At 49.2% G+C, this 281,127-nt stretch overlaps 7 protein-coding genes and 1 long non-coding RNA gene across 22 annotated transcripts in view; 5 read left to right on the top strand and 3 right to left on the bottom strand.

Moving 5' to 3' along the window:
- The window catches only part of WDR7 (WD repeat domain 7), a 43,934-nt gene extending 3,156 nt beyond the window's left edge, over window positions 1–40,778 (top strand). The window contains exons 2-29 of one of the 2 annotated variants that reach the window (XM_032095989.1): window positions 1,634–1,802; window positions 2,514–2,620; window positions 3,320–3,398; window positions 3,527–3,701; window positions 4,314–4,390; window positions 5,141–5,260; window positions 5,563–5,708; window positions 6,100–6,202; window positions 6,332–6,473; window positions 6,780–7,028; window positions 7,461–7,681; window positions 8,214–8,409; window positions 8,749–8,963; window positions 10,126–10,889; window positions 11,036–11,124; window positions 12,869–12,949; window positions 13,513–13,631; window positions 13,893–14,016; window positions 15,493–15,606; window positions 22,932–23,153; window positions 26,155–26,341; window positions 29,252–29,369; window positions 29,636–29,785; window positions 30,111–30,193; window positions 31,920–32,019; window positions 37,837–37,941; window positions 38,904–39,107; window positions 39,498–40,778. In XM_032095989.1, the coding sequence (XP_031951880.1) occupies window positions 1,647–1,802; window positions 2,514–2,620; window positions 3,320–3,398; window positions 3,527–3,701; window positions 4,314–4,390; window positions 5,141–5,260; window positions 5,563–5,708; window positions 6,100–6,202; window positions 6,332–6,473; window positions 6,780–7,028; window positions 7,461–7,681; window positions 8,214–8,409; window positions 8,749–8,963; window positions 10,126–10,889; window positions 11,036–11,124; window positions 12,869–12,949; window positions 13,513–13,631; window positions 13,893–14,016; window positions 15,493–15,606; window positions 22,932–23,153; window positions 26,155–26,341; window positions 29,252–29,369; window positions 29,636–29,785; window positions 30,111–30,193; window positions 31,920–32,019; window positions 37,837–37,941; window positions 38,904–39,107 (4,446 nt within the window). In that variant the 5' untranslated portion in view covers window positions 1,634–1,646 and the 3' untranslated portion in view covers window positions 39,498–40,778. The remainder of the gene's footprint in view (window positions 1–1,633; window positions 1,803–2,513; window positions 2,621–3,319; window positions 3,399–3,526; window positions 3,702–4,313; window positions 4,391–5,140; window positions 5,261–5,562; window positions 5,709–6,099; window positions 6,203–6,331; window positions 6,474–6,779; window positions 7,029–7,460; window positions 7,682–8,213; window positions 8,410–8,748; window positions 8,964–10,125; window positions 10,890–11,035; window positions 11,125–12,868; window positions 12,950–13,512; window positions 13,632–13,892; window positions 14,017–15,492; window positions 15,607–22,931; window positions 23,154–26,154; window positions 26,342–29,251; window positions 29,370–29,635; window positions 29,786–30,110; window positions 30,194–31,919; window positions 32,020–37,836; window positions 37,942–38,903; window positions 39,108–39,497) is intronic. The other variant, XM_032095990.1, reaches the window with a different exon arrangement.
- A 29,144-nt stretch (window positions 40,779–69,922) lies between these two features.
- ST8SIA3 (ST8 alpha-N-acetyl-neuraminide alpha-2,8-sialyltransferase 3) lies at window positions 69,923–77,501 on the top strand. Its single transcript, XM_032096031.1, has 4 exons — window positions 69,923–70,155; window positions 70,730–70,852; window positions 72,640–73,197; window positions 73,408–77,501. Exons 1-4 carry the CDS (start codon window positions 69,977–69,979, stop codon window positions 73,688–73,690), a joined length of 1,143 nt encoding a protein of 380 aa, XP_031951922.1. The 5' UTR covers window positions 69,923–69,976; the 3' UTR covers window positions 73,691–77,501.
- Window positions 77,502–80,976: 3,475 nt separating this feature from the next.
- On the top strand, window positions 80,977–100,379 carry ONECUT2 (one cut homeobox 2). The gene is given in 3 exon segments (XM_032096033.1): window positions 80,977–81,171; window positions 81,173–82,136; window positions 91,649–100,379. Coding segments are annotated over 3 exon segments (1,446 nt in total). The 3' UTR covers window positions 91,936–100,379.
- A 3,893-nt stretch (window positions 100,380–104,272) lies between these two features.
- FECH (ferrochelatase) lies at window positions 104,273–117,155 on the bottom strand. The gene is made up of 11 exons (XM_032096034.1): window positions 117,064–117,155; window positions 115,179–115,284; window positions 113,948–114,067; window positions 113,446–113,594; window positions 110,454–110,588; window positions 110,093–110,199; window positions 109,284–109,382; window positions 109,065–109,172; window positions 108,563–108,727; window positions 108,098–108,157; window positions 104,273–107,826 (listed from the first exon to the last, which is right to left on the bottom strand). Exons 1-11 carry the CDS (start codon window positions 117,110–117,112, stop codon window positions 107,692–107,694), a joined length of 1,233 nt encoding a protein of 410 aa, XP_031951925.1. The 5' UTR covers window positions 117,113–117,155; the 3' UTR covers window positions 104,273–107,691.
- Window positions 115,279–161,800, top strand: LOC116437814. Its single transcript, XR_004237488.1, has 10 exons — window positions 115,279–116,827; window positions 118,118–118,244; window positions 123,931–124,090; window positions 141,868–141,979; window positions 152,261–152,349; window positions 153,490–153,561; window positions 154,605–155,317; window positions 155,433–160,084; window positions 160,212–160,355; window positions 161,057–161,800. It is a non-coding gene; the product is annotated as an uncharacterized LOC116437814 (long non-coding RNA).
- On the bottom strand, window positions 118,828–126,504 carry NARS1 (asparaginyl-tRNA synthetase 1). Its single transcript, XM_032096032.1, has 15 exons — window positions 126,401–126,504; window positions 125,688–125,770; window positions 125,438–125,503; window positions 125,238–125,330; window positions 124,974–125,063; window positions 124,740–124,818; window positions 124,325–124,395; window positions 123,978–124,064; window positions 122,912–123,133; window positions 122,608–122,807; window positions 122,301–122,436; window positions 121,246–121,359; window positions 120,658–120,789; window positions 120,347–120,478; window positions 118,828–120,201 (listed from the first exon to the last, which is right to left on the bottom strand). The coding sequence occupies exons 1-15, from the start codon at window positions 126,441–126,443 to the stop codon at window positions 120,070–120,072; spliced, it is 1,680 nt and encodes a 559-aa protein (XP_031951923.1). The 5' UTR covers window positions 126,444–126,504; the 3' UTR covers window positions 118,828–120,069.
- ATP8B1 (ATPase phospholipid transporting 8B1) lies at window positions 126,792–149,777 on the bottom strand. 6 transcript variants are annotated; one of them, XM_032096001.1, is made up of 32 exons: window positions 149,433–149,777; window positions 148,926–149,142; window positions 148,665–148,742; window positions 148,424–148,575; window positions 146,498–146,599; window positions 140,143–140,335; window positions 137,934–138,031; window positions 137,525–137,638; window positions 136,922–137,020; window positions 136,760–136,821; window positions 136,250–136,322; window positions 136,085–136,155; window positions 135,657–135,739; window positions 135,350–135,508; window positions 135,097–135,185; window positions 134,633–134,823; window positions 134,341–134,549; window positions 133,816–133,859; window positions 133,520–133,679; window positions 132,756–132,944; window positions 132,404–132,516; window positions 132,008–132,172; window positions 131,801–131,912; window positions 131,525–131,600; window positions 131,285–131,417; window positions 130,773–131,058; window positions 129,940–130,163; window positions 129,445–129,528; window positions 128,919–129,164; window positions 128,628–128,766; window positions 128,398–128,528; window positions 126,792–127,881 (listed from the first exon to the last, which is right to left on the bottom strand). In XM_032096001.1, exons 6-32 carry the CDS (start codon window positions 140,321–140,323, stop codon window positions 127,651–127,653), a joined length of 3,762 nt encoding a protein of 1,253 aa, XP_031951892.1. In that variant the 5' UTR covers window positions 140,324–140,335; window positions 146,498–146,599; window positions 148,424–148,575; window positions 148,665–148,742; window positions 148,926–149,142; window positions 149,433–149,777; the 3' UTR covers window positions 126,792–127,650. The 6 variants fall into 6 exon arrangements, with proteins under 6 accessions (XP_031951892.1, XP_031951893.1, XP_031951896.1 ...); XM_032096002.1 differs by having other exon boundaries at window positions 148,931–149,142; XM_032096005.1 differs by lacking the exon at window positions 148,665–148,742.
- Window positions 161,801–164,946: 3,146 nt separating the features above from the next.
- Window positions 164,947–269,570, top strand: NEDD4L (NEDD4 like E3 ubiquitin protein ligase). Of its 9 annotated transcripts, none has more exons than XM_032095998.1 (32): window positions 164,947–165,042; window positions 193,807–193,880; window positions 212,340–212,421; window positions 215,924–215,962; window positions 217,376–217,429; window positions 242,258–242,308; window positions 244,330–244,391; window positions 244,512–244,614; window positions 244,850–245,016; window positions 245,918–246,050; window positions 246,562–246,738; window positions 248,059–248,133; window positions 249,717–249,776; window positions 252,487–252,618; window positions 253,063–253,182; window positions 253,853–254,050; window positions 254,458–254,535; window positions 255,879–255,933; window positions 256,023–256,079; window positions 259,885–259,943; window positions 261,254–261,319; window positions 261,792–262,021; window positions 262,694–262,815; window positions 263,208–263,278; window positions 263,382–263,477; window positions 264,492–264,565; window positions 265,572–265,632; window positions 265,933–265,992; window positions 266,339–266,446; window positions 266,763–266,859; window positions 267,138–267,210; window positions 268,181–269,140. In XM_032095998.1, the coding sequence occupies exons 1-32, from the start codon at window positions 164,995–164,997 to the stop codon at window positions 268,281–268,283; spliced, it is 2,985 nt and encodes a 994-aa protein (XP_031951889.1). In that variant the 5' UTR covers window positions 164,947–164,994; the 3' UTR covers window positions 268,284–269,140. The 9 variants fall into 9 exon arrangements, with proteins under 9 accessions (XP_031951889.1, XP_031951888.1, XP_031951890.1 ...); XM_032095997.1 differs by lacking the exon at window positions 164,947–165,042 and adding an exon at window positions 188,677–188,733; XM_032095999.1 differs by lacking the exons at window positions 164,947–165,042; window positions 256,023–256,079 and adding an exon at window positions 188,678–188,733.
- The last annotated feature ends 11,557 nt before the right edge of the window (window positions 269,571–281,127 follow it).

Below are 281,127 nucleotides of genomic sequence, written 5' to 3'. Positions count from 1 at the left end.
TGCTCCCTCCCTTCCCCCTTTTTTCCATGGACACAGTCGTGTTCCAGGTCTCTGGCAGCATCCATCAAATGGAATAACAGTTCCTGTGGTTTTTACATGGATGAGGGGTGACAAGAATGTCTTGGAATCCATCGACGCCCTGGCACAGGTTGTCCAGGGAAGCTGTGGTTGCCCCATCCCTGGAAGTGTCCAAGTTGGAGTGGCCTGAGGCACCTTCTGCTATCCCAGGTTGCTCCAAGCCCTGTCCAGCCTCGCCTTGGACACTGCCAGGATGGAGTGGGATGGACGGGGCTGGAAGACCTCCCCGTTGCGTGGCAGGAGGACGCTGCTGGTTTGCCTGTTGGTTCCTTGTAACCATCGCCGGGATACCTGCAGTTATCCCAATGGGAAGTGGAGTTGGGAACTTCACTCATACTCAGGCTGACCTTTATTTTTCTGTCGTAATTCAGATTTGTTCCCTCTGAAGTGCTGTGAAACAGGTTTACAGACCTGTGAAAAATGCAGACATTGCTGGATACCTCAAACTAGAAGAATCTGTATGTAGCTATAAAAAAAAAAAAAAAAAAAAAAAAGGAAAGCACACATATTTAAAAATATTTCTTCCATGAATCCTGCCTGTTTTGATGTGTTCATGCTCCTTGAAATCAGAGCTCTGGCTCTGGTTTGAGCTGGGGTAAGTCCAGAGCATAAACCTCCACAGGATAATCCATAAAGAGTGTTTGGTTATTTATTTAACACGACCTTTTCGCTGATAAGAAAACCTCAGTTCTAAAAACATGGAAGTGCTCAGCAAGCTGGGAGTGTTGCTACCACAAACAGAGGGTTGTTGTGGGGTTTAAATCTTGTGCAAATCCAAGTGGGTTTTATTGCCACAACTTGAGTTTCTATTCCCAGTCGCTGAGACCGTTTTGGCCTGGGGACAATTGAAATTCCACCGTGTTTTTTGTGTCAATACATTTGGAAGATCTGAAATGTTGCAGTAAAGATAGTGCTGGATCTATTTCCTGCTGGAGAGTGGCCAGGATCCAGTTTATCAGTGGATTATACAAGGCTGATTTCACCTAAGGCAGGATATCCCATATTCCAACGTGAATATCTGTGTAGCAGGGACATAACAACATCAGGGTATAAAAATGGCTTCAGCCTCGGGACTTAAAACATTTTTTACTTCAAAATTACTCTAAAAGAGGGATTTGGGCAAAAATCCCTGTGTGCCCAGGAGTGTGCTGTTTGTCCCTATATGGGTAAGGAAAAGCCTATAAAATTTTGCAAGATGTGTCAGAAATCAAACTTGTGAAGATGTGTGTTTTTAAGGGACTGGTTGAGGAATGTTACTGAATTCCTGTGGGGAGATGAGGGCATTCCCTGAGGAGAAATGAGGGGATCCCTGAAGAGGGACACACACAAACATGAGGGGACAAAATGGCGGGAAACATGAGGGGACAAAATGGCGGAGACGGGAGGGGACAAGATGGTAGAAACATGAGGGGAAAAGATGGCAAAAACATGAGCAAAGGGAACAGCCCAGGATGTTGCTGCTGTTGGTTGTTTTGTTGGAATTGCAGGCACTCCATGGCCATGGCCTGGAACAGCCCAGGATGTTGCTAATGATGTCGTTCTGTTGGAATTGCAGGCGCTCCGTGGCCATGGCCGGGAACAGCCTGGTGCTGCCCATCGTGTTGTGGGGCCGGCGTGCCCCCACCCATTGTGTGTCCTCCCTGCTGCTCGTGGATGACTCTGTCATCGTCACCGGCTGCCACGACGGGCAGATCTGCCTCTGGGACCTGGGTGCTGACCTGCAGGTAGTGGATCCAGAATTCCCGTTCCCACTAGCGGGGAGTATGCCCTCAGCCTGTCCTCCCTCTCGTGAGGCTTGGGTGGCTGCTCCGCCCTTCCCACAGCGCTGTTCCAGGTTACCAAGAGGTGTTCTGGCTCTGACTTTGTTGCTGCTCCTGTAGGAAAGTTTTCTTAACTCATTCCAATTTCCTGGGGCTGCTCTAAACTAGTTGCTTTCTAGCTGAGCTGCTTAAAGAAAGCAATGTTGTAAAAAGGAATTCCTTCCCAGTATCCCATCTGGCAGTGGGAAGCCATTCCCCCTTTTCCTGGCATCCCATTCCCTGTCCCAAGTTCCTCTCCAGCTCTCTTGGTGCCCCTTTTGGCACTGGAAGGGGCTCTGAGGTCTCCCCTTGCTTATGGATATACAGGAACTCAGTTGGGGAAAACAATGTGCAACACAATTTTTTTCATTCAGCCAAACTCAGTTCAAATTGAATTGAGCCACATTCAGCTCCTGATTTGTAAATATTGAGAGGAGTTTGCAAAATGCATTTTCCCCCCAAATCTCATTCCTGTTTGAAGTAGAAAGTCTTCCAAGATGATCCATCCACTGCTGTGCTAATTAAATGTGTGTACACGTGTTAACAGATGTATAACACATGAAGTAGAAAGCTGGGATATGGATATTTTGGTCATTTGTGTGATTTTGACTTCCTGTTTTCTTTCCCTGGTCCCAGATCAATCCCAGAGCTCTGCTCTTTGGTCATACAGCCTCAGTTACTTGTTTATCCAAGGCCTCAGCTTCCAGTGAAAAGCAGTATATAGTGAGTGCATCAGAGAGTGGGTGAGTTTCTGAGTGTTTATTGATGTGCAGAACTGAAATAATGGGAATTTGTCCCTAATTTGTCCATATTTCAACACTGTGATGAATTTTATCCTCAAGAAAAAATTCCTCAGCAAATACATTTTATTTTTGACTGGTTTTATTTATTAATCAGAGCAGTAGTTTAGAGGGAGAAGCAGGAAGGATTTCTTGTGCAATTGATATCCAAATCAATAAGAGATTTTTTTATCCAGGGATGGTAGGGAATGATTTTCCTGAATAATCTTTTAGCAAGGAATTTGAGGGGAGAATTTAGAATTTCCACCTTGGACCAACTTCAGGGCTAAGTAATCTCTTCCCATTGGATTTGGAACCAAAATGTGTTTTCACTGGGAATTTATCTATCTGGTGGAAAGGAGAAAGTACCTCACAGATTCTGTTCTGATTAAATTTGTATATAAAGTTTGAAATTAAAAAGTACTGTAAGTATGGGGAATAGCTGCTCATTTGAACTCCTGCAGGTTCTGTAATTTATCCTCAGAGGGAGCAGCAGGTTGTGTGGATTCAGGAGGGCTGGAAAGTCCAGTTGATTTTGAGTTTCTCTAAATAGAATTGATCTAATCCCTAATAAATGGTTCAGATGAAGTTCCTCCCAACGTAGAGGGCTGGTAAGTGCTCGGAAGCCTGGCCTATTTTCCATGTAGTTTGCCTGTGTTTCAGGGAGATGTGCCTGTGGGATGTGAACGATGGCAGGTGCATCGAGTTCACCAAGCTGGCCTGTGCGCACACCGGCATCCAGGTGAGTCCTGGGAGGGATGGCAGAGCAGGAAGTGCCCTCCTGAGATTTGGGAAACACACTGCAGGTGCAAAACGAAGGAATCCCTGTCCCACCTGGATTCTAATTTGTGTTTGTTCCCGTCTGTGTAGTTCTATCAGTTCACAGTCGGCACGCAGCGGGAAGGGAGGCTCCTATGCCATGGACATTACCCTGAAATTCTGGTCGTGGATGCAACCAGCCTTGAAGTGCTTTATTCTTTGATATCCAAGATCTCTCCGGACTGGATCAGCTCCATGACCATTATCCGGTCCAACAGGACACAAGGTGATTGTTTCTTGTGGCAGGGACACCTTCCACTAGCCCAGGTTGCTCCAAGCCCTGTCTAGCCCAGCCTCGGACACTTCCAGGGATGGGGCAGCCACAGCTTCCCTGGGAATCCTGCTCCAGCTGGATCAGCTGGCACGGGCTGAAGTGTCACCTGAGCTCAGACCTGGTTGGTTCTGCTAATTGGTGTTCATTTGGTGGGCTTTAATTTCTGGCAGATGAATATCTTGTTCGGGTGTTCCTGTTGTGGAGACTGGAGTTCCTGAGAGGTTTGGGGAACACTGAGGAGAAGATCCTGACTGAAGGACTTCTCTCTTGAGTTAAGGCTCAGCAACAGTTGTAAACCGGGCATTCCCAAAATCCTGGGGTGGGAAAGCTCAGCTGTTGTCCCCACCACAAATAAATGGCTGGAACAACTGGAAATGAGCTCTGGTATGAAGCATTTCCTGCTAATGCCTTTCATTTATTCCTTATTCCGTGCCCACCTTCGCAAATAAACATTCAATTCGGAAGCAAACGCTCCAGGAATGCTTGGATCAGGTTTTAATTCATGCTCAGATGTGCACAAGTGAGGAAGTCCTTGTGCCTCAGCCTCATTTTTGTATTTCCCAGAGGACACTGTCGTGGCTGTGTCTGTGACTGGCATCCTCAAAGTCTGGATCATCACCTCGGAGGTCAGTCGGTTGCAGGTAGGCAAAGGCTGCTGGATTAGTTGCACTTCCTGGTGGGATGGAGGGTTCTGTTCCTGATACTCTGCTGCTGATATTCCTTTTCCTCTTTGCCAGTTGAAAATCAACTTCCTGAATTTTCCTGTACTGATTTAAGTTGCCATCAGAATTCCTAATCCTGCTCAGAGAACTGATTTCCAAATTAAGTGTAGGATTATCTCCAATTTTTCCAAATGTGTTTTTTATTTGTACCATGCAATGATTTGGGTTAATATTTTGCTGAGCAGGCCATACCATTTTTAGAAATATTCATTACTCAGGATTATCTCTAGCTCCCTGTTATTTGGCATTTCCTGGATACTAATGAATAAAAGTCTTAAAGGAGACTTGCCCCAGGTCTCAAACCTCTGGTAAATCAACTCTTCACAGAAACGTCTTGTAAGGAAAAATCACCTTCTAGTTAGGAATGACGTGGGAGTGGAATCTGCTTCCTTCCAGCTTCCTACCTGGCTGCAAGGTCAGCACCACTAATCTGTCCTGCTGGGGAATTTGGGAGACTTAAGTGCCCAAAGAGGACACCACGTGCTCCTGCAGATCTTCTTAGTAGGAGTAATGGAATAAAAACTGCTCCGAGTGTTTGGGTTTTCCGTAGGAGTCAGCCATCTGGCACCTTGAGAAGTGCCCCGGTCCTTTTTCTGTGGGTTCTGGCACGGTCCTGAGTTCCGTTTGAGGAGGAAAGAGTTGGTTTAGTGTTGGTTCTCTTTGGTTTAGGACACGACCCCAGTGTTTGAGGAGGAATCCAAGCCCATCTACTGCGAGAACTGCCAGAGCATTTCCTTCTGCGCCTTCACCCAGCGCTCGCTCCTGGTCGTGTGCTCCAAGTACTGGAGGGTAAGGCAGAATCCCCAGATCTTCTCCCTCAGGAATCTCAATTAAACTACATGAAAACATTTAGATGAAGATGCTCCAAGTCTCTTTAATGTACCTCTATTATATATTCAGTGTATTTCTAGATATTTAATCCAAATCTCTGCCTGTGGTGCAGGTTTGGAACAAGATGATCCTTAAGGTCTTTTCCAACCCAAACCATTCCATGATTCTGTGATAATGAACCCAAAATCAGTTGCTGCCTGGCCATTTTAATGTGTAATTAATTGCTTATAATAACAACAGACTTTGCTGTTTCCTCTCAGGTTTTTGATGCTGGAGATTATTCGCTCTTATGTTCAGTCCCCAGTGAAAATGAGCAGACCTGGACTGGTGGGGACTTTGTGGCAGCTGATAAAGTGATTGTATGGACAGAGGATGGACAAAGTTTCATCTATAAATTACCAGCCAGGTACTCAACAAAGAAATACCCCATTTGTTTAATTTCGGGTTAATTTGAATTGAACGGAATTAATTGAAGAACTACTGAAATATTGGTCCGGTAAGGGAAGGCGTGTAAATACAAAACTATAAAATTAATTCAGAATTGGACATTGAAGGAACTAAAACTTACAAGAGTAAAATCAAAGGCTTTTCTTCTGACATCTTCGTGATGTGCAGACGTGTTTGTTCTGGGTAGAGATGTTGTTTTATCTTGAATATTCCCGCCTCAATCATGTGGGAACTCCTTCCTCGCCCTCATGTGATCAGAGCATGAGGGTGGGAGCAACATCCGTGTCCTACTGTAGGAATCACTCTCTAAGTGCAAGGAGTTTTACTCCTTTCTTCATTCTTACACCCAGCTGCCTGCCAGCCAGTGATTCATTCCGCAGGGATGTGGGGAAAGCAGTGGAAAACTTGATTCCACCTTTATTGTACAGCGTGTTGGACAGAGCAGATAAACAGGTACATCTGTTTCTTTGGAGCTTTTTAATGGGCTGTGTGAGGTTTTGTCCTGCTTTAAAAAGGGAGGAAGCTTGAAGCTGAGCACGTGGTTGGTGCGTGGTCTGAGGCTGTTCCTTATTTTTTGAACAGCTCCTAATATGTCCTCCAGTGACTCGGTTCTTCTGTGGCCAGAGAGAGTTTTCCTACAGGCTCTTAATCCAAGGAGACTCCTCAGGGAGACTGTGCATTTGGAGCGTGCCTGACACCCTTGACCAGCAGGAGGGTGCAAAAGGTACCTAATTAATAGCCAGATCTTTGTGGTTTCTGTGTGTTTTTGCTGAATAAAGCCCTGCTGGTTCTCCCACAGATCATGAAGTTGGGGTTTAATCATAGGAGCTGTAGTAACTTCATTTTTTCAGATATGCTCAAAATCTTAATTAGCTTTATTCTTGTAGTGAGTCCATTTCCAGTAGAGAATCCCAGAGTGGTTGGGAGAGACCTGAAACATCCAATTCCAACTCCCAACACCTCCCACTAGATGCAGTTGCTCAACTCCTCCCACCTCAGCCCTTGCTGATACTTTCCCTCCTTTTCCCAGGCCTGCAAACAACCACCTCCATATCCCTCCAGGAAGCGTTTGACCAGCTGAGCCCTCGTCCCGCGGGGATCATCGACCAGCTGAGCATCGTTCCCAACGTGAGCGAGCCGCTGCGGGTGACGGCCAGCGTGTACATCCCGGCGCACGGGCGGCTGGTGTGCGGCCGCGAGGACGGCAGCATCGTCATCGTGCCGGCCACGCAGACTGCCATCGTGCAGCTGCTGCAGGGAGAGCACATGCTGCGCAGAGGTACGGGCGCGGGGAGCAGCAGGCCGTCCGCAGGCAGAAATCCTGTAGATCTGCTGTTCCGTTCTGTGCTGGGAATCCCTTAAGCTCTGACGCACGCAAGAGCAGCTTGGGTATTTCTCCGGGGCCTTTGAGATGCAGGAGCAAAGGTAAGACAGGGGAGCATCTCCTGCGTTCTCCAGAATTGTTCCTGCACTGCAGGGCTGGGTATTGATGTGCCAGTAGAAATCTCCATGGGAAGGACCTACCAGGATTCCTGGTGGGATCCACATGTTATGCTTGGGCTGGTGTTGGATATGTGGGTTCCATATAACATTATCTTCGTAGTTATGGGATCTGAGTTGCAGAACAAACACTTGGGAGTTGATTGTTCTGTTGAATTTCTGTTTCTCCTCTCTTTTTCTGTGCTTTTGCCCCTGTCCTCCCACCTCGCAGGCTGGCCCCCTCACCGGACGCTCCGAGGCCACCGGAACAAGGTCACGTGTTTGCTGTACCCTCACCAGGTCTCCTCCCGCTACGACCAGAGGTACCTGATCTCAGGCGGGGTGGATTTCTCTGTCATCATCTGGGATATCTTCTCGGGAGAGATGAAACATATCTTCTGTGTCCACGGGGGAGAAATCACCCAGCTGCTTGTTCCACCAGAAAACTGCAGTGTAAGTTCTCTAGGATAACCCTTCCAGCACCTCAGTCCTCCTTGAGAATGGGAATGCAATGTGGAATGCTGGAGATGTAGCACCAACCCAACTCTTGCTAGAGCTTCACTAAAAAGAGCTCGATTATTCTGTTATTTATGGTTTGTTTTAATTATATAAAGGATTGAAAGTAGGGGCTTTATCAAATCTGTTAAAAATAGGGTCTAGAGACAATTTTGCCTCTTGTAACTTAGCTGAATAAATAGAATTTAATGAATGGAGTGACACTGAGCGAAAATGCTGGGGTTTGCTTAACAAAATGGGGTTTAATACCCATTTGCTCTTTATGATGTGCAAAGGATGGATTAAAGGGAATTTCTGCTCAGGAAGTTCTGTTCCCAGTGACCTCAGTGATTTTGAACATAGGTGGAGGTGCCTGAGTTTTGTTTATAGAAGAGGCTTTTGGTCACCCTGCTCTGCCCGGTGGGGGAAAGGTTTTTAATACCAACTCCCTGCATTATGATTAAGCTTTTTCCCTTTTTTCCTTTATCAGGCAAGAGTCCAGCACTGTATTTGCTCCGTTGCCAGTGATCACTCCGTGGGTCTGCTGAGTCTGAGGGAGAAGAAATGCATCATGCTGGCATCCCGCCACCTCTTCCCAATCCAAGTGATCAAGTGGAGGCCGTCCGATGACTACCTGGTGGTGGGATGCTCGGATGGCTCCGTGTACGTCTGGCAGATGGACACTGGTGAGCTCAGAGATGTTGATTAATCCATTTTTAATGCATATAAATACAGATTTGCTTTTAGTGCTGTCGAGGCTGTGTCTGAGGGGAGAACTAAAACACTTTTGCTCATCTATACTTGGAACTTATCTCTCCAGGTGTTCCCCAAAGCAGTGATCGGTACAGAATCACACTGGGGGGTTTGTGAACCTCATGGAAATTTAGGGAAAATTCCATCCTTTTGGGAATGTTACTTCCGAGCCCAGCTGTTAAAACACAGAAAGTAATGCGGCACGTCCAGGCCTTTGTTCCCTGTGCTGCTTGGGGTGCTGAGCTGTTTCTCCGTCCCTCCCGCCACTCCAGGGGCGCTGGACAGGTGCGTGATGGGGATCACGGCGGTGGAGATCCTGAACGCCTGCGACGAGGCCGTCCCGGCGGCCGTGGACTCGCTGAGCCACCCCGCCGTGAACCTGAAGCAGGCCATGACCCGCCGCAGCCTGGCTGCCCTCAAGAATGTGGCCCACCAGAAGCTCCAGACCCTGGCCACCAACCTGCTGGCCTCCGAGGCCTCGGATAAGGTGGGTGTGCTCTGGCTGGAGCCTGTGCTTCCAGAAAGGAATGAAGCACGGGAAGGTTCCATCATTGTAACCAGAAGGTTCTCAGCCAGAGCTCTCCAAAACCTAAACGTGGTTGTTCCCCAGTTGATGTTGCTGTCCATGATCCCACTTCAGTGTGTACCCTACTCTTTGGTTTTATTCCAGTTTGAGTTACAGAATCTGGAATCATGGAATGGTTTATGCTGGAAAAGCCCTCTAAGATCAAGTCCAAGAGTTCCCTGGCACTGCCAAGGCCACCACTATCCCATGTCCCCAAGTGCTACATCCACGCGGCTTGAAATCCCTCCACCCCTGCCCTGGGTTTGGACAGCCCTTTCCATGAGGAATTGTTCCCAATATCCAGCCTAAACCTCCCCGGCACAGCTTGTGGCCAGCAGAGCGCAGCAGCGCTCCGTTCCCAGCTTCTCCTATTTATCCCTCGCCTTCTGCTGTCACCTTCTGTTGGGAGAGAAATCTCCCGTGGTGAGAACGTTCCTTAGAGCATCACCAGTACGGTTCCATAAAAAACGTGTGCTCAGGACTTGTGCTGCTGTTCCTGCTGCGTCCAGGCGGGATGGGAATGCCGCATTTGTACCTGCAGTGTTTACGTGTGGGCTCCTCATCCAGTGAAGGTGCTGGAAATGAAGGTGTTAGGGAGAATAATGCCTCAAAACTTCGATTCGTGTTCTGGTTTCCAGTCTGCTTTCTGACATTGTTCAGCTTTTATCCCATAGCACCTTAATACTCTCCCTCCTCCCTCTTTTCCCCCTTGGGAGGGAGGGAAGGAGGAAGAAGATGGACTTAATTGGAATGACCAAGTGGTGCAGTAGTTGCAGGTCTGGGTGAATCTGAGCAGCTTCTTTGCCGATGGCATATAGTGATTCCATAGTTCACCCACCAAATATGAAGTATTTAATGTGTTTTAAGCTTAATAACAAAAGATTGGAAGTTTGCTGTTCCTTGGAATATAACTGTGATCTCACAGGATTCAGGAGAAGGAAGTGTGAACTCATGTCTCACCTGGAGAGCTCAGTTTACCTACAAAGATCTGTAAATTGAAGTTCTGTGGTTTGTGGTTGTGTTTCAAACTTGGCTCACCCACAGCTTCCCTAATGGAAATTTCAATTTGCTCTCGTTTTTCCAGGGGAATTTACCAAAATACTCCCATAACTCCCTGATGGTTCAGGCCATCAAGACCAACCTAACAGACCCAGACATCCACGTGCTGTTCTTCGATGTGGAGGCCCTGATTATCCAGCTGCTGACGGAGGAGGCCTCCCGGCCCAACACCGCCCTCGTCTCGCCAGAGAATTTACAGAAAGCCTCCGGTGGCTCCGACAAGGGAGGCTCCTTCCTCACTGGCAAACGAGCGGCTGTGCTCTTCCAGCAAGTCAAGGAAACCATCAAGGAGAACATCAAGGAGCACCTCCTCGATGATGAAGATGAGGATGAAGAGGCCATGAGGCAGAGGAGAGAAGATGGCGACCCGGAATATCGCTCCAGCAAATCCAAGCCACTGACTTTGTTGGAATATAATCTAACCATGGATACAGCCAAGCTCTTCATGTCCTGCCTGCACGCCTGGGGCCTGAACTCTGTGCTGGACGAGCTCTGCCTGGATCGCCTCGGGATGCTGAAGCCGCACTGCACCGTGTCCTTCGGCCTCCTGTCCCGAGGTGGCCACATGTCTCTGATGCTCCCTGGCTACAACCAGCCCGTGGGCAAGGCAGCCTTCGAGGAGTTAGGCAGGAAAATGTCCGTGACGGAAGGCTTGGGAAAGGGCACGTACGGAGTGTCCCGGGCCGTCACCACGCAGCACCTGCTGTCCGTCATCTCCCTGGCCAACACGCTGATGAGCATGACCAACGCCACCTTCATCGGGGACCACATGAAGAAGGGCCCCACCAGGTACGACAAACACTGCCGTAACTTGGCAGTCTCCATCTGAATTTAGCCTTGGATTTGGTGTGGTTTTACCTTGTGATGGATTGAATGGTTCCCAAAGCCTTTGGGGCTGCAGCTGATGTGTCTCTCCATGGATATTTTGTGTTTAGGCCACCCAGGCCGGGCACCCCCGAGATGGCCAAGGTGAAGCCACCCCCTCCGATGTCCAGCCATGCAGCACAAGGACAAATCAAACAAGGTACAAACCACTTTCTTTGCAGCCCTTGGGGCTGTTCTTCCAGCTCTTTACACTGAATTTAACGCCTTATTATCAAGAGAGAAAATTATTGCATGGGAGGAAAAACTAGTGCAATGTTGTAATGATAATCTAGATGAAATTGTTGAGGATTAGGACCTGTTTAAGAATCAGTACAAGATGCTGATTCTGCCATGACATCATTCTCTGACAAGGAGTTTTTGCCTATTTCAAGTGTTCCCAAACATTCTGGTGTTGAGGAGGCTTAAAGCCTGTAGCTAAAGGCTCTACAGACTCATCCCAGAGTGTTTCTGTGGGAGCAATCCCAGCTCAGTGCCAGGATCACTCCTTGGCTGGTTGGAACTCCTTACTCTTATGTTGGAAGAGCACGAGCAACTCCAGCAAAACCAGGCAAAAACTCTGGAGTGAAGCTTTAGTTCCAGTCTGGGGTGGGTTTGTGCATCTATAATTTTATGTTTTTCCTGAGTTAAGCAGCTCCTTTTCCAAGTGGGGTGGAAGGGATTTACTGCAGCCACCCTGTGCCTCCCACGCGCCGTTGGCGTGGAAGGCCTGGAAAAGGAGGTTGGATGCAGCTGTCCCCCGGTGACAAAAGCAGTCCCGTGCCTGCAAAGCGAACAGACCATTCCAAAGACAATGCTCCATCCGTTCGGGAGCTCCATCCCATTGTTGTTCTGCAGCAGAATAACCGGGAGGGATTAACTGGAGGATGCTTGTGCAGGACATCTGGGCACAGGGTGAGGGCAGAAGTGGCAGCCAGGGACCTCCCAATCCCACGGCGACCTCGGCATGTGCAGGCCAGAAGGTCTGCAGAGCTTTCCGTGGGATAATAGCGCCGTCATGGAGCGTGCGTGGCTGGGTAATGCTTGGAACTGCCTGGAGATCACCCTTACCTCGAGGAGTGGTGATCCTCAAGGGCTCTGCAGGGCTGGACGTGGCCCCTGTGAGCATGGGGAGTGGTGGGCACTGTGGGGCCAGTTCCTGGTTGGATTTGATGATCTCCCAGGTCTTTTCCAGCCTTAGCAACTTGGTGACATGGGAGTTTCCAAAACAGATGTCCCAGGTACTGTTTGGGTCCCAGGCCTGAGTTTGTGTCCTCCTTTAGGCTTTTTGGCATTTCTGTGGTAAAAAGTTACATTTTTTTTGCCTAGAGGCCCATGTAAAATGAACTTAAATTCCAACCAACCCTCAGAAATTTATTCTGGACATCTTGGAATGACAGGTGGGGCAGCTCAGACTGATAAAGGGTTATTTTTTTGGCTTTTAATGCATAGTACAAATTCCAAATCTATGGAAATATGGCAAAAGCAAGAGAAGAAACAGCAGAATTCCTGGGTTTCTAATTTACAGTCAACCATGAAGTCAGACCAAACCCACCTGCCTAAAAACATATTTAACACTCAATTTAGATGTACTTTGATCTTTTCAAAACATCCCAGTTTCTCTTACTGTCTCCATGTTCCTCTGCAGCTGCATGTCTGCCTCTTCCTTCTTGGAAAACCTGGAATTCTCATTACGTTGAATATTATTTTGAAGCTGAATATTATTTTGAGTTGAATATTATTTTGAAGCTGAGTATTCTTCCTAAGTTGAATATTTAAGTTGAAGATCATCACAGTCACCTCTTTGTTTTCCATTCTCCAGTGATACTAATCCGTTTTTCCACTGCTGCTCTCCTCACTTCCCTCTTTTTTTTCTCTCTTTTATTTCTTCTTCTTTCCTCTGCAAGTTGCTCCTGCTGCTGCTTCCAGCACGGAATCTGGGCACTCTGACACTTCTGCTTTCCATTCCTGTTTCTTAGTCAACGAAGGTATTCCTTCCTCACTTTTCTACTTATCCTTTACTTCCAGCTAAAATCCTTTCTCATTGTTATTTTCATTTGATTTCTAAAAGGAATTCTTCTTTGCCAGTTGGGTACCTGGGGTTGGGTTCCCTGTTGGCTTTTAACCAAAAAAAAAAGCAGTTTCACACCACTTAAATCTGAGTTTTGGTGTTGATGAAGATTTGAATATAATATTGGATATAATGTTGGACATATATTAAATACAATATGGGTATTTCACAAGCATTTTTACACACTGTGTCACTTGACTGTATTTCTCTCCTGGTTTTACCTGCACAGTACTGCAGACCTGTAGTAGGAATTCACCTGGATTAAGTGTGTTAAAGACTCAGGTGGAAAAGCAAGGACAGCAGGCAAACTGTGCTTGGGTACATTTGCATAGCTTTAAATCAGGACAGAAAACCCCGTGTGATCCTCGAAGGGGGTAATACCTGGGAGTTTCTGTGATTTATGTGTGAAGTGTCACCGTAAATAAACTTACCTGAACTTGAGATGTGTTTATTCCTTGTGCTCCTGCTGTGTTTCCCCAGGCTGGAGCCAGCTGGCTGCCATGCACTGCGTGATGCTCCCGGACCTGCTGGGGCTGGAGAAGTTCCGGCCTCCTCTCCTGGAGATGCTGGCACGGCGCTGGCAGGATCGGTGCCTGGAGGTGAGTTCAGCCCGGACATTCTGGGATGGATGTTGTCTTTTGGTGATTAAATTTTCCCTCCGTATGAAAAACCCCACACAATTCTTTTCCAGCACAGGTCCCACAGTCTTTATTCGCGATTCAGGAATATTTTCTAGTTAAACCCTAGTTTAACCCTGTCAAGAATTACATTTAAATATCTGTATTTCTGTGGGTTTTGGCCCTCTGGGGTGTGTTTCTGCCCGGCTGGTTGATGCAGCCCTGAACTGTGTTGCCCTGCAGGTGCGGGAGGCGGCGCAGGCGCTGCTGCTGGCGGAGCTGCGCCGCATCGAGCAGGCGGGGCGCAAGGAGACCATCGACGCCTGGGCTCCCTACCTGCCCCAGTACATGGACAGCGTCATCTCCCGTAAGGAGCGCCCCGGGAACAGCCCACTCGCCGGGGAGACCGGGGAAGGGGCCTTGGGAGCCCCACATTCCGAGTAATCCGTCCAGTCCTGGCTGCTTCACCTCTCCACGGCTCCTGCAAAGGTGTCCCAGGCCTCCAGGGAATTCACAGATTTCATTCCCCTCGATGAGAACATCCCAACGTTCTCATCTTCCTCGAAATGAGCTTTTTCCCCCTGAAAATGTGGTTTCTATTCAAAGATCTCTGTTAAACACCAACTGATTTTAGGGTGTCTAATCACGGTATTGAATCTAAATGGAATGCAGGGATTCCATGGATGTTAGGATGTGTTTTGAATTTCTCTGAGCTCAGTTAGACTGGAAACCTTTCCAGTGGGTCTAAACTAGCAAATTGGGATTAAGTTTTTATGGTGAGTGTTGAAATGCTTGGAATCAAAGCTACAGCTTTGGAGGAATTGAAAGGAATAAGAATTATTTGGGATATAACAGACTTGTGGAAAGTCTCATTTTCTGCTAGAAGGAGAGGGAGGAGAATAGGAAAGATACAGAAATACTCATTTTTTCCTACATCCCCCACTCCTCCCAGTTTTGCCACTGAATATTGGGGCATGAATTACAAATAATAAATTGATACATATCGAAAGAGGGGGCAAAAACCAGCCAATTTTTGGGTCCAGCGGACTCAAATCGGTGTCAGATTCTGCAGATGCAGTTCTCCTTTGGAAGGGATTCCTTTGAATACCAAATTCCTGGTTTAGTTTGCTTGTTTATAGATCTGTCATCGTTAGCGTAAATATTGCCTTAACGTGCTGTGGGGGCCCCGACCCTTGGTGTGGGGACAGGTATATCCGGTATATTCCGGAATTAGAGGCTGTTCCTGCAGCTGGAACGTGGCTCCTGTTTAATGGGAAGCCAGAGGTTACCCGGCTGCGACCTTTGTGTGCGCGCAGCTGTGGCAGCCAGGGAGCGGCCGGCATCGATCGAGCCGTGGGGAGCCGGTCGATGGCAGGCAGGACAGCCTCTGCACAAAGCTCCTTTCTGCCCAAAAATTAACTGGGGGGACTTCTGCTTCCTATATTCCTGAAATTCTGTTAATTCAGGTGAATCGTGGTTTGTTTTGAAGGGGAAATCCGCAACGTGGCAGCACAAAATTGAAGGTGTTTAACGGTTATCCGGGATGCTCTGGGCTGGAACGGGCAGGGACACCTTGCACCAGACTGGGTTGTTCCAAGCCCCGTCCAGACTGGCCTGGGATGCTTCCAGAAACGGGGAATAATCCATGTTAGCCCTGGAAAGCCAAATAAATACGAAATTTTGCTATTTCTAGATGAGGTTGAGCATCTTTGGCGAGGTTGGAGTTGAAGGAGCCCAAAGCAAGGCAGGACCTGAAGGAATGAAATGAAGTTTAGCTGCTGCAGGAAACAGGGAATTATTTCCCCAAATGCCTGATTTTGGGGTGTTGGGTTGTTCCCTCCAGCTGGAGTGACCACAGAGGCCCTTCAGACTGGGACTGCCACCCCGGATCCCTCAGGAACAGAAGCCAAAGTCCAGGAGGAGGAGCATGACCTGGTTGATGATGACATCGCAGCAGGTGAGCATTCAGATCGTTCATTTTATCAAGATAATTAATGTCTCTGTTTTAATACATTTGGAGCTCTTAAATCTGCCCACAACCAACATTAGTTCTTCAAAAACAAAGACTTTCTATGATTCTTTATAATTCTTTAGAATTGTTCCTCAAATAGTTTGTTCTGGTGGAAGATCTGATTTAAGGGTGCTGCATCCTGAATTTTGGCTTCAGTGGAATACAGTTAGGTTTGTATTGGGAAAATAGAGGGAAAAATAAGAATTTTGAGACAATTTCCCCTCAGCTTCTCTTCTCTGAGGGTCCCATTAAGACCAGTATTTATTGATGGGATTGCTGGGGTGTGGTGCTCAACAGGATCTTTTCCAACTTGGGACTCCCCAAAAGCTTCCAATTATCCAGATTATTTCTTAAAATGCACCTCAGAACTTTGGGAGGTGGAAACATTTTAGCTGAGCTGGCTGAAACACTCCTTGCAGGAAATCCTTAATACGCTCCAGTGGCTTTTAAACATTTCAGAAGTTATTTAGAAAATTTGGTCTGACCTCAGATCTCCTTTTAGTGCCCGAAAGGCTTTTTTGGGTAACTAAAAATAGAGCAAATGTTTTGTTGGAATAATTTGCACATGGACAGCAGTGTTTTTTCCCAGTTGGACATAAATTCTCCTGGCTCCAGTAGTCAGAATTTGGGAATTTGGTTAATTGGCTTATTCAGAGTATATTTTGAATTGCTTTTTATTATGTAGTTTATAGACTTTCTGGTTTTGGTTCCACCTAACTAAAGTGATTTAAAATTAATTCCAAAGGGATTTCTTATTTGTTCTATGTGTTACTACGATTCTTTTAGTTAAAGAAATCAAATATTTCAGAAGAAAACATTGCAACAAACGGCAAGGGCTTTTTTAGTTTTAGTTTCCCATGCTAACCTTTAGTAGTATTAATTTTTAATAATACTGAGTTCTGCAGCTCCTTTGGAAGTTTCTCTTCCTTGCTGCCGGAAGGATTGGAAGGGGAGCAGCAGGTGCTGTTTCCCATTGCGTCCCTCCTGTTTTCCAGCCCCGGAAAATTCGGGCTGGATTGGAGCTCCACAACAAATGGCACCATCTGGCAGCCCCAGCGGAGAAGCCCCTGGCCCCGGTTCCACACAAAATTCCTGCTGGGTTTCCTTTAGGAGGTTCCACTGGAGCCGAGCACCTCCCAAAACCTGTCACAGGCAGTTTTGTGTCCCCCAAACCCACCCGGGAGAGGGGGAAAAGCTTTTAATTTGTGTTTAGCCACTCACTGGAACCCATCCACTATATCATGGACTATTGTGTGACATTCCTGAAAAAAGTGAGGGTTTGTCATCCAAAACTCGGTCCCTTTCAGATGCTAATTGGGAAAATGCAGAGCGACTCATCCCTCTGCTGGGTCCTGTTACAATTGCAAATGGAATGTGAGTGCAGGGGCACGGGTATTTAGCATGGAAGAGCTGGGCTTTGAGGGAGCTTTTAGGTGTACCAACAGGAATTCTGCATTTGGGGGAGTGTCTGTGAGGTACTTGTACCCAAATTAACAGGGAATTTGGGTTCCTGCTGTTTGCAAGCAGCTGCTTGTGGGAAAGCCTAAGGTACGAGGCGTACTCTGTTCCTTTTTCCTTTTTAAAGGAATATGGCTCAGGAAAAGGGGGTTTTCCAGCACAGCCTGCGTTGGGAAGCTGTGGGCATCTGCCAGGGAAGCAGATGTCTCCCAGCAAGCCCCATTCAGCTCCATGAGGGGTTTGGGGCTGGACATCTGCGGGATCAGCGTCTGCTGCTCAGGATATTCGTTAGGGAACTTGCCAGCCCCACAAAACCAGTTTGGGGCTGGTTTCCAATTAAGGGAGAAGCGTTGGAGCAGAGCTGGGAGCTGTGGGCTGCCCGGGCTCCGTGCTCAGCCCAGCAGCTGCCCCATCCCTGGGAGTGTTCCAGGCTGGAGCAGCCTGGTCCAGGGGAAGGCTCCCTGCCCATGCAAGGCTGTGGAACTGCGAAAAATCCGTATTTACTTGGGAAAAGTTGTGTTTCTTTGTCTTGAAACCATTTTTCCTGTAATTTTACTCTGCTGACTCAGGGATGTGCGGAGGGAACGTTCTGGTGGGATGCTTTCCTGAACTCCAAGAGTGTTGGCATTGAAAGCTTCCCAGGCTTCTTGCATTCTCCTTTTGGGATCTCGAAGTAGAGTCGTGGTGTTAAAGTGTGTGGCAGGAGTGTGCTCCTGGCTTGTCCTTCAGGTCCCTAAAGCAGGCACTGTGGATTCCTTCAGGCTGGCCCGCTCCAGGAGTGGGATGGGAAGGGAAGGAGAGCTCCTAATTGGACTGTGCAGGTTTGAAAACATCTCGTGGTTCTTAACTAAAAGAGAAATTGATGAATTAGTTCTGTTAAAACACTTTTTAAATGGTATTTCTTGATTTGTGGGTCCATTTTTTGTGGGTAAATTTTTGTAGGCAAATTGATGCCAATGACTCTGAAGCTCCAGAATCCCATTCCTGCACATGAAAAATCCGGTGGAAGTTTAAAAAAAGAAAAACGAAGCCATAATGTACTGGAAATTGCTTTTTTTTTTTTGGCATTTTGGCTGTGAGTTGGGCTGTAGCTACTCCAAATTAAATCTAGCTCATCACTGTTTGTGCCAAGTGGTCCTGTTGGGAAGTTGTCACTAAAGTTTAAACCCAGTTTATTTAAATGTTAAAGATCATTGATCTAAACGCTCTCTATATTGAGATCCTGTTCACAATAAACAGATCTTTAAAAAATGGAGATTATCACCCCCTAAATGTCCCCTCTGAGGGAAATTTTGATGGGTGAACCCAGTGCTTTAAAAGCTGGATAAAAGGTGTCTGATACTCCCCATCCGAGCAGCACAGAATCCATTTTGTCTCTGCCTATTTCCCTGGAAAAGGCTGCAGCATCCTCACCCATTTTGTGTTCCCACATGCTGCAGCACAGTGAAATATTCCCTCATAAAAGGGAGCAGAAAACTCCAGTGAACTGCAAGAGATGGGAATGGCTGCAAGAATACTCATTTTATGTGTGGAAAAGCACGTTTTTCTACCTGCAATTAAAGAAATTAAGTTGTAATTTCTAATGCATGACAACTCCCAGTACTTAAAGAGCTCTGCCATTAAATTATTGCCAATTAAGAATTCCAGATATTCCAGAGCACTGATTGTATTGACACCATTTGTATTAGAAATGAGTAATTGGGACTGAATTATTATGGCAAACATAATATTTTTAACAGGGTTTAATAAGATGTTAATAAGGATTAATAATTAATTAATAAGAAATTCTTTGCCAAATTCCAGCTCTTTCTAGATGAAGGGAAGACTCTGGTAAAACCAGTCCAAATCTGGATTTCCCATTTGGAATTATGCTGATGTTTTTATTCCAAGGAACTGAAGAGTAAAAGCAATTTAAATTGGGGTCATTAAAAATCCCTTCCAGCCCATTCCATGGTTCCGTGACCCCGGAGCTCTGGGGCACGTGGGGCTCTACAAACATATCCAAGTCCAGGTGTGGAGCTTTGTTAGGAATTATTGGTGGCACATCTCTGGGCTGGGAGCACGCAGCACTCAGAGCTTTCTCCGGGTTGGTCTGAGCTCCCTGGGAACTCCTGGGTGTCAGAATTCCCAGGCACGGCTGGTGGGAGGTACAGGGGAGGGCTCCTTAACTTCCCACATTTCCGTGTGTCTCCAGGATGGGCTGCCACAGAGGAATTCCCAAAATTCCGCTTGGCGTGAGCCCTTCCAGGCAGGAATTCCAGCTCCCTTTCGAGGCTCCCAAGATCCCTTCTCTGCTGGGCCAGCTGAGGGAGCTGTGGATGTGGGAATGGCCCCACTTCCAAGCTATCCAGAGACTTTTAGTAACAGGAGGTTGGTGATGAGTAACCCCAGGTTTTATAAAATGTTTTCCTGTTTTCTTGCGTTTTCCTTGTGTTCCCTGTCACTGGGATTCCTTGACAATATTTTCACTTCTGATTTATTTGGAAAGAGTCCTCAAGAGTGCTCTGTGTGTTGAGCAAATAATTTTATCCATCTGAAATCTCTATTTCCAGTATCTCTGTATTTCCAGGTATTAACTTTATGCAGTGCCGTGAGTAAATCCCCGTGCTGAGCCTGATGTGTTGTGTGGCTGCACCCCTGAGCTGGGGTGGGGTGGCCCCAGGGGATTCTCCAGGGCTCTCTGGCTGTTCACAGCAGGGCTGGACATGGATTTGGTGGATCAGGACAGCTGTGGGATGGATTTTAGGTTTGGTTCTTGGCTCTGTCCCCAGCTCCTGCAGCAGGGGAGTACCCCCAGCTTGCACCTGCTGGCAAATACAGAGTGCACCTCTCCTAAAACCGCCTTAACTCAAACCCATTGATTCCTGTGCCAGTTAAACCTGGAGAACTTACTCGGGCTTTAATCCTTTTATTGTTAGCTCGGCTGAAATTAATTTTCCCCAAGAAGTGTGCAAAGCCAATTAACGGCAGCTCGGGAGTTGGGGAGCGGAGTGCTCCAAAGTGTTAAATGCAGCCTGACCCCGTGGCCGCGCTCTGCGCCGCGCTCCCGGCAGAGCGATCGATACCCCACAGCAGCCGCTGAAACCATGGAAATTTGGGAGCGTTTCACCCACATTTCCAACCTGCACCGGCCTGCGTCCAGCACTCGTGGGGCTTTCATGCTTAGAAATGGACATGTTTGGGGATATTTAGGATTGTTTTGTCTTGGGTGCCATCGGTTTGTCTTAATCTGAAACTGGGTTTTTTTCCGACTAAAATCCCACTGGTTTTTGTCCTTCTGGCACGGCAGCTTCTGTTTTCCACACAGACCTATTGGAGGTTATTAATTTTCTCCCTGTGATAGGGTGATCAAGCGTCCTGTCAGGAAAATGGATCTGTGTGTCAGCCCTTGCCGTGATTAAAGGGAGAGGCCGCGCGGGGAGAAAATACCAAATTTTCATGGCCAAATGAAAGGGCTCCTCATCCAGGTGTTATTCCAGCGGCAGTTCTGCCTGCCAGTTCAGCTGGGGGAAACCATTCCCGTTAACTGGGGGCTTCCCCTAGTAATTAAAAAAAGAAAGATGCAAGTATTAAGGAGTTTCCTCCCCCTCTATTTAAGCAGGTTTTTCCCGCATCCGGAGGTTTGCAGGGGGATGGTCGGGGTTTTGCTGTATTTGAGGGGTTTGGTTGGTTAGCTTTCAATTCCTTGGAGTTATGGCAGATTTTGGGGGTTGTGTTCTTGAGGCAGAAGATCCTCTGCTGCAGCTGTGGGGATCAAACCGTCACATTCCAGATTGCTAATGGAACACTGTGGATCTTTCCCACCCTGTCCAGGTTGGAATTTCTTGTGAGGTTAACAGAGAGTGATGTCCTGGACACCTGGGGGCTGGAGGCACGGGGGGAGCAGCAGGAAGGAGCTCAGCTCGTGCTTCCCAGCCCAGTCCTGGGAGCTTTCCTGGGGGAAAATACTGGATGAAGGTCAGATCAAGATGGAGCTTGTGGATTCCCTGTAGGATTTCTTTTGCTGTTCCAGGTTGATACATGAAAATTCTCTTGATACAGATTCTGTTGCTCGGAGAGCTTGTGGATTCCCCATCTCTGGAAGTGTGCAAAGCCAGGCTGGAGCAACCTGGGCTAATGGAAGGTGTCCCTGCCCATGGCAGGGGGCAGAATGGGATGATCCTTAAAATCCCTTCAGACCCAAACCATTCCGTGATTCTAGAACTCTCTGAGCCTGTAATCCTAGGGATGCTCCCCGATCCTCCCTCGGGGATGTAGCGAAGGGTTAACTCGGTGTTGCTGTAATCCGCGGATGGGGGGGCCCCGCGGTGTTTAATTTCCTACTGGAAGCAGCACATGTGTTGGCTTTTCCTTTCTTCCCGGCCGGAGCGCGGCGGGCGCGGGCCGGGGTCAGCGCTGGGCTATTGATCCGCATCCCGCTGCCCTGCTCCAGCATCTGCTGCGCTCCCGCTGCCGCCGCGCCCGCGGAGCTCACACCCACAGCCGGGCCGAGCTCCGCCGGGCAGGGCGGGCACCGATGAAAGGGGTAAACCCATCCCGGAGCGGCACCCGGTGCCAGTTCATCCCGGCCTCAGGTGTCTCCGGGCGAGCACCTGGGATGGGGCTGCGAGCTGCGGCTCCGGCCATCCCAGGGAACTGAGGCCACCGTGGGCTGCGACAGCCAGTGGGACACATGGAAATGTTAACGGGAGCCTGGGAGAAAGGACTGTTGGACAATTCCAACTGTTCCCTTCTCTGCTTTGTTCCAGCCCGTTTTCATCCTTCTTCCTCCGAAGGCAGTTGCTATTGATTTTTCCCTTTTTTCCCCTCCCTTCCCATTGTTAAGCTTTCCCTTGTTTTTCTCTCCCTTTTGGCTGGCGGAGTTGCCTGACCACAGCTCCTAAAATTTGGTTGACTTCCTTGTTTTCCTCTGGAGCCCCATGGATGTCATTAACAGAGACGTCCCACCCTTCGTTAATCCACAAGCCTGATGCTTCCCAACACCTCAGAAAGCAGCGCTTGGGAAGGATTAAAAACTTCCTTATTTCATTAGAACAAATGGTAGGGAATTTCCCAAGGTGCTGGGAATTAATATCTAGGTAAGAGTGGACCTTATTTGTCAGAATAAGTGACTGCAGTTTCATTCCAGTAATTTCTTCTAAGATTTTGGGATTCTACTGCAAATGAGAAAACCTCCTCTGCTTAGTGGAATTCAGAATGCCTGGACCGTGATGAGCTAATAACACGTATTTCACTCCTATGTAAAATTCATAATTACAGTTTTGTCCCATTGTTACAATTCCATATGTGACATTTTGCTATATGAAAATATCCGTTTGGTTTAATGGTGTGTACTGTTATCCTAAAATTCGATGGGAAGCTGGACGTGGTGATGGATCCTAGATCAAAAAGATACTTTTGTATCATACATAATACAAAGAACTTACCCTGAAAAAAATCCATCTTTTAAAAACAATAAAAATTGCAACTTGTTAATTTAAAATGAACAAGAAGCAACTCAGAAATTGCTAATAATAATAATAAATAATAATAATAAATAATAAACATAGAATTCCATGGATCTTTTATCACTGAGCAAAAAAACCTGGGAATTAGGGAGTTTTCTGGTGACTTTTTTCCCCGTGAGTTCTTGGCAGGTTTTGAAGGGATATTTTGACTTGTTCGGAGCTTTTTAGAGGAATCTTCTCCATGCCTGAAAATCCTGGTGGTCCCAAAGACACGGTTCACGTTCTTTATTTTTTAACTCTCTCTGGAAAAACGCTGTTTGGGATATTAAAAGCCCCCCCTCCTTGGGACTTTTTCTCCCGACGCAGGCTGCCCCTCCGGCCTCCCGCAGCCCAAGAAGGTGTCCACGTCCTACGAGGAGAGGCGCAAGCAGGCCACGGCCATCGTGCTGCTGGGAGTCATCGGCGCCGAGTTCGGGGCTGAGATCGAGCCGCCCAAGCTGCTCACGCGGCCCCGGAGCTCCAGCCAGATTCCCGAGGGATTCGGCCTGACCAGCGGTGGATCCAATTATTCCCTGGCCAGGCACACGTGTGAGTACCCCCGGGCCTCTTCTGCCTCGGTTGGTGATAGGGATGCAAACCGGTTCGTTCAGATTTTCATGGAAAAGAGCAAGATTAGGGATTGGGAATGTACCTTAAGAGGCTGCCAAGGAATTGGTGCTGATGGAGTGAGCTGCTGGAATTCTGACATCCTTTATTCTCCTCCCAGGTCAAGCAGAGCACTTCCACTGCATTTATTTGATTTGTTCTTGGTTACTTGTCCTGTTCCAGCCCCTGCCATGGGCAGGGACACCTTCCACTAGCCCAGGCTGCTCCAAGCCCCTTCCAGCCCAGCCCTGAACACTTCCAGGGATGGGGAATCCACAGCTTCTCTGGGAAAGCTGTAAGTCCATCAAATCCGGGGTATTTCTCTGCCTTCCAGTGACATGGAATTGTGGTTGTGCCTTTTGGAGAGGGTGGAATTCTCTAGAAATTCCTGTTGTGCCCTTGCCTGGCACCTGCATTAATCCCTGGAACCTTCACAACTCGTTCCCAGAGCTATTCCATGATAAAATGCCACCCCAGGAATTGCTGGCTGCAGATGCCCCACATCCCCCCCCACCGAAAGTGCAGCTAATGCTGTGTTTACAGAGTTAATGGGCTGAGAAATCGGGCTCCTGTGTCCAGGGTATGGAAATGCCGGATTCCGTGGATAATCCAGGGGGTTTTCCAGGCAGCTGCCATCCATGGAGTTACTAATGAGCAGCTCTTTGCGCTTTAGCTCTGGTGGTGCCGCAGGTGACACCGTGTCCATGGAGTTATTGAGATCTCCCTGACACTGACTTGGGCCTCCTTCCAAGGGGAGTGGCAGGCTTTCCATGCTCCCAGATCCATGCAGTCACTCCAGTTTTGGTGGAGCCTGGATTCAGTGAGCCAGCCAGCAGTTCAGTTCCTAACTCAGACCCCTCTGCCATTATGGTGTCCCAAATTCCTGGCAGCTGGTGGGCAGGAGGGGAAGCAAGTGGCATTTCTGACCAGAAATAGAAATATCCCTGCCTGGATAATTGGGCAGGTTGTTTGGATGGGATATTGGGAAGGAATCCTTGGCTGTGGGGGTGCGGAGGCCCCGGCACAGGTTCCCCAGAGAAGCTGTGGCTGCCCTATCCCATGGGCAGGGATAGCTCCCACTCGCCCAGGTTGCTCCAAGCCTTGTCCAACCTGGCCTGGAGAAATTCCAGATGGGAGATGATTGGAAAAAAAAACCTGATCATCCTTACACAAAAACCCAATAATGATAATTTTTAATTTAGCCCTGAAAATATCTTGATTTTATACCTGGAATAAAAATAAAAGACTAAAAATTCTCTGGGTCAGGAGCAGAAAGGGATGAAGGGATATGGAATTTTAACCCAGCTCTCCAAATTTCTGTCTCTCTGTGGACAGTCAGGGAAAAAAATCATCCAGAAAGGGTCACAATCAAGTTAAATCCGATTCTTGGAGTCCATCATTTGGATTTAGTTGGATCTTGATCGGAGTTCTCAGTGTCTCATTCCTGCCTGGGCTATTGATTTTCCTGAGCAAATAATTTCATTTTTTAAAATCCATTGGCAAACTGGGGATAACAAGGCTGCCTGGAGCCGTGTGCTCTGAGAGATTCTGCAAGGAAAGACATTTTGGGAATCCAGGGGCTTCTGTGCAGTGAAAATGAGTGATAAATTTTTGTATTTGGGCACATCTGGGTTAATAAAGTGATCTAAGGAACAAATGTGCCACTGCAGAATAAAACACCTGGAATAAAATTACGTTTTAATACCAATTTATGTAGGAATGGCATTCCCTGAGCTCCGGGGCTGCCTGAGGAATTGTGTCCAGTGAGTCACACCTGAATTCCCATCCCAAGGAGCTTTAGATTTGGTGCTTAATGACTTTTTCTGGCTGAATATTAATGGGAAGCAGCAAATCCGCGGGCCCAGGGATGCGCATCGGCCCAGGATATTCCAGCCCCGCTGTGCCGAGCTTTTCCAGGGCTAATTACCTTGTTGCTGCGCTGACTCTAATGTGACATGTTTATTGCCCTAACGAACAACTCATTAGCGCTGGGATGTTTTTGTCAATATTAATTCCTTCGTTTAAGCCAAGGCAGAGCTTTAAACAAAGATGTCCCGGCCGGGGACCCACCAGCACCGGGACTTTGGGTCAGTCCAGCTGTTGCTGGTGTCAGCAGCAGGATGCTGAGGGGAAAGGTAGGAATATTTCATCGGAGTAATGCTTGAGGAGGCACGTTTTTAATAAGGTTTTGTATCTGAGGCATAAGATCGACCTTCCGTGGCATGACAAGAAGGAATTTTGGGGGTTGTTCTGCATGGATCGGGATTGGTTGGTGTGAATCTACTGGAAAAAACTGTCTGTTGGCTTTTCCCAGTCCTAAAAACAGCAGGAGGCTTGCTTAGTAAACACAACAAGCAACTTGTTGAGGACAGTTCAAGAAAAACCTGATAAAATCAGTAATTATCTTTACCACAAGGACCATTATTGAGGGGTAATGAATAGTGATGGAGAGATAACGATAAATTATCGGGAAGCGTTGCTTGGTTTAGCCCTCCTCCATCTATGTGTACATAATTCATTTTATCTCAAAGTGGGCTGTTAACTGAAATATTAATAAGTATTTCCAAAAGGTGCAGAACCTGGGTCAAGATTCAGGATTGGTGAAGTTGTTTGGGATGTTTCTCTCCCCTTCCCTCTTAAGCTTTATTTCTAAGAAACATTTCAGCATGTCAGCTTCTATTTTTCCCCCCTAAATCCATTTACTGCTATGTCTTACGGAGTGAAAATACTGTGTTTGAGAGGCAGCAGTGGCACAGAGAGGTCGTGGATTCCATCTCTGGCAGCGTCCAAGGCCAGGTTGGATGGGGCTTGGAGCAGCCTGGGCTGGTGGAAGGTGTCCCTGCCCACGGCAGGGGTGGCACGGGTGTCTCTAAGGTCCCTCCAGGCGCAGCCATCGTGGGCTCCCACAGCTGCTCTGACGCTGCCCTGCTCTCCCTCCGCTCAGGCAAGGCGCTGACGTTCCTGCTGCTGCAGCCGCCCAGCGCGCGGCTCCCGGCGCACAGCACCATCCGCAGGACCGCCATCGACCTCATCGGCCGCGGCTTCACCGTCTGGGAGCCCTACATGGACGTGTCGGCCGTGCTCATGGGGCTGCTGGAGCTCTGCGCCGACGCCGAGAAGCAGCTGGCCAAGTGGGTACCTGCAGCCATCCCTGCCAGACTCCCAGCTGGGGCATCCCACCCGTGGGCAAGCATTGGTTCAAGTCCTGGGGCTGGGGAGCTTGGCAGGAACGTGGGACGAGGAATGAGGAGCAGGGAGTGGCCTTAAGGTGGACGGCAGGGTTAGGGGGATATTGGAAAGGAATTCTTGGCTGTAAGGGTGGGGAGGCCCTGGAATGGAATTCCCAGAGAAACTGTGGCTACCCCGTGCCTGGAAGTGTCCAAGGCCAGGTTGGACAGAGCTTGGAGCAACCTGGGACAGTGGAAGTTGTCCCTGCCCATGACATCCTTAAGGCTCCTTTCAACCCAGACCATTCCATGATTCCATGAAATGTTTGTTGATAACACACAGAATTTAAGTGGTACTTGCAATAAGGAGCTGCCCAGGGCTGTTTTAATCCCAGGAATGTGTTTCCACATCCATCTGTGTTGAGGGTTCTGATGTTATTCTAAGATAGATATTGCCCATTTTATGTAAGTTTTAATTTCCTCAACATATAAAGAATGAATCCTTGCCATGTGTTGGCCAGAGGAATATGGACAAATTGGATTATCATTGTTTTTTGTCTGAGTTCCAGTTATTCCTTGCAGTGTGACAGGAGACACCACCACATTTTCCCTTCCCAAAGCCTCTCCTAAGCCCTGTTTTATGTAAACCCTGACTTCCAGGTTTCAAGTGACCACAGTTCTTCAGCAAGTCCTTGTGCTCGTGTGATTCCACCCTTAGCTGTCAGGAAGATTAGTCTGGCTCTCCCTCCCCAGAGCAGGGAATAAATGAAGGGATCAGCGTGGAGCCTTGAGGAGCCCGCCGCAATTTTCCTCATGATAAATTGCATAATAAGCGCGAAAGCGTTTGCTTATTAATCCATAACAAGATTTAGATTGAAAATGGCCTGTTACATTCCTGACAGATCCAGGATGGAGGGACATGGAAAGAAACGGAGCAACAATGTGTGCAGGGGTTAAGTGTGGATCTCACCCTCCTGGAGCCCCGCTGAGCTCCCGCTTTGTGCCGGATTTGCCGTGGACACAATAACGGCACACAGCTGCCGGCGCCTCTCCCGGAGGTTTTATCAAAGAGCTTTTATGTCAAGCTTCTGCTTTTAGATAGAAAAGAAGAAATCACATTTATTGACCAGGAAAACGAGTGGGTTTCTTTTTTCCCTGCTGAATCAAGGGAATATCCGAGCTGTTAGGCAAAACTCAGGTGTTTGGAACTCCTTCGCTTGCCCAGCTCGTCCTGGTTCCCGAAGGTTAGAGTGTGCCAAGGGAAACTGCTCAGTTGAGAGGATAAAGAGTTTTCCCAGCAGTTTTAGGCTTTGGTGGCTTGGCTTGGGTGATGACAGGAATAATTTTTGGCTGTATTTTTGCTTTTTGAATTAAGCTACATTTCATACAGATTTCCACAGAATGGTTTGGGTTGAGGGGTATTTTCAGGATCATCCCATTCCACCCCCTGGCATGGGCAGGAACACCTTCCACTAGCCCAGGTTGCTCCGAGTCCCGTCCAGCCTGGCCTGGAACAATTGCAGGGATGGGGTAGCCACAGCTTCTCTGGGCACCATTACGATCTGATACACCAAAATTAGCAAATCACCTTATCATCAATCCATACATTTTTATCTGTGCCTTGGAGCAATCTGACCTAGTGGAAGGTGGAATAGGAGGGTCTGGATGCTTTTGTCCTGGTTGGAATGTGCCGTTCCCATCCCCTCACAGGGCTGGCCCCGAGCTCTCCCCACATCCTCCCAGGCGAAGCCTGTTGCTTTCCAGGAAAACAGTCACTCTGCCAAACATCCTGGAAGGAAAAACGCTGCTGGCGTGACACGGAGCCTTTGGAAAGTGGCAGAGAGGCACTTGGGGTCTGCTGGCTTTGGGAAGCCCCTCCAAAACTTAGCTGGGATAACTCCTTCCCCTGGCTTATCCCTTTTTCATGGAACACCTGGACAGGAGTTTTGAAGTTACATTTAGATGTGGCTTTCCAAGGAAAGGCCAATGGGGACATACATCACCTTGTGGCAGAGACTTCATTCAGTTTCACATTTGGGAGTTCTAATTCGTACAGTGACAGTGAGGGATGGGAAAGGAAAATAAACCTGTTGGGGTTATAAACTCCTGCTGTTCTCTTCCCAAAAAAATTCAGTCAAAGAGCACAGGGAAGAAGGAGGAACCCCTTCCACAGGGTGCCCAGAGCAGCTGTGGCTGCCCCATCCCTGTAAGTGTCCCAGGCTGGGTTGGACGGGGCTTGGAGCAGCCTGGGATACTGGAAGATGTGCCTTCCTATGGCAGGGAGAGGAATAGGTGATCCTTAAAACCCCTTCCAATGCAAACCAGCCTGTGGTTCCATGTTTCTACATTTTGAGGAATTTTTGGATAATGTGCAGGGCACGTAGAAATTTTATTTTTGCTAAATGCGGTTACTGGGTACTTACCACCTTATTGCTTCTTGCTTTTATCTTGTCACAGCTAGTTAAAGCCTTGAATTAAAGAGAATTACTCTGGCCAGAGGATTTTTCAGGCTGTGTTTAAAATACTGTAAAAGACCAAACCATAAATCCTTGGGAAGATGCTCCGGGCTCGCCTGGCCCTCCGTGGGGTGATATGTATTCAGCACATACAGATAATTTGTTAACAAGGCCTTTTGCCCACTTTGGACAGATGCACTTACTGTTTTCAATCTTCATGGTTAATTATTCGATTTGGGGTTGATGCTGGAACACCCTGACTCCTAATCACTGCTCTTTGTTGGGAGTCCATTATATTGGAACTGCCGGAGTGCTCCCAGTGACCTTGAACTGACATTATAAGCTGCTTCTAATCTTTTCACTCTATATTTCTAATGCTGCTTTCCTTTGTCCCTGCCTTTGTGTGGCTCCCGTTTAGCATCACAATGGGGCTGCCCCTGAGCCCGGCGGCCGACTCTGCGCGCTCAGCTCGCCACGCGCTGTCCCTCATCGCCACCGCCCGCCCGCCCGCCTTCATCACCACCATCGCCAAGGAGGTGAGCGGGGCCTGCTCCCGGACAGCCAGGGGCTTGGGGGATTAAAGGAGACTTTTCCATGGGGTTTGGAGGGTGAGCGGGACGGGGCGGTGCTGGGAGCGTGGTGTGCTCCAGGCATGGTCTGTCCGAGGATCGTCTGAGCAATCCCAGCCCCAGCTGGAGCTGAGGGATGGGGCTTAGCGGTGACCAGGGTGGTGCTGGATGCAAGGTCAGGCTTGCTGATCTTGGAGGTAACAATTCCTGCCCCGTACGGCTGCTCCCCACAGGTGCACAGGCACACGGCGCTGGCGGCCAACACGCAGTCGCAGCAGAACATCCACACCACCACGCTGGCCCGCGCCAAGGGCGAGATCCTCCGGGTCATCGAGATCCTCATCGAGAAGATGCCAACGGACGTTGTGGACCTGCTGGTGGAGGTGAGGCCACCTCTGTCCTGGGCTCGATGCCAGTGATGGGTCTGACTCGACTCATGGAGTTTCTTTCCATGAGGACTTTGGGTGTGGAGAGGATTTGGTTTATACCAAGTTCATTTCTTAAACTTTAAATGCATTAAATTACATTGTTGGGGAAAAAATCCGAAGCAAAAGAAGGTCAAAGCCAAGTTGGACACGGCTTGGAACAACCTGATCTATCAGAAGGTGTCCCTGCCCATGGCAGGGCTTGGAGTGGGATGACCTTCAGAACTTTAGTTACGGAACATAGAACACAGATTGTCAGCTGATGGTAATTTTTGTTTCCAAGGTGATGGACATCATCATGTACTGCCTGGAAGGATCTTTAGTTAAGAAAAAGGGTCTTCAGGAATGCTTTCCAGCCATCTGCAGGTGAGCTCTTCCTCCGGGAATACTGGGAAGTAAATGACAGGATCAGCAGTAGGATGTATTTCCTAATTAGGAGTGAAGCAGTCTGTTAGGTGACACAACAAAGAGTAAAAGGTGATTTATAAAATGGGAGCATTTCCAGTATCTTTAAACGTGGATAAATATCCCAGTTATCTTCTTAAACTGGTCCAACCAATAAATTCTAATAATCACCTGTCGGCCATTACCTTTTAATTTAATAACCTATTAAAATATTGAATAGTTTCAAGGAAAGAACAATTATCCTGTTGCCAGGTTGGATACTGATGGAGATGATCTTCCTCCTTCCTGATGCTTTAAGTGGCTTTCCTTAAAACATAAAGGGAAGGATAAATGGGAATTACTGCCCAATCTCCCTATTCCTGTGTATATTTATAGCAATCCAGTATTTTAAAATTCTTTGCAATTACTGGTAATATTTCCTGGTTATAGCCAGTGTAAAAATGATCCAGCACCCAGCGACGGCCTCATGGAGCCCAAGGGAAATTGCCAGCAGGTTGTAGCAAATGGGGGAACCTCTGGAGAGATTCCAAGTGGGAGCACTTGTACAGCATCCCATTGTTAATCCCTTTACAACATCCCAGCGTTCCTTATGCTGTATGGTAACGTGTGCACACGTGGTGAGCCAAAATCATCCCAGTGCGCAGCTCCTCTTCCTTGGATCAAAGGAATAGGAAGAGCAGTCCGAGGGGAAGGGTGGTTGACACATCCAGCGTCCTCAGGGAGGGATACACAGGGATGCAGAGCTGCATCTGAGCTGCATTTTCCCTTTTCCCTGCACAAAAACTAGGGATTTTCCTCCTTCTCTTTTACTCTTTATTGGTTTTTTCCCGTGTTTCGTCTTGCTTTTCTTCCCAACTGCCATCCTGCAGTGCAGAACGCGTCTCGTACCTGCGTGCAAGCAGTTGCTATGGCACTGGGAATCCCAAGGAACCAGGAGAGAAGTCTGGAAGATGGGTTGTTAGAAGCCCTAAATATGCTCAGCAACATGATTTTGGAGACTGGTTCCAGATATTTCTGGCAGACTTTGGCAGAGGAACATTTAACTGCAAAATTCCAACATAATTCTGAATGCAGTTGGCACTTTCACAGGTCTGCTCTCCCTGTGATAAAGCACAGTGATATCCCCAAGAATTTGAATTTGCAATAAGGTTTTAGAGTCTGTTGGGTTTCAAGGTGTTGAAATTCCTTGGATTTTGCAGCTGTTGGAATTCCAATACATGCCACGTGGTCACACTGGGTATTAAGGACTATTGCACGCTTCACCCCAAGGGTGTTATTGGAGTGGAGAGTGTTTGATGGTGAACTTCCCTCTTCCCTTTTCTTTATGCCCATCAAAAATTGATGAGTTTGCTTATTTTTCCTTCCACTGTCCTTCCTTTCCATTTGACTTTCACGGGAAATGCCCTGAATTCACGCAGGGTGTTGGATGATCACTTAACCATTTGACTTCCCATCCAGGGATTTGGTGATTATCCCATAGATTACTCCCAAATAAATAAACCTGATAGATAAACCTGATCACATTCCATGGTACCATATCACCCATCAGTTGTTTTTGTGGAATGCCAAGTGTTGAACCGGCAGCGAGTGGATTTTTAAATCAAATCTCTGTTCCGGCCCTTAATTAATTAGCCAGTGGAATCCCAAGTGAGTTTAATCTCCTGGTGTCCCCTCGTTTTCCCCTCAGGTTCTACATGGTGAGTTACTACGAGCGCAGTCACCGGATCGCGGTGGGAGCTCGCCACGGCTCCGTGGCGCTCTACGACATCCGCACCGGCAAGTGCCAGGTAAGGAACTCCCTGGGGATTCCTGCCCTCAAACCTGGGAGCTGTTGGGAGCGAGGAGCAGCGAGCTCCGCATCTGTTGTGCGCTGAGCTGCTGGAACGCTCTGGATAACACCGAGGGGATCAATAGCTTAATGAAGGACTTAAGGATATCGAGTCCTGCTGGCTCCATTCCCTGGGACTGACCGGCTGCCACTGGGTTAATAAGGAAAACCTCAAGCTTTATTTCCTGACCTGAAAGTTTGGGAGTTACTTTCCTAAAAATTCGGAATTATTTACTCAGTGCTGGGGAATATTCACAGCATTTGGTTCCTTACTTTTCTTCATAATCTTCCACATAAACCATGGAAAATAGAGCTGGGGGTGACCAAAGGGACTCCCAGGATAATTAGGACAGGTCCTTTTCAGGTTTAATTATTATTCATGAGATACAAAAATTTTCCAGATAAATTACTGTGGGGCAACGCCATCTATTGGATACAGATTCCTGCTTCCAAATCCGATTTTATGCTTAATTTCTCCCAACTGCAGATTTTTCTGGCTGCTCAAAAACATGGAATGACTTGGGGATGGTGCATCTGAAAAAGTTGTGTCATTGGAGAAAAGCTCAGGTTTTTTTATTGCCTTTCCTGTGAGGGGTTTTGGGATCCTGAAAAGCATTTTGGGTTTGGGTTTTTTTTCCCTTGCAGGTAATTTTTATTTTTTTAAAAAAGGTGGTTGTAGGAACTGACTGAGAAATTACTTGGAATGATTAATAGGATGATGGATATGAAAAATCCCCCTTTTTAACAAAAAACAAATCAGCATTTATCTAGGATGGGGTTTTTTCCCAGTAAAATTTACTGTATTAGTAGATTGTATTATGACTATTCCGAATGCAAGCATTTTTGATCTGTTTCTCCATAATTCAATATCAAAACCAGGTTCCCTCTCCTTCTCCTCCTATAAAATGACTTTATTAAACCCTCTCTGAGTGTTGCTGTTGTTCCCAGTGTGGGACACGGGCTCGATTGGGCTCTGTGGGGTTTTTGGCAGCACTGGGAGCTGGGCAGCGCCCTTCCCATGCCGGTATTGATTTGTCCTTCAGCTGTTGGCAGCTCCCAGAGATCCCAGGGCCTGGGTGTTGATTATTCCCACAACGTCTCGGGAGAGGTATTGACCCGGAGCCACTCGCTGCCGATGGCTCCGGATTTCTCACCCCGTCTCCATGGCACTCATAATAAACGGGCTGAGTGCTCTGTGGCTCTGGAAGCCAACTTTTCCTCACTGCGAGCTTTTCCCTCTAGGAGCCAGTTTGGAGATGGGTTTGTCCCCCATTCCAAGGAGGATCCATGCCTTGCACTCAGGTTGTGTCCCACATGGCAGCAACAACCTTCATATTCCCCCATCCGTGTTCTCCCTCACATATTCCCCCTCACATATTCCCCCTCACATATTCCCCCTCACTCATTCCTCCTCCATATTCCCCCTCACTCATTCCCCCTCACTCATTCCCCCTCACTCATTCCTCCTCCATATTCCCCCTCACTCATTCCTCCTTCATATTCCCCCTCACTCATTCCCCCTCACTCATTCCCCCTCACTCATTCCCCCTCACTCATTCCCCCTCACTCATTCCTCCTCCATATTCCCCCTCACTCATTCCCCCCTCACTCATTCCCCCCTCACTCATTCCCCCCTCACTCATTCCCCCCTCACTCATTCCCCCCTCACTCATTCCCCCCTCACTCATTCCCCCCTCACTCATTCCCCCCTCACTCATTCCCCCTCACTCATTCCCCATCCGTATTCCCCCTCACACATTCCCCATCCATATTACCTCACATATTCCCCCTCACTCATTCCTCCTCCGTATTCCCCCTCACACATTCCCCATCCGTATTACCCCTCACATACTCCTCCTCCATATTACCCCTCATGTATTCCCCCTCCATATTCCCCCTCACACATTCCCCTTAACATATTCCCCCTCACTTGTTCCCCCTCCATATTCCCCCTCACATATTCCCCTTCACACATTCCCCTTCCACATTCCCCCTCACATATTCCCCCTTACTCATTCCTCCTCCATATTCCCCCTCACTCATTCCTCCTCACATATTCTAGGAACTCCATTCTGAAGCTCAGAATTCCTTAAAAAACTAGCTAAGCTTCGTCATAGTTTTGGAAATAAATAGCTGTAATGTTTGCTGTTGAATCCATGCAGTGCTTTCCGTAGCTGGAGAAGCAGTGGGTTTGTGAGCAGATTATTTGAAATCCTTAAAATCATGGTATTCCTAGATGGACAGATGGGAGGTGAGGGCTCTGTACAAGGATTTCCCAGGTGGATGGTGTGTGGAGCAGCCCCCCAGGAGATGCTGAGCCCCCTGCACACCAGGGGAGAACCCAAGTACCCCGCAAGTTTCATGTATGGTTTTATCCTGTTTTTTCCTTTATGTGTGGGATCTCATTCCACTTTTATCCTGGATCACAGGAGGCTGCTTGCCTTTAAATAGCCAGATCCTCGTGGGTGGTTTTTCCCTCACACAGGTTGTCACTTTTAGGCTGAGTGTGATTCTCCCTGTTGGGAATCCAAGGAGATGTGGTGGGAACAGGTTTGTGGTGGTTCTGTGCTTAATCCCAGAGGGATGTTTGGTGGGATGAAGGGCTCTCCCAGCCATTCCAGCAGGGTTTGGAGCACTCTTGTATGCAGAGCTGTCTTGTGCTGGATCTCAGGTATGGCAAAGGTTAAACTTCAGCAGCTTCCCAAAAAAAAGGTGGAGCTTCCATCAGCACCTTCCACCCTCCCAAGCCGCCCAGCACAATCCGATGATGACTATTGATTCCTTCCTTCCCAGCTTTTCCCTGGCTCTGGCCTTGATGTACGGATAGCGCCGCAGTCCTGCTCAAATAAGGCTCCATCTTGATCAGGGGCTGAGATGAGATCCTGGGATTTGATAAAGATAATTGATGGTTCACAGGGAATTGGAAAACAGTTCCGAGAGCAGCAGCTCCACCTGGAAATGTGCCTTTTGTTTTCCCAGCTTTAAACCCCACGGCCACAGGCCCTGAGCCAAACACATGGCATTAAGCACAAATGGCAATTTTTAGCCCAAAATAAACCGCTTGGATTAATAATTACAACTATAATTCATTTATAACAATGTTAAAAGGATTAGGCAACAGGATTAAGGTATCACTCAGCACAAGCTCTGTTTGCCCAATTAAACACTGAAATAATATTAAATTACAACCAAATTACTAATATTTTGCATAAGATTCCTGATTATTAACACAGAATTAAAAATCCTGCACTGAGAGGTGCAGTAACACAAAGGAAAATACTGACGATATAAAATGCTATTTTATATCAAATTAAACACTAAAATCAGACTGGAGAGGGAGATTGCAGGTAACTGAATTGTAGAATACCTGATTTTTGATTTTGGGATGATGGGAAAATATTAATATTTTCCCAGGTAAATTCTTGCTGGGTACCAGAGTCTGGCCCAATTAATTCAGTACAGGTTATTTAATTATCTTCTTTTCCTTTAGGAACATATTTGGGTCTATAAGGAGAGACTCCGAAATATTCCATTTTTATTGATTAAATCTTGGGATTCATCATAAATATTTAGAGCTGCATTTCAGAAATACTTGTAATTTTTGTATCTAAAACCTGGGTCATTTGCACCGGAAGATTAAAGAGAAACACAAGTTATTTTGGGTTTATTTCAAAGCAAACACTGCTTTTAAGCCTGAGCTGGAATCAATAATGTTTGGTCCTGGGTCCTTCCAGAATTAAAATCCCAGCAATCCAAGCATTAATTGGATTGTGCAGGGCTGATTTTATTTCAGTCCTGGATGCGTTGGCAAAGTTTGATTTATATGGAAGGCAGAAAAGGATTTCATATTCCATTTGGAATGAATTGTGGCTTGGCTTAATTAATTCCAGAGTAAAAGATGCTGTTCTTTAAAACAGTGTTTTAAAGGCGTTCATCCTGCAATCCACACCTGCATTTCCACGTCCTGGTCACTGGAAAGCACATCCCTAAATTTCAGAGGAAAGGTAACTACTGAGTATAACCTTAATTGGATAGGCCAAAGGTCTTTTCTGAACGTGCCAAATAACAGATTAAGGGATTTTCATTAATTTATTTATTAAATTAAATTATTAAAGGTGATGAAACTGCTGTGAGTTAATAGAGATTTCCATTAAATTGCTTCAAAAATAGGGATTTCTTTTTAAAAGCCTGGTAAGAACATTTTTACTTTCTATTATCCGTGACTTTTCATCCGTGGCTCTGCACTCATCCAGGAAGGGGTTACAGAGTCACCTCCTCCTTTAGTTCCCAATCCCTGGATGCTTTGTATCCTGTGCAGAGCTTGGAGCTGATAGTTGCCTGTCACGATTTTAAGGGTTGCCAGGCTGGGCACTGGAATGGCAGTGCTGCTTTCCCAGTACAAGGATTTTTGCCTCCTTTATTTATTCCCCCTGGAATTTGGAATGATAAATATCAGATAATAAAGGGGATCAAGTATTAGTGGGTGTCTCCAGGAGGGCATTATCAATTTAAAATACGCATTTCACTGTATTCATTAATACAAAATTGATCCAGTGGGCATTTTTTATGTCACTTTTAGTGGAATATTGCAGTTCAGTGGAGACTTTCCCAAATACTGGACTTGGAATGAGGTTGTTGGAATAGCTTGAGTGTATCCTGTGGTGCAGGGGGGCAGGTGCAGAAGTCCAGTAGGCTCCCAGGAGCATCCCCTTCGCATTAAAAACCTGGGCAGAGGGAAGCTGGAAGCAGCTGCATTTGGTCCCACCGTCCTGCTCGGGCAGAATTAAGACATTTCCAAACTGGTATCACACCGATTTTCCCAGAATGTCCCCTGTGTGTTCATACAGCTGCTCCGGAGCTGAACAGCTCCACAGGGTAACTTGGCATATTTGGAATGAACAGCAGTGATCTGGGTTTGCTTCGCTTCCTCGTGGAAAACACAAGCTGAACACCACAAAAATCCTGGCAGGAAGGGATTAGCATCAATTAGAGAAGCACTTCCTTTAAATAACAAAGCTGCTGGATTCCCTGAAGGATTTGTGCTTCTTGGAACATATTCCAGGAGTAAAAAGAGCAACAAGTGTACTGCTCCTATTGATTTTCTACCTTTGTCTCATCAAAACATATTTTATTGACAAGTATTCCATGCTCGTTAAGTGCTAAAGAGTGGGATGGGGCTAAACGTGGGATCAGCTAATTAACTGTGGGGATCCCATTAAAGAGGGAGGTTTGGGGTTCACTCACCTTTTCCGCAAGGAATAAATGAATATATTAATGGCTTCTTAATATATCAGGCTCATTCCAGGTGCACCAGACTGAGCAGGGCTTTTAATAACCCAGGGATGGGCACAGGAGCACTGATAATGGAGTTTTGCTAATGCTGATCCAGTAGGAAATAGATTTTCCAGGAGAAACTCATGCAGTGTCTTGGATTTAACATGGACTTGGGCTTTTTGATCCTTTTTGGGGTACTGCTGTGGGAGAGGAGCTCTGTGGGGAGTGCAAGGCTTCCATGTTTTAAAAATTCCCATTAAAGACTCATTTTTGTTCGTAGACTTGAGAAGTGCCTTTGGTTTAAAAACTGGATTTGGCAGTGAATGTGTTCCTGGGATGATTTAATTCAGTTTCATTGGCTGAGCTGCTATGGACACTTCAGAGGAGCTGTGATGCCATGTCCTTAAATCCCACCTGGCGAGACATTTCCGTGGAGTGCTCTGGTTTTTCGTGCTGCCGGGTCATGGATCTCCCACATTCCTGTTCTCTCCCCTCTCCTCAGACTATCCATGGCCATAAAGGACCGATCACTGCCGTGGCTTTTGCCCCCGACGGCCGGTACCTCGCCACGTATTCCAACTCCGACAGCCACCTGTGCTTCTGGCAGGTGAGGCCGCGTTCCCAGCCCTCCCTCTGCGCCACGTCCTCAGCAAACTCAGGGCTGGGATTTTATCCCTTCATTTCATGCATTAAATTGCGGGGAAAGAATCCTAAGGGAGAGAAGGTCACAGGTGGATTGGGCTTGGAGCAACGTGGACTAGTGGAAGGTGACCCTGCCCATGGCAGGGGTGTGCAATGAGATATCCTTAAAATCCTTTGCAGCCCAAACATAAGGAGTTAAAATCCTCCATGCAGTTCTCAAATGTGACCTCGTGCACTGGTGATTTTTCCCTTCCGTGTCCCGTTTGGCACAATTATTAATGCAGGAAAATCAGGGACATTAGTCATCCTAAAAGGGTTATTACTCAAGATGATTTAAATTGTGAAAATGTCAGTGGGGCTTGCATGCTCCTGGCTCCGGATGCCGTGATTTACACCCCTGACACCGCTCCGCTGCCGAGGAGAACCGGGAGAAGGGATGGCTGGGACGTCGGACTGCTCAGGATTCAGGACATGGCAACAGCAATAAAATATCCCGGGGTTTGCCAAGGTTTCCTGGGGACAAATCCTGGATTGCCGTGTGTGGGGGGGAATGGAGAGTGGTATCCCGCTGGGTTGGGTTGGGCAATCTCAGTTTCCAGAATTTGGAGCTGGCACCAGCAGTGCTTGGCCTGTTTTCCAAATAGTGGAACCCAGCAGATCCCTGCAAGTGTCCAATGCCAGGTTAGACAGGGTTTGGAGAACCTGGTGGAAAGTGGGGATGGACGGGTGGGACTGGATGAGCTCTGCGGTCCCTTCCCGCCAAACCGCCCCCTGCCCCTTCAGCGCGGGCTCCTGCCGGGCCCCGCTCGCAGGTTAAGGCCCCGCTCCCTGTGGTCTCTGGGATGTGGGAATGTGGGAGGAGCTCCGGGCGCGCGCCGCGGCGCTGACCCTCCGGGAGCCCCGGGATCAGCCAGGGTGTCTCCGCAGATGAACACCTCTCTCCTGGGAAGCATTGGAATGCTCAACTCCGCGCCTCAGCTGCGCTGCGTCAAGACCTACCAGGTGCCGCCGGTGCAGCCGGCGTCCCCCGGCTCCCACAACGCGCTCCGGCTGGCCCGGCTTATCTGGACCTCCAACCGCAACGTCATCCTCATGGCCCACGACGGCAAGGAGCACCGCTTCATGGTCTAGGTAGGGTCTGAGGGATTCCCGGGAATTCTGCCCCTCTCTCCCGTGGGCAGCGCGGGGGAGCAGCCCACAGAGCGGTGCTAGGGCGCTCCTCCTGGCTTCCAGGGGCTCTGAGGGAATCCTGCTGGGATCTGAGGGCTCAGCCATGCTCTGAGGGAATCCTGCTTGGATCTGAGGGCTCAGCCAGACTCTTGAGAGAATCCTGCCAGGATCTGAGGGCTGAGCCAGGATCTGAGAGATCCTGCCAGGCTCTGAGGGGCTCAGCCAGGATCTGAGGGCTGAGCCAGGATCTGAAAGATCCTGCCAGGCTCTGAGGGGCTCAGCTCGGATCTGAGGGGCTCATCCCATCTTTGCCGGCGGCTGGTGGCACTGACAGCTTTTCCTTGCATCCAGGAGGAAGAAGGCCCAGGGAGCCGCTCCGTGCGTGGCCCGGCAGAGCGGGATCAGGAGCACCTCGTCCTGCTCCGCAGTGGCAGGAGCCCGGCTGAGCCCGGCCCCTCCACGCTGGATGTCATCCAACCCCTTTTCCCTTTGGAGCCTCCCAGAATCTCAGTGTTTACCAAAAAGGCTCGTGTTTACATGGACGTTCTCCTGGTGACCATGGAATGCTGGCAGGTGACGCCCCCGGAGCCAGGTACCTGCCTGGGAGCGGGGGGCTGGAATCTGGGGGCATGGCCTGGGTGCTGATCCCAAGGGGGGGTCAAGTCTCCGTTTCTGAGGGGATTGGAAGCGCTGCTGTGCCCAGGCCGGAAGGGAAAATGATAGTCCACGTGTAAATAAATAATTTAAAAATCCCATTAAATGGCAAATTTGGGAAAAAAGCAGTATTTATATAGAAAGGTGGTTTTTGCCACCAGTGCAGGTATTTATTTAAATAAAGGACAAAGGGGGCCATTTTGAATGGAAAAAGGATCGAAAGTATGGAAAAAATGAATTACTGGCTGGATGTACTGAGATATTTCCTTCAGTAGGAATATTCCTATGTGACACTTCGCTGTGATTGTGTTTCCTTCTTACATATCTGATTTTGTGGAATATTTTGTGTGAAACTTGCTGGTTTCTGCTCATGGGAAAGAGAAAAAAATCTCAGAAATCCTCTTTGATTTCAATATCTCTTGTTCGTACAGCTTTTCCTTGGCTGCAGAGCTCAGACCTGAGGCTGGCACTACCCATTAAGCTAGAAATGGTACTTGGAGACCAAAAATGAAGGAATTAATTTTTCACCTGGCTCCTAGAGAGACAATAAATGTATTTTATTCGAATTTGGGTTATTTGTGTAGTGCCCAGGTGGGATTTGCAGCCCAGAAGCTCCATATCTATGTGCTGTTACAATTCAGTTCAAAAGCAGGAGACTCAGACCATTAGGAATGTTGAACACAAGCAGCTGGGAAGTTGGTCTTTCCCAGTGGCTATTCCCGATCCCGCTGTTCAGTGTGAGCTTTCCGTGCGTATCCTTGGCGCTGTGTGTGGCCTCGTCCCTGTAAGTGTAGAGGTGTCCGTGGCTTCCATGGCAGCTCCCGAGTGACACGATGGGACACCTGGATGAGAGGGGGGTGACGAAGTCACCGTGTGATGGTTCGGGTGTCGGCTTCTCCACAAATCTGCTCCCTGCCCTCTATGGATTAAAATTCCTGGTGTAAATATGCTTGTGGAATAAAACTGGACTGAAATGTTTTGGTTTTCATGGGTGTCAGTGATTTCCTGCTGCTGATTCTTTGCCCAGTCATCAGGAATCTGTCACTCTTTAATGAATTTCTCCCTTTTCCTTTGGAATGAGAGCGGAATCCTCGAATGGTTGGGGTTGGAAAGATATTAAGGATCATCTTGTTCCCTGCCTTGTCTCAAGTCCCTCTCCAGCTCTCCTGGAGCCCCTTTAGGCACTGGAAGGGTCTCTGAGGTCTCCCTGGAGCATTCTCTTCTCCAGGTGAAGACCGCCAGCTCTCCCAGCCTGGCTCCAGAGCAGAGGTGAATTCCCCAAAGGAATTAATTGCAGTAAATAAACTGACCATATTGCACTGTCTGTGGGCTGGAATCTCTGATATCCCCTGTTTTTAGGGACTGGCAGCCATTTGCCTGCAGAGGAAGCCCCTGGGCCATGGGATGCTCTGGAGCAGGTCAGGAATGACCTGGTCAGTCTCCAAACACAAAGCCCGCAGGAACTGTGTGACTTTCTCCCTTTAGGAGTGTGTGGATGTGTTTGGCCTCGATTCCCTGGAGGCTGGGTAGGCGATGCCAGGTGGGATCCAGAGAGGGATGGGGCAGAGGCAGCGCCCAGAGCAGCCTCTCCTCTCCTTTAGCTGCTGGGCAGAGCTGAGCCTTGGAAAATCAATACTCAGGAGCCAGGAGGGAAATATTTCCAAGCTCTAAGTGGAGGATGTGTTGTGACAAGGCTGGGATGCGCCAGCAGCGCAGGAGAGGGAGGGAGGCAGAGTCATTTTTAACACCTGACACCTCAAGGTGGGTCTGGGCAAAGGAGCCTTGGTACAGCCAAACACCAAAGGTCACGGAGCAGAGCCCAGAGAATTCCCAACCCAGGATGTGCTGCTGCTGTCCCACAACATCAGGGGTGGGGGAGACATAAAGGGGGAACTCGGTGCTCGCCGCCATCTCCTGTAACAGGAATTACAGCCCATGGAAGCCCAGGTTACACCTGGAGCCATTCACCTCCCGCTTTCCACGTGTGCTCAGGGCCATTAATCCCACTGGATTTGCCCTGAGTGTGTTTCCACGCACAGAGCAATTGTTTGGTTCCAGTGCTGCAGCCTCAGTTCAGAATAATGGAATATCCAGCTGCAGAGCTGGGTCCCACGCAGAACAGCCCACGGCCCTTCTCTGGCTCCTCCACCTGGGAGCTCACCGTGGTTTCCAGGGAGCTGGGGAGGCAGGAAAAGAGGCTTTGCTTCTGTCCAGGCTGTTCCCAGCTTTTAGAAAACTTCACCAGCGTTAATACTTTTGTCTCAACAAAAAAAAAAAGAGGAAAAATCTGGATCAGAGCCTCCGGTGTGATAAATTGACACTCGATCCAGCGGTTGCCTGGAGCGCGCTTTGAAGCAGGAGAGGCTCCTGGGGAACTTCCCCCTCTCTCTGATGTCTGAAAATTAAAAATTAATCCGCTATGAAAAATTAAAAGGTGAAACTTTCTGCTCTTTCAGCAGCAGAGCTTTTGGAATGCTGATGTGGGGCTTGGAATGGAGGCTGAGTGACATCTCCGGGAACATCACTGTGGGCTGGTGCATTCTAATACCAGATTTTAATTGATTTTTGTAAATTGGAAACCTGTTTGCAAAGGACTCGAGTCGCTTGAAAAGGGGTAAATATTTATTTATTGATGTAAATAACCTTAAACAGGCATTTACTCACTCCTGCAGAGCTACTCACAGTTTTCAACACAGTGAAAGGAAACCCGTGCTTCCAGCACGGAAGTGATGCTGGAATCTGCACAACTTGCAAGGCTTAATTTGGCTTTTTATAAAACAATGGATTCAGGCAGAAAATGGGTTAAACTCCCCTTTATTCCAGGAGCAAACACAGCAAACGTGCTGCTGGTGGCCCCGTGGGAGGAGACAGAGGCAGGAGGGAGCAGGATGGGGACCGGGGTGATCCCGGGGTGCCAGAGGGGTTTCCTTGCTCCTCCCGGTGTCTTTGTCCAGCACAGGTCTGTTTTCCACAGGGAGACTGAGGGAAATTCCTTTGGGGGAGTGGAAAATCCCCCACCCCTTCCCTGGGGTGGGATCCACCTGTGGCAGAGCAGCAGCAGCAGGGTCTCTCCCAGCTCGTCCATCCGAACAGCCTTATCATTCCTCCATGGATGCTCCCACTTCCCCCCAGTGCCTCCCGCACCAGCCCTGCCCCAGCACCAGCCCTTCCCACAATCCCACCAGCCTGGTGGGACATCGGGTGGGAACACGGGCTGAGGGATTTTTACTGATCATGGAAAAGGGGGAGCAAACGCCCCTAAAAAGCCGAGTTCAGGCATTGATTCCTGAGCCATTCCCCAAAATGGGTTTGTTTTACACGAAACATAGTGTACACATCCCTGTCTTCCTGAGGATAACAGAACAGCGTGTATTCCATAGGTGAGGGTGTCTGCTGAGCTGGAAGGAATGGGAGCAAATGAAAGCAGAGCCCAAATCCAATCTGTGAAATGGATTCAGGGATTCAGCCAAGCCGAAAGCGGCCGTGTCCCACCCCGGGGATCCGCAGGGAAGCCGTGGGGAGTGCAGAGATGAGTTCCCATCAAGTGCATTGGCTTGGAAAATGGGGAAGGTTTAGGGTCAGGCCTACACAGTCCCAGGGGAAGGTTTGCCATGGGAAATGGGAAGAGCTGCAGCCGCCGCCACTGTGATTGCTCCTTTCAATGTCAATTTTCTGTAGTTTTCAGTTTTCCAGAGCCATCCACCTGCTCCTGGAGCACTGGCTGTGGGGGGAGGTTATAGAATCCTGGAGTCCTGGAGCCTTGGGATACAGAGCACGGCTGGTTTGGACTGCCGTGCCCTGCTGGGAAGGGCAGCGGAGCCGGGCAGGGAGGTGGAGCCGGGCAAGGCGATGGATCCAGGCAGAATCAGGGAGACGGGCACGGGGATGGAACCAGGCAAGGCGATGGAGCTGGGAAGGGCGAGTGCCCAGCCAGCCCCAGGGAGCCCCCCCAGCTTCTCCTCTGAGCATCTTGTCCAACCCCGCTAAGGATTTAAACACCCGTTGAAATTAATCTGCTGGATAAAACCTTTTCTTCATAGTCTTCATTAATCACCCGTCCTTCCCGTAGCTTCTTGCAGGAAAATAGATTTTTAAACCTGTCAGCTGTGGTTTTGTGGGATTCATTTCGTGCCGGCTCTGTCTGTTCTCCTGCACTGCCGGGGAGGAGGGAGACAATTAACCGAGGGCTTAAAAACTCCGAGTGCTCGTTGCTGCACCGAGCCCGGAGCTGGGAATTATGTAACCACTGGATGGGCTGGGGGCATTAAATATAGAGTTTGGGTCGGGGATTTTAGGCTTCCCAGCAAGCCAGGGGATTGGCAGGGCTGAAAATCCGTCCCAAGCCACCTTCCGGGGACAGCGGGGGCTGCCAGCCGCGTGTCCCGATGGATTTGGGAAGGGGAGGGAGGCTCCAGCGCTGGGGCGGCACTCGCACACCTCGGGAGGAAGCTCATCCCTGAAAACGAGCTCCCAGAGGGCAGGTTTCCATCCGAACGAGCCCCATCCATGTCACCCACGTCCCGAAAACCAGCACGGCGGGAAGCTCGTGGGTGGCTTCACGCAGGATGTGGTGCAGCGTTCCGCCCCAAACCCAGCGCCGGTCCCACCAGCGCGGCGAGAAATCCCACCCTGGCATCAATTATGGATTGGTGCGGAACTGCAGGGGCCCGGGGAGGAAACACTTCCAGGAAAGGCAGCAGAGGAGGCCCCGGGGAGCGGGGCCGAGGGAGGGCGGCTGTCGCTCGCTAACGAACCCGAGCAATTAGCGCCGGCGGTGCCGGGAAGAGCGGCTGCGCTGCCAAGCGCCTGCGTTTGTCGGGAGGGGGAACCACCCCTCAGTGAAATGCTGGGGACGTGCTGCGGGCCCAGGCGCATCCCAGAGCATGCAGCGAGGGATGAAGCAGTGGCTGGCAGAGCCGGCAGTGCCGTGCTCCGTGCTCTTCCCTCTTCCCGCAGCGGGGACCGGGTTCAGCCCCGGGCTGAGCTGTTTCTCGTCTTTGAACACGGGCCAAGGGGTAAAATGCAGATTTATTCTGGTTTAGCCCGCACAGGAAAGGGAGGGAATAAGGAGCAGTCCCCGGGCTCGGCTATCGAGCCGCGCTGGATCTGCCCCACGGTTAAATTTAGGGTGTGGGATGGAGGGCAGCTCACAGTTCCTAGCAGGAGGAATACCCAGCTTTGCAGGAATTGGGGATCACACGTGGGACCTGGCAGAGGGCAGCTGTTGTGACCACGGGGAGCAGCTCCCAGAGGTCAGGAGTGTCCTGGGCTTGTCGCCAGCAGTGGGAGCAGCATGAGGAAGGGGGATTCTCCCCCACTGCTCCTCTCTGCTGACCCCTCCTGGGGAGGATTTAGATGGGATATTGGGAAGAAATTCCTTGCTGTGAGGGTGGGGAGGCCCTGGCACAGGCTGCCCAGAGAAACTGTGGCAGCCTCTGGATCCCTGGAAGTGTCCAAGGCCAGGCTGGAGCAGGCTTGGAGCAACCTGGGATAGTGGGAGGTGTCCCTGCCCATGGCACTGGATAGGCTCTAAGCTCCTTCCCAGCCCAACCCATCCTGGAATTCTCTGACTTCCAGCACAGCCCACACCCTGGCAGAACATGGGGAGGGCTCTGAGGCTGCTCCAGGAGAGACATGGCTGATCACCGTGCTCGTTTTCCATAGGGAGAAATCCATACACTGGTGACATTTCTAGGACATGCTATTTTTGCCTTGTGAGGGGGCTGGAAAAATCAGAGTGGCTTTCACGAAATGAAAGCACCTTATTTAAGCTGAGAAAATTGTTTATGCTGATTAACTTCGAGCTTTTCTGCAGTGACATAATCCCACAGGATCTAAGGTGAAAAGGACAGGTTTAGTGGAGGTGTTGGAATATGCAGTGGTGAAGGGTCCAAATGGGGTTTGGAGCTGGAATCCTCTCGAGCTGCTCCGTGGTGATATGCTGGGGTGCTGTAAATGGTTACCCTGAAAAAATAATCCCCCCAAAACCGGGGGTCAGAGGAGCAAAGAGCAGTGGGACACGACAGCTTAGAACTTACAAAAGTAATTCCCTGGTGGAAAGCAACAACGGATTTAGGTGAGCAAAGGGGCAAAAAGGCAGAAAGTAAATTCCCCCGAACTTCTTGTACTTCATTTGCTCCGGAGTTTGCAAAATTTCTCAAGTTCATTGATTTTTTTTATGCAGGAAATTTCATGAAATTGATGACAATTCTGGGAAGTGAAAAGCGGCGCATCTCCGGGGGTGTAGATCCAGCGGGGGGGGATTTAGCTCTTCCAGCCTAGAGACACACCAACTGCAGTGTGGAGAGGCTCCCAGACTTTCTTTCCCTTTCTTTTTTTCCTTTTTTTCTCCGTGGGGATAATAATAACAGTGTCAAGGACACCATTCAAGCTGATGCCTGGAGAGCTATTCAGTCCAGGCCTATTTACAGCCATTATAAAATGCCTGTGGATAGTTCAACGACCGATTTTCAAGAGTCTTTCTCTACCTTTTGAAGGCTCAGGAAAATCTATCAAACTGCAGAAATTAAGCTATTTTTCTTCAGGGGAAGAGAAACAGAGCAGGGAGCTTCTCGCATTAAAATGCTGCCGTAGATTCCCGATGAATGAAAAATTGCCCGGCATAATAATGAGCTGGGAGATGGATTTTGAAACAGCTTAAACCCCCTCTCCAGGCTCTGTGGCAGCAGTGCTGGGGATTTGGAGGTGAAAGATGGACCTTCTCCGGGTGCTGCTGTTCCCACATCCATCCAGGGATGTGGGCAGGGAGTGAGGGATGCAGCCAGGCATGGGCTGGGCCTCAGAGCATCCAACACCTGCTGCGACACAACCAGGGCCACCCTTCCCATGGCACAGGGAGGGAGGATGGAGCTGTGGAGGACAGCTCTCGGGATCAGCGGTGCAGGTATCCCTGCAGCAGCTTCCCGGATGTGCATGCATAGGGAGAGGGAAGTCGTCCCTGTCACACATTCCTGTGTGCAGGTGTCCCAAAGGTGCAAGATCCCCTCAGGATGGAGCACACCCCGGCATGTCCTCAGTGTCACCCTGCCTTCCTCGTGCCTCTGCTGCAGCCACTCACCTGCATCCCTGGAAAATGCGCTCTGGAAAATGTGGGGTTTGAGTGCTGTGTGTTAATTGCTCTCACGGCAAAAGCAGTTGATGTGCTGAACAAACAGCTCTCCCCGAAATGGGCTCCCAGCACGATTTGGTTATCACAGCCTTGCCCTCCTGTCATCCCAAAGCCATAAATGGAGCCCACTGGCTTTTCCAAAGCCTTCACTTACATTTAATTGAGTGGGAAACACATTTATTTTTTCCTTACAAGATGCCAGCTCTCTCCCATGTGTAATCACAGGATCATCATCTCCCCATCCTCCGGGCAGGGCGGGAGCCACGGGAGCAGCCTGCTTCCCACCGGGAGGGGAGGCCCAAACGATCCAAAGACATGTCCTTGCCTTGGGGAGCAGCACATGCTGCTCCAGCTCTCATCCCGTCCCTGTTCCCTGGGAGCAGAGCCCGACGCCCGCCAGGCTCCACCCTCCTGTCAGGGAGTTTTGGAGAGCCAGAAGGTCCCTCGTGAACCTCCTTTTCTCCTTTGCTTGTGCCCTCTGGAGCTGAGAGGGTGGAGGGGCTGGTGGGACACTCCAGGGCAGTGGCATATCCCGGCCTCTGAGGGCTCCTAGGAGGCTGCCATGATGCCACTCTCGTGGCACTTCCCCTGCTGTCCCACATGCTGGCGATGCCATGGGGGATGCCCTGCCCTGCCCTGCCCTGCCCTGCCCTGCCCAGCGGGATGTTCCTCCCTGGATGCCCACATCCCGCTTTCAGGGCCTGCCTTGCAAGATCCCGCTGCCGTTTTTCCCTCCCTTCCCAGCCCGGCCCCACATCACAGGTTCCCTTTTTTGTGCTCTCTGAGCGGGAGCGATCGATTGTGTCTTGTCCGAGCCCCCAGTCTGTACAATGGGAATATGAATAAATAATGCCGTGTGGATGAAGGGGATTTGGAGCTGCCACGTGCTCTTTGGGTAAAATCCTTTCCTTTAAACAGCAGCCATCGCCTGTGCCACTCCTGCATTTTCTTTTCTGCTGCCGAGGCTTTTGCTTCCCGTTAGACCGGGAACCATGTCCAAGGCATTCCTGTGGGACAAGAACTTGGATGGTGAATTTCCACAGCTGACACGATGCTGTCAGTGCTCCAGGACCCTTTGCTGAGGGGTGGTGCTGCAATGCAGGCGCTTGGTTGACACCCAGCAAGCAGGGATTTAGGATTTGCACCTGGGTGCCCAAAGCGTGCCTGGGGTGGTGGCCGGGGTAACTGTTCCCTGCTGGGGCGATGCTGGGGCACAGCACAGGTGCCCAGTCCAGGAGCCAGAGGGTGGGACACACCTGGGACACGCCACAGCGCTCTGAGGTGTCCTCCAGTGTTTCTGTCCCGGCTTTTGAGTCAGAATCTCTGATGCCGACACTCCTCGCTCGTCTGACTTGGGAAGACAGGGAAAGCCCTTCGCTCCCCGGCGCCAGGCAGCGAAATGTCGCTGTCACCAGCTGGCAGGTGGGACGCGGGAGCAGCCAGGGTAGATCTCCCTCCTCCTCCACGTCCCGTCCCGCCCATCCCAGCTCAGCAGCGGGATGCGGCGTTCTCTGTCCGGCCGGAGGCTCAGGTGTGGCTCCGGCGTTCCGCGGGGGCTGAGCCCCTCCGCAGCCCCGCCGAGCCCGGGCTGCCCGCGGCTCCCGGCAGGACGCTCGGGCAGGACGGTCCCCGCGGGCAGCAGCTGCCCGCTCCCGTGGGAAAGGCGCCGGCCCCTGGCCCCGGCCCCGGCCCTCCGCTGCTCCTGCCGCCGCAGCACTTTGTTCTTTGTGAAAAGCAGGAGCTGCAGCCGCTCTTTGTGCCGCCGATTTGAATTTGACCCTTTCCAACACCAAAAATCGATATTCCCGGGGAGAAGCAGTGGGTGCTATTTTTCCAAGCCCTGTTTACAGCGGAGCGGTCCTCGAGGCAGATGTTATCTCGCGGACTTTACCAAATTTTACAAAGCATTTTCTGAGCACATAATGACAGTATTATCTTTGTCCACCTGCTGAGAGGAGCGGTGGGCTCACAATAAATATCGGCTTCCGAGACGGGCGAGTCAGAGTCCGTCTTATCTGTCCAGATGGGGGGGAAAAAAGGCCCTAATTTCCATCCCAGAAAGCACTGGGGTGTGACAAAGGTCATCGGCTGACACTGTACCCTCAACTGGGATGAAAAATATATGAGTCAAGGCTGCATTGTTTGAAGGGGACACAGTCCCTTCCAACGGCTCCTGCCCCCTCCTCTGCTCTCCCACCCTGTGCCACCCGAGCCATGGCATTCCCTGGCTGGGAAAAAGTAGGAATGTGTCCCTCCGGGAGCACCCCTCACTCAGGACGTGGCCCCAGGGCTGCCCAGCCAGGGTGATTCGGCGGATGGCAGCCAAAGGCAGACCCACGTGGCACTGCCCTCATCCCTGCCCGGGGGCATCCCTGCTGCTCCGTGTGAAGGATGTGCTTTAGCACCTTGTTCTGCTGAAATCCCGGCTGCTTTGGGGGCTCAGACCTCGGCAGCGCCATCCCCTTGCAAAGGACTTGACCCTGCCAGCATTCCTCCAGCATTCCCATCTCAGCCAGGAGCTCTCTCCTGTTGCTGCACTGGGTTTCTCACCACGTGCCGTGTTCACACAGCTCCTTTCCCCTGAGGAAACACCTCCACATGTCAGTGACAGTGAAGATGGGAGCAGATCCATGGGTTTAGGTACCAGGTGCCACCTCCCACGGAGTCGTGGGACCTTGCTGCTCCTGGCTGGGCTGCTCCCTCCTTTTCCTCCATTTCCAGGAAATTTTCTGGGTTTTACAAATACCCCACAATTAGTGAATTAATGAGCTAATGAGGGAATTCTAGCCAGCTTCCCTCTCATCGGAGACCCCACAGGATCCTCCCTGTTCTGCATCTCAGCACCAGACCCAGCACAACCTCCCTGGCCCATTCTGGGGGGGCACAGCCCATTACAGAGCGACAGATTCCTGGAATCAGTCATTAGATTAAGGTACATGGCCCTGGAATTAGCAAAGGCACGTGTGATGCTGAGGTGGGACCTGAGGGGTCCAGAGGAGCTGAGTCAAACCAGGGGTGGGTGCTCTCCTCTGAGGGGCCACGGAGGCTCCAGCCGCTAGAATGTCACTGTGGAACATGTCCCACTGCCCCATTAAAATGACAAAAAGACAAAGAAAAATGAGTGGGGAGTCAGCAGGGAATATAAAATCATTAACACAGCGCCTAATACAGTGGGAGAAATGTCGATGGGGACGCTGAGCTAATGGGCCAGGCTCCTCCAGAATTTTATTATCCTTGAAGTTTTAAATAATGCATCACATTTGGATCCCGGTGTCCCTCCTGCCGTCGATCCGTGATTCCCCAGTTCAGCACAAGGAACTGGCAAATCAGAGACACTCACCCTTCTCCACACATTCTGCAGGTAGTGATTGAGCCAAGATTTATTTATTAGCCAAGCTGTGATTGATTTAGAGGAGATTTGCTTGCTGGAGTTAATTACAAGCAATAACTGGCTGCTCTGGCTGCCCGGGCAGCCCGGCTGCTGCTCCAGGGACATCTTGGTTTGTATCTGGTTCACCCCGTGGTTTGGGATCAACTACCTGGGGCAGATCAAACAGTTGTTGCCAAGAATAATCAGCTCGATTCAATCAATGCCCTATGGAAGGGCACTTGTCACTGAAGTGTTCGAGGTCAGATTGGAGCTACGCGGGCTGTGGAAGGTGTCCCTGCCCACTGGATGGGCTCTGAGGAGCGCAAAGCCGCCTGGGATCCGTGATGTGCAAATTAACCCAACCGGGAGAAATCTTTGTGCGTTGGAGTATCTCACCCCCGGGCACCCAGAGCGTGCGGGGGAACAAGGGAGCCCCACTGGGAGCGGGATGTTGTGCCAAGGCCTGCCTGCATGGCCCGGGTGTGCTCCCTTCCCTGGAAGAGGGAGGCAGAAAGGGGAAGCAGAGGAACGGCCTCATTTCACATCCCCCGGCCATGGGGCAGCCACCGCCTCCCTGGGCTCGCCGGTGTTCGTGTCCCTGCTCTGTCCCCGGGGCATTCCCGGGCTGTCCGTGCCTGTCCCAGGCTCGGCCCTGCGCTGGTGTGTGAGGATGGAGGTGCCTGTGTGAACAGGAGCTGGTTTGTGTCTGTGCCATGGAGCTTCTGCCCTCGGCCAGCACGGACTGAGGCCTGGAACGCTGAGTTGGAATTGGCTTGTTTGGGAGCCAAACAAGTCAGGAGCCAAACAGCTTTTCCAAGTGGAAAACAAACCACTTAAAAAAACCCAAACAAGTAAAAAACCCGAAACAAGCTCTTGAAATTTCATCTCCCAAGGCAAATCCTTTAATGTCAACCGTCAGTCCCAGGGTTTTTTGGTGCTAATTATCACCCTATAAACTCCTTGCTAGAGGGATGTTTCCTGCCCAGGCAGTGGGGTTTGTCAAGAAAAAGCTGACCCAGCCAAGAGGGAGCAGGGCTCCCGCTGGGAAAACATCCTGGCATGAGCATTCCAGGAGCACTGCTGTGCTCGGTGGTGGCGCAGGCTGTGCACAGACCAGGCATGTCCCGGGTCACCCCAGGAGTGACACATGCACGGCCACCGGGCTCTGGCCCCTCCAGTGGCTCTCAGGGATGTCGCTCTCTCAGAGGGTATTAATTAATTAATTAATTAATTGTCTGTCCCTCGCTGGCTGTTTGGGTCAGGCTCCCAGGGCCGATCACAATGAGAGCACCCCGGGGAGCCCTTTGTTCTGCAGAGGTGAAAAATTGTACCCACAAAAAGAGTTCCCCCTGCGATCAATTCCCTCTAACAACTTTATTGATTAGCTGCAGTAACATCTCCCATTTATTAATTATGAAGATGTTCCAGTGATTCCTTAAAGTTAACTGTTGTGCTTTCCCTCTGCCCTCAGGCCCCAACCCAGCCAGGACTGCCCAGAGCAGAGTCCCCATCCCTGGAGGGATTTAAAGCCATGTGGATGTGACACTTGGGGACAGGGGTTAGTGGTGGCCTTGTCAGTGCTGGGGGAACATTGGTCTTAATTAACTTGGAGGGTTTTTCCAGCCTTTAGAGATTCCACAATTTTTCTATGCCCTCCTTGTTCCAGGATCCCAGAGCGGACACCTGGCCATGGATCTGTGTCCCTGCAGCACTGGGACCAGGTGGGTGCTTTGTCCCAGATGCTCTGCACAGGGGACAACCGGGATGTCTCCAAGGCTTTCATTGTTTGGAATTACTGACAGCAGAGGTGACAAATCCCAGTGCTGGGACCAGGAGTCCTTTACACACAGGGAAGGGATGCTGGAGTGGTTTCAACAGCCCAAACGAGAGGTTGTCCATGTTCTTTGCTGTGGAGCTTTTCCAAGCAGTGTGCCCGAATCCAGCCTGGCAGGGGGCTGCTCCCACCTCTGCTCCAGCCTCAGGAACATGCCACCCCAAAACCCCAGTGTCACCAGTGCTGAGGGGGCTCATAAACCACCTTCACACCATAAATTAAAAGGAGTCAGGCAAGGGCAAGGAAGCCCAGGAGCAAGCTGGAAGCAGGGGTAGGGAAGGAAAAAGAAGGTCAGAAAGAGGGTAATTAAGGAAATGCAGCAAAGAGAAATTATACAAGAGAGGATTAGAAATGTACGATTGGTGTTGGTACCCGGGGCCATAAATCACCCACAGTGGGAAGGAGATGCTGAAGGAAGCCGAGGGTGATGCTGGACTGATTATGAGTTTGAAATATGGCACGTTGGCAAAAAATCCACTGCGATTTATCTTCTGTCACCGGCCATCCCGGGAAGGTGGCAGCCATCCCCACACAGCTCTTCTGAGACTGAAACTCCAGCGCTGAATTGATTTCTGAGCCTGCCAGCCTGCGCTCGGCTGGAGCGGGTAACAAATAACACAGGGAGGGAGAAATTAGGGAATCAAAGAGATCACAGGCACAGCAAAACAAATGGGTGGTGTGGAGGACAGGGATTTGGGCACCGCAGAATCTATTTACACCCTGTAAGCAAACAGAACCCCAAATAAGCCTTCAGCGTGGTGTCCTGGGTATGTAAAGGTTTGATAACTCAGCTTTGCAGTCCTACCCACACAAGAGTGATTGCCAGTCTGAGAGAAAGGCGAAAATCTATACTTTTAGCAAATATCTAGATCTAAAAATAAAAGGGGGATACAAATCCTAGCAACACAGAGGGGTTAGTTAGGAGGTGAATTAAATCTCTGGATTAAAATATGAACATGTCCTGTAATTACAAACCCAAGCCCAACCTCCTAAAGCCCCTCCATGGGCACAGTGCAGGAGCAGGGCTGGGGCCGCGTGGGACCCAGCCAGGAGGGCCTGGGGAGGGCTGGACATGCTGCAGTGCCGGTGGGAGGCAAAGCAGGAGCCTGAGAAAAGCTCCAGAAGGATCTGCTGGCAGGAAGCATAAACCAAAAATAGGCAGTGGCAGGAATCAAGGCGAGAGTGGGGAAAATGGAGACGGCGATCAATACCCGGAGACCAGAAACATAGAAGATGTGAACCGTTTTTATTCCTGGCCTGTGCAAGCAGGGGCTGAGCTGAAAACCTGGTTTCTCTTAGAGAAATCATAGGCATAGTTAAAAAATGTCTAAAAATGAAACATGCAAATGAGGGCATTGACTGCAGGGTGTCCCTGTGCCTTTAGTGCTCCTGAGCTGCTCCCAGAGTCTGTGTGGAGGTCCTGACACAGGGGAGAGGGACCCTGGGGCATCCCTGCCCAAGCACATGGGCACAGCCCAGTTCAGGCATCAGGGAATGTGCCTCTGTCCCGACACAGTGACTGGCTGCTGCTGCTGCTGCTGCTGCCCTGAGGGTGGTGGTGGGGCACGATCTGTGGGTCCAGGGGATCCTGAGAGGATGGGAAACATCTGTGCTCCAGCTCATCCATGGTGAGAATGGAAGGAGCAGGGCAGAGCTCTGAGCTGGAGATGCATCATCCCACGGAGAATAATCCCAGCACAGGACTTGCTCCTGAGCACCTGGGCCAGCCCCACTCCCACGGTAGGCCCAGACCTCCAGCCTGGGGTCCCACAGCCTCTCCAGGACACTTCACCACCTTCACCATTAGGAAAACTCCCTCCATGTCCTAAAAAAATTAACCTAATTCGCCCTTGCACTTCATTTCCCCGTGAGAGCCCAGCAGCAGCGCAGCATCTCAGTTTCCCTGCTGTCCTACTTCCACACCGGCTCCATCTGGGAGACAAGGAGGTCAAGGGAGAGGCTTGTTTGGGATCGCCACGGCCTCACTGGCACGGCCAGGATTAGAGCCAGGGAGTCCAAGGGTTCAGGGTCTTCCCCTAAGCACGGGAGTCCCGCTGGAAAACAGATGGTGAGGAAAAATGATTGGAGGAGATTAATAATAACACTGATAGAAAACCAGATCGAAGGGATCAGGGCATAGCAGAGGGGCTGAGCGATAATTTGGTGCCTTGTGGGAAATGAGGAGGACAGATGCTTGCCTAAATTTGGGGATTAGATTTTGTAGCCTAAAGAAGATAATAAATGAAATGATTATGGCATTAAAGTGCTGGTCCCTGTGGACAAGCAGGTTGGGAAGACCCTTGGCATTAAGAGCCAGAGATGAGGGGACAGGTCAATTTTAGGGCACCCTATCAAAGGCCATCCCCTGACTGCTGAGAGCTGCTTTAGCCCAGGGAAATTCCTTCTTCACGGGATGCATGGAGCATGAGACAAGGATTCTTTGATCACAATTGTCCAGGAAAGTTTAGCAAAAAAATTGCCATTTTTAATTCTTTTTACCTGGCTTGTGCACTGTTTGGCCTTCGGGAAAGTCACAGCATTTTAGCAGGACAGAGTTCCAGGGGCATCTTACCAGAGTAACTGGAAGGGCAAGGGTGTGTGGGGCCACCAAGCCCAGGCTGCACTGGCAGGAGCCCCCTCAGCTCAGCCGTGTCCCCAGGCTCCACACCCAGAGCTGCCCTGAACAAAGAGGTGCTTTTTTTTTCTGGACACTTTTCCTGGCTTTTCCCAAACTTGAAGCCCGAGTGGCACCAGAGCTGACCCAAGGTGGGAACTCACCCCGTTTAGGGGTGCCTGGGGCTGCTGCAGGCCTGGGGGCTCCCCCCTGCTCGGGAATGCCGGAGGAGGACGGCGCTGCCCGGGCTCCGGAGGGACGATCCCTTAATCCCTGCTTGTTGTCTCTGCGAGGGTAATTGGCACGCGGGGCTTGCGATGGAGAGCCGGCACTGCCTGGGGTCCCTGTGCTGCGGCCCCGCTGCTTGTCAGAGCCCCCGTTAAAGAGTTTCCCGTGGAGAAGTGCCTAATGATGGACCGAGAAGATGAGGAGGGAGGAGGCAGCTCCAGCCGCTCCTCGCCGAGCTGTTCCTGCCAGGCAAACAGCCGGAGAGGGAAGCGGCGTGGGAGAGCCCGGGAGCCGGGAGGAGGAGGAGAGGGAAGTGCTTTACGAGGGGAGCCTCTCCTCTCCGAGCACAAATATCTAAAAACTATTAATTTCGGGCAGCAGCTAGGAAGAAATACATGAAAGGGAAATTGATTTCTATTTAAATGGTATGTTTTCATCACCTTTTTTCAGAGCATGAACATTCATCTCTGAGTACCTGTGCTAATTGATTTCAAATGCAATTCAACACAATCACTGTAGAATAATAAATCTGGGGGGCAAGAAGGAGAAGGAGGGAGATCAGCACGGCTGGGGAGAGGGGAGAGGCCACGGGCACACGGAGCAGCTCTGCCAGCCTGTCCCAGGGACAGGAGGTACATCCAGCCTGGAAAAGGTGGGCACAATCCCATTACAGCCATCATTTGGGGATCAGCGAGCTTTATGGATAATACAAAGGGACCTGCTAATCCACATAAGCTCTCGGGGAGAGGGAGATTGCGAGGGAGATGGGACACAACCCGGGATAGGAGCCGAGCATCCCAGGGCTGGGAGGGGGCTGGTTTGGGTTGGGAGGGACCTTAAAGACAATCCAGGCCCACCCCTGCCATGGGCAGGGACACCTTCCACTAGAACAGGTTGCTCCAAGCCCCATCCCGAACACTTCCAGGGGTGCAAGGACCAGCAGGACCAGCAAGAGGAGGAGCAGGGGGAGAGTGGAGGAGCTGGGAGGGCACCAGTAAAACCTGCAGCTGGAGATCCAGGGTCACGTGCGATGTTCTGGGAGGGCACCGCAGAGGAGACCGCTCCGGGAGCAACAGCTCTGAATAGCATCCAGCTTTTAGGTGTTTATCCTCAAATAAATAATGGAACATGATACCCAAAAAGCTGCTGTGGGAAAATGGGCTAATGGAAGCCCTGGGTAAGTGCAGGTGAGGCGGAGGGGAGCTGCTCCTGCCTCAGCATGGGGCACTTGTAGCCAGATATTGCGGTGCTCCCGCCTGTTGTGGTACTCAGGGCTCAAAAGGATGCTGGAAACTGGGGGGAGAACAGAAAATAGCCATAAAAATTACCTGCGGCCAAAAAGACACTGCACAGCTGAAAGAGCCTGATGTGTTTAGCTCATCAAGGAAAAAGGGGAAAATGCCCTGATTACAGGATATGGGAACTTCTGCGGGAAAAATGATGGAATAACAAAGCGCCTTTAACCTTCCTTATGGAGGTTGCTCCATAAGGAAAGAGTCCCCAAACTGGAGCCAGGGGAGAGCTGTGGAAGCCCTTCCCCACTGACCCAGGCACAAGCTCTTTGGCACGAGTAGGATTAATGGGTGAGATTCCAAGGCCTTTGGTAAACGAGCAATCTGTGGATTCAGTGTGGCACTGTAGGATAAAGCTTGACAGCAGTATTCCTAAGGAGCTATGTCCCTGTTTTCCCTGACTGCTTTGGCTCCCAGGTAACCCAAGCCATTTCACACAACCTTGGGAAGGGGGTGTATGCGGACACTGCCCAGACTGGAGGTGATGCCGCAAATTCTCTGTTCTTTTGCTCTCTCCATTGCTGGGACAGAGACGGGCATTTTTGCTGGACCTTTCTGAAGCAGTTTTTATGGATATCATCTTTTTCCAGGACTTGTAACCTTGCCAGGGAGAGGGTTAGAGCTCAAAACCCACCTCCAAACCACATGGAGCTCTTATATTGATGCAGCTGGGACTGTAGGCAAAAGAAACCCAGTGAAATAATGGCCAGTGGACAGGCAGAGACCGTGGAAAGGATATTGATTGGAACAGGGTCTCTTTTCTGCACAGCACAGTGAGCTCTGAAGGGCTGAGCTTCAGGTAATTTCTAGCAAATAATGTGTTGTACACTGTTATTTGTGGATCCTGGAAATCAAACTGGAGCATCTGGGCTCTTGTCTAACAAGTCCCTGTAGCTACAGCCAGTGCCTTGAGAGAGGAATAGAGGCAGCAAATCAGAAATAAATCGGAATAAAATGAAACCCAGTGTGTTTGGCAGCAGTGGGACATTGGGTGCACCCTTGGGCGGCAGCACCGTCCCTGGGTCTGTATGTGAACCCTGCCAGGAAAAGCTCCTGGAACCTGAGCAGAAGGCAGTTTTGCAGGCGCGGAGGTGTGAGGTGGGGTGAGACACAGGCCGCAGCCATGGGACAGCCTGGAGGGCTGGGAGGCGGCAACAGCAGCTGCTCCCTGCCCCCCCTGCGCCGGGGCCATGGAAATAGAGGCATTTATTTATAGTATTTACTCGGGCTGCCAGCAGTTGTGCTGAAGGATTTGGGGGCAGAACACATCTGTCCATGGCAGAAGGGAAGTCAGGAGCCCTGCCAGCCGTGGCTCCCAGCTCCGCAGCCTCGGCATCCCGGCTGGCTTTGCTCCACCTGCCTCCTGCCCGGGTAACAAAGAGATTCCAGCAGCGGTTCAGAGGTGGGGAATTTGATAAACTGGCTCATATTTTTAAATGAACAGATGACACTTCATCGTGGCCATGACAGAGGGCTCGGCGCTGCTTTACAGTAATCTATGCCTTCTTTAACACATGGCTGCGATCCCGGCCGCCAGCAGATGAAGGATGGAGGAGCAGGCAAAAGGTTAATAGAGCATTGGGCCTTTTTTAATTGAAAAAATGACTGAGGGACCATGTAGCAGAGCGAGCAGTAATATTATTACAGGCTGTAAGTACTGTTCCAGAGACTTACTGTTCATCTGGGAGCAGAGTAATGAGCGCCGGGCTGTGGCTCCCACCTCGGCCGGAATGCCGATGGCTCGCCAGCGGGAACCAGCCACCTTGGAAAAGGGACAGGATCGCCTAAATGTTTGTCTTCCTTTGGAAACTTTGAGTTTCTCCAGGAAGTACCCTGGGTGGCTGGCAAAATGGATTCCTGCACAGGATGCCTCAGCAGTGTCATACTGGATCGGCATCAGTGTGCGAGGGGCTCCAGCTGGGCTGGAGTTTATGGTTAGGGGCAGAGGCTGCAGGGAGCTGCCTCCTGATCCAGCCTGAGTGGCACAGGGTGTAAATCAGCATGGCTCTGTCCATCTCTGCAAGTGACACACCTTTACACCACCGTGGATGGGCCCTGTGTCCTTCCCTGGCGCTGCTGGTGCTCCCTGCTGCAGGTCTGGCACAGGGCTCAGCACAGAGCATTCCTGCACCAGCGCATCCCTGTGCCAATTCCTCCACCAGGGCATCCCTGTGCTGAGCATCCCTGTGCCAATTCCTGCACTGGGGCATCCCTGTGCTGAGCATCCCTGTGCTGAGCATGCCTGTGCCAGTTCCTGCACCAGGGCATCCCTGTGCTGAGCATCCCTGTGCCAATTCCTGCACTGGGGCATCCCTGTGCTCCTGCCCTGGGTGTCCTGGTTGGGACCCGCAGCACAGACCCATTGCTCAGCCCCGACATCCCCGGCAGCTCCATGACCCCGCAGTGCCATCTGCTCCAGAGGTCAGGAACAGGGATAAATGGCACATGGGAGAGCCTGCAAGGAGAGGGAGGCAGAGGGGGAGGAAGATGTCCCGGAGAAGCTGGCAGACAAGGGCCAACGGCCTTTGAGCCCGCAGCGATGGAGAGAACCCATCCTCGGAGGAGGTTCTTTGCGGAGCGGGCTCGGTGCTCGGCTCAGCGGAGCGGCGGCGGAGGCCCAGCGGTGCCGACGGGGCTAATTGATGAGGAATTGCCACCGGAGCACTGTGTCATCCCCGAGAGCTGAACTCGGGGCTGGGGGAGCAGGGCTGTTAAACAGGCTGTGGCGGCACTTTGGGCTGCCAGGATTTATGCTCCGCAGGAGCAGCTCTATCTGTCATCTGTGAAAAGCCTCATTTACAGAGCGACTCCGTCAGGAAAGGCAATCAGCCTGGAACCTGCTACGCTGGGAATTTATAACTGCTCTGCCAGGGAGAGCTCATCCCTCCCTTCCGCAGGAGCCGCAGGAGCAGTGACAGGAGCTCCTGGCCTGCCCCTAGGAATGGGTGTTTGCCCCCACAGGGAATCCCCCGGCCCCAGCACCCCCCTCACAGAGCTCCGAGTCTGGAGAGTGAACGTGGTGATGGGACACCCGTCCGTGGCACAGCCGGGAGTGCGCCTGTTAGGAACATGCGCGCTTGTCTCTGGAGGGCAGAAGGGAATTCTCATGGAAAAAAGCAGGGGAAAGGCAGGGAGGTTTTGCCTCACCCCTGGGCCCGGTGATGCCCCGGGGCTTTGCCTCTGGTGTGGAGGAGGATTTCCAGGTGTGGGAAACCACGGAGTCCCAGAATGGTTTGATTTGGAAGGGGTCTTAAAGGCCATCCAGTGCCACCCCCTGCCATGGGCAGGAACACCTTCCCCTAGCCCAGGCTGCTCCAAGCCGCTCACCACAGCCCGGTGTGGATGTCTGCTGCTTCCCAGGACCCCTGGGACCCCCAGGAGGGCGCAGCACCTGCGGGGAGCTGCTGTGCCACTGGGAGCAATGGGTTATTAAGGGTGCACAGGTTCCTGCACCAGCAGAGCCCACACTGGTGCCCTGCTCCAGTCCTTCCATGATGGACCTCGAAATAAAGCCCTGACTGATGGATGGATCGCTAACATCATCATTTGTGCTGCATTTTCCTCCCCCGTGGAGGATGAGCTCCAGTTACTCCCATCCATCTCATTCTTTCAAGTCATCTTCATTCTGCAATTTCCCCTCACCCCGAAAAGAGTCAAAGATTGATCCATTTCTTTCCAATTTCAGCTGGGGAGAGGGAAGGAGCCCGGGGAGAGGCAGAGGATGCCTTTTGCCTCCTCCAGCACGTGCCTGTCCGCGTTCCTCCCCGTTCGGAGCAGGAGCATGGCTGGCTGGGTATTGATCTCTCCCTGGGAAGTGCTGCAGCCTGTGCCCTGACCTCCTGCTCACCTGCCAGAGCCAAAACCACTCGTCTCTGGGTCCCTGCAAGGCAGAAGAGGAGTTTCTCCCCTCAAAAAGGCAAAGGCTGTCCCAGCCAGGACAGCAGCCTGTGAGCCCAGTCACTGCAGCGCACAGAAAGGAGTTGGGAATAAATCCCGACAGGAGGAGGGCGGGCCCTGCCCACATCTGCAGTGAGCTGTGTTTGGTCTCAGCTGCTCTGTCCATGGCCAGGTGGGACCCCGAGATGGCAGTGGGGTCTCTGGCACTCAGACAAAAGATGGAATTCAGACACCTACCATGAAACATTGCAGACCCAAACATCTCTGCCACAGCGTGGTCACTGTCCCACTAAAGCCACGCTCAGACACATCCCTGTGGTGCCCCTTGCCACGTCTGGTAACAAGTCTGATTTTAGGTGTCATGCAGCAGGTGTTTAATTATCAGAGTCAGGGCTTAATGGCATTTGTGTCCCGGGGGGAGCAGTTTGGATGCGTCTTGGCTGCAGGAGCTGCCAGTGCTGCTTCCCAAACTCCCTCTCTGATAACAGGTGCTTTTACAAACATTGTTAAATGAGACGGATTCAAACTAGGCCTGGTTTTCCCACCTGATCAATAGATCTGAAAGGAACAATGCCAAATATCTGGAGTTATTGTGCAGCACTGATGGCTGTCAGGACAACGGGCAGAGCAAAGACAAATACACACCTTTGCCTCGGTTATTACTTTAAGCCCTTTATTATCATTATTATGGGTGATTAAAAATCCCATTAATCAGATGCTAAACAGATTAAGCCCTATGAATTAATTTTCTGGAAATAACTAAGACAAACATTCTGTGCAGAGCTCATTTAATGAAATAGAAGCTGTTTATCTGTAAAATTAGGGCTTGAGGGTAGCTGAGCTTCTGCTGGAAAAATCCAGTACAGTGTGGGCATGGTGGGTGCAGGCTGGAGCCAACGCCGATTTTTTACCCATTCTAAGTAAAAGAAAAATCTTGCTGTAAGTAATTTATGATACATTACACAAAGAGCTCATTAGCAAGGGCTACAAAATAAAATTACAGTCAGTTAGGAAATAATTCCTTGATTTAGTGTGTAAGGAGAGGAGGCTAAAGGACAGAGGCCGCATGTGCTGCTGATGGGAGCACTGAGCTCTGCTGTTCCACTGTCCAGGTGTGCATCCCTGAGGAAGCTGGGCCTCCTCCTGCCCTCACTCTGCACCACCCCAGTGGACCTGACACATCTGGGGACGTGATGGGAGAAGCAGCAGCAGGAGGACCTGGAGGGGAGATTTCTACGTTATGTTTTCTTGGAAGCAATCTCATTACAGTGTTAGTTCATTGGCATGACTAATTGCTGACACCATTTGGTGGCTGTATCACACAGTTCCTCCTGCTGCTGGGTGCAGACAGCTTTGGGCCTGTTCTGCAATGGGGACCAAGAAGGATGAGCTGGAAGGAGAACCCTAAGGTTGAATTAAAATTGTGATATATCAGAATATAAGACATAAATAAAAATAAGATGTCCTCTGGTATGTTAGCAAAACTGGGGGGAGGTCTGGAGCCCAACAGAGGATTTTCTTCCTGGTTTATGCACACCCCTGCACTACCCACAGCCTCCACCTTTCCCTGTGAGCAGGAGGCAACTGTGAGCCAAGATCCCTGGAAAACCCTTTTCTCCTACTAACAGTTAAACGAGATGGTTTTTATCAGCTTTGCCATTAATGACAATGATACAGGAAGTGAGCATTAATTGATTTTTCACCACCATCTTTCCCTGCCATGATTATGGAGTTGCCTCTGAGTGCAAAATATTGGGACCAATGGGGTGAAAAACTTTCACTGTGGTGAAACAAGTACGAGAGCCATGCAGCTGTGACAATGTCCTCATCCTGAAATGATCCAGCTGTTCCTGCCCTATCCCCACCCTGGGGTGACCAACAACCCCATCTCCAGGGCACTGCTCTGGTTCACAATGATTTTGTGTCAAAAGCCCAGCATCCAACCCCTAAAGCATCTCCAGGGTTAAGTGCACCTTCCCTTTGCATCCATTTACAGCCTTCCCCTCAAACTGCCCATGGAGTGGCTGTTTCTTGTGTCTGTTTCAATAAATGGGTGTGTTTGTTATTGCTGTTTAAAGTTCCGTGCTTGGCCTTTTTAAGTCATTTGATTAGGAAGTAGAGAGAATATTTTAGCAGCAGAGAGGGCTCTCACAATCAGCACTAGGAGGAATAATCCAATTTTCTTGGCAAAGAAGGGCAAGGGTCTTCCTAGAAGGTCAAAGCTCCCTTAGCACAATTAGAACTTTAATTAATGAAATTGGTTGAGCCTCCACCAGCAGAAGCAGCGTATTTGTGGAGCTCTGGGAGTGGAGACAGCAGCTCCCTGTGCCACCGACTCTCCTGAGCACACCCCGGGCCCCCAAATGCACCCAGACCCTGCTGTGGAGGACATTTATTCCAGAGATGCAACTTTGGGGCTCTTGGTTGAACATCAAGAGCCAGATTGGGCTCTGCAGCAGCGCTGTGAGGAGCGGCACGACTCACCGTGTGTCGTGCTGTTCAGACATGCTGTCTGCAATTAATATTGCATAATGGCCTCCTGATTCCTAAATTATGTATTTCTCCTTCTCAGCATCGTGTGGTTTTTTTACAGGGTTAATTATTTTCCATCATTCTGCCTTTAGCAGCAGTCGTCTTAATTAAGGGGGCCAAGTTCCGCTCTCATTCCTGCCTGGCAGATCCTAATGAAATCAATGGAGCCGTGCGGTGTAAATGGGAGGGACACCAGCCATCCAGTAAAAATAAAATATTCCCTCTCTTGTTGATTAATGCATAAAATTAACCCAGGCCTAATCTCCAACTCCTGACTGAGTGAATCACTGCAGAGCCCCCTCTCGGGGTGGCTTTTCCATGGGCAGTTCTGACCTTGCTCGTCCCCTGTGCATACCAGCAGTGCTCTGCCGCCACAGCAGCAGGGCCTGGGTGCCCTGGCTCTGCTTTTGGGGATGAGAAACACTGCGGAAGTTTGCAGCAGGACTCCAAGTCCTGTCACCTCTCCCTCCTGCAGCTCCCGACAGGGCTGAGCAGGGGGTCCCTGTCCCTGTGCTCCTGGCCAGGGCTCTGCCAGCAGGCAGCTCCCCCAAAGCTGGGTGCTGTTCGCTTCCAGGGGTCAGACAGCTGGGGGAGGAAGAGGATTTAAATCAGCCCAGAGCCCCATCCCTGGCAGTGCCCCTCGGCTCACTCCCTGCCTCTCCCCCACACCCTTGGCTGCTGGCACCAAAAGGGCTGATCCCCAACTATTCCTCCCTGGCTTGCATTTCCTGACAACCCAACATTAAACCAGGCCCAGGCAGCCATGCAGGGGAGGCTCCAATAAGTGGATCCACATGCAATATTCATGGGTGGCTTCAGAATAGTTACAGATCCATCACACTTGGCAGCGGGATGGGGATGGCGTGCACTCCTAATGCTGGGCTTAAGCACCTTCTTGAACCCGAGCCCTGAGGGTGGATGACGGCCTGGAGCCGGGGGTGCCGGCACAGTCCCACTGCTGGCGTGACCCCATCTGTCCTGTAAAAGCCCCCTGCCAGCTCCACAGTTCCCCTCCCACCCTGGAAAGCCTTCTGGGACCTGTGCCCATGGTCATCCCTGGCCACCCCGTGATCCACTGCTCCTGCACCCAGCTGGAGCACTGGATAAAGCCCCCTCTGAGCAGGGAGAGCAAGGGAGCCACTGGAGCTTAATTCCCTCACTCTGGGAAAGGTTTGCTTACCAGCTTCTGGCCAGCACCACACTGCAGCTCCAAACCTGATCTCATCCCCCAGGATTAATTTTTACACAATCATTCTGCAATCTATGATAATCACTCCATAAAAAAAATGAAGAGATTTGGGATTTTTCCCAGCGCTGAGGATTAGGTCTAAAGACAAGTAATCTGCAGGAAGCTCAGCTGCATGCACACCACTGATCGCTCCCTACTCTTCCCAGCTTTAGCCCTTTCATTAGGATTTTCCACAGTGGGGCTGGCTGTCCTTGCTGAGATCGGCTAACACAGACAGACAGACAGATCCCGAGGGATACGGCCATGTGCCAGCCCACAGGGGGCCATGGCAGCAGCTTGGGCGAGTGGCAGTGCCATGAATCCCTGTGGTGCCGTGCATCCCTGTGGTGCTGTGCATCCCTGTGGGGTCCTGCAACCCTGTGGGGTCCTGTATCCCTGTGGTGCCCTGTATCCCTGTGGTGCCCTGAATCCCTGTGGTGCCGTGCATCCCTGCAGTTCCCTGTATCCCTGCAGTGCCGTGCATCCCTGCAGTTCCCTGTATCCCTGTGGTGCCATGCAATCCCTGCAGTTCCCTGTATCCCTGTGGTGCCGTGCATCCCTGCAGGTTCCTGTATCCCTGTGGTGCCGTGCATCCCTGCAGTTCCCTGTATCCCTGTGGTGCCGTGCATCCCTGCAGTTCCCTGTATCCCTGTGGTGCCCTGTATCCCTGTGGTGCCGTGAATCCCTGTGGTTCCCTGTATCCCTGTGGTGCCGTGCATCCCTGCAGGTTCCTGTATCCCTGTGGTGCCGTGCATCCCTGCAGTTCCCTGTATCCCTGTGGTGCCCTGTATCCCTGTGGTGCCGTGCATCCCTGCAGTTCCCTGTATCCCTGTGGTGCCCTGTATCCCTGTGGTGCCGTGCATCCCTGCAGTTCCCTGTATCCCTGTGGTGCCGTGCATCCCTGCAGTTCCCTGTATCCCTGTGGTGCCCTGTATCCCTGTGGTGCCGTGAATCCCTGTGGTTCCCTGTATCCCTGTGGTGCCGTGCATCCCTGCAGGTTCCTGTATCCCTGTGGTGCCGTGCATCCCTGCAGTTCCCTGTATCCCTGTGGTGCCCTGTATCCCTGTGGTGCCGTGCATCCCTGCAGGTTCCTGTATCCCTGTGGTGCCATGCAATCCCTGCAGTTCCCTGTATCCCTGTGGTGCTGTGCATCCCTGCAGGTTCCTGTATCCCTGTGGTGCCGTGCATCCCTGCAGTTCCCTGTATCCCTGTGGTGCCGTGCATCCCTGCAGGTTCCTGTATCCCTGTGGTGCCGTGCATCCCTGCAGTTCCCTGTATCCCTGTGGTGCCGTGCATCCCTGCAGGTTCCTGTATCCCTGTGGTGCCGTGCATCCCTGCAGTTCCCTGTATCCCTGTGGTGCCCTGTATCCCTGTGGTGCCGTGCATCCCTGCAGGTTCCTGTATCCCTGTGGTGCCATGCAATCCCTGCAGTTCCCTGTATCCCTGTGGTGCCGTGCATCCCTGCAGGTTCCTGTATCCCTGTGGTGCCGTGCATCCCTGTGGTGCCCTGTATCCCTGTGGTGCCGTGCATCCCTGCAGTTCCCTGTATCCCTGTGGTGCCGTGCATCCCTGCAGGTTCCTGTATCCCTGTGGTGCCGTGCATCCCTGCAGGTTCCTGTATCCCTGTGGTGCCGTGCATCCCTGCAGTTCCCTGTATCCCTGTGGTGTCCTGAATCCCTGTGGTGCCGTGCACCCCTGTGGTGCCGTATATCCCTGCGGTGCCGTATATCCCTGCCGTTCCCTGCATCCCTGCAGGGCTGGGGACATGGCTGTGCTCATCACCTCTTTCTCCACTACTGAGAGAAGCCTCTGGAGTAGGCTACTCACGCTGGGATCTCTCCAGTTTCCTTGGGAAGGAGGAGAAGCAATTGGCACGGGAGGCATTAATGCAGCGCCACAGACCAGCTGGTGGGATGGTTTTAAAATGTAATAAACTATTAAAAGAAATGATGAGCTAAAATCCTGAAGCCTTTAGTAAATTCCTGGTGGTTTAACTATGTGAAGAGTGAATTATAACCTGGGAAGTAGCAATTTCCCCATTACAGAGGCAGCTGTCCCTGTGATCTCCTGAGCCCCCAGGAACCTCCTTCAGCTGCCGGCCTTGCCAAGCCTGGCTTAACTAACCCTGGTCCTGCACTAAGAGCAGCAGTGAGTGGAGGAGGTAACAACACACACACCAATCCCTCCTCACGGGAACGCCAGGATTCTTCCCATTGTTTCCCGCTGAGGCTTGGAACTGAATTCCCAAACAGTCCTGATGGGATGTGCCCCCGTGCCTGGGGCTCAGTGGGCTCCTGGCACTGGCAGAAGGGTGAGAGCTGACAGGCTGGGAGAAAACACTGCATGTTTTAGCATCAGGAGGAGAGACGTGCCCGTTGTGCCCAGCAAGCGTTTTTCCAAATATAATTAAAATAAGCACATCTCTGGGACCGCTCTGACCGCAGGGATAAGGATGCAATGCCAGGTTTTTAAAACAAAATAACGTAAGCACTTAGAAAAGGACTCGAGCAGACTTTGGGTACTTATGTTCAAAATAATTGTCCCAGGAAACCCGATTCAGCAGCCACCCAGGCTGAAAGCACTTAGGCACACGCGGGCAGGCGTTCAACAAAGCATTTAGTGACCCCGGCGCTGCATCAGCAGGAACGCGGGGCTCCGGGCAGGGAGTGACTCAGGGAAACCGCGGGGCCCAGGCGGACGAGGTCCCGCCGAGGGACGGCCGGGGTTCCACCTGGGTCCCGCCGGGATCCTGCCTGCGTCCCGTTGGGGTCCCACCTGGTTCCAGCCTGAATCCTGCGCAGCCCTCACTGGTCCCACTGGCCCCAAGCACCCACGGCAGTGTCCCAGCTGTGCCCCTGTTTGCCGCTGGCCCTGCCTCTGTGGCTGCTCCCACTGCGTTAGGGGCCGGGGTGTGAGGGTTGCTTAGCCCAGCAGGGTGTCCCAGGAGCCGCAGCAGCTCGCTCCTCACACCCTTCCCCCGGGAATGCCTTTGCAGTCCAAGCGGAGCCGCTGCAATCCAACAGCCTCGGCTGCTAAACGTGGTTGAGGAGGGAGAGTGCTCGTGGTAATAAATTCATGGATCTTCACACCCCAGCAGGCTGACAAGCACCTGGTTTTAAAGAGACTTTAAAACCACTTGGAGCGCTGTGAGGCAGACCGAGACTCCCTTATGCTTGGAGACCCCACACACTAGCTTCAAAGGAGGGAGGGAAATTGCAAAGATAACCTGAAAAAGGTGGATTTCATTGGGGGCAAATCCTCAAAGCACAAGTTTCCTGTGCTGTTATAAAGACCATGTCCCATTGCCATGAATAAGTCAAAAAGTGGGAACCTTTCCTAAGTGCACACCCAACCTGACAGGTGGTTCCTCTGTTGCGCTGGAAAGTGGGTCGATGCTCCTGGTTCCTTTTATGTGGCGTGGCCGTGCTTCTCCTCGATGGGACCCATCCCTCCACCACTGCAGCTGCTCAGATCCTTGTCTGTTTCAAACATATTTCTTCCCTTCCTCAGCTTTTTCTCACAAAAGTCCTGTTGGATTCATCTGATGGATATTTTCTTACTGGCAACACGCTGCTGGCCAGTGAGGGCCTCTGGAACACTCCCCCTGCCCTGGCCATGATGCCACCGCCGCTCCAGTCACAGCCAGACCCTGTCCCTGGCCCAGCCTTGCTCCCCACGCCCACCACGAGCTCTGTGGCTCATTACACCAAGCTGTGCCAGCAGTGCCATGCCTGCTGCCCAGATGGCTCTGCCCCGGGACAGGGTGTCCGTGGGTGCCCGGAGAGCAGGGTGTGTCCCACTGCCCAGCTGAGAGGTTTCACAAAGAGGGCACGTTCCTCCTTGGAGAGCCTCAGATCTTAGCTAACCACATTTCCTGCGGCTGCCACTGCTGGATTTTCCTGACTTAAGGGCCAGTGTTTCTCACCAGCTGAGGGCTCGGTGCACCCGGGGCTGTCCCAGGGCCAGTGGGAAGCTGCTGGCAGCCTGGGACACGTCCTTCCGAGCTGCCCCTTGTCCTCCAGGCAGCTTGCAGAGCACCCTGTGACCAGTAAAAACATGGGCTCCCAGCCCGCTGCTCCTTTGGAGCTGCCCACAGCCCCGAGCTGCCTAATTGAGGCGGGAGTGGTACCTGGGCCTCCCCACTCCTGCCGCAGCCTCCGGCGAGCCGAGCTCTGTGTCAATTACAGGAAAATCAATGAAGATACTGTTCAGGACTCCTTTTCACCATTCAGCACGGATGATATCCTTCACTTTCTAGCACTGATTCATTTACTTTTGGCCTCTCCAGGGGCTCCTGACATATTGCTATCTGAAGAATCTGAAGCAAGAACTGCCTTTGTTTCCACTGCAACTTGTTGGTGGGGCTGGGGCTCACAGCGGGTCAGGGGAGAGGTTATGACATACGGCAGGCTTTAAGCATTTCTTACCAAAACACCTTCCCAAGATCCTCCCAACTCTCTTTTGCATGGGCAGAATTAGGGGAAAAATGGGTCCAAACACAGGACCAGAGTGCCGTCGATCTCCTTGCTCCAGCTCCAGGTTGCTCCAGCTGAGCTGTCCCCCAGAGCAGTGACACCGCAGTAGTGCTGCTTGTCCTGCTGGTCAGGTTGGACAGGGCTAGGAGCAGCCTGATCCAGTGGAACGTGTCCATGGCAGGGTCTTGGAACTGAATGGTCTTTCCCAGTCCAGCAGCTGGGAGCTCTCCTGCCAGAGAAGAGCCAGGAGAGTGACCAGGGCTGCACAGTCTCACTCTGGGGTTTATTCCCAGCCCCAGGACTCAAGGTCAGAAACTACAGGAGATAATATTAAATGTTATAGAGCTGATTTCTAAAATATTTAAAGCAAAAGTCTGTGGTTGTTTTATCGTGGGAAGCCTAGGATTTCACTGGGACAACACTATCCATGCTGAAGCTGGGGACACCATGCACAGGGTGGACAATAACGGACACCAGGTGACAGTCACGTAAAATGCCTATGTCCTGCGTCAAACCACTGCTATTTCCTGCATTCCCAGCCTTTTCTCTCTCTCCACCAAAGCCACAGGCATCCCACAGAAGTGGGATATAGACCTCGGGCCGTACTCTGGCCGAACTCCCACTGCAGGCTGAAGAACCACATTGATGCAAACCCCAACCCTGCCAGCTCCTCATGTTCCTGCTCTTCAAAGAGAGCTCCGTGCGTGGAGAGCGGGTAGGAAATAGCCCAGAGCAAGGACGGGGCTACAAAGACAGGATCTATTATTTATGAGGCACTTCAGTGAACTCGGGGCTCGGAGGCAGAGCGGGCTGGGGGGGGCTTTGTGAGGGGAAAAATGGAGTTTGAAGAAACACTGAGAGCCATGCAGCACACAGGGATGGTGTTCATGAGAGACATCCCTGGGAGTGCAGAAGGCTCTCTTGGAGTTCACAGGGGATTTGATCTGTGTTTTAGGGGGCAGTTCAATGACCCGTGCTCCAAACACCAGGCTTTTAAAGAGCGAGGGGTCTTCCAAGCCAGCATAGAGTCTGCACTGCCCAGCACAGGCTCCCACAGCTCTATACATGCCACCCATGATCTACGGTGTCACAGGGAAATGGGAGCTGGGGATGCCGTGCCGTGCACCCACCTGGACACGGGTCCCCCAGCACAGGCACAGGGTCCCCAGCAGCCTGGGCCCCCCCTGACGGGTATCCAGGGGCTGCGTGGGGTCCCTGCAGAACCCGGTGCTCCAGGGGGCTCCCTTTGGCTGCCAGGGTGGGCCACGCCAGGCTTTTGGGCACCCCAAGGCAGTGGGAAGGGCGGTCTGGGCACCTCAGGGTTGCTGGGGGCATGCTGGGGATGTCAGGGTGGGCACATCGGGCTGCTGGGGAGGAGACCCGGGGCCGCCACGGGTGCGGGGGGGCCGTGCGGGGCCGTGTGGGGCCGTGCGGGCGCTCCCGGCTGCCATTTCACCGCCCCGTCCCTCCATTTTCCTGCGAGCGCGGCGGAGCCGGCCCGGCCCCGGCCCCGCCGCCGCCCCCAATGTAGCGGCGCGGCCGCCCCGCACCCGCCCAGCCGCGGGGCCGCCTCCGGCATGCGGAGCTGCAAGATGGTGCGGGTGGCCAGCGTGCTGGGGCTCGTCATGCTCAGCGTGGCGCTGCTCATCCTGTCCCTCATCAGCTACGTCTCGCTCAAGAAGGACAACATCTTCGGGGCGCCCCGCGCCGCCGGCGCCGCCGGGCCCCGCATGTACATGTTCCACGCGGGATTCAGGTGAGGCGCGGCCCGCCATGGCGGCCCCGGGCCCGGCCCGCCCGGGCAGCGCGGGGGACGCGGCAGCGGGGCCGGAGCGCGCCCGGAGCGGCAACCGCAGCGGCCGGGGTGCGGAGCGGCGGGCGGGGGCTGCCCACGGCCGCATCCCCGGCGGCAGCGCCGGGCGCTCTCCGTGGTGCTGATGGCGGCGGCCGCGGGGGCGGGTCGGGCACGGCCGGGAACGGGCTGCGGGTCTGTGTGTGGGGTGTGTGGGGTGTCTGAGTGGGGGGGGTGTGTGCGTGTGTGTTGTGTGCTTGCGTGGGTGTCTCTGTGTCTGCGTGGGTGTCCTCATGTGTGCTGTATGCATGTCTCTGTGTGTCTGCATGTGTGCTCTGAGGGGGTCTCTGTGTGTTGTGTGGGTGTCCCCGTGTGTGTGCGTGTCCACATGTGTCTCCATGTGTGTGCGTGGCTGTCTCTGTGTCTCCGTGTGTCCCCATGTGTGTGCGTGGGTGTCCCCATGTGTGTGCGTGGCTGTCTCTGTATCCCCATGTGTCCCCATGTGAGTGCGTGTTTCAGTGTCTGTGTCCATCTCCAGGTCCCAGTTTGCGCTGAAGTTCCTGGACCCCTCGTTCGTCCCCATCACCAACTCCCTGGGCCAGGAGCTGCAGGACAAGCCCTCCAAGTGGGCCTTCAACCGGAGCGCCTTCGCCCACCAGAGGTGAGCAGGCAGCTGTGCACGGCCCAGGCTGTTCCCCTTCCCACCGGGAGTTAAGGGAATGCAATACTCCGCTAAGTACTCTGAGCTCCCAGGAATTTGCCAGCGGCAAGAGACAAAGGCTGAACCAGAGCTTTTCCCCAGACAGTTGCAGCTCCCCTGGAAGACTTGATTATTTCAGAGCAGGACACCAGGCTGCAACACACATTATTGTACCAGAACGTGACCCAGTTTCCTGGTGTGCAAGTAGAATTGTCATTACTCCAGGATAAATAGCTGTGGTTTAAGACTGGAAACACTTTGGGCTCTAACAGCCATGAAATGCTGTGTTCATGGAGGCCAAAACACACACAGAGAAACTTCCCAGCTGCCGGCAGTTCCGAGCAAGTGCAGTGCTGCTCCTGCCTCCAGCTCTGGCTGCGGGGGCAGGCACAGAGCTTTGTACTCTTTATACATACATCTAATGGCTGATTACATATATTAAACATTTCTATAAAAGAAAATAAGACTGTGTAGCCATTTAAGACAGCTACTGCTATCTTGGATTGTAATTTTGTTCTGACAAATACCTGCCAGTTTAGGGACTGGCTCATGGCTCTGCTCACATGTCCCACCTGGGGAGCAGGAACCCAGCTCTGTGGCCAGGCAGGATGAAGCTGCTGCACCTCTCAGTGCAAGGTTTGGGCTTTTCTCCTCCCTTCAGGCCACTGTCCAAGGACAGCAGGACAAGTAATTCCCTTCCAGTGCTGCTACATGCTGCCCTCAGGAGCTGTGGGCTACAGAGAGGAGGTGGCACTTTGTCCCATCTTTCCCCCAGGACCTCCCTGGCTATGTGACAGTGGCCACCCTCAGTGTTTCTCCATCCGTGGCACCAGCAGCTCCATAAGCTTGTCACTGTGCTATCCCTCTGATGATTTTAGCTGATGCCTCAGGAGCTGCCTTTGCACTTGTCCGTCAGCCAGAACCCATAATTAGGGCACCCAGTGGGACTCCATTAATGCTCAGACATTGGAGGATGCAAGCTGGAGGAATGGTTGTTTGTTTTCCATAAACATAAGTAAATAAAGTCCTATTGGGTTTCTAATTTTATGCCCTGCAAGGGAAATTCCCAAGCAGGGTTGGTTTTGTTTGCTTTGTAAGTATCCCTAATAACTCTTGTAAAAGTACTGCTGTGCTTGCTCAAATATGAATTAGGGAACTATATTTGCATAGCTGGAGACAGCAACTGTTGCTTGGTTTTGTGATTGGAAGCTTGTTAATGAGAATATATATATGTGTACATATATATATATATATATAAATTGTCTCCTTTTAATTCAGTTGGATAACCTGGGTTTGCTTCAGGTGCCTTGTGGCTGCACCAGGAATGAAAGGCACACACAGCCCCAGCAGAAACCCGTCCTCGGCCCCATGTCACAGCCTGCACAGGGCGGTGCAGTGCACACCCCACAGCTGGGTGACTGTGGGGGATGTACTGGGAGCTGCGCCCCGTGTCCTAAGAAGCCAATCCCATATTTTCATGCTGACAGTATTCCAAGAGGCACAGGCACCGCCTTAGCTGGTGTCAGTAGGGACCAGCCGGTAAAGCCAAGTGGAGCTCTAGGTGAGGAGCCAGCTCCCTCATTCCCATCTATTTATATTAATTTAAAAACCACTGCACTCTAATGCTCAGGAAACTACTTTAGTACAATTTAAAAAAAGAAAAATATAAGTCTAGGTGGAAAACAAATCCACTGCAAAAAAAGGGGAAATAGAACTCCATGTTTTCTGTTATTTTGCTCTTGTTTTAGGCAAGAAATCCTTCAGCATGTTGACGTCATCAAAAACTTTTCTCTGACCAAGAGCAGCGTTCGGATCGGGCAGCTGATGCACTACGATTACTCCAGCCATAAGTACGTTTTCTCCATCAGCAATAACTTCAGGTCTCTGCTCCCTGATGTGTCTCCCATCCTGAACAAGCACTACAACATCTGTGCCGTGGTCGGCAACAGTGGGATCCTGACCGGGAGCCAGTGCGGGCAGGAAATTGATAAATCAGATTTTGTCTTTCGGTGCAATTTTGCTCCAACTGAGGCTTTCCAGAAAGATGTTGGAAAGAAAACCAACCTTACCACCTTCAACCCCAGCATCCTGGAGAAGTATTACAACAACCTCTTGACCATTCAGGATCGCAACAACTTCTTTTTAAGTTTGAAAAAGCTTGATGGGGCCATTCTTTGGATCCCTGCTTTTTTCTTCCACACGTCAGCGACAGTCACGAGAACACTGGTTGACTTCTTCGTTGAGCACAGAGGGCAGCTAAAGGTCCAGTTGGCTTGGCCAGGAAATATCATGCAGCACGTTAACAGGTGGGTGCCTTGCATTTAACTGGCCAAATACATCTCTTTGTACAAATACATCTCTTAACTGATTTTTCCCCTCATGCCTGACGTGATAGGCACAGTCTGGCAAGTCAGGACCACTTGTTTTTAGTGCCACTGCAGTTTTGTTGTTGCTTCAGAACATCCTTCAGTTATTTCTGAACAGATTGGTTCTGACTCACGTGCTTGTCTCCCCAGGTACTGGAGGAACAAGCACTTGTCCCCGAAGCGGCTGAGCACAGGTATCCTCATGTACACCCTGGCTTCGGCCATATGTGATGAGATCCACCTGTATGGATTCTGGCCCTTCGGCTTCGACCCCAACACGCGGGAGGACCTCCCGTACCACTACTATGACAAGAAGGGAACCAAGTTCACGACCAAGTGGCAGGAGTCCCACCAGCTGCCTGCAGAGTTCCAGCTGCTCTACAGGATGCACGGTGAAGGACTGGCCAAACTCACCTTGTCGCATTGTGCCTAAGAACCTAAATCTTGAAGTGCCAAATGATTGTCTAAAAAAGTGCCCAAAACCAAATTAAACATTCTTCAGATAGAATTCTAAAAAAGAAACAAACCCACCCTAAAGTCTTTTCCATAATTTAAAGATGCTTTTTAGCCACTGCCCATCCAAGGGTTTCAGCGTATTTAGCAGTGCAGAAGCTTTTATCACATTCTGTAGATGCGATTTGTGCAGCTGCAAAGTTGAAACATTTTGCATTTCTAGATAAGCCACTCAGTATGTTTTAATATCTCTTCATATTTTAGCGTTCCACTAAGCGCCCTAAATCTCTTCATTTTATTGTTCCTTCCCATTAGAGCTAGAAATGCTACTTTTAAAAGGTTTTGCTTCTTTTGTATCTGTTGCTCTCAATAGCTCAGCGTTGCCGTGGCCGATGGAGGAAGCCACTCGGGATTCCGGTGCAGCGTCACACGCAAGTTCCTCAGTGTGGATCCTGATTTCCACCGCTTGGGTATTTTCGTATTTACTGAATTTTACATTTTTTAAAGAATAACAAGAAGAAGGTCACAAAGTGGCTCGTACCTTAGCTAGGTGTTTATATCACTCTTGGAATACTTCAGTGTTTTAATTCCATTTGGGACAGATCCTAGTCCAGACTAGACAGGCTGAAGCATGTTCATTCCCATCCATCTGATACTGTTCTGCCATTTGGTTTCAAAGTTAAACCACCATGGTAAATGGAATTAGGCTTCTCTGGAGGCATATTGGGTGAGAAAAGCCCCAAACCCTGTCCCTCTGCTTGGGCAGGGACTGGCAGGATGGGCAAAAATGGAAGCCAGGAGCTGGGATTTTTAAAACTGGTTTTTGTAGGGAAGTGAACAGAGCTGGAGTGCAGGGAAGAGGAAATGCCATTATCAGATTTCCCCATGTATGTCTGTAACTCACCAGTCAGACAGCTGGAGTAGTGGTCCCATTTTCCCGTCACCAACAGCACTCCAAGGCAGACAGGGCAGATGCTTCCTTGGCTGCTTGGGGACAGGACAAACAATTGGGTCACTTAGAGTTGGGAAGTGTTGGCCATTATGTCTCAGGATAAAGGACCCTGGGAAGTAACTGGGTTTCTTGTGAGTATGCTGGTAGGTATTCAACCATTTTTTACTATTCTGGGTAAGAACTGACCCCACAATGAAAAAAGATGCAAAATCCAATATTTAAAATGGCACATGTTAATTTTTCTCAGCTTCTTTACCTACAAGCCGACATAGGAGATGAGGAAGGAGATCTCAAGCACAACACCCAACCTGAGCAGCCCGGGCATGTCCTGGTGTCCACCGTGGCACCGCAGCTCTGCTGGCCCCCGCAGCTGGGACAGTTCTCCCCCACGTCCCCGGGCGGAGAAAGAGCTGGTGGCTTTCTCCTTCATTTGAATTATCCCACAGTTCCCAGCTTTGCTTTTCCAAAGGGCTGTGGCGAGGCTGGGATCACCCCCCCGCTGCCCCCTGCCCAGGGCTGCACGTGGTGTGGTGGTGATGTGCCAGTGCCGTGTGGTGCCACGGGAGCTGTGCTCCATGTTCTCATCCGTGTCATCGTGCGTGAGGGCCTGACCCCAGCAGCGGAGTTCGGCTGTGCCGGGCACAGACCCCGCGGAGCACAAGGACAGGCTGTCCCTGTCCCTCCCTGCTGCCTGTGTCCCCAGGGAAGGACTGAGTCCCCCCAGTGCCGGCAAGGGCTGTGGGATCACAGCCTCCGGGAGCTGTGGGGCCGGCAGCGGCTGGGCAGCGCCGGTCCCAGCCAAGCCAGCAGGGACACTGCTCCAGGTGCTGGAGCACACAGATTGTTCAGCCCCAAACCAGCAATTGCACAGGGAAGGAAGAGCTCTGTACTGCTCGTTAATGAAGTGCAGGATTGAATCATTTCTGGTGTCATTTCTGGTCACTGGGGTCCATGGCGAAGAGGTGCCCAGCAACCCTAATCCTAATGGCAAAGAGTCCACCGGGGCAGAAGGGTCACTCTGAACCCTGGGTGACCCTTGTTGGCTTGTCTTAATGCCAGACATTTTTATCAAGAGGCATTTTACCAGTTTCCTGTAGGGACCCATTATTTCTCATCAGCAAATTAAAGAAATGAGAACTATTATTATATTGGCATGAAAGCAGGGAGCAAGGTGCTCCATGCAGTTTCTGGAACCTCCCCTGGTCCTGGAGAGGGACAGAACGCCCTGTCAGTCCTGGGGACAGCCCTGGCATCACCACCAGAACTTTCCAAAGGCACAAAGGGGCACCAAATGCAGAGAAGGAAGCACAAAACTGACTGCAAATATTTGGAAATGGGAATACAGAAAAATTATTGACAGAGCGCCATATTACATCATTGATTTTTAAGCAAAACTCCCCATCGATGCTCCAGACCCACACTGAACATTTCAGAATCATTGATTTTGATGGGGAGTTCTGCCCCACGATCGATGGCACAGCACAGCCCAGAGTAAATTGCTTCTTAGTATCAATATTTTTTTGCCCGAGCTTGTGCAAGGTGGAAAACCATCTCAAAGTGTGCAGCTTTTGTTTTGCCTGATGGGGTCTGAGGAAGAGGTGAGGGCAGCAGGGGATGGAGAAGGCAGTGGCTGAGGAGGAGAGACTCTCTGGGGCTGCCTCTCTCTGGCAGAAATGCCTTTGCATTAATAAGCAAATATCTTAATTATTTATTTAATTGTTATTTGGAAGGTGCTGGGGACTGCCCTCCCTGCTCAGGACAGCCAGTGGCCCCTGCATGCGGCATCACCTCAGCTGGGCTCTTCCTTCCCTCTCTTTGGTCCCAAACCTTCCTGCATGAATTGCTGATGGCTCGGGGAGAATTTTCCCTCCCATGACTGAATGTCTAGACAAGCCAACAGAGCTAATGCAGCGTGATCAATAACTGTAAGTACAAAACATTTGAGGTTCCAAAATCTAGAGAAGTCCTCTTGAGCAGCTCCCTCCATTTGGAGACCCTGCTCAGCCCTGGGCAGCCAGGACAGTGTCCAGTGGCAGGCACATCCCGCTCCAGCCCCTCTGCCAACAGGATGGGTACCAAGGTGCTGGGGGTGTACATAGGTTTGGGAATACGTTTCCTTTCTTCTTTTATGCATCTTGGGTCTGTGTTTTTGTTGCTTGCATCTCCTTGGTGAATGGTAGCGAGGCATGTGAAAACAGGCATTTGGCTACTGGGTTTAATTGTGAACTAAACCAAAAAGCAAGAGTTTTGTGGAACAGAACTAACTGTGAATGGAGGCTGCAAAAACAGGGCAAATAGGAAAAAGCAGGTTTTCTGTAAAAGAATGTGTCTTTATTCCAATGGCTCTACAGTTCAATGCCTGATGGAGTTGTTTTCAATAAGAAAAGATAAACGTTTTAAAAGAAAAGAAAAAAAATGCCATAATTGTAATAAAGGCTTCATTATTAAGGGCCATACTTAAAAGCATTGTTTATTTTTCAATGGCTGATGTTCGTAAAAGGCCAGGGCAAGTCTCAGGTGAGCGGCAAAGGCGCCCGTGGTGGGAAGGACGCTGCAAGTGGAGCTGCTCCAGCCTCACGAGCATGGAGAGCCTTGGGACTGGGCCTGGGGGCTGGGACCAGGCTGTGTGTGTCCCCAGCCCGGGGCTGGGGACAGGCTGCACAGCACATCATGCCCTGGCTCCCCTCATGACCGTGCCGCGTTCTCGTCGTGAGCATCGGGAGCTCGGGAGCTCTCAGTGTGATCCCACGGTGTGATGTGCCTGCAGCATTGACTCATGTGCCATAACCCGATATTGAATGCATTGTTTTTAAATAAAATGGTTTCTTGTGCATTGGGAGTCTGTAAAACTCTGCTGCCTCCACTTCTTCCTTATTATTTCCCAAACTGCTCTGGGCCACTGATAGGGTTTTACTGGAAAACTTCACCAGAGGAGTTGCCAATGGTGTTGCTTAATGCTCCCTGTATTTCATTATGCAGTGCAACAAGCTTGGTGTGATGGATCAAATTCTGCACTCCCGTGGAATACGTGGAGATAAAAAGCGTGGGAATCTGGGCACTGATTGGCTCATTAAGGTAAATTACATTCCCAAGAACACCTTACAGCCCACTGCTGTTACTTGTTCCAGGTGACTTGTTCCAGCTGCTGCTTGCTCCAGCACTGCGTAGCATCCTCAGTGGCTCCCGGCAGGAATTCTGCGGTGTGTTTTTAGGAGTTCGCATGAACTCCCAGGATAGAGTCCCTCAGGCTGGCAGGCACAGGAGCAGAGCCATGCCAGATCCTCTGTCTGTGCTATCTGTGTGCTTCCCACCACTAATATCCCCTACAGCTCATCTATTTGTCCTTGAGACCATCCTGGCAGAGAGGCAGGGTTTGTAGTCCCACAACCCAGTTTGGGTATGGGGATGGGATAGGAAAAATCCTTTCCTTCCTCTCCCACTGGTAAATGTGAGGAAGGCTCTGCTGGCCACTGGTGCCAGGGCTGGAGGGTGCCAGTGGCCAGTGTGGGTTGAAGCCCCCAGCCCTGTGTCCAGCTGTGCCTCCATCCCTGGGAAGGTGTCCTGAGGGGCTGGAGCTGCTCCCTCTGCAGAGAATGGGCTTGTGACAGCAGTTTCAAAATGCCAAAGAAAACACTTGCAATGTTTGTTTAAAAGCAGGTGAAAATGACATGTGCAGGCCCTGGCCAGCTGGTGACGGCTGTTTTAGAGGAGAACTCCCTGCACCTGTGCCTTGTCCTGCACTGAGGTGTCACCCTGGAGTCACCCTTTCCTGTGTGGTTTGGGTCAGGTGCCAGGTGTGGGTGCTGCAGGAAACTACAGAGACGAACCCCAGAGAACAAAAGAGGAGAGAAATTAAACTTCATATTCCCAGGGGAGCCACAGCCCAAACCAGAAGCATGCTGGGCAAGAAAGCTCAGCCAGGCCAGGTCAACCCCCAGGTTTGTCCCACCCCACCATCCCTGGACACTCCACTGCTGCCTCTTTGGGGGGAGTGAGAGCACCTGGCTGCAGCACGGGGAGCCCTGGCTGCAGGCAGACAGGAGGAGGAAAGCTAACAAAGAGACTCCCTGCTCCCTCCCCCAAGAGCAGAGGGAAAGCCTCTGGCAAAGGCAGCCATGCAGGCAGGGAATGCTGTCCCGCTGGGCAGCTGAAGCTCGCTGGGCTGGAAGCAGCAGCAGCCACCCGGCTTCCAGCGCTGCTCCTGCCACTGTGCCCAGCTGCCAGCTCGGCTGGGCCTTGTCCTGCCTGGGTGACAAAGGACACCCAGCACCCTCCTGCTTCTGAGGGCAGGCACAGCCCCATCAGGATGTGCCCTCTGCTTTGGGTACAACTGCGCCATGCATGGATGGTTTCACCTTGGCAGGTTGATTCCCAGGAAAATTTTGACACTAATTTGGAAAGACACCAGAATTAGGCACTACAGTGTGTAACAAAACATCCTCGGGGGACACAGCCATCAGGTGCAGGTTTGGAAAGAAAAAGTCAAAGTCAGGCCTGATGAATTTGTTGGAGAAGAAGAAGGCAAGGCAAAGCAAGAGGAAAAGAGAGGAAAAGAGAGGAAAAGGGAGGACACGGACACCAGCACATGTGCGGCACCAGATTCCCATCAGGATCTGCCCACCCGCCCCCCTCCCGCCTGCCCACAGCGGCACCTTCGTCTCTGGAGCGCTGCACTTGCCTCTCTTTTCCCCAAATCAACTGCAACTTTTGCCTTCCTTTAGGAAGAACAAAAAGATTTCACACATAACTTGCCCTGAACAAAGGCACCTCACGCCAGGGCTTTCTTTTTTGTCTTTCTTTCTTTTTTCTTCTTCACCACAAGCTGACAGCAGGAGGAGTATCTGGGGCGGAGGAAGCTCCACTTTATACCGGCCTGATTAGTGCCAAAAAGCAGCCCGGAAAACACTGTGAGTTCCAGAGACACGCCGAGACGACAGCATGGAGAGAAACGGATAATTATCATTTGGGATCCAATCTGTCGGGAAACTGGATGCTGTCATACACAACCTGTTTGCAAGGAGATTCCAGGTGCTCTGGAGAGTGGCCTGATGATGGAGTGTCCAAAAGGTGACATTTCTCCCCATTTCCCCACTTTCAGTTACTGGAAAGACCCAGTGGAGGTGGGACCCTCACAAATACAGAGACGGTTATCAGGGCCAAGATATGGATGACACAAAACGCAAGGACGAGACTGCTGTTGCTGCTGTGCTACTGATTAAAGGAGTGGGCAGAAGTAGTGAACTGCACAGCTGGGAGCAACGGGCACAGCCCAACCCGATGTGTCTTGGCACGGGTGCCCTGCATGGGCTGTGCCATAGCAGGCAAGTCCCCACTTTGCCAGCTCCATGCCAGAGGACGCTGTCCCCTCGGGCCCTGAGCCCACTGGGATCCTGTCCGCTGCTCCTCGGCCGCTCTCCTGGCTCCCCGTCCCTGTCCGCTTCCATCCGTCCTGCGGGTGCCCACAGAGCCGCGGTGCCGGCCCCTCGCCATGAGCCCTGCGGAGCTGTGCGCTGCCCCTGCCAGCCGCGAGGACTCAGGGGCGGCCTGGGGAACCGGCCCTTCCTCGGGAAGAGGGGGGAACGCCCGTCCGTGTGTGCACCGGTGAGCGGGACCCCACAGCCGTGTGCCAGCGGGGTGGCACGGGGACGCGGGGCTCCTGGCACTGCACCATCCACGCCCGGCTGACGTGCATCCTTCACACCTTGTTAATGAGCCCTAATTCAGCCGCATTTAAGGCAACTGATAACCAATAACCAATAGCACAGATCGGCGCTGTACCGTGGTTTGCAGCAGCGCCGGCTGTGTGCAGCGGGGCCCCTGGAGCAGCCGGCTGCAGAGCCCCGCTGCCGGACCGGGGCTTGCTGGGCCGCCTGCCGGGAGGAGAGCCGCGTGGCGGCAGTGCGGGAGCAGCCCTGGCCGCTCCCGGGGCCGGTTCGGGGCCGGTCCCGGCGGCACCGTGCGCCCCTCACGCTACAAAGACGGCGGCAGCTTTAAGGGCCCCGCGGTCCCCTCACGGAGGCCCCGCCCCCCGCCCCTCAGCGCGCGACCATTGGCGGCCCCCGCGCGCTCCGCCTTTCCCGCGCTGCCCGCCGCCCTCACGCCCTCACGCCCTCACGCCCGCCCGCGGCGCAGGCCCGGCCCCGCGGGCGCGGCCGGGGCGGGGCGGCCCCGGACAGCTCCCGCCGCCCGCAGACGGCGGCGGCGGCGGCGAGGCGAGGACATGGCGCGGGGCCGGCGCGGCGGGCCCGGCTGAGCCGCCGCTGCCCGCGGGGCGGGCGGCCCCGGGCCGCGGCGGCCGCCGCCCCGATGAGCGGATGAGGAGCGGGCGCGGCGGCCGGCGGTGCCTGGGCGGGGAGCCGGGTGCTTGCGCCATGAACCCCGAGCTGGCGATGGAGCCGCTGGGCAGCCTGCACGGGGCGGCGGGGCACGAACCGGAGCTGATGGGCAGCCCCAGCCCCCACCACGGCGGGCGCGGCGCGGGGCCGCTCCGGGTGCCGCCCCCCCCCCCCGCCGCCGCCACCGCCGCCGCCGCCGCCGCCGCCGCACCAGGAGCTGCCCCCCGCCGCCCGGCCCGCCATGGTGCCCAGCATGGCCTCGCTGCTGGACGGCGCCGCCGAGTACCGGCCCGAGCTCTCCATCCCGCTGCACCACGCCATGAGCGTGCCCTGCGAGGCCTCGCCCCCCGGCATGGGCATGAGCGGCACCTACACCACGCTGACGCCGCTCCAGCCCCTGCCGCCGATCTCCGCCGTCTCCGACAAGTTCCACCACCCGCACGCCCACCCGCACGCCCACCACCACCATCACCACCACCAGCGCCTGCCGGGCAGCGCCGGCGGTGGCTTCGCGCTCATGCGGGACGAGCGCGGGCTGCCGGCCGTCAACAGCCTCTACGGGCCCTACAAGGAGGTGCCGGCCGTGGGGCAGAGCCTCTCGCCGCTGGGCAACGGGCTGGGCCCGCTCCCCGGCGCCCAGCAGGGCCTCCACGGCTACGGGCCGCCCGGCCACGACAAGATGCTGAGCCCCAACTTCGAGGCGCACGCGGCGATGCTGGCGCGGGGGGAGCAGCACCTGCCCCGGGGGCTGGGGACACCCTCGGCCATGCTGCCGCCCCTGAACGGCGCCCACCACTCCGCGCCCCCCGGGCCGCCGCCGCCGCACGGCCCCGCGCTGCCCGCCGGCCGGGAGCGGCCGCCCCCCGCCGCCGGCCCGCAGGGGAGCGGCGCGGGTCAGCTGGAGGAGATCAACACCAAGGAGGTGGCACAAAGGATCACGGCGGAGCTGAAGCGCTACAGCATCCCGCAGGCCATCTTCGCCCAACGAGTGCTGTGCCGCTCCCAGGGGACCCTCTCGGACTTGCTGCGGAACCCCAAGCCTTGGAGTAAACTGAAGTCCGGCCGGGAGACGTTCCGCAGGATGTGGAAGTGGCTGCAGGAGCCGGAGTTCCAGAGGATGTCTGCCCTGCGGCTGGCAGGTAGGTGCGGGCCAGCGCCCTGCGGGGAGCGGAGCGCGACCGCCGGAGCTCAGCGCTGCCCCGCCGGCCCCGCAGTGCGTCCTCCGCCGGCCCGGCCCGGCCGCTTCCCCGCTGCGCGCTCCGCCGTGAGCCACGGGGCTGTGCGGGGCCGGCCGGTTCCCACCTCCCGCAGCGCCGGCACCGCGCAGTTCGGCTCCGTCCGGCGGGGCTGTGCGGGGCTCGGGGCCGGCGGAGAGGAGCGCTCCGCTGCCGCTACCGGTGCCCGGTGGCGGGGCCGGGGCTGCTCTCCAGGGCCGGGTGCTGAAGGTGCGCACTCCGCACCGCACCGCGCTCTCCGCGAGCATCCCTCCTGGCGCTGCCGGGAGCAGCGGGGGGGGGGGGCCGGGAGGGGGCTCCGCGTCCCGGGACAGGCGGGGCCGGTGGGAGCGGGCGGGGGCCGGACCCCGCGCAGCCCCCGCAGCCCCGGCCCGGCCGCATTGTCCGCGGAGGGCGCGCGGGCGCCCCCTGGCGCGGTCGCGGGGCGCCGCAGCCCCCATTGTTCTGCGGGGGCCGCGGGGGGGGCGGCGGGCAGCGACCCCGGTACCGACCCCCGGTACCGACCCCCGGTACCGACCCCTGGTAGCGATCCCCAGCAGCGCCCGCACCGGGGGTGAGCGGGACACGCCCGGCGAGAGCTGTCCCTGCCGTGGGGCCGTGCGGGGTGCGTCCGCGGCGCGGTGGGTGCCCGGGGGTCGCCGGCCAGTCGGTCCCGCGGGAGTGAGGGCAGGGCCCCGCCGCGGAGCACGGCCGGGGCTGCCTCCCCGCTCCCCGGGAACCGCACGGCCGTGGACGTGGGTGTAGAGGGACACGGGGGGCTCTGGCGCGGGCAGAAACGCGTGGGACAGACCGCGGCATGGGGCGGGGGCCAGGGACCGGGCCGCTCTGCTCTGACAGCGACGAAAATCCGGGGATGTTTGTGCCACCGAGTCAGTCCTTCTTTTATTTCAATTGATCCCGACGCGGGCAGATTGGTCCCCAGTGGCCAGGGACACAGCAGGCTGTCCCCAGGGCTGCCCGCTCTGCTGGCACACCTGGAGGGGGCTGAGGGGACGCGGGGGTCTCTGCGGTGCGGAACCGGGCACAGAGAGTCCTTGCACGAGGAGCAGCTGCCGAGCGGGGCTGGGATGCGGCAGAGCAGGGCAAAGAGCAGCCATGGATGATTGATGGCCGTAATCCCTGCCCGACCCCTAACCAGAGGTGCTGCGGGTTAAACACCCACGGCCTGGGGTCTCCAAAATCCCCACGGAGAGTACTCGGGCTTTCCCGAGGTATGGGGCAGTCCCGGCTGTGCTGCCCGTCGGGAGAGGGATGCTGATCCCCTCCTCGGCTCTAACGGCAACTGCAAACTCCTCTCATCCCGTCCAGCACCCGCGGGCATCCTCTCTGTTTGCAGCCAAATGAAGGTGCCGAGGTCTGTCTGTGACAGGGACGTTGGAGGGACAAGAAGGGGTTTGGGTTTTTTGCCGAGCACACGGTGGTGTCGCCTTCACAAACGTGTATCAAGAGGGAAATCGATGCAGATAATGTTTAGAAGATTAAAAGAGCATTAATGCTGGCAACAGGAGCATCAGCGCGTGGACCCAGTTTTCATTGATCTGGAACCTGAGCCGGCTCATTTCCAGTAACGTGGCTGGTGCTTTTCCTTCCCAGCACTGGTCCCGGGTGGGGGTTCCCCGTGGAGCCCTACATATAGAACAGAAAATCAGGAATCACAGCTGCACGCAGAGTTATGCCTGTATAATTCTGGATCTCTGCTTTACCAGTCCCCCTGAATGCCTCTGCATCGAGGAGTAAAGTTTGGAGAGAGCTTAGGTGCTGAGTGGGCATGGATTCCCCATGGAGCGGGAAAGACCTTTGCAAATTACCTTTCCCTTCAGGAAATCGATTATTTTAATTTTCTTTTATTACCACGTGTGAATATGCGGCCCCATTGCCTCAGTGCTTCCTTCTCCCCCTTTACTCATTTGCTTAAATCCCTATGAGCATGGGGTAAAAGCCACAAGTATTTCAGGGTTTTTTGAAAAAAAAAAAAAAAAACACCAAACCCACCAGCTATTTGCCCCACAGTCCTGGAAGTTTTTCCCAAGTGGGGCAAAAATCTACTGTCCTTGAAGGGAAATCCCCCTCTCCCTGTGGGAGCAGTAGCAGGGTGGGTGTGCTTGGTATTTCTTATTATTACAGAAGATATATAGTGCTGTTTATTCTATTCTTTTCTGTTCTATTCTATTCTATTCTAACCTAATCTAATTTAATCCTATTATTTCTCTGCTTATTGTCTCTTCTTGGGGGTCTTTAAGACTCCTCCGTCAGGAGACGGTGCTGGGGCTTTCTGTGCGGGAGGGTGCGGGCAGGACCCGCTGTGAACGGGGAGTTCCGTGCGTGCTCTGGAGCTCCGAGGGCAGAGCACCGTTTTGGGGTCACCGTGTCTCGCTGCGGCTGCGGCCGGGGAAGCGGCGAGTGCCCTCCCGGGGACACCGCGCTGCCCCCGGGGCACGACGGGGGCTTTGGGAGGGTGGGACAAACGCTTTTCCCACAAAACCACCCCCGGCGGCGGCATCAGCCCGGGACCTCGCCCCCAAAGCGGGCTGGTGCCCCCGCTCCCGCCGCTTCCCGCCGGGAGAGCGGGGCTGCCCTCGGGACGGGGGGATCGGGGCTCCCAACCCTCCTTCCTGCCCTCCCTCCCCGCCGCGGGAAGGTCTCGGGAAAGCCCCGGCGGCCCCGACATACAGTCCCTAAATTTCTGTGGGGTCAGCAGAGCGCTCCGCCGCCTGTTTACCTTCTTCGGTGCCGGATCGCCTTATTGATGATTTAACACTTTTGTACCAAAACACTATCAATGATTCATGTGTGCAGAGCTGCCCGACCCCCGCTCCGTGCTCAGACCCGTCAGTACCACGGAGAGCGGCGGAGAGGGATGAGAGCAGGGAAGGAGGGAAGGGAGGAGGAGAGCGGGAGCAGGAGCGAGACGAGACGCCCGGGGCCGGCGAGCCGTGGGTGACGGAACCAGGAGTGGGCGGTGGCAGCGCCACATCCCAGGCTGAGCCCCTGCACCCCCAAGTCCCCCAGGCCAAGGAGAGGGGTCTCACAGTGAGGAATGGGCTGTGGACAGTTGTCTGCCTGTCCCCTGCCTCTTTGTGCCCTACCAAATGCTTCTTCCCTGGATTTTGAGACTATGTTGTTGTCTGTATCTCCAGCTAAAAATTAAGGCATGATAACATCTGTATCAGGCACATTGCCTATTTATAAAACTATTTCTTAGTGTAGAACTAAATATACAGGTACATAAAGGTTTTTTGAAAGGTGCTTAGTGGCTTGAAATATTGGTGCTCTCTTCAGCTATAGATTAGTGGTTGTGTTTGAACAATCCATGCGGTAAATTGTGGGGCCGGCTGATAATTTATATTTCTCATGTACCAACTTTCCGAAATAATACCCTGCCCCAGCGCTTTGTTCCACATCATTTCTGAAGGCATTTCTGCCACACAGAAATCCGTTTTGGCGAAGCAGATGAGTTTTATCAGTTTCTTGATTGTTTGGTAAAGTTAGTTCTGAGTACATTTGTGATTAAATGTATTTCTATATTGTTCTCCCTACTTTTTAAAAGAAACAATTAATTGGTCATCATGTGTTACTCATTCTGAAGCTGTTCTTCACTATTTCCTTATCAGATTTTTCCCCAGCATCTCTTTTTTTCTGTGTATCTCTTGCCCATCACTGTTTGAACTGGAATAGCCCAAACTCAAGTATTCCTCTGCAGCTGAAAATTGCCACCATTTATTTGTGGCGAGGAATGCATAAAGGAGAGAACATTTTTGCCAAAAGGATTATTTCCCAGTGACTGGTGTTGGTTCTTCCCACACTGTAGGGGCGTTTTGGCTCTGCACTGTGGCCCCGGGTGCTCATCCCTGGTGCTCCTCCCTGGTATTATTCACAAAACCTTGTCCTGGATGTTGCTGCCATCCAGCAGCTGCAGGAGCTTTTCCTTCCCTTCCAATTAGCCATTACTGGGAGATGACAAGCTTCCTGCAGTACCCAACACGGCTGTGCCGAGCCTCCGAGCACTAAAGGCAGCAGACTCCTCTCATCAGAGCAGCTCCCCTGGAGCTGCCTTCAGAGTGGAAACGGGGCTCTGCAGGTGTACGGAGAATGGATCTCAGAGGGAAAGCAGGGCTGAAAGGGACTGCAGACATCACTTGTCCTGACAATCTGCCCCTTTCTTCAGGAATCTCCAGAGGGGGATTTTTTACCTAAGTGATCTCTTCCAGGGCTTACAGGTACAAAAAAACCCTTAATGACTGGCCTTAATCTCACTTTTTGTCTTTTAAATCCTTTGCTTCTCATCTTATCCCCACTAGACACAGCAAAAAAGAACACTCCCTTCCTTCTGATAGCAATCTATTTATATTTAAGTCTCCCATCTTGTCTCCTGTCTTCTCTGGAAAAAGCCCATCATACCTGGGCCATGAATATGCAAGGAAAGAACTATATCCAACGGGACAGATAATACATCTCTTTTTCCAAGGTAAAAGATTTTGTATCCAGCTCTATCAATCTTGCAGACTTTTGCATAAAAGGCTCTCTGATTTATAGAGGGTTTTGCACACAGAAATCATACCAAACAGACTAATCTCAAATGGGTTTGGTGATAACATCAGCCAGACAACTCACTGATGGCAGAGAGAAATGCAATCAAAAAATAAATTGGAGAGTTTTGGGGTTGTTTGGGGTTTTTGAGCTATTAAATCAAACTGCTCCATTGTGAAAAAAGGGACTCAAACCACTGGTAAATGCTGCACAGAGGAATTATTAGACAAGCGATAGAGGCTGGCAGGTTCCCAAAACACAAATTGTCTCCGAGACCAAAATATCTCTCAGTAAGCAGGGAACATATTTATGAGCAGTGGTGATTTTCCAGCAGTTCTCATCCCCTCATAATGGGATGGGAGCACGGGGCCTGTGCTGAGGCATTAAGCTTTGGCAAGCAGCACTCGGCTGCAGGAGGGGAAGGAAGAGCAGAAGGAAGTCTTCCTCAGAGAGCTTCCCACACACCTTCTTCTCCGTGTTCCTTCTCCCGTGGGCTTGTCCTGCCCACTCCTTCCTGTGGGCATGGTGGGATCCATGGCCCCTCTCCCCTCTCTTCCTCACCTCCACCTCTCTGGAGCCTGCCAGCAGGGACCCTCTCCTGCTGAAGCTGAGCTTTCCTAAGCCCCTGGGAAGAAGGAAATGGGAACCTGAATGTGTGGAGAAACAGGGCTGCTCTTGCTTTGTGTGTTCAGCTGAAGTGCAAGGAGAGCTTGGAGGGCAGCACAGGTCTGGCTTTCCTGGAGAACCTGGCGGAGCTTTGCTCCTGTCCTTTCCTCTCCTGTTCTTCCTAATTCCACCCTATCGATAACAGGCAGTAAAAGGAAATGCTTATGTCCTACTTTCTCCCATGGGTCAGAATTCCTGAAAACTGGAGCACACAGCAAGGATTCACTAGATCTGTCCTTCCCCTTGCAGTAAGATTTCAGGCTCTTGCTCAGCTCTTGCTTACCCACCTCAGCTTTAAATCCCCAGCCCTTCCTTGGAAAAGATGCCCAAAGTCCTTCCAGTCACAGCTGTGTTCGGGTACCTCCAGGGTACCACTGAGATGCTGCTCCAACAGGCAGAGCACTCAGCACGGGGAAGGCCTGGCTTCACCCCTGTGCTCTGACAAGGGGAATATAAATCCTTGTCACTGGCAAGTGTTATAATTCAGCTGGAAACTATTTGGGGATTCAAAAGGGAGAATCTCCAGAACAAGAGGAAGCATAAATCTCCCAGGTGTTAGACGTGTGGGACTCTCAGAGTGCAGCCAGAAGGATCCAGAGTTGCGCTGTGCTGGAAGGTTCCAGTGGTACCCAGAGGCTCCTGTCAGAAATCCTGTGCTGAGGTGGGTGCTGCAGCACTGCAGGGAGGAAGCGGAATTTACAGCCCAATTCCAGCCATCCAGCAGATTTACAGGAGACTGGACACAAACAGCCTGAGAGCTGTGGCGTGCCAGGAAGAAACATAAAGGAGCCATGTCCCCAAAACCATTCATCTTTTCTTCTCAGAGAGCTGCAGGATGCAGGGCTTGGAGAGGGGTGGCATTCTGTGGGGACTGTGCAGGATTGACAGGGAAAAATCAGGTGGGGTACCAAGAAAACACCTTCCTGGCTGGAAACAGCCGGGCTGTGAGCTTCTTTTTTGGAGCATTGCAGGAATCCCTGGATCTCCAAACAGGGAACACCTCACCACTACAATGGATGAGCAAGAAGAATTTCTCTGGAAGAACAGAATTAACTTTGTGCTACACATCCAATCTGTTTTTCTGGATAAATGCCATCAAGGGCATTCCTAGGGTTTCAAAAATTAGGGGTTTGGTGTGTATGCAGCAGCTGGGATGAGCAGCACTGACTGCCCACCCTGACAATGTGATTATTTGCATCTTCATTCTGATTGCTCCTTGTTCCATAATGATTTTGTACACAGCGGAGTACTTAACCTAATTTGTATTGATCTCAATCGCTCTCATTCGTGCATACTTAATTCAGAGAGGTAATCAAATTGATTTCTGAGGCCTAGTTTTTAAGAGATTGTAGTAACAGGGATATACCAGGGCTTGCTTTAAGTGAATCACAGCAAAAGAAAAACATTTTAAATCTTTAGAAAACGCTTTGGTGGTCATTTCATTGTGTTCAGTATTACCAGAGTAATTACATTTCCCTCACATTGAGTCCTCTCCAAAATCGAATTGAGGAGCAGTTTTAGTTCCATCAGACAGATAACTGGGTTTGGGTGACTTTGCACCCACACAAACCACATAGGTGGGATCAATATTCACGGCTTGTCCTTAGGAACGATGGAGAGTGAGGACTTACTGCCGGATTAAGGGAATATTGGTCTCTGCTTGGCTCCTCCTTAACGCCTGCTCTTTGTTTCATGGGTGCAGAGCCACTTTTGCCATCGGTAAAAACATCCAGAACCAGAGAGGCACAGGAGCTGTGTTGTTGGTATTTCCAGTATCCTGGCAAGTGGCTCAGCTTCTCCTGGGGCTTCTCAGGCACTGCTCCGGCCCCTGAGACTCCTCCCTGGCCTCCTCCTCCTTCTGATGCTGGTGACCTTTGTGTCTTCATCTCTGTCTCCCTCCTGGAGAAGTGCAGGAGCCGAGGAAGGAGGGAGGCCATGGAACATCCCTGCCCCATGCCTGAGGGCTCAGAGGGTGGGATTGAGCTGAGCACTAGAGCTCCTAGATATTTTTCAGGATTTGTGGCTTTTGGAATGCCTGGGCTGGCTAGGTTCCTCTCTTGTGGGGAAGAAAATGGAAAAGCAGTCATTGTTGTAGAAAATCAGACAAATGAACTATTAGTAGGGGTATTCAGTGGGATGATCCTCAGTGTGTCACAGCACAGCGTCAGGTCCCTGCACCCTCTTAACGCTCTTCAAGTTGTAGGCCTCCTCTTGGTCCATGCTAAGGGATGCAGCACTGACCCTGTTTCTGAGCAATTCCTATATTGTTTCTGTGGAAGAGCATCTTTAGTCCAGTGCAGAAGAAAAAGGAAGCTTTTGTATTTTTTTTTTTCCCACAGTTATGGCTTTCAGTTCGTGCCGGTTGTCCGTTTTCTTCCATAGGATATGTTCAGGTTTAACCGCAGCTAATAAATCAAATTGTGCTTAGAATCCAGACGGTCTCTTCCCTTCCCTCTGCTGTTAAAACCTTTCTCTTTCTTCCCGGAAAATCACTTGATTTTATTAGAGTGCTCACCCCATTTTTCTCTGCTGAGAGATGCACGTCAGGTGCAGCGTTTGCCTTTGTGGGGCCTTTTCAAGAGCAAACTCAACAGTTCAAGGAAAGTATTTACTGAATGCATCAAAAAGCACATACCTCTGCATTATTTATTATCAGATACCAATAACTGTAAAACGCAGAGTATCTCTGGACATAAATTAGTGATGGTAGGAAACACTCCACTCATCCCAGTGTCCCGGAACCGATTAGAAGCTGCAGCAAAGATGCTTGTGCTCATCATGTCCCCAGCACCGGGGACATCACGGCATGGATTCCGGACACTTGGCAAAGTAAACCCAGCTTAAAATCTGCTTTTTCAGCTCAGGCAGGCAGTAGGATATTATCTGTGTGGTGTCAGAGGTACAGTCAGAGAGCCCAAATTCTTCCCTCCTGCTGCCTCTGGGATAATGCCCTTGGAGAGGGCGAGTCTGGCCATTGGGACACAGGTGCCAGCTCCCCCTGATGCCTCTGGCATGTCCAGGCAGGAGCATCCATGCTGCTTCCTGCTGCCTTGGCTCCAGCCGGAGCCCTGTGCTGGTGCCACTGCTCTGGGAGGGCTGTGCTGGGAACATTCACCCACAACCCCTGTCTGGGTCTCAACCTGACTCTCAGGACCATCCTCCTCTTATACTTTGGGATATTTTGAGGCCTGACCTTGACCTCCCTCCCAGAGGCAGCTCTGCTGCAGCCACTGCAGTTTGGCAGCTGAGAGGGGTCAGGGTCAGGCACTCCAACAAAATACTCCAGTTTCCTGCAGAAATGCTGTGAGATCCTGGCCCTGCACAGAACGAGGCAGTCGGTGCCACAGTGGCTGAGCACAGGTACAGCTGTGACTGGGTTAATTACAGACATTGCCACAGTCCGACTTTTACTTTTGGGCCAGCTTCATTTCACATTCCAGACCTGCAGAATTATTTAACAGGGCTGCTTAAAACCCACCCACTTATCAATTCTCTGGGCTCATTTTGTCCCGGCACATTACCTAACCATGTCAACATATGGATTTTCTCCCTGTGCCCAGCGCAGACAGCCTGGGCAGGCTATTTTTAAGTGTGGGTGTGCTCCGGCAGCGGTATTGGTTTCAGCACTTGCTGTTCTCTCTCTGCTAATAAATACAGAGCAGCTATTAATACAGATGGGTTTTAGGATCCATTAGCATCGCTCAGTGCAGCGATGGTCCGGCACTGCTGCCCTGCCTGACCTGAGCTCCGACAGGAGCTTCTGCCTGGCTTCACTCTTGGAACATGCCCCAGGAAGGAGGACTGGCAGTGGGAGCAGTGCCCTGGGGTGGTGGCACTGCAGGAGTCAGGCTGCAGGGGAGGAGTAGGGTGAGCCAGTGCCTGACCCTCTGTGCTGGGAGGCCAAGCGAGTCCATGGCGGTTTTTCCCCTTGGTGGTCACACAAAGTTGCTGCTACTGGAGCTTTGATGGGGGTTTGGGCTGTTTAAAGGGATTAAACTTATGTTCAACTGTTACTCCTAGCTATTGAGAGGTATTGAGGATGTAAAAGCAATGCAGCCCACTGGACTCCTGTGGGAGCCCTCAGGTTCCATGTGCCAGAGCGGTGCTGGCTCAGCTGGTGACACTTGCGCTCACCGTGTGTCAGTGCCTGCCACTGCGGTGGCCGTCCGGGTCTGTGGGCACCACCCTGACACTTTCTCTCTGTCTCTGCCACCCCTTCCCAGCCTGCAAACGCAAAGAGCAAGAGCCCAACAAAGAGCGGAACAACTCCCAGAAGAAATCCCGCCTGGTTTTCACGGACCTCCAGCGCCGAACGCTTTTCGCCATCTTCAAGGAGAACAAGCGTCCCTCCAAAGAAATGCAGATCACCATCTCCCAGCAGCTGGGCCTGGAGCTCACCACCGTCAGCAACTTCTTCATGAACGCCCGCCGGCGCAGCCTGGAGAAGTGGCAGGACGACCTGAGCTCCGGGGGCTCCTCCTCGGCCCCCAGCACCTGCACCAAGGCGTGAGGGGCGCGGCACGGCCGGCACAGCGCAGAGAGAGCGGCCTTGCAGCAGGGTCCCTCGCTGGTGACTTAAAGCACAATCCCCCCACAACCAACCCCAGCCCAGCTGTTCCCGAGGACATTCCTCCGGCTTCTCGTCAGTCTTAGCAGGCGCAGGCTCCACTTTAACCTCTCTCCACACAATACTATGCTCAGGACAGGCGAAGCAGGTCTGAAACGTAGGGGAGTCGTTCTTGAGGCAGGTTTCTGCTGAGCCCCAGGTTTCCGTGGCCGGCGGGAGCCGCTGCCAGCCCGGCAGCCTCCCGTGCCCAGCGCCTGCCGTGTGCTGGCCACACCACCCTGCGGCCACATGACAACGGAGCACAAAGTCAGATACTAAAAACCCAAGACCCTGTTTTTAAACTCAGGCATGGTTTTGTTAAGTGTTTTAGGGGAAAAAAATCAGATTTAGGGTTTTTTTGGTTGGTTTTTTAGTTTGATTGAATCGGCTTGTTCTTGGATCAGAAAAATTCAGTTTTCTTGAGCTCAAAGTATCAAGCACAAAGCCGGTAGCTACAGCCATGGTCCGGCCCTGGGCTGCCCAGGGCAGCTGTGCCAGCTGCAGCCTGACATCCCGGGAACACCACGGAGATGGCACGAGCCTCAAGCACAGCTGGCAGTTCCTCACAAGCTCTGTGTTTGTACCTAATGCACACTCAGGAGGTCGATGGAACTGCTACAGTTCATGGAGCAACACAATGTTTTGGAAGATCCAGATTTATTTACATTATTCCATCCTTTTTAGTTTCCAGGAATCTGGTTTCTCCTCGGCAACAGCTGTGTTACCAAAACCTTTTTAGTGTTCAATGTATTTTTGTTCATTTTTTCAATATTTTATGGTACTTTCAAGCAGGAAAAGAAACAGAAACAAGCCCTTCAGATACCACGGACCGTTTCAGATGTGCCGCGTTTAGCTCTATTGCATCCCTAAGTTCCTTTTCCTTGCCAGCTCCCCGAGCTGGCAGGAACACAGCACACCAAAGAGACAGGATTTCTGCAAGCCAAAGATGTTTATAACTTGTCATTTCTCTTTGTCATCGCTGGTGCGGGTGGTTGGCTGGCGCTGGGGAAGCCTGGCAAGCTCCGAGCCCTCTCTCCAGCTCCGTGCAGCGGAGCCTCCCCGGCGGTGGCGGAACGGCCGCTGGCTGGTGACCGGCCCGGTGCGGCTGTGCTCCGCTAGAGACACTTGAGACTTTTTTTATGTACTACTTAATCGAAACCAAAGAAACATTTTCTGCACCTACTTCTGCAACAAACTGTTCCATTGAAAGATAAAATAAAAATTTAAAAAAACCAAGGAAGCATGTCAGGAAGCAAACGAGTACCACACTGTGTTCGACAGACATCTTGGACATTTTCGGAAGCAGATCTCAAAGAAAGGGTTGATGAGAATGAGAACAAAGCAAAGCCAGTACGATTGCTGCTTCATTTGACAACTCAAGTCATCTTAAAGTTGAAGATTGTCTTTAATTTGTGCCTATGCAGTTTTTTCAAAAGAACAAGGAACAGAGCAACCAAAACCTCAACAGCTACAATACCAAAGATGAGGATTCTCATTACTTGTGTTTCAGTTAGTTTCTCCTCTTGCACGACTAATGCACATAGCCCCACTGGTCTCTGGACAGGTAACCACTCGTGAGTCTTTGCGCAACCAAAAGGGTGTGTTAGTTTATGTTTTCCCTGTTTCCGCCCCACACGGCATCTCTCCAAGAGCTGCATGGGCTCCAAGTGCAAGATGTTGGGATACTACGCTGGTACGTCTCCTCCCTCCAGGAAACACTTGTGGGTTGGGTGTGACTTGTGTGTTGGTCTCCTGTGTGTCTGGAGCTGTGAACAGCCACCCTCCTGTGCGTGACATCGGTCGAGTGACCTCCACCCTTCTTTCTCTTCCCCAGGGATAAAACTTGCAATATGTGTGTTCCCATCCCTGTCACTGTGAGTGCTGAGCAGCACCACAGCCCGGCTCCAAACCTCCACCTGAACCAAACCCAAGTATTCAGGAGTCCGTGGGGCGGTTCAGGAGTTGCTTCTGACATATTAGCCTTGTAATGTTCTTTGATCCAGGTCATGATGATCCAAATCATGACATGTCCAAATTTATCCTCAGAGCCAGAGCGCATCTTGCTCCTCTCTGCCTTTAAACAAGGGCTTCATTTTAACTGCTTCACAGAACCACTGCAGTCATTTTCCAATGACTGCACTTAAAATAGGAAAAAATCCAAGAAGCCTCGTCTGCTCAGGACAGGAAAAGTTTCTGGAAAGCAAATTCAGGATCCTCACAGCTGAACTGACAGCATGTGCCAGCTCTGGGAATCAAAGCATCCTTCAGCAGAGATTTCCAGGCAGATCCCAAAGAGATTTGGAGAATCCTTGTAGTCAGACATGGAATAAAGCTGCCAAAAATGGTCCCGATCTGGACTGATGTGTTCTGAGGGCTCCTCACCCAAATACCAGATATCTGAGTGGGGAGTTTGGAGCCAGCAGGCTGTGGAGCAGGGCCCAGCTGAGGTGGTGTGGTCATATTGAAGTTTCACCTTCATTCCCACCCAAGTGTCCATCAAATCAACCCCTGGTGCATTTTGAACTTGGCATTGCCCTCAGGGGAGCTGTCTTGTGCTGGAAGTGTCCCCCTGCAATCTGCAGTGGCAGGGGATGACACAGGACCAGTGAAAACCCCAGTGCTCATTCCTCACCTCCCCTTCCTGCAGTGATGGGGCAAGGAACTGCATTGTATCCCACAGGGAATGAGCCCCAGGCATCTCTGAGCATGCGCTTGGCTGTGGGACACCTCACTGAAGCTCATCTCACCTGAGGGGCACTCACCTGAGGGACATCCAGATAGCCACCTTCCCCAGAGGCAGAGGGGAGCTGCCCACAGCTTCTGGTGAAGCCTGGGAGCAAAGACCTGGGCTTTTTGCTCCTGCTCAGCACTCATCCAATAGCCCCAACAAAGGGAGTTTAGATCAGGTACTGAATTACTTACAGATTTCTCCTCAGCGAAGTTCTCTCCAAATTGTGGAAGTGTTTGTTGTGCAACATTACAGCCGAGTAGCAACACACATGAGGCTTCTCTGGGCTGGGGCCTCAAATCTATCAACAGTCACAAGCCATTTTCACCCAAAAATCCTGCTGCAATTTTTATCCCTGCATCTCTCATGGCCCTGTGTGACGTCTTCCATTTCACTGTCCACTCTCGTCGGCTTTTATGTAGCAGCTCCCTCAGACGAGGAGCGTCGGAGCCAGAGACTGTGGTGGAGATATTTGTCCATGTGGCAGAGTCTGTGCTGTGCTCTGCCCACACCACACCAAACCCAAGCAGCTGTGTTCCGTCTCTATACCGTGTATTGATGAATCTATAGAGCTGTGTAATGTAACTTGTTGCTTTATTTATTGCGCTGCGAAAGACTCGTGTGTACAGAGAGTATCCCAGCATCTTCCCGACCAGGAACTTGGAGTCACAACCTTGGGCACAGCCAAGATGAATTCAACTTTCAAGAAACCTTGGATATTGCTGGATCTCCCATGCAGGAACAAAGAAAATGTGCTCACTGACTTCGGTTGCAAAGCTTTATTGTGGATTTCTCTTACCTACAGCTGAATCCAAAGACCTGCGAAGGACTCAACCAGCAAACCTCACTCAGCCCCGCGGGAGGGAAGGGGATCTCCTCTCCTGAAGGAAGGCACGGGAATGACACGGTATTGCGAAGAGTGTGCTGGCTTCGGACACGACCAATGCTTCCCTTGCTTGTCACAATTCCTAAGTATTTTTAAGATATGGGGAAACTTTCTACTTGGCCTCCTTCCTATTTATTATGGGAAATTTTTATTGTTTAAATTTTTTAAGAAGGAAAAGCTTAAAATAGTTTTATTTTTTTCCAGACACTTGTGGGTTTTAACCCAATATATTATCTATTGATAATGTAATTTATTTGATTTAGTCTTAGGGCAGGTCCTGAGATCTCTGTTCAGTCTGAATCCCATTATGTTTCAGTTTAGCTTTTGAATTTAGTGGGAGTTTTGCCTGAATGCAGGCAGCAGGGTCAGGCTCTGATGGTACCTATTTGTATCTATTTAATTCAGCCTTTTATGAATTCATTTGGGAGTAATTTTGCTTATTTATCCATAGGACTCTTGTAGCGCATCAGGGATGCGAAGCCTGTTAGTAAATACACTTCAGAGTTGGTATTGCTTTGTAGAGCAGCCAGGTTCTGTCAGACAGGGGATGAACAACTCATTCCATATAACAGAGGTCTAGTTTTAATTCCTTCTTTAAATTAATTTTGATTGTTTAAATATCAAAGTTAAAATTATTTAAGTTAATTTCTTCCCTCCTGATTAGAAAGCGCAACGTACCTTTATTATGGCACACTAAGCCTTCGTAATATAACTTATTTATTTAACTTATTCATCATCACCCAGGGATGCCCTTGTAGAGTTTTTATTTTTTATTTAGAATTATCTATAAAGCACTACAGCTGATTTCCTCTAAGAACAGCAGAGCGAACTTTGAGGACAAGCAATGAATATTCAACCTAAAACTGTGCGTTCAGAAAAATAGGGGGGGAAAAAAGATACTGGGATACTTTGCCTGAACTTTTTGGCTTCTTAAAACTTAAGCTGGAGGGAAATTAATCCATGCCAAGAAAAAGAGAGAAACCCTTAAACTAGCTGCTTCCAAGAATGAACTTCTGTGTGTGGAAAAAAAAGAAAAAGGAAAAAAAACAGGAAAAAAAAAAACCCAGAAAAAACCTTTCTATTTCTAGTGAGAACCAAAGAGGCTACCTCACTGACTTTTCCATTTGTAATTTTAATCGTGTTGATGATACCAAAGATACCAAAGATTTCTTTCTCTGTGCGGTCTGCATTCTGCTTGTGCTCTCTGATAACTCCCACCGTTCTCTCCTACACCCAGAAATGTCCAGCAGAGCCCAGATTCCCAAAGAAACGCTTCCCTGGAAGCTGCCAGTTCTGGTGACGCCCTTTTCTGTGTTCCTTACTCCTTCCTCCCAGCCAAAACCGTCTGGAGACGTGGAGCCCGTTCCCACTCCAGGTCCCGCTGATGGAGCGGTCGTGTGGACCTGGAGGTGACTCTGGGGTTTGTCCATCCGCACATTCCCTGGGGAAAGGCTCTGCAGGTGCTGCCTGGGCCTGTGTCAGGTGTGTTTGCAGCAGCAATTAGCATTGCTAATTATTATTATTCTCGTGCTTGAGCAGAGCCCAGGGGCTGGTGTGCGGTTCTCCTGCTCGTGCCCCCCGCGCAGGCGGCCTTGCACAGTCCAGGAGCTGCTCCCTCCTCCTCACCTTTTCTTGTTGTTTACAATTACAGTTTTCAGATAAAAATCAATTAATTACTTTTCTCGAGTTAGCAATGAAGCGAGGCTACATTAAGCTCCATTAGCATCACGTTCCTGAGTGATTACTTCCAAGTTGTTTGGTTGTTTGGTTGGGGAATTAGTGGTGCCCTCTGGCACTTGGGTTTTGAGCCTGTTTTATGCTGTTTATAGGACTGAAGCAACACTCTGAGGAGCCGAACCCACCCCTGGGCACTGCTCACTCCCCCAAGCTCCCCTGAGCCCCAGCGCAGGCTGGGACAGCTGCTGCAGGGCCCAGGCCTTTCCCTAAGGAATCTGCCTGAGCCATGCCCTTGGATTCACAGAGGTTACCAACAGCTCAACACAAACGCTCCGCTTTAATTAAGTGTTGCCTTTTATTTTGTATTTCTTTGGGGGTTTAAGTCTGCGTTGGAAACGGTAGGACTTGACAAGTGTGCTTTTCTCTCTCTCTCTGTGTTCCTTCAATACAAAGCTATAATAATTCTCAGGATGCCTTCTGGGCGGGGGGAGCCGATTGTCCCTGTGCCCTCGGACACAGACAGTCCCCAGAGCTGGCAGGGTCCCCGCGGCCCCCCCGACTCCTGCTTCACTTGCAAAGAGTGACGTTACCACGGGACGAGTGCCTTGCTTGAACCAAAGCAACGATTTTGCCAGTCTAGACCTCTCTGTGCTTTTTTTTATTCTTCCTGTGAATACCTCAGCTTCAACTGGGCCGCCGAATTGTACCTGGTGGGCTTTTGTACTGTGGTGCTTTGCAATGCAGCCCTGCAAAGAACAGACTCCTGATAATACCAAAGGCTCTCCTTCTCTTTCTCCTCCTCCTCCTCCTCCCCCCTCTCCCCGATCTCTCTTTTCTCCATGGTTCCAAAGCTTTATTACGAACTGGGCATGTTGGCAACGCAGACCGTGCAATCCCTTACAGAATTTTCTCAGATATACCTCATAGAGAATAGCTGTTTAGCGTAATGTTATTATAGCGTATGTAATAAATTATTCACTGTTTCTTTTTGGTAACTGTGATTTAAGAGAAAAAAAAAAGAAGCTTTATACGTTTTAGGTTGTGCTTTTGTACTAGACGGAGAAGGTGCGCTTAAAAATGTATGTCAGTATTTCTTCCCGTTGGGTTTTTTTTGTCATTATGGATCGGGGAGAAGTTGCAGAATGAGCCCAAAGTTTACAGTTTCATATTTTGCTGAAGAAACAATCTGTGTTCATTTGCTCTGTTGGGAAAAAAAAAAAAAAAAAAGAAAGAAAAAAAAAAGAGAAAAAAAAAGATTATTTTCTACATTTGTGCTACTTGGTCTGAAGAGCTGATTGTCCTGTGTGACGGTGTAGTATTATGATTAGCAACTGCCAATCAGCGCTCCCATGTTTATGCATGAGGCAAACCCTTAGCAGTGTGATGCATCGTGGTTCTTAATGGCAACTTCTTCCTTTGGGTTTGGGACGAGGTCTTTGGGTTGATGGTATTTATTTATGCATGGAGCCTGTTAGCTGTTCGCAGTTGTGGCGCAGTTGTGTTTGCATTTACGCTGGGAAATCACGCCCAGTTTCGCCCCGTGCAGCTCAGCACTGCTCAGGGCAGGTGTCCAGGTCAGCTCTGGTCTGTCCCTGTGTTAAACAGACCCAAATTCAGTTGCAATGAAATTGCCATTTGAGGAGAAGTTTGTCCAACTGGCAGCTTCTTGCCAGCGATTTGATTCATTCAGTCACATGGCAATACACATCCTGCTCGCTACGGAGCCAACTGTGCGTTTTTTCCCGGGATCAGGAGTTCCTTTGGCTTTATGGCAGGCCCTGGGCACAGCAGGGGACCGGCCGGGGTGGGTGCTCAGGGACCACCCCTCACCTCACCTGCGCTCCTGCCCGGCCCAGCCGTCCCAGCTGTTGTGCCAGCACGGGCAGGGCACACAAGCTGGGGTCAGCAGCGCTCTCCCAGCCGTGTCACCTGTCCCGTGGCTGGCCTGGGTGTCCATCTGAGCAGTCCAGCTGTGTCCCGTGCTGCTCCTGCCTGTTGGGCAGCCCCGGCTCCGGCAGCCCCTTGCCCACCCCCTGTCCTGGCGCCAGGTTTGTTAAGGTGCTTTATCCCCCCTTTGATTTCTCCCTCGTGTCACAAGCCGGATTCACGCTCGAGCCCCAGCTCCCCCAGTTAAGAATGGGTTGTGTTTTCTCTCCGGGTCCAGCTTTGGAGCCCCGATGTCCCCCAGATCCTGGGCGGTACTGGACATAAAGCCAAACCAACTGCTCCGTACCCTTTACTCTGCGTGGAAGAGGTGGCTTGGGGAGGGGGGAGTCGCAGTCTTCTGAGGAGGCCTCTGAGTCCCGTCGGTAGAGTGTTGATATCGTCTGTCATTAAGGGTATATTAGAGATGTGCTTTCATTAGTGCAAGGAGACGTTTTTATTTGGCCTTACTCGGTAGGTTGTGATAATAATGAAAGCTGTGTAATATAGTCGGGGGGTTTTTTTCCTGATTTCTCTGCCAAAGACAGTAACAGATACAAGAACTTTAAATAGGGGTTTTTGTAAGACAGTTGATGATTGTAACAGTGGTTAATCTTCCAGAAAGCTTTCCACGTTCTTCCGCAATAAGCAGAGCCGGGATGTTTCGGCAGAGCCCTGCTGGCAGATGCCACCACTCCTCACCGACGCAGTTGTTGTAAAACCAGGCGCTGAGTACACCTGCATTCCTCAGTCCAGAGGCAACAAGGGGTATGTGAGGCCATGGCAAGGGCACAGCGGGGCCGGCACGAGCTGCTCCAGCTGGCTGGAATTTGCCAAGGTACTTGTATTATGAAATTTAAGGTCTATTTTATTATGTCATTTTATGTCATTTTTTAACTTTGTGGAAGGTGATATGTTGAACTGAGTGTAAGCTAAGTTTTTCAGACAAATAAAGTAGCTAAAGAGTGAATGTTATTTTATCATTAAAGGGTTTTTACTCACTGATTTGTGCCAATAGATGTCCTTTATCTCAATGACAAGTATTACATTGCTTTCAAAGTTTTATTTATAGCTATTGATGTAAAACCCACACACACATATTATTTGCCAAAGTTCAATAAAGGAGGAAAACAATGCTTTTGCTTCCTTGTGCAATCAAAAGTTCCTGTTTTTTCCCAGGGTTTTTTCCACCACGGCCCAATCCCACACCAAGGGGGGGAGTAGAGCCAAACAGGGGCTCGGGCTGCTACAGCTCTCTCAGAGATAGGTAGGGGTGAGGAGAGCTGAGCACAGCCAGACTAATGCAGGACCCAGTGTAGGACCACGTCCCGAAAGTGCTACCTGGGACTGAGGGCCTGGCCAAGTGTGAGCAAAAAGTACTTGGAAAAAGATCTGGCACCTTCTCCCATGAGCACAGCTCGTGTAGCTGTGATATTAAAGGATAAATCACTTTGTATTTATGTAAGTTATAGAATTACATGATGCAATGTAATTACCATAAAATTATAAAATTTTGTAATTAATTGCACTTTCATTCCCTGAAGCAGCTCTACGGGAGGAGGCAGGAGGTTCCTGGAGCTGAAATTCGATGGCAAGGAGGATGTAGCAGGTTTGCCTTCATTCATTCATTCATTTAGTCAGTTACCCTAGCTGTGGGCAAGTCTTGTTTGTTTTGTCTCTGTGAAAAAAACAAAACAAAGTGCACAAGAAAAGCACTTTCCTGTGTTTCTCTCTTAAAAAACCAAACAAAACCAGCCCTTTCCTGCCCTCTCTCCAGCTGCCACCCCTCTCTGCCCAGCTGGAGCAGGGTCAGCTTGGGGAGGGCACGGGAGGACCTCAGAGCCCCAAGCAGCACCATCCCAGCCCCAGAACAGTAACAAGGCACTGCGGGGTTTATTGTCTGGGATCTAACCTTGGCACCAGTGCCTAACCTTGGGGTTAATAAGCTCACTGAAAAATTTGTTTTCATGCTCATTCTCTTCGTGTCCCTCTCTCGACACTGGGCCAGATTCTGCCATTAATTAAATTTACGCTGCTTCATTTCACTTTGCTGAGTGGCCACGGGTGCAGATAAATGCAGAGCTGCCTCCTCAGCACTGTGTATCACAGAGCCCAGAACGTGGCTCTTCCAGCCTCCTTCTCCCCTGGCTGGAGTGTGCAGGGGGCTCCCGGGGAACAGGAGGGGGGCCCTGAGCCCTCTGTGCCCCCCGAGCAGCCCCTGGGCGCGGGGCTGAGCCAGAGCGAACAGGCTGGGTGAGGGGTGTTTTCCTAAGCCCCCTTCCCATGCAGGGAGGTGGTGAGGACCACAGGAGCCAGTGCCACCAGGATGGCTGCTGAGCATGGAAAGGGAAAAACCACTCAAACAGCAAAGAGGCAAAAGCGATGACACCGAGACTAATGCAGCCATGGCAGGTCATTTCCATCTCACTTGCAGGATTGTTCCCCCGGGAATGCATTTTCCAGGCACTTAGCAGTGGGCACAGCTGGAAGAAGGAAATGGGACCATTTCATTAAGCTGCCGAAAAAGCTGAAGGATGAGCTGGGTGTGTGGCAGGATTGCAGCTGGACTGGGATGCTGTATCAACATCAGCTTTTCCCAATGCTAGGCCATGCCCCCTGCACTCAGGTCCAGGGCCAACTCTATACCCATGGAGCTCACTCCTGTGAATTCCACTCAGCTCACTGTTTCCCAACCCTGCCAAGAATCACAATTATTCCAGGTTAAAATGCTATAAAACCCCCTCAGTTTTGTCAGCAATGATAAAAAACGAAGCAACAAAACAGCCCTTCCATCCCAGGGATGCAGGGACAGCCCGTGGCAGCCAGGCTGGATGGTGTCCCTGCTCCCCGGAGGGAGCACTCACCCTCAGAGCAGCCCAGCCCCAAGGAGCAGACACCACACTCCCATCCTCCTCCTCCTCCCGCTCCTCGGGCAGTGCTGGGAACGGCAGTGCATCCGTCAGGATGAACTTGACAGTAATGATGTGCCGTGTGGGACCCGCAGCGATCACGGCGCAGGTCCCTCCTGACTGCAGATGAAGTGCTGGCAGCTCTTCTGATCCAGACACTCCGCACCACTTGAAACCCTGCAGGAACTCCCTCAGGAAACAGCCTGGGATGCAGCCTGCAGGGAAAGCTGCACACCAACAGCAAGTCAGGGTGAGGGAGGTGGGTTTCTTTTGGAGGAAAACAGCAGGAGCTTTTGCAATGCCACTGATTTTCAGCACATGTGGGATGGAGGTGCTGAAGGAGAACAACCAGGAGGAAAGAGCCTTGGGATAGGCAGTGTGGCAGGACACCACAGTGGGATCATCAGGTGGGAACAGCTGTCACCAATGCCCCACACACAGAGAACAAGCCAAGGCCAGCTCTGCCAGCCACAAGCTGCACCCACTGGAAGCTGCCTTCAGTCTCTGCACACAGCAAACCTCCAGGAGTGACTCCAGGGTCCGGCTCCGAAAGGGATAATGGCAGGAAGCCATAAGATATTAAACCAGCAGATTAAAACAAACAAGACCACTTTGGGTCATGTTACACATCCCTCCCCTCCCGCCTGACAGCACAAGAAATCCAAGGCTGTAAAAGACAACCATAGCCCATAATGGCCCAATAACTCCAGGATAAAAGCGCTGGGGGATTTGGCTGTGAGGAGCCGGGCCAGGGCACGGAGCCCCCCCGGGCCCGCTCCGAGCATTATCCCTTAAGTGCTCGTTTAAGCTTCCTTGGAAGTGCTGCCTGCTCGCTGGAGAAACACAATTAGGCCTCGATTGCGGGTGATGTTCACACGTTATGGATCATCCTTAAAAATGACAGGAGAAAAATGGAGTGCTCTGGATTCCCCGTGACAGCTCCCTCTCCATCATTCTGGGAACTGCCAGGCTTCAGTTCCACAGTCCCTTTCCTTGCCCCGTGAGCAATGGGATCAGAGGCAACACCTCTAGTGACTCACAGGATCCCAGACTGCTTTGGGTTGGAAGGCAGGGACACCTTCCACTAGACCAGTGCTCCCAGCCTGGTCCTGAACAGCTCCAGTGATGGGAAGGAGCACTTCCTCCCCACTTTGTGGCCTTGTGCTCTGTTGGCCTTTGGGGCTCAGATGTCACCGGGCAGCCGCTCCTGGAGCAACCTCTGAGCCCAGAGGATCAAAGGCCGCGCGTCTCGGAGCTGATCCCTCTCTGGACAGACAATCCATCTCTGTGCAGTCATGGGAAGGATGCCCATCAGCCAGGCCAATGGACTCAAATTAAATAACCTTTTCCCAGCACTTACTGCTGAGAACAAATTCAGCAGGAAAATAGAAGGCAGGTTTTAGACCTGGTCCAAATTTGCAAATCCCCATGCTCTACAGGCAGGAGCAGAACCTGCTCCTGAGGGCTTGAAATTGCTGATTTACAAATAAATCCCTTGCGCTTGCCCAGGCTGTGCTGCTGGAGACAAGTACTTCTAGATGGGAGGAGAGAAACACGGCTAAGCAGGAAAGCAGGTGGAGAGTGAGCCCTTTGGAAAGAAGGAGGAAGGAAAAGTGCTTCCACAATGTTAGACACGGTTTTGGATTCAAATATGACATTGCTGAAGTTCTGCCACACTCACACAGCCAAATCCCCACTCGACAGTAAACCAGCAGAGCTTGGCCGGAGATTCCACAGGAAAAGAACTATCACTGCTCTCCTCCATTTTTCCCACCTTCCATTGTGTTGGTTTTGCATCTTGCTCTCTCCCCTGTCACAACCCAGCTCACAAGAGCTCACTAGTGGATCAGCTTAAGTATCCAACAGCTCCAATCCCTGCTCTAGAAAATAATCAATCAAGCACTTAATTAGTAAGATCAGGAAGGAGCTGCCCAGAGACCGCTAACAGGGAACAGAATTAAATATCCATCACAGGTGGGATCCCAAACCAGGGCAAATACCTGATTCACCATCTTCTCCAGCCTTTTTAGAGGGTGTAACTCACCTCAGCCTGACACCAGAGGTGCAGAGAACCCCAAATACCAGCATAAAGGGCTCTTACAAAGACACACAGCTCCATTATTTCTTAAAAAAACCTTTAATTGGAATTCCATCCTTATGGCAAATGACACACAGTAGGATTATCCAAATTCGCTGTGTTACATCAAATGGAAGTCCTTGGTCAATCTGAAATGCATACGTTGGGCTAAAAGCAAGGATCTGTACACATCTGGCATTAACAAAATCAAAGGAGCTGCTCTCTCTTGCAGCTTACACTTCATGGTGATCCCCAGCTCTCTGTGCATGGTGGAAAGGGAGAATTCACTGAACTTTTAGGTATTCCTAGGGAAACCCTAGCCCCACTGAACTCAGCTATGCCATCCTCCTCTCCAGGGGATGGCAGAAGGCCAGCTCCGACACCATCCATACACCTTTTGGTGTCAGCACCTTTTGGAAGCTTCCACCTTCTCTGAAATGCAGCTAGGACCAAGGGACAGGTTAGAAAGAAATTCAAAAGAGAAAAATTCACTCAATAATGAAAAAATAAGCCAAACTGCAGAGTGCAAAAGCAGGAAAACAACCTCACCCCACTACTTCCCATTTCTTCCCTCAGGACACCACAGGCTGTTCCTAACTCCTCAATTTCCAGTCGATATCCTGAGGCCAGAGCTCCACAGTGCTGGCAGCTCTGGTGGGCAGATCCCCTGCCCAGCTCACTCCTGCACTTAGGTGCCACCCCAGCTGGGGCAGGAGGACAGTGACCCCCTGCCATCCCCAAAGCCCCCCAGAGCTCCAGCCCAGCCTGAGGACTCGGCTCTCACCAAGGAAACCTTGGGATGCAGCGCTGCCTCACATCCCACAGGCTGGCTTCCCACTGCCTGTTCTTGTCAGGGATATGTGCATGAGCAACACTTGTGACTGAAGTGCTGCAAGAGGAGTGTCACTGATAAGAACAACCCAGCTGGATTGCTGTCCAGGGACCAGAGCGTCCCAGATCCGGGCACACCAGGCCCAGAGCCAGTAGCATCAGAGGTTTCCAGCCCACCAGAGGGGCACTGGGAACAGCTATGGGGCAGAGGAGCTGCAAACTCAGCAGGACATGGCACTGAGGAGGGCTCAGGAAGGCACATGCACCATGGGATTCATCTCTCCTTGGGGCAGACACTCACCCAACCCGCTGGGCATTGGCTTGAGAGATGAGGAACTCCTCAGAAACCTCTATGAAAATACCCTTTGACAGCAACCAGTACCACCAGCTCCGTGAGACAGGCCCCATCTGCTAAAAGCTGGAAAATTAAGTGATTTCTACATTATGGTCTAATAGCAGCAACAGAGTAATTATCCCACTTGTGGTTAGAACACTCAAAAGTGAATTTTAAGTACCTTTTATTACTGGGGACAAATGTAATGCCTTAGAATCAGTGCCAGCTAGGATTTTTAGGACTCTCTCCAGTACGAAAATGAAAAGCCATCTGTATTTATAATACCACAAAGTTCATAGGAAATTAACCTCTGCTTTCCACACTTTGTCAATGTGGTGGTCACAGCCTGGACCACCTGAAGGTCAGCTGTGAGGATACAGGAGTGAGTTGGAAGATTTGACAGACCAGATTGTTTTCCACTGACCCCGAAGTGTCACACAGAGAAGTGGAACAGAGTTCTTTGTCCAACAAGAGACGTAAGGCCAGTGTTCCCAGACATACTGTGCTCCTTTCTGCTGCCAAGGCAGCGAGCAGAGACCAAGGGGAGGGAGAAGAGGGAGAAGAGAAGCTTCTGGCTCCCTGCCACTGAAACAGGCACAGGCATGAAGGGTCAAGGAAGACTTCTTTCTGCGAGGAACAGGGTGCTGCACTGAAGGAATCTCAGTCTGTCTCACCCTGGGAAGCAGGTATGGCAGTGGAGCAAGCAACTCTCCAGAGGTATTAGGGATTTACACCCCTCCACAGGTGCTCAACACAGCATCCATCCATTCCTTTGGTACCCCACCTTTACTTCTTCCAACAAAACAGAACAAGACAAACCCCTGATATACCACAAGAGGCCTTTTCTCTCTTTAAACACCCTGTTTTCAAAAGATCAGAGGTCCAAACTACTCATGCCTCATGGTTACCTGAGCAGATCAACCTGGCTGAGAAGCGTGGCATCTGCTTCCCAGACACCAGCAATTCCCAAGAACCAGCCTGCAGTGCCCAGGTCCTGGCGTTTCAGTGCTAAAGACATCAAGTAAACGTGTGCCCCCGAGGAGGTGCCAGCTGGGCCACCACACGGACGGCTCAGTGCCACGGGACACGGTCACAGCTCTGCTCCCGCCCCGGTGGCAGGAGGGGCCCCTGTGCCTCCCGGGGGGACACTCAGTGCCAGGGCCCTGCCCAGCTCAGCTCTGCTGTGGGCTGGCAGCCTTTCAGGAGAGCCCCAGCACAGGGCGGCCTGTTCTCAGGCATCTGCAATGTAAAACTGTAAATTACTCCTGGCTGATCATCTCCATTTAAATAACAGCAATTAAGCCATATCAATCCTAACTATGGCACTCCAGAGGTATCCCACAAAAACACAGTACTGTGGCACAGTAGAAAGCACAGAGTGGATCTATAAACCTCCTGGAGAACAAGCCTGACTTCCTAAATTTACTTCACCAAACAGAGAAAGCTCTTTTTAATAAAAATAATAATAATTTAAAAAGCCATTCTGCTTAAGATAAGCCAACATGTTTCCACACATGCTCCTGCTAGGCTTGAAACACACAGTTTCAAAGGATCAAATTCTCCAGTATCACCTAAGCAGGCTAATTCCTTTCAATTTATGCTCTTCAAATGCTTTCCTGCAGATAATGAAAATGTTTTTTCTAAAAAATGTAAACAAGTTTTGTGCGTTCTACTATCCCAGCTAAGCTTTCACTGGAAGTTTCTGGCAGGAGAAAACCAAAACAAAACAAAGCCTTATCTTTATGTTCTAAAAAAAAAAAAAGAAGAAAGAAATATATATATGTATACACACATTATTAAAAAGCATTAGAAGCCACTTGATCTCCAAAGTCTCCAAAGCCAGCTGCAAAGTCCCTCTCAGAACAGACAACAGACTGTGCTGGTCAGACTGCACCTTAAGCAAAACCAAAATAATTGTACCTTTGACTTGGCAAGTTAATGCACTCATGACCACCCTGCATACAAATAAATCCCTGCATAGAAATAGAAGCTAATTGTAAAAAAGCTGTGTACGTTTTTCAGTGCGCACTGCCAGGCTCACGCCAAGTCTGATCGGGGTCGGATGACACGAGATCTCCTCACGCCTGACAGCGTAAACGCCCTCATTGCCCTACTTCCTACAACTCTTCTCAAACAAAGAAAACATAAGAAAAATTAAACCAAAGTCAAGTTCTCTGTGCTGTTGTGGGCGATAACAGCACTGAGAGCACGAGCCTGTGGGTGTGTGCCGGGAGGGCTGGTCCGGGGCAGTGTCCCTCCGCAGGCGGCTCCGTGGGATGCAGGCGGCTCCCGGGCTCACAGGGGCTGGCTGGTGAAGAACGCCTTGGTCTCCCTGCACACGGGGTTGACGCAGAGCGGGCAGCACAGGGTCAGCTGGCGGGAGCACACCTCGTTGGACTGCAGGTGGGAGCACACCAGGTCTGCCAGGGCCTGCAGGGCGGGTGGCAATGGTCAGAGGGAGCAAATCCAGCTGTGCAAACCCCCCGCCCTAGCCCCGGCACGGGGCTGCTGAGCCTGTGCCCCCTTCTGACAAAAACACACCAACTGCGGTACAGGAAACCCCTCTGCGCTAGACAGATGAGGTACGCAGGGCTCCATTTCTGCTCTTAAACTCAAAATACGTTAAAACTACCTGAAAACAGCCATGCTCAGCAGGAAACACAACTGCAAACCTTTACAGCCACTGCAACATAGCAGATACCTTGGAGAAGAGTGGATTTCCATTGAGAGACTCTGCTCTTCTGATGTTTTCTACTCCACACTGAATCAAAAGTAAGGAGGAAAAAGTTAGATCTGTTAAATCTGCTAGATCCTTCACTGGGTAGCCTTCAAAATCTTCCTACTTCATTCAGAAGTTGCCCCAAAATGACAGGATTAAATGCAGTATCATGGTTTTTAGTATAGCAAAAATTACGATGGGGCAACATTTTGTTTTGCTGCCAAAAATCATTCTTTTTCAGCAATAATTGTAATGGTCTTTATACCAGAAAGACAAACTTGCACCTGTGTTGTGGTTAAGCCAGTTCAGATTAATTTTTGATTCACAGGAAAATAAAGCTCATCCCAAATCATATTGCAAGAAGCAACTACAAACCAAATTGCACCCCAGGAGAAATAATTTCAGAGCAGCACTACCCAAACAAGACCAAACCCACAGAGCATTCACCTCGTTGGCTAAAACCTGGGCATACTCGATATCCAGCTCATACAGTGTTTCAATGTGGTCACTCGTAAATGCTATTGGGACCAACAACATGTTCTTCTTTCCTCGCTGGCACAGTCCTTTAATGGTCTCATCTGTCTGGGGACCAAGCCAAGGCATTGGTCCAACCTGGAAGAAAAAAGGGGAAATAAAGGAAAAACACTCATTAAATCATTCTTACAAAGAACACCCACATTTCCTTAGGCAGGATGACAGAGACCAGATTATGGATGGGATGGAAACAGCTATTTGTATTTCCCTGCTTTTGGTTGTACTTCTCACTTTCTCCATTAATTGTTTAACGAATGGAGACACACTTCCCACCATTACACCTCAAAGGAACAGAACCTGGGCCGGCCTGAACAAGACTGATTAAAATAACTGAAAATGCAAATAAAGGAGTATTTTTTTCAGTTCAGTAAAACCCTGCACAGGGTTTACCTGCTCAGCTTCCCTGAGCACGTACCTTGGACTGCCACACAAGCCTGTAAGGGTTGGAGTAGTTGAGCTTCTCCATGACTCTCTGGACAGTAGCTCCCACTTCTTGAGGATACGGATCGCCGCGATTCACCACCTGCACCACGAACACACCGCACCTCTGTCATCCAGTGAACACTCTGGGGAAGGACCAGATTTGCCTGGCACTTCCACAGCTGTCCCCACACCCTTCCCTGAGGTAACTCACAGACATGGGCAGCGAGTGGGCCGAGAAGAGGATGACCACATCTTTCCTTTTGTCTGGTGGGAACAGGTTCAGTTCCTTCTGGATGTGATCAGCAAAGCACTGCTCAGAGAAACAGAAACAAAGACCTGAATCAGGAACACTGGGAGGCATTCCTGCTCTTAGTGATCCAGACAGGCAGCTCCCATGTTTCTTGTTGCCTTAAGAACTCCCAAATTCCCTTCAGTGTGCACAACACTCAGGCAGTGTGTCCCGGGAATGTCCCCCAGCACAGGCAGTTCCACCTTGCCTGCCTTCAGTGTTTTTTTCATCTGCTCAGCACACCAGAAAAACTGCAAACCCACACAAAAGGAGAAGCTCCCTGATAAAGACCAAAGGGCCATTTTCTCTGAAAAGAAAGCAGCAAGGCTTCCCCCTCATTGCTCCTGCCACAGCCAGGAATTACTCTTTGCTGCCGGAGGGGAATTGCCAAACCAACACGATCTCTGTGTGCGCTGATCACAGACCTGCTCTGAGCAGGAATTTGGACTAATGGCCTGTAGAGGTTCCTTCCAGCCACCACCATTAGGGTAACATCATTCAGCTTTTAAAACAGGATGTGCACAGTGGTCCCTTTCACACCTTATCTTGCCAAAGCATCTGGCATGAAATAACCCTCCTTCTCCTGTAATTTCAGACATGGTAGACAAGACTCATTTCATCGCACAACTAAAATGCACCCTCCGATTGAAGCCTTCCTGTTATCCTTCCTCAGTATTTTTTTCTATATTTTAAAAGAAAATATATAAACCCCAAAGGCTTCAGATCCACACCTGAATGAGAAGGGGATGTGTGGGCCATCGGTCAATTATGCTCCACTTCATCTTTGGCTTCTCCCCTTTCTCGTTATAGTAGCGATAAATGGCATTTAAACTGCTTCCTGAAACAGAATTGACAACACAAGTTCAGCCAGGCCATCAGCAACCTGTCAGATTGAAACAGCCTTGCAGCAAGCTATTACCATATTTTAAATGCTACATAATTAAAATGCAATTGTAAATCAGAGCTGAGAGTCTCCAATGGGAACAATTATATCCAAGCTCATACAATGCACCAGTCTGATCAAAGTTCAGATGATTTATCCACGTTCACAGCCACGTGCCTACAGCGCCCCTGCTCTGCTCGGAGGCTCACCTGTGGTGGAGCAGCTGTACTGGGGGTACTGGGTGAAGGCAACAGCCCTCTCAATGCCATCCTTCTCCATCTGCTCAATGGCCTCCTCTGTCAGGGGATGCACGTACCGGAAGCCAATGTAGTACTTGTGAGGCGCTGCCAGCCCGAGCACAGGAAGAGAAAGTGCAGGAAAAGGTGAGAACTCACAGTAACACATCATTAATATTTCAAATAGACAAGAACAGGCAGGCTGAAACTGCTGAAGTAAACTTGTCGATAATTTTCTGGCTACTTTTCTAAAGCACTGTCATATATAAACCCTTTCTTTGGCCAAGCAATTTTCTGGTACCTCACTTGGCTGTGATTAGAATTTAAAAGTGATTTATATCATGGTTTGCTTCTGCAGAAACATCACTTGCCTGCTTCTCCTGCATTTAGCAGAGACATGGGTCCCAGCCTGGACAGAGCCCTCATGTCTCACTGGGCAAGTCCTAATTTTAATGATGTAATGATAAAAAAGTGTCACTACAAAAAGCTAAATGAACACCCCAATGTCCTCACAGTCCTCAGCTCCAGCTGCCTTCCCTGCCCAGCACACCTGCTCCCAGGGCACCAAAACCCCAAGGACCAGCACTATTGTCTGGGGCAGCAGAGCAGTGAATCAGGGATAAATGCTCTCCCATTCTAATTTTGGAGGAGTTTTATAAAAAGCTTCATGGCTTTAACACCTAATTTTGGAGGCAGTATGATTCTCCCTGAGGACATCTCAGGTTTCTCCATTTTCTGTCTCTAATCTTTTGGGTGTCAGCTTTGGGAGCACGGCTTGGTTAGGGGACGGGGGGCAGGCAGGGGAGGTTTGCTGTTTTGTTTTTTTAAGTGGAGGACAGAGGTTCTTAGGAGAACAAAAGCAAAGTTTCTTTTTCAGGGTTTCCGGGTCAGTGGCTCTGAAATAACATTTAGCAGGTTTCTGAAGGAAGCAGATGTCCCGTGCTTGGGCTCCACTCCATACATTTATGCAGGATTCAGAAAACAGGTTTAGACAGCCCCAGTTCTCTGCAGGAGGCATGAGAGCTCCCAGCTGGGAGCAGCAGCAAATAATGACCCAACTTCGGGAGCCCTTGAGCCAGTAACCTCATTAACATCTTTGAATGGCATTGAAGACAAAAGTCTGACTAACCACAGCAGGGACTGTAGGAGTTTAACCTGGGAAAGGACATTCAAAACATGGCCAACCTGGAAGCAATACCCTCACAGTGTCAGGTTTTATTCAGAACCATGGGCAGCAAAAGGGAGATGCTGGTGTCTGTATACAGACAACTTAAATAAGAGTGACATCCTGTCCTGATTTTGGCTTGGATAGTTAGTTCCCCTCCTAGGAGCTGGTACAGTGCTGTGTCTGGATTTAGGAGGAGAGCAGTTTTCCTGACACACTGAGGTTTCAGTTGCTGCCCAGATCAGATCACGGCAAAATGACCCTGAAATTATTTCTTTTTTGCCACGTTTCACATGGTACCAGCACCTCCTGCCAGTTACTCATTAACAGGGCTCAGCACTCCCAAAGTGCTACCTGTGAGCACACCACATTCCCAAATGCTGTCTGGAAGCACATCCAGCTGTTCCAAGCTGTTCGGAAGGAACACAGTGCTCTGCAAGGTCACTTGGGATGCTGAAGGAAGTGGCTGGCAGTGATCAGCACATTCTATTGTTAAACTGCAGCTGCTGTCAAGTAAAAAAGGAGTCTCCAAAGGACTTATCAGGTGGGAGAGGTGCCCAGAGAAGGGTGTGACTGCACAGAGAGTGGTCACCAAACAAAAGCAAGTGGGAGTGGGACACTGGGAAAAGCAGATAAACCGTCCAAGTTTTATCTGCAGAACCTGCTGCAAGCCTGACCCTTCAGGGGCTCCTGCTCCAAGATCACTCCTGCCTTGGGTGACACAGCAGGCCTCAGGCTCTTGTACTTGCAGGGACTGTACTTCGAGGGACAGCTCAAACTAAGCTAGGGAGTCACATCTGTGGAGAAAGGTTTGAACATCACCTGAATGAAGGCACCAGTGACACACTGCGTTCTGAATGGATGAAATAAATTTAGTTCTAGCCTTCCAAGAATGTTGCTTTTCACCTTCCAGACCCTTTTAGTAGTCCTTTTCCTCTAGCCCTTTTCTAGCCAAGCCTGAGGCAGGTGCCACAAAAAGCTACAAAATAGCCCTGCGTGAAAGGACATTCCCAGAAGCATCTGCACCCATTTCCCATCACACTCAGGCTACTGGGCAGAGTGGCACAGGCTACCCCATACCAGTCAGCACTCCTTGCTGGGAGGGAGTGAGGTTCAGAGGGATTCTGTGATCCAGAGAGAGGGGAGGGAGGCTGTATTCATGTTTGAAGTTTTCTCATCATGAAGGACTGGCAAAGAGAGCATCTCCTTCCACCTCAGCCAAACTGTCCAGCCTTATCTCCTGCTGTGTCCCTGGGTGGGGCTCACTGCTATCGCTCAGCCATGCCCTGCAGTGCTCATCTACAAAGCCTTGTCTTTTCTCCAACTGTCCTCCTTTAAGCCCTGAAACAGCTGCTGAGAGCGCCACTCTGAACCCCTCCTGCCACACCTGCCTTAGTTGTTCACATGAAATACATTCCCCTTTTTTCCCATCTAAGCCTCAACCAGTTGTCTTCAGTGCAAGCTTCCTCAGGCTCAAGCAGGGCTTACAGGGCAGGTGTAGCTTTGCAGTGCCACACACTAAGGGAGACTCCTGGCACCTGAAAATAACACACTTTGTCTATCACAGTCATCTTCCCATGAGCACAGGAGAGACAGAGAGGTGACTCCCTGAGCCCAGCCCTCAATAACGACCTAACAGCGAATGGAATCCCTCCTGCACTGTCTTTGCCATGACCTCCCAGCAGGGCTGAGATCCACAGCACCCCACAATGAAAACCAAGAAGCCAAAGCTGCTTTGCAAGCAAACAGTTCCAAGACAGAGAGCAAAGGCAGCCTGTAGGAGGCTGAGCAGAGCAGTACCAGTGCGAGGAGACATGCTGTCCAGCAGCTTCACCATGCCCTCTCCCTGCACCGCTGTCCACTTCTTGATGGGGGAGCCCCCGCCGATCCTGCTGTACTGCTCCTGGATTTTCGGGGTGCGGCGCTTGGCAATGAGCGGTGCTAATTGACTGGAGCATTCAAGAGGGACGTGTTAATAGCACAACCCAAACCACCAGCCCTTCCCCAGCGCTCTGCTGCAGCAGGTTTTCTGCGGCAATCTCCGCAAATTACAGCAAAGCAGCACGGTTTGTTTGATGTTATATTCCACCACCCTGCCCACACCTCAATCTGCAATTAGAAGAGAACAACCATGGCAAACATACTTCCAGAGCGTTCTAGCACTGCCTCTTGCACTGACTGCTCCCAAGATGAAGTAGTCTTAGGGAATGCTGCTCTCTACAGAAGGTAAATATCAGAGCCTACAGCTCAGACAGCAACACCTAACACCGCTTGTACCACGGGAGATCCCAGTGCTCCTCACTTTTGAGCCGGAAGGGTCATTAGGTCTCTGTCCAGGAAGAGACGCAGTAAGAAATCGTGGACGTCATCCAGCCGCTCCGGGCCTCCCATGTTCAACATCAAGATTCCGGTTTTAGGTTTCCTGTGGAATCAAGAGAGATTTCAAATCCTAGGGACCTACTGCTTTTATTTTTATTATTACGACAAAACAACCAGTTTATCCTCCCTGCATTTGCCTTTTGCAAAGGCAGCTCCTATTCAGAGGCTCCGCCTGCTTATGTAAACGCTTGGGCTCTGAACAGGAATAGACAGACACAAGTATCTACACGATCTTTGCTTTTTTAAAAAGTACCCACTTTGTAACACAGACTTTAGCCGGAAACACGCTAAGAAAGCTGTCTTGCAGCTGCAGGCTCTAAGGGAGGTTATAAAACAGGGTCTCAGCTGTGGATTCCAACCAAACCAAGCAGCAGCTTCCCTGGATAACAGATGAGCCAGTCGCACAAGTCTTTGTCTTCATTACTGTGGGGACACATCTCATCTCCTGCAGCAGTGACAGCAGCAAGAAGCCTTTCTACACATAAATTCATTGCAGGGCCAGTTGTGTTTGGGTTGGGTTTTTCCACATGGCTTTTCTATCCAGGTGCAGGTCTGGCACACTGTTGTAAGGATGATGTCCCACACGGCACAGCAGCACAGATGGTGGTATCAGCATTTACAGAATGGCTGCTGATCACAACTCTCACCCAATTTCCCCATGGAATTGTTTCCCCTGCCCAAGGGAGCCCACAGACCAGGATCTCTCACTTCCCAAGCAGATGGTTTAGGTTGCACAGGGAGCTTTGCCCTCCTCTCGTTAAAGCCAAAGTCTCACAACAGGGCACTGAGAGGAGCCCAGGCCTGCCCCAGTGTTTCAGGACCTCAGCTTCTAGTCCCTTTCTGCTGGAGTGTTTATCAGAAGGCTGCTGAATAAAACCCAGGAAGCAAGAACCAGGACTTCGAATAATAATGATAATGAACGTCCTTCCATTGCTCCTACACTGCCTCAGGCCTTACAGGGGCCCCAGGCTCACGGAGCTCTGCAGGAACAAGGCTGTCCTTGCCCTGCGGAACGGAGAACACAGGGCTGGGTGAGTGCAGCCAGGCAGATAAACAATCACACGCTCACAAAGCAGACCAAGCCCTGTGGCTGCCCTGCTTCTATCAGGAAGAGGCAGCGGGCACAGAGCCCCCGCCCTGCTGCGCACACCTACCGCTCCTGGGGCTGGATCTGGGGCTTGGTGCTCTCCGTCACCACGGCGGCCGTGGCCTGGCCTCTCCATCGCACTGGCACCCGCAGCTGGCTGCAGCTCCTCAGCACTGCGGAGAGATAACAGCTCTGATAACCTGCGCCGGGCCGAGGGGCCCCTCGCCAGCACAGCGCTAATCCCTCCACAGCCACACAAACCCACTCACAGCACCGCGAGCTCAGCATTTTCTCACTCAAGCGCCAGGTCCTGAGATCAAAGAAAGTCAGGAAATCGCAAGCTTCTGCCTTCCTTTGAGCACTTGTTATACTTACAGCTCTGCAGATATCAGGCAACAACCAAAAAGCGAACCAAAGCCTCACTAATCTGTGAGTTCCAATCATAACTCCAAAATAACTGGTGACAACAGAGCAGAAACAAGGGGCTGACACTGAGGAATAAGCATCAGACTGTGTAACTCCTCGTGGGTCAGACACACCTGGGCACACCCCAGACACAATAGCACAGAGCTCCTCAGCAGCTGACCCACCCTCTGGGAAGAGCATCTTACAGCTCACAGTTCTCTAATAACCTCCTGAACAGATGCTGAACGGACTCAAAACCTGCTGAAATCAATGGCAACGAAACGCATCCTGCAAATCCAGCCTCTTACTCGGGATTACGAGTACATAGATGTGGATGCCTGCATCTGCACTTATACAAAAAGCTGCAAACTAAAGAACTTCAAGCATCACTGATGCCTGAAAGAGTCTTTTCAAATATTATTTTTTACTTCCAGTTCTTAGGTTATTACTTTCTGAAGGGCTGACACGATATGCTAATTATAGAGAACAATAAGTTCAGAAGTTTCAATGGCTGCATTGATACTTCTGCACTGTAACAACGCATTTGTCCTTGCCCCAGAGGGGGCTGGGGCACTGCCCAGGCTCCCCGGGGAATAGGCACAGCCCCACGGCTGCCAGAGCTCCAGGAGCATTTGGACAACGCTCTCAGGCACAGGGTGGGATTGTTGGGGTGTCCCATGCAGGGCCAGGAGCTGAATCAATGACCCGGAGTCCCTTCCAACCCAGGACATTCTGCAATTGATAATTTAAAGTGAGGTTTATGCACGTTTCCATCTGCATCATGAAGGACATAGTGCAGAACGGGATGTGCAACGAGGATGATCCCAGCTCGATGGAACATTAGTAAAAGTGTTCTTTCGTATGTTTTAGAAGTGGCATTACGATACTAAACTCTAGAGCGAAAACTGGGGTGGGTAAGCACACCGGTGCCTCTCGGTAGGGACACGATGTGAGCGCTGCAGGGGTGAGCAGCGGGAGGACAGCGGTGACCCTGCCCTGCGCCCAGGGCTCACACCTCCCACCGCACATGCGGCGAACTGCGACACAGGCAGCATTTCCACACAAACGCTTTCAAACGGGAGAGCGGCTCGTTTCAAACTGAATTCCACAGAGGGTAAAATATATAACAATACAGAAAATCAACGAGAAGCTGAGCCCAACAGGAGCAAGGGGCACGTTTGCCTCGGGTGGAGAGACCCTGAGCATCGCAGCCCGCGGCTGAGGAGACCCCGCGCGCGGCTGAGGAGACCCCGCGCGCGGCTGAGGGGACCCCGCGCGCCGCTGAGGGGGAGACCGCCATCATCCTGCCCGGTAAGCCAGCCGGCCGCACGGCCCCCGGGGCGCCCGCCGCAGCAGCCCCGCCGGCCCAAACGCGGGTCAGCGTTACGAAAGGCGCCTCTCGGGCGTTGTGTAACGCGGTGCCGGCGCTGCCGGCGGCGCCGCCGCGCTCCCGCCCGCGCAGCGCCCGCGGTGTCCGGGCAGCCCTCAGGCCGCCCGCCGCCCCTGGCCCCCCGTTCCCGCCATCGCGGCGGCGCCCCCACACTCACAGTGACGCCCGGCAGCGGCGGCAGCAGCGGCCATCTTGGCCGCCCGCATTCCCTCAGACAGCCGCGCCACCGCCCCTCGCGTTACACCGCCCCGGGACCGCCCCGGCACCGCCCCGGCACCGCCCCGGCACCCGACGGCAGCGGGGGCGATCCGGGGAGGGCTGGCGGCGGTCCCGAGGCGGGTGTCCCGTAGGTGGCCCTGCCCCGGCTCCCCTCCATAGTCCCCGTGGACTCCCACGGAGCGAGGGCGAGCGATCCCCGGTTTGAAATGACGCTCTAAACTGCAAAACCTTTTAAAACTGCAAAATCTTTTAAAAGAGATTTAAAATGTTTTTGTAAAAAATGCTGGGGTCTTTCTCAGCGGGCGCCTCATGAGAGATGAGGGTTCGACTTCTGCGTCCCATCAGACACATTGATGCAGGAGCACAGCGCTTGCCTGGTAACCTCCATTCCCGGTAGAAACTCAGCACTGGAATTCAGGCATTGGAAAAGGTTGCCCAGGGAGTTGGAGTCACCATCCCTGGAGGTGTTCAAGAGGCATATGGATCTGGCACTGTGTGATGTGGTTTAGTGGTTTAGGAATTCCAGAGGTAGCGCTAGGTTGGTGGTTGCACTTGATGATTCTATGATAATGATACTATCATTTAAACACAAAGCAACAAACACCACAGCAGTTATCCTGCACATGTGGGTGGTTTGCATCCCAAGCTTCTTCAGCAGCAGTTTTGGACAGCAGCAGAGCCAGCTCTTGGTGCCGAAGGCTGGCAGCAATGTGTTCTCCCCAAAAGTGCCTTACAAAGCAGGTCAAGGTAAGCTTGAACATAGATAAATATAAAATAGTACATGTAAGGAGAGGTAATCTAATCAAAGCTACAGGACAGTCATCCCAAAGCTGCTAGGGACAAGGATGAAAGGTCCTGGAGCCAGTGCTAGCAGTCCAGTTTACCAGTTCCCAATCCAATTACCAATCTGACTGTGTTGAGACACTGTGAAGAAAAATGAAAGTGAGATGAGAAATCCAAGTTCTGATTGCACATTTTCTTCTCTTTGGCAGGCTTGTTTTTCCTTCCTAATAAAAAAACCCCCAAGTTCTCTTGTGCTCCAAGCAGTTGCAGCATCTTTCCCAGATCCCACCCCACCTCTCTCCACCAGCTGCCAAGGGAATTGCACAGCAGTCTCTGGTAAGTTCCACAGCATCTTTCATTCCAGTCACCTTTTAAGCTCCTTATCTGATCTGCCTCTTCCATGAGCACTTCTTAAGTCCTCAGTCCTTCCCCTAGTAGCTCCCCTGATAAGGAGATCTTTAACCTTTTCAGAGCAGCTCAGCCCTGTCAAGTTTCAGGACTGAAAACTCATCCCAAACATGTGATGTTTTTCAAAAGCATCTATTCCAAACACTTCCTTCCCATCACTTCAGGCACTAGAAGGAAAGTATTTTATAAAGTTCTTTACCTGGTGCCAGAAGTTCAGGCTGCTTCCCGCAGCACTACTGCCTCAGGAACCTCTTACGCAGCAACACATTTATTCTCATTTATTCTTTCCAGGATGTTTCACTGGGCAGCTGAGGTGGTCCCTCCAAATTAGAAAAATTCATACTTTTAAGTTAATTAACGGGGATTTACTTTAAAAAGGAAAAAAAACTCATGGCAGTTCTTGGGATATGTTTACTGCACTTGAAAATTCCCTTGTCCTGGGTTTTTGTACACACTGTATCAAGCAACAAGCTCCAAAGACTCAGTAAAAGGAACAGGCATTAATGTCAAGTACTGTCTTGCACACCAGCTTCTGTTGCCATAATTTATTGGTTACTGATTTAGACCAGCTTATATAACATGCAAGATGAAGAAAACCAATCACTTATTACAAAAATATGGATATCCACAGCTCAACAATTCCAGGAGTGAATGGCAAATCCAGCCCAAGTCTCAGTGCAGGTGCCAGATGATGCACACACCTTTTTTATTCTCTCTGGTAAAGGAGTTGCTTTATGACTAGAAACCATACAGACGACTCAACACATGAAGTATTCCACTACCCCTATTCGCTAAGTTGATTACAGCCAGGGAAGCTGCTCAGCCGCAGTAGCACAAGGGAACAGGGAGCTGCTCTATGAACACACCTCAGCGTGACGTGGGAAAGCACTGCTGGGACTACAGTCTGAAAATCCAGTGTGCTTCAGTTACCATTCCTCTGGGTCTCAGTCAGCCATTTCTGGTTGCAAACAGGGAGCAAAAGGCACCACAACCCCCCATGCCCAGGAGCCATCAGACACGTCCAGCTGGGTGTGCATGGACCCACGGCAGCGCTTCATCCACAGCTCTTGGGAAAGGGAGCAAAGCCTGCCTTGCCAGAAGCCTCAGCACTGCTGAGCAATAAATAATTGGGAAAAAACCCCAAAGCCCCAGACCCAACCCACCTCTCTCGCAGTGGAATTCTGTGCGCTGCACTACACACCTTGCTACTGAATCAACTCAGGGAACCCTCATTAAAATCAGCAGGAACTAAAAACGTGCAACCCTCAAGATACTTATTCCCATTTTTATCCTTTGCTCATGTCTCTCCATACCATTCTCAGAGGGCAGTCTTAGGGGATTTCAAGAGCTTGAACTCCTGACTTCCCCAACAAGAAACCCCAAGAGAAAATAGATTAAAATTAAAGCAAATTTAAAAATAAAATGATCAAATTCCCAGCATATTTTAAGTCACAGAAATTAAAAGCAGAAGTGTATCTTGTTTTTTAAATGACAGCTTACCAGGATCTTTGTTTTGTGATGACTCAAGAGCATAAATGCACCTAAACAATTTTTCTAACGCTTCTTCCAGTTAATTGCTAGCATTTTTTTTTTTAAAGAGTTTTTTTTTTCCTTTTCACATCCTAGATTGGTATTTGAATTAGCAACAGGTTGCAGGAAGTCTTGTTGTCAGATAGGCTGTAGTACAGCAGTGTGTATCATTCTTTCCCAAGCATCAGATGCTCAGTTTTCCAGGAGTTTTTCCCAAGGATGGCTAAGGTTTGCAGCGCTGGACAAAGCGTGGATAGAGACAGACATCTCGGATATGGTGTCTGTTCAGAATCCAGGTCAGGAACCGCTCCAACCCCAAACCGTATCCTCCATGAGGGCATGTACCGTATTTTCTCTGTGAAATTCAGGAAGGGGATATTACACGTTTTCTTGTCATTTATAGTTGCATTAATACCACCAGAAACAAACCAACCAGCCCCTCCAAGAGGGGAAAAGCCCCAACTCTAGTCTCAGACAAGCAGCACGTGTGCTGTACTGACCTGATCCGTGTACCAGTAGTATGGTGTGGGATCGATGCCCTCTCTCTTGTAGCCCTCGAGCAGCTCCTCGCTGTCCCAGGTACGCATGGAGCCCCCGACGATCTCACCCACGTTGGGCATCAGCACATCCACCTGCAAGGCACCACAGCACATCCGCTTACAGAAACGCTGCCACAGCAGGGGAGCACACACAGCCCGAGCCAGCCACGCCAAGGCACCCCGAACAAAACCTGGCAAGGATTCTCCAAGGAGTTTCCTGGAGCACTCATGCCCAGCAGCATCCCCCCAGTGCCGCAGGTAAAACAACTCACAGACTCGGTGAGGCGCGAGTCATCGCTGCAGCGCTGCATGTAGAAAGACTTGATCTCTGCAGGAAACCGGCACAGCAGGATGGGCTCGTTAATGGTGTCTGTCATCAGTCTCTCAGGAGCCTCGGGAATATCCTACAGTTAGAGAAGGCTTTATTAATATGCAGCACCAAAACAACTCCCATACTTGAGTCCCACATGAAGCAGGCATGAAAGGAAGACAGGTTCAGACTGCACGTGTCCACACTTTCATCCTAATGTACCTAAATTCTTAAAACAAACTTATTTTAGAAGAAATACATTTATATATAAAAACACACATGTCTGGGGAAAAAAAATCTGTTCAATTAAAATCTAAGTCTCCCCAGTATATGAGACAGAAAACTGAGGGGAAAAAAAATCCTGGCTATGCTGTCAGGTTCTCCTGAGCTCCTTCAAACAACTGTCTCACATGCTGGAGAAGTGTGGCCAGGGAACTGATGACAGGTGACAACACAGGTTTTTATTCCAGTGTTTAAGGACATCAGGTCAATTCCCAACCCACAGCTGCATTCCTAGATGACATTACTCCACCTCCCAGCAGGATGTTACCTCCCCAAACTCATAGTAAGTGCCATCTTCCTTCTTCACATCATGTTCCTTCAGCCACTCGATGGCTTCAGCGTAGTTCATGCGTCGGAAGGGACGTTTGGGGGGCTGGAAACCCTGTGGATAAGAGCAGAGACAGGTGGAGGAGCACCATTTTAAAAGGGGTATTTTCTAGCTGATCAGCACGTCCACAACCCTTCCCAGCTTGCACATCATCAAATTATCAAATGATCGAAGTACTACAGTACTACAACGTTAGAACCAAACACAACTGTTCCAAGCCCAATAAATCTCACAGATCAGCTGGCAGGAAAGATAAGGGAGAAAGTAATTCCAGAACTGATTCCTGTTCTGTATGAATTCATTGCCCATGGAGGTATTCCAAACTGAGCTGTTAGCAAAGGTTACATGAGCAGAGCCACAACAGGACATTTTCTCTTCCCTGTGCTCAAGAATGGCTTTAGAACCCTCCTCTGTGATGTGTGCTTCTGCTACATCCCACCTCCTGACCCATCTCAGCCCAAATCTGAAACTGAACATTCCACAGTGTTTATCAGGAAACAGGCCAAAACCCCAGGGATGAGCGAGTTTGCGTGCTCTGTAATGGAGATCAGGTGTCTTGCAAAGCCAAATCTTCTCTGCAAAGGCAGAAGACAAAAGGGCTCTACACATGAGAGCAGCTTCAGGGCTCCATGTTCCAAGGGAGGAACTGAAACCCCGCTTGTTTCATTGTTCCCTCATGCTCCATCAGCAAGCACCAGCTGGTCGATACACGATCTCTGGGGTGGAGGTTTTTATTCCACTGGCACAGCACACACTTCCATAAATCCTGGCACACTGTTGGCTCCTGGAGTGTGCTAGCAAGGAACATCTTCCCCCACAGTTCCCTGCTTTCATCATTACCAGCCTTGCAGATTTTTCATTCTTACTATGTTTCATATTCTTATCATTACAAATAGTAACTAAGCTCACTGCCATGCCCTGCATCTCCCAAAGGAATGTGCTGAGTAGCAAAGGTTTAAGATCCTATTTTCTTGGCTATTCCCATTGCTACCTACCGGGTTGAGGTCATACAGTAAGCTCGCTGCAGGTGATTTCAGGATTCTGTCTACGACATCACACACCAAGTTCTCCAGGCGGTCCAACAAGTCCTCAAAACTTATAAAAGGACATTCCGCTTCAATGTGAGTGTACCTGAAACAGAGCCACACCATCGCAAAGTCACATACAAGCAACACGTCTTTAGCTATGAAACAAAGCCGTTTAAAAAACCCACAACCCAAACACACACTTTTGACCCCCTTTTACTCCCACACTGTAAAGGAAATCAAGCTGTTTAAAAAAAACAAGGACAACTGTCCATACTCTGCCAAGTGCCTGCGGGTCCTGGACTGCTCCGCTCTGTAGGACTGAGCAATACAGAAGACATCTCCCAGAGCTGGCAGGCAGGTCTCCAGGTAGAGCTGGGATGACTGGGTCAGGTATGCCTCTTCACCGAAGTAATCCAGCTTGAACAGGGTGGAGCCTCCCTCCACCTGCGTCTGCACTAAGGTTGGTGGTGTGACCTGTTGGAGAGCAGGGCTGTCACTGCTCGAGTGAAGAACTGAGGACATGGATGAGACTCAGGGCACTAGAGCAGTCACTTGCTGACCAGGGAACACACACTTACTTCATAGTATCCGTTGGCAAAGAAGTGATCCCTGAAGGCCTGCACGACCATGGAGCGCACCTTGAAGATTTTGGACATGTTCTCGCCTCGAATCATCATGTGCCTGTTGTTGAGCTGCACATCAACCTCTGAGTCCTCATTGAGCAGATTGTCAGCCCCTCCTGCCGGGGCCAGGCCAATGAGCTCCCAGTAATCACAGCTCAGCTCGTGGCCTCCTGGAGCCTGGCAGTGGGAGAGAAACAAACACTGGGGAAAAAGTCCACTGCTTGCCCCTTGGATGTCTTTTCACAAGGGCCTGGAGTGATGGGACATGGGGGAATGGCTTCCCACAGACAGAGGGGAGGGTAGATGGGGTATTAGGAAGAAATTCTTCCCTGTGAGGGTGGGGAGGCCCTGGCACAGGCTGCCCAGAGCAGCTGTGGCTGCCTCACCCCCCGAAATGTGCAAGGCCAGGCTGGACGGGGCTTGGAGCAGCCTGGGACAGTGGAAAGGGTCCCTGCCCATGGCAGGGGTGGGACTGGATGAGCTATAAGGTCCTTCCAACCCAAAGGGTCTGTGACTGAGTTCTGCTCTCACCAGCTCCCCCGTGTGGGTCACAGCTGCCTTCCGCCCCTGACAAATGGCATTTTTAGTTCAGTCACGGCATTTTCAGGGTAGAAATGCGGATTTCTTTCAAAGGCTAACCCACAGATTTTTACCAAAATGTAATGGTGCATGCTCACATTACCTAGCCTTGGATCAATCCTATAAACACATCTCAGTAAAAGAGACGTGAAAAAATTCTCAGCCTCACAAAATAAAAACTGAATAAACCTGTTAAGGAAAATGAAGCCACGTCATTTATTTAACATAGTTCTGCACATTATACTCTAGGAATTGTCTATCAGTGGAAAATTGTTTCAGGCAGTGTCTCACACCGAATGGTGGGTGACAGCACAGCTTTGGGAGCTTTGCTCTTTCTCTAGCCCTAATTCCATCTGAAATAATCCAATGATTCTTTCTACCTCTGCTTCCCTCAGGACACCGATGACCCGTGAGAGAGGAGAAGCCAGATGAGCTCCTGTACCTGCTTGCCCTGGGGCAGGAGGTTCAGCGTGCCGTACACCACCACGCTGCTCTCTGTGGACAGCACCAGCCCGTTGTAGCACTGGCACTGCAGCGAGACACACAAAGGCACAGGTGAGTAAGTTTTTATTCCTAACTTTCCTACCGCATCTGCTGGAGTCACAGATTAGCTCACAGTCACTTCTAAACAGTTCTCACATTGACAAACTGCACTGGGAGGACATACAAGTTAACAGTAACACAACTGAGTCAGTAGGTTGAGGAGAACTTAACAACATCTATGTAAGAGAACACCAGTTAAGTTATGAACTCTTCAATTAATGACAAAACAGAATTATCACAACTTACCAGCTCATCAGAAAGGACACACTGAAGAAACCCTGTGCCATCTCTCAAGACAATAAACATCAGATTTTTCCCTAGTTAAAAAGAGAAGGAATTTGGTTTCACTATGAGCAGGTGCTGGTTAGCTCCTCATTTGGCAGGATTAGCTTAAAACACAGAACAAGTTGAGGAAATTCTGCAGGACTAGCCTCCAAACTGAAAATCCTGTAGGATTTGAACTAAAAAATGTCTGTATGCCCACACATCAGGGGTACCTGTCACTGTTGCAGTGACCATGGAGATCAACCAGAGAGGGCACCTAACCAATGGTTTAAAATTTTGAGACCAGGTGCTGTCAGACTCATTCTGTGTCCAAATTTTGAAGGACACTGTACTTGTTCTATCTCTCGGCACAGGCTCAACAGTGCTCATGCTTTACCTTGCCTCCGTAACCTGTGGATCCAGCCAAAAATCTTCACTCTTTGCCCTCTGTAAGCCTCCAGAGCACTGATCTTCACCTGTGAGGCAGGGAATAAAAGCCATCAAATAGGGGAATGGTTCACCATCTCCTAGACACAGAGCTCATCCAGACCCCATCCCAGAGCAGCACAGTCTCTGTGCTGACCAGATGCCCTAGCACAGGCCATGTGCCAAGGCACAGGATCATACTCACACACTTGGCTTCTGGAAGACTGGGATCATTCTTGATAACAACCTTCTTAGCTTCCTCCAGGTTCTTCTCTCTTCTCAAAAGATCTTCTGCCTGGTTTGAAAGAGTAATTTATTAAGTAGCTGTGACCAGGCCAGTTGTAAATAACAAGTGAAACAACAGCACCAGTGAGGAACAAGCTGAGGCTTTTTTGGAGGGGCAGGAATGATGGTAACACTGTAATATTTTTAGAAAACAAAGGTGCTCTCTGTTCCTTCTGCAGCCTACCTCCTTCTTCTCCTTAGCTTCATTTTTCATCTGCTCCCTGTGCCATAGCTTTTTGACATTCTTCATCTGTGATTTGGAAATGATGGCCCATCTCTAAAGAATTCAAGGAGAGATCAAAGCACAGCAGATTACATTGTGTCCCTTCACATCAAGAAACACTAAAATAATTCCCACTAGGAAACCCTTCAATGCCACAGCACCTCGTTTTCTTTTTGGGAATCCACATAAATTGTAGGAAATGGCTCTTTTCCTGCTGTCATCAATGCCTAAAAAGGGGGGGAAAATAATCAAAGTGAACCAAAGTCATCCTTACAGAGCCTAAGCAGGCATCCTGCTTCTGCTCAGGTTGCAAAAATGGGTATGGAATTCACATTTAAAAATACAAGGGCCATCACTTGCCCCAAAGCACATTCCACATTTCCAAACAAAGCAGGTGTTTTCCACACTCACCTTCAACACAGTCTTGAATGGCTTCTTTTGCGTCCCATCACCGGTGGAGTCGCTGCCCTCTCGTTCAGACACATACAGCTCTTCTGGGATACATGATAAATAAGGGCAATTACTCAAAAAAATTTTTGAGAATTACTCACTGCAGGCGGCTGGATGAGGTGACCTTTAAAGGCCTCTTCCAACCCGACACAAACCTTTCTATTATACCAAATCTTGATGGTTATCAGCAGTGATAAACCTTCAAAGGCACCATCTGGTCAATCAGGATAAGAATTATTTAATATCTTTCATTTAAAAAAAATCAATCCATGCAGTGCGTTCGCTGAAGGCTCAAGGGCTCCCGAGGTACCGAACCCTCGGGAGCCACTGGCTGCACATCGGGAACCAGAAGGAGCAGCCCTTCCTGGGAACAGCTTTGTGCAGGGAAGCAGGGAGAGAGGGCCTGGGGACCAGCCAGGGCAGCGCTCGGCTCGGCCACGGCCGGAACCGAAATGAGAAGCGCAGCGACCCTGCCCGTGCCCGGGAAAGGCCCGGCCCGGCGGGCCCGGCGGCGCTGCGGCCGCTCCCGGTGCGCCCCGCCAGCCGCAGCGCCCGGCCCCGCCCGCCCGGCCCCGCACGGCTCCCCCGGGGCACCGGCACAGGCGGGGGGCGCGGGGGATGCGGGGATGAGGGGGACGCGGGGGTGCGGGGACCGGGGCCGCCCGGGCTCTCACCGAAGGCCAGCGTCGCCATCCTGCCCAGCACATCCCCCGCCATGGCCGCGGCGCCGGAACTGCATCACGGGCCCGCTGAGCCAACCCGCCGCCGCCTTGCGTCAGCCAGCCTTCCCTTCCCTTCCCTTCCCTTCCCTTCCCTTCCCTTCCCTTCCCTTCCCTTCCCTTCCCTTCCCTTCCCTTCCCTTCCCTTCCCTTCCCTTCCCTTCCCTTCCCTTCCCTTCCCTTCCCTTCCCTTCCCTTCCCTTCCCTTCCCTTCCCTTCCCTTCCCTTCCCTTCCCTTCCCTTCCCTTCCCCGCATATGGGCGCAGGCCGGGCAATTCCTCCCCCGGAGGTGCTGACACGCCGGCGCGGTCGAGTTTAACCCCCGGACTCACTGCAAGGGAAGCCGTAGACTTTAGGATATTTATTAGCATTACACTTTTGAAATGTACATTCCATTGAACGAGAGCTGTAGGTCATGATTTTTACTATAAAACCATTTCAATAATTAGCTTTAGTTCGGGAGGGGGAAGTAGATAAAAGTGAAACATTCAGACACCTCAACTTGAGTAAAGAATGTGCAAATGTAAAGAGACTCATAAAAACACTTTTTACACTGTAAGAATTGAGGCACCAGCAAGTGAAATACATTCCAATGAAAGTGACTGATTTCTAGTTATCCATCACTGACTCTACCCAGAACTGAAATGAATACCTTATGCCAGCTCCAGGGGCAGCTTCCAGAGCTCAGATCTATCCTGATTCCTAATATAATCTGACACTGGCTGGAGTTTATTGCCAGAGATCTCCTCAGCTCAGCTGTGACAGCTCGGATGGGAGCATCCAGGGCCCTCTCCGGGGCTGAGCACCCCATGTGCCATCCTGTCTGAGAAGTTAATGAAATGGAGCACACAGGGGAAATTGCTTTCAGAGACAAATATGAAATGTAGATGCAGTTTTATACCAACATAGTATTAAAAAGTGAAAAGTCTGCAATTCCAGGTATCACTAAAAAGCGACACTGCTGGGTTTCCATTCCCAGCACATGTATCCTTCACTGTCACACAGAGCAGTCACACAAGGATCGGTAGCTCCATGGAGAACTTCTTGGCCTTTCTGTGTTCCCAGGTGCTAACCCAGAAACTTCTGTGATAAAACATAAAAATCTTCACATCCTTATGCCACGTGGTTAAAGAAGATCCTGAGTTTGTTTAGAACAGTTTTGTGCAATCGCTGGGACGAACAGCTCCTCCCCACCAGGCAGTCCATCAGCTTGTCTCCCGCGTGTCCCCGGAGCCCGTGCCGCTGCGGGCCAGCACGGCGTCCAGCGGGGCGCGCCGCTTGCGGATGCTGCGCCCCGAGGCGATCAGGTCGGCGTAGCCGCGCTGGTGGGAGAAGGCGTAGGCGGAGCGGCGGGCGGAGACCCCGCGGCGGAACGCACTCTGCCGCCGCTTCCACTGCAGCTCTTCCAGCAGGTACTTGCGACGGTTCCTCTGGATCTGCACGCACGCAATCACACATCGGGTCATGCATTAGGACAACATCACCACAGCTTGACCTGTTTTCATACCTGTGTGCTGCGTGCTGGCTAAAGCAGAGCAGAAACAGCCAAACCTATCCCCTACACTCTGACATGTAACCATGGCCCTCCAGCCCAGCCTAAATTAAACCCAAACTGGGGCCCTCAGCAGCCTCACGGGGTCTCGGTGGGGTCACTGGGTCTCAGCCAGGCACACAAGGAAACAGTCCCCACTGAGCTCTGGCCAGCCCTGCGCCACTCCTCCACCCACAGGACCCAAGCCAGGCTTGTGTCGCTCTCCCACCATCACTTACTTGTCTCTAACATTATCATAAAATCCCAGAATGGCTTGGATTGGAGGGGACCTTAAAGCCCATCTCGTCCCACCGCTGCCACGGGCAGGGATACCTTCCACTAGCCTACACCTTAGCACTGACACCAGCCCCTGTAAATAAGCACCTGCCCCATTCATCCAAATGACACAGATTTCACTCACTTTATCGCTCTCCAAAGGCCAGATTGTCATGGATAAGAAGCGCTGTGCCACTACAGGCAGTAAGCAAATAGCAATGGATAAAATCATGGTAAGCCAAAGGTATGGCTGTCGCAGAGCATTCGGAGCAGTTCCTGGGAATAAAAGGAGCAAAAGTTATATGTCTTAAACATAAAAGTTTATGACAAAGCTACATGAGACAGGACTGAGAACCACAAACCACCAGGACTGACCTGTGAACTGAAAGCCAGAAGGGAAGAGAACGTGGATTCCAGCACTGTGAAAGTCAAATGTGATCCCAAAGTAAAGTGCAATACTCCCAAATACTGAAAAAGCATTAACAAAAGTCCAGTAAGATGTATCCAGGCCAATCTAAAAGCAAACAAAAATGCCAAATGAGTTCATTAATTCCAAATAATGTCAACTACTTTTTGCATGTTGTTACCTTTATAGCAGAGAAATTTAGAACAGAGAGCAGAAAGTGTTCTCAGAGCACCATAGCTCAGGAAACCAAGCTTACTTGCCTGAAAATTGACGACAAATATCAGAGAGGATGCTGCTGTGACAGCAAAGGACTGATAATCTGCAGGGGCTTCTCCATCTTGCCCCATAGATTTAAGGTAGGCTCCGTATGGGATGAAGAAGATGATCAGTGAAGTTACAGCTCCATGGAGCAAACTTAAAAAGAACTTCTTGTAGTTGAAAAGTAAATCTCTCTGGCCCAAAACATAAAGTCTGGGGAACCGAAGGCTCAGTTTGTCGCTCACGTCCTTAATAAAGAGGAAAAAGCAAAAGGAAGTTGTTGTGAATTGTTATTCTCAACATGAGCTTTGAATAGTGAGAAGCTGAACTATACAGTGTCCCAACGGGAATGGCAGATCCCTTTCTCTTTCCAATAGCAGTGATGTGCACAGAGTAGCGCAAAAGGAAAGCATTCTTAAAAGCCACAAAACCAAGCCCCTCTTGTTTCATGGACAAGGCAACCAGTGTAATTTAAAGACCTGGTGGTAGATGCCTTTGGATTCATCTGTTTTAACAACGTGGGGATACCTGGTCGAGCAAGCCGACAAGCAGGACCGGGAGACTGGAATACAGCACGTTGTACAGCGTGATGAACCAGTCCTCATAGGCTGTCTGCAACAGAGGGGGAATTGCAGGACTTAGTGATTTCATTTTATTACATCCTTCCCCTCCAGTTCCTGAGAAAACTCACATGTGCTCTACTACAGCTCTAAGTTCCCTGTCTTGGTGTTCACCCAAAGGCAGCAGCACCTTGGCTCAAGGCTCTGCTGAAACTCTTTAGTCTGTGAGAAGCTGCCCCACTCCTTCCAAACCTTCCTCCCCATACAACCACAATCCTGACTCTAGTGCTCTGGAATCAAACCCAACTGCTTGTAACTAACTTGCTCAGTGCTCATCACATCCTCCTGCAGGAATCACTGGTGACAACTTCACGTTCCTGACACTTTGCAGGTTAAGCCTTTGCTGTTCCACAGTTACAAAAGCATCTGCTTGTTGTTATCCCACACAAGCACACCTTCCTACCTGGGCAGAGAAGCCATTGAAGAACGAGTACCAGATGTGGACTAGTGTGAAAGCAAAGTTTTTGTAGAAGAAGTATCTCAGAAACTTGCACATCCTGATGTACGACCAGCGCCCATGGACCAGCAGCAGCCGCTGGAGGTAGCGGAACTGTCCGAAGGAGTAGTCACTGGACATGACAGCCTGCATCCCCTCCTGGCCACTGATCCCAACTCCAATGTGGGCAGCTGGGTGAAGGAGACAAACACCACACACTAGGTTGGACAAAGGGACAGGAACATGACTGGGGCCACATCTCTATGTCACCTGGATTCTCTCTCAGTGCTTGTTCTGTCAGAATGCACCTGGGAAATTCGACCAAAGGAGAACCAAGCGGTGAGACAGAGTAAGTAAAGTCCTAAACAAACTGGCCAGGCAGTTTACAAACACCCTCATGACATAAACCCTATCCCAGATGGTTTTTTCTCACTGGGATCTCTTGGGAAGCTGTTCAAAGAGTAGCAGGTACCATCCAGGATGGATAATGCCACCAGGCAAGGGGCAGCCAAGCTACTGCTTTGGTCTTTATATTACACTTCTGTAACGCACAGCATGAGAACAGACAGGATTTGAGTCCCTGCTCAGGGAATGTCTACGGAAAAAAATAAAATAGATCAGAAAAACCACTAACCATTTCCTAAAGTTCTTCCTCAGAAAGGGAAACAGGCACAGAAGCTAAAAGCCCCATGGCAGCAAAGCAGATGGAAGAGTCTTCTGACAGAGAGGGACAGTGGAGAGACCGCAGGAGTAGGCCAGAGGAGATCTGTCCTAGCGAGAGAGCTCCATAGCTGCCTTACTTTTGATCATGTTCACGTCATTGGCCCCGTCCCCGATGGCCAGGGTGATGGCCTTCTTGTACTTCTTCACCAGTTCCACCACCATGGCCTTCTGCTTGGGCGTCACGCGGCAGCAGATCACAGCCCTGCACTCACAGGCCAGATCCACAAAGTTCTTCTGCTGCTGCTCCTTGTAGGCCTCTGCCCTTCTCCTTTTCTCAGTTTGCTTTTTCTTCTCTTCTGCTGTTCTGGGGAATTTCAGTTTAAGTTTCTTTTTCTTCTTTTTCTTCTCCAGCAGGATTTCATTCTGTGGGGGGAAAAAAAACTTACTATGTTCCCTTCTGCACCATTTCCAGTCCTACTCCAGGCACTGCCTAACAACACACCTGAGGTCATTATGCTCCCAGCATCCATTTCTGGCATTTTAATGAACTGCTCGTGCAGACAATGGAACAGAGTCCTCAGTGAGGGACACTGTATCCTGGTGGTGCCCCAAAATCTCAAACACTCAGGAGAACAGCCTTTGTACATACCAGCCAGGAGCCAGTGATGATCAGAGCCCGATCTCTGCTGCCCTGGAAGAAGGGCTCGTTCATTCTGAGAGAGGAATGTGGACTGGATCCAGCCCTGTTCCTCTGGTTTTCCAGCCTCGTTTGAAGGAGAGCACTGGAAGAGAGGGGGAAACTATTACAGAAAAGTCAAAGATAAACTTTAAGCTAGGTCAGTCTCAGACTGAAAATCCTGAAAATGAACTCCTCTGTGTTTTCACTTGCCTAGTCTCTTCTCCATAGCAGATGGCTGTTTCCTCTGTTAAGAGTTCACAAGAAAATCCAATATTTTCAGCAGTTTCTACAAAAAAAATTAAGAGAAGAAGGTATTTACTGAAAGTTCTGTCACAAGTAATTGTTGGGAGCAGCTAGAAGCACCTCAAGTGCTCTTAAGTAATTTTCAATTTACATTTCAGTATGAGAATTCCCTTTCAATACCACAGTGTAGACGAACATGAAAAAAAATCCTGTTTTTAGCTGTTTGGCTGTAAGCAACCCCACCTTTTTTGTCACCAGTAAGCACCCAGATTTTAATGTCTGCTTTGGAGAGTCTGGAGATAGTTTCTGGAACTCCATCCTGTAGTTTGTCTTCAATAGCCGTTGCACCAAGCAGCTGGAAGGGATTTGAAATACAGGTGGTTAGTAGCATTGAAATATGTTTCTTTCAATATAAGAATTGAAATGTACTAAAAATGTACAGCTCCTTACAATCAAGTTTTTTTCTATTTCCTCATACACTTTGTCCAGAGCTTCATCTCGGTGACTTGTAGCTAAACTGGCCTCCACAAACTTTTTATTCCACACTTCAAATTCATCCTGGCTTATGTCTCTATAGCACAGGCAGAGTGTCCTGAGAGTTTCATTTGCAAAGACCTGAAAAATCATTAAAACCACACATACCCACAAAAGAAAACTCTTCATTTGCAATCCAAACATGAGAGTAAGAGCATGAGCATTTGACAAGTGTGACAGAACAAGTCCAACTTTCAGAACCAACTGCAGGTTTTCATTTGTGTTAATAGCTTAGGAAAAGGAAATTAATAACACTATTGTCAGAAATAAATCATTTTTGTTTTAAAAACAGCATACAAAATACAAACATACATCAAGTGCTTCTTCTGTGGCTTCTCTCTTTGGATTCCTGGGGTGCAGCCTCTCGTAAATCACCGTATCAGCCCCTTTGCAATACAGCCTGATATTGCCACCAGATTCTCTTACTGTGGAGGGAAACAGCAGAGGTGGCACACTTACATAAAGGAGTAATTTCAGATTGGATTTTTCAGCCAACTGCCAAGTACCAAAAGTACAAGATGGCATTTCTTCTTCAGTGGACTCAAGTGCGTCCCAGGACTGTCACACAGCTGTTAGTTCTTGACTCCAGCTTCCCTTGCACGTCCCTTTTCACCCCTGAAATACAAGTGACTTTCTCCATGCAGGCTGGTGGCAATCAGCTTACCAATGACAGACATCCGCTTCCTGTCGCTGTTGAAATCCAGTATGGCCAGGACATCGTAGGTCCTCTTGACCCCCATCTCACTTATCGTGATGGTGTTCTGTGTTCGGGAGAGGAAAACGTACCCGAAGTTCCGGGCGGCCGTCACCAGGGCCCCCTCGTCCGGGGAAGCTGCCTGGTAATTGAGCTGACCTGTAGGATTGCAGCCAGGACACACCTGAGGAAACAGCTGGACACTGCTGCAGCACCCGACAGCAGTGCACACAAAGAGCAGGGACCATGGACCCCCCCATTCTGTTACATGTACTTCCCAAACAGGATCAGTCCTCAGCCTGCTTCCCTCCACGGATTAAAGCAAAAACTCCGCGTTTTCTGCCTCAATATCGTAATTTCTTAGTCCAGTCATTTAAGTATTTTCAAAAGAAGATCCAAAAGACAAATCCTTGGCCAGAGACACCAATGCAATGAGTGGAAACAACCCCAAAAACATTAGGAGCAAGAAAGGACAGGACACTGTTGGTTTCACAGAGATTTTACAGAGATGGGAGTAAAGCAATATTAATATTCCGTGTTTTAATCGAATCTTCCAACCCTCTGTTTCATATCCATGAATTCAATAGCTGATTACCTCTGCATTTAGTTTTGTTTCATTTAAAAGGGCAGCCTAACACTCCTCCCTTATGGGATCAGCATTAGTTGTGGATCTCTCCCTTGTGGAACTGGTTTTGAATTACTGTTTCCTGCTACACAGGGAAAACAATACTCACCATCAGAAGTGTCAGCCATGACTGTGTGACAAATAGCAAGCAGAAAAAAGAACTTCTGGATTTCTGGCTCCTTTCCAGACTTTATTTGCTCTATCAGATAGTGATCACAGAACAAGAACTTTCCATCTGCGTACACATTCCAGCTGAAATCTACTTGCTGCTTAGAAAACAGGGGGAGAGAGTTAGAGTTACCATAGGTGCCATTGCTTTGTTCCCACTTGCATCTCTCCGCACCTTGGCGAGGGAATGTTCCCATTCCACAGACTGGGATGCAGCGGTGGCTCGGATGAACTTACCTCGGGGTGGCTCTGGAGCTGCCCCGCTGCATCCCGGCAGTCTCCTGCAAGGCAAGCACCCACAGTCAGGGGGACCAGGCACAACAAAGCTTTCACCACAAAGTAAAACGTATCTAGAACATGTATGGAACTAGGACTGGAAGGAAAGGAAAAGGACAAACTGCTGCTCTTACTAAAATCTCCTTGTCTGTTTCTAGACTTTGTCCCCAAAGCATTTCTAGTGAAAGTAAAAAATAATAATAAATAAATATTAAATAAATAATAAAAATAAATAAATAATAAAATAATTTGCACCAAAAATTGTGCAAATTACTGATTTTCAGTTTTTCTGAAAACTGGGAAGTTCCCACTAAAGTTCCTCAATTTCCACTTTGTAAGTGGGAAAACCCCAACAATTCAACCCTATGTGCCAGGTCTGAATTGCGGAAGTTCAGTTGGAACTAAGAGAACTTGTATGCACCTGATCTCCGACAGGCATTAAAATTTCTCCTCCTCCTTCTTTGCACAGGCTTTGCACAGACTTACCGTATCTTTGCCCATTTATGCAACACTTTTTAAAGGTCATGATGTTCTGTGTAAGGGTTCCAGTCTTGTCAGAGAAGATGTACTGGATCTGCCCCAGCTGCTCATTCAGCGTGGTGGTCCTGGCCTTGGCAGCCGTGTCCTTCTCAGCGTAGTACATCTGCAGGTCCCAGTTGATGAAATAGCTTTGGCCAAAGCGAATCACTTCCACACTAAATGAAAGAGGAGGAATGTTCTCACTCCCAGCTGCAGCTCACAGTTCCACATAATGACACCTCCTCAGGTATTGCCCTACCTGACATAGAGGGAAATGGGAACCATGGTGTTGAGGACAATGATGTATCCCCAGAAGTTGAGGAAGCCCCGGTAGGCAGGGCTTAAGTCCTGTGCGTCGTAGAGGTACCAGGAGGAGTTTCCAATCTGCTGCTCCCAGTAGGTGTGTCCGATGGCCAGCCCAGCCGACAGAAGGATAAGGACCACGATGATCTACAGGGCACAGAGAGGCCTCTCACACTTCAGAAACATTTGCTTGACTTAAATCCCAATCCCCATGTTCCAAATGGAATATGACAGATATTTGTGAGGAGAAATGAAGCAAACCTTTCCCACAAAGGCACCTTTTAGATTTCCTCCTACTCCATCCCAGCTCAGCAGGCCAGAACATGTTGAAACATATTTATCACACACACACAGGAAGAAGCTGCCTAACTTTTCATTCGCTCTTCACTTAAAATGTGAATTTTAAACAAAAAGGCTTACAGTATAAACCATGTAGTTCATAAGGGAGTCAATTTTTGTCCTTTTAAATCTTGTCTTTCCACTATTTTTCATTATTTTTGTGTCAGCACCTAAAAATAAAGAGTGAAAAATTTAAAAAAGGGAAAGATAGAATAAGCAAACACGTCGGTATTACAGTTTTACCGAAGTGGGACATGAAATACAGTTGATGTCTATAGGATGAAGATTCTTTTTCACTCTACAGGTGTGCTTTTAGTGCAGAAATATTACACACCTGCAAATATGACCATTCCATGGCAGAAGTCCGTATTCCTGATCTTACAGCCACGCAACAAAATCTTGTCAGCATCAAGGGAATAATTTGAGTCTCTCCAGGATAATGTTCCTGTAAACTTATCCAGCCGGTTATTGGGTTCTTCACATTCAACCAGACCTAGAAAATTTAAAGGAGAATGTGTTTAATGTACAAGTTAAATCCAAATGCATTGATTTGTACCCACTATAGAAGTAGCTTTACTTTTATTGACTTGCAAACAATTTGAGCTATGTTTTAAGAGCGTTAGGTGTAGAACTGTACCAACCATCAAAGTCTGCCAAGGCACTTTCTTCCTGAAGGTGTCTGTGTGTCACCTCTAGGGCCATTTTGAATTTTAAGTTAGTCTCACTACGAAGAAAGGATAAAAAGGTGATTTTATTAAAACCATGGATACAGGAGAGAAGTTTAAAAACAATTAACTTAAGGTACCACTACTTCTCTGGACAACCTATACTAAAGTGAAAAATAAATCCATGTCCTTCCCCCTTTCTTCCTGTGTCACATTCTCCAACAGTTTTGATGTGTCTGTAGCACTCCAGTGGACAATTTTTAATGATTCTTGAATTGTGGGAATCAGGAGCTGAATACAGTTCCCCAGGTGTGGCTTAACAAGCAGACTCTGACGTACACAATCCTTGCTCTTTTCCTAGTCAGCCCAAATTAACTCAAAGACATGCTTAAGTAGAACCTTACCCATCCAATTCAGCTGTCTCCACGTAGCACAGACTGTTTGGTTCTGAGCTGGACAGCAGCAAAATATCAGCCTAGAAAACAAATAAATAGACATCAAAGAAAGCCAGGTCAAGATTCCTACAGAAGTCTCTAGAAACATAAAACAAATATATCTGAAGCACTTACAGGAACGAAAGTATTTTTCTTCAGACGAATGATATCACCAACTTTAATATCTTTCCATTTTGTGGTTTTGAACCTAATATCAAGATAGTTTAATAATTATTACTCTTTAATCTAGAACACTATGCACTGTATAAACCTTAAAATACCAAACTTCCCTTAGGAGAAAAAAACTGGCTTCTTGGTATGCTGTGGGTTTGCTTTTGGGAAACTGCAATTTAGTTGAGGGTGTACAGCTCAGGAGTCAACCTACCTCTTCTTTTCCCACTTCACCTAGTTATGAATTCCTGTCCTTCTCTCCAAAGAAGTTGCTCTTAGCACAGATTTAGTGCCAGAGAAGTAACTTTAAATTACTCCTTTAAGCAATTCTCTTCCAGCTTCAGTTAGATTTTCAGGTAGGCAGTGGAGAACAGAGCTGAACCTTTCCTATCATCTACAGCTTCAGAGCTGTGACAAAGCTTAGCAACAGGGCAACGATCATCACTTACAGAGCTCAGGGGGGAACACACAAACCTTCCATCCTTGATGACATCACATTTCCTGTTATTGACCTCATTGTCCATCCTGTGACGAGCCTGAAACCGGAGCAAAGAATGTACTCCCTGCTCTGTGTCAGGAGAAATGAGCTACACTGGGTGGGTTTTGCTTTTTATATTAACAGAACATGGTTCTTACAATGTCATCTGCCAGGTCTTTGACTGCAGTTATTCCCAGCACCAAGAGCAAGGGCACCAGTGTTGTGTACCATGACAAGGTAGTTATTTGGGGAATCGACTACAAAAGACCAATAAAATCAGTTCAGTACAGGATCATCAATCAAACTTAATTCAGGGATATTTCAAAGTGATCTGACTAGAGAAAAAAAACAACATATCAGAGAGAATTTTACGTCAGGTTGTGAATATGAACAAAATTCTGTGGGAAGAGTTTGGCTGTTACCCTACCTTGGAATCAGCTTCCCTTTAACAATTGCACTGGCTCATATATTACGTTGGTGTTTCTGATTTATGACATGAACTCAAGAAACATCTTTTCCTCATGAAATTCATGAGCTCTATAACGAGTTCATTCTAATACTGTGCAACTTGCTCATCCCAGAACTCTGCCATAGCTCATCCCAGCTAATCCATATTTGTTGCAGGTTTCTGTTATGATGGGTTTGATCTCTGCAGCAGTTCAGACAGTGCCCCTCAATTCCCTGACAGGACAGCACTGAATTGTGTCATAATATATTGAGCTCGAATTCCCTTCACAGTGAGTATTCTCCATCTTGCTTACCTGCAATATGAGAAGAACAAGGAAATAGAAGTTGGCTGCTCTCTTAAACTGTTCAAACAGATTCAGAGGTAAAAAAGTGATGGGGTTGTACTTGTATGTCTTAATTGCATTTCCCTGTGGGAGAAATCCAAACATAAGTCACACAGCAGAGCTTCTCCTTCCAACACAAATGTACAGTGCATATTTTTAAGATCCTAATTCTCCATCTCACCTTAAATACGTCTCTTTATACCTTGATTTTCCATTCCAAAACCCCAACCCAGTTATTCTCCCCCCCACCTCTGCTGGAAACACTGAGGAATTGTGAACGGTGGCTTTTACACCACTCACCAGCCGTTCCAAAGATCTTACGGGGATTAAGGAAACATTCACCCGACAATTAGCACCTCATTGGGATAAGACAATTTACCGCGTATTTGCTTTTCTTGAAGCACAGGAAGATTGTTCTCTTGAAGCCCGGCTGGTCATAGAAGCGCTGATCGTTTGCTTTAACTTGCCAGCTGCAGTCTGGAAGGGACAAAAGGGGTCAAAAACTGTTATAAACACGAGGGAACAAATCTGCCACTTTCAGGTTTTCTCTCAATTCCATCTTTTAAAGGTACTTTCAACTGAAGCAAGGCTGGTACCTGCTTACATATCCCTAAGAAAAGCTTTTCAAGACATTTCCGGGCTGTTTGTCTTTATTAGCAACTCAAGTATATTCAGAAGTAGGAAGAAGCATTGCTTAACATATGAAAGTTCTGTGGGAAACCTGCAGAGTAACATTTATTCACGCTGAATTCCCTTCTCTCCCCTCCTTTGGTTTGCTTCTGTGACCCCAGCTAAGCGCTAAGCACTCCAACCCGGATGTCTGTCTTTCTGGAAACGAAGAGCTCAGTTCACCTTTTTATTTGATTTAACCACGCTGTGCCATGGTTTTCATTCACACCCATAAAAAAGTACAAATCTGAAGTGCTCCTTTTATTTCTTCAGCCACCAGTTTTGTTTGATTGTGAGAAAACCCAGGAACAGGAATTGCATCCATCATGTAATTTTCTGTGCCCGCTCTTTCACAGGCCACTCCTTTCCCTCCCAGATCCTTCAGCTCCCATTCCCTCAAGCCTGCAGCACAGACACCCTGCTACCCACAGCCACACTCGGGCCCTGCCCACATCCAGGGATCTCATTCCCCACGTTTCGAAGCCGGCTCCCAGGAGCTCTGCCTGCCTGGGAAGGATGATGCAGGCAGGATTTCGAAATGCAGCTTTCCTGACTCATCGGCCAAGCATCTCCCCCTTTCCTCCAGCCCACAGTGATTATCCTTAATGGGTGCTCTTCCTGGTTTCACGGGATCCTCTTCACCCATGGATGGGGTGAAACTCCCAGCGGCAGAGGCGTGGGGCCTGGCACGGCTGTGACTAACACTTCAAAACCCAAATCCAAGTGCAAAGACTTTTTATTTTCCACCCACCATAGAGTAAATTCTGGACTGACATATCTGGACCTTTCCTGTGACTACACAACTTTCATTTCCAGCACCTTGGTTACAAGCCCAGAAGAAAATAGAGAAATATTTATCTTGAATAACCAGGTTTTAAGTTAAAAGATTATAAGCATGAATTGAGAAAGTTACTAAATTTTGTCAAAATGACAGGGCATGAAAGAAAACATAAAGTCTGCATAAACATTTCTTTACCACATTCCATAAACATTGCAGTGTTGATAAAAATGATGGAAAACTGGCAAATTAGGTCTGAGGTAAAACCTGCAGGAAGGAACCTCCTCAAAACTACCTTAAACTGTCGTGCTAGCACCTAATATTTGGCAAGCTGCTTTGGTAATTCATCAACTTTAAAGGATTTCATTATAAAAAAACCCCTTAGACTAAACATGTGACAGGCGCTTGTAAAATGAAAACACATAACAGGTGGTTATGAAACGAGAGGTGATCAACTGTTCCCACACAAACAGGAAGAAATCTGTATAAATTAAACAGGCTCTGGTTACATTGAAAATACTCATGTTGCAGCACTGAGAAAAGGGAATTTAAGGGAGCTACAGATGTTTCTTGGGCAGAGGTTCAGAACAGGGATGCCAGAAAGGCTCCTCCCACTGATGTTGCTACGCTGGCAGCAGCCACAGCCTGTACCTGCTGGTTCCTTTGAGCTCCTCCTACTCACTTTTTACCTTTCAGGAAACTCATGAGGCTACAAAATTAGCAGTGAGGTGGAAATCTGCTCTGCACAAGCAGAAATCCAGGGAAAACACTGACTGAGCACAGCAAAATGCTTGCGCTGGAGCCTGTTTCCAGAGGATTGGGTAAACAAGTACCTGAAGGTCTGTCTGAACAGTTCCCAGACCACAGGCCGTGTACATCCAGGGCCTGCCTTAATTAAGAGGCGGTCACCATGCAGCTCATTACGCAAGGAGCAGTGGCACAGAACTGGGCTGCAGGTTGGAATGAAGCTGAGTTTCGTTCTGACATTTGCTAAACTGAATTGCCATCAATTACTCTTCCAGAGTCAGATAGGCCATTCCAAACCCTACCTGACAAATAAGCACAGAAGTCCAATCACTCCCTGAGGCTTAGCCTCTGCATCCAGGATCATGTACACCCCAAATCAAGTTCATGATGTTACCTTTTTTCCCAGGATCTCGGCTCTCCTCGGCATCCCTGCTGGTTTGGTTCAGTCCCGGTTCAGCCCCAGGCTGCCGACCATCCAACTCATCCTCTGTTTCATCATCACTGTACGGCACCACCTCATCGTTGGGCTGGGAATCCTCCTCGAAGGTGGTCTCTGAATCCCTTTCCGAGATCATGCTGCTAGCACCCTGCCAGCATTTTGGACAAGTTAGGGAAAAGAGCTCACATAGCAAGTGCTGGAAACCACATCTCTAATTTTACTCTGCTGGTGCTGGTCACCAAACCCCACATGTGAAACCAGTTTGCCCAGAACAGCACAGGGCACAGGCTCGGTTTTCCAGCACAGACCAGAGTCAGAGGGCAGTTCTTGTTCCAGCCAGCCCTTCATTACTGTTCTGCTACGTGTAATTACACGCTGCAGCCCCAGGAACACCCTGTGCTCCCAACACAGGACATAGGAATTGGGGAGCCCACAAACACGTGCCTCCCAGTGGCCATTACAGCACGGCCTGAGGAGCCACAGGAGCTGGAGCTCTGCTTGGCCACAGCTGGGACACAGAGCCGGGCACCGAGCACCGGGTCAGACATCCAGGGTTCGGGTCACACAGCTGGTCCTTCATTCCAGCCTGCCCAGCCTCACCCAAATCAGCCTCGCTTCCTCTCTCTTCCCATGGGCTGAACATCAGTGTTTGTCACTGAAAGATCCCACACCTTGGGTGTCCGAACACCCGAGGACAGCATGGAGACATTTTGGCTCAGCCCTGAGCTGTATCAGAGGAGGGATGGTCTCCAGCTGAGCTGTGGCCATGCCCGTGTGCCCTTCTGCTGTGCCTCGACTCTGGACATCTCCAGCCATCTCTGGGTGTGATCCTAATCCTGAACTACACATCAGCTTCCCAGCTTGCCCCTCGACCTGCCTCACCACCGTGGCATTGCCTTTGCTAACAAACTCAGCAACCAGCAGGGCCAGCACCAAACCTGCTGACATCCCCCGCAGCCTCTGGTTTTGCAAAGCTGAATCGTCTCCCCTCCCTAATATCTCCTATAAGAGTGAGATGAATATTCCATGAGCACTGACTGTGCTGCTCCGGTGACAGGCTGCTGGCAGGAGCCCAAGGCAGGCCATGTTCCCAAGCCACAGCGCTGCAGGGCCCGCCCAGCACAGACTGACAGCCCACAAAATACACCAAACTCACCAGGCTGAGTTTACAGGAATCCACACAACTTCTCCCAAGACCCACCCAAGCTGTTGGAGGCTTCTCCCTGATGGAATTAGCCAGAAGTATGACAGCAGGTCACCAACAGAGGTGTGGAACCTGAGACTTCTGTGACAGATCATGTTTTCCTAAATAGCCTTGGAGTTAGGGAATACATCTCAAGCTCCAACTCAGGCCCCTGAATACCTCACTGTGATATTTTGGTTTATTTCTCCTCTTTTCGGTTCTTTAGCTCTTTCTGTCCTGCTAACACCTCTCATGGGGACTGCTGGGGGAAACAAGTTCCTCACACGCACAGTCCCTAGAACACAAAATGCCGTCAGATCTTTGATTGGCTCTCACTCTACAGCAACCAAAACAAGCTCATATCCCTGGCACACAGAGATTCAGCTGTCAGTCTATTAATCTTTACTGATTAACTGCTTAATGATTAATGAACTAATTAGTCATGCGAAGGGTTAGATGAGATATCAAAAACATGCTGCTTTTGCTTTGCATTACAGATGCGTGGCTGCATGGCAATTCGTACAACGCCACCAGCAGCAGCCTGTGATGCTGACTGGGAACACACTGGGAACACACTGGGAATGGATGCCAGTGAAGTGATCTGCTGGGGTAAGGTTAAATTAACTGTAGTCACTTTCCCTCCTCAAAGAACTAAACTGCTGACTGGAAAACCTCGTTAAGAAAGGCGATCTCATTAAGTGTTACCCTGCATGCAGCACAAGTGCTCTGTGCTGCAGGCACACCATTAGCATTCTGCAGGAGGCAATGGAATGGTGCCCGGGGCTGGCCGGGAGCCTGCAGAAAAGCTCCCACAGTCGGGAGAGTGATGAGAACTGCTGTGGGACCCAGGGCAAAGGAGTCCTCCAGTGACAGCCTGACAAATTGGTTTAGAGTTAAGTTTCTTGACACCTAGTCTAGAAGAAAAGGGCTGGGATGGCAGAGCCGTGTCAGAAGTTCAGAGGAAGGTGGGGAGCGATCATGATGTGAAAGGGGAGATGGGAGGAACTGACAGCATGGAGCAGCAGAGATGCCAACTAATCCTGAGGCAGCAGGTAAGACGGGAGCACACACCCAGCAGCACCTGGATGCAGAAAGCACACAGCAGAAACTAAAGAGGAACAAACATGGCAAGAAGAGAGGAGCCCACTACTGATTTTTGATGTGGTCACTATTCTGAGGACTGTGGAAACAGTTCATGGAGGGCCTGAGATAGAACAACACAGTTGTTAAACACTGATAAAATACTCAGAGAACACTTTGAAAAGCTGGTTCTTGGCTGCATGGTCCTCATTTTCTAGTTCCTGACTTGACAACAGGGGTTTCATACTGCTTCAGATCAGTTTCAGATCAGAAAACCTTACATTAACCACTTCAGTCTAGAGGAAGCATCAGTTCACACTGCCTGGGCAGGTGGGGAGCAGTGCCCAGCTCCCAGCTCTGCCTCCTAAATTGGGAAATCCTGCTGATCCAACAGCGGTATGGATATGTGGGGAGGTAAAGGAGATCAAAACAGTATTAAGCACAGGTTTAAGTATACCTGACCTAGTTTATTTACTCAAAGGACAAACTCCACAGTGCTTCAGTCCCTCAGGTTTTGTGTCTACTCCTGCCTCAGGGCAAGCACCAGATAATCTGGAATAAATTAAACCTTGTAAAAACTCCATTTACTGAATTTGTTTCAAGGCAGTAAATAACCAAAATCAATCTTACACTAAATTCTTCTCTGGAAAGTCACTGCACATGACACTACTGCAAGAATCTGGGGTGATTTCCTGCAAATCAGATCACTCAAAGTGCCCTGAAAGTTAAAAAATCCATCTAGAACAAGGGACATGTATAGCAAAAGGATTAAAATGCACAAGCCTCACCATTACACACCTGCTGGCCACCACAGCCTGTGCACAGCTCACACCCTGCATGTTCCTGTCCTTGGCACCATATTCTGCACAACCTCACACGCTCTGGCAGTGCCAAGCTCAACAGCTGCTCAAACCTAGCCATGCACTGTTCTTTCAGAACACAACAACATCAGTATTTTAAGCAAGAATCATAAAGCAAACTCAAACAGTACAAAAAGTAACTCAGAGAGATCCTTCTGAATTGCTTCAGGTCTCAAGGTAAAATAGGACAAAAAAGCTACAGCAAGATGTTTCACTGATTTAACTTGGCATTAAAAAAAGTACTTAAGTGCAAAGCCTGATCCTCAGACATATAAGATTTATTTCTTTACTACGTGTTACTGGAGAAGCACCCAGCATTGCAAAACAAAACCTGCTCATGGAAGGGCTGAATACAAACTCCCAAAACTGCGCTAGAAAGCCACGTCCAACATCAACCTCTGCGGTGGGGTTCCCACAAGGACCTTCTGGCAGATGCATGATCACCCCAATTACATTTTCCCTAAGAGAGATCAGTAATTATTCTGCCATCTTCAGCTGTCCCACACTGCTCACCTCACCAGTAACAGAGAGCCAGAGCCAAAATGGGAACACAGACAAAGCCCTGTAGGGAGCAACAACCGAGCAGACGCTCTCAGGGCGGCAACCCCAGCACCAAAGGAGAAATCAGAGCCCACAGAGCACTTGGATGGCTCCACCAGAGCAGAGGCCTGTATTCAAGGGGCTTGAGTCCATACCCCAGCTTATACCCTGAGAGGTTTCAGAATGATTCTTCATCCATGGGCACAGGTTTAAGGGACGGCTCTAACAGCACTTGAAACCTGAAGTTTGGAATTGCAAAGACAGTCCAGGATCCACTCTTGGGTCATGATCCACCCTCCAGCCTGATAATGACCCAACTGGTACCAGTTAATGATCCTACAGTTATTTTTAACTCCCCCAAAGCACGGTCGGAAGCCAAGGCCTTCAACAGCAGGGTATTGTGTTTCTGCTGTCCCTCAGGGATCCCAGCCAAAGGCTTTTGCAGAGTATCGGCCTTCACTAAAAATGTATTCAGGAACTCATCTCCCTGGAACCAGAGCTGCTGCAGAGAAACAGGCAAATCATAAACTGGCTTTGCTTCCAATAGGTGAGATTGGATCACTGATTACTCAAAGCAGACACGAAATGTTACAGGTAACAAGTGCTTGGACAGGCAGATAGAAGGGCTTCTGAACAACTCAAACCTTCCAGCTAATCTTTATGACATTTTGAGAGGAAAAGAAAACAGCAATTAGAATAGCATGAATCAGCACAAATGGGCCAAGGAAACAACCTTCGCTCCAAACACTACTGAGCTTCAGGTAGATTGCCATGCAAATTACACGCTTAAAGCTGATGAGTTTGTAGAGCTATTTCACACACAACAGCTCCAGTCATGTCCCTGAATGACTACTTTACAGTAATTGGACACCCAAAAATTGTATCTTGAAGGGGATGATTTCCCTCAGTCATTTGTTCTGAAACACACTGGCTGTCACATGCACCCCAAGAAAGGTAAAGCCCAGCTCCTGGAATACCCCGGAGAAAGGTGAGCTCAGGTGTTCAGGTACGTACTTTGAGCCAGCGGAGCCTCGAGAGCGTAAGGTAATCAAACCCAGCTCCTGACCCTACACACCTTCCCTGCACTGTGACCCTGGAAACAGTTCCCACTGGAACCTGCCAACACGTGCCTAGCATGAGGTGACTCAGAATCACCCCCAGAAGGTTAAAATTGGAGTGATTCCAGTATGGCTGCAGATAAAATGCTCGAGGACAAGTCATGCACTCACACAACCCAGGACACCACAACATGTCATACCTGAGATCTCCACACAACAGAACCACCAAAGATTCCAGCTCTCCCTGCAACGTGAGAAATCCTTGGGGATCCTGTTCTGCAAGTGACAGGTCCCAGGTGAGTCAGCCTGGCTGCACCATCGAGTGCTGCCGTGCACCCAGCCCCTCATTTTACACGCACCATTTTTAAATACAAAGTGTCTCTATTTGACTGACAATACTACCTTAACACAGGCACCCACAACTGCTCTGGAGGCTGTACAAACTCTGAGGATTAAGGACTAATTCCAGCTCCAAGAGACTTTTTAATTGCTATTGTGCACAGCCAACCTTGCAACACCCACAGATCTTTCCTTTGCAAGGAACCACCCCAGTCCCTCCTCCGATGCCATAATGATCCCAATTACCTGCACCATCAGGAGGCAAACACCATGGTAAAACCGTAACACCCTGGCACTGCCAAGCTCTGAAAATCTTACTTTAAAAAGCTGCTCTTGCCAAACCTGGCTGCAGAGAGGTGACTGTTCCTGCCCTGAACACACTGCAGACCCGTTCAAGCAAGTGGAGACACCAAGACCCTGAAACCCTCTGGAGAGAGGAGAGAGTACAGTTTTGTGCTGCTGACAAATGTTCAAGTCCCATCTTGGGGAAAAAAATAAAAATAAAAATAAAAATAAAAATAAAAATAAAAATAAAAAGCAGAGGCTATTTTGTACTCCCCAGTGTAGCTATTTATTAAAACTTGTATGAAAATAAGTATGAAGGACATTACAATATAATTAATTTATCCAGATGAGCCAACAGGATTTGACACAAGGAAGAGATTAACTAGACACCAAGAATTTAACAGAAAATCACCCCGAGAAAGAGAGATCCGCAATCTACAGGTCCAGCTGCCTGAGGCTACGCAAAAATGGTTGAAGATGGGCCATTGGAGAAATGAAATCATCATTTCCCCGTTATCTGCCCTAGGATTTCTCATTAACAGATCTGCAGGGTTCCATCATTTAAAGTCCAAGGCAAGGTAAGCTATCTTTGCAGAAGATAAGAGAGTTGGTAACCTTTGCTCAAGCTGCAGGTTCCAGCACACTCTGAAGGGGTTTCAACCTGCCCCTTAGAGGGTGTTACCTTGCTCTCAAGTTCCATGTTATACAACAGCCTATCTTGAGGTTAGTAGAGGAAAAAACGAACTATTTTTGTGCACATTTAAACTGCATTGTTTGGAGTAGAAGATTTTTGGAACTTTATAGAGAGTTTTTTTCCTAGCTATCACCCTCACCATCAAAACCAGCAGATATTTTTAACTGGACAAAACAAAGGTTACTTCCTGCTACCAAGATTGAACAATTCATGAATATACCTTTTCTGACAGCATCTACAATGGACACTGAAGCCATTTTCCTAAACTGACCTTTATCCAATGGAGTGTGTGACTGAAGCCCAGACTGCATCACAGATGCTGGCACCAGCCTCTCACAGAGAATCCCATGTTCAGCTTGGAATCAGGCTCCATCTGCAATGAAACAATGTAGAAAATGGTTTTTTGGCTGACTTCCACCTTGTGTGCATGCAATAACAAAAAAATATTCTTTAGAAAAATCGTGAAATTAATTTGCCTTGCAAAATTTCTGAAGAAAAAGAGAGATTTCTGCTTGGCTCTCCAGACCTTCCCATGCTGCTCCCCTCCCTCCTCTCAGGGACAAAGTCACTTCAGCAAATGGTTCTTTCCTTGATTTGTTTCCTATTTTCCTTACACTGCTTCTCCTCACTCCCTTTTTTCTTTTATTGCTTTGTTCTACATCTCCCTGCACATCATTGTACCCAAGAGCACCCATGAACTTGCTGAAATTGTCCATTGTGAGGAAGAATCACTATGAAAAGCCAGTGTCCACCAAGGAGACAGTGGAGTCCTGCAACTTTATTCAAATAAAGGGAGAGTCCTCTGGGGCACACCCCTGTGGGGTTTCTCTCTCTCGGTTTTGTAGGGCGCAGCCTCCTTTTATCCCAGACTCCCGGCTGCATATTGCCCTCTTCCTTTCCCCATCGGCTGAGGTACCAGGAAGGTACAGCCTTTCCGAACCATCTACCACATATTACCCCTTGAACGTGTCATTTTACCCCAAAGTTCAGAAGTTCAGCCTATCTGGCTTCTGCAACAGACTTTGTGTGGGCCCATTTGTCCTATTACCCTAAGGTTCAGAAGTCAAACTGTCCAGGCTCTGTGACAAACTTGTGGCTTGAGGTTGGTGGAGACATTTCAAAGACATTAACACCCATACCCTGTTTGTAAAGGCATTAGAGCACGTCTTTCCTATCACCATCAACTGTCAAATTGTCAAATGAAAAACATATTTCAAGTGTATATCAGAACACGCGGGGAAAACCCAGCACACGTTCCAGAGGGATTCTGTAAACTTGCCAAAAAGCAGTGCTGTCACAGAGCTCGGCACCTGCTGAGCAGGGCTCGGAATCGGTCTTGAATGAGAATCATGCCCTTCACCCCGACAAGCACAGAAACAGAGAGGTTAAGTGATTTGCCCAAGGCCATTGGGTAAGTCACTGACAGAGCCAGGGTTGGGTTTCAGAAGCTCCTGGCCAACGTCCTGCATTCAATTACAGCTGCACAAAGCATCTCATTTAACAGAGCCTGACAAAGCCCACGCCGAGGAAGAGCATCAAAACCCCTCAGATCTGAAACGACACCAACCGACCCCCTTGCCACGTTTAAGAGCAGGCAACGCTTCATGCTCAGGCCGCTGTCATTACTCGGCCCTCAAACAACAACCACACCGACAACAGAGCAGGGAAATAAATTGCAGCTCATTTTAAAATAGCTTCAGTGCAAGTGGTTTTTGGAATTCACCATTCCAAACTCCAAAGCAAAGGTCCAGAACATTCACGCTGTCTTATATGGCAGAATTAAGTGAGAACAGTTTAGAAGTTACCGAAAATAATCTCTATGATACCTACAAGTTAACACAGAGACAAACACAGGCCTGGGACAGTTACGAAAGCAACCACACTCTAAGGTGAGCACCAGTGCAGAAGCTGGCAAGGAAAACTTCAAAATGGCCAAATACTACTCGACTTCTAAACCAGGCTTTGAGGAGAAAGACAAACCAAAACCCACACCCAAACAGAAATCTGTGAGCAAGCCTGAACCAGCACAGACACTTACAGGGAGTTATATCCAGGGACTCCAGCAGCAGCCACACAGATGGGGACTGCTCAAGGGCCAGGTGGCCACCCCAAGTCCCAGCGGCCCTGGTTCTCCACAGCCATGCACCCAGACACCCCTCAGCCCGGAGACCAAACGCCCCGCACTGTTACTCATTACCAGCACCATCCCCTGCCAGAGCTCCCTGTGCAGTTTGGCCTCTTCGGTTTCAAACCGCTGCTGCTGACACCCGAGCCAGCGGTGAAATGCTCCATTAGCTGCTCCATTTAGCACAGCTCCATCCCGACTCCAACAAAGGGATGCTATTTAAACTATAGGCACAAAGCACAAAAGCACGAGGTAACAGGATCAAGACACCGATTTTTATGTTTTGTTTTTGTTTTCCAAGAAAGTTACTGACCTCACAAGTAACTTTTTCACTATTTCCTGTTGCAGAATTAGTGTTCCTTAATGCAGAAACCTATTGCTGCTTTTACGGCTGTATAAACACAGACTGATGAGTAATCACCCGGCAGCCCTGAAGGCTGTTTTCATCATTTATAGATATGGGGGGGAAAGCCGGGAGCAGGGCAACCAGCCCAAGGCCACGAGAGCGCGTCAGTGCCCTGGGGGCTCGGGAAGACCGGAGGCAGCCGAGCTGCGGTGGCTCCCTGTGCCTTACCTCACCTCCCAGCAAACTCCTGCGCTTTCCTTAAACTTCCAGAATGGAGAGACTCTGCGCTGAGTTCGACGATCACCGGCCGCACATCCCGCGGGTGGGAGCGAGGGGGACGCTGATTCCCGCGGGGTTCGGGTCGGCGCTGCCGGACGCGCTGTCCCGCCGGGCTTTAAACCTCCCAAAACAACGCGTCGGGGTCCCCGCTCCGAGCAGGGGGGGACTGGGAAGGAGAGAGAACGGAGGGGAAGGCGTTCCGGGTGCGCCCGGGGTCAGCTCCGGTCCGTCCTGTGCGGCGGGGCGGGCCGGCACACAGCCCTGCCCGACCCCCGGCCCGCTCCGGGCGCGGCACCTGCGGAGGTGGCGCTGGGCGAACCTGGTGGTGATGGATGCACCGCGCCACCGCCCCGCGGCTGCGGGCGGCACCGGCCCCGGAGCCCCGCAGCCCCGAAACCCCGCAGCCCGCAGCCCCTGCCCCGCAGCCCCCGCCGGGCGGGAGCCCCCCGGCCCCACCTGTGCCCGCGGGTCCCCCCTCGCTCGGTCAGCGCCTCCCGAGCCTCGCCGGCCCCGCGCCCGCCCCGGCTCCCTGGGAGCCGCCGCCAGACCGGCCGGACGGGTTTCCCTGCTTCTCCGGGCGGGGAGCAGGGAGGGGCCGCCTGGATCGGCCCCGGCCCAGCGCGGCCGCTCTCGCCGCCGCCTCCCTGCTCGGGCTCGGGGCCGGCGGGACCCTCCGGCGGCTCTTGGCACCGTGCGGGGCCGGGGGTTCTGGCACCCGCGGGAGGTGCCGAGGTGAGGGTCCTGGGTGCTCCGGAGGTCCCTGCTGCAGCGCCAGCCCGGGGGAAGGATGCGGCGAAGCTCTGGTGATAGCTGGGACCTCCCTCCTGGCGTTGTTCTAAGTGTCAGGATTGCTTTCTCCCTTCTTATTCACTGGACTGTACAGCATTACAGAGAGCTTTGGAAGGGCTACAGGATTTTAACCATTTGGCCTTTTAAAAGCTGTTGAATGGAATGGACTCCTGGTTCCCAAATCCTTTTGAGGAAGGACTGGAGACTTGAGAGATGCTCAGGAGTGATATTGTTGTTAAGTGATGGTTTTGCTCATTAATTAACAGATAAATAATTAAGAGATAAAGTGGTCATATATAGGGATGGCAGTAGTGCTGTTCTGCCATATGCACATTTGTTCACAAATAATGCAATTTAGGGCAAGGGCAAGTGAAACACAGATATGGTTACTGATCTGATTAAATATAAAAAAAAGGAAAATACTCCCTGTCTCTTAAAGTGATGATGGGCTGCTGCTCTGTACTAAAAGTGATCTTTGTTTTGGACTGGCAGGTATTGGAGAGATCACCTGGTTTCTTTTTCAGCAGCAACAATACTCAATTTTCCTGTGCCAGAAAAGTCTTGTTCAAACAGACTTGGTTTTCCTAGACCAAAAATGTGATGCTGAGTTCCAGAGCTGTGTCTTTCAGCACTTTTCTGTTTTACTGGCTGCCTCAAATTCCTCACACCAGAATAAAACCAAAGTTAATTAAAATCAGGAACATTTTGGGTTAACAAAGCAGCAGAGGTTACTTGTGCCTTTGACAATTCCCATTTTGTGCAGGATGTTAATTCCTATCCAGGGTGGAACATTTGGCTTTGACTTCGGTATTCACAAGGCCGCTGCATGCAAAGCCTGGTTTGTGGGACGCACTGTCAGGAAGGAGTTTACTGGAGATAAAAGGGCCCCTTAACAGTGATTAATGGCCCAGCCCAAATATTAGTTTTACACTTACGTAGTACAGGTCCATGTCTGAGGGAAACAGCAGCTGTTCCATACGTTGGGGCCATGAGGAGGAGCATCCGCCGTTGCCCCTCTCAGACCCCGATCTTGGTCAGTCCCAGCAGGTATTTCCAGTTCTGCTTCAGGACTTTTTTTCTCTGTCCTCTCCTTTATTCCTCAGTCTCATCTTTCACTCAGGACCCTTTGCCCCAAAATAGCAACATGCCCTAGTCAAAAATACAATCCTTTCTGTCGCACTGCTCCTTCTCTTCCTCTTTTTCCTTTTTTCCTCCCCCATTTAAATAAAAAACTTTCAGACAAAATTGATAGATTAGAGGTCTTCCTAGGCTAAAGCCCTGTTTCAGTATCAAGAAGGCTGAGCCCAGATCTTTTGGAAGTTTCAATTTCCTAACATCGAGATCTAAAAGAGAAGGAACCAACAAATCAATAGCAGCCACAGCTCCAGAGATAACCCTCAGGGCAGAGGTATACCTGTGCCTTTGTACCTCTTCACACAGTGATGTGATTTCAGATGGAATATTGTTCACTAAATCAACAAAAGAGGTGGTTTCACCTTGTGCCAGAACCTTAGAATTTCTTCTAAGAGCAGATTAGCAGGAGACTCGTGTTTGTGTACAGGTTTCTCCAGGGAGCTTTTCTCTGCCCAGGTACTTTCCTGCCTCATGTTTGGCACTTGCTGGAGAGAGCTCAGCTTTAAATCAGGCTCCTTTCCAAGTGAATCGTTAATTACCATAGCTGGGGTTAGTGCAGCTCAGCAGAGAATTCTGCAACGATGGAGCAGTGACTGCTAAACCGCACTTGGAGCGTGCCCCGTTATTCCCTGGATAAGGGACCCTCTCGTGCTTACAGACATACAGAAATCCTAACGCAAATTTCACAGCAAGGACGTGGAGGTGTGGAGATTTTTCCTACTCCAGCTATTCAAAGTGTTGTTTCCTGTGCATTCCCCTTCCTGGCTGTGATCCATCAAATCTATACTCATGGATTTTATGCAAGTCCATGTTCCTCTAAAACCTCTCCACCGAGCATGGCAGGGACGTTTCCCACGTGGAGGGCAGCTCTTTTCCCCAGGTTGTGAAATCAGGGGTTGACGTTTCTAAGGAAAACAGAACGGGGCCCTTGCCTCCGTCTGAATCCGAATCTGTTTTCCTGAGGAGCTCCTGTGTTACTCCTTGCTCCTGCCGACAGATGGGGAACCACACCGCTGAATTCCCGGCGTGAGCTCTGCGGAACAGCATGGACTGACCTGCTGCTTCCAGGTTTGCTGCGGTTCCTGACGGAGCACATTTGGCTTTAAAATAATGCTTTCAAAGCATTAGATCTACACGCTGTCACTCAGGATTAGTTTAGGAAGCAGGAGGGAATGGAGTTACTGGGATCTGGGAAATGACAAATGCTGCCGAGTTCAGTGATACATTCAGAGGAGTAGAATATACACATGGTCTTGCAGGGATATTTGGAAATGAAGGATAAGACTGAGGAACTAAAAATCACTGACCTGAGTTCTGTGCCTGTTTCCATTGTATTTCCTTTCTGAATTTCCTTTCCCCAGAAGAGCTGAACCCATTTAGTCCTGGAGCTGTGCAGGTGTTCAAGCACTTCATTCCTTCTCAGGTTCCCATTTGGAATGTCAGTGGAAAGGTGAGTTTTGCTCACAGATTGGTCTCTGGACCCTTTTGAACATGGAAAGGTTCCCATCAGAGTACACTTAGAAAGTCTTCTTTTTCTGATTGAGTTTTTTTTTGTTTGTTTGGGTTTGTTTCTTGTTTGTTTTTTTTTTTTGTTGTTGTTGTGGTGGTGGTGGTAGTCTTTTTGTTTGGGGTTTTGTCTGGGTTTTTTTTACAGTAGAAGGTTGTTTTGGTTTGGTTTTTTTTTTCCTCCCTATGAGTCTGTATTGCCACAAATCAAAATTCAGGCTGTTCTGGCTGTCTCTCTTCCTTGCTGCATTCTGTCTTCTGTGATGTGTGATGAGTCTTCCCTTAAGGGGGCATTACTCCTGCTTAGCTTTCACCCAGTGTATCCCATTGTTCAGCTCTGGGCAATTGTTTTGGGATATTATTGATTTTATGACTTGCATTGTTGTCTGAACAAAACCGGGCCCATTTGGGGCAATTTGCTGTTTTATTACTTTCTGAGGGAAGGGGATGTATGTTGGCTTGACTAAAGCAGCAACAAAACCCTGCTATTATTTTATGTGGTTTAAAAAGGGAATCCATCTCGTGTTTCCCTGAAGGCACTTCTGTGATCAGGAATTACTAAAACATTACTCAGAGCCCTTTGTGCGGGTGTTTACTTTGGGATGTTGTCCCAGATAGTGCACATTGCCGTTCTCCTGACTGGCTGGCCTGAAAAAAAAGATGAGAGAAACCAGTCTGCCAGGCAATTTTAGCCATAATTCCATGAAAATTTGCAGTAGCAGGGGAATCCTCCAGGAGAGAGCGAGGTATCATAGCAATAATATTACTTACAAATTCAAAGCATTGTACAAAGATTAAATCATCTCTGAAGCAATTCCAAGTGATATGTCCTAGTAAAGTGATTCCAGTGACTGAAATGCTGCTCACACTCCAGCAGGCAGGGAATACGATTAAGGAGAAGAAAGTAAGAACACCAAGGACAAATTGTGGCTGCAGGGTATGCTTCCAGATGCTCCTAATGGATTACTCTGCCCTACAATTGCTCTCTCACCACATGGGCAGCCTGTCTGGGCAGGGAAGCAGAGGTCTGAGACACAAAAGGAGCAATAGGTTATGTGGATTGTTATATTTTTCTCTATTGCAGGAGTGGTTTGCAAGGAGGACAGCCAGCTCTGTGCACAGATTTCCAGCAATGGTTCCCTGCACATGGGAACAGGTAAGGAGCCACTTGTGAGCAGCCAGGTCCTGCCATGGGACCACGTAGTTCTGCTGGAACTGGGAAGGCAGCTGTCCCCAGGATCCACAGGGTTTATCCATCATGTAGCAGCATCCCTCTGTTTTACCAGAGACATGTGAAAGTGAGTCAGTTTGTTTGTTTTTGAGGGAAGTTGCTGCTTTTAGCCACCTCGCAATGTCATTTTATGTAACATGTTCATGAGTGGGCCTGTACCAACAGCCATGGCTGTATATATATATACATGTATGTATGTGCATGTGTATATGTATAGATATATATGTGTATATATATTATAGAGGCATTACAATAAAGTGGCCACACATATATATATATATATATATATATAAAACTTGTCACAGCATCCTTCTTCTTTTCCTGGTTTATAGCTTCCATGGCTCTTTTGCAGGCTCCATATACACAGGAAAAATAAATTCTTTTGGTCTTTGTCCTCTTCTGTGTACCAAGGAAGGTGCCTTATGGAAGTTAAAATGCTGTTTCCTATAGATGTGACTTCAAGCCTGAAACTAAGGGGAAAGTATTCCAGAAAATTAATCACTGGGCAGAGCTCATGTAGAGCTGTGGCAAAGATTGATTTGAAACAGAATGAGGGCAGGGAGGCGTTGTACTGGCTAGCTGGGAGTTGGACTCTGCTGATCCCTGTGGGTCCCTTCCAACTCAGGATATTTTATGATTCTATTCAAGACTTAAAATTAATATGCAGAGAAGTGTGAGCTAACTAGAAATTCACTCGCTCATCCTACTTTAAGCCCCCATTACTGCTTAAAATGGCTGATTAATGATGTTAGATGGTGATAGCATTCATTTGATTAAACTCCTGAAGTAAGCACAGTGGAAATGCCTAAGCACTGGATTGCTGGTAAATGTGATTTATGCTTTGCGTGTGTTGGTCTATAGAAATGTCAGCAATCTTGATGTAGGCACATCTGCATTAAATTTGTGCAACTTCTTCAAAAGTGCTGCTATTTGGACCAAAACAAATCCATAATATATTCCTGTTATAGGTGTGTGCTCACAGGAGGATGCATCCAGCTCTGGCTGATGAGAAAAGAGGCAGAGCCCCGCCGCAATCCGCGGGGACTCCGTAAGGATGTGCAGCCACCCACAGAGTTACACGTGCTGCAGCTTTTGACAACACAGAATACCTTCACTGAAGTCTTTTTTCTCTCTCTACTAATCCTCCTCCCACTCAGCAAGAAAAGTAGCTGCACAGGCTCACACAGATGCCATGCTATCAGCCTTACTTCAGAATAATTTAACACATCTCTGGAGAACTGTTCCTGACTCTTGTTTGGGGAGGCTGGGAATCGGGTTCCCTGCAGTGTTCAACCTGTACCCTCAGATAAACAACACATTTAGGTTTTGGTTGGTTACTATTTCCTACTCTTGCTCTCAGAATTCCTGCAAATTGTTGTCTTGCCAGAGAAGCTCCAAGGAGCCTGACTTGGATGGATGGAGCTGTGCTGTCCCCAGCTTCCCTCTGCCGTGTGTTGCCATCCCTGTGAGTGTCAGCAGAAATGACTGTGTTCAGAATTTATGAACAGACAAGCAAAACATGTTTGTCTGGCACAGAAATGCCAACCTGCTGAACCTCAGGTAGCCTCAGATGGTGTTTCTGACAGATCTGTACATCTTCCTTGCTGACGAAGATTTATCTCTGGATCTTTCTGTGTCAGAGAAGGAGTTTGTTCTTTTGAGGGTGGTTTGAGTACATGAGGTATGTGATCCCCTCCCTGGAGAGCATGTTCTGCCATTGGCATGAGCTGCTGCCTGGAGGGTCTTCTGGCAAGAGGAGGTGTCACTCACTGCATCCTTCTGGCTCTTCTTCCCAGCATACCAGATGGAGATGAATATGGAAGCACCAGAAGAACAGTCTCCATGTGATGTTCAGCCAGTTCAGGATTGAATTTCATCCATGGCCCCAAGAAGGTTAGAGGGTGCTATAAAGAGGTGTAATCTTACAGAAATAAGTAGTAAGGCGGATAAGGTTTTAAGGCAAGAAAAACCATCACAGGTTTCATACCATCTGGCACTGGCCATTTTTGGTTTGCCAGGGTAAGTGTCTCTACTCCCTGTGTGGTTGATCGATGAAAAATGTCCATGAGTGCAATTCAGAGGCTGGGTGGATTGAACTGATTCCTCTTCAGAGCCTAAGATGGCTCGGTAAGTATAAACCATATAAAGTCCTCCTTTTCCAGGGAGGGACCTTTCCAAGTAATCTCAGTTTTTACATTTTTGCACAATTCTTAATCCCATTCTATTCCTTCCTTGTATTTTGGGCACGTTTGGAACCTGTGCCGCCACTTGACCCCACATATGTGCATCAGCCCCTTGACTCAACTTTGAGCTTTACTTATTGCACATGGTGAATATTGGGTTTGTGTAACAGATCTCTGGCAGAGCGGTTCTTTCCCCACATTTTTGTGTGAATTAGAGCAATCTGGGATACCCTTTGTAGACTTGTTCTATGCTTCAATGTTTGACTCACGACTCTAATCTGGTGCCATCTTCATGGCTTTATGTACCTCTTACCCACCCACACCTCAGATTGATTTTCCTCCTACTCACCCTTTTGCTCACTACTCTCCTCCCAGTTCTCCTCTAACTAATCGCTCTTGTTTCCCTCTGCTCTGTTTTGTTTGTTCCCTCTTCTTCTTCCCTCCTCTGTGGTGCTCAGCCTGTCCAGCTGGGGGACGCTGGGCCAAGGGTGCCATGTGAGCCATACAGCCAAGGGGGAAGTGCCTTGCTGGGCTCCTCAACAGACCGACACTGAGTACTTCCAGGAGTATTTTGGAATATGGATATTCTTAATTGGCATTCCTTATCCTACACCAGAACTCTCTTGTACTGTTAATTATTAGACTGTTCTGAATCTTTGTTTTGAAGAGAGACCCTGCATTTCCCAAACCATGCCCAGGCTCTGGAGAAATGTTGGGCAGCTTGAGTTGAAGTTAGACAAACAGCATAAGAGAATAGAGAGAAAATATTCTGGCTGTTTCGCACATGGTTGCTCTCATGGTATGCCCTACAGTCCCCTCAGCCTGCAAGTGAACTGTTTATAAAGATAATTCCACTAAGCACAGACAACTGATTCATTTCCCTACAGCAGTCACACTCACAGAAATCCTAGTGAAACACTTACTCATTAACATTCTGCAATTTTATTGCTGCAGTATCCACTGCTGCAGTATTCCTTTAGGTTAAGGCACCTCAGGAAGTTCAGTCAATAACTTGTGCCATGACAGTTTGCTTTGGTTGAATGCACAGAAATTTTTAAAAACAGTACAAACCCAAATGGAACCAAAGAGCTCATTGAACAGGACTATCCAAATGCCTCAGTGTGAGCTGGTGGGATTGGTGCCACATCCTGGCAAGCACTTCGTGGGGTTGGAGCCGAATCTTTCACCCCTTTCAGAGGGATGCTGTTGCTTTCTGTGCCCGAGGATCTTCCAGGGTCTCCAGGTTAATATTATCCTTCTTCTAATGAGCATGTTTTATTCAAGAACAGGTATTTCCTAAAAGATTTGATATGGGGACATCTCCTGAAGGAAACCACAAAAAGTCACTTTTCTCCCAAATCCTTATAGCCCTGTGCAGAAATGGTTGAAAGCTTCTTACACCTCCTTTCAGGAACACCTGTCAGTATTGTCTGACTTCACACAACTGAAACAAAGGCACAGAAATGGTAAAGCTCATTGCTGCTTTTGAGAGAGGGAGATCCAAAATCTCCCTTTTGGACAGGAACAAAGATGGTGGGGCTGAGATTTCTTGCCAAACCTCACTGAAGTAGTTTGTCTGTTATTAATTGTATGTTTGTCACACTTTAAAGGGTCTAAAGGCCATGTCTTGGGGATCACTCCTGTTTCTCCTTCAGACATGGTCAGGTAGGACTGTGAGTTTGACCTGCCTTCAATTCCACAAGAATCAAAATCCTGATGTTGTCTGGATTTGAGGTAAGTGAATGAGTTCTCCTTTAGAAAGATGACATTAAAAGTAGGGATAGCCCTAATAATGTCTCAATTATTAACAGAAACTGACATCACTGCGAGGAGGGTTGGATCATCAAATTAACTTTCCTGGTTTCAACCCCCATGATTTTCCCCATCAATCTCTAAATTTCTGTCAAAAGTACCACTATATTCTGTGTTCCTTAGTAGATGGGAGTGGATGCAAGTGGCTGTAACATTTCTAATTTCTGAATCTGTAAGTGCTACAACAGAGGATGAAAAATCAGATCAGAGTACACCAGAGCTGTAAGAAATCCCATCAGACAAATTGAGATATCTGACTCCCTAAATATTCGTGTGACCCAACCTGGACTTTTCATAGAACTAGTGGAGCTCACTGTGAGTGAGAGCAAAGCTTCAGGAGTGAACAATACAGTTACTGGCACTTGTAAATGTGCAGCTGCAATTACCCAACGCCTGGGTGCTGCTTCAGGCACCGCCTTCCTGAGCACAGTGTTCAAGCACAGCCCCTCACTTGGTGTGAGCCATTTACCAACTGCCTGGGAGCAAGGGGCTCAAAAAGCTTTTCAAATCAAGAATTTCAGTGATTGGAAAAGCCAGTTGAATTGATTTTGATTAAAAAAAAAAAAAAAACAACCGACCAAAACAAAAGATACTAAAATGTATCTAAATCTCCTGCGTTATGTCAGTAGGATCTCAATTAAGAGTACCTCACTGACTGCACTTGGCTTTTATATTGGAGTAGTTCTTAAGTCCCTCTCCTTCCTGATTTGCTCTTAGAATCGTGGAATCGTGGAATGGTTTGGGTTGGAAAATCAGATCTCCAGTCTGATTTTTTGTGGAACTGTTATCCCTCCTCCCTGCTGTTCTGCAGAGTCCCCGTGCACACTGACCAGTTAATCCCATAATCCCAGTTGGAGATGAAAAGTAATGACAGTAAAGTGGAAGATGTTAGCAAGTGTGATAGACTGAGGATAATGATTCCTCTTGCAGCAGTGTTAGAAAATCTGTCCTCATGCATCCAAAACCTGCCAGGAGGAGGAGGAGGAGGACTTGTCCTAACCTGGATAAACCTCCACAAAGCAACTGTGCTGCACTTGGCATTTGGAATGGAAGAAGTCATTCCGTGCCCAGCAGACACAGGAGAAATGATTGTCAGCTGCAACCCAAACAGTGGGGTTACGAAACCCAAAGTGCAGGAGAAATCTCCACCCTGAAACGAGATATGCATTCATGATTTGGAATTCCAATGGGACGGGTGGGGTGGGTGTGCTGATTACTGTTTGGGGCAGGAATGATAGAGGATTTACAAAAGCTGGGCTCCTTCCCAGAGCTTGCGAGTTTGAACACGGCAATGTCTCCTTAAAGGTCAGCAGAGAGGGATTTTAGTGCAAATTCCCTATTGATAATCCTGCAGAGAATGAGCAATGCAGGCAACAATCCGGAAACTTCCATGAGACCCAAATTCCTTTGCTCCTCTTCCCAGGGGCAGGGCTCCAGAGCTTGAGCTGACCTCTCCCTTCCTTCCCCCTTCCTTCCAGAAAGCATTGGTGCAGGATTTTCACTGGGGCTATGCCAGCCAAAAATACCCTTGAAGGATCCTGGACAAGGAATTGTGCCCTCAGTAAAAACATTTCAAGCTCATACGGAGTATCCCACCATGGCCATGGGTTGGGGTGGTGTGCTGACAGCTCTTGGGGTGGCACACCAGCTTTAGCAAGACATGAACTAAGAAAAGCTGTATTTGGTGGGGTAGCCCAATGCTGCAAGTACCAAATCTGCAGCCAGAAAGTGCTTTACAGGAAGGTGCAGGTCTGTTGTCTCAGGGTTGTGTTTGTCAGGGCTCTTACTCCCAAAGAGCCACCCTGTAACGGGCTGGGAGGGGAGGTAAAGAGGATGAGGATTGCAAAGGCACTGCTTAGAACTGAAATGGATTGTTTGAAAGGTCCCACAGGTTAAGGAAAGCTGGGGAGCTTAGAGGGACTGGCTGTGCTATAGGTTTGCAGCAGGAAAGGGACTGAAGGAGGGGGTATGGGCCTGTAAGAGCACAAATCTCTGGAGAAGATGGACACCTGATACTTATTCCCTATGCACCATAATATAAGAACCAGGAGAAATCAAATTACATAGAATTATAGAGAGGCTAACAGAAGGAGGTAATTTTCCACTCTGGCCAGTTCCAGAGACAAGAGACCAAGCAAGATGAGTCTGAATGTTAATTACACCAGTCTTTTGGGTCTGGGGTTTTTCTTCCCTCAAGGGGTGAGCAGCTCAGGGAGCTTTAGGGAGAGCTCCTGTCCCTGCAGTGGCCCGTGGTGTGGTGGAACAGGAGGGACAGCATTGCTAGGGAGATGCCCCAGAGATTAGAGGCTCTGGGCTTGACTCAGGCCCGTGTGACTCACCTGAACACCCGTATTCCCACGGAAGCTGTGGAAAGCTCCTGTGTCTCACTCTATCCCCAGCTCTCAACTCCAGGCCTGTTGGATGCTCTCCCTCCCTGCCACCTGCCCAGACAGGTGAGTGCCACACGCAGGTGGGACTCACACACTGCTGAGTGACCCTGACACAGTACAAATCTGAGCAACTTTACTTCATAAATGCTTCAGGTTTCATTTTATTTTCCTCTTTTGCTGTCCTCCTCAGGGATGTCTTCCTGTGATTCTCAGTACCACACACATCCCAACAAACCCAAGGTGTATTAATACAGACAGAATGTGAAATGCAAGTGAAAGAAACAGTCTGCAGAACAAATCTCATGGTATTTGGATTGCTCATGGGCTAAGCAAGGTAAAACATCCTCAGGTTAAGTACTGACCTGGAAGGAAAGCTCCTGCCCTGTGACAGCACTGCCCAGGGGCCTCTGCCAGTGGCACTGCTGCCTGGGGACCTGGCCCCCCCACTCCCACACGATCCAGAACACTCCCATGCTGTGGGAGATGGTGAGCTGGAAGGAATTGTCTGGAAAATGGGCCACTGACTATATCAAAGGCCTTTTAGAACAATTAGCAGCCCCTTTCCAAAGGCTGTGGCACCACACCTGCAATTCTATTATTACTCTTTAAATAGCCCCAAAATGTTGGGTTTTTCCTTTCCTGTAAACTACCGTTTACTGACAGAGACACAGGACTTCTCTGGACTTCTCCAGGGTTAGTCTTTTTTTTTCTTCCTCATGCCTGCAGTGTTATACTGTCACTGGGAACTGAGCAACAATTAACAATTTATGTTTTGTGGGAGCTCAATTCAATTTGGCTTGGCTTACAGCTTTAATGAGTTTTCTATGACATTCTCAATAATGCATTATAAAATACTGACATGTTTTTAAATAGTTATTCTTTTACTCATTTTCTGTGTTCTGAACCATGCTCAGCCCCCAGCCATTTATTTCAATAATGCTTTAAGGAAGGTATATACTGAGAACACAGAGGTAATTATGTTAGTCCAACAGCAACCTGATAAAATATTAACATTTCTTATGAAATTTTTTCCAGAAAGAAGGAGAAAAATCATCACCAGTGAGAAGCTTTGCAGTGAGAAAAGCCTTTTTTCAGCAAAAGATTGTTAAGTAACACCATTAAATATTGAACGATGCTGAGGTGTATCTGTACACAGCCTCCTTTTGGCTCGGTGTGATGCAGATTTTATTTCTTCCTCTGCAGAAATCATGAAATCCTGTTTTAAATCACGATGGAAGAGCCAATCAGATAAAACCTGTACCTTGCCACTACTACTTTTATGATTTGTTAAGTTCACTGGAATGAGTAATACAGCGTGAATAGAACATTTTAAATACCCCTTGGCAGTCACTGAAGTACAATAATCATTTAAAAGACAGGAATTACAAAACTCCATGTGCAGCTGGTGCCACATCAAACCAAAGGGAGCCTTGTCTGGGTGATTTTCACCTCCTGAGTGGCTGGGGACCTCTGCACTCTCATTTTGTATTTCACCAGAGCTGTTGAGAATAAATAAATAATAAACTGAACAGCAAAAAGCAAGTCATTCTGAGCAGCCTCTGGCAGCAGTTTGCTCTCATAATGCTGTTTGGTGAGCTGGAGGCATCCAGTTCATTTCCTAAAGAGCATTTTCTGCTTAGGTCAGGGCTCTATTAATCTGTTCAAGCCAATTCTATAAAATCCAAACCATCTGTATTTGGGAAGATCATGGTTTATTTGGATTTTCTTTGTGTCTGCTGTCAGTAGATTATTAAAAGTACGAGGGATTTACAGTGTAAAGTCTCTCTATTGGCATGTTACAGCGACCTTCTAAGTAGCATCTCCCAATATTTGGGTAACAGCTGGTATAGTTAAGTCCAGCAGGGAAACAAAGAACAGCCACAAATACTGGAAATGGCTGAGCTTTGGCAGTGTAGAAAGGCTGCAAGGACTGGGGATAGCTGTGCTTTCAGTGTTTCACCAGGTGTTTTATTGGCAGTTTCTGAAGATTCCTTGTGAAACACACCACAGTGGCCAGGTAACATTTTTGTATCAGGGATGCCTGGAATTTCTAGGGAAGTGGTGAAGCAGTCACTGGAGATCTGGCCCAGCAAGCCATTACTTCATATTGTCCTTATGCCCCCATGCCCAGATGCCATCCAGCCCCATGCTGCATGCGGGGCAGCTGCTCCTCCTCAATGCACCACTCGCAGGGGCTGCTCCCACTCCCCACTGCTTCCCGTCCTGCACAGGTGGATGGAGCGTCAGCTCTCATGGAGAATTGCCAGCCATAGGACATACTAAATCTATTTTTCTCAGAAAATTGTAAATAATTCACGGGGCTTGGTTCTATAAAGAGGCCAGTTATAAATCATCCGAGCTGCACCTGGAGATTTCTGATGTCAGCATTATCACATGAATTACATCTCTCCAGGGCCATCTATTATTGTAAACACAATTCCAAAGAGGAATTATGCATGTAACATGCACAGGCAAACAAACAAGTAATCTTCAGCCTGGATTTGATACTAAAGCTTTGCAATCCAATTGAGTTGTTAGTGGCACTAATTGTCATGTTCTGGCCTCAGAGATCCTTTCATTTTGCTCCTGTACAAGCGTATTTTTCCCTGGGGAGCACCTGTTGGTGGGAATGCTGGCTGACTGTACACCACCAGCAGTCCAGGTGCTGTGAGGTGGAAGGAAAAAGCCATGGATGTGATTCCAGAGGGATGTGAACATGTGCTGCAGAAAAGATCTGGATTCTGAGATTTCCATGTACCACCACCTTTACAGTGCTGGGATTACAGTCCACTTACAGCTGTTGAATTACACCCAACTGTTTCTTTTTCATGCTGCTCTTCAGAAATAGAAACATTCTTGAATAGAAACATGCCAGGTTCCTGATGGTTTCCAACTCTTGGTGTCAGCACAGAAAGACAAGGGAGGCAAAGAACTGAGATGTGTTTATGGAACTGAATGAAAGGACTACTGAAATCCTGTGTTTCCGTGGTATCCCGGGGATGGGAGGTGGAGGAGATGCTTCTGTTAAGGCAACGAAGTAGGTCAGTGAAAAGCAGGGGGGAAAGCTACATCCAGAGTTGGGAATGATCTGCTGAGCTTGGAACAAAGAATAAAACTGAATCTTTCTTGGCGTAAGACCTGTGCAATGAGCCTGGTGCCAGGTGCTCCTGTGCACCCGGCCATCCCAGGGCTCGCCTTGGCCAGGCAAACAGGAGCATTTTGCCCCTGGTGCTGGGGAAGGCCCGGCCTGGCCGTGCCCGGGACTGCCTGCACCACGTGTAGTTTATGGCCAGGAGGGATCCGTGGGAGTACAAAGGCTGATGTCTCCCCAGGCTGGACTTTAACAGTTCATGCTCAGCTCCGGGGCACTGCTGTCTGGGCAGAGGTCACATCCTTCCTGCCCCAGATAGGGCTTTGGAAAGGCTGGAAAAAACGCTTTCTGGCCTACAGACTGCTGTGGAATCTCTCCAGAGAAAGGGATCTCCTTTTTCCCGTTCTGCTCAGCTCCGTGAAACAGAAACAGGTATAAAGCACCTGAGCACACGGAGGTGGGCTGCTGAAGACAGAGCCAGTGGCACTTGTCCGAAGTGCACAGAACAGCCTTGTGTTGGGCTGTGGTGACAGATCTGTCCCGTGCCAGTGGCCCCACGTGCCTTTGGTAACACATTGTACACTTACAAGTAAATGTAATAGAGCATAAACGTGTCTGGGCACCGCTGCCATCGAACTTCCTCATTAGCCTCCACTTAAGCACCACCGCACTGCCAGGAGATACCGAGAGATCATAAATGGGTGATTAGCACAGGGAGGGGCACGGCCCGGGGCAGAGCCAGCTCAGGGGCGGAAAACAAATCAAAAGCTCATTTAGAGCTAAAGCGGGACTTGATTTTGCCCAGAAGTGCCCTCGCTCCAAGTGCCCACTGTGTTTTGCTTCCCTAAAATCCGCGGCGGCGAGAGAAAAAATGCCACAGTGAGCGACCATCTCCCACTGCTCCAGAGAGCCGCGGGCAGCGGGGACTTTGCTCCTGCTCATCCCGGGCCTGCACCGGGACACCGGAACAGGGCCCGCCGCCCGCACGGGGACATATCCCGGGACACATCCCTGGACACATCCCGGGACACATCCCGGGGCAGGGCCCGCTGCCCGCACGGGGACACATCCCGGGACACATCCCTGGACACATCCCGGGACTCATCCCGGGAGAGATCCCGGGGCAGGGCCCGCTGCCCACAACGGGGACACATCCGGGGCCACATCCCGGGCCACATCCCGGGGCAGATCCCGGGACACATCCCGCTGCCCGCACGGGGACACATCCGGGGACACATCCCGGGACACATCCCGGGACACATCCCGGGGCAGATCCCGGGGCAGGGCCCGCTGCCCGCACGGGGACACATCCCGGGGCACATCCCGCTGCCCGCACGGGGACACATCCCGGGGCACATCCCGGGGCACATCCCGCTGCCCGCACGGGGCGCGGCCCCGCAGTCCAGGCCCGGCGGCGCCGCTCCCGCCCACTGGGGGGCGCCTGCCACACGCGCGTGCTGCCCCCGCGCGCCAGCTCCGCGCGAAGCGCCTCGCGCGCCCACGCGCCCGCCCCGAGCGCGCGCACCCCTCGCGCACCCCGCGCGCCCCCTTCTCCCCCTTCCCGCCCCCCTTTCCCACGCCCGTCCCTCAGGGCGGTGCGGCCGCGGGGTGCGGCCCCTCCCGCGCTTTGTGCCTCTCCCCGCCCGCCCCGCCCGCCGCCGCTGGGCCGGCCCGGCGCTCTCCCCGCCCCGCCGGCGCTCTCCGTCCCTGCGGCCGCGCTCAGCCCCGGCCCGCGGCGGCGGCGGCAGCGCGGGCGGCCCCGCCCCCGGCCCTTTTCCGCCGGGCTCGGCTCCCGACGCCTTCCGCCGCCCGCGGGCCAGTAGCAGCGGCGGCGGCAGCAGGAGGCGGCGGCGGGCGGCTCGGCGGGCCCGGGAGCGGCTCCATGGCGACCGCGGCGGCGGAGCCGGTGTACGGGCTCTCAGAGGACGAGGTGGGTCGGCGCGGACGGGCTGGGTGCGGGGTTTTGCCGGAGCGCCGTCGGTGGGAGCCGCGGCGGAGGTTCGAGAGCTGGGCGAAGGTCGAGGGTCGGTCTGGGAGGGCAGGCGTTGCCCGCCCCGCAGGGCTCTGCGCCCCTCCCGCAGCGGCCACTTGCCCGGGGACGGCCTGGCCCGGGGTGCGCTGCCCGCACCCTCGGCAGGTGCGGCCGCCCGGAGCCCGCGGGTGCCTCGGCCGGACCGGTAGCGAACAAAGAGCTGCGGCCGGCGGTGCCGAGGGCGGGGGCGGCCGCCCCTCTCCGCCTCCTCCCCCCAGCGCTGCCAGTGTCCCCCGGGAGCGGCCGCGGGGCCGGTACGCCGGGTACTGTGTCAGACACAACCTGGCCCCAATGCAGATGGAGCTGATAAGCGAGGTAGGACCCGCGATAAGTAATCACCGTGTGCCGGCTTTATCAGCCGATGTCTTCTGCAGAACCAAAAATGTCACAGGCATGAGAACAGTCCAGTTTACTTTAGGTAAATGTTAAAAATCCTATTTAATGCCTTTTTTTGTTTCATGGCCTTGGTCGGTTGCTCCTTTTCTTAGGAGCCAGTGTCATAGAGCATCAGCAATGGGCAAGGCTGCATTACTGGGCTGTGGTTTCAGGGTATCAGCTATTAGGAGCACAAATACTGCTTTTATTTTTACAGGAGTGAATAGTAATTACAACAGCATTGCTTCCGGTTTTGTGGGGCTGAACACAAAGGATGATGTGTCAGTCTGTTTGTGGTGTAGAAGAAACTAACGTTAAAAACATCTTCTGCCTTGTGAACCTCACAGACAATGTTTCTTACCTGGTGTATTTTAGGGGCGCTGAGTCTGGATGACTGGCTGTAACGTTTAATTCTCATTGGGAAGGAGGTTCCTGGGCAGGAGTGGGTGTTTGGTGGGGGGGGGAGGGGTGTCATTCTGTTGTTGTTAAATTATAAAGCTGATTGCAAATGCTCTGCCTGTGTGTGAAGGTAGGGGAGAGGAGAGGGCATTCCAGTTGGGTGCTGTAGATAGTGAGCACAACAGCAGAGGAGAACCTTCTCCTCACTGAGCTGTTTCCATAATCCTTCATGTGAGCACAGCGGTGGCTGGCACCAGTCCCCAAGCAGCTTTGGGCCAGCTCCGGTGCATTGCCCGACCCTGCAGGTAGCCGGGCCCACTGCCGAGCCATCTGCAGGGTCCTGCTTGCTCCTGCTGCCAGCGGGCCTGTGGTGATCCTGCCTGCTCTTGGGCTGATGGGGGGGGGTCTGCACAGGCTTAGGGAACAGTTAAAGGCAGTGGGATTTGCTGTCCCAAAATGGGCACCCTAAACCATTTGATTGGGGGTGCTTTTGTGCTTATATTAGCAAGTGTGATCTGTGAGGAAAAGGGAAGCCTGGAGCCATCCTGCCAGGTCCCAGGGAGGTGGCTGAGAACATCATGCTGGAGCTTGGCTGCTGCCTTCTCTGTTGTGTGTGCGCTCACCGTGTCTTTTGTCCCTGCCTCGACATATGCTGGTACTTGAACAGAATGCTAAAGAGAAACGGATACAGGGAGAAATCTGCTGGCTGCTCTCACCTTGGCTCGGAGGTGGAAGGATCTCGGGAGAGCAGGGGCTGCTCCTGACATGATGCTCAGCCTCAGCTGGTGCTGGGGACCTGGCCTGTGGAGCAGTGGGCAAGGAGATGTGTTTGTCACTCATCTCCCGAGGTAAAACCAAGCTGTTGGAAAAGGAGCTGCTGGGAAAAGAAAGGCTCTGGTCTCTCAGCAGTGACCCATGTCACAGCTGCAGTGATGACCACAGCCGCACTGCCTGAGGGACAGGAGACTGTGCTTTGTTTCCTGCTTTGCCGTGCATCTGCTAATGCTGGACACTTCTCAGGAAGAGCAGTGACCATCTAAAACTGCGGTGGGAGTCCACAAATGGAAATAGGATGGGAGAAAGAGGGAACAGGGACTGAGGGAGGGGTGGCATGGAGAAGGGTGCAGGTGATGCAGCCTGCTGGGCTGTAGTTTCACGACCCTGAGAGCCTGACCTGCTCTTGAGTGTCTAGTAATGGACAGAGGAGAGCACAGAGGAGGGGAGGATGATCTCTCTCAAGAAGGTAGCTGTAAGGTAGCTCTAGTAAAGAGGGCTGAGGAAGGTGTGCTGACAGTTCTCTGCATGCTGGCTTGTGTGGGTAATGACTTCCCGCTAGCATTGGCTTGGACTTGGCTCATCATTTTTTGGAAGGCAGAGCTCTGTTAGCTGTGAGAGAGCTGTGAGAGGCTGAATTGTGTATGTGGACGTATTCAGCCTATTCATTTCCTTTGTTCCTGCCTGGGTTTGAAATGCAGTTTGCAGATCTGTTGTATGTGGGTTTTGGAGGGCTTTGAGTTGGCCTTGTGCAGTGCTTCCATTCCTGGCGCATTTGCTGATTGGAAAATGCAGTGATTTGCATGCAAGCTGGACTTGCTGAGTGGCTCTCCAGAGAACCAGCAATCTCTCCGACAGACCAGAGGCACAGGCTTCCCTCCTGCTTGCACAGCTGATGTGTGTGGTAGGCGTGGAGCAGGCTCGGGCTGCGTGTGTGCTGGCGTGTCTGCAGAGTTTGGGCCTGCGCTCATCCCTGTGGGGAGCTGTGGTTCACAGGGCTGCCTTCCAGGGGGACATTGTTCCGTTTTGCCCAGGGACTCTGATAGGTGTTGGGATGCTAGGCAGGTTGGGGATCTGGGGATCACTGAGTCACAGGGTAGGAGCCAACCATTTTAGTTTGTCATGACAGACCACGTTGTGTTCACAGATCAACCTCTTTGTAAACCTGAACTGTAAAGTGTTTTATATTAATTAGGTAAAATTAGTTGTAAATCAGATTCATATCCTGACAATTTTTAACTGTTGGGATGACCTCAGCACTGGGCCAGGCTGCCCAGAGGGTGTTGGAGCTCCATCCTTGGGGCTGTTTGGGACCATCAGGACACAGGCCTGGGCAGCCAGCTCTGGCTTTAGGAGGGGGTGGGCCAAGTGACCTCCAGAGGCCCGTCCCAACCTCAGGCTCTTTGCAATTCTGTGAAATAATATTTACACAGGCTCCTTGGAAGCTTAGGTGCTTTCAGGCAATCCCTAAATATCAGTATACATAAAAACTTACAGCCCTTTGTAGCTGAAAATATTTGTGATTTAAGTGTACCTCTCCTTTGTTTCAGTTTGGGTTTCTTGAGAGTCAAATGTTGCCCACACAAATCCACAAACATTTTGCTTTCTCAGTGTCCTTGGATGGAAGCAAAACTTGCAGCTTCTTGGATCTTGTTTGCTTGAATAAAAAATGGAACTTCAGAAAAAAGATCCTTGAAGAAAGATTGTCTTTTTATATTTTAAAATATTAGGGGGAAAAAGGTTCATATGTGAAACTGCTCTCTGCAGTTCTTCTGTTTTCAAGTTCTATTCAACTTCTGTGACTTGTGATTGAATCAATTGGAATTAGAAGCTTCCTACTGAGATGACATTTTGTCATGCCTTAGAAATTGTCAAAAGGATCTTATGTTCCTGAAAATATCTTGATGTGTGAGATACAATCTCATATGCCTCAAATAATTCTGGGTGTAGTCACTGCAGCCTAACCTTTCATCTTAGTTCTTGTGTGCTGTGCTGGGCAAAGCCTTGTGCCTGAGGAATGAATCCTGAAGGATTTCAGGACCTCAGGAGGCTCTGTGGTGCTTCGCTTTACTGAGACACGCTTTGGGGAAAAGGAAACAAACCCAGTTCTGAGTGTGATGGAAATGGTTCCTGTGGACAGGATGAGTTCCTGAAGCACAGGCTCACCTGTACTGGATCTAACATCAGGGTAAGGAATAAGCCAAGATTTGCCACAGTGGTGCTGTGGGGAAGTGCAGCTTGTGCCATGATGGGTAAACTGTCTGTGCAAACTGTTTCAGACTGAGGCGTATGGGAGGTTGGCTTTTGTGCCTTGTGTTTACATGTTCCTGATGGATTTGTTGCTCTGGAATGATCTCCCTTGAGGGTGTCTCCTTCCCTGTAGTCGAGTGTCATGTTAACAGATCCATGAGATGGGGCTGCAGGGCCTCAAGAGGAAGATGTTATTGCTCATGATCAACAAGATTTATTGGGGAGGAAAAGGGCTGCGATTTTCCCTCCCTCCCTGGACTTGGTGACAGCAGTGACATGTGGGAGTTCAGTGTTGGATTTCTCTACTTTGCATTTGAAGCAAACAGTAAACTTTGGAAGTGATGACGATGCAGAGTTGTTGGGGCAGTGTCAGTGTTGTAGATGGTTGCAGTTAGATTTCAGGTGCCGTTTCCTGTTGTGTTGCCTCGGTGGTGAGGCTGTACCTTGCTGCTCACCTGGCTTCCACACTGTGCTGGCATGGCCAGAGATGTTTCCTGAGCCCAGGCCATCCCCACGGAGCCCCTTCCAGCACTGGTGCTGGGGAGGGCCTCCAGAGCTGTGTCCCTTCATCGTTCTGGTTCCCAGCTCAGCTCCCGGAGCAGCACTGGAGCATCGAGTTCTGTGGCACTGCAAGAGCGCTGGATGAAGGACCAGGGCAGTGATGTGCCAGAGAAGCAGCTTGTGGGCAGCTGTGGCTCCTCAGCTGCGAGGTGGGAAGGGGCAGTGTGGGGGGCCAGTCTGCCCAGGGGTGCACCCCTGGCCCCAGGAGCTCCAGCCCAGCCCACTGCATACCTGAACCCAGAGTGAAAAAACCCTTGAGTTCCTTGAGAAGATGCACCTTTTGTCACCACCACTGAACACAGACCCTTTAAATGAGAGCTCTGTTGTTTCTGCTCTGAATGTTCTGGTTACATAAAGCCTCACTCTGCTTTCTGAGTGTGAGAGGGGCCTCCCTTGGTCACAGCACTGACACTGTCTTAGCAATAAGGAATTCAGAATAGTGACTTTTTTATTGACCCTGAATTGTTTTTATAGACACTAAGTGCACTGGCTTCAGGGATAACACATAAACCTTAAATGATGATTGAAAAGTCCAGGTAAGGAAACATTTCATAAATGACAGGGCTTGCATGTCTACTTGTATGGCAGAATAACAAAATAGGCTGTGGTTCTCAGGAGGTCAATAGATTTTTATAAGAGCCTGCATTTTAAACCTGATTTTAATGAGTTATTGGCATGTTTTGGTCGCTAGTACTGACACTAAGTAAATTCTAATTTTATTATAAAATGACTGTAAAGACATTTAAGGTGGCTTGTATTAACATGAGGGTGTGAGGGAGGGAAGGAGGGTTAGTTTTAGCTATACCTCCATTCAGAGAGGCTCTGTCTCCCCTGGCTGCTGTCCTGTCCTCTGAGGGTGGTATGCAGGCAGTGCAACCGGTGGTTCTGCTGCTGCCTTTGGGAAGGGGGGTAAGCATTCCTCGGGTTCCGTGTGAAGGGCTGGCCGTTGGAGGGCACTGTGTAATGGGAAATGGGAGCTCGAGGTTCTCTGCTCCTGCACAGAGGCCATTTTCCTGGGGAGCAAACATGGACTGTGAGCCCCACACCCGCTGGTGAGCAGGCACCTCACCCCCGGGGCACAGCTTGTGCTGGCAGTTACGGTTAACACATCTCTGATGGGGTTTGCTGTGTTTTGTTTTGGAAATATCACCAGGCATAGTACGAATGCAGAACGAGCTTACCTGTCAGAAGGGAATCGGTGTTACATCTTAGGATGTAGTGGGAAGAATTCAGCCCTGCAGCTTCTAGGCTGGAGCTGTGTCTCCAGCCAGTGAAAGGTTCTGTGAGATGTAACACTTATCCTTTCTGAACCAAACACGGCTCCTGGTGCGAGGTGGGCTGCCTGCACAGATGCTGTAGGATCTGGAGGCCACATCGGAGGTGGTGCTGTGGGTGCAGCCTGTTGGCAGCTCACTGATTTCTGCTGGATTGTGCCGAATTGACAACCTCTCAGTCCCAGAAGATTGGATGAGGCCAAGACCTTTGCTTAATTAAACTCTGTGCAATATAAACTGGGACTTTCTGGGCAAGCTGGAAACCTCCAGGCCTTGTAATAGCAGTGAGGGCTGGATTATCCAACAGCTTCAGTCAACAGAAAGTCGTAGATGTGATAACAATGTGCAGAAGTAGCTTGATTTAATTACAATTAAACTTTGGTGTTGGTAATGAGAAATCTCATTAACTTCCATAAATTTCCCCATCTTTTGCTTTCACTGCGACTTTCTCTTAAATATTTCATTGTGTTGAATGGGAAGGTTTTACTATAGCAGTAGAAGAAGTGCTGCTGGGCAGCTCTGTCCACTTTCGGAAAGAAGTGCAGTGCAATCTTGTGCACGCTGTTATTTTGGGTAAGCTGGGTAGGAATGTGGCGCAGGTTAGGTGACTCCTACCTCGAGCCCTGGGCGGAAGGAATGTGGTTTTACTGCTGGCATGCTCAGCTCAGGACTGGAGCTGCTGCCAGGTCAGTACTAACACCTGCCAGGGTTTACCTGGGACTGGAACTGTGGTTTTCAGAAGTATTTAACACACTATCATGCCAACTTTTTCAGCACGGGTTCTGAAACTGCCCGGTTACTAGTGCTGGAGTGTTCCCTTCCCCTGCTCCCACAGTCTTTTCCTCTCCCTTGCCAGAAAGAAGGAAGAAAACCAAATCCTCAGGAAAGGGATTGTCTTCTGCAGAGAACTAGTAATTAATTTTAAAAGAAGAGATGTGGCTAAATTGCACAGGCCTGGAAGCTAATTGCAGTTAAAATAGTTAAAAATAAACCAATCTGTAAAAACAACTCAAAGCCCCAACAAAACAAATCCAGAAACTTGATTTCTGAGATGGATTGTGGAATGTATTGAGATGCGTTATGTCTGCCAGGTGATGTCTTGACTGGGCAACAGACATGGTGTGTATATTTTTAATTGTTTGTTTTTTTTCCTCCCTCCATTTGACCATAATTCCTGTGCACTGGCAGGCTGTAGGTGTTTGTCAGAGTCCTGATTTCTAGGATTTGGGAACCTTAATCAAATTTTGATTACCTGTAATCAAAATAAGTATCTCCGGTTGTGAGAACACTGTCTATTCTGAGGAATCATTCCATGAATGAGTTGGGCTTTGCCATGAAGCCATAGTGCTCTATTGTTGTGCCTCACTGCATGGATCAGTGTGGCTGTGTTGGTGTCCTGCCAGCTCAAGTCAGGTTTTCCTGTTTCCATATAGTTTATCTGCTGGAGAGGAGCAGAACGATTTGGAATGGGGAGCGCAACTGTGCCATCCTCTCTGCTTTGGCAGACCCTAGTGTTGAATAATGCTGGCTTGAAGGTGGAAGTATGTTCCTGTAATCTGTGTTGGTTTTAATTGAAAGCAATTCAAAGTCTGACTCTCTTTAAGCATCTTTATGTTATGTAGATGATCACACCGAATTCATGGTGGGATTTTGGAGAGATGGGAGTGATAAGCAGTGTGCAGGAGAAGGTGTGCTGGGAGGACTCCCTCATGGATGGTCTGTTCGGACATTGGTGTGGTGGGGAAAATCTGCTTTTGGCCTCTTCCTGGTGGGACTGGGCGTGAGGTTTGGAGCATGCTGCTCTGGAGGCTGTGGCCAGTGTCCGTGTGAAGGTGGTCATGGAGGTCATGGTTGTGTGTAAGTTCTCTGGAGAATGAAGAAGCTTTTTTCTTCCAAGAGTGAAGTGATCTGGAAGGTGAACTAACAGCAAGGAAGAGCAGTTCGGGGGCGTGTTGGAGGGAGGAGAGCCCAATGGAATTTTCTTGGCCTCATGCTCTGCTTGCCATCCTCCCTCTCTGTTTATCCAGCAACTCCAATGAGAGACGGTCTGTCAGGTCTCCTTCACGCCAGGGAGCAACTGACATAAACTGTCTTCAACTTTTTACATAAATCAAAGAAGTATTGGACTTTTTAATCACTGAGAAATTACAATAGAGACACTGCTTTACCTTCTCAGGGTTTGATTTTTTTTTCTGCGGAACACCAAACAGGCTGCTTTTCTTTGCAGCTCTTGGTGTGTCTATGCAATCTTCGCTTATTGCTGCTGCTAAATGAAAGCTGAGACATTTCACTCAAATGTTTTTGCCTGTTTATTAAACAGGCTTGATAGATGACCATTTTTTTCCTTGACAAAAATTTCTTGGTAGATTTTATAACTTTTGGCGCACCCCTCCATAGACCAGGTAGTGATCAGGTGTTCTGTCCAGTGTGGGAAGTAAACATAATCTGCAGTCTTCAGATCCCAACTCTATGTCCAAAAGAAAAACTAACCAAAACATCTGAAAGGAAACAATGGCTGACTTGCTGTTACAAATAGATTGCCTCATTCCCTTGGGCCGGAATTTGGAGTTACGGATTCACCTCTCAAAGGTCCTTGAGCCCGAAGTCTGGGTGTGATACCATGGTGATGTTGGCAGGTGTTGGCTTGTATCTTCTCTTTAGTGTTTGCTCGTAGTTCTTATTGGAAGCCATTTGCTGGCCCAGTTGTGCTGTTGGCTGGTGTAACTACCCGTGGGAGTTAAAGGATGTCTCTTTTGTCCTGGTTTTTCATATTTTATTGTGTACTTTTGTAACATACATCTCTAGAACTGAAATGGGAAAGAGTCTGCTCTGGACCAGGCGCTGCGATGGGATGTGCTGGGTGAGCACATGGGTTCCCTGGGTGTTGGCACCCCCAAAGCAGGGCTGGACCCACTTGGTACTTTGGTGGGGGATTGCTGGGAAGCTGCTGTCACTGCCCAGCTGTCCAGAAGCCTCAAAGCTTTGGCAGGGATATATGTGTACTAGTTTACATATGGCCTTGTCATCTTGGATCTCGGCTGACATTGTGTGTCTGGTAAATCACAGCATCGCTCAGAGGTGCTACTAAAGGCAAAATTACTTCTAAAGCTTTCAGTCCTACATGATGGTCAAGTGGACATGTCAGTTCCTGCTGGTGGAGAGGAGTTGGTGGAGGGAGGTGTGACCAGGTGGTTCCAACATACAAGCTCTGTGCCATGTGGACAAAAATGAAGTCCCCACAGAAGTGTTGGGTTTTGGGGTGGGAAAGAGGAGGCCAAGCTGAGACCATCGGTGATGTAGACAGCCCAGGTGCCTGGAAATGAGGCTGTACTGGTTGCTCCTATCAGAGGTATGTCAGCCCAGTTTATTAAAATGAACCAAATGTGGATTTATGGGTTGGGTATACTACAGGGCTGTCTGTTGTGACTGCTTCCTTAGCACTGGGCCCTTGTGGCACAGGTGGGTGTGTGGTGTGCTGAGGACCTTCAGCTGGTGCTGGTGTTTGCTGAGTGCTGAGGACCTTCAGCTGGTGCTGGTGTTTGCTGAGTGCTGAGGACCTTCAGCTGGTGCTGGTCTCAGTGGTCGATCCCAGGACAGTTCACTTGCAACTCCACCCTCCACTTGAGCAGCGGGAGTTGGGGCTGATGGCTTCTGGAGCAGCCCACACAAATCCAGTGGATTTACACTGCTGAAAGGGAGATGCTGCTTTCTCTTGTACACCCTGGGAACACCCGTGGCTCAGTACAAATCTGCAGACAGCCTCCCAAGTCTTTGTGGGGCTGTTGAATTGCAGTAACTTCTGGAAAGGTGATCAAGGTCAGAGGTATGTGGCAGGAGCTGCTGGGGGTGATGGTGGAGGGTGTGTGTAGAGGGAGGGCAGGGCACCTGCTCTTTGGTGGCTGTGAGCTGTGGAGTTGGCTGCGTGGGTCTCGTGAATCCAGAGCTTTGGCTAGAATCCTGACCCTGATGAAGTCTGTGGTAAGTTTGTCTAAAAGCAGCTCATCTGTAGTCATATAGGAATGTTAAATGGATGAATTCCCTAACAAACAGGTGGAGCTTTTAACCTTTTTTTAAAGATTTCTTGAGTTTACCGTTCCTGCTGTTTGTGGTGAAGGGAATGGTGAGAGGGAGAAGTGGTGTGTGGACAAAACTGTGAGTGTGGGCTTTGTGCTTGTGCTGATTCAGCCTCATTAAAAAAGCAACAGCTTTGCTGCTCAGTGAAGAGCAAGGAGCAATGGCCGTGCTTCTTTAACCTCTGCTCTTGGTACAATGATGTTTGATGTATTATAAAATATTGGCTTGGCCATTGTTTGTAACTGTTGAGCTGAAAGAACTTGAAAATTCTTTCCCTGGACAGGTCTTGCTTTAGTGAACTGAGTGAGAGCATATGGCACTGATGGACATGCAACTCCATTTTATAGCTGTGGGAATGGCATCACTGTTTAGAGTTCAGGGTTGCTGGATCACCTCCCTGCCTCACTTCATATGTTCCTTCCCCCCGCCCCCTTTTTATTTTAAAAAGCAGTCTTAGAGCTAAAGTTTACACCCACCCCAGTGGATGGGTGGACACTTGAGGTGGAGAACTGCCTGATCCAAGGAGTGGTGAGTTGGGCAGCTTAGGTGCTGTGTGCCACAGTGAGGGGCATGTTCCTTGCACAGCCTGCGCTTGTTTTGGATAAGTGGTGGAGGCACATGTTTGGGTGGATGCCAGAAAGATCTCTGTATTTATCCTTGCTGGCTATTTGGTTTGTTTCAGTACCATCTGGTCAAGTTTGGTCACGTACTATTTTATTCCTTATTTCCAGTGTCCACAAAAAAACATTCACTCCTCAGGGTCAGGTAGATTCCTGTGCGTGCCTGGCCTGGACTGTGTATGAATAACACCACTCCTGCTGCCATGGCCTGAGGAGGCACTTCTCCTTTCTATTCCCTGTGGGAGGGAGCCTTGCTGTGTGGTTTTTCGTGGCGGGGTAGGCTTGTCCCAGCAGTACTGTGACACACCTGGGTCCTGACAGTGTCCGTGCTGGTGACTCACCGTCCTTGCTGTTGGAGCAGGGGCGTGTTGGGGAGCGCAGTGAGTGGGATGAACCTTGCTTCGTGCCTTCTCCCGTCGGCAGTGCCTCCTGGCCTCTGCACCTCAGCAGGAGGGCTGGCTTCTGCGCCATCCTCGCCTCACTTGGCTGCAGTGCTGCTTCTCGCCCACAGTTCTGGGGCTGATCCTCTCCTCCCAGTCACGCTCGCTAAGAGGCTTGTAGGAGACAAGTGAGAGCATTCTCATTAAAAACCAGCTATTCCCAGGCTATTGGTAGCCTGAGAGTACCAGAGGTGTGTCTTCCTTCCTGATAAGCTGCTCTCTGGTTGTGGCCACGAAGTCAGGACTCCAGCAGTGCCGCTGAGTACTCACTGGAGGCGCAGCAACCTGAGAGCTGGGCAGGAACAGGGACAGGCTTTCCCTGGCCACCAGCGAGGCTGGCTGAAGGTCTGGAAACCAGAGCTGGATGTGGGCCTTTAGGAGAGATAATGGGCAGGGAACCTGAATGGATTGTTCTTCTCTTAAGGTAGCACTATGGATATTTTTTTCCAAATTTTCTTTTTTGTACAAAGTGGATTATCCTGATGCTTCTGATGCTCTCTTATCCAGGAGCTACCTTCTCATTCTGTGATCAAATTAGCACAATAAAGAACAGGTTGCATTTTCATCCCCTGTGTTGAAGCTGAGATTTCACTTGTCCCTATTTAGGCCCCAGCTGCATCCCAAGGGTGGTGGCCGTGCCACTCTGGAACTCCAGAACAGGAGAGGTGGGTGCAGCAGAGGCCAGCAGACCCCCCTGTCATGCAGTTGCTGTGCTGGGCAGGTCTGGCCAGGCTGGGAGCAAGGTCAGAGCAGTGTTTTGCAGGGACATCCTGCAGCTGTACCAGAGGTTGTGCCAAATCAAGTCACACAGTCAAGTTTTGGTTTTGTCTTAACTAGTCTCTGTTGTAGTTTGAAAGTCAAACATTGTAAACCAGACTGTGCTAAGTGGTTACAGGCTGGGTGTGGGTTACCTGGCAGGTCATTTGCCACTGTGTTCCTGCATGCGCCTCATGCAGGATGCTGATAGAGCCCCTTTGGAGGCTGTTGAAACCACGGGCCCTTCACAACTGTTAGTGACTGGCCTCAAAGTCTGCAGAGTTAAGATGCTGACGTTTGTAGCTAATGTGTTTTCAAGTCTTATGGTGACCTTCTCATATCTTGTGCCTACCTGTGTCATTTTTTTCCTTAGAATGTTGTCCAAATTTTGGCTTGGAACTAGTGCGTATTTTTAAACATTTCAGTCAAAGCTTTAGTCACTGTTTTAATTGACATTGTTATTAAAGAAATGCCTCTTAACACTACTTGAATTGATTTATCAAAACCCTGAGTGGTTTCTTCAGCCTGCTGACATCATGAGAATTTACCTTTAATCCCTTGTGCTGCTGTCATGGAGCCTGATTTTATTTTGAGTCTGGTCAGTTCAGTTCTGAACTACTTGTACCTGCATTTGTATTTCTTCATTTTACTCCACTGAGAGATGATCAGCTGTAATTCAGTGCAGATACCCGTACCCCAGGCCAGTGCATGCCACACGGCTTCCAGCTGCAGCTCTCGAGTGTCTGCCCTATAGAGAGTGAAGTTGTTGTTTCAAATTCCCAAAACTTGGACAGGAAGTAGAGCCTGTGTGAGAGGAAGGTTGGAGGTGAGTGCCAAAATGACTGCTGCAGCCTGTACCTGGTGAGGGAAATCACTAAACACTCACCACTTTAGGTCACCTCTGTGTGTTGGACACCAGGACTGTGGCATTTGGGAAGTGAAGTTGGGGTCCCCAGCCCGGTGTCACTGCAGGCTGGAGCACACATGCCAATAGATAGCATTTGATAAGGCTGGAATGTGCTACAGAAGCTCTCAGTCATTGCTGACTGTTGCTGTGGAAACTGGCTGGTTTCGGTGGTTTAGCACTTGGCATCCTGATGTTTATCAGGAAGGTGAGATGGTGCTGTAGCTGATCCCCCCCAGCGTGGAATCGCACGCCAGGGCTGGTAGATGCCAGGGTTGTCACACAAGTGTTGCCGGATGTGTGACCTGGAGTAGCTGCCATCAGGAGGTCAGACAGGTTCCAGCTGTGTCCTGGGGCTGGCTCAGCTCCCCAAGGCATCTCCTGCTGGCTTATCTCTGGGGTGTTGGCCCCCGGCGCTGGGGCTGCCATGGGGATGGGCTCACCCCAAGGCACTGTCCCTGTCCCTGTCCTGGAGGCCAGAGCGGGCAGGAGCTCCCTGGCTCCCACAGGTGGCCTTCGGTCTGGACAGATTGTGTGGGGAAGAGAGCTGGTCAGGAGGAATACACGTTATGTGTGTGTTCCCTGTGAGCGTGGTATGTCTGAAAATCTGGGACTGCTGTATGGAAAAAGCTGTTCAGAGGTCTTATCTAAGGGGGCTTCCTGAATTCATCTTGCTCTGGCATTCACCTGGCTCGTGTGTTTGCCTAGCAACAGCTTATTCATCTGAGACACTTGGTTTTTCCTTCCTGTGGATTTGGTTGGTGGTCTTGGTTCTGCTGCCCATTGTCTTCTCACTCATGTCCCTGGGGCTCAGTGTTAAACTCAAGAGTGAGCAGAGGCTGAAGGGCCAGCATGGTGGTCTTTGCTGTGAGGGGCTTGTGCCCAGCAATGGGGGAAATTCTTGACCTTTGGATTTAATCTGTGATCTCTGGTTGCAGTCTGTGCTCTTCCTGTCTTCTTAGGTAGAGGTGGTACTCCCTGCAGTTTTCAGGAGAGGTTTAAGCCCTTCTCCACTGTCAAACTTGCTATTAATGCCTTGTCAGTCCTTGGAGTGATGCCCCTCTGACTGGAACATCCTTGCTGTTTCAATGACACTAAGGAGATTTTTCTTTCTGAGAAATCTAGAGTCTTCCAGTCAGATGGAAAGACAGGATTGTAGGTAATTGAGACAGAGGACAACCTGCACTGTGTGATCACCTCTGAAAAGCTTTTTCATGGAGAAGCTCCCCTTCCCTCTCTCCTCCTTAATATTCCATAAATGCTTTCAGTGCTTGAAAGGTGCTTTAGAGGCAGGAGGTACATGATGGCATAGGACAGGGAGTACATTGATTTACTGTTTTTTACAGTTTTGTGACCTTACTTGCAGTTTTTAGGGAAGGCTGGATGAGGAAAGAAGATGTCCAGATCACTGTTTGAGGGCTAGGAGTGTTGGAAGAGAGAGCACTTTGCTGCTATGGATGCAGAAAGATTGGATATTCCTATCAGAAGATAGTACCAAATTACATAGTAGGCTTTATGTGCCAGTGAAGGTGTCTGCTGGGCTGGCCAGCACTGTAATTATTAAATACAAATTACCCTTTTGCATTCAAGCAGTGAGTTGGGAAAGACTAATTGTGAGAATCTTTCATTATTCCAGCTTACTCTGGTTTAGTGGTAGCTCTCGGCGATTATTGGTTACATGGGAGGAACTGGTACTTTTCCTCTAGCATCACTCTGAGTTCCTTTGTTTGTCTGGGTATTGGAGTTTTGTGCGTTTGTTTTTTTTTTTTTTTTCTCATTATGAAAATGCTTGGGAAGAGAGAATAAATCCCTCTGCAGGATACCTGTTCCATACAGTTGTTCCTTGGCAGGCTCTTTCTCAAGGCCAGTTACTTTCAGGCTGCTTCTTGACAAAGCGGGCTGCGATTTGTGCCACGCAAGTTGCTGCCTTTTCCTTGCCCAGGGCTGGAGCCACTCCTGTTGTGTCTGCAGCCTGTGTTGGAATGCAAGCTGAGATTCAGCAGATATTAGCTAGTCCGGCATGCCAGGCTGATTCCTTGGGTTAGGAGGCACTGCCAAGGCCCTGCAAGAGCATACTCTGTGCTCACTCATGTTCCTTGCAGAGCTTGGGATGAGAGGGGAGCTTAGCACACTTGGAAAACAGACTTTGCTTCAGTGGTGCTGTCTGTGTGTGTGGGGCTGGTTCTCTCCCTCAACACACTCTCTGAACTGGGAGAATGCTGCTCTTTGTCTGGGTGACATTCAGCAGGGAATGGGGAGTTACCTGCATGCTACAGCAATTGTGTGACGTTACCCAGAAGCCACAGCAATTCCAGGAGGGTTGGGGTTTTTTCCCTTTTTTGCATTGAACTTTCTGCTTGCTGAATAAATCTCAACACAGCCACCCTCATTCATATTTTGGGTCTTGTGCTTTAACACAGACTTAAGTCTTCATAAACCAAACTGCTGACCCCAGTGTGGTGGTTTGGTTTGATTTAGTTGCCCTCAGGGCATTGCTGTGTCTGTCAACTTTGCTTCTTGATGACCACTTCAGCACTTTTCTTAGTGTCACAAGTTCCTTACCAGCATTTGTGTTTTCTGGAGCTGTTACCTGATCTTTGGAGCAGGTTTTGCTGTATTCAGTATAAGCAGCTGCAGTATGAGCTTGCATACAGGACAAATACCATGGCACGGAACGTCTAACGTTGTATGTTGCTGTGGAGCTCCATTGGGAGCCTGTTAAAGGAGGCAGTTCTGTACCATTGCAGTTTGGGCTCTGCAGCTCCAAGCTGGTTCTCTCCCTTTGCTTTGTACAGCATGGTCACCATTTAGAAGCAAAACTGGACTTTGTGTAGATCATCTTGTTACTTCTGGAAGGGGATGTGACTTCACTTAAACCTGCCTGGAGGAAACCGAGTTTGTTCTTCAGACTTTTGTTAATTTGTGTGATCCCAAGAGCTCTTCACTACTGTACTTCAGTCACTGTAATATGCATTTGTGGTCTTGGAAGAAAAATCGCGTTCTTTGTTCCCGAGGTTGTTGACTGAGCTCTCTAGAAGTCCTTGTGGTGTCAGGAGCAACCAGCCCTGTGTGTACCTCACCATCTCTGCTGGTAGCAATGTGGTACAGGGTCAAGAATAAGCAGGTAGAAGCAATAATTTCTTTATGCAACTGGTTGCTGTGGAAGCTGATCCATTGCCTGTAACTTGCCTGAGGAATTCAGCATTGCTGTGCCCTCTGCTCCCTTCCTTTTCTGCCTCTTTGAGGAACATGCATCTGTGCTTCCCCAGGACAAGGTCCTGCTTTGGGATGCTGAATGACTGACCCTATTGCAGCGCTTCTGCAAAACATGGATTGTGAATGTGCCTTTTGTTTGGGGCGTTGAGCCCCAGTTTGCATCCAGAATGCCTGGCAGGACACAAAGTGCAGCCTTTGTTTTAGATAATGAGTGGCGAATATTTTAATGAGTGTTTCTTAGTCTAGTCAGTGTCAAGTACCATTCTGGGAACAAGTGACTGAGCTAACCTCTGAGCTTGGTCCAGCAACAATCCATTTATTGATAGAATTTCACAAATTTTGAAGGAATTCCCCATAAGCAATTAATACAACTAAAAACCAAAACAAACAGCCACCCCAAATCCAACAACTGATGCAAATAACACCCCAACCCCCCCTAAAACCCTTCCAAGCCTTCCACCATCAATATATGTACAGAAATTACTGATACAAGTCAAAAAAGCGCTCAGTATCGCTATCACAGTATTTGTTTTTCTTTAGAGTCTGTTCTTTTACAGAGTGTAAAAGATAAGCATATTCCATTAAAAGAAAAAAAATGCCTTTAAATTAAGATAGTACCTACTTTTCTTGCTCCTGAAAAGCACCTTCAATGCATGTATGCTTAGGAGAGAACTTCTGCAGCAGAATTACTCAATCTCCTGCATTGGGCATATTCTTGTTAATTTTTTTTTTTTTTTACTCTGGTTATTTTTCACACCACCTTAAATTCTGTTCTCATCTTTGACTGTTCATAACCTATCCCTGCATGTCAGTGGATGCACTGGAGAAGGAGTGAAGAAGACGTCCACTGTGGGATTTGTCCTTCCAGCCAGGAGGGGCTGTGTTTGTTCCTGCTGAATTGCCCAAATCTAGTCAGCCTTAAGCCTGGATTAGTAGCTGAACGGTTTTCTCTTTCTTTGTGAGACACCATAGTTCTCAGGAGAAAGAGCCTGCTAGCTCTAGGCTATCCATTTAGATGACAAATAAATACCCATAAAGAACAAAGAGAGTCAAATCTTTGTCAAGGGCTGCTGTGTTTGTAAAGCGAGCAGGAAAGGAAAGGGGAGAAGGAGGTAGAACATGGAGTGTAAGTAGGTTGGAAACAGCAGGACTACAACCAGGATCCAAAAGCCTGACATGAGATGTTTCTGGTGAGAGTAGATGCCTTCCCCCTTAACTTGGCCTCTGCACTGGTTTGAGTGGCTGGTTTTTCTCCCCTGTTCTGGGCAGAGGCTGTAATGGAGTGATTCTTCCCCCAAATAAGAAATGCTTGGGGAGCAAAGCCTTAATGGAGAAGAGGTACTGCTAGAGGCTATGACTTCTTATTCTTTTAAAAAAAGGAACTTGATCAAGATGAAGAAGAGAGGCCAAAGGAGTGAACTGCTGGAGTGACTGACAGCACCACTCACTGAAATGTTAATGTGTTTGGAAGAATTGCTTTACCAGGGGAGGTTGGAAACTCATATAGTAACATTAATTATTAACTGCAGCCAAGAGCTGGAAGTTCTAATTTAATTTATGGTTGGATAATAGGATGATTCATGCAACAAAACAAACTGTGTCAGAAAATGAAGTGTCTCTGTGAAAACTGACATTCCTGACTTCTGCTCTGAGCTTAAGCTACTGCAGGTAAGCTATTACAGCAGCTAAAAAGTGAAAAGTACAGGCTGACTTCCCTGCAGATGTCAGGCTGTGATCCATAGGAATTAAGAGTTACTGCCTTCTCCAGTCTGGGCAAACCCACCTCCCTCAGCCTTTTCTGCTTCTGCCCCCAGCACCCTTTGCCCATTGAGGCAGTCTCACACAAGTAAATCTATTTTTCCCAGTCTGTAGAGCAGTAGCAAGAGCAGTGGCTCACATCAGACACTCTGTGGGCTGTTGAGAGGTGACATGTGGGTTCTGGTATCCCAAAGTAATTGCAATGTAACCAGCTCTTCCCTCTGGCAAGCACTTCTCCCAGTCTGGCATGTCCCAGCTGGCTGAGTGTCCATCACCCAGGGTACCCGAGCCTTGTGTCTTTCTGAGACTGAAGAAGTTCAGAGGTATTTCAGGTTTTAAGAGTCACACTGGCATTTTCTTGTCAGTTGGTGTAGTTTTCCTGCTGTCAAGGTTTTTCCAGCAAAGCCTGTTGAAGCAGCTCCCTGTCCTGTCTTTCTCCAGGTGAAAGAGGCAGTGGTGCAGCTCTGGGCTGTGGGTGTGTGCCGTGGAATCAAGCCCTGGAGTTATCTGGGTTAGAAATGAGCCTCCAATCACAGTTTATTGTTGGATTACAGTTTTATTGAATGTGTGTTTTGTCATTAAACAGTGCAGCCACTGACTGTTTATGGTCTGGAATCATTAAATATCTAACAAGAATATAGATTGTGGTTACGTAAACATGTTTGCATGATCTGTTGGCAACTAGTTGGGCTACTGGAGTGAATGCAGCTAAACCTCCGCTGTTTGATACAGGATCTTTGCTTGCTCTGCTACGCTTTCCTTCCACTAGACCAGGTTGCTTAAAGCCCCGCCCAGCCTGGCCTTGAGTTGGGAATATTATTAACCAGAGTAACATTGCTGCTGAATTCGGGGGTGGTGTGGGGGGGGTGGGGGTGTGCTTTGGCTGTATCAGGGTTGTGTGGCCACTACAGGAATGTAGGTGAGTTCAAGTTTTAGTCTGCTGAGCGTCTTCCTCCTTTTCCAGAAAAGGAACAAGTGATCATCAAAAAGCGGGTTTATTTCCTCCAAGAGGGAAGAGCATCCTTTAGAGATTCTCTTCTCATACTGCCCTTCCACTGTGAAAAACTATACCTAAACCTCTTCCTATGACATATTGAAATGTATGATCCTGATCTTCAGACACAGCGAATCTAACAAAAAAACAAACCCCACAATCAGGAACAAACCAAGCACAAAACTCTGCAAACCAAACCAAAGTCCATCTCCAAGTGTCTAACAAAATTGTGACACAATTTGAGCCCTGCTGCCTGGTGCTGCTTGGGCCACGCACACAGACATTGTAACTTCCAGCCCAGTCACCGCCATCAGATGGCAAGTGGGGAACTTGTGCCTGCCAGTGTGGAGATGGGAAGCAAAGTCACAGGGCTGAAATCACACTGGTTCTGGTTGTCCTGGGCCCTGGTGGCTCGTGGTCAGGTAGTGCAGAGTATGTGTGACACTTGCTCTCTGGCCTTATTTTAAACAGTCCAGAGAGGTACCTGGAGTTGCTGCTGTCGTGGCACAGCCCGAGACAGTCATTCCAATCAGTAACAGCCAAGTGCAGAAGCATCAGCTAAGCTTCCTTATTTTTTCCCCTGAACATAACCACAGTGGTATATGTGAAGTGTTAACCAGACCTTATTCCAGCTCCATGGCTTTCCCTGTGCAGTTCACAATCAATAAATTGCCCCAGACTCGCCAGCCTGGTGAGCCTCCCGTGTGGTTTTGAGCGGTGATGTGATGATGGGAGTATCTGCAAATTCAGTTTATACCAGTAACGCTGGAGTTAGTAGGAATTGCTTTGGTGCTGTTGTGGGTGATGCTTTTGCCAGGCAGGAGGGTGGCAGAGCCCAGGTACAGGTGGGCAGTCCTAGCACCAGCCAGAGCTGGCCCTTGGCAGAGCAGCTTTCACTGGCATGGATCTGTTTGGAGCCGAGCACATCACTGCATTCAGGAGAAACCTGAGCTTCATATTCTCCCACCTGCCTGTTTCCCAACCACAATTGTTTTGAAGTAATTTTTCTGGGAATTCCACTTTTATCTGCTTTCAAGTCTTCTCATTGTCATTTGTAGTGTTATTATTATTTAAATTTGCAAATACTGCCTTCCCATTTGTGTCCTGGTCTAAATTGCTGTCTGTCAGCACACTCTGAGATAGAGGTGATAGAATCCTCCAGAACTTCATCTGACCTCATTCTTTCTGGGAGGCTCTTTGAAGTTATGTCTGCTGTGTACTGATGGAGGCTCTTGGATAAATCAGTGGATTTTTGTGGGAACTGATAGTCTAAAATAGTGTTACACTGGATTTGTGTGCCATTTCACATAGGAAAAATGAAGAGGATTGTATTAAGTGTAAGGTGTAATTTTTCACTTTTAAGAAGTTTGAATGTTAGGGGCCTAGTGCATTTCATGAGATCAAGAAACACCAGTTCAAGATGTTTAATGATTTTAAAAAAAAATAATTAAAATACAAGTGTATCAGAGGTTTATTACTGTATCCTGCAGCCGTAGGGAGGAGAGGAGAGATCCAACAGGCAGGAATTGTGCAGCAAGATTGATTTATTTAATTATTTTGCAAACTCTTTTATAGACTTTTTTCTTCATAGTCTAATTGGACAAAGGATCAGCCACCCCCGGGTGGATTGGCTAGAAATCCTAAACATCCATTGTCAAAATATTTTTCTACTGTACCATAAACATAGTTCTACAAGGTTGCAGGTGTTCATAGTTTATAGAACTTTTGCTAATCTCTTCTTGAGAGAGAAAAGTATCCCACGGGCTTTGAAACAAGCAAGAAAATTGTTGCTAGCAGCAATATTGTATCCACAGAGGTTGATTCAGTGAAAGGTAAAAACTTTTGTGTTGTGCTAGAGCAGCTGCTTTGAAAGCAAGTCCTTCTGTCGGGTCCTTCTGTGAGTCCTTACTGCAGGCTGCTAATTGGGAATTCAGACCCTTTCTCTTTACTGGAGGTGGTTGTCAGACGTCCACTGGGGACATGGATTTTTAGTGGTTCTCTTTTGCCTAATAAGTTTTGAAGTACTGCTGAAAAGTAATGGATCAGTGTGGGTCCTAACCTGAGGATAATGAGGATTTGAAATTAAACCAACCTGCCTTGTTCTTTTGCCAGTGTCAGGACCAGTGTCCTGTTGTCATCTTACACAGAATCATCATTCCTTTGTTTTATGGTGCTTTGTGCATGTCAGAAAGTGGGGTACTTGTTTGAATAAAACCTTGAGGTTGTAATTAATCAGTTTGGTTTCTGTATATCCAGAGGGAAGGAGATGGAGTTCTGTCAGATTTTTCTTCAGGAATTCTCTGTTGAAATTCACAGTTAATGTTCAGTTTGGATGCAGATGGTCTTGGTGCTGGTGTCTCATGCAATATTAAGATTGAGCGTGTTTTTTTGGGGTGGTTTCATGGGTTTTTTTCATTTTTAAAGCTAAATTCGTATAGGAGAGTCACTGTCAGGTCACAGGTTGCTGCAAATGCACTACTTACTCCTAGTCAAAGCTTTGTTCAGGTTTTTCATAACAACATGTATGAAATGCTTTTCCATTTCTCTTCTCCCACCAAAGATTAAACACTTCTCTTGTCCAGAGAAAAGCAGATAAAGGTTTCCTTTGGGAAGAGAATTTCCTAGACTCTAAATGCAAGGCATGTACAGATAATTCAGCAAATATACCCTCCTGCCACTAACTAGGGTGTTAGTGGGCATTGTGATATCGGGTTGAAGGTTGAACTTGGTGATCTTGGAGGTCTCACCCAACCATAATGATTCTGTGATTCCTGCATGAGACACTGGAGAGCTCAGTCAACAAGGTTGTGCAGAAAACAATGTTTTGCTTACATGAATTCTTTTAATGAGTGATATAAATAGCTCTAAAAGTTAAATAAGGAGACTAAAGTCTTGTGTGGTACAGCAAGTCCATTAAATTAAAGTTCTTTTGCATCTTCTTAGGTATTTCCAAAGCTCACAGGTGGCCTGGTTCAACACGCTTTCTAAAATGGCTCAAGTATATCTAACTGCGTGGAGTTCAGTGGGTTTCTATTAAAATAGATCACAATTCACTTGGAACACTTAGTTTTTTAAAATATGCGGTAAAAATACCTTGTAGGCAGATTTTCGTGAGGGCAGTACTGTGGTTTGAGCCTGTTAATAGTGTGCTTTCAGCATTGGGCATCTGGAGTCCTGGTCCCACACACTGTCGCTGATGTGCAGGTACCTTTGATCCCCATCCACCGCTCCTGATGTCTGTGTTTTAACTTGCTCATTCCAGTTTTGTGTGCTCTTTTCTGCTGGTTTGTCCCCATGGGAGAGCAGCAGCATGATAGTGTCCCTCTAAGATAAACCTGTGTCGGGATGAAATTCTGCCTAGTGTTTTTTTTCTGCTGACTGTGTTATTCCAGCCAAGGAAAACATGAATACAGTCCTTCTTCTTTAGCGGTCTGAAGTCCTAGAAATAGGACCTAAATCACTATTGTAAAACATTTAATATTTTTCTGCTGTATGAGCTTATGAATACCGTAGTTCTCCAAACTCTGCAGTTCTTTTTATGCCTACTGGTGTTTGCTTCATCTTTTGATTCCTGCTGCGTGAGAATCCTTGCTCAGCCAGGAGTACTCTGGAGGACCATGTATGCTCCATGAACTGACCAATGCATTGTAGCCAGGAGGGTCTTTCTGATCCAAACTGCACAGCCTTCTTTCCTCCAAAAGCTTTTAGGTTTAGTTGCTCTAGTTTTGCAGTCTCCTGTGGAGAAAATAATGGGGTTTTTACAAACACATTGCATCCTCCAGCAAGGGTTGAGAAGTCCGTGGGTAAGAAAAGGCACAGTTTGATTTACTCTTGGAGGGGGAGTGTGACGAGCACTTGCAAGGACAGAGTTCTGAGCTGGGTTTCCAGGCTGCTTGTGGTGAAGCGTCTGAAAGGAGATTTTAATGTCCCTGCTTGAGCCAGATGAGTTGTAACCAAGTGACCTTTTAACTTTGTTTTCCTATGCTGAACTTGCAGAGGAGAGTGGAGATGTGGGTCATAGCCCTGGTGCATGGTTTTGTTTGCATTGCACAACTGAGATTTTATCAAACACTGTTGGCAAAATTGCCACGGACAATTTCAAGATTAGTAAGATATTGCAAGAATTATAGTGAGACTTACTACATTGTGTTGCTATGGCCTTCAGAAAGTCACTGTGATGTCGTCAGAGATCAAGCTGTTTCCTTGGGGTGCTCTCAGCTGCCTTCCCTGGGCGTGATGGTGACAGCCCACCAGACAGAGCATCCCACTTGGGTTCTCCCTCTTGGGCTGCCCAGCATGGTTTGATGTTAGGGAGGACCCAGTCAGAACAAGGTAAACCAATTTGGGAATACTCTCTGCAGGAGGTTGATGTGGAATAGCTTCCTAGAGCACAGTTTTTTCACTCAGCCGTATGTGGGTTGGTTTAATCTGCCAACAAATCAAAGTAAGAATCAGCTCAACTTTTCTGCCATTGAACTTGGTTTCAGTTGCTGGGAGATTTAGGAGAAGCCTCACATGTTTTTTAGGCTTGCTGTGGCCAACACTGGCCCTTAAGTAGATGACGCATACTTTATTTTACTTTGGAACTACAGATCCTGGTTGATTTTTTTTCCCCCTGCAAATGTGGAGAATTAAGAGCAGTGCGTGTTCGGGTGACTGCGTGTATGTGGGTTTTTATTCAGGGAACCAGAAGTGCCACAGTTAAAACATTGAACTAGAGGTTTGTTGTCTTTTCCATTTGGATTTGTTTTGCCACCAAAACACTGAGTTAAAGATCTGTTATCTTTTTTAATATGTTATGTTTTGCAAACTTTCAGATATAATAAAACTAGAGATGAGGTGCTCAGTGGGTGAAACCAGATTCACAGAGTCTGCGTGCAGGTAGCATTCCAGTGGGATCTGGTTTCTCTCCTCACAGTCAGTGGAAATTTACCTTGCTGGAGCCTATCATGGGTTGGAATCAAAAATGTCTCTACACAGAGAGAAGGGGGAAAAAAAGCCAAACTGAACCCAACCAACACTCCCCCACTGTGGCTCAGGCGAAGTTCTCTCCAGGTGAAACCCAAGCTCGCTGGCCTTTCCCCTCGTTGCCTTGGTGATGGTCATTTATTGCCTCTGTCGGCTGAACTTCCGCGGGCGGAGGCGGCGGGCGAGCGGCGGTGCCTGGCGGAGCTCTCGGCGTGGGGGTCCCGCGGTAAGTGCAGCTCGCGAGGGCCGCGGCGTGACAGCGGGGTATGCTGTGCTGCCAGGTGACAGCCTGGCATCCCACGTGGGCTGGCTGCGGCTGCGTGCGCCTCAGAAAATAGGAGAATAAATCTGCCCGTCTTGGGGTGCTTGACTCGGAGGCAGTTTTATATAGCTTTGGAAAAACACGTTAAATGTTTAATCTTCCTGGTCTGAATGGCAGCTGTTCAAATATCGGCTTGCATTGATCCAGCCGTTGTGCCTTTCACACTTGTCTGTTCATTTAAACGAGTCAACCTTCTAATTTTATACCCCCATCGATTGTTATTTCAGGCTATTCTCTTAATGCGTACGCTACATGTGTCATGGGATTGTCTGTCCTGTTGGAAGTTGACATCTGCAGCTTTCCTTCTTACACCAGACTGGATTGCTGTGGCTTTCTTTCAGTGTGCATTTAGAACATACAGATGTGTATTCCAAAGCTTGTTCAGGTTGGTTTTACAGCACTTCCATGTGGGTTCAGCTGGTGTGGGCTGAGCTGCATCTCCTGGATCACCCTTTGAACGGGCAGCATTTGACCCTGCCAGTGGGGGAGAAGGCAGCTTGGGACACTGTGTTTGGCCTGTGTTCTTTCTCTTCTGCTGTCACAACTCTTCTCTGAACTCCCCAGCTCCAGGATATTTTACTGATCTAAGGGCAGGACTTAATAATTATTGTTTTCTTTTTGTGAGTGCTTTAAGGGGTGTTAGAAATTACTTGGCTTTTCAGAGCAGCTGGAGAAAGTGAATGTGATGTGTGTTTAACAAAGAATTAACAAAATGTGAATTGTACAGATAAATATACATACAAAAGTCTCCTAAATCTGGAAATGCATCTGTGTTCCTTCATATTTTCTGAGGTGAATTGAGGTTTGTTCACTGTTGATGAAGTCTGGGTTTTGATCTATAATAGGCTTCCAATTCTACAGCTTAGTTCCACCTAAGTAAGCCAAGTCCTCTGAAACGGCACTGGGAACTGCAGCTAAGAGACCACAACCTGTGTAGAGGTTATCCTTCAGCAAAGAGGAGAACTCTGTAACCTTTGACATGTTTTGGGAAGGCAAGAATACGCAAACTTCACGTTAATGATTGGACAAAGTAGAAGTCAGTGTGGACGTGGGGAGCAGTGGAGCTCAGCACTAATAGGTAACCAGGCCCTTCAGGGCAGGCTGCTGCAGCACCTGGGGAGGCTATGTTTGGGGGCAGGACAGGAGCATGGGCAGGGAGAGCTGCTGGAATGTGCACGTGGAGCTGCCGAAATGCTCACAGCCCCATGGCCATCCCCACCTGCAACACAGCCTCGCGTTCCCAGCAGCCTCACCAGTGGATTGGGACAGCACTGCTTGGAATTCCTGGTTGTGTTCTGCATTGTAGGTGCCAAACCCGAGCGAGGCAGGAATGGAACTGCAGCATCAGCTCTGGGGCTGCACAAAGCACAGCCTGGCCTCTGGAAGCAGGAGCCACCCAGAGTAAGGAATGGCAGCACCTGGAGCCCCTTTCCAGGCTCAGAATGCTACAGGCAAGGTTGAAATAGGATAGAAAAATATCTCTGTGGGGTGAGCTGAACTCCTCTTTCAAACTGTGCTTCAAAAAGCAGCTTAGGATATGTGCTTTACAAAACACAGGGAATTCAGGAATACAAAAATTGCAGAGTCAGGTGTTCACTTCCTGCACAGAAGGTGAATACGGTTTAATCTCACCACAAGTATTTCTTTCTGCTATATAATTTCAACTCTGAGCAGAACAAAAGATTCTTCCTTGACAAATGGCATCTCAAGTGGCAAGTGACTTCTGAAGCCTTGTCTTCCCTTAACTGTTCCCAGCTCGCCATTTCCTGCCTCATGATCTCTGTGATGTTGCAAGGAGGAAAATTTGGCTGTTCATGGAAGGATGGGGTGGGATGATAAGCAGATGAGGGTGGGTGCTGGTCTCTTGGGTGCAGGAGAAGGGGAAGGAGTACCCCAAGATTGTGTCCTGGAGCGTGCAGTTGCCTCTACTGCTTGCTGACTCAAAGGGATATTGGATACTGTTGCCAGAAAATGGGAGTTTGTGTTGGGAAATTGCATTTTAAGAATATGTTAGGTGATTGATCACTGATGGAAGTCTTTCAGTCAGGATACTTAACTGCCAGTAAATTGTGCTCTGCGGCTTTTGTGTGGATCAGGTCATGGTCTGGACAGTTTGAGGCTGAGTGTGTGTTCAGCAGTGTCAGCTCATGTGAGACCTGAAGCTGTTCAGCTGAGAGAACTCGGGGTTACGCCATTGCTTCTGGAATCTCTTTCCTTTTTAAGATATGGCTGGGCTAATGAAGCAAATGCTTTTTTAGAGTCCAACAGAAGAACCATCTTGCTCCAGTCAGGGGCTCGTCCCTCATCAACTTTCACTTTGCATCTGATGCTTGGGGCAGGATGCCCATGGTCGTTCCATGGTGCTGCCACAGGTGCTGGAGGAGGCCCTCATTTCCCTCGGCGCGCTGCTCCTGTGGTGTGTGTAGCTGCTTCCCTGACACGAGTCCCGCAGAGCCGTGCTGTGTCTCTGATCAGCCTTGTTGCCCTGCTTTGCTTGCTCGTTTGTTTACTTGCAAATTAGGACTCCAGCTGTATGTTTGTTATCCTTCAGCCTCACTGTCTGCCCTGTGTCAGTTCCCCGCTTTTTCTTAATCCTCCAAATCTGTCTCCTTATCCCATTCTCTGCTTGTGCTGGGGATCACTTTATTATTTGGGGTTTGGATCCTGGGTCTTCTTGCTCAGAATTTTCTGTGGTTAGTGATCTTGTCTTGGCTGCTCTCTGTCATTGTGCCCTGGGTTTACAATAAAAATGAAAAAACCCTAATTTTCTTGTACAGAGAGGGCTGTGTGGAAACCTGCATCAGGTAATTGGTGCTCTGTGAGTCTCAGGCTGTGCCCAGCCAAGCAATCCTTTACCTGATGTTTTGGTAGACAATGAGGTGAGATCACCTCACTGTTACTATAATAATTTAACTCCTTTTTTACCTAGACACAGCACACTTGGAGATAAAGGAAGAAATTGGGACACAAGGAGCCAGCAAAAGTTAATACATATGGTACATATGGTAGGCCTTATCACTAATTGAGGTGGTTTAATTTTTTTTTTTAACATTACATATATATGTATACATATTTCATGCATATGAAAATTGGAACAAACATTTGCAAAAGCTCTTGTTCTGCTTGTTAAATTGGAATACTGAGCAGAGGCTGAGAGCCTCCTCGCAGGAGGGAACAGGATCATAGCTTCTGGGGTACTTAAAGTGGGATGCGACCCTTCAGGTGTGTTTTTGAGAATCTATTTAGATCACCTGGAGCATCATCTTTTGTATCTTGCAAAACTGATTTAGGGATCCTCCAGTAGTGGGACTTCCTCTTGCCTTGTTTTCTCTTTTAAAGATGGTGGGGGGGGTTGTTTGTTCATTTGGTTTTGTTTTTCTTTGATTTCTTTTGAATCAGCTAATATGCAGAAGTGCCCTCAGTGCAGGAAGAAGATGCCACTCTAGCAAAGTCGGTGTTGGACTTTGTTAGAGGGAATCTGAGTAGCACTGTTAATCTAGAAACAGCTATGGCAACTTCTCCTCTAGTTCTACCTCAGTGAGGTCCGAACAGTCTGGGTTTCTGCTTGGGTTTTTCTATACTGTCTTCTCTTATTGAAGGAATTATCTTGATCACAATTTGCAAGTTCATTGCCTTTTGTATATTAAAAGCCCTCTAGAAAACCAGGCACATGGTACATGGGAAAAAACTTCAATATCCACTAATGTGAGTCCATTGAATTGTTCTTTTTCACATGCTGTTTTGTTCATCTCTCAGGTAAGCTTTGGGCTCTTTTGGGGAAAAAAAATCCTGTTCCCTTAATTAGAAACTACCTTGCAGTGTTAAGTGCTGCTGGGGAGAATACCAAACCACAGGTTTACAGGAAGGATTTCAGTCTCAAGTGTTGTTTTACAGCAGCCCTGTTCCTCAGGCAGGACATGTGCCAGGGTGGAACTTGCCCTCCAGACAGGTTCAATGGGACTGTTGTTTTCTGATCCCCTGTCCGTGCCTCCTTCCAGAGGGGTGAGTTTGGCTGCCCAGGTATGGCTTTTCTTCGGAGCTGGTCCTGACCTTCCTCTCAGTTGGAAAAATCCGTGCCAAGACAGCTGACAAAGCTGTGTCTGGCTTTCAGCTGCCTAAAGCAAACAGACCAGGAGAAACCTGTGGGAAAGTGTGATTGTTTTCTGAACCAGCTTCAAGGAACGGAGTCTCAAGTTACTGTAATTGAATCCGGTATCTTGCAGCTCTGGGAGGCTTATCAAAGAAGAGACGGTATCGCTGATATGGGGGACTGCAGAACCTGTTTCTGTAGAAGACTTTCCAGGTTTCATTTTGGTGACCTCTTTGTGTCGCTCAAGCAGGGGGAAAAAAATAAAGTAAAAAAAAGGCCATTTTTACTGATGTTCCTCAGGTGCTTCATGTAATGAAGTGATAAACTGAGCATCAGGCTGATGCTCCAGTGATGTGCATCTGCAGGACTTGCCATCTGTCACTGAACACTGGTTTTGAGCTCTCCACATACACCAAGGTGGTGAGACAGGCGTAAAAAACTCATTTTAAGGATTTATTTTAACCGTGCATCCTTGTTTTTTACACCACAGACATCTCTCATAACTAAAATGTTATGAATATTTTCGCTTGTGTTTGAAGACCTTTAGTGTCAATGCAGAATGAATTTGTGGCATATGGATCACTTAGGATGTGAAATTGCCCTGTTCAGCAAATCCTCTTCTACTTTTATTGCTGTTATTGTTACAGTGTTACTGCTGTGATGTTATTACTGTTATCTACTCTTACTCTGCCTTTGTTGAACTCTTAACAGCTCTGACTGGAGTCGAATATTCCTCATGGTTGGATTCAGATAAGCCTTCCAAGAGGTGGTTCTTTTCCAAATCCTCCCTAGGAGAGACTCCCGCTATCTGTTAGCCTCTTGCCAACTGTTGATCTTCAAAGTGACCTGCAGAATAACCATTAAACCCACTTTCTTTTTTGTCGCAGGAGGAGTCTCGCGTCCTCAGGGTGAAGGTGGTTTCTGGCATTGATCTGGCAAAGAAAGACATCTTTGGAGCCAGGTGGGTGTTGTGCAGTGCCTGTGATCCTTGGAACATGATCAGCTTGGCAGGGCAAGGGCCCTGCGAGGGCTGCAGCCCCTGCAGGTGCTGGGTGTGCATCAGCACAACTGTTAACGCAGCTCTGGCTGCTCCTGCCCTCTCCTTGCCTCAGCTCTGTGAGCACAGGAAGCAGCTCAAAGCCCAGGCTTGCAGAACCCAACCAGGTAATAGCCGGGGGAGAAGCAGATTCTGAAGCTGAAATGAACCCAAGCCCAGTAATTTTCTTTTTCTGAAGGTTAATTCAGGCTTGACGTTCCTGCTCTATTAAGCCTAAGCATGACGAAATGCTCTACTGCAAATGTTCCAATCTACTTAGAAAGGTTTTATCAGTTTGAAATTAGTGGTATCCAATTTTAGCTTTTATTGAAATGACTAATTTCTTAATGTATAAATGAGCCTCCCTGTGGGTTTTCCTGTATTTCTTTAATGATGCTTACAAATTGTTCATTAACTTGTGTATCTGCTTAAAACTACATGAAAGAAGCAATTTAAAGTTTAATCAACTTTGATATTTTGGGTGAAATTTGCAACAAGCGTTCCTTTGGTAGCTGTGTGCAGAACATGGTAAACCAAAGCTTTTTTATTTTCTTTCTCCAAATGGGCTGTTTTGACAAACAGTTTTTGATGCTGACCATAAGCAACATAACTTTTATCTTTCATAATGCATGAAGCTAAATCCAGGTGTAATTTGTACTGAATCGTGTTGATGTGGCCCTTAAAATATTTTAAGGAAATTGGTCTTGAGTCAGTAGGATTTCCATAAATGCGGAGAGTTAAAAACATATTCCCTACATGTATTTTTAAATCTGTTTTAATCATTCAAATGAGTTAATCTACAGTCATTTGAAAACACGTTGGTGTTGCAGAGTTGCGGCCCCAGCAGCTCCTGTTCCTTAGCGTGGTGGAGCCGTGCAGGGCTTCAAACTGGGGCAGAACAGTTCCCGTGTTCCTGCCTAACTGTGAAAGATTAACTACAAGGCATACATTGTGTTTTGCATCTCAGTGGGTTGTCCTGACCATTTTTAATCAACTTTACCATTATAAAACACTGCCTGTGGGCTTGCAGAATCTGAAAGCCATTTCCTTCTTGATTAAATCTAAGGAAAGTCTCTTACCAGTGTAGAGCACTGGAGAAACTTGTACTTTTCTTCTGAAGATTGTAACGGTAAAGAAATCTCAGTGCTTTTGAGGGTTTTTTTTTTTTGGGGGGGTTCTTTTTGACTTAGGAAATCATTTCCCTAGCAAGTAAGGATATCTAAGGACACTCAGAGGAAACCACCTTGCTCTCCACAACACCCTGACAGGAAAGTGCTGCCAGGTGGGGGTCAGGCTCTGCTTCCAGGGAACAAGAGGAAAGGGCCTCAGGTTGTGCCAGGGGAGGTTCACGCTGGGTATTAGGGAAAATATCTTTCCGAAAAGCGCTGCCCAGCCCTGGCACAGCTACCCAGGGCAATGGTGGATTCCCCATCCCTGGAGGGATTTAAAAGCCATTTAAATGTAGCGCTTGGGGACGTGGATTTGTGCTGGACTCAACGATCTTAGAGGGTTTTTCCGACCTCATAGCTTCCTATGATTCTCCTAAGAGTTCAGGAATTTATGGAATTATGGTCACAATGACACAAAGTAACTAGAATGTAGAGTGGCATAGTAACTGTGAGCACCCTGAGGTGATGGTTAAATGTGGGGAATTTCATCCGCATAGGTGCAGTGAACGTGGATGTAAGAGGCTGGTTGGTGTAGATGTAAGTGGGGGTCTGTGACCTGCTTTATATTTTGCCCTGTAAAATTACAAGTCTGTGATATGTACTGATGGCTAACAGATACTGCAGACTGGGATTTTGTGAATTTAATATCAGCTTGCATGTGTGAATGTTTGACATTTATTTCCTTTTAATTCCCTTCCAACTTCTTAATTGAAGTGTCTTAATAAATTTCATACAAGAATCCAAGTACTGGCTGGAATCAGAGATTGTGTGTATCCCATAAAGGTACAGCTGATGGGGTGCCTTAGTTGCTCTATTTTGCCTTCTAAATCATGAAGTAAGGGAAAATTGTGGCTGTCTGGAAGTTGAAAAAGTAAAGTGCTTCTCAGTTAAAAATGTGGATGTTTTTCATTGTCAGGGAGCTGTGCCTCTAGTGACATAAGTTTGTTATGGGTTGCCTCTGGTTTTATTGCTTTTACCTGCTCTTTTCTGAAAAGCCCTTTCTCTGGTTTGATTTCCTGTGTCCAGGATCTATGATGGAGCTGGGTAAGGCAGGCTCCAGGCTGCTGCTAGGATTGTAAGTCATGCTGTATACTCCTGTTGTGAGCAAGGCTGCTTGAAATGTGGCTGAATTCTTTAATTCATGTGTGTCCTGTCACTGGTTCACAGTGGGAGGAGAGCACATGTGGCTGTGGCTTTGCAGGTGACAAAGATGGCAGATGTTACAGCTATTCTTTTAAGTCCGCTATCACTATTTCTAGTCTGCTTTGAGTTGTGGTATATCTGGTTTTAACTATTGAAAAAACTGTGGTGATAGCTGTACCCCTGGAGCCATCCCCTCCAGCACGGGTTGAGATAACAGCCTGTTCCCCTTCTCGTACTGATGGCTCCTCTGATCAGCAGAGACAAATCCATTGAAGGGAGTTGCTTTCATAAATTAATCGAACCATTTAAAAAAATAATCTGGCTCCTGAATGACTCTTCAAATGACCTGCCTCTTCAGCACTTGCATGTGTGCCGGAGGGAGAGTGCAGTGTGCATCCCGACCGAGGGAGGCCCCGGAGGTGGAAACAGAGCAGTGACCGAATTCCCAGAGCCACTTGACTAGAGGGCAGTTGCTCAAGTAGGAGAGAGTTCATATTCTGTTGTTACTTCTTCCTTTTTCTAGCTGATTTGCAATGGAAGTTTTTCCAGTGTAGTGGAAATGAACGCGTTATTAACAGTGTGGGAAGGGAAAGAAACCAGCTGAGAGCTTCCTGTGATCTAGCCCTAGCTGGACTTTGGAATGTGAAAGCGGCATCTGCACTGCTCAGCAAGCACACGTGGCTCGTGCTTTCCCTGTGGAATTAGTGTGCTCCCATAAAAGCTGTGGAGTGCAGGGAGCAGCCGTGGGCAGGTGTTGAGATGAGCTCAGTCACTGCTGGATGCGGAGCAGGGGTGTGTCCCTGCCTGGGAAGGAGGGGAATGGGTCCCCACAAAGGCAGAGCCGGTGGCTTTCCAAAAGGGGCTGTTGTCAGTGGCAGTGCACCCCAGGGCACTTGACGGGCAGTCCCAGGAATGGCACGAGCCAGAACTGTCTGCTTCCCCCGTGGAAAATGCTCTGGGCTTGCCCAAAGAAAGCCCTTGATGGGACAGCGAGACGAGGACTTGTCTGAAGTGTGTGGCCGGTCTAGGAGAGGCTGCTGGGATAGGAAGAGATGAAAGGCTTCTCATCAGAAATATGCTGGATAATCGATAGTTTTATTTGTGAAACCTTAATGTTGATGGTCATACAGGTGCGTGAAATGAATATTGGGCTGGCAGGCGTGGGCACGGGGTATCGGTGTGTCCATTGCAGGGCGCAGGCCTGGCTCGCGTGCGGGGCCGGCAGCCCGGCCTCCTCTGCGCTGTGCCTGGCAGCAGAGGGCGCCAGAGAGCTTCCACAGCTCCCGCCGCGAGCCTGGCGGCTTCCGAGCAAATCAGGCTTTCCGGTTTTTCGCCAAAATTAACAGATTTTTACCCGTTTCTACGTCTTATGTTCTTTAGGATGTACTGGGTATATATTTCAGGAGCTGTAAATGGAGAAATGGTGCTTATTCGAGGATGTGGTCTTGCTATGTAATAAGAGGACTTGGTAATAATTCCTGACAGTTATAATGTCATAGTGAAAAATAATTCTCATCAGATAATTGCTCAGTGGAAAAATGTCTTTGTACAAATACAGAAATGTAAAATGTTTCTTGTTACTGGAAGAAAGAAGTACCTCTGTTCAGCTCCTCAGTCTTCCCACCTGCCTACTATCTACTGTGATCTGTGAGTTTACCTGAATCTGGTATCTTTAAAAGAAAAAAGGGGCATGTCAATAAAATTATCTAAGGAAAACCCTTTGGTCTTAAATATTTAAGGTAGAACTTCTGTCTTTATTCCTCTTTGCTGTCACATAAAATCATTAAGGGGAATGGATTGAAATAATCAGCAGCTTCTACTATTTATATCTGTTAATTTTTCCTCCTAGACTTAGTGATCTTGTAATGGAAAGATTGTCCATATCTGACAGTTCCCAGGATGCATTGATTCCTTGGTGGCAGGAGGACCAGTTTGCCTGACCTGGACCATGTCATCCCATGGATGCTTTGACTGTGTCACCCTTCCTCTGAACCTGCTGCTCGGTTGCCTGAGGTGCTGCCTGAGGGCTGGCACTCCCAATAAGCCATGACCCTGTAAAATGAGGTTTTGCTTGCTGTCCTTCAGCTGCCGTGTTGTCAGGGAGGCCTGCACATGCCCACCTGGGCTAGAGGGACCAGTGCCAACTCACATCCCATCCTGCCATATGCTGCCCTTTGCTCATGCCTTGATCTGTTGTACCTCCTCTCACACTTGGGTTGTGCCCTCTTAAGGGCCAGGGACCATCTTTCTGTTCTCTGTCCAGTATGTGGAATTTTTGCATGTTTAATAAACACCATGGCAATCTTTTTATTCTTTTACAGAAATCACAATTGAACCAATGATTTATGTAAGTGAAGACAAAAAAATAGTTGAGGTTTGAGTGTCTCCTTGAGTGACAGTAAGGCGTGGAAACTTGTCATGAGACTAATGCAAATGCTGGGAGCCGAAGGCGACTGTGGCAGAAGTGAGGGAGCCCAGGGCAGCGGTGGGAGCTGTGCTGGTGCCCCAGCACAGGCAGTGGATGACCCAGGAGGGAACAGGGCAGCAGCAAGCCCAAGGGCTGGTGAAGGTGGTGTGAGGGACACTTGTGTCCCCCCAGACTGGGGGGGATGTTTTAGGAGGTAATAAATTGTGGATTACCCCTCTAAAGTGAATGTTTTGATGCAGATTTAAGCAGGATGCCGTAAGTACTCATTGCTGTTTCTGTCTCAGAAGACTCCCAGGCTGCAGCCATGGTGTTGGGGTGCACAGGCCAACCCTTGCTTGCTGTCACTGCCCAGAGCAGGCTGGGGGTGCTGAGGGCAGTGTCTTGTTCCGAGAAATAATGTCCCTGAACTATTTTACCCATAGAAGAAGTAGTTAGAAAATACTTCAGTGACACTGATCAGGAAATTTAATGCCAAATTTTCAGCTTTGTAGCAAAAGCCCCTGGGTGGGTGATAGAGGTTTGGCTCTCCTTTTCTCTTCCCTGCTCTTGCAAGCAGTATGAAGAGGAATGAAATTTTGGGCTCCTTTGTAAAGAGCTCTGGAGCAGATAGATGGGAGTGTGTTCTAGAACTATTATTTTGTGAATAAATATATAATACTCTAATTGAAAGTAAATGTGAGCAAATTGATGCAGAAACAGATCAATAAATAATGCAATGCTATCAAACATAGAAGTTACTTTAAGCCTGTGTTGGCTTTAAAGTGTTGCGCTGTTGTTTACAGTTTGTCAGATGGGGCTGTTATTCTGGTAACAGGTAATACCTTTTCTTTGGCTTGAATACTTTACCAGAGAAATGGGCACAGCCTTAATGCATGACTTCAGCATATCTGGATTTTAAGAATTTTCTTATGGTTTAAAATGTTTAGATTTAATTTAAAAGTTTGTTTCCCCTAATGTGGATTTGGAACTGGAAACCCAAGACCAAGGCTGTTTTTCAGGAGTTGATTCTAGTTTGATGGTACAGAGTAATCCTATTGTTAATGGATCCTCTTCTCCAGATGAGCAGACCCAGATCTCTCTGTCCCAGTATGTGAGGGTCCCTTAATCATCTTTGTGGCCTTTTTTTTGACTTTCTCCAGTGTGTCTCTGTCCCCCTTGCACTGAGGGCCCAGCACTGGACCAGTCCTCCAGGTGTGGCCTCACCAGTGCCCATTATTAACACAGTAAGCTGTGTCACTTTAACATGCTGTGCTGCATGTGTGTGTTTTATAAATTTATGACAATTTTATAAAGAACTACAGAAAGTAGAAATAAAATGAAGAATGAGGCTTATTCAGGAGTCCTGTATTTGAGAGATAATGTCAGCCTATGTGATCTGAGTTGGAAAACTAAGCATTTTGAAAGATGACTTCTTAATTTCACCAGGAGATGTGTAACTGTTTACTGAGTGGGACACTGTGGGCTGATGTGAAACTGTCCTGTGGGGAAATCACTCATCCCTGCCTCTGTTGTCCCTGGTACCTTCTTTGCCAGAAGGAGCAGTCTGGTAAGGGGAAGGTGTGTGGTTAATCTCATCAAAACCTCATTGCAGCTATGAGTAATAGCACACCAGAACAAAACTGAACTCCCCCTCCCAGCCTGTTTGATTAGTGTTCTTGGAGCTGTTGTTGGTAATTCCTGAGTGCAGCCTCCCTGTATGATCTGAGGGCAGCAGCCTTTTGTGTCACAGGCGGAGCTGCAGAGCTGTGACAGGCGGCCGCTGACCCCTGCGCACAGAAGCTTTGCTTAAATCCGTCTCACTGAGCACATTCTGATGACAAATCACCAGCCTGGCAACCAAGAGCTTACTCTCAGGAGCTGACTCATGGCAAATTTCCTATCATCTCTAAATTAAGGAAGAATTTTCTTGGTTTGATTTGGTTTTGCCTTGGGAGCAGCCACCATCCCTGTCGCCCTCCTGTGCGCTGCCCTGTGCTGCTCCCACTTGCTGGACCACTTCAGTTCCCTTAACCGGGAGATTTTTGGGTGGCAAATATGGGAGAAGATCACTCGTTATTAAGTTTAGTTGGCAGAGTTGTGATGATGTCTGACAAGTGTCAGAGCTGACACAAACTGTAGTGTGGCTTGGAGCACAGAACTTATATTCACTGCAAAAATAGCTTAGTACAGGTGGAAAATGCTGTGGAATACTAAATAATCTCCAGAAAGTGGGTTTTCAGTGTGTGGGTGTGTTGAATGCCCATGCCAAGGTGCTGCCATGGTGCTGTGCGGACCCTGAGAGCACTGGGGGCACCCAGGGCCAGTTCCTGCCAATTTGGGAACGGTTCTCACCAGTGTGGAGCATCAGTGCTAGATGGGGGCAAGGCAAGCCGGGCACCTCAGGAAGGGCTCCTGGAAGGAGCTGGACAGACAGGGGAGTGAGGGCAGAAGTGGGAGATACAGCCCTGTGAACATTCAGGTAAGAGAACCAGCACCAAAAGTCGCTGTCTGGGGGTGGGGTCTGGTTTTTCCTTTTCTTTCAGTGCTGTGGTTGCTGAGGGTAACGGGGAGCAATGGTGACCCTCAGATTCCACAGGTGTGGGGGGACAGGATTGATGCTGCAGAATAGTCCAGCACCCTGGAAGTGGGAGCCTCAGGAAAGTTGGTGAGGAGATTAATCATTCAGCCTTCAGAACAGGACTGGACTCTGTGTAGAATGAACTGGGATGAAGTGAAGACTGGGCAGGCATTTTGTGTGAGGGGACAGAGGCAGGTGGGAGGTGACTGCGCCCTGAGGAGGACGGGCAGCCAGGCCCTTTGTAATGGCCTTGGGAGCAGAACAGCGGGTTTAATGTCAGCCTTTTTCATAGAGGGGGTGGGGGTCAGCTGCTGTCAGCTGAGGGAAGTGAGGTGGGTCCGAGATGTGGGGATGAGGGAAGGACCATCCCAACCCAGGTGTCCCTCGGCTGGGTTACACTGACTTGCACTGGCCTGATAGTTGGTGTTGTACTCGCAGTCGTTTAGTAGTAAAAAATTTATTTTTAATTAAGCAGACTTCCAGTGGCACCCACAAATGCTGAGTTTTGGGAACTTCTGGCAGCTTATGGTTCCTGTCTGCTCTTGATGTAGAAAGAAAATTTAATTAAACTGCAGTCTCGGGAACTATCACATAGTAGCAAATGTGGGTTGTCTTGAAGCTATAGCTGGGCCTGCACCAAGAGATTAAAAATAAAAATCTTCAGGTCAGGGATCAGTTCTGAGCATCCCTTCCTCAGGGCTTTCTCCCAGAAATGCAGGAGATGCATACTTTTGAACGGAAGTTCAACCTTTCCTCAGACTGCTGGGTAAAGAGGAATGCTGCATTCTTGAGGAGGAACAAATGAAATGGTATTTCTGGCCACAAGCACATGATACCCCGTCTCCTGCCATGTCCTGGTGTTGCCAGCTCCTTCAGTAGTGTGAGTTAAAGGCTGGCTCTCCAAGGGTCGTGGCTGAGAGAGCACACCAGCCTGGGAAATCACAGCCTTTGCCAGGTTCAGGAAAGAAAGCAGTGGCATCAAATATTTCAAGGAGAAAAAGCAGAGTTTGACATTTACCTGGCAGCCAGGGGAAACAAAAATGTTTGTGTTGTGTCACAGTTTGGGCCTTCTGCTGACTACAGCTGCAAAAGGCTTGTGGCACAGGGCATTTAGGTGTTGATGTGGCTGGGCTTGGCAAGTACCAGCAAAGGATGAGGCTGCCCAACCTCTGCTGCTGGGACTGTGGCTCCTTCAAACAGTGGAGGCCAGGTGTCTTCTGCAAGGTGTTTGTATAACTCTTCATCAATTGCTGGCACGGTAACTGCTGGGGAATTTAATTCATTAAACCCAGCCCTCGTTCCAAGTTCCCCTCCTGCGGTAGAGGTCAATGGTTCAGGTCTCTTAATGGCAGGGCTTTTGTGCAAGGCAGAATTTGCTATTACCCCAAGTACACAGAAGAGTAAGAAACTTTTCCTTCTGCTGCTTTCCTTAAAATTTAAGCATAATAGAAGTGTCTTTTGCCTTTTGAACTTTTGCTTTATGTCTCCGTGTCCTCTCTGCCTGTTGAAGGCCAAGATTTAAAAGATGTTTTGTGTTGTACAACGTAAATAATTAATTCTTCATTCTTTGCTGTATTTTTGTGTCATTTGTGCTTATATTCAATATGCTACATTGGGATCACCCTGAATCTTACTACCAGTAGCTTGTCTCCATTGAGTGTCCTGAATGTTTTATGTGATTTCACATGCTGATGATCCAGCTTACACTGTGCTCCTGTGGAATGAATAATACAGTGACTTATTTAACACTGAGGAATGGTGTGTCCAGTCAGATGAGCAGTTTCAGCACTGTATATCTTTAAATTGAGGCTGTCCTCCAGTTCTTTGTTTCTTTTCTTTAAGTGAAAATAGATTTGGTACATCAGCTGGGAGCAGGTTGAAGGTGAGAGCAATGGATCAGGACAGAGGGTCTGCAGGGGACTGTTCACTGCTGGTGTTAAGTTCCTGAATAGTGCTTTTATTCCTTTATTTATTTATATTTATTTTGTTTCTTTATTTTGCCTGTTTGGCATTTGACTTGATTGTATACAAACCTTCTGTGGATGGTTATAACAAGGCATCTCTCCTGTTGCTACTGCTGAAATACACCTTTTTGGTTAGAAAGTGACACTGGATTCTGAGACCATCAGTATGTGGGAGTTTTCTGAAACTGAGATCTGGTTTTTAGTGCCTGGAAATAGATGTAACATTACTGGTTTTATTGATACTCACCTGAGTTCATCAGCTGGCACTTGTTCAGTTCATTTTGTGCACACTGAGGATGACGCAATGAGAAACACTATAGCGGCTTCTGCAGGGTATTTGCTGGTGCACTTGGCATGACATTTTCAGTGATTTTCAGTGGTTTTCAGTGACAAATTGGAAGTCTTAGCATTCTAGGCTGTCCCATTATAGAAGTTAAGAGTTATTTGGGATCTAAGGCTAAATTTCATTAGGTGAGGAGTCTTCATTTGCCCTTTCCATGTGACTTTACCATCCATAAGACTTAGAGGTTTGAAAAGATAGTCCCTTTTGCATCACTATCTATCAGACCTCTGTCTTTTTCGCTTTTAGTAGAACTTGTTTCTGTTGCTTTTAGGATAGATGTTCCCAGTGATCTGAAAGCACTCCAGGTATGTCCTGCAAAACATTAGCCAGGCTGTGAGCTGAAGCACAGCATGCTGTGTGTCTCTCAGGCCTGAGCCAGCCCTGGGGGTGAAGATAGCTGAGCTGCCTGCACACCTCTGGAGCCTGTGGTTACAGCTGCTTTCAGGGTGGCACCTGGGAAATGTCTTTCCAGGAGTAATCACATAGCAACACTTTGCTCTTTGGGACATTGTAGGATACAGGTTTGAATGGGGCTGAAAAAGTGGAGGAATCGCTGTGAAACCTGTGTGCTCTTGGTAAAGATTTCCTGTGGGAAGGGGATAAAATAGCTGGAAAAATAACCTTCCTCCCTGCCTGTGAGGGTATTATTTCCTTACCTAGTGGCATGTTGCACAATGAAGATCGGTGAATATATTTAGATGAAAGATTGCCGGCTCCTTGTTATGCACCAAAAATCTCACGTTTAGCGGACTGTCCTGAGTTAGCTTTTCTTTTCAGCCCGGATTCAGGATTTTTTAAATCAGGGGCTGCTGGAAGTCTGTCCTTCACCATGGTCTCTACCACCTAATTCAGTAGCAACACAGTGATGTGATTCTCAGGGGTTTGGTTTTACCTCAGTAGCTGAAGAATAACATGAGACTTCAGGCAAGTGGATTCAAAAGGTTTTGATGTAATTAGCTCATTACTCTTATTATGCACATGGCCAGTTTTGTCCCTTTTGAACCTGGCTAATTCCTTAACCGCAGTGAATTCCACAGACTAATTATAGATTTCCTTTGCTTTCTGCCTTCTTCTGTTGTCAAATGCCATTCTGTTGCTGTGTTTGCCTGCAGCAGCTGAGGACACGGTTCTGCATCCGTGGGCGGGCGAACAGCTCGGTGTGAGCCATGCTTTCTGGGAATGGGATGACAAGTTACACCTGCTAAATCCGTGCTGCTGAGCTGTGCTCAGACCACTCTTGCCTCTGCTGAGCACAGAACCTGGCAAAAGTCGCTGACAGTGCTCTGCAGTTGCGCCCTGTGCGAGGACTGCCCTTGGTCCACACGAGCACTTGTGAGGTGCTGCGGTGACTGAGATAAGGACCTGGCCTGGGATTAGGGCAGCCCGGGCTGAAGGAAGGAGGGAAGGCTGACCCAGGTTTAATCCACATTCACTTCCCCGCCTGTTTCATCTCTGCAGTGCGAGGTATGTGCTTGCTGGCAGAGCAGGGGACAGGATGGGGACAGGGACAGGGTGGGTGGTGAGTGAGCTCCAGCAGCAGTGCTCACTTAGGTCCTTCAAAATGCCTTGGAAACTGGGGCCTCTGTGTAACAGGCTGTGCTGGCTAAGCCTGTTCCCAAGCACAGTCCATGCATGTGGCATTCATGGGCAGGGATGCTGCCTGGAATTCCTGTGCTGAGTTTTTCTCTTCCAAAAGCCAGGTGTCATGGAGTTTTCGCTCTCCTTCCCCACCCCCGCTGGATTTTGGAACTTGTTAAGATATTTTGGGAGTGTGAAGTGGCATAGGAAAATCTATGCATACATCAGCCCCTCAGCTCCAGGGGCTGATGTATGCATATTCTGTTAGAGCATTTATTTAACCTTTGGAAAAAAACTGGCCTCAGGGAGGGAAGAAACCCCATATTTACACTTCCATCTGTTTTGGAAGATTAAAATATTCTTTATGCTCTGGGGGTCTTCCAAGAGAGCAAGAATACAAAAGGAATCCATCCCGTTACCCTTTATTAGAACATAACATGGTAAAGGAAGGTGGAGACACTGGAGGTGGGGTTTGAGGTATAATTTTTAACTCCTTTTTTCACCCACAGGCACTTCTTCGCAGCTGTCTATGATGTGAGTCATTATCTCTAGCGCTCTTTGGTAAAGCCTTGCTACGTTTCTTGTAGAATCAGATGAAGTGTGAGCCTTTCTTTGGGAAATAAAACACTAGAAGGGAAATGGGAGGTCTGTAAAATGACTCTGGGATTTGGCATGGAGGAGTGAGATTTTGGGATGCTTAGGCACAATGGATTGCAAGTTTGGCTTTGCGGTGAAGGGTAAGGTAAGGTTTTGTTTTCTTTTCAGAAGCTGATGTTCCTGTATCCTTGTATGATCAGACACTTCGTACTTTGCTTTAGTCACAGGACCTGAGACTTGTATGACAGTGGGGTCAAAATCTTCCTTCTCTTTGAGAAAAACTCCTAATGGATGTTACTCAGTACAGGGAGAAAGATGAAACCCAGAGGGCTCGTGCTAAAATAAAACCAGGGAGAACACACAGCCGGTATGCTCTGGAGCATTCCTTGTAGTTAATTGCTGTGTACTCTTATTGTACTTCTCCCTTCTTACAGTGCAGGAGTGGGGAAAGTCACTGGGGCAATGGTTATTGGGATAAAATGATAGTGACTGTAAGAGGTTCTGCCTTAGAACGTTGTCTTTACTGCTCTCTGTAAAACTTGGTTAGAAGTATCTCATTATAATTCTAATCTTTTTTAATGATGCATGTTTTGGGCTTTGTTTCCCTCATTTCTTTGAATCTGAAAGTGACTAAGCAAAACCTTGGAATTTAAAAAAATCTTTGGAACTTTTTAAGCTCCACTAAGTGCACACACAGACAGAGTTTCTCTAAGTGTGTTTAAATTATTCTGAAAAACATTTTTGGGTTCACAGAATTTCCTCTCGCCAAGCATAACCTGCTTTTCAGCCCTGATATTAACTGCTGTCCATGGGGCTCCCATAATTTTCTGGAGATTCCTTGAGATGAATGTTCTTGAAGATGGTGTATGTTACTGATCTGAATTTGTAAATGGTGGTCTTGAAGGCATGTTGTCTGTAAAAGCACATTTCCAGTAGTACAGGCTGCAGTCTGCAGATTTACCGGAGTGTCCGTGCAGAGCAGGTTGGCTCCTTCAGTGCTGAGCTGCCGTGGGCACCTGGACACGTCTGCCTCTGTACCTGCCCACAGGTGGAGGGACCCCCAAACCAGGCAAACCCAGAGCCCTCAGCCATCCCAGTGCCATGGGAAGGAGGTGGCCTGAGGTCTTTCACTGTTCTTGACAGAAATCTGAAGGTGATCATTTTGGGGAATGTTGAAACATTCAACTTCTCTGACTCGGGTGTACAGGGAGGCACGTGCCTTAAGGGCTCGGTGAGGATGTTTTTCTGTGTATACCTGCACTGATGAGAACGCAGGTAGATTGGATGGGTTGAGGGGGTGGGAAAAGGGGATGGATGAAGATTAACCGATAGCCGAATAGAGGACCCCTCAAGACCAGGGAAAGAATCAGATTGGGATGTGGCTTCAGGGAAGAGGCTTCTCTGCCTTTGTGTTGGAGTGTGCTGGTATTTCTGTAGCCAGAATTACAGGAGCTGTTGATCAGTTCTTTCACATATGTGAGGCAGAAAAGGGGCAGCACAAAGGGAATGGTTTTGTGTTTCTTACAGCAGCAAAATTATCTGGTGCAAGACTGTTCCACAGAAACCAGTCAGGCTATTTTGAAATGCAAAGTTTGCCCGCGCATGACAAGCCTGGCATTCACGCACTTGCATAACAACTGTTACTAAATTTTATATGTGAGGAGGCGGTTTCAGCTTTTAAAATAAAAATAGAGCCATGTAGGCCTTAGTAGTTCCATTGTTCTTTCACGTGTGCCTGTGCTCTCCACCCCCTTCTTTTGGAGCTTAAAATAAGTAAATAATACATCATGTCACTGGCAGAAGCTAGTTTGAGACTTGCTTTCAAAACTGTTTCAAAAGTATAGAGCAAATGTGATTCCAGACTCAAGTGAACAAATACGAAACTATTCATGGGCCCCAGTTTCACACTGCTCCAAAGTAATGTGATTTTTAAAGGAGGCTGAACTTCCTTAAGATTTTTTGCTGGAGTTTTTAAGTCATCAGTGCTTTTGTTGTCTTCCAGAAGAAGAGCTGGAAGCTGCCTTTTCATGCAAAGATTCACATGAAAGATGATAATTATGTATCTACAATTGCTTGAGCTTTAAGAAAATGCCATACACTGCAAGGTGGCAAATACGTGGCAAATAGCTAGTTCTGGATGTCTGAGGGATTCCAGAGGTCAGAAAAAGGATTTCTTAAGACCTCAGATTGTTTTGATGGCTGTTGTTCTGCCAAACTCTCTTTGTACTAACTTGTGGTTATGATTAACATAACTTTCATTATTAGCATCCTTTTCTTAGGATTCCCTTTTATTCTCCAGAGAGCTGTTATCAGCTTCAAGGTTCTCCTGATCTTGGCAGGCACCGATGTTCTCTTTAGGTTTTGGCCGATCATGTTGGGATAGATGAGATTTAGTGCTTTTATAATTTTCAATTTTATAGCGAGGAGCATTTTAGATAGATGTTCCACAAATCAACTCCCCTTCATCTCCAGTCACTGGTATGATGGTGACTGGGCTCGTTTCTCTTTTAAACACTACTTGGTCCTTTGAATGTCTGATAATACATATGAATATATGCACTGACTTCTCCTGTGTGATGGCATTGTCAGGTGTAAGAAGTGTAAAGCATTAAATACTGTACCTTTCAGATTGAGTATAGCTGTGCCTTCACTGCACATGGAGCGGGTTTTACCTGCCTTGTATTTTGTTGTTGCATTTTATTACGAAGATTTATTACCTGGATAGAAGGAGCCCTATAGTGGGTAAAAGAAACCTGTATTTCCCCTCCCCAGTAAGCCTTCACTGCAAAACCAGCTTCTCTTTCAGTGAGGAATACCCTCCCAGGTAGAGGGTGTTCTCTTTGTTGCCCTCAATGTAGGTTTATGATGTCCCGCACTACAGTTGGGTCACCTCTTGGGCACAGCGACCTCGCTGCATTGGGTGGCTCTCTGTCAGTCTGTCATGTCCTGGTGTTGGTGTCCCTGTGGATGCAATACTGTTTGAGTGCTGCCAGTGTAACTCTGGGTATGGGCTGGCCATCTGTAGTGTCCCCAGGCTCCAGGCTTGCGGTTCATTTTCTGTATCCATTTTCTGGTATTGCAGGGGTTCTACCGGAACACCCCGTAGATTCCACCTGGATATTTCCTACATTAACAGCTTCCTAGCAGTCCATGACTGTCAATTTGTTGTGCTGCAGGTTTCATTAAGATGGCATTTTAACACTGGTACCGGTGTAAAAATTCATATAGAGAAAGTTTTCTACTTGTAGTTTTCTGTTTTGCAACATTTCCACCTTTAGTTCTTTATCCTCTTCCCCAGGCAAACCCAGTACTTTTCCTCAAAGCAACCTCTGCAGCAAGTTTTCCTAGCAAAGTGCAGAACGGTTGGTTCCATGTGTCATATACATGATGTCATCCACATGAGTGGAAGGGCTTCACTCTGCTCATCCAGTGTCACGCTCCTAAGTTTTTCCAGCATCCCCTTTTAAATCCTGATGCAAGTCAGCAGTTCAGGGCTGAGACTGACATTCACAAGGAACTGTGGGATGAGCTGCTTTATTTTCCACTTGTATTTAGAGCACAATGAAAGTATTCATGCATCACTTGGAATGGTGCTTTTCAGGAGTGCCATAAGGGGGGGGTTTATAGTGATTTCTTGAGGAGTGAGTGAGTCTGCCAGAGGAAAGTCAAGAAAGCAGTGTTTCATTTTAATCCCTGTCTCCCCTGCTTTTAATCAGTCAATTTCAGGGTGAGAATATCTGGCAGGTACAACTCCAGACCGATTCAAGTCTGCTTTCTGTGCTCAAAAGTTAGAATCATAGAACCATAGAATATGTTGAGTTGGAAGGGACCCATCAGGATCATCGAGTCCCAGCTCCTGGCCCTGCAGAGGACATCCCAAGAATCTCACCATGTGCCTGAGAGCATTGTCCAAACTCGTCTTGTTGGTTTGTTGGGGTTTTTTTGTGCTTTCAGCAGGTCTTATTTATTATTGTGTCTTCTGACACCTGAACCATCAGGATTTTCTTCCTTTTACACATCTGCAGACACTGCTGTCAGACAGGAATCTGGTATTTTACTGCTTGTCTTCGTGTCTTTTTCATTCCAATTTGTGGATAGGTTTTCCACTGAATTTTAACAGACCAGATGCTTTATTTCTTTGTTTTGCAAGTTTTCCTCAATTTTACTGATGTTCATGTTTTTGTCTAATAACTCTTCCGTGTCAGTACTGATTTTCCCTTGCATAGATGCCGTGTTTATCTGGAATACTTGCTGTTAGTTGGGTTTTCAGGGTGCAATTAACCATGGTAAAGTTCCCTCAGTGTTTCTGCTGCTGCTTTGACATGTAGTGTCTGTTCTCTGGGATCCCAGTCATTTTGTTTTGCTGCTGTAGTTATGTTCTTAATTGGGGTTCTGCCTTCTTCCATTCTTTGCCCATTCTCCGATTCCTTCAGCAGTTTGTCAGTTACAATGTCTGCTCCCTAGGAAGTCTCAGCTGCTCTGTGTTATTTTCCTGGTAGCTGTATGGATCCCGGGAGCAGCGGTTGTGTTACCTGCAGAGCAGATGGCAGACCAGGATCCAAATAACTGGGGCTGTCCAGACCCCTGGATTTCACCTGAAGCTGCTCAGTTAATGGCACTTGCAAATTAGACTGCTTATTTAGTTGTTAGAATCTGAGCCTGATTCTAAGTAATAAGTTTCTTAAAAGCTTTATGATGTTATTTATTTACTGACTTCTACACGTAAGAATTTTAGTATTGATCAAGTGCTTTCTAGTCACTAAGAGCTCCTGTAACTGCAGCGTGAAGAACTGTCTGACGGTACTGATGACTTCTGTGTTCCCCATGGCCTGATGGGGCTGGGAAGGGACCCCTGCATTCCTCATGGCCCATTGCCTTCAACTGGTACCTCTCCTCTGCAGCGTTCCCGTGCAAGCTCCGTGAAGAGCTGTTCTGCCACCGGGGGTGGGCAACCTGGGGGGCAGAGCAAGTGGCCGCAGTGCAGGGCTGTGTGGCACTGCTCCACCTGGGGCAGTGTCAGCTTTCCTTGGCCTCCAGTCTCTGTTTTGCTACGTGTTTGTTTTAAGTAAACAACTGTGTGGAAGTAAACAGTCTCAAATATCCAATTGTTCGAGTAAACTGCAGCCTCACCCTCAGGACCGAGAGCTTGGCTAGACAGCTCAGTCTGACGCACTCTGTCCTGCTTTTAGAGCAGGCAGACGTGTCAGTAGTCTGTTCAGTAAAGGCAAAATTTCCTTACTGAAATTTGTAATAAACTTAATTATTCTCTATTTTTTTTTAAATAGAAATAGATGGGAAAAAAAATCATCTGTGCCACTTCCATGGTTTTCATTTTCTGTAGGCAGAAGATTCATCCTAAAAAATTTTAGCACTAAAAAATTGTAGTATTTCTAAGGGTTCCTGAAAACAACGTTGCCCAAGTATGGATTGATATCCTAAATCTGGGGGGATACCTGTAAATATTAGCACGGTACATCAAGCAATTCAAAGCAGCATCAGCATTTCTTTATAATCAAAGTGATGCTTTGCTTTCTTCTAAACCTTGGTGCTTAATGCTGAACTTAATTGCAGTTTAAGCAGGTGCATTTATGTGCACGTACTGATAGAAATAATCAATCCAACATGATGTCTTGTTTATTCTTGTTTCCACCTTTGTGGCACTTTATATTCCAAGTACATGGAGTTTCCAGTATAATGAACATGCAAGCACTGATTGTTCTGTAGTGATACTGTCACAAAATAGTTCCTTAAATTTAAAAACTATCAGAGAATATTTCGATGACTTGGTTGGTAATCTGAGTGTCTGGTGGTATTGTGAGTGTCTCTTGTTGATGCTTTCAAGAAACCTTGGATCAGCATTAAGCTGAGTGTGCTGCAGCCTTGAGAGGGAAGCACCAGAGCAGGTCAGAGTCCTGGTTTTACTCAGGCACCCATTTCCTCCCTTCAAGCAGAGGCTCTGCTCCAGTTCCACTTCCTGACATTGTACCCATGTGAAGTTCATCTGTTCCTGCAGGATGCTGTTTCTCCCAGTTTAGAGCACAGAACCATGGAATGGTTTGTGTTGGGAGGGGCCTTAAAGACCATCCCAATTCCACCCTCTGCCGTGGGCAGGAACACCTTCCACTAGAGCAGGTTGCTCACTGCCCTGTCTGTCTGAATCACTGCAGCTTGGTTTTATGGCTCAAAACAATTATAACCACTGCTTCAAAATACTTCCAGTTGCACTTCCAGTCAGCCTCCAGGGGTTAGTTACAGCCAGTCCCTTCCAAACCTCATGGCTCCTATTTTTCCCTGACTGGTTTTAATGGACTACCATGGGCGTGCTCGTGGGCAGGAGCTGTGTGGGAGCAGGCAGTTCTTGCCCCCAGCAGGGACAGAGCTGCAGGGAATGATCTCTGCTGTCATGGGCAGTGTTTAACTGAGCACATTCCAACACTCATTTTCAATGTGTGAGCAGCTTACTAGAGTTCCGAGGTTTCACTGAAGACAATTCCACTAGAAGTGTTTGGAGGTGCTGTTGTCATCCAGTTAAATGAAAAATTCCTTCTGCAATGCTCTTTGGCTGTACAATTATAGGCCATTAAATCTTATGTCTTCTTTTGCAGTGACCCATATGTGAAACTTTCCTTGTATGTAGCAGATGAGAACAGAGAACTTGCTCTTGTGCAGACAAAAACTATCAAAAAGGTATGTAGATACTCTTTTTAATTCTATGGCTTTGGAGTGATTAAGAACGCTGGCACACAATTGTATAACATAATGCAGCACTAATTAAAACCGTTATGTACATGTATAGCAACTGGATAATGTGGTTTTTCTCCAAACCGAAATGAGAGAACGAGTGCCTGCAACCTCATTGTGTCTGGCCTGGAGACACCACCTAACATGTTCCATATTGTTCCCTAAAGCTTGGCTTATCAAATCCCACTGCACCATTCACAGGTTCTTTTATCAAATTCGTATTTCACTGAAAGACATGGCTGAAATAAAGGACTGAGAAATTCTGCTTTAATTATCATCTATCTGACTTTTAGCAAAAATGATCATTCTTTAATATGTCTGTTCAGAATTTCCATTTTCAAAATTATTTTCTTAATATGGGAATTTAAAACAACCAGATGACAGAATATATGCTGTAAGAAAAGCCTGGGAATTCTTACATTTTCAGGTAGAACCAAAATTGAGTTTTATTTCATTTCTTAATTTCAATCCTCACAAACAAAATTCCACCAGGGGATATTTGTCATTATCAGGACCTAAGATTTTGTAAGAATATATATATTTTTTGAATTTGCTGATATTGGTGGCAGAGAGAAAAAAAATCATAAGCTATATGAAAAGGGAAAATAATGAGTTGTCATTTTTTATGGAGGTATTTAGAATCAACAGGGCTTCAGTTGAAATCATTGCTGCAAAACAGAATAGTGAGGAGAATTTTGTTATTGAAAACACAAACCAGGATGATGTGGTTCTAAAACCAGGACATTAGGTGTCATGAGAAGACCACTGTGGAATCCTGGAGGTGTGTAAGATCCAAGCAGAACTTGTCCTGGAACCAGGGCATATTTGATGTGGAAAAGGAATTTTTCAAAGATGTCCTGGTTAGCCGTTGGTGCTTGTTTCATTGCCAGGACTGCATCTGCCTTTTTTCACTGTTTCGTCTCACTGAGTCACTTAAAGCCTGGATGTTCTCAGTCATTTCTGTAACAGTGGTATTATTTCATATGTTGGAAAGTTGTAGTTGGTAATTTCTGGTTTGAATTGTTAAATTTCATCTCAAGGCAGAGTTCTTCCTGTGCAATTTGCAGTCCTCTCTCTATTTTGTAAATAGCAAACACCATTAGCTTATCTTGGTTTTGAGTTAAAATCATTAATAAAAATGTACTGAGTACAATCAATCTGAGGAATGACTGACTGGCAGTTACCTCCTTCAGCTCTGTAACTGTGTCTAACCCTTCACAAGTTTCTCATTTTTTTCCTCGTTTTTGTGTTCCTCAGTTGAATGGGTAACTTTGTGTGGCACTGCCTTGCCAGGAGTGCCTTTGGGAAAGCAAAAGGAACTGCAGTGTCCCTTTTTTGTTCTCCTTTTCCATGACCTGTGCTGTTGTCTGATCTGTATCCTACTGCACAGCTGGACTGTGCCTCTGAGAGTGCTTCATTACAGCCAAAGGGGTTAAATGCACATTGTTTTCTTACTCTGAAAAAATAAAGTTACCAGAAGAATGTCAGCTTCATGTGGCATGACCTACCTGGGTTGAATTTCTGAGGCTTTTTGTTTCGATTTATCTCCCTCCATTGTTAATCCAGCTGTAAGGTTTGATTAATGCGTTGTACTTCTTTTTGGAGCTGTGTTTGGAATGCCCTGCTGGAAAGGATGTCTCTGAAGTAGGGAAAGCTGGATTTGCTGTTTGCTGCCTTCTGATCCTGTAACATGGTCAGTGTGTTCTTTAAATTCCTGCTGGAATTTAAAAGTTTGGATGAAAATTATCCAGTTTCTTCAATTTCTTCACCTTGACTGCGCTGAGCTCCGAAGACTTCTACCTTTCCCATATGGAATATTAAAAATAGTTTTCCATCTCTGAGAATGCTCAGTCTCCTCATTGAGCTCCAGTACTCAGGAGCATCATTTATCTCCATGTCCTCATTTTCTGTGTAGGGTTGAAAACCCTTCTGGAGTACCCGAGGAAGGTCCAGCTCAGCTTGGCTCCTGGCAGTCCTTTGTGCAGCACTTGCCCTTTTTAGGATGTAGCTCTTCTTGAGGTTGAGTTTCTGTTATTGTTGCCCTGCTCATGTCCTGTATGGAGCTATTGCTGCAATTCCTTCTCCTTTGGTGGCACTCAGGTCTTTGCACTTTCAGCCTTGGCCCACTAAGAGTGGGACCTGTAAAGATGGAAGAAATTTCTGTGAGTTACCAGGCATTTACCAAAGACTGCTGCCTTTCCATCAGATTTCCCTGAACTTTGTGGTTAAGCATCATTAGGAATTAATGGGTTATCAATGGGCAGTAGTGCCCTCAAATTCAGTGTTAAGGCAGTCCTTGCTTTGGTAAATTGTATGTACCCTCTCTTGCTGACAGCAGGAGCATTTGAGGAATACAAGTGTTTAAAATGTAGCATTGTTTTTCTTACTGCTTCATTTTAATTTATATTTTTCTGAATACATTTGTGCTCCTTCAGGGAAAAAAAGCTGGAAGTTTCTTTGTGCCCACAACCCCCATCCTTACGCTTACCCTCATCCATTCACCTGCCCTTTACAGTGATCTTTTCTTTACGGAAGTATTTCCTGCTCTGCCATGAGGTCCTGTATTCCCAGTTTGTAGAGAGATGCAGTATAGTCAGCCCCCATGCCCTGCACATGAGGAATCTATTGGATCTATAGCAAGGAGTAAGATAAACAGCCAAGATTCCCCTTCTCTGCTAGAGCAGAATTGTTGTGGGTGTAGAGCCAATTTTTCCTGTCAGCTCTGCCCGTAAATCTCTGCTGTGTGAGAGCATGAGAGAATGATTTGGCATGAGCACAAAAACATTGGACACATTGTCCAATTGTTTTTATACTTACCCAAGCTTGAATTGTCCAAATTACTGTTTGTAGTTCTCATCTCTTTTTTTTTTATCAATTTATTATGTCATGCTTGAGCTCACTTCAGCTTGCAATCTATATGCACATTTTTTCTGTGCGTTTTAGTCAGGTTGTTAAAATTAAAATCCTTGGGCAGGGAAGAGGTTGGAATAATATCGTACCTATTCCAAGGAATAACCTTTTCTTTTGTTCTTTTTTTATTTTTCTGTTTCTTTCACAGTAAAAATCTGAGCATATTTTTGTAGCCTTAAAGTTACCTTTGTGTTTAAAAAATACTTTTTTTAAAATTTGGGTTTAAATTAATCTTGAGTATGAAATGTCTTCAGGTTTTATTTCTATAGGTTCTCAATGGTTTTTCTTTTAATCATCAAACTCTATTTATATTTAACATCTATTTTAGGATCATCTGACTCAAATTTTATCATCCCACGTTTGGTTTACTCAATAGAGAATTTCTAGATGGCAATATATTTTTCAATTTCTTTTATTACATGCTTTTCTTTCTCTTTTATTTCCCTAGAAAACTGTCATTTTCATGCATGTTTTTATAATTGCAAACCAGAAAACCTAAAGAAACTTTAGTATGTAAATACTGTTATTTCTTTTACAGACACTGAACCCAAAATGGAATGAAGAGTTTTATTTTAGAGTAAGTGTCTCTTTATTTGCGGTCATTATCAGGACATGCACAGCTAATCTTATTTTATATTTGTTGTTCATGTGTTTACTTAAAAGACCTGCTTGCCATGATGTACTTGCTGTTGTGTTTCTGCAGGGATGGAATGATCAGCAGGAGCTGGCACCAGGTTACTTAGAAACAGTTTCACAACCTGCCATTGTGTAAATGTGAAGGACAGTAACTTCGCTACTTAGTTGCAGACAATATTTTTCCAAAGAGGAATGGTTGAATTTTAGTGTAGCTGTAGCTTCCAGCAAAGCAGGTCAGGTAGAATTTCAGGGGGTTTCAAGCATTAATCTCGAGCAGCTGCCCGAGGGCAGATGTGGCAGATTGTTCTGGGCGGGAGTTGTGCCGGACGCGGGGAGCTGCCTGCTGGGATGGGAGCTGGGAGAGCAGTGCCGTCAGTGGAATGTTCAGTGCACGGGCCTCAGCTTCATGGGGAATGCTTATTTGTACCCATGTACCAAACAGCTTTTCTGGAGTTTGCAGCTAAGTAATACAAATCTAAAATCTCAGGGAAAGGGAATGCACAAAAGTGCTGCAAAACCTCTGGTATGGTTCATAGAAGCTCTGTTAAAACATCTTGACAGTCCTAAGCGATAATGGGATCTATCAAGTAATTTAGACCCTATTTTGTGTGTCACAGTTCTCTGATTTTCTCAAAACTGACAAGTCCATTGCCAGCCCATAGCATTATCAGTGCATCGTGGTATATTATTTCTAAATTTTCTTAATTAAATGTGCTGGTCATAGTAACCTGGCTTGCAAAGGCTTTCTGAAAAAATATATCAACTGGATCAAACACTATAAAACTTTTTGTTGTTGAATAGCAGCTGTTTTGTTTTCCTGACAGAGTTCTTTTTATGTTTGTTTTTGTCCTTTTAAATGTTGGCAGTCTTTCTGCTTCAATTTAAGTAAATGCAGATAAGTCTCTGGAGGTATATTTGCTGTTTTCAGGTGTTGGGGAGACTTCTGTTGAGTGTTCCAAGACCATGTATGCTAAATGGGCTAGAGAATGGTGAGCGATGGACAGTCAGAAACATATCTGAATGTGAAATTCTGAAGGAAATGCAGCAAAACTCTGCTCCTCGTAAATCAATCAATCGCTTAGTGAAGGAGCCCTGATAATCTGTCCAGCCTGGGACTGGGGGTCCTCTGCCAGGGAAATGCAGTAACTGAGCACAGCAAATGAAAGCTTTCATGTCAACTGCCAGGCTCTTCCCAGTTGCTGCAAGGTTCTGGTGCTCCAGTTTAAGTAAAGATTTACATCAGAGCTGTTAGTCCTGTCCTGGTTGCCTTGGTTTAATTGCTGCCTGAGCTAGTACGCAGATACTGTTATTGTCCAGCTACTGAACTTCCAGTGACATTTGGATTTTCTCCCAGGTAAACCCAACCAACCATCGGCTCCTGTTCGAGGTGTTTGATGAAAACAGACTGGTGAGTGCTTGTCTTGGTTGTGTTACACCAATCACAAGGCTCTGTGTGCCGCAGCTGATGGAAATACAACACAGCTTAAAGGTGTCTTTAGACTGTTGTTTCAGTGAGCGTGCCAAGAAATGCGGATAGATGCATAAAAACCATTTGGGTTTGGGACTAAAAGGGCACTAAAGTAGTGCCCTGCTGGGTCAGACCAAAATAGTCCTCCTCACCCAGCCCTCTGACTGCAAAACCCTCACTCTGTCCTTCTGTAGGCCTCTCCACTGCAAACCAATTAAGTCCTGACCTTTTTAGTCGCCGATAAAGCAGCTCCTTCAGCCCCTGACCATTTTAGTGTGCCTTTGTAGTCCTTTAATGCTTCTGCATCTTGCTTTGGGAGGTGGTTACCAGAGCTGCACCTTGTGCTCACGAGGCACGTGTGAAGGTTTGAGGTCGTGGCAGAATGATGCTCTGTTGGGTTTCAGTTCTCTGCCTCACAATGCTCACATGTTAGTGGGTTTAGTCTGCCTGCATTTGGCCGATACAGTAGCTCTTCTGGAGGAGGCTTTTCACCTCTGACTTTTGCTTGCTTTTGTTGTAGTTATGATTCATGGGATAAGTGACAGTGTTCTCTGTACATCTGGGGTTAAACATGCCGGTGCAGTGGCACACTGGTGGATGGCTCTTGGGGGTTTGCCTTTTGAACATTGTAACACCATCTCTCTGTTCATGAGCTCAGGAATTAATGTTCTCTGGGCTGGGGGCGGTACAACCTTTACTAAACTTGTTCACTTTCTGAAAATGAGGATCAGAGTTGCAAGGATGCTTTCATTTTAAAAAACCCAGTGTAAAAACATCTGTCTTCAACAAACAGGTTCTTGCCTTCTGACTTGCTGATAAATAAAGAGCAAAGGAAACCACACAAGCTGTAATCTGGGGAGAAAGAGGAGTTGGAAGCCCAATGACTCAATCTTTCCTCAGGAGGAAGTAAATTGGTGAACCAGTGGCACTGTGCCTCTACAGTGGGCTGACTGGGAGTGTATTTATTTGTATATAATGATCATAAATGACCACTTGCACTGTTCAAACTGCCATGTGCCATTGGAACGCAAAGGTGCCATGGGAACGGGGACATGGGTTAGAGGAAAAATTTGTATACAGTGACAGCTGGGGAATGACAGGTTTGGGATACCCATTTCAGGCATATTCCTTTGGGTTTTCAAGTTTGGGTGCGCAGTACTGGCCTTACCCTGGCAGTTTCAGCACTTTTTATTGTTGAACCAATTTGTGTGTGTTCTCCTTCTGGTCCTACCTCCAAAGTCAGTCTGTCCTTGGGCTTGGAACCTCCTGGCCAAGGCAGCACCTGGGGTTAGGAGCCATTGCTTTCTTTCCAGGAGGCCTATGGCAAGGCAACTACTTTGGGGGGTTTGGAGTAGCAGGCTTCCATCAGGTTGTGTTTGTAGAATGAGGAGACACTGAACTGATTATTTTGGCTTTACTCTGACATACTTATTGTCAATACTTAAATGGCTCTTATCGGAAGGACTTTGTTCCCGCTTCCCAAATTACCAAAGTGCACTCTGTCTCTGCAGGTGTCCTTGCCTTTCTGTTCCCCAATCTCAACAGAGTAAATGTGATGCAGCTTCATTTTGGGTGCAGAGAACGTGTTCTTGAGTAATACGTTTTAGCTGAAAAATAAGATGAAATGATACCAATACCTGTGCTTCTGCAAGGCAATCTCCAGGACCATTGCTGCGTGGAAGCTAGTCCCATTTTTGTTGTGGCTCATAATCCACATAAAAAAATGGGGGATTGTGCTGGCTGCTGGCAGTTTGATCAGTTTGAGCTGCCATTGCTCTTGGGATTGGTAATTTTCTGGCTTTTGAAAGCAAGCTGCTTGCAAGTGGATTTCATTTGTCTAGGCAGAGGACTGACCCGCCACATAAAGATTTTCAGAGCTGTTGACAAGATTTAGGCTTTCCAATTCTTGCAGGGAACAGCTGTCCAGGCCCTGAGATGGAGCTGCTCTTATGGGTAACCACTTTCTTTTCTGGTGTGTGCTAAGAAGTGCACGCACCCTTCACGTGTGAGTGCCCTCAGGGCACTGAGTATCTGCATTGTAGCAGAGCCGACTTAGGGTGACTGGTTCATGTTCTGGTGTATCCTGTCTGCCTGTCCTTCTCCTGAGCTCTTCTGGCTCTCAGAGAACATAACTGTGCTCCGTGCTGGCAGTGCCACATGTGGTGGCATTGCTGACTCCCTCACTGGAGGCCAGCCAGGAGCGGGCAGTTCTGCGCAGGGTCTGAGACAAATCAGTACAAATGGGCATGCAACACCCAGCTCTGCTTTTCCCTCACCTGTACTGCCTGGTAAATCTGGAAAAGGAGCTTTGTGTCCTGCTCTCCTGCACATTTCTGCTGGTTTTACTGTGTGAGAGGTCTTTGCCAGAGGTATGGTTGCTTTGTTTGTAGTTACTCAAAGAGCAGTGCAGGTTATATTGCTGCTGGGGCTTTTTAAAGGGAAAAAGGTTGTTGCTTAATTGTGTTATGAGCATGGTTAAAATTGAAAGCATAACCATGCTATATTTATTCCTCTTCTGCCATGACAGCCCAGAGCTGTAACGCACCAAAATGTTATGCTTGAAAGAATTGTCCTCATTTGCATGTGGTGTTGACTTAAACTTTTAACACAAAATGGAAGTGGTTTTGTTGTAGTTACATTTTTCTGCAAGTGCTTTCTCCAAGTGTGCCGTGTGAATCTGATGTGGTTTAGATTTATAGCAGTGCTGAGTGTGTTTGCTGCCTCAGTCAGCTGCGAGAGCTGTCCCGCTGGGGCCGCTCCTCCCTGATGGAAAAGGAGCAGCTGGGAAGGTGCTGTTTCAGGCTCTTGCTGGCATTAAAAAAAAAAAAAAAGGAAAAAACAAACTCGCCACACGCTTACATTGGAGAGGGGGAACCAGGTCACGTGACTCCTACCATCCTACCCTATGTCACCGTGTGTGTAGGAGCGCTGACTGCTCCTGCCCAATCATGCCTGGAATGCTGCTTGCCACTTGGGCTATTTCTGCTATCTGTCGCTCCCAGGGCTGCAGTGCTAACCGTTTGGCAGATGGGACACTTTTTCTTCGAGTTTATGTCTTTGGTTTTTAACTTCTGGCAGTGCCTGAATTGTTGCTGTTCTCCCTCTCCTTTTCCCCTCTCTGTAAAACCATGGCCCATCGGCTGCGGTTTCATTTTGGCTCTGGGAGAAGCAACACAGCCCCTGAATCGGAGATCCTTGCCCGGGAGAGAGAAGATGACTTTTTCATGGCATTCCACACCTTGCCGAGGAGAAGCAGCCCTCACGCGTTCTCACGGCACGGAGCGGATTACGGCGGTGACGGAGATTTGCAAGAAGTGGGCTCCTTGAAAAGGAGCACATCCATGTTTATCCCGCAGCTGCTGAACGGCATCGACACGCGCCCCACCAGGAGCTCGTCCATGCAGATCTCGCTCCAGCGCAAAGCTGCCAGTGGCTGCACCGACGAGTGCACAGCCCTGGAATCTCCGGAGGAGATGCTTCCCTGTATATTCTCGGACTTCAGGGAGCATTATGCATCCCCTGTTGAAAACCACTCTTCTCCGAGCAGTCCGCAGGTGACTCCTGAAAGTTCTCCACCCAGGCCGATGGAAGAGTTGGGGCAACAGACAGATGGAACTGTTTCCTGTAACCGTAGAGTATTTCGTAGTATTCCTACTAATAACCAGAGTGAGGAGGCTTCGCTGGCTGCCCAACGAGAAGAAGCAGGTGAAGCGGCTTCAGGTTTAAACATAAGTGGTGTGAGGATTCAGCATCGGGCCTCAAGTGCGGATGTGCCTCAAGTTACTGTACTTCCCTTTGGTCCTGAGGCTCCAAATAACGCTCCCACCCCTGAACCCCGGCGTTGGTCCCTGCAGCATGTGCCGGATCTGTCAGCAAATTCAGGGAAAAAGTTCTTTGTTCTCCAGTTACAGCAGCCACAGACAAGTGGTACAGGCTCAGGAGGTGGATGTAACTTTGGCTTTACTGGAACAAAAGGGGACAGATTGGTCAGGTACCCTCGGATACGGCTGGAAAGGAGTACTTCCTACCCTGTCCAGCCACCAGCAGAAGCAATTAGCCCCATAGCTGATGGGCTGAATTCGGAACTGCCTGGAAATGGCAGGAACAGGGCAGAAATACCTAGAAGCAATTCAGTAGAGCGGATGCCTCAAGGGCAGGGATGCTTGTTTAAAATCAGACCAGATCAAAACACGAGGCAGCAGCACTTCAGGATTCTTGTCACACGTGGGCCTGAAGAACAAAGTCAGGGTGTTGGTAAAGAGGGTCACAGCACCCCTGGTCCTACAGCAGCTGGCACTGCAGTAAGTACAATGCTGAGTGTGCTGTGCTGGTGAAGTACGTGTGCTGGTAAAACACGGATTGCCTTACAAAGGCTGCCAGACTAGAGCCAACTGCAGCACTTCCATTGTTAGTGCTGGAATGTTCTGCATTTCTCTGGAGCAAGCCACGAATCATCTTTATTTCTAATCTAATGTAACTTTGCTCTCAGTTATGATTACATCCAGTGTAATATTTTCAGATCTTACTGTCACATGTTTCTTAATTCACTGTTACGTCAGCTGGAAAGATTTTTTAAAATCAGAGCCTTCAAATAGCAAATTAAGTGTTCCTGTTAGTTTAGTTGGCTGAGACCTTGCTGCATGAAGAGCTATTCATGCAGTCTTGGTTTTAAAAACAAGTACTTTGGCACTTTCTAAGTGTGATGAACACACGTGTACCTCTACACACTTTAAAAATTTGTATTGTAATGAAATAGTTGCTAAGACTGTGGGAATCTTAGGGTAATTTCAATCAAAATACTGGCTTAGTTAAGGTACCAAGAAGTCTGGGGGAAAAAAAAAAAAATCTTTGTTATAGTAGGTTTTTTTTTGTCCTCCTTCTGGAAGTGAAGAACATATCATACTTTTTGTATGCCACAAGTCCTGATCCAAGTCCAAGTGGCTTGGCATAGCTCAGTAAACAGTCTTGTTTGGATTTGCCTTGATTCGGTGTTAGGATGGCAAAATTAATCTCCTGTGTTTGCTTTGTTACAGCGGGTGAGGATTGATGGTTGATGTTTTCCAGCCACTTTTTCAAAGCCCAAAGTAGGAACGAAACTGAAGGGTTTAGATTAGTCATTTGCTTAAATTGCTTTGCCGTGCAATCCAACACGGCCCACTCGAGTTCCCAGCTCAGAGATGCTGTATTTAGCTTAGCGAGCTCCGGCTCCAGCTGTGGTACAGTCACCGAGGAGATTTCAGGCTCCATGGCTCCTGTGCTCTCAGGCGCTGAAATGCAGCACAGGGACAGCTGCTCCCTGCAGCAAGGCCAGGGGTGACTCTGCAGCTTTCCCGTGGAAAAGCTTATGAGCTCCATGTTTTTCTGGTTTAACCTTCTTTGGAGCTCTTCAAAAGAGTAAAATAAAAAGAAATCCCTTGCTGGTATAGGTTTGGTTCCAGGACACATCAGGGAGCAGAAAAAAGTGTGCCTGATTTTCCCTTTTCTATTTACTATCCGTTGTTCCTCTCCAAGATCAGCTGTTCATGGAGACCCACCACAGCCAGTTCTATAAGTAGCTGTGGGATGCCAGACCTAGCACAGAGGCAGCAGAGGTTTGCAGAGATGTGCCCTGGGGTCTGTGCAGCAGTTCTCATTTTCCTAGAGGATCTCCCCCACAAAGTCCCTGCTTTCAACCCCCTGTAGTAACAATTCCCTTACCAAAGACATGCTTCTGTGTTTCCAGAGGAGAATGAGGAAATTTGTTCCTCCGTGCTCTTGGTTTGAGCGACCGTGAGGAATGGATTGAGGCAGCCGTGCAGCATGGCAGGCACAGAGGCACTCAGCCCACGTGGCACTGTATCCTGCAGGGCAAAAGCTCTCAAAGGAAAAGAACTAATTGAAACTTAAACCTTTTTTGTGGTGTTTCTCATCTTTGTAGTAAATGCAGAAATACTGTGGGAATAGGTGACGGACTGAGCAGGATGCCGTGGGTAGTGTGGGGAAGGGAAGCGTTTTGGTGCAAGTTTTGTTGTATTTTTTGACCACAGAACATTTCTTGTTAAGGTGCCATTTTTAATCTGTCCCACAGAAGTTTGTTTGGAAGATCTATGATGTGAGTATCAGGAGTGCCTGAAATATGTGATTTCTTAAGCTGAGGGAAGAGGTTGCCATGGTTTACAGTTGATAGCATGAAAAAAATAATTGTGGTGTGTCCCAGTGCAAGAAGTTTATGTGTATGTGATTGATATAGGGCCTGGGCCAGGGCTGGGAGCAGCAGCTGCTGCAGCCTGATTTATCTCAGAGCAAATATCTGAGCGGGCGTCTGCAGTCCTGCTGCTCCGAGTGGTTGTGACCTTTCAAATATCTGCTCTTTTAGACAAGTGCTTTGGGGCAGGCAGGATGTCTTTCATTACCAGGCAGAGTAAAATATTAAGTAAAGGCGGAGCTCATGTCAAACTGTGAAAAATTTTATTTGGAAGCCTTGTTGCAAATTCTTTTGCCTGCTCTGATTTTTTATATTCCATGCAATAGAATGTCTGTGCACTGTGCATATCCCACGTACTGCTGTTGTTTATCATTGGGGACTCTGAGTGCAGAGCTGGATTTGTGGGAAACATTTCAAAAATGTATTGGACAACTGTTGGAGAGAGCTGACAAAGGCATCTTTGTGAGCAAAATACAACGTGCCGTAACAAAGTGTTGCAGGAGTAGGACTGAATTATATTTAGTAAACAAACAGAAGCAGCACCTCTGCGTTCTGCAAGCCTGCATTTCTCACAGCTCAGCTCTTCCTCTCCTTTCTTAGAAATAATTTTAGAATAAATATTGTTATGAAAGTACAGAGAATCTATTTATGCTCCAAAGATCCCAGCTGGGATTGTGATGCATCAACCAAAAAGAGCAAGCTCAGATAAGGGGATGGGAACCTTCCTCTAGTGGAAGCTATCCCTGCCCATGGCAGAGGGCTGGAACAAGATGATCCCTTGCAACCCACCCCATCCTGGGATCCTCTGGTAAAGGCAGCTCAGCAGTCGCAAAGGCCAGAGTGCTGCATTGCAGCGTACCTGGCAGTCTGGCGTGGGGACACCAAAGGTGGCTGCCTCATCCCAGCTGTCATGGCAAACCAGAGACTGACTGCCTGAACTCTGGCTAAAACACTGCTCTGGCAACACTTCCTTTCTATCAAAGTGGAAGCACAATTGGGTGAACATGTGCCATGCACATGATGGCTTTCATACAGACTCCATGGAAGTGGTTAAAAAATTCATTTGAAGAATGTGGAACTCAGTGGAATTAAAGTACTGCACGTGCTGCTCCCAGGCTCTGCCACTCCCAAGGGCTGTGACATCCCTGGACATGCCTTGCTTGACTTGAGATGTGCCAGTGGTGGTCAGAGGTCATTTTTATCACCCAGAGCAGAGCCAGCTGCTGTTAACAAAGCTGTGTAGGGGAAAAGCTGTGTTTGCTGGAGTCCTTCTCTGACAATTACATGACTGCAATGGAGGTGAGGAAAAACATTTACTCTTTTTCAGAGTCATATCATAATGTATTCTGTTCACAGTGGATTTTGACAGTTTATTTTTCTAGAGGGGATGGATGCTTTCTTAGTCCTTTCATTGCACTCCCCATTTTTGTTGGTTTCAGTGACACCCCTTCAGCACAAAAAGGTTGCTGGTAACCTCTTTGTACCTATGTGACATCCTGTGGTTTGGAAAAGACTTCAACCAGGGCAAAACGTTGGAAAGAATAGATAGCAATTCATGCAGAAAATCACTACTACAAGGCAAGTTTAAAACCTGGAACCATCCTCTTTTCTATCTCACTGTGAGACCTGTGAGTGGAATCAGTTTATTCATATTGAGGTTTGTCTATTTGTGAGTTTGACCTAAGAGAAAGTAGGTCAGTGGGTTTTGCTGATGGACTTAGAGGAGCTGCTGGGGACTGTTTTCTGGTGTCCAGTGTAGTATGTTATGAACATAGTATAGCTAATGTTAAGTCATGAATATATAAAATACACATGTTTCTGCCCTGTCCAGGATTAGAAATGTCTAAAGAACTCAGCACTTCTGTAGACTTTCTTGCACAGGGAAAGCTTCCTGCAGGATTTCTGCCTTGGTTGGACTGTGGTTGACATCAGCTCTACAGGGAGCTCTGTTCAGGAGTGCGTACAGATTCTTCCTGCAGAATAGGCTGTCTAGCTGGCCCATCAGCTGTGGATGTAGTCAGGAACTGTCAGGAAAGGGATGTGATTGTGATATAGTACATCACATATTATCAAATGAAAGGGAAAACATGCCTAATAACTCACCCTATACATTGGTGTTTACTGTTAGCCTGATTTGGGTCAAAAGCTTTTGACGTGCTATGCTCCAAGATATTCATAGTTTATGATATGGAAGCCTTGGGGACAGCATTCTCTGTCCTTATCCATGTGTTTCCAATTTCTTGTCTTTCTTGGATCCAGTGGGTTGGAAAAGAAGAATTCCGTAGCAAGCAGTTCCACCCCATGGCTCATCCAGCTGGAGTGATGAGGCAGCACATGGCTGTGCTGGCCCTGTGCTCAGCCGTCATTTTTAAAGCGCTGCCTCTGGGGACAATTGAAAGGGCAGTGCAGTAACAACTTTGTTCAAGTTTTTCACCAGTGTCATTTGCAAAGTAAGAGAGATATTTTGATTGGTATGAAATTCAGTTCCAGGTTAATATTCTGTTTTTCTACTTTACTACATAAAGTGAACAGTGTGATTAAAAATAAATGTCTATGTTTCAGGGTAAGCTCTGGCTCTTTCCTGAGTTGTTACAAGACACCAAATGCTTTGTGTTTTGCTGATCAGCACAAGGAAAACTGATGGGAATCTTCATTGATTCAATAAAACAAAAAGGGATTTTCACCCCTTCAAATCACCATGACCAGAGGTAACTGTTATTTGGTGGTTAATGCAGTTTAGGGAGGGATCTTGGTTTTCTCCTCTAGTGTTACCCTTCTTGCCTGTGCCACTCCCGTGGTCAGTCACCAGCAGTGTTCAGCTCTTCATTTAAATCATTCATCTCCTGATGTCCAGAGACGCTGGTCCCCCGCCGGTACGCTTTTAGGAGTTGAGTTGGTGTGGGTTCGCGTATGGTTCCTGAACCCCAAATCTAAATGTCTGCCAAGTCCAAGGAATAAATAGACAAAAATGGGACAAATCCTGTTCCTAAGGAACTTGTATCTAACTGCTTATCTGCCTGGCCTGTTTCCCTGTGGATGATACTGGAAGCAGCAGTTACTCCATTAGGATCTGACATGCGGAGTGAAAGCAAACTGGTCTTTGGAGACTTGCTCAGAATCAGGGTGGTTTGGGTTGGAAGGGACTTTAAAGTTCATCCTGCCACAGGCAGGGACACCTTCCACTGTCCCAGGCTGCTCCAAGCCCTGTCCAGCCTGGCCTTGCACACTTCCAGGGATCCAGGGGCAGCCACAGCTTCTCTGGGCACTCTGTGCCAGTCTCACCACCCTCTTGAGTAGAGAATTTCTGCCTAGTATCTGATCTAAATCTCTCCCCTTTTAGTTTAAAACGATCCCCCCCCTTGCCCTGTCACTGTGTGCCTCTGTAAAAAGTTGCTCTCCCACCTTTTTGTAGGCCCTCTTTAGGCACTGGAAAGGGCTCTGAGGCCTCCCTGGAGCCTTCTCTTCTCCAGCTGAACACCCCCGGCTCTCCCAGCCTGGCTCCAGAGCAGAGGGGCTCCAGCCCTTGGGGCATCTCCATGGCCTCCTCTGGACCCACTCCAGCAGGTGCACATCTTTCTTTCACTGAGAACCCTAATCTGTATGCAGTACTCCAGGTCTTCCTTCTGTCAGTGTGTCCCTTCCAGGCCGGCTGGATTGGTACAGCTCACCTGCGCTCTGACATTCTTGGGAGGCAGGTGTGTGGCAGGTGCTGGGCACCATCCAGGGGCTGCGTTCTCCTCAGAGCTGCACAGGACTGAAGCAGCTCAAGGGCTTTTCCTTCTGGATTGCACATATCTGAGCTTACAGTCCTACTTCAGGGGTTGCTGCCTGGATTCTAACAGGCATTTCTAGAAAATAATTCATGTGGCCTTAGCTGGAGGTTTAAATGGTTTAAATGAATAGTGCTGTGAATTTCCTGGCTCTCCACTTGCTCTGCAAGGAGTGCAGATCACCATCTGGAGAGCCTCTGCTCTCTGCAGATAAGGACTTTGTTGACAGCTGCAGATAGAGGATGATGAATTCCATCCCTTGGGTCTCTTTAGCTTTTCTGTTAAGGACAAAATCAGTTCTTCTCTCCTCAATGAGGAATCACATGCCCCTCTTCTTAATTCTAGTGTCCATCAACTTGCAGATCTGTTCTGAACCATTCTGGCTGTTGGGGAGGGGGCAGGTGGGCACGCTCAAACCCAGGCAGAGCAGGAGCTGGTTTTCAAGATGGGAAGTACCAAGGACCTGAATAGATTTTGGTGGTTTTTTTTTCATCTCCTATGAGCAGAGGACAAATAATTCATGGCAGGTAGTGTAAATTAGCTTGCAGAATCAAGAAACTCATCTGTAATTTTAGTAAGGTTTCGGAGAGTCAAGAATTGGCAGTGCTGTCTTTTTACCTCATCCCTCCACATTCCCAGAGCTCCCTGGGAAACTGTTCTGAATTTTGTGTCAAGCATTTTTCTTTTTCTCCCTGAAAACTGTATCTGTTGGTATTTCTCTGTGAAGAAACCAGGATGAAACTTTGAGCAGCAGAGATGGAAAAAGTATCACTTTTTAAAATAGCAGTAATAAACTCTTTGCTCCTGCATGGAAAAACTGTATGTGAGTTTGGGTACACAGCAGTCTCTAAAGTGGAGAATTTATAATGGAAATGCTGACACGGGTTTAACGCTGCAGGTGCCAGCCAGAGCTGCCTTGGTGCAGATCTAGCCACAGAAAATTACAGATAAGAAACCAGACAGAGAGTCTTGATTGCTTTTTGTGCTGTTCAGCTGGTTTTCTATTTGAGAAAAGCTGTCAAGTAATGATGAGTTTGGGAATATGCATGTTTTGTACACATAAACAGATCAGAAGTTGTGCACGTGAACTGAAGTTTCTATTTCAGCATCTATTCCAAAGCTAAATCTACCCTGTGTAGTTAGTTTCCAGATTAAATCTCATTGTAAAATTTATTACTGCATCCCTTCATCTGAAGTCCCATGCTTTTACCCATCTTTTCATCTACCGGAAAGGCATTGGGAGCTCCCAAAAGTCAGCAGTTATGTACAGAAAAATAAATTAATTAAACCAGCATGATGACCAGGAGGGTTTTTGTCTCCAAAAGGAATGAAAAAATTAAAAGGGTGTGTGGAAGAAGCTAGTTCCAGAGCTGAAGGCAAAGGAGTGAGATGAGTTGTTCAAATAAAATAAAAACTGCACCGTGTTCTGTGGTGTGAGTCCAGAGCTGTCGGTGCTCTGGTGGAAAGCTGCAGCTTCCCTTTCAGCCTGGGTTGGAAATAGCAACTTCCAGGCTGTATTTTATGGATTCTAGAGAAGAATTTTTACAACTTTGTTGTGAGAGTTTTATCTTCAGTAAGAGAGAGCTTCAGCTCTGGATGTCCATGGCCTGACGTATCTGTCAGCTTTGTCTCGAGTGTTGTCGTTCATCCCTGTGGACAAAGGGGAAAGGAAGATCCAAACCCCTCTGAGCTGTAAACTGAGCTTTGTCTGACCATGCCTGTGTGGGAAAGAGTGTTGTGCAGGAGTGCTGCCAAAGGAAGGGAATGTGCTCAGGACGGTTGTGCATCTGGAAGAACAGTCTGTGCTCCCAAAAGGTTGCTTCTATTTGCATGGCAGCCATCAGGGAAGGAAAACCTGCAAATCCATCTGCGTTTTCCTGGTGTTCCTGGGGCTGATACCCCTATGCAAAGACAGGCTCTGCTGGTTCTGTGGCAGTGAGTTGGCTATGTACTGAATATTTGCTTACTCTATTGAATTACTTTTGGAAGTATGTTGAAGATTTTCTCCTGATTCCAGGATGAACAGTACTGTGAGATTGTTGTTCAGCAAGCCACCTCGAAGATGTTTTATTTAAAGACTAATCTTCTGATCATGAATTTTAGAAAACAAATCTGATGCCAACTCTGTGGTTGCTTCTGTCTCTTACCGTGTGTCCATCGAATAGTCAGTGTCTCTCCTTGTTTCTGCCCTTTTTGCTCACCGGTCAGTGATGTGCAGTCACAGCTACAGCATTAAAAAAGAACAGGTAAAATGAGAAATATTAGGAATTGCACATCAAGTAGTTTAAAACATAATTAATTATTAGCTTGGATGTTATCCAGGGCCTAAATATACTTTTGTGAGTCAGCTCTGTGCATAAAAATTGCATAATGAAATAAATGATATCTCCCTTTTTGAGCGGTTGCCTCGTCTCTGATGTAAGGATACCAGCAATTTCTGAAAGGGTTTAGTAACACATGAAGAACGCAAAAGAGGTTTTCAGAAATCACTTAATTCGTAGTGACGTTATTTGAGATCTACTACATGTTTTTAATTTACTGTGTAAAAATATCTGATCTTAACTGAGCAAGTGAAATACAATTTTTTTGTTGTTTGCAAATGTGGCTGAGTAGGGAAAACCTTCCAGGAACCATTTCACTGTGGGAACTGGTTTTAATAGATTTGTTTTGGTCTGATGTCACCATTCTTTAATATCTTTTTGGCCTTGCAACAGCGCCCTAATGCAAATGTCTTAAAGGAAGCAAACCTTACCTGCTTAATATTTAGTGAGAGAGCTGAAATCAGTCTACTCTTGCTCTTGCCATCCCCCCAGTTAACCTCGCAGTGTTTTTTTCTTAGGGAATTAATGTTGCATTGTGTTGGGGTTTGGATATTTTGTTGTCCCTCAACTAAGGTTAAATAAAAAGAGGAGGGGTAGAAGGGTTTCTGTAGGGGCTTTGGTTGCCCCCCCCCGGTCTAAGCTTGTAAATCCTAAGAATTCAGTGCAATTAACCAATTGCCCAACTTTTGCCAGCCTATACGTAAAAATGTAAGATACTTTCATTTCCCATTGAATTGATGCATCTTTATCCCACTGAAGGACCTGATCTCTTTGAAATGTCTCAGTCATGCCTGTTTTTTCCTGACAGTTCCCTGCCACTGCTCAGGAAGGCCCGGGAGGGGATGGCAGCCGAAGCAGGTGGGACGGTTCCTCGTGCCCCCAGGTGCCGAGCTGGCTGTGCTGGGCAGTGTTTGTGTCTCCAGCAGTTCCAGAGGGCCAGATTGGGCAGCTGACATCACTTGGGTTCCTTGTGCCAGGTGCAGCCAAAACAGATGCGGGAAGAGGAGGGAGGAAAGAATGCGGAGCCGCCAGTTGTCAGCGCCGGCTCCATTCTCCACGGAGCTGATGTGGGAGTTGGCACCATGTGTTCCCTGCCCAGCACAGGCAGGCTCCTGCAGAGGATTCCTGGGAGCTTGGAGCTGAACAGAGCTCTTCCTTGCCTTTTGTTCTGCTCCTGAATTTGATGGGGATTAGCAGTTCTGACCAGACATTTGCAGCAGATAGTCCTGGAGTTCTGGCTTTTCTGGTTTTGGCTCTAATCAAATCATTGTGCAGAATTCCAGAATACAAACAGATTAAAAAAAAAAAAAAAGTGTGTAACAAACTTTTCAAACTTTTTCCTGTGTTCTTTATTTTTCACCCAGAGAGTTCGTATTACCAGTTACCCACTGGATTTTTAACTGACTGCAATTTAAATTACCCACCATAAAAAATCTGGCAAATATTAGCAACTGATCCACATGAAATAGTCAATGTAATCTTGGCTCTCCTTTTTGTTACAAACAAATGCATTGTTTCTAACCTTGAAGATTGAGCAGGTGTGAGGGTTCTTGGTCTCAGCAAAGAAAAAGAGCTTGAACATGTTCAGGTGTAAACAATGATTAATTTTCAGATATTAGGACTAGTTAATGTCCACTAATTAGCATGTCGGTGGCCTAAGCATGAAGTACCTTACTGTTCTGGTCAGGGCACAGCCATGTTTCCCCTCAAGATCCTGATTATTACCCAGCAGAACACAGTCTCGTGTCACAGAAAAGTGGCCTTTAGAATTCTTAGAGTGGATCTTGTTTTTTTCCATAACATTAGGAAAATCATTAAAGCAAAAATAGGATGTCACATATTGCCAGGCCTAATGCCTTCTTGAGTATAAGTGCTGCTGGGATCAGCCAGTTGAAAGAACGTACTTAGTACCTTTAGAAAATTCAGGCTGAATAAATGTCAGCATGCCTTCCCCGCTTCCATTCCAGCAATCTCATTTCCCTGCCTGCAGAGCCTTTCATGACTTTGATTTCCCTACCACCGCTTCTCTGTTGTTTAACCTCAGCCCACATACCTAAAGCACTGCATCATGATCCAGAAAAGTGTGGTGATGCTCCTGATGTAACAGAGCTGGACACTTGGCAAAGGTGCTGGCTGGGGCTGCTGCTCCCAGTCATCCCTGGCAATTTATAGGGCACTTGCATGCTGTTGGGGAGAGCAGAGTTTTCACAGCACTGCTGCAGTTTTAGGATGTCGTTTTTAAACGAAGGCCTAATCCTACATTATTACTGAGGTTGACTTAAACTGCAGTTTTCTGGACTGTTGCTGATAAAGATGTGCACCCTCAGCTTCCCCAGACACACGTTCAGCTCAGCACACAGGGAGCTCACTTAGTGAGCTGGACACAACCACCACACCGGCATGGGAATCACAGCTTGTATAAATGTGAGCTGTTGTTGGTGTGCCCCTAAGGGTTTCATTGGGGGTTCATGAGGGGTCAGATAAACATTTGGTTCCAAACTGTCCCTGGTCCTGTGAGCTTGGGGTGTCATACTCAGGTTACAGTGGGGATTACTGCGGGTGTTTGAGGCTGTTCTGAACTGTTGGGAGTGGCTGATGCCCCAGTGCGTGGTGTGGATAAGGAGAGGGTGGAATGGCAGAAATTAGTGTCTCTGCTGAATGGAAAACTGAGGACTTTTATTTCGCCATGAGTCATTTTATATTATTTTAGTGCTGCTGTGCAATAAGCAGTGTACATATCAAGGAGAGCAAATTCAGGAATAGTGCTCAGTAATAAAGGATGTTACGTCAGTGTGATGGGTGTGATGGATGACTAAAATTTCATTGTTCTTCAGGAGCAGTTCTTTTCTGCAGAGTTCTTGACATGAGAATTATTCTAATTTGTATGAAGAATGCCAGTAAATTTGACTAGAATCATGGAAGAGCTGCAGAGAGAAGAATCAGTACTTAGAAAATTTCCAAAGTGCATGGTTTTGCTTACTCAGCGTGTCTGTGCAGAATTTATACACGTTAGGCCTCTGGAAGTGATGCACCACTGATCCCTCTATTTTTCAAGCTGTTTATTAAAAACAGCAGTTCCATTTTTGACTGATTTTAAGAGAGAAATTATGGATTTCTTCAGTTTTGTCTCTGTTCAATTCCCACAGAAGTTGCAGTCTGAACACTTTTCTTCTTTCTCAGCTGCCTTCTTCAAGAAGCAAGAGGAGGTGAAAGTGTTCCCAAAGAAGGTGATGACCATTTTTAACCTTCCTGTTAAAACCAGCTATCCTGCTGCTTATCTCCCAGCACACTTGCAAGAGCTGCATGTATTCTGCATCTCAAGTCCTTCAGATCTCAGTTGCTGTAGTTCTCCAGGATATATTAGAAGCAGTGGAATAGCTTTAGGGGGAATACAAATCCCCCTAGCGCACTGGAGCACTTCTAGTCTTACAGTAGTTGGCTTTTCTGAGGGTTGTATTTATTAATTACTTTCTGCCAAGAAAGCACTTACGCAGAAAAATTGGTCATGACAGATGTATAGTGGAATCCAAAAGTCTGAATATATCCAAAAATCTGAACTGCTGTTGATGAGAAAAAGAAGCAGAGAAAGTAGGACATTTCTTTGAGCAGAAGGAAAAGGTAGGATTAGATTAGTGCAGAGGAGAGAGGAAGAAATGGTAGTGGAGACAATAAGAGGTCTGTTTGAATAGTTCGTGGTGTCTGCAGCAAGACAACATTAATGAGCAATTTGCCAGCTAATTATACTCCTTTTGTTCTGCTCAGTGCTGCACAGCATAGCAGAGCTTCCCCAGCCTCTGTCACCTGCTTGCCAGGATCTGCAGGAGCAGGTCCTAGCTCCAGGTGCCCTTCCCTCTGGGAATGCTTTTTGGGAGTCCTTGGGTTTCAGGGGCGCTGTGGGGCAGCCGCATTTGCTCTGCAGGAGCACGTAGTGCTGCAGTGTGCTCTGGGCACCCCCCCAGGCAGGAGCAATGCCAAGGATGAGGCTGAGCAAATGAAGAATTTGGGGACCTCTGTGCAGGTTCCAAGTAGTAAAATGCAGCTGTTTGTGCTTTGGAGAGCCACCAGCCCCCCTTCCTTGGAACAATCCTCCTGCTGTAAACCTGCCTTCGTTTTGCTTGCTGGCTTTACCAAGCTGGCCTCACATCTACAGTTTCTCATCTTGGAATGCCATGGTTTTTGAAATTCTGTACCTTTTAACTCCTCAGCTGTCAAGAAGTATGCAGGTGTTTGTGTTACACACCGCGTGCTGCAGCTCTGCACGTACTCGATGTACTTTGCTGCTGCTTCATAAAACACGTTTCTTCGCTCTTTTGAAGAGCAGCATTTCCCAAACTTGATATGAGTCTGTTACTTTCTTCCATTATGTTCTGGCTCTGTAACTCAGGTAAGGAAGGTGGCTTGAGGGCTCTGAGCAAAGAGTCTCAGCCAGAGTTCTTTGGAAAACTGTTCTTGGAGCAGTGCCCTTCTCCTGCCGTGACAGAAAGTGCATGGAGTGGGCAGGGGAAGGTTGGCCTCTGCTGTTGCAGAGCTCTGCGCATGAACTGCCACACGTTTACGTGTGGGTTCAGAGACATGAGCTTCTCTGGCCATGTCAGCAGTGTCCTGAGGTCTGTGCTCCTGCCCGTGCTGCAGCTCTGGGACTGTTATGGGGGTGCTGTGTGGGTATCACAGGCTGCACTTACATGGATTGGAGACGGCAGGGGTTTCTGTTACTCCGCAAAGCAGATTATTGTGCAGAATGTTTAGAACTTAGTGGTGCTTACTGACTATTGCATTGGGAATCTGAGCCCATTCCATTGTGTCTCAATATTCTTTCTTGTGAAGTTACAATGAAACTTCATAAGAAGATAGTTTAATTTTTGTTCTGAGAGGTTTTTTTCAATAACTCCTTAATTTCTTACAGAACATGGGATAGAAGCTGTCCTAACACATTTACTTTGTTCTACACTTTCTACCTGTTCTTTCACTTCTGTACATTGAGTCTGTTCCTATTTTCCACATACTCTCACAGCTCAGGTCTGTCTTAAGTATCTTGGGCATCAACTCTTTCTTCCTGCCATGGCTACTCCTTCTTCCGTATTTGGTCTGTTCAGTGTCTAAGGAGGAATGGATTCCCGTCTTTCCAGAGGCTGTTGGTAATGTGGCTATGGTAATAATAGTAGATATTTGCTCTGTCCATCACAGACAGGGAGGCTTTGATAACCGAGAGCGAGGAGCAGCCTCCTGTTTGCAGCCCTCCTGTGTCTCGCACCTTCAATTACAATGGGCAGCTCTCAGTAGGAAGCCATTTTCCTGTAGTGAGCAGAATAAGGCTGAACTGGTTGCTTTTCCCCTGACACTGTCCAGAGTTTTTTTGGCTGTTACTGTGTTTCAGGAGTATATCAGATCTTGGTGTAGGTGCTGGGTGGTTTTTGTTATGTTTAAATAAGCAGAGGCAATGCAAGAGAAATAATTCAGAATTTGAATAATTGATGCTTACGTCTTGCAATTTGCTTAATCCGTTTAAGAACTGCTCCAGCTGTGGTTGTCCATGTGCGCGAGGAAGGAGACATTTCTCCCTCAGCTGTGATGATTTTGGAGCACCACTGCCTCATCTGGGAAGTTGCAGCTGAGGACATAATTCATAAATCTCAGTTCTGGTTTGGCTCCCGGGGCTGCCTGCGTGTTCCCTGGTTCTGTGGTGTCCCAGGCTGGAGAGCCAGGGGTGTGTGCAACACTGGGAGCCTCCTGTAGTGCCTCGTCCTTCCCTGTGCTCAGTGCGTGGCACTGACACCCCGGTGGGCAGTAATTGGGTCGTAAAATGAAAGTTGAGAGGGAAGGCATCAGGGAAACTGTAATCTGACACTGTTGTATTAAGCTGCCCGGAGGAAAAGCCAGCGTTTGTTTACTCCGGTAGGAAGGAATAACAGGAGATCGTTTTTTAGGAAATAACCCACCTGTGTAGTTTGTTCTACCTGCGCTTAGAGGTTTGGAATAGGAAAACCACCCCTACACACACATCAGTTAGGATTTTTTCCATGGTTACAGTGCAGTATTTTTGATTAAGAAAATATCAGTAAAAATATCATAGCCACGTTGCAGAGATCCACTGCAAAAGTATAGTAAGTTGCCATTATTAGCAAATGAAAAATGGAATTTTAGTTATGCTTGGGAAATGCTGCTGAAAATATTTTGCTTAAGAAGGAAGCAGTGACAGTGGCAAGTGGCAGAATTTCTGAAAGTTTATATAAATGAAAAGAGTTTTATTGCAGTTCAGTTAGTAAGAAGAAAAATTGCTGAAACTTGCCAGCTAAAAATTTTAGTATTCATTTCATCAAATGATAGAGGAATATCATAAAAGTATTGTTGTAACTTTATTCATGAGAATGAGATCTGGGAGTTGATAAGCCTTAGATGTAGAGAGACATCTGTGATGGCTAATTAATACTTTAACATTTTAGTCAACAGCAGTTAAATGTGCTTTGTTTCAATTAACAAAACTGTGTTTTGCTGCTAGTTTTTTGGGGTTTTTTTAATAATTAACAATACTTATGTGAACAGAAATCCTCTTTGATTTTTTGGGGTCCTTTTCACTTTTAAAGCCTTTGGTAAAGGTACAGTTCAGAAGAGTTTTCTCTCCAGGTGAGATGTGTGATTTCCTGTAGCTCTCTGGGAAGGCAGCAGTGTTTTCTGCTCTTATATTTTTCCTGTTGATGTGTGCAGCTCTGTTGTATTTGTGCTGGGAAACGTGGTGCTGTCTGAGCCAGACAGTCTGGACTGCTCCTGGAGTAGTTTTCCAGGACATGGCAGTGATGGCACATCACATCTCAAGTGCAGGGTTTAAGTACTATATCAGGAAAATTGGCTTAATTTGTGCTTAATTTTTCACTTTCGTTCTACCAGGGTGGCTGCTGAGTGCTCAGTGGAGGTGGGGATGCCCTCTTGACAGCCTGGGATTTGGCTTTGCCAGGTGGGTTTATCCCACTTTCCACGGTGCTGTTGGCCTTTGGCTGTCAGGATCAGCAGGTTAAAGCCAGCTGCCATGTCCCCAAGGGCTGGGTTCCCTGTCCCCCTCTCCTGTCTCCCACCAAACCACTGCTGGCACACATACCACGTGGTGTACCCATGAGCATCCTTCACAGCTGCTCTCATCACATTCAGTGTTACCCACCAGGACTGCAGTGATTTGAAAAGTTTGGGAATAACATGGCTGTAATATATTTAGAATAAATGTAAAGAGAAGATGGACTCTGAACCTCAGCAGGCTGTTTCCACCTGGATAATAATTTAGGCACATAGTTGTGTACTGAAGCATGGCACAGGGTGGTTGTGGTCTGAGAAAGGTGCAAACTCTGGTTTACTTTAAGGCATTAAAAAACCAGTTAAATTTACTGTAGGGATCATGTCTGCCTGCTCTGAAATTAAGCAATATCTGGGTTGGAATGCGACATCTGTTTAAACAGTGCCCAGAAATAGTACGCAACAATTTTCAGGTCAGGAAGCTGGGAACATCCTGATCATCTCAAAATGCCAAGGGAACTGTAGGTGGGTGGAGTGTTATTACCCAGCCTGGTATCTGGACAGGGAATCAAAGCACCTCTGAGAGCTCTGTACCCACAGTGCTCCGCACTCAGCTCCACATCCCTGGGGTGTCAGCTGGCAGCAACACAGGTTCTGGGGGACCTTTTAGCCTGTTCTTCTTTTCACATCTTGTCCCTGTCTCTGTCCAGTGCTTCAGTTTGGATGGGCCATGGCTCTGTGGTTTGCAGGTGTTGCTGGTTCCCAGGCCAAGGTGATGACGTTTTCACACAGGGGCGTTCCATGGGAGCCCCTTTGGGATCATTCCCAACCTCCCACTCCTGCTTTGGCTCCTGCTGCCGTGCTGTGCCACCATCCTTCTCAGTTATGCCAGTGGCACTGCTCATAGAGTCAGTCTGGAGGACAGCAGGCAGTTAATGTTCTGGATTCAAACCCAGCTGCATTTCTTGGTGTAGGTGACGCAAGAGCGAGGGAAGGTGCAAGGTGCTGCGGTGCCAGGGAGGACACCGGCAGAAGGCCTGGGATCAGGAATCAGGAATGATCCTGCTTCTGTCACTGCATGCTAATTGCAGTGATATAAATGGGGATTTCCTTGCATGGACTGGAACTGGCACCTCAGTCAGGCCTGTATCTAAATGATTTTCTCGTGTTTACTCAGTAAATGACTGGATGCAGCTGTTTATACATTATTTGCAGTTTCTTGTGAACACCTGAGTCACACAGTTCTACAATCACCTGCCTGCACCAGTCCCATAACAGCCCCTTGGTGTTGGAGGTACTGCACGCCAGGGGAGAGCTCCTAAAGCTCTCACAGTACCCTGGCTGGTGCCTCTACCAGTCTGTGTCACTGATGTGAATCCACTGGCATGGAAGAACAGCCTTCAGATTCTCAAGAGTCCGTTGTGCGGCTGGCAGAATTAAGTATATATTTATCAAGTGTTGCTGCAGCTAAAATTCTTTTTTTTTTTACTGCTGTTTGGACATTATGAAATTTTCAGGCACTTTCAGGAGTTTGTTCTGCACTATTGGTGATCAGTTGTAACAACGTGGTGTATTGGTCCAGGTTTGGAAACAGGCAGGAAGAGTCCAGGACCAGGGCTGCTGGGAGAGCTGTCCTGATGTTGGTCTTAGGAACCACCAGACAAGCACAGGATTGCAGCTTAGCCTGGTACTGCATGGCAGCAGTAGAGCCTTTCCTTGGGAGAACTGCATATGTTGGAGGTGTCAGCTTGTGTACACGTTTGGGGGGGCTTAATAGTATTTTACACGTAGCTAAAGGTCTTAATCTCCGTGACACCTGCCCACTCCTGCAGATCCTTCACGTTGTTTGTGTGACCTTTTAGTCAAAGTCCTGACCGACCTGTTGTAGCTCTGCTGTTTTCTAACTTCTGATTTCTATTCAGGCTGGAATAAAGCTAAGTGGACTTCAGTTGCCTGTTGTAATTGCTCGTGTGCTCAGCTATTGCCTAACTGTAATGTCTGTTTTACCTTATGGTGAATAGTACATTTCACCACTCTTAGAGGTCAGGTTAAATAAAGGGTGCGCATCTGAGGTAATATTTACCTTTTATTCCAGAGCTGAAATGAGCAAGCCACTAACAGATGAGCTGTTAACTATTGGCACTTTCCCTTCTGGAAAACAACAAGCTTCAGTGTTTGAAATGAACATCAATACAATAGTTTATTCGTACTTTTCTTCTAAATGTGACTCCCATTTTGTGTCATCCCAAGTAAAGCTGAGGTGCATGTATACAATCCTGCAGCTCAGCTAAGTGTACTGCTTTGTACCGAAGTGTCAAGGGATGTTTTTCCTTTCTCTGCTGTTTTGGAGACTAAGGGCTTTTAGGGTGCTGCAACTTTATCCCAGACTTTTCTTCCTGGCTTGCAGCTTGGATAGGTGCCAAATTGCAGCCTAATTTTTACATGGATTTGGCTTGGGAGTGTCACCTTATCACCTAAATCTCCTATGCTGAGCAGTTGTTTCACATTCTGAGGTGTTTGGCACAAGTTAGAATTTCCAAGTAGTTCTGTTGGATTTTAAAGCTTTTTCAGTCGCTGTCTACTGATTACACTTAATGAAGTGTTTCCTTGTCCCATTGCCCTTAGTGATGGCTGTCTTCTAATCTTGATCTTTAATGAGATCATCAGTAAAATACATACAAACTCTACTACAAAGGGATATTAAACATGTATTACTTGGTCCAAAATCTATTTTAAGCTAGTATCTTTTTTCTTCCAGCAGTTATTACTTATGCTACTTGTCCTTATCTCCCTCCATGGCACACAGATGCTTTTCTGTATTATCTGTGTATCTAGAAAGAAAGTCAGGTGCCTGAACCCTGCCACTCCTGCTGCTCCCAGGAATGGTCCCTAATCCTGATACCTGCTTCATTCACAGATTGATCTGGAACATTTAAACATCAGATTATATTTTAATGTAAGATTGACTTATTTGAGTATTCAAGTTGGACTGTCTCACTTTATTTTTCTTTACGTTGGACATGGCATAAAATACATGTATTGTGTTGGATGTGTCCCCTGGACCTCACCTTTTTTCCATTGTCTTTCACTGGACAGCTGAGGTGCTCGGCTGTTCTTGGGATTCAGTGATGACCATGTTTCATTGCAGTGTCTCTGCAGGTGTGAGGGGTCCCTCACACACTCGGGAAAATTCAGCGCACTGAACACCCACCGTGCCTGGTGTGTGTGAGCCTGATGCTGCTTTCCCACAGGATCAGTGCATGAATGAGCGAGGTGGTTGGACAGATTTGGGTTTCCTGAACTGACAGGGGGTATTTATGTCTCTGCAAAAACACTGAAGTGATGACCTTCCACTTCAAGAGAGCTCCTTGGGAAATAGGACAGTGTCTGACTTTCTCCTGTTCTACAGTAAATGTACGAAACCAACCCAACAGGTGCAACAGGGGATGCTGAAACTTTGTAAAATTGCTCTGGAGTGTTAAAGGCTAATTAGGAAATTTTGGCATAGCTTTTATTATACTTGGGCTTTGCAGCAAGACTATATAACAAAGCATCCGAGCCCTGCCCTACCCCTGCCTGCGTGTGCTTGTCCTGCTACCCACACAGAGGCCACGTTCCAGGTGGCACAGGAGCAAAACTTAGGGAGCAATAGCATTTGAGGGGTCACTCATTCTGGTTGGGAAAGTCCAATTCAAGCTATAGCTCAGTGAGCATCTGCATCCTGTGCCTTTGTTGTGGAGAATGGATTACGCACTGTCTAGGGGGGGATCAGACTGGAGCAGGAGTTAGCGGTGTGATACTGTGAAACACAGCAGAGCAGGCTGGTGCCTTGGGTGGCTCTCTGGATTTTAGTGACAGAGAGGTTCTCGAAACACACATTGTTATAATGAGAAATTGGAAAAAGAAGGCAATGGAAAAAGTTCCTGTGGCTCATGAGATGCCTTTGCTGGAAGCAGGAAGCCCCAAAATGAGAATGCCTAAATATTAGGGCAGTGGAGGCTTGCAAGAGAAAATTCTTTTCACAGAACAAAAATACTAAATACTAATATTAATATACTAGCCTCCCCCCCTTTTCTTACAGATGTATATGTACAGTCAAGTGTTACACAAAGAGTGAGTTTTATAAGAGCCCTAGTTCTGGTAAGGGTGACCATATCGATGCAGAAGTAGATGAGGAAGTAATTCCACTTACAGAGCTGGCTGGGACTGAGGGGTTTCCAGTTCCACTGTAAGCTATAAACATATTTTGTTGGTTCAGCATCTTTAGGTGTTTCTAACCTACCTGAACATTTTCTGTATCCATGAGTTGTGTTTTTCTTGAGCTAAACGCTGCAAGAAGAGATGTAGCAATAGGTATATTTTCTTCAGAGTAGTTATTGGAGTGACTGTATTGAAGCAGGGGTGGCAGGCACTTGGGTGGTACTTGGCAAGTACAGGTGCCAGTATTAAGGGGAAAATATGTTAATTCCCTAAAAACAGGGCATGCTACCAGGTTTTTGTAGTATTTGCTAGGAAGAAGATTAATAGTCAAAATTCTGTAATGAAAAATCTACTCACTGTTTTTACTTAAAACTGGAAGAACCACGGTCTCCTTGGTGCAGATGTGCTTTCTGTGTTGTTCCATAGCATCCAGCACAGCAGGATGTGTCCATTCTGTAGGGATCATGAAATGTCATCCTATCTTTGTAGTAGAAACAGAATTCTTATGATGTTATCATATAAAAGGTGAATTTTAATATTAAACTTAATGCTCTGCTATGAGAAATATGTAAACTTGGCTCTGCAGCAGCAGCATGCACTTCCTGGAATTCCGTGCATAGCATGGTTATAAATAGGCAGCAGGTTATTTGGGAATCACTGGGGCTGGTATCTGGTGTCGCAAACAGTATCTGGGAGAAACTGTGTTCCCTGGTAGACGGTTGGGTTTGGAAGAATGCAACTGCTTGATCTTGAAAATTCCTGTCTGAGTGAATCCCAAGTGTCCCTCAAGCACAGGGCCCGGGTCCCACAGCAAACACCCATCTGCCACTGGCGTCCTTTGGCCTCAGCTGCTGCCAACATTTCCATGCTTTGCCTGTTGTGAGTAACGTTCGCTAGACCCAAATGCTGGAATTCACCCTGTTTAGGTGAGCTGCTCCCACAACAGGTAAGTGTAGGACTGTCAGTCCATGAAGGGCAGCTTGGATCTGTCCCCCTTCAACAGGAAACCACCTGGGGCTCCTCAGTGCTTTGGAAGGGTTCTGGGTTGGTTGGGGTGATTTCCCCCCAGGCAGAATTGTGTCAGCACCACCACACGTGCCTTGGGCTCAGGAGCCTGTTTGGAGTGTCACAGGAAATCCTGTGCTGAGATAAATGAATTAGAACAACAAGTCATGGGCAACAATAAGAGGGTAGAAACCAGTGATTCCTAAAATAATGGTACTCAACCATTGTGACTAGGTTGATGTTTATAATTTTTTGCTTTTCTGATGTAAGTTTACTTTCTGTATGACAGACCAGAGACGACTTCCTGGGCCAGGTGGATGTGCCACTCAGTCACCTCCCGGTAAGCACCAGATCTCTGAAAACCCCTGGGGCTATATGTACAGTTGATTGCACACTCCACTTACATTCTCCTAAAGCAAGTGCTCCCAGCGGAGCTTAAAGGAAACTGTTACGGACAACCAAGCCTCACCTGCACAGGGACAGGGAGATGCATCAGCTGTGCATGGAAGGGATGCACTTTCTGTGCAAAAAAAGCTTTGGGATAGCAAATTTGCTTCAGCAAATGCATGGAGAACCAAAAGGCTGCCAGAACTATGTCATCTGTTCATTATTTTAGCTGAAATCGAATTCTTTGCCAGCAGTAAGAGTTCAATAGCAATCAATTGAAAGTAATTGACACAGGGTTTGAATCATTTTATTGTCTGTTGAGGTGTTTGGTTTGAGGGTGGTAATGTTTGTTTCTGTTTCTTAATTAATGGAGGAATTCAGCGTAAAGCTGGTTCTGTAACTCTGTAAAGCTCCAGTTGTCTGGTTTCCCCCCAGCAGCCAGGATTCTGCATGGACTGCAAAATTAGAGGCTAAATTGAGTGCAATTCCTATTTATAGATTTATAACTAGGAATCAACAAACGTGTACGTATATGCAGTGATTGCTTTAGCCTTGGTACAAACATTTCTGGTATTATATACTGTTTTGCATGACTAACATTGACTGAATGTAGTTAATATTTTTTAAATGTTGTGCACGTTAATCTTAACATATGTGACCTTGCAGGGCTTTTTATGTGTGAACGGGTGAAGTTATTGCAGTGTTTACATCAAAATAAGGTGTCAGTTAAGCATAACTGGCTTTTTGTGTCTGGTTTTGACTTGTTGCTATTGATGTATGCTATTGTGGGAGGAAAATGGCTTTGTAATGACTTGCACAGTGACGCTTGTTTAGAAGTATCTTTTATGGTTGATCTCCAGTCAGCACATGGTGTGTGGGGTTATAAACTTGTAACAGTGGAAAGCTACGAGGGAAGGATCACGAGCACCTTGTGGTTACAAATGCATCGTTCCCTTCTCATGGGAGCTTGTGTCATCCCAGCTGTGTTGTGCAGGATTGCTTGGTCTGTGCTTGTGTGGATATCTCCATTTGGTATCCTTATGCACAGACATGACCTAAATAGCCCTGATAATAAATAATAGGAACAGTGGAAAGAGTCATTTTCCCCTCAGATATTTTCCTTGCCGAAGCTGCTGTGTCTCGGAGCAGTCCTTTCTTCAGTAGCTGTGGCCTTGTGGGACCTCCCACGTGCTTCCCCACCTGCTCCTGCCCTGCTCCAGGGAGAGAGTTACCTGTTGGGAAGGTGTGTGTGCACACCGGCTCAGGGAAGCACGCTGTACATCTTCAGTCATCCTTCCAGGACCTTAATAGGAGCCATTGGGGTGTATTTATTAACAAATTCATAATCAGCTTTCTAATTCTGCTGGTTTGTTTTGTCAAAGTCCTTTTTTTCCAATACCAGCTAATTACTATTGACAGAATTTGGGTAAAACATACAGCTCCTCACTGGGAGCACGTCCCTTCCAGCTGGGCACTAAACAGCAGTGCCGAATCATGCATGCCTTGGTGCTGGTGAGCTGGTTAAAATCTGCCATCTCTGAGCAAAATGGGCAGCGTGTCTCTCCCAGAGAAAGTGGACACTGGCAGGGGCAGAGTTCAGGCCAGGAAAGGAGAGGCTGTGTGGGATTTGGCTGCCACGTATAACATAGTTCATGCTTCCAGTTTAGAATAAAGTTCCCCAGACAATCAACAGAAGTGTGCATATGGATTCATCATCTTTTTCCCTTGGCATCTGAAATTCCTACTTCTGAAATTCCTGCAGCTGTGTGTTCACACATGTGAAGGATATGACTTACTTGGTAAGAAAGCTGAAATTCTCATGGAATAGAAAGTTTCCAAGGTTCCAGGCTTTAGGTAACTTAGGATTCAGTGGACATCAGAGATGTAATCTGTCAGCCTGATGTGTGAATGTTTTTTATGTGGCTGGACTTGTGGGGAAGCCCTTTAATTTGCCATTTTCTCCACTGCTTACAGACTGAAGACCCAACCATGGAGAGGCCGTATACATTTAAGGATTTCCTCCTCAGACCAAGAAGGTGAGGGGAAGGACCTTTAAAACATTTGAGGACTTTCAAACATTTCTTACTTCATGATTTTTTGATTTGCAGTTATTTAAAAATGAGTTATTAAATGCAATGTACCTCCTTGTCTTGTAGCCACAAATCTCGCGTGAAGGGTTTTTTGAGACTGAAAATGGCATATATGCCTAAAAATGGTGGCCAAGAGGAAGAAAACAGTGATCAGAGGGATGACTCTGAGGTAAGGCTGAGTCCTCAGGGAAGGATTCAAGAAAAATTGTAGAGTCAGCTGTATTTGAAGGATAAAGCCCTGAAAACAGAGTTAGCAGTTGGTTCTCTTTGGCACTGAGCCACCAGGAGAATACCCAGCCACCTTTGGGAATCCCTCTTTAATAGATTGCTGGGGATTTAGCTCTTTTCTCATTGCAATGAGGTGCACACTGTAACCACAGAGGTCTTTCTCCTTCATTCCTAAGCATGGCTGGGATGTGGTGGATTCCAGCGATGCCGCATCTCAACGTCAGGAGGAGTTGCCACCTCCTCCACTGCCTCCTGGGTGGGAAGAGAAGGTGGACAACCTGGGGCGGACTTACTACGTGAATCACAACAACAGGACCACCCAGTGGCACCGACCCAGCCTCGTGTAAGCGGCCGTGGGCTGGGGGCTGTGTGGGATGGAGAACCAGGCTGGAGCTCGAGTCGGAAAGGAAACCGTGCTTTATGCCTGAAAGAGACTTCCTCGCCCCCAGCAAATCACAGAGACACAGAGTACTCTGGGAAATTCCAGGAAGTCTGAGATGGGAGGGAAGGCAGTACGTTAACAATGCACCTTAGAATATTAGGAGACAGATAAGGAATTTTTCAGTAAGTAATTTAACAGGAATAAATTACTTTGTTTATAGAGACTGTTGAAGAGGTAAGGAAAAAAGTCAATTCTATTAAGCTTTAATGAAGTTGAACAGATTAGCTTTGAGGAGATCCTGGTTATTATTCTGTGAATAGGCTTCATTCCCTGGATGTGCTATCAGAGAAGTCTGCAAGCCGTGGGAATATATTCTCCAGATTAGATTTAGAAAGCTGTGGCAAGCTTACATTTTACAGAGTGTGAATAACTGACAGTGTCGAGAGTTACACTAAAATCACGTATTTAACCCAGCACTGCCAAGGCCACCACTAAAGCATGTCCAAGGAAGTGCTGGATTCTCCAGCACTGGACCCGTTCAAGGTTGGGCTCCACAGAGTGCTGGGCCATCTTGTCTAGGGCATGGTTTCCCTGCCATGAGAGGTTGAACCAGATGATCCCTGAGGTCCTTCCCAACCTGGTGTTCTGTGACATTTGTGAAGTGCTTCCAGTTTTACTTTCTTTCAACTGAGGGATTAAACAATCTCCTAATTATGAAGCTGGATATATGCATGAATAATGATTTTTATAATCAAAAGCATTACCAAGGTTTTGAAGGCAATGGACAAAGTGGGGGCTTCGCTTAACTTGGGTTATTTTCTTGTTCTTTTCTCCTTCCCATGCTGTGTTCCCCCCTCTGCAGTGACGTGGGATCCGAGTCAGATAACAATATCAGACAGATAAACCAAGAGGCAGCTCACAGGCGGTTCCGCTCTCGGCGCCACATCAGTGAGGATTTGGAACCAGAGCCTGTGGAGAGCGGAGACATTCCTGAGGTATGCCCAAGCCTTGGGCCTAAGGAGCTGACTAAACTTCGAGCTGCCATGTTTCTCACACGTGAGCCAATTACTGTGCAACACAGAGAGTCGTGGTTTTACACAGCATTTGTGGAAATTACATTGGGAAAATGCCAGCAGCACAATGACAGCACAGCCAGAGCCACTCTGCCAAGGTCCCGTGCAGCTGCAGCTGCCTGGCGGCCCGTGGACAAGGCTGAGTCCTATGTAAATGCTGGGAGAAACATTTATCATTCCAAATTGCTTGTCATATGTACATTGATAGAAACACTTTCATATTCTGCTCTGAACAACAGTGTAGTAACTTATAAAAAGAAGGGAAGTGGACTGGCTGTAACTGCCCTGTGCTTCAGTTTTCTGTAGTGCTTTGATTTAGGGGGAAGAGAAGCTGTTGTTTGTGTTGGGCACAGTGAGATGATCACACAGAAGGCAAAGGGAAAGAAGATTCGGTCTGTATAAAACCTGAACTTAGTTTCTTCTCTTTCATTAGCCTTGGGAAACCATTTCAGAGGAGGCAAGTGCCAGTGGGGATTCCTTAAGCTTGTCACTGCCACCTCCTCCAGCATCTCCAGTATCCCGGACCAGTCCTCAGGAGCTATCTGAGGAGCTGAGCAGAAGACTCCAGGTCACTCCTGATTCCAATGGGGAACAACTCAGCTCTTTGATTGTACGTAATGTGTAATCTGTAAACCTCTAGTGCAGAAATGTGCTCTTATTTGGCATAACCTGAATCACTTCATGCATGGGGAGCGATTGCTGGTCTCAGGAAAACCTGAGCATGCAGTTAAAATTCCCTTCCAAAAAATGCATCACAGTTTCACCATCGAGCAAACTGCCTCGGACAACAGAATTCCTCAGTTCAGATTTCAAGTGTTCCTCTGTGTGAGTTTCACTTCAGATTCTGCTACTCTTAGACCTTTAGTGAAACAAAATATATGAGAGTAGACCTAGGAATTTTCAAAGGAAAGGGAAAAACAGAAAAATGGTCTCTGCACTATCCATTAGTCAGAATGGGGATACCATAAAATATCAGGATAATGTATGTACAAGTGGGGGAATGTTTTCTGTCTCTTTGATTACAAAAATAATTGTAAATATTAAACAGAACATCGTGCTCTGATTTATTTATTTTATATTCTTAGTATGATGCTATCAAGGTACCTCTGCAGTTCAAGAGATAAGAAATCATATTTACTCTTGTTCTCATCAAACAGAATCTCGATTAGGTGCATTTTTCCCAAAGAGCCAGTGCAGTTGGTCTCTGACTGATGGGAATGTCACCTAGAGGTTGGTCAGCAAGTGACAGCTCTGATGCTCTGCTGGATCTGCATGCAGAGGCACTTGGGCTTGTGTTGAGAACGGCAATTTTAGTAGCCCTCCACTGGTTTTACTGCAGCAGTCAGTGCTGTATTTTCCTGAACACTGCTCAGCCCTGGAGTGCCCAGCTGGACTGGCAGGGAGGAGCTACACTGTAGTGTCAATCAGACATGATGCATATCTGCTTTTTGAGGGAGGTGTTATTTCTAGTTCACAGTCATGAAGGATGTGTCTTGGGAAAAGACACAACTAATTCAGAAGTTAGAAGGCAAAGAGGAAAATCAAAACTGATTTTTTTTTTTTTTAAATACCATGAATTTTTAAGTAAATGAATTTTTAAAAAAGACTTTGAGCTCTCATCCATAATATTTGGTTTTGGATTTATTTCTTAATGCCTTATTTTTTCAATAATTCATGAGTTTATTCATGTTGACATTTCTCCTTTAGAAAAATGAATGGGCCCCTTTTTTTGTAGTGTATAGGAAGCAGAAAAATGGGATATACCACTCTGTGGTAAAGCAGAAGTAGATAATTGTTTACAGGAGATTTGCTACAAAGAGGTTAGTACCTGTAGTTACTGAATTTTCTGAATAACCATCATGTTTTCATGTTTTAAGACACCCTAACTTGGATACATCTTTTTTTTTTTTTTTTTTTTTTTTTTTTGCAGCAAAGAGACCCTTCTTCACGACTGAGGTCCTGCAGTGTAACAGACACCGTCGCTGAACAGTCCCAGTTATCCCTGGTAAGCCAGAGGTCCCTTCTATTTCTTCCTTTTTGGGTGGACATTCTCTGATTCTGAATAACACCTTGCCTTGGGTCAGCTCTAGTCAGACACGGATCAGTGACCAGGGTGGGCATCTGATTGTCCCAAACAGCAATGGAGACCAAATTCATGTGAGCTAAAAAAGGAGGACATTCCTGAGAGAAGTAAACATTTGGAGATTGAGCAAGTCCCACTCTCCTCAGTTGTTGAACATGGAAATTTAGGTTACTGCACTCCTATGTGCAGTCAGTGGAGAGAGAAACTCCTCCAAGGGGTGTTCCCAGCTGGGGGAGGAGAGGGCAAGAGAACCAGCTCTACCTGGAACTGGAGCAGCCGCAGGACTCTCACAGCAGGTGTATTCCTGTGACCCATGAGTTGATTTTACTTGCAATATATAAATCTGTCTAAAATCCCAAAGGATTGGTGTTTTCCCTGGTTGTAGTCAAAATGAGGCTTTTGGTGAGAGTCTGGTATGACATACCTGGGTAGAATTGCAGTTCTTTAATCTGAGGGTCTTAGGGAAGCAACTTCTGCAGGTTTATTTAAGGAGATTGTTCAAACAGGAGAAAATACAAAGATGTTTTGTCAACAAAGCTCTTCTCTCCCTTCAGAACCATGCACACCTCTGCTCCAGCTGACAGAAAGTGGTGCCTGTCCTACAGCCCACATGCAAGAGTTGCAGAGGTGGCAGGTTTGTTCTCTCTGCCACCTCTCAGCAGTAGGTACAGAGACCACTTAAAATAGGAGCGTGCAAGGTGTGCTTTTGAGTAAAACTAGTCAGATTGCAAAAGAATATTTTAAAAAATTATATTTTTCTTCATCAAGAGTTTTGTCTTCATTTTTTTTATTATGAATGTGTCCCATGTGAATCTGCAAATAGAAAACCTGTGCATACCAAGAAGTTTGTTACTGAAGCTGCTTGTCTGTGCATTGCTTGTTCTCTCTGCTGCTGCTCTTGGGCAAACACTTCCAGAAACCATGGAGGTTTTCTCTTAGCTGGATTTTTCCTGTGCTGTAGCAGTTATTTAGTGTAGCTGAAGCATGTCCCTGGCTCTGGGGGTGAGCAGTGGGATGGGTCCCAGTGCAGTCGTGCCTCAGCTATTGCTCTCTGTGCCTGACTGTAGGGGGAACAAGGGCTGCTGTGCTGCTTTACTGCTGTGTTTAGCACTGCTGGAGCCGGGGGCTGTACATGGGCTGGCAGGTGGGGCTGGGGAGAGGCCTTTCTCCTGCTTCTTGAGGGACACTCATTTCCTGAGCACATGTTCAAATAAGTAGCACTGAGAGCATTGCTCTAAAACATCATCTTACCTGATCTTAACCACATTTCATCCTTCCTGAGCTAATGATCATTTCTCTTCTGGCAGCTAAGTACATGTTCTTCCTTAATCCAGTGCTCCTCTGGGATTCTGGCTTGGTTACTAGTGATTGATGACTTTCAGATTTGCTATTATCCATCTAACTGCTCTCTCAGTAAATATGTCTGATGCCTTGCTCCTAAAGATGTGACAGTAACTTGTGACCTTCTTCAGTAAATATGTGTAACATTAATTATCATTTAACAGCAGAGTGGTCCCTCTAGGAGAGCTCGTTCTTCAACTGTCACAGGTGGAGAGGAGCCAACGGTAATAAAACCCTTTATCAAGCACTATCTCTAAACAAAATGGGGGGACATTTAGGTCTTGTACAATGAGGAAGTTTTGGGGGTTTTTTTTTTTCCACAAAGCAAGCATTCATGTATTGAATGAAATACAGCCATTGAATGTTACTTTTTTTTGTCCCAAATTTTCTCAAAATTTCTCAAAACACTGCTTGCACTCAAATACTGGCATGGTTTAGGGACATGGATGCAACATTGAGTTATGACAAAGCTGTGCACTAAGGAGATGCTATGGGCTCCTGAAAAATGAAAGCTACAACAGCTAATTCTTTAAAAAGGAATACTGGAAGCAGCAGGGATTAGAGACATCAAATCATTGTACGTGTAGCTGTGTTTGCATCTTGCATCTATCTTTCCTTCCTCTCCATTAGACTAATTAATTTTAATTCTTAAAGTTGGTCTTAATTTGAGAGCCGTGGGGGTACAGTGATATACCACAGAGCTCTTAATGGTCTTACTGAATGCCAGTTTCATTTTCCAGCAGTTCCTCAGCAGTCTAAGACTGTAGTTTGATTATACAATAAAATTCTTGACGTGCTTTGCTGAAAGTGTAATACAAGGAAAGGGGGTTTAATCTATATTGAACTTTGTCCAAAAAATCCCATTCTTTAACCTAATTAACTGTCAGTCTGAAGTGAGTTATTTCATGGAAGTCATTTACAGTAACCTATCATAAAGGGCTTTTATTAATTTATGCCCTCCTAGAGAATTTGTTTCAGAGAAAGAAATTTAATTTATACTTGGTAGGTTTGCTGTTTACATCTGGGAAATAAATAAATCTTACTTTGGGTGTTGATGCATTGTTCTGTAATACTGTCTATATTCACTGGTTTTTTTTAGTTTTAGAACCAGAGGAGCACACTTGCAAATAGCAAAGTCTAAATAAAATACCTGACTCATTAGTGGTTAGTTAATTGTGCTAGATGAACCTGCAGTGCAGTGGTACTCTCTTGGCAGAGCATCTTGTCTTGGTTAGACTTTTTAGAGCAAAATATTAATATTTTCCTGCAAAAAGCTGAGTTCAAATATCAGTGACTCATCATTAGTGCAGCTGTACCAAGATGTTTTACCTCACCATGCTGCAGTCACTAATCCCCCCCTTGTCTTTGTTCAGCATTTACACCCAGATCCCAGATCTGTGGAGGAATTGGGACTTACACAGGATTCATGGTCTAAATCCTTTGTCTTCAAAGGTTCCATTCTCTTGGGTCTTTGGGTGCCTGAGGCTTGCAGACGAACAACCTGTCAGCAGTAAAAGTCTCTGGTCACCTTGGTTTTGCTTTCAGAATCCCTACAGACCCCCCTCCTTGGAATGGGACCCACAGGCTCAGGCCCAGAAGCAGTATCCTTCTCCCAGTATCTGAGTTGTAACTGAGACACTGTGGAGTGATTGCAGCCCTTACTGTGGCCTTCCTGACCCCTGACTGATGGATTGGCAACTGCTGGCACAGCCTGGGCAAGGTGCTCTTCTCATTGCCTGCCAGCTCTGTGAAAACCATAGGGAAAATAGCCCTTGGCTTTTCAGGAGAGAAAGAAATGAGTCTGATAGTCTGTACTTGGATTCTTCATCTGTTTCCCTCTGTTTTCTATTCCCTGCTGGAGTATGTCAGTTTTCTGACCCATCCAGTATCTTTTCTCCTTTCCTTTCTTGATTATCCCTGCAGTTCTCCAGTTCTTTGTGTCAACTGTGCTCTGCTCTTAAACAGCACCTGCATTGCCTTCGGCAGGAGCTTTGGGAAAGGTTTCACGGAGATGAAGCAAGAACAAGAATTAAGTTCATTATCTTGCTGGAGCAAGGAATATAGAGGATAGGAAGAGAGTGTTCTGGATTTCAGTGGGAGCCTTCAGAGGCCTTTACTGTTTCATGGCAAAACCCCAGAGCTTGTAGTGCATCAGCCTCTGAATTATGCAGGTCCTTCATCCCACTCGGTTCCAGTTCCTGGCTTGTGTGTATGAACTTGTGCTTGGGTATTTTGCGGACAGGAAGGGCGCAAAAGAACATCAGCCACACACAGAAACGTAGTTCCTGTGGGCAATAGGACGTGACTCCTCTGCTACCTGTATGCTTCTCTTAGAACAGGGTCTGACTTGTGGAGCTTTTAGTAGAAGTTCTTGTCATGCTGAAGTCAAGGCTCTAGTTTGGGGTTATCTCATGTCGTCGGGACATGGAGCCCTGAGTGCAGCATTTGTGACAGAGCAAAATGGTTAAAATTAACTTTCTAAACCCACAGTAGTTTCTGGCAACTGATTCAAGACACCCTTGGGTAAAGAAGAAAACAGGACTTGGGAGATCTGAACTGCATGGTTATTTAACTCTTACTTATCCATTCTGATGAAAGGAACAAACCCCAGCTTTTCAAGGAAAACTCATTAAAACATAGACTTCCTTTTTATCATTATGTGTAACGAAATAGAATGTTTGAGGGCATATAAGCTTGTTTGCTGGATCTGTGTTAAACTGACCCAAAAGATTTCTTGGGAGAAAAAAGTTATTTGATTCAAAGGCACATGACAAAGAGCTTGAATTAAATTAAATCAGAAACTGGATTTTTCCGTATGGTTTTTGTGATTAAGAAGGGTGTAAGTTAACAAGTTGCTTTTTTTTTACAAACAACAGTTTGAAATGTTTTTTAGCTATTATAAAATAAGAATTCAGTGATTTCTTGCCTGAGCAGCCTTCTGTGGCCTACGTGCACACCACGCCTGGCTTACCTTCGGGCTGGGAGGAGCGCAAGGACGCCAAGGGTCGGACCTACTATGTCAACCACAACAACCGGACCACAACGTGGACACGGCCCATCATGCAGGTACCCTGCTGCATCCAGGGAGCGAACACTTAGCTTGGCTGAGGGTCATTTCAGTTGAAGCAGCTTCCAGAAATCTGAAATTTAAAGGAAAAATCCTAAGCAATACAGATGAATCATAAAAAGCTGCAACAATTTGGGATAGTTTTGGTTACTTATTTTAACTGTCAAGGCACAGGTTAAGCTGATTGCTGCAAGGGAAGGAATTTCCAGAGGTTCAGAAGAACTCTTAAAAGGAGGCAAATGTGTTCTTAGGGTTGAATTTGAAAGTTGGCTCAAGTCATTAATAGAACCATATGTTCTTGGTCCTTCCAATGGAATTACATTAATTACTTGGCCTTTAGGGAAATAAGTTTAAGAAGAATAGTAGTGATGATAACAATGACATCGGTTTTAACATGTCCTACGTGTGGGCGGTGTTTGTGACCTGGCTTTGCTCTGGCGCAGCTCGCCGAGGACGGGATGGTGGGGCCGGGCGCGACCAGCAGCAACCACCTGAGCGAGCCGCAGATCCGGCGGCCCCGCAGCCTCAGCTCCCCCACTGTCACCCTGTCAGCACCGCTCGAGGTGAGCCCCTCCCGACTGTTCCCGACAGCCTCTCCTCAATCCTTGTCCTTCAAATGGGGGCTGCATTTCTTTTAAGTCTCTCTCAAAGTAATTCCAAGTGCTGCGGACTGATGTTCACTGTGACATGGCTACAGAATAGCTGAAGTGGCTCCTTACATAATCAAAGCCTCTGTGTGTTTGACTTCTGACAGTGTGATTCAAACTCTTGCTTCAGCTACTCCTGGCTGTGCTGAAGAGAGCCAATTCTTCAGATTTCCTCTTTACACCTAAGAGTTTGAAGAGCTGTGGCTCACACAGCCTTGCACTTAAAGGCTTTCTTGTAAATGAGATACATTGCCCCTGAAGCACAAAACACTGCTTTTGTCTTTTCCTTATAAAATGAAATATGGACACATCCAGGGCAGGTGCAGGGGAAGGTACAATCAGGTGTAAATACTGGGGACACTGTCATTGCAGAGGAAGGCACAGAACACCTTGTCCTTCACAGCAAAAGACTGGGTGTGTTAGAAGGCACAGATAGAGCTAATTAAGTTCTAGTAAATCAGTCCCAGCACTTAATTCTAGTATTAATTACATCTGGAATGAAAAGCTATTTGCTGTGAAGCTGAGTTGGATTGGTTTTGCAGCCCCACGTGCCATGTGAGCAATGGTGCTGTTTCCTGCTCCACAGGGCATGAAGGACTCTCCGGTGCGCAGGGCGGTGAAGGACACCCTCTCCAACCCTCAGTCCCCACAGCCGTCCCCCTACAACTCCCCCAAGCCCCAGCACAAGGGGGCCCAGAGCTTCCTGCCCCCGGGCTGGGAGATGCGCATCGCCCCGAACGGCCGCCCCTTCTTCATCGACCACAACACCAAGACCACCACCTGGGTAAGGGCACTCTAGCCAAGGCACTGGGGGCCATGGTCCCATCTCTGTCTTCCTGCCTGCATGCCCCCATTTTGGCGTGGCACTTTGTGTTCTTAAGAGCCAAAAATGTGCATGTGGTTCTAAAAGCCCTTGTGGAGTGCAGGCATCCTAAGAACAGGGCTGTGGTTTTTGAAGAATATCCCTGGACATAGCACACTTAGTGGAGTCAGGTCTTACATCACCCTAACTCACTCAGCACTGGAAAATTCACTGCCCTGTAGGAATCCTAATAAGGCATGTTTTGTTTTATTTTCTGAAAATAAAAGAGTAACTGTAACATAGGAAGATTTCCAGATAAGTCTGTGCTTGACTTAGTTTGTAGATCTACCTTGATCTGTTGGATTTACAGTTGCATACCTGTGTTCCAGGAGGATCCACGGCTGAAGTTTCCAGTGCATTTGAGATCCAAAGCATCACTGAACCCCAATGACTTGGGCCCTCTTCCTGTAAGTGATGCTGTGCCTGTGTTCTAACCTACACTTGCTGTCGCAGGGCTCTGCTCTGTTCCTGGGCACAGGCTGCTGCAGCCCTTCTCCAGAGGCTCTGGAGCCCTGCTGTGAGCTGGGGCTTGCTCGGGCTCTAACTCATGGCCTTTGTCTGTGCTAATGAAGTGTTGAGCTTTGCACACACTTACCTGGGCTGTGTCTCTGACTGTGCTTTTAAATAATCATTTACTGCTTAAGAAAAGCAGAGCAGATTGTGGCAAGCAAGCTCTTATCAGTACACCAGCATAATTTAGCATTTAGAAATCTGAATAAATTTTGATTTTTTCAATGAAACCTCCATGTTTTGCAGAGCAAATAATCAATTTCGTGTCAGAAGTTTTTGTCATACTTGTAACCAAAGAATAATGGGGATTTACAGACATGTCAAATGCAGAACTTTGCTTTGTTTTTAAAATACTCCCAGACCTTAAAGGCAGAAAGTAATGTGTGAAAGCTGACACATTCCTGGTCACAGCAGCAGGAATGCTCTTTTGCTTTAGGAAGCAGCTGTGCTTTTGCAGTTGTCCAGGTATGTGGGGCCTGTGTTAACCTTGGAGGCACTGAATTTGTTCTTTTAACTGCGAGGGGTGAGACATGCAGTGAAAGCAGGGTAGCCTGACTTGTCACTGGCAACAGGTCATTAGTAACAGATTTCACCTCAGTTAAAGCCCCTGGTTTGGAGTGAGGTTGGGCTGACCACAGAATTTAACACAAGTTTCTCCAACAAGATTAAAGTGAAATGATTTCTGCTCTGTATCTTCTGGCAGCCTAGGCTGGCCAGCATTGCCTGTCCCTACAGCCTGCCGTCCTCTCTCCTTTCTGCACTGCAGGCGCTTGGGACATGAGAAAAAGGAACGGATGAGAAAGGAAGCACTGAGGACTAGGTTAGAACATTCTTGTCCCACTGTACAGGGAGCCTGGGTTACACATTTACAGTAAATAACCCACATAGCTTTCAGAAGTAGGAGCAGAAACTTTAAAACTAAGCCGTGATGGACCATCTGTTCTCTGTGATTATTTGCTCACAGCAGGAAATGGGTGGGAATCCTGAGGGAAGAGATTTCCACTTCCAAGCTTTAAAAATACTCCTTGCACGGGATGCAGTCACCTATATAAGATCTAGGTCTGAGTCTGCCTGGATTTCTGACCTTCCCATTATGCATCTGGTCGCTTGGGGTTTCCTACCTCGTAAGCATTTTTGAGACAAGTCCAGTAGGTGTGGGCAATGCACTGCTTCAGGCCGTGTGAGACTGGTACTATTTCACTTACTCTCTCTTTTGTTTGTTTTTATTTCCCATTTCCAGCCTGGCTGGGAGGAAAGAATACATCTGGATGGAAGAACGTTTTATATAGACCATAGTAAGTAAGCACTCAGGTACTAGAGCAAATAGACAAAGGGAGGTACTAAGTATTGAAGTGAAAGCTTTGTGATTTTACTCTTCATTTAGGAAGCCAGGTGTTGATATGTGGAGACATTGATACCAGAGACTTAGTGCCCTCCTACGGTACTGTACATTCACTGGAAGCTTGCTTTAATTGGCTCATCAAGCTTTGTCCCTTTCTGACTTGTGAAGCATTAACATTTCCTCTCTGTGGTTTCTTTTGTTCTTGTTGATATTTTGGATTTGTTGTTGTTGTTGTTGATGATCCCATGGCTTACTTGCACTTAATAAATTAAAATATACACTAGGAATAGAAAATAAGATGAGAAAAGATCGTGTAGCCACAGCTCCACATATAGGCAGTGGAGCAGTTAGCACTGAGAAGTACTCTCCTTTGCTTTCAGGTCTGTGGCAGTGCTGATTCTGATCTTATTTCCTATTTAGAGCATGTGAAACTGCACCAGCCCATTAATATTCTCCAGTTCTGTTAGTGGAGTTCTAGTGTAAGTGATGTTTCATTGTAGATTTGTCTTCCTAGAGCATCTCAGAACTGCTGTGTGAGTTTTGTTGGTGTTTGGAAACAAAGCAGCCCACAAAGGCTGGGCTGAGTCTTCTTACTTTTTTTTGGTTGTTCTTTTTTTCAAGATTTTAAGACTTATAATGAGACATTTCTTCACAGCCACAGCTAACTCTCATAACCGTCAGAGGAGGGTGCACAGAGTTTAGGTTTTAACTTACCCATGTTTGACAGAATTAGGTTTGTCCCTCAGTATCACTGGCTCCCATGCTTGTCCTCAGAGGTGACAGTATTAAGTCATTATTAAAAGACTGCCTCTAAAGTAATTCCAGTTTTAAAATGGTATAAATACTTTTAACTAAACATTAGAAATAATACTCAGCTAGCACCCAATGAACCTCTTCCAAACTTCACTACAGAGTTACTATCCTTTATCCCTTCTGTAATTGTTTTTCCCAACAGAGATCTGGAAATGTAACTATGGTCAATGATTCTAAACTGCTGCCACTAAGGAGTCACAGGATAAAACTGTCCCATTTAAAACAACTGTGTAACTGCTGAGCCTCCCAACCTCTCTTAAAAAGCTTTAATTTTTCAGTCTCCTAAAGCTATTTGAGCATGTGTTAGTCCCTAAAATGGAATGTTAAAGTCATACATTAATTAGAATTCCTCAAAGAATTTGTAACTGTAAGGAAGCAAAATTCATTTGCATCTGAATTTTCCCTCTAGTCTTTTGATCTGAGTGGATTTAGCTTCTTATATAGCAGTTTTCACAAAAGTTTGGGGAAGCTTTTGGTAATGCTGCCTGTTTCCAGCAAATGTCCCTTTGGTCCCAGCCTGGTGCCCGAGCACTGCTGTGGTGGGTGGGCGGGCTGGGGGGCCTGGAGAGCAGGGGGCTCCTGAACAGTGCCACTGCCAGGACACAAAACCAGCAGGACAAGTCTGACAGAGTCAGCTGCTGGTCATGTCCTGCTTCCCTGCTACGTTTTGTAACTCTGCTGCATAATTCTCCAACGCTGTTTGTCCTATTTTTGAAATGTTTTTCTCATCCTTGGGAGAGACTGCAAGAGTCTCCTGCAGCCAGCACAGCCCCTCTGCTGTTACACAGGCACCAGAAACACTGAGTACTGGTGCAGCACACAGGGATTATTGGTACTAGAGGCTGTGTGTGACAGTGAACCCCTTTCCCTGGCTCTCTGGGCCCTCAGCTGCCCCAGTCACCTTACCTTCCATGGAGACACTGGTGTTCCCTGTTCCCTGCAGCACGCACACACTGCTGCCATCCCTGGGAGCCTCCCAGACACGTACTATCTACCTGTTGGAAGGGATCAGGAGGGAAAACAACCATTCTGCAACCATTTCCTGAACAGTTACCAGTGATTCATGGACAAGGATACACTGAATGGGTTCCCCTCAAAGTCTGTCCACATCCACCAGTACATGGTGATACTCACAATATGCATCAGTGATTTACACAAGGAATTCAGGGGACCCACTCCTTAGTTCAGCAGGAAGCAGCAGGGCAGGAGAGGGGAGGGGCTCATTGGAATGGGATGGGAAGTCAGAGTGAGTCTAACAAATGGCCACTGCAGTGTGCAGGAAGAGGCTGCAGGAAGACGAGAATTGCAAAGTGTTTCTCAGAATGGGAATAATTAGTGGAATTTTGGTTGAAAGGGGCATGAAAAACACCATCACCTGGTCATGAGTTATCTCACCCTGTCATGTATTGACAGGAGTGCCTAAGTCCAACCTGGAGTAACCCTCCTGATGCCATCAGCACTGGGAATGTCTGGCTGTGAGAGTTCTATATCTGGCAGGGGGTCCCAAACTTCAGGGAAATAGTGGGCCCCTTGGAAAGGAAGGGAAAAGAGGAAATCATCAAAGGCCTGAGAGCCTGATTTATGACAGAGAATTGTGTTAATGGGAAGACTCAAATTTTTGAAATTTTTGAAAATGTAGAGACTTTGGAAAATGTTCTGCAGAAGGATTGAGTTTGTTATCCATGTCCACTCGGGATAAGACAGAGAATCCTGAGCTACCGTTCCAGGTGGAGTGGTTCATGCCAGACCCTTGTAGCCCTGGAGGACCATTTTTCATATGAAGTCCCTGTAAGATTCTGAAAATAAAGACTGAGATTCGTTGGTGGCATTGCACACTCTGAAGTACAGAGAGCAAAGAGCTGACACACTGTCAGTCATTTCCAGTTGACCTCCAATTTCACAGAAAACTGGCACTGTGATGTGTGGCTGTTGGTGTCAAAAAGGTGAACAGAGAACTTTGTAGAAGGGAATTCCAGTGAAGGGGTTGAAGATGGAAAGGGCTGGGCTGGGTGTCCTGCCTTGACGGCAGCTCTGCTCTGTGCATCTCTGGGGTCTCTGGAGCTCAGGCTGGCAGCCCTCCAGCATTCCCATAAGTGATAAATACCCTTAATGTGTGGAGATAAATAAAATAGTATTTTACTATTAAATTAACTAATAGATCAAATGTCTTGAAATGTGCTTGCAATCCTTTAGAATTTTCTCCAGTTAACATTTGCTGAATGACCCTTTTCAGATCCCAGTCTCTCTTAAACTAGGTTGGGATGCTCAAAACTTACAGGGCTTTTCCGGTTCTAGAAACATGGAAAATGCAATCTTGACTCCTGATACCCAGTTCCTAACCCAGAACAGTAAACAAACAGAGAGAGGGCAGGCCATGGCACCTTGCCATTGCAGGTGGCACTTGGGATGGGGTTTGGAGCATTGTCTTATTGTTGCAACACCATTGTTTTGTTGTGATTCCGTCGTGTTCAGAATCTTGGGAGGAGCAGCTGTCTGGAGGCAGGGAAGGGGAGTCCCACCATGGTCCTGTAGAACCTTTCCTGTCATCCTCCTGGTGCTCTTCAAAGCTGTAGATGGAAAGAACTGGGCTGTGTTGCGCCACTGCCAGCATCTCCATTGGTCATAACTGGGTGATCTCTTGCGCTAAAACAGGACAGTTCTGCCTCCCTTTACCTTCTCATTAAATCGGAGTATAGGAAAAATGTTATTCCCTCCAAATTTAAAAGTATGATACTTTAGCTGTCTGTGCAAAATTTCCAAACAGTAACTTACAGTGTCATTGCCAAAGTTTTGGGTTCCTTTACCTGCCAGGCCATGTATCTCCAATCCCAGCCCATGTTCAAATGAACATGTTCACTCACTCCTGCAGACATTGCCATCAAAGCAGTGCAAATTCCCTGGGTTCTGGGATAGTTCTGTGTTTTTGAGTGAATGTTTTCAACTAAACAGTGTGTTGGGGCTGGGGAGGATGAGGGGACACAAGCCTTTGCTAACCCTGACAGAGCTGTGCAGTGCTAGGGAGAAAAAACCAACAGAAATTCATAGTGTGGTACTAGAGAAGCCATGGGATCATTTCTTTTGTTATTTGCAGATAATAAAATTACCCAGTGGGAAGACCCCAGGCTGCAGAACCCAGCCATCACAGGCCCAGTAAGTACTGCTGTGGGATTTTCCATTAAATGCCCTGACTTGGGTACAGCTGGAACCACAGCAGGCCCTGCTTGCTCCCCGGATCAGGGATGGGCAGCCTGGGAAGCAGAAGCTCTGCTGGTCCACATCCTAAGTCAGAAGAAGTTGAGAATGTTGCACCACGTTCTGGGGAGCCTCCCAGATTGTTAAGGGTTTGGGGATGCCTATGGAGAAGTGCTCCTATTTACCCACTACCTGGGTCATTACTAACAGTAGGATTTTACTGAGCTGACACATTGTTCTATTCATTTTGGGATCTCTGGACAATAAAAAGCTGTTGACACTTGGGAGGAGAGAGGTGGGCCTATGTGGATTCAAAGTGTGAAAAAAAAAGACAAAAAGTGGATCTGTCAGTTTAAGAGACATAAAACTTCTTGCAGGTAAACAGAGATTTCAGAATATCAGCCTTAGAAAAAAATACACACCATTTTACTTCAGTATCAAATTTTAAAAACATCAAAGAGTGACTCTGACATTCTAATGCTGGTTTTGTGCTGAGTTATGCCAGTTTATGCCATTTTATGGTATTCTGAGTGATTAGACTTCCAATCCCAAGATGTTTCCTGGTGCCAAGAGTATCTTTTTATTCTGGGTAAATCCTCGGGACCTTTAAGAGTTTCAGGACACAGCAGATGAACCTGCTGCACGGTGTAATTCGAATTGCTTATTAATAATATCAATAATAGTCACTTGTTTGACCATGGTTGCTTTTGGAGGGATTTACCCATTTGTCAGGCATTTAAAACTGGAGATCCTCACAAACAGCACTGTGCAAAGTGTTAATAGGTCTCTCCCCAGAAATGCTGAGCATAAATGGGAGAGACTATTTGAGAAAGTTTGTTTGAAGGAAATGAGATGGTCATGGTCCCCTTGAGTGACTGACAGTGGTTTGTTTGTTGGTTTTTAAGGGAAAGCAGGAGCTAATCCATTTCACAGAAGCACTAAGGATTCATCTGAATGCTTTCAATAATAATATTTCTGGTACCATGACAAACAGAATTACTTAAATAGCATTTCACGTTGTGTTTAAATAAAGGAAACACGTAGAAAGATTATTTAATGGCTGTAGTAAAGTTATATTATCATCAGAGTAAAATGATGTCATTTTGTGGGATTTTTAAATCTCTCCTGGCTGCTCTCCATCATGGGTGGGTTTAAGGGAGCCCATGGCACAATGTGTGGGTAGCAGGGCTGTACGTTCCTTTTAAATACTGTGGGGTGTCAAACTGCTGAGTAGCTGGAATGATGTGTTCTCCTGCTGCTCCCAACAGGCAGTGCCGTACTCCAGGGAGTTCAAGCAGAAATACGACTATTTCCGCAAGAAGTTAAAGAAACCTGTGAGTAGAACCAGCACGGGGGGGCTGCAGGACACACCTGTCAGGTTACTCCATTGTGCTGCTCCTGAAGGGCTCAAGAAGGAACCAAAAACAAAAAGCAAAGTTTGAATTTGATGGATTTCTCAACAAAAAGCTTTTCTAAGTCTTTAAGACTCACATTTTTCTAGATGAATGCAAATGCCCTTAAAGCAGAGCACACTCAATTTTTATCCCTTTTTTTTGTTTGTTTGTTTGTTACTTTTCGTGTTGTTTTCATCAAATATTTACCATGGAAGTCTGCAGCACTGTTCTGGAAGTGGCCCAGTTCCCCCCATGCTCTCAACCTGTGGACTGAGAGAGCACTGGGAAATAAAAACATGGGGAACGGGAACACCAGGTGTCTGATCTGTCATTGAGCTGTTACCAGTCAGCAGTTCGCCCAAACACTTATTTCTTGAGACTAACAAGGATAATCTAATCTTCTTTGACACAGGCTGACATACCCAACAGATTTGAGATGAAATTACACAGAAATAACATTTTTGAGGAGTCCTACAGAAGAATCATGTCCGTGAAGAGACCTGATGTACTAAAAGCCAGGCTCTGGATTGAATTTGAGTCAGAAAAAGGACTTGACTATGGAGGTGTGGCCAGAGAGTGGTTTTTTCTCTTGTCCAAGGAGATGTTTAACCCTTACTATGGTCTCTTTGAATACTCAGCAACGTAAGTGTCCATTAAATATTTCTATTCTCAAGGGATATACATTACATTTTGCATGAGAGGCAAAGTTGCTCTGGGCAGAGGTAGCTCCTCCTTCCCAGGGTGCCCTGGGCAGCACCACTGCCCTGTTCCTTCTGCCCTTCAGAGAGCCTTTGGAATGGTCCTTGAGAGCCTAGAAAACATTTCCATTGCTCAGACAATATCCAGGGCAGCAAAACTGCAGTTTTTGAGGCCAGTAATGGTGAAGGGACCAATGTCACAGAAAAGCCTCTTTCCTCTGCTGCCCAGAGTTCCAGTGCTGCTGTAGAGCAAGCTTGAATGCAGCTGCTTGTTCACACTGCAGGAGTTCCCTAGCAGTGGCCTCCCAGAACTTTAAACTGGGGGCTGCCCACCTTTAAAATCTTGGAGCAATCCGTTAGTGCAAGGGAGAGAGGGTGTCTCTTGCTCACAGTGGGTTTGGTTTCCTGCTGCGTCAGCCCTCAGTGGCTCTGTGGTGGGAGCACCAGGCTTAGCCCCTCTGGGGGGTGTGGGACAGACTGGAAAGAACTTGGACACAGCCCCATGACACTATTGAAGGGAAATGCCCCAAAGCTCAAGTTACTTACTAACATATCTGAGTATCTGCTTATTTGAAGACTTGGTTCTTTAGCTATTTTTTTTCTTTCCCCAAAAAAGGGACAACTATACACTTCAGATTAATCCTAATTCAGGTCTCTGTAACGAAGACCATCTGTCGTACTTCACGTTCATTGGCCGGGTGGCCGGCCTGGCTGTGTACCACGGGAAGCTGCTGGACGGTGAGTCCTGCTCCTGCCCTGCTGCTGCCACTGGGCTTTGGGGAGGGAAATGCACCTGCTTTAGAGCCCCAGGTTCTGGGGACAGTCTGGGACTAGACCTGTTGGGAATTGAATGGTGATTCTTAAAATGGGATAGTGTCCTGAGCTCAGTTCCCCATCTTTTGGCTCTCTCTGCCATTGTTAGGGTGGTCAGTGGAATGTGGTATTTAGTGGATAACTGTTGAAAGTGAAAAATGGGACTTTCTGTAGCTAAATAAACCTGAGCTGCTGTGATGCTGTTGCAGTTGCAGGGCTGTTACAGTCAGGAGTTAACAGGAAATGCTAGGGGTGGTGCCCTCGAGCAGTTGTGCAGGTGCAGGGCAAGGCAGGTAACGTTTTCCTCTCCCTCACAGGCTTCTTCATCAGACCTTTCTACAAGATGATGCTGGGGAAGCCCATAACTCTCAAAGACATGGAGTCAGTGGTAAGACCCCATTTAACCCATGCCAGTGCTTGCAGGCCCTTGGGTTTCTAGAACTCTGCACTAATTGCCCCTTTTCAAACTGCCTAATTGTGATCTACCCTAGGATAGCGAATACTACAACTCTTTGAAGTGGATCCTGGAAAACGACCCTACGGAGCTGGATCTCATGTTTTGCATAGATGAGGAAAACTTTGGACAGGTATGTAAAGGTTATTTACATCTTAGGACTGCTTGTTGCCAACAAATACCTCAGTACTGAGCAGTCTCGTGGTGGTGAATGTCACTGATCAGCCTTCACCTCTCTGTGTTTTCAGCTGGGACTGGGGGTGTCACATTGCTGTCAGGGAGCTGTGACATCTCTGGGACAAGCTGGATGTGCAGCTGAGTAAAATACTTGCAATGAGGAGGAATAAAGGTGTCCCACAGTCCAGCTGGAAGATGGTCAGAGCCCAGGGACTGTTTGGGTTTCTGAGGTTGCAGGGAGGTGCTCTCTGCAGTGCCTGTCGCAGAGGCAGCTGGTACGACAGGGGGAAGCGGTCAGGTTTAAAAGGGTCACAGTCTATGGGTATCTTTCTCCATTACAAATGAAAATGTTGTAGACATTAAATTAAATTAATTTGCTTAGAGGCTTTTATGGTCTTCTTTAGCATTTTCCCTTTGTTTACTTCTGAGATTTGTTTACTAGATCCTGGCTCCAGTTACAACTGGACCTGGGGATTACGGGGCCTTTCATAAAAACTGACTCAAACATTTCAAACCATGCACTCAATGTCCTGTCAAAAACATTCTGATCCACTTTCCAGTGCTTACTGCCTTTTTCCTGAAGCAACATAAGGTTATGGATTACATGGAGAACTAGGGAGAGTATTGAAGCCACAGGATGGAGAGGTTTTGTAATACACTGGTTAGGTTTTGGGCAATTTCAATATGTGATTTAACTTATTATAAATAATAACTATTATAATTTTGTATATATAATGTACATATTTTTATAAACATATAACATATCTATAAATAATAATTATAATAAAATTATTAGTAAATAGCCAGCCTCTCTGCCAGTTTTCCCTTCTGTCAGTGCCACTTTGTTCAAAAGTGTAAATCAATTTACTAATGATTTCCTGATACTGCTTGCAAAACGCTGCTCAGGGAGAGTGGGTTCTGGGAGAAAGATGTCCTCAAATAACAGGTTTTTTGGTCTTCCAAAATACAGACATATCAAGTGGACCTGAAGCCCAATGGGTCTGAAATCATGGTAACGAATGAAAACAAGCGGGAATACATTGAGTAAGTATCATTGTGAAATATGCATGGGAGTAAGGAAGAGCAGTTGTACTTACAATTGACCCTGCTGCAATTCCTGTAGTGTGTACTGCACAAGAGCATCAGGGATCGTTGGAAAAAAAAATCTTACTGTTAACATTGTTTATATCCAGTCAGATACAAGAACAAAGAGTAAATTAAATTACATGCTTGATTTTCCTGAAATTCCCCCCATGGAAATGTGCTTCTCCAACAAATGGCTCAAGCTCAGATGAGCCAGAAGGTGCTCTCCAGCCTGGCCTTCATCCCATTGTCCTCCTCTGCCAGTCACAGACCAGAGCCAGGATTCCAGTGCCAGTGTTCCTACCAAAAATTGGCCAAATCTGAAATTAGGCTTAATTTTCAGCTTTCTCAGTTTTTCTGCCTACCAGGATGTAAAATGCATAATTCAATTATACCTGCTGGCGTTTTTCATCAGAGCCTTTTCCAAGATGAAAGGCATTAAAATTGCTACATTCGTGTAAATTGAGAATTCATTTCCAATGCCTGGACCTGGACCAATTCCATGCCTGGAATTGATTTTTTATGCCTGCACCTGTGAGGTGTTTGTGCTGTGGGTGGCTGGTACTGAAAGCAAGGTGTCCCTTCGATGCTGCAGTTTATTTATTTATTTAGATACGAGGTGCTGTGTCCTGACAGCTCTCCTCAGAGCTTGTAGACTTTTCTGGGAATTGTTAATTACTCAGTGTTCTGGGAAGAATAAAATGTCTGGTCACTTCGGTACCTACAGGAGTGAAAATATTCCCACTGTGATTCGGTCATAGCCACTGGGGTTTTTGGTTATTTCTTCAAAATTCCATCAGTCACCAGCCAATAAATTGGAACACTGGCAAAAGCTGCTCAGTTTCCTGAACTTGCTGAAGTTGCAAATGACAAACTGAAAGCACTGGGATTGCTGAAACCTCTGAACACTTGGCTGAGACCTGCTAATGAGTTTGTGTTTCTGATGGGGTTTTGTTTCTCTCTGCAGCCTGGTCATCCAGTGGCGGTTTGTAAACAGAGTGCAGAAGCAAATGAATGCCTTTCTGGAGGTGAGGCTCTTTAGCTTCTTTCTTTCACAAAAATAGGGATTTTTTTTCTACTACAGGTTTCTTACCCACTGGTGTCTGTGTGAAGGGAGCAGGGGAGCTTGGCAGGGAATGCAAATGGAATACTTACGTTTTATGATTTTACAGTTTTATCTTGTGTAAGAATGTATCATCTTTCCCTTATGAGAATAAGGTCATTCTCTTTCATGTTTAATTATTTGAGCTTGAAGTAATTTGGTCATGGATGTTTTTAATTAGGATTTATGTGGGATGAGAGTTTTAACTTGCTGTTCTTCTTTGCAGGGATTCACAGAACTGCTTCCTATTGATCTGATTAAAATTTTTGATGAAAATGAACTGGAGGTGAGTCAATTTGGTGCCCCAAGCTGACAATTCCCTGACAGATGTGCCATGTTCTGGGTTCTTCAATCATCCATCCCTCTCCCTGAGAGAATGTGCAGACACAGCTGCCTTGCTCAGAGTTGGAAATTAGATGTTTCTTCCTAATTAATAAATCTATTCATGACATGCAAAGAACTGCACTTACTCAGGGAGGTGGTTGGGGGTGTACCTGTGAAAGCTCCGAATCTCCACTGTGTGTGCATAAATGACTGAAGGTCAGAGCCCTGAGGAGCAGTGACACCTTGTTACCCTGAGAGTGCAGGGAACCACACCCTCATTAACATCTCGCTGTTCTGTTTACCTGCAGTTACTGATGTGTGGCCTTGGTGACGTCGATGTCAATGATTGGAGACAACACACCATCTATAAAAATGGTTACTGCCCAAATCATCCTGTTATCCAGTGGTTCTGGAAGGTAAGACTGGGCACCACCTCTGACTGAGGGTGAAAGTTACTGCCCTGTTTTGCAATAATTTTTTTTCATGAAAACTTCTAAGAATGGGGGGGGTTGTGCTGGGGGGCAGGACTTGTTCCCACCTCACTCAGGCCAAGGGCAGGTATAGCTCCTGCCAGAGCAGCCCACAAATGGGACCTGGAGCAGAGAGAATCCATTGTGTCCTGAGGGTTGGCTCATACAAAAGGTGCTTCATGTTGGCTTTGGGCTGCTCTTTAGCCCTGCCCATCCAGGCCAGGGTAGGAGGATGAGGCTGATGGTGTCCATTTTCCAACAGGCTGTTCTGCTGATGGATGCTGAGAAACGGATCCGGCTCCTGCAGTTTGTGACCGGGACGTCACGTGTGCCTATGAATGGATTTGCTGAACTTTATGGTGAGCTGCTTGTGGCACAATGGGAATTCCAGCCAACCTCTGACCCCCACGTAGTACTGAGTTTTAAATGCTGATGTCTGAGCTCACTTCCTTGGCATTACACAAGCTCTGAAACCAACTCACTGGGCTTGGAAAGAAAGAACCATGTTCCTGTTGCTTTAATGTACCTGTAACAGGTGAAAAATCCAGCCACAATTGATGCCAACATTTCATGTTAAAAATAACGTTTAGGCAGTGTCCAGCAATTTCTGTTTCATACGCTGTTCATTTTCACACAGGTTCAAATGGTCCTCAGCTGTTTACAATAGAGCAGTGGGGAAGTCCTGATAAGCTGCCCCGAGCTCACACCTGGTAAGTCACCAAGGCATAAATTCCAGAGCTACTCCTGCCAGAAGGGCCATGCTGCTGACCATGCTCAGGTCTGCATCAAACAGCATTTGATCCTGTAGGTCCCCAGTGCCTTCACAAACTGAGAAACTGAAGGATATTGTTTAATTCCCCACATCCTAGTAAGTGGATGTAATGAACTACAGCAAGTCAGACATCATCAAACAGCCATAGAAAGCCCATAAATCATTGGAAAATTCAAATCAAATGTAAGGTTATAAGATAATTTAACCCTGGATTATAGATTTTTGCAAACATTGAAAGCATTCAGTACAAATCTGTCTTGCTCTGTTACATTTCAGGAATGTGGCTTTTTAAAGAAAAACTGTGCTGAGTTGGAAAACTATTTTGTTGACTATCAGTACAGACTGGTGATCTTTCTCTGTGAAACTAATCATTCTATAGAGTAATGAGCTTTAATAAAAAAACCAAACCTGAAAACAAAAGCACAAAACCCCCCACCAAACACAAACACAACAACACTACCCTGAACACACTCCAAAATCAACCCATCCTCTTTGGGTTCCAATTCTCTGCTAGCTTTTACCTTTGGAAGACTTTCTCTTGGATGTTTAATCTTCTTTCCCCGCAGAGAGCAAAGCCTCTGTCCTCTAAATCCAGAATATCTTTGCTGAGCCTCAAGAAATCAGTCTTTTGACAAAGATTGTTTTCCATCATCTAACACAGTGAGGGGCTTTCTGTTGGCTTTTTTCCTGTCCTAAGTGATTTTTACCAAATTCCTGCTTCCACCTTTGCAAAGGAAGGCAACACAGTTACTGGAGAGCTCACCTTGGGCAGGTGTGAGGTGTGCGGGGAACACTGTGGACCACAAGCTGCATTCTTAATCAAGACCCCAATTATTTAACCTTTTCTAGTCCTTTAAAACTCTGTTTTTCCATGGATTATCAAGTGACTCTTTCCTTGTCCCTTCTAGCTTTAACCGCCTAGACTTACCTCTGTATGAATCTTTCGAGGATCTGCGGGAGAAGCTCCTCATGGCCGTGGAGAATGCCCAGGGGTTTGAAGGGGTGGATTAACTTTGCGGCACCCGTTCCCTCTCCAAGCACATTCTGCTGGCTTTGGCACCTGCCTGAGGGACTCCAAGGGACTGTGGCAGAGCAGTTGCCCGGCGCTGGGCTCTGGAGCAGACCCTGGCAGCGCAGAGGCCGAGCCCCGAGGCCAGGACTGTCACCTGGGGTGGCCTTGCTGATGTTCCCACAGCAGCTGAGAACTGATCACGTTTCAGCAGGACTTACTCTATTTATGTTGTGCCTCTGTAGGCAAAACCCTTAATAAATATTTTACACAATTTCTAATGACAATGAATGGAATTAATCATTTTACAGGTGTAGTATTACAACTCATGTTTACTTCTTAATTGATTTAGACATTTTCAGATTTTATTTCATTACAAATTAAATATCATATACTTGGAAAAATGAGCATTTTTCTGAATTTCATACCAGACTTTTTTTTCAAAGCACGTTGAGCCTTGTTTTCCTAAGCCATTAGGAGAGTAGGAAAAAGCTCTGTTGGAAGCTTTCTCTCCACAAGCTGTCTCTCGAAAGCAACTCTCTTCATTAAGCACATCACTATTGTTCTGTATCCAGAAATATGGGCTGGATGTTGCATTTCTGTATAAGTACTAGAAGAATGTCAAGGCACAGGAGAGCCCTGACACAGCATGTCCAGATCTCTGTTCTACCGAAACTGCCTCATTACTGCCAAGCTGTACATGTGCTACAAAGCATCTGGGCTGGGGCTGGCATTAAGCCTTTTAGGAGAACGTGCTGAACCCTGTCATTCTCTCTGTACAGTGATTTGTTTTCCATCCTTTCCTCATTCCTGTTTGCGATGGAGGCGTTCTGAATGAAATCTGGCACTCTGGAACACAGCTCTGTTCTGGCTCCTGTTTGTGTGCACTTGCTAATGAACCTAATTAACACTGGGGTTGTTCATTTCTAACTGCACCGACTCTAAAGGCACTTTCTGTACCACCAGGAAGGTAGACCTGGTTTGAGCATAAACATTAACGGGATTTTACTCCTTCCCACTGCACATGTCCTTCTGGTGCAAGATCTGTCCCCTGGTGAATTTGGCTTCTGCTGTGTAAAAGAAAACCCAACCAGCTCTAGACCTGAGCCTGCAGACATGTTCCTCAGCAATTTATTTCTGTGATTTCTTTTTTACTAGCTCACAAAGATTTATTTAAAATACACTGCTATCTAATCCATTTTGTTACCTATGACATGTTGCATGCCTAAACTATAATGTCTGAGTTGCGTCTGTTTTGTGGCGGATTAAAGGTGACAGATTTGTGCTTGCCCCAGTGCAGTGACATGGTGACAGCACTGCTGGAGCAGGGTTGGTTCCACTGACCCGCAGCTCTGCCCTGGCCTGTTCCCCAGCATCCACGCAAAGTGACAGCACTTGCCAAAACAAACTTGCATCTCACTGCCAACAGTTTTTGAGCCCTGCCCTTACCTTTGCGTCCAGCCTGTGTCCAGCCACACTGCAGAGTCTTGGGTACGGGAACACCCAGCTGGGAAGAAGCCTTACTGCCAGTAACATTCAGCAGTTATGGTGTCTGAGGAAGATTAGGATAGTACTTCAATGCAGTTCAAGATTCCTTTTCTATTAGATATGTTCGCTGACATTCCTGCCTGACCTTTTCCATCTGAAGAGAAAGCTGGAACGCAAGACAGTGGCTGGCATCAGAGTAGACAGGGAACGCTAGACTGACGGCTTTGGGGAGAGAATAGATAAATCCAGGTATTCCCACTAACCTGTACACTAAGCACAGCTGATTCTAACATGGAATGCCTTGAGAGAAGTGTCATACTCCAAAATTAGTTTTATCTTCTCCGGGAGGATTTTTGGTGAAGTCTGATGCCACTCATAAGAACATAGGGACGGCTGGGCCTGTTCTCGCTGAGAACCGCCCCAGCCCAGCCCCGACCTCCCCCGGGAACCTCCCAGTGTGATGTGGGGAAAGCCGGAGCCCCGGCGGTGTCGGGCGGTGCTTGTGAACTGCATGGGGGGACCCGCCGAGCGGGTCCGGCCCCGTGGGGGCGCATCCAGGGAGGGGGCGCCGCGCTCCGGCCCTCTGGGCTTTATTCTCCGGCGCCCCGAAGCCCCGCGGCTGCGGGGGAAAGAAGGAGAGTGGGGATGGAGGACAGGAATAGCGGGGCAGAGGGGCGGGTCGCAGTGTGCAGGGGAGAGGGGGCAGGTGGAGGTGTTGCGGGGGAGGAAGGAAGGGCGAAGGAAGGAGGGGGAGGATTGAAGGCAAGTGGGGGGGAACGGGGGGGAAAAGGGGGAAGGTGGCGGGGAAGGGGAGCAGGGAGAGGGGGCAGGAAAGGTGGAGAGGGAGAATTAAGGGCAAATGGAGCAGAAGGTCAGGGTGCGAATGGAAGCAGGGAGAGGTTGGGTGGGGGGGGAAGGAAGGGTGGAAGGAGGAGGGGGAGGATTGAAGGCAGGTGCGGGGAAATAGGCTGGGGGAGAAGGGGAGAAGGGGAGCAGGGAGAGGGGGCAAGGGGGCACCAGGCCGGGGGGGGGAAGGAGGGCAAGGGAGGGGGGGTTGCAGGAGGAGGGTGCGGAAGAGGAGGAAGGAAGGGGAGAAAGGAGAGGTATAGCGGAAGAGAAGTAAAGTACAGAAGAAAAGACGTACAGAAGAAGAGAAGTATAGAAGAAAAGGGATATCGAGGAAGAGAGATCTCGAGCCCGGCCCGGCCGCAGCCGCCCGCACCGAGCGCCCTGGGGCAAATGGCGCCGGGGGCCAATTCCCGGGGCTTAAATCCCCTCGGCCCCGCCCCGCGCAGCCGCTCTGGGGCCCCGCGCACCTGTGCAGGTCCCGCCCGTCACACCTGTGCCGGCCCCGCCCCGCCCCGCCCCGCCCCGCCCCGCCCCGCAATCCCGGCGGATCCGCGCTCGCTCCGCTTTGTGCGGTGGATGCTTATCTCGGGCTGCGGCGGGACCGTCGCAGCCGGAGCAGGAGGGGTAGCGCCGGGCTCGGCCCATCCCCGTCCCCATCCCTCCTCGGTTCTGCGCGCCCGGGGCGGGGGTCGGGGTGGGGCCGGGACTCTGGGGCGGGGTCCCGGAGGGTCCCGGGGGCGGGTCCCCGGGCTACACGGGGCGGGGCCCCGGCTGGTACCGGGGCGGGTCCTGAGCGGTACCGGGGCGGGTCCCGGAGAGTCCCAGGGGGCAGGTCCCGGCCGATACCGGGGGCGGCCCGGAGGGGCCGGGGGTGGGGCCGGGCGGAGCCGGGGGCGCGGCTTCAGGGGCGGGGCCCGGGACCGGCTTCAGGTGCGCGGGGCGGGCCCGGCTCAGGTGCGCGGGGCCCCAGGGCGGCTGCGCGGGGCGGGGCCGAGGTGATTTAATCCCCGGTAAGCGCCTCGCCGGCCATTTGCTCACTCCGGGCACGGTGAGGGCAGGAGCTCGCTGTGCGAGCTCCGCAGGTGAGACGCGGGGGCTTCGGCCTCCCCTCCTGTCCCGTCCCCCCCCCTTCCTCCTCCGCCCCGTATTCCCCTTCTTTCTCCCCCTTTCCCCTCTCCTCTCCTGTCCCAAACCCGACCGCCCCACACTCCTTCCTCTCCTGTCCCTACCCCGCTACCCCGTTCTATTCCCCCTCTCCCCCTCCTCTGTCCACCCTCCCTCTACCCCCCACCTGGCCTTTCCCTTCCCCTCCCGCTTCCCTCCGCACTCCGACCCCCCCTCCCTACCCCTTCTCATTCCCCCCCTTCCCCCCACAACTCTCCTCTCTCCCCGTCCTCCCCTCCCCTTCTTTCCCCCGCAGCCGCGGGGCTTCGGGGCGCCGGAGAATAAAGCCCAGAGGGCCGGAGCGCGGCGCCCCCTCCCTGGATGCGCCCCCACGGGGCCGGACCCGCTCGGCGGGTCCCCCCATGCAGTTCACAAGCACCGCCCGACACCGCCGGGGCTCCGGCTTTCCCCACATCACACTGGGGGGTTCCCGGGGGAGGTCGGGGCTGGGCTGGGGGCGTTAGGGGGGGGGGTGGGTTAGGGAGGGCCCCCTCCGGAGGAGGGGGTCCCTTGGGGGGGGGGGGCCCGGGCGGACCCTCTCCGGAGGAGGGGGTCCGGGGGAAGGGCGGGGCGGCGGGGGGCCCGCCCCCCCGCCAGGCCCCCCCCCCGCCGCCGGACCCCCACTTCCGGCCGGGGTCTGCCCCGGCCGCCTCCCCGGGACCCCCTCCTCCGGACCGGGGCCCCCGGGGGGGGGGGGGGGGGGGGGGGGGGGGGGGGGGGGGAAACTGGGGCGGGGTCGTCCGTTTGGTCATTTCTATGTTCGCGCTGCTGAGTGACGTGACCCCCTCTGCTTCCCACCCCACCCCACCCGCCCCCCCCCTCCCCCCCGGGGGCCCCGGTCCGGGGGAGGGGGTCCCGGGGAGGGGGCCGGGGCGGACCCCGTCCAGAGGAGGGGGTCCGGAGGAGGGGGTCCGGAGGAGGGGGCGGGGACTGGAGGGGGGAGGTCCCCCCGCCGCCCCGCCCCGCCCCCGGACCCCCTCCTCCGGAGAGGGTCCGCCCTGGCCCCCCCCCAGGGACCCCCTCCTCCGGAGGGGGCCCTCCCTAACCCACCCCCCCCCCCCTAACGCCCCCAGCCCAGCCCCGACCTCCCCCGGGAACCCCCCAGTGTGATGTGGGGAAAGCCGGAGCCCCGGCGGTGTCGGGCGGTGCTTGTGAACTGCATGGGGGGACCCGCCGAGCGGGTCCGGCCCCGTGGGGGCGCATCCAGGGAGGGGGCGCCGCGCTCCGGCCCTCTGGGCTTTATTCTCCGGCGCCCCGAAGCCCCGCGGCTGCGGGGGAAAGAAGGAGAGTGGGGATGGAGGACAGGAATAGCGGGGCAGAGGGGCGGGTCGCAGTGTGCAGGGGAGAGGGGGCAGGTGGAGGTGTTGCGGGGGAGGAAGGAAGGGTGAAGGAAGGAGGGGGAGGATTGAAGGCAAGTGGGGGGGAACGGGGGGGAAAAGGGGGAAGGTGGCGGGGAAGGGGAGCAGTGAGAGGGGGCAGGAAAGGTGGAGAGGGAGAATTAAGGGCAAATGGAGCAGAAGGTCAGGGTGCGAATGGAAGCAGGGAGAGGTTGGGTGGGGGGGGAAGGAAGGGTGGAAGGAGGAGGGGGAGGATTGAAGGCAGGTGCGGGGAAATAGGCTGGGGGAGAAGGGGAGAAGGGGAGCAGGGAGAGGGGGCAAGGGGGCACCAGGCCGGGGGGGGGAAGGAGGGCAAGGGAGGGGGGGGTTGCAGGAGGAGGGTGCGGAAGAGGAGGAAGGAAGGGGAGAAAGGAGAGGTATAGCGGAAGAGAAGTAAAGTACAGAAGAAAAGACGTACAGAAGAAAAGTATAGAAGAAAAGGGATATCGAGGAAGAGAGATCTCGAGCCCGGCCCGGCCCGGCCGCAGCCGCCCGCACCGAGCGCCCTGCGGCAAATGGCGCCGGGGGCCAATTCCCGGGGCTTAAATCCCCTCGGCCCCGCCCCGCGCAGCCGCTCTGGGGCCCCGCGCACCTGTGCAGGTCCCGCCCGTCACACCTGTGCCGGCCCCGCCCCGCCCCGCCCCGCCCCGCCCCGAAATCCCGGCGGATCCGCGCTCGCTCCGCTTTGTGCGGTGGATGCTTATCTCGGGCTGCGGCGGGACCGTCGCAGCCGGAGCAGGAGGGGTAGCGCCGGGCTCGGCCCATCCCCGTCCCCATCCCTCCTCGGTTCTGCGCGCCCGGGGCGGGGGTCGGGGTGGGGCCGGGACTCTGGGGCGGGGTCCCGGAGGGTCCCGGGGGCGGGTCCCCGGGCTACACGGGGCGGGGCCCCGGCTGGTACCGGGGCGGGTCCTGAGCGGTACCGGGGCGGGTCCCGGAGAGTCCCAGGGGGCAGGTCCCGGCCGATACCGGGGGCGGCCCGGAGGGGCCGGGGGTGGGGCCGGGCGGAGCCGGGGGCGCGGCTTCAGGGGCGGGGCCCGGGACCGGCTTCAGGTGCGCGGGGCGGGCCCGGCTCAGGTGCGCGGGGCCCCAGGGCGGCTGCGCGGGGCGGGGCCGAGGTGATTTAATCCCCGGTAAGCGCCTCGCCGGCCATTTGCTCACTCCGGGCACGGTGAGGGCAGGAGCTCGCTGTGCGAGCTCCGCAGGTGAGACGCGGGGGCTTCGGCCTCCCCTCCTGTCCCGTCCCCCCCCCTTCCTCCTCCGCCCCGTATTCCCCTTCTTTCTCCCCCTTTCCCCTCTCCTCTCCTGTCCCAAACCCGACCGCCCCACACTCCTTCCTCTCCTGTCCCTACCCCGCTACCCCGTTCTATTCCCCCTCTCCCCCTCCTCTGTCCACCCTCCCTCTACCCCCCACCTGGCCTTTCCCTTCCCCTCCCGCTTCCCTCCGCACTCCGACCCCCCCTCCCTACCCCTTCTCATTCCCCCCCTTCCCCCCACAACTCTCCTCTCTCCCCGTCCTCCCCTCCCCTTCTTTCCCCCGCAGCCGCGGGGCTTCGGGGCGCCGGAGAATAAAGCCCAGAGGGCCGGAGCGCGGCGCCCCCTCCCTGGATGCGCCCCCACGGGGCCGGACCCGCTCGGCGGGTCCCCCCATGCAGTTCACAAGCACCGCCCGACACCGCCGGGGCTCCGGCTTTCCCCACATCACACTGGGGGGTTCCCGGGGGAGGTCGGGGCTGGGCTGGGGGCGTTTGGGGGGGGGGTGGGTTAGGGAGGGCCCCCTCCGGAGGAGGGGGTCCCTTGGGGGGGGGGGCCAGGGCGGACCCTCTCCGGAGGAGGGGGTCCGGGGGAAGGGCGGGGCGGCGGGGGGACCTCCCCCCTCCAGTCCCCGCCCCCTCCTCCGGACCCCCTCTTCCGGACGGGGTCTGCCCCGGCCGCCTCCCCGGGACCCCCTCCTCCGGACCGGGGCCCCCGGGAGGGAGGGAGGGGGGGGAGGCGGGTGGGGGGAAACTGGGGCGGGGTCGTCCGTTTGGTCATTTCTATGTTCGCGCTGCTGAGTGACGTGACCCCCTCTGCTTCCCACCCCACCCCACCCGCCCCCCCCCCTCCCCCCCCGGGGGCCCCGGTCCGGGGGAGGGGGTCCCGGGGAGGGGGCCGGGGCGGACCCCGTCCAGAGGAGGGGGTCCGGAGGAGGGGGCGGGGACTGGAGGGGGGAGGTCCCCCCGCCGCCCCGCCCCGCCCCCGGACCCCCTCCTCCGGAGAGGGTCCGCCCTGGCCCCCCCCCAGGGACCCCCTCCTCCGGAGGGGGCCCTCCCTAACCCACCCCCCCCCCCTAACGCCCCCAGCCCAGCCCCGACCTCCCCCGGGAACCCCCCAGTGTGATGTGGGGAAAGCCGGAGCCCCGGCGGTGTCGGGCGGTGCTTGTGAACTGCATGGGGGGACCCGCCGAGCGGGTCCGGCCCCGTGGGGGCGCATCCAGGGAGGGGGCGCCGCGCTCCGGCCCTCTGGGCTTTATTCTCCGGCGCCCCGAAGCCCCGCGGCTGCGGGGGAAAGAAGGAGAGTGGGGATGGAGGACAGGAATAGCGGGGCAGAGGGGCGGGTCGCAGTGTGCAGGGGAGAGGGGGCAGGTGGAGGTGTTGCGGGGGAGGAAGGAAGGGTGAAGGAAGGAGGGGGAGGATTGAAGGCAAGTGGGGGGGAACGGGGGGGAAAAGGGGGAAGGTGGCGGGGAAGGGGAGCAGGGAGAGGGGGCAGGAAAGGTGGAGAGGGAGAATTAAGGGCAAATGGAGCAGAAGGTCAGGGTGCGAATGGAAGCAGGGAGAGGTTGGGTGGGGGGGGAAGGAAGGGTGGAAGGAGGAGGGGGAGGATTGAAGGCAGGTGCGGGGAAATAGGCTGGGGGAGAAGGGGAGAAGGGGAGCAGGGAGAGGGGGCAAGGGGGCACCAGGCCGGGGGGGGGAAGGAGGGCAAGGGAGGGGGGGGTGCAGGAGGAGGGTGCGGAAGAGGAGGAAGGAAGGGGAGAAAGGAGAGGTATAGCGGAAGAGAAGTAAAGTACAGAAGAAAAGACGTACAGAAGAAGAGAAGTATAGAAGAAAAGGGATATCGAGGAAGAGAGATCTCGAGCCCGGCCCGGCCCGGCCGCAGCCGCCCGCACCGAGCGCCCTGCGGCAAATGGCGCCGGGGGCCAATTCCCGGGGCTTAAATCCCCTCGGCCCCGCCCCGCGCAGCCGCTCTGGGGCCCCGCGCACCTGTGCAGGTCCCGCCCGTCACACCTGTGCCGGCCCCGCCCCGCCCCGCCCCGCCCCGCCCCGAAATCCCGGCGGATCCGCGCTCGCTCCGCTTTGTGCGGTGGATGCTTATCTCGGGCTGCGGCGGGACCGTCGCAGCCGGAGCAGGAGGGGTAGCGCCGGGCTCGGCCCATCCCCGTCCCCATCCCTCCTCGGTTCTGCGCGCCCGGGGCGGGGGTCGGGGTGGGGCCGGGACTCTGGGGCGGGGTCCCGGAGGGTCCCGGGGGCGGGTCCCCGGGCTACACGGGGCGGGGCCCCGGCTGGCACCGGGGCGGGTCCTGAGCGGTACCGGGGCGGGTCCCGGAGAGTCCCAGGGGGCAGGTCCCGGCCGATACCGGGGGCGGCCCGGAGGGGCCGGGGGTGGGGCCGGGCGGAGCCGGGGGCGCGGCTTCAGGGGCGGGGCCCGGGACCGGCTTCAGGTGCGCGGGGCGGGCCCGGCTCAGGTGCGCGGGGCCCCAGGGCGGCTGCGCGGGGCGGGGCCGAGGTGATTTAATCCCCGGTAAGCGCCTCGCCGGCCATTTGCTCACTCCGGGCACGGTGAGGGCAGGAGCTCGCTGTGCGAGCTCCGCAGGTGAGACGCGGGGGCTTCGGCCTCCCCTCCTGTCCCGTCCCCCCCCCTTCCTCCTCCGCCCCGTATTCCCCTTCTTTCTCCCCCTTTCCCCTCTCCTCTCCTGTCCCAAACCCGACCGCCCCACACTCCTTCCTCTCCTGTCCCTACCCCGCTACCCCGTTCTATTCCCCCTCTCCCCCTCCTCTGTCCACCCTCCCTCTACCCCCCACCTGGCCTTTCCCTTCCCCTCCCGCTTCCCTCCGCACTCCGACCCCCCCTCCCTACCCCTTCTCATTCCCCCCCTTCCCCCCACAACTCTCCTCTCTCCCCGTCCTCCCCTCCCCTTCTTTCCCCCGCAGCCGCGGGGCTTCGGGGCGCCGGAGAATAAAGCCCAGAGGGCCGGAGCGCGGCGCCCCCTCCCTGGATGCGCCCCCACGGGGCCGGACCCGCTCGGCGGGTCCCCCCATGCAGTTCACAAGCACCGCCCGACACCGCCGGGGCTCCGGCTTTCCCCACATCACACTGGGGGGTTCCCGGGGGAGGTCGGGGCTGGGCTGGGGGCGTTGGGGGGGGGTGGGTTAGGGAGGGCCCCCTCCGGAGGAGGGGGTCCCTTGGGGGGGGGGGCCAGGGCGGACCCTCTCCGGAGGAGGGGGTCCGGGGGAAGGGCGGGGCGGCGGGGGGACCACCCCCCTCCAGTCCCCGCCCCCTCCTCCGGACCCCCTCTTCCGGACGGGGTCTGCCCCGGCCGCCTCCCCGGGACCCCCTCCTCCGGACCGGGGCCCCCGGGAGGGAGGGAGGGGGGGGAGGCGGGTGGGGGGAAACTGGGGCGGGGTCGTCCGTTTGGTCATTTCTATGTTCGCGCTGCTGAGTGACGTGACCCCCTCCGCTTCCCACCCCACCCCACCCGCCCCCCCCACCCCACCCGCCCCCCCCACCCCACCCGCCCCCCCCCTCCCCCCCGGGGGCCCCGGTCCGGGGGAGGGGGTCCCGGGGAGGGGGCCGGGGCGGACCCCGTCCGGAGGAGGGGGTCCGGAGGAGGGGGCGGGGACTGGAGGGGGGAGGTCCCCCCGCCGCCCCGCCCCGCCCCCGGCCCCCCTCCTCCGGAGAGGGTCCGCCCGGGCCCCCCCCCAGGGACCCCCTCCTCCGGAGGGGGCCCTCCCTAACCCCCCCCCCCCCCCCCTAACGCCCCCAGCCCAGCCCCGACCTCCCCCGGGAACCCCCCAGTGTGATGTGGGGAAAGCCGGAGCCCCGGCGGTGTCGGGCGGTGCTTGTGAACTGCATGGGGGGACCCGCCGAGCGGGTCCGGCCCCGTGGGGGCGCATCCAGGGAGGGGGCGCCGCGCTCCGGCCCTCTGGGCTTTATTCTCCGGCGCCCCGAAGCCCCGCGGCTGCGGGGGAAAGAAGGAGAGTGGGGATGGAGGACAGGAATAGCGGGGCAGAGGGGCGGGTCGCAGTGTGCAGGGGAGAGGGGGCAGGTGGAGGTGTTGCGGGGGAGGAAGGAAGGGTGAAGGAAGGAGGGGGAGGATTGAAGGCAAGTGGGGGGGAACGGGGGGGAAAAGGGGGAAGGTGGCGGGGAAGGGGAGCAGGGAGAGGGGGCAGGAAAGGTGGAGAGGGAGAATTAAGGGCAAATGGAGCAGACGGTCAGGGTGCGAATGGAAGCAGGGAGAGGTTGGGTGGGGGGGGAAGGAAGGGTGGAAGGAGGAGGGGGAGGATTGAAGGCAGGTGCGGGGAAATAGGCTGGGGGAGAAGGGGAGAAGGGGAGCAGGGAGAGGGGGCAAGGGAGCACCAGGCCGGGGGGGGGGAAGGAGGGCAAGGGAGGGGGGGGTGCAGGAGGAGGGTGCGGAAGAGGAGGAAGGAAGGGGAGAAAGGAGAGGTATAGCGGAAGAGAAGTAAAGTACAGAAGAAAAGACGTACAGAAGAAGAGAAGTATAGAAGAAAAGGGATATCGAGGAAGAGAGATCTCGAGCCCGGCCCGGCCCGGCCGCAGCCGCCCGCACCGAGCGCCCTGCGGCAAATGGCGCCGGGGGCCAATTCCCGGGGCTTAAATCCCCTCGGCCCCGCCCCGCGCAGCCGCTCTGGGGCCCCGCGCACCTGTGCAGGTCCCGCCCGTCACACCTGTGCCGGCCCCGCCCCGCCCCGCCCCGCCCCGCCCCGAAATCCCGGCGGATCCGCGCTCGCTCCGCTTTGTGCGGTGGATGCTTATCTCGGGCTGCGGCGGGACCGTCGCAGCCGGAGCAGGAGGGGTAGCGCCGGGCTCGGCCCATCCCCGTCCCCATCCCTCCTCGGTTCTGCGCGCCCGGGGCGGGGGTCGGGGTGGGGCCGGGACTCTGGGGCGGGGTCCCGGAGGGTCCCGGGGGCGGGTCCCCGGGCTACACGGGGCGGGGCCCCGGCTGGCACCGGGGCGGGTCCTGAGCGGTACCGGGGCGGGTCCCGGAGAGTCCCAGGGGGCAGGTCCCGGCCGATACCGGGGGCGGCCCGGAGGGGCCGGGGGTGGGGCCGGGCGGAGCCGGGGGCGCGGCTTCAGGGGCGGGGCCCGGGACCGGCTTCAGGTGCGCGGGGCGGGCCCGGCTCAGGTGCGCGGGGCCCCAGGGCGGCTGCGCGGGGCGGGGCCGAGGTGATTTAATCCCCGGTAAGCGCCTCGCCGGCCATTTGCTCACTCCGGGCACGGTGAGGGCAGGAGCTCGCTGTGCGAGCTCCGCAGGTGAGACGCGGGGGCTTCGGCCTCCCCTCCTGTCCCGTCCCCCCCCCTTCCTCCTCCGCCCCGTATTCCCCTTCTTTCTCCCCCTTTCCCCTCTCCTCTCCTGTCCCAAACCCGACCGCCCCACACTCCTTCCTCTCCTGTCCCTACCCCGCTACCCCGTTCTATTCCCCCTCTCCCCCTCCTCTGTCCACCCTCCCTCTACCCCCCACCTGGCCTTTCCCTTCCCCTCCCGCTTCCCTCCGCACTCCGACCCCCCCTCCCTACCCCTTCTCATTCCCCCCCTTCCCCCCACAACTCTCCTCTCTCCCCGTCCTCCCCTCCCCTTCTTTCCCCCGCAGCCGCGGGGCTTCGGGGCGCCGGAGAATAAAGCCCAGAGGGCCGGAGCGCGGCGCCCCCTCCCTGGATGCGCCCCCACGGGGCCGGACCCGCTCGGCGGGTCCCCCCAAGCAGTTCACAAGCACCGCCCGACACCGCCGGGGCTCCGGCTTTCCCCACATCACACTGGGGGGTTCCCGGGGGAGGTCGGGGCTGGGCTGGGGGCGTTGGGGGGGGGTGGGTTAGGGAGGGCCCCCTCCGGAGGAGGGGGTCCCTTGGGGGGGGGGGGGCCAGGGCGGACCCTCTCCGGAGGAGGGGGTCCGGGGGAGGGGCGGGGCGGCGGGGGGACCTCCCCCCTCCAGTCCCCGCCCCCTCCTCCGGACCCCCTCTTCCGGACGGGGTCTGCCCCGGCCGCCTCCCCGGGACCCCCTCCTCCGGACCGGGGCCCCCGGGAGGGAGGGAGGGGGGGGAGGCGGGTGGGGGGAAACTGGGGCGGGGTCGTCCGTCTGGTCATTTCTATGTTCGCGCTGCTGAGTGACGTGACCCCCTCTGCTTCCCACCCCACCCCACCCGCCCCCCCCCTCCCCCCCGGTCCGGAGGAGGGGGTCCCGGGGAGGGGGCCGGGGCGGACCCCGTCCAGAGGAGGGGGTCCGGAGGAGGGGGCGGGGACTGGAGGGGGGAGGTCCCCCCGCCGCCCCGCCCCGCCCCCGGACCCCCTCCTCCGGAGAGGGTCCGCCCTGGCCCCCCCCCAGGGACCCCCTCCTCCGGAGGGGGCCCTCCCTAACCCCCCCCCCCCCCCCCTAACGCCCCCAGCCCAGCCCCGACCTCCCCCGGGAACCCCCCAGTGTGATGTGGGGAAAGCCGGAGCCCCGGCGGTGTCGGGCGGTGCTTGTGAACTGCATGGGGGGACCCGCCGAGCGGGTCCGGCCCCGTGGGGGCGCATCCAGGGAGGGGGCGCCGCGCTCCGGCCCTCTGGGCTTTATTCTCCGGCGCCCCGAAGCCCCGCGGCTGCGGGGGAAAGAGGGAGAGTGGGGATGGAGGACAGGAATAGCGGGGCAGAGGGGCGGGTCGCAGTGTGCAGGGGAGAGGGGGCAGGTGGAGGTGTTGCGGGGGAGGAAGGAAGGGTGAA

This window comes from Corvus moneduloides, chromosome Z, assembly GCF_009650955.1.
Source record: "Corvus moneduloides isolate bCorMon1 chromosome Z, bCorMon1.pri, whole genome shotgun sequence".
In the NCBI taxonomy this organism is placed as follows: Eukaryota; Metazoa; Chordata; class Aves; order Passeriformes; family Corvidae; genus Corvus; species Corvus moneduloides.
This window is presented reverse-complemented; position numbering and strand designations above follow the sequence as displayed.

What these genes read in the sequence shown, in the direction of transcription:
- NEDD4L (XM_032095991.1), top strand. Translation starts at nt 220,618, where the DNA reads ATGGCCCATCGGCTGCGGTTTCATTTTGGCTCTGGGAGAAGCAACACA. An exon ending in GGACACGGCCCATCATGCAG is followed by an intron (nt 252,619 to 253,062) that starts GTACCCTGCTGC and finishes GCTCTGGCGCAG; the next exon opens with CTCGCCGAGGACGGGATGGT. An exon ending in AGACTTAGTGCCCTCCTACG is followed by an intron (nt 256,080 to 259,884) that starts GTACTGTACATT and finishes TGTTATTTGCAG; the next exon opens with ATAATAAAATTACCCAGTGG.
- FECH (XM_032096034.1), bottom strand. Translation starts at nt 117,112, where the DNA reads ATGCGGGCGGCCAAGATGGCCGCTGCTGCCGCCGCTGCCGGGCGTCAC. An exon ending in CAGCATGTCTCCTCGCACTG is followed by an intron (nt 110,589 to 113,445) that starts GTACTGCTCTGC and finishes TCGGGCTGGCAG; the next exon opens with CGCCTCACAAGTACTACATT. An exon ending in GAAATCCACTCTTCTCCAAG is followed by an intron (nt 107,827 to 108,097) that starts GTATCTGCTATG and finishes CCCGCCCTGCAG; the next exon opens with GCCCTGGCAGACCTGGTGTG.
- ST8SIA3 (XM_032096031.1), top strand. Translation starts at nt 69,977, where the DNA reads ATGCGGAGCTGCAAGATGGTGCGGGTGGCCAGCGTGCTGGGGCTCGTC. An exon ending in ATGTTCCACGCGGGATTCAG is followed by an intron (nt 70,156 to 70,729) that starts GTGAGGCGCGGC and finishes GTCCATCTCCAG; the next exon opens with GTCCCAGTTTGCGCTGAAGT. An exon ending in ATCATGCAGCACGTTAACAG is followed by an intron (nt 73,198 to 73,407) that starts GTGGGTGCCTTG and finishes TTGTCTCCCCAG; the next exon opens with GTACTGGAGGAACAAGCACT.
- ATP8B1 (XM_032096001.1), bottom strand. Translation starts at nt 140,323, where the DNA reads ATGATCTCGGAAAGGGATTCAGAGACCACCTTCGAGGAGGATTCCCAG. An exon ending in TGCCTTGGCAGACTTTGATG is followed by an intron (nt 135,509 to 135,656) that starts GTTGGTACAGTT and finishes TAAATTTTCTAG; the next exon opens with GTCTGGTTGAATGTGAAGAA. An exon ending in TGCTATGGAGAAGAGACTAG is followed by an intron (nt 131,418 to 131,524) that starts GCAAGTGAAAAC and finishes CCTCTCTTCCAG; the next exon opens with TGCTCTCCTTCAAACGAGGC.
- NARS1 (XM_032096032.1), bottom strand. Translation starts at nt 126,443, where the DNA reads ATGGCGGGGGATGTGCTGGGCAGGATGGCGACGCTGGCCTTCG. An exon ending in GATGGCGACGCTGGCCTTCG is followed by an intron (nt 125,771 to 126,400) that starts GTGAGAGCCCGG and finishes CATGTATCCCAG; the next exon opens with AAGAGCTGTATGTGTCTGAA. An exon ending in AAGCTAAGGAGAAGAAGGAG is followed by an intron (nt 125,064 to 125,237) that starts GTAGGCTGCAGA and finishes CTTTCAAACCAG; the next exon opens with GCAGAAGATCTTTTGAGAAG.